This window comes from Callithrix jacchus, chromosome 2 (genome assembly GCF_049354715.1).
Source record: "Callithrix jacchus isolate 240 chromosome 2, calJac240_pri, whole genome shotgun sequence".
Lineage (NCBI taxonomy): Eukaryota > Metazoa > Chordata > Mammalia > Primates > Cebidae > Callithrix > Callithrix jacchus.
Genome location: NC_133503.1, coordinates 147,496,312 through 147,784,669, shown reverse-complemented (window position 1 = coordinate 147,784,669; position 288,358 = coordinate 147,496,312). Strand labels below are relative to the sequence as shown.

Sequence of the window (288,358 nt, the reverse complement as noted above, 5' to 3'; positions counted from 1 at the left end):
CCAAGTCCCTTCAGCCACCCTTATCAGTGGAAGTAGCGTACCCTCTGGTGTTTGAGGAAACTGGCCTTTGTTTGCTTAAAATCATGTGCTAACTTCACTTGAGACAGTTGTCTTTGAAAGGGATCCTCATTCTCTTCAAGACCCACTGCAGACACCCTCAGTTGTCATTAGACCCACAACTGGGGTTAAATCTCAGCATGTACCAGGGGTACATACTCTTTACCTGTAACAATTCTGAAACAAACCATAACCAGTTGCATCTTACTTTTACATATAAGCATAATTTAAATATGTATTTATGCCAATGAACTACACTTGTTATTCAGAGGTCATTCAAATACCCTTCAAAACTGAGAGGCATACATTTGTATTTCATGATTGTATACCTAAATGCACACAGACACCATTTCTCTCTCTGACAAATGAATAGAAATTCAACAGATCTTGGCAGCTTCATCTTTTAGGGGTTGCCATTCCATCCCCTTCCTCAGGTGAGTAATACCTTTTCTGGTCTCTGTAGTGTAGTCAACTCTTGGTTTGTATTCAGAATTAACTAGTTTGTGTATTAACCAGAGGAGAAAAGTTACAACTCAAGGATTAATTCTTTAATGCAGCAATATATGGCAACAAAAATATCTACATTTTAGAAGAGATCAACTGTTTGAAACCACATCCTAACAATGCAGGACCACTCCTCTCCCAGCCAACTGTATACATGCTCATCTGCTTGAAACCTCATGTTTACACCTGCACATGAGAGGAAGAAGTACAAAATCCTACCAGCAATCTTAAGAGTTCTGGTCAATTTTAAACACATCAGTGCACAGTACCTTCCTTCTGACTTTTTGGGGCAGCCAGAAGGTTCTTAACTCAGCCTGTTTCTCAAATTTTATATGATTTTAGTCTAGGATTAGAGAGAAAGAGAGGAGGTATACTTTTCAGAACAAAACTCAAATTTTTCTGCAAAACAAATCCAGGACCTGAAGCTTTTAATTTAGTGCAGGCACATTGAGGGACCAGCTTTGCAGAGCGAGGGGGCATATGAAGAATGGGAAGCAAAAACCACTGAAGGAGCTGACATTAAGAAGGTAGGGAATTTAACTTCAGAGCTGTGTGGCTTGATGGTGATTCACGTGACCTGGGGTGTGAGACACTGAGGAATGACAAGATGGTGATTGCAGCAGTTCAGGGTAGAGGCTGCTAGCAAAACACGAACACACTAGGCCTGCACTTTATCACCTAGACCATCTGCTGGATAGTTTAGAAAGCAGAGGACCATTTGCTAAGTGACAAACTGATGTCACTTTATTCTAATATTCAACAAAAGAAGAACTCCGCCAAGCAGCAGACAGTAACAACAGACGATTTTGCCACTTTTCATTAAGCAATTTGTGTGATGTTTTGAGTCCCTTAAGTATTTTTCTTAGATTATGTTTATACTTTGCTAACATCTGTAGAACAGAAAATGTGTCCCTAAATATCAGATGTCATGTTAAGCAAATTGTCGTTCATTAAATCCATTGTTGATACCGTTTTGCCTGAATTTGCTTTAGCTGCTTCTTGGGCTTCTCCATAACTCCTCCTACCTCTCTTGTTCTTATCCTTTCATGCATATTATCACAAACCCCTGACAACTGATAGACCATGAGTACATCTCATGACAGTGCCTGTAACTTTGACTTCACATTAGAGCTGGGCACCTGGAGCTTCAGACTACTTTTCTGCACAACTCAAAGCAGTAGCCAAGTCCTTAGAAATTCCACAGGACCTGTACAGGTCTGTATTTTCTGTCTTTGAGAAATATATGCTTACTCTGCCATAAATGAAGAATAATGTTTCAGGATAGGATGGTTTTTCCTCAGTATTCTGATTGATATCACTGTTGATCGCACATATTTATACCCTTCACACACACACACACACACACACAGTAATTCCTTATGCAAGATGCTTTGGCCTGACCTTCCTGACCTTCTCTACTTTTGCTATTGTCTTTGTCACTGAGACATCTGCATGTAGCTTATAAAAGCAGATTTACAAGTGATTTGAAGATAAACGGTTATGTTTAAGCAAATGCACACCCTTTGTCTTAAAATTTAGATTTCTTGTTGTCAAGCAAATTGGTACAACTGCTACAGCTTGTCAAGATTTATGCAATTAACAACTTCCTGCAGACGGGTTATTCAGACGTTATGCTGCCTTGAGGCAGACTCCTGTCTGTGTGGACCATTGGACACATGTGCTTTCTTACGGAAAGCTCCATGATGGACCCACCCTGCACCTGCACCACACAGCCCAGCAACATCATGGAGACACCATGGTGAAGACAGCAGAGCTCAGCCTTGGGAAAAGTGCTGCAAACACTAAACTTACTGATTATTGAGAATGGACACCCATAGCCAACTCCCACCAAGCACCCATAGCTTAGGCTGAGAATCCCTGCAAATGCCACCCAGCCCCAAGACACCTTCCTCTGACCCGCTGAGAAAACCACAGCTCTAGGAATACAGAACTTACTGATTTCTGAATGATCAATCAAGTTCCTTGATATCAGGAGCTTTATTGTGTTAACAGTTCCTAGACTTCATTCTAGTGGGTTGGGAAAAGCCTACTTTTTCAAAGATAGTTCTTCTAACTTAACCAACACCTAATAACTTCGTATCTATAGGTCTTCTACAACCTGGCCAGGCCAGAGCCTGGGGTCTGAACAGATCTACAGATAAGTCCCGTGTTCTACTGGCTGCGCACTAGACTGTGAGTTCCTTTGTTCAAGGACTGTGGTTTATTCATCTTTGAATTCAGACACAAATATATTATATGTGTATACTACAAAAATATAGTATATGTCAATGGTATATGGTAGATTCTCAATAAGCATTTGTACAAGTTAAATGTTGATGCTCTCAGCAAGAACTTTATACCTGGGAATTAGAGTTGAACAATTAAGTTAGAAGTGACTTGTAACAATATATGATATCAATTTTAATTCAGCCAATGTTAGTTACGTTCAAATTTGCGTGCTAGAACCTAGGAATACAGTATGATTAAAATTAGCTCTGGTCCCAAACACTATAATTCATTTGAGGAATATGTCATCTTACCAAGTCAAATTCATGGACGTTGTAGTAAGTAGCAAGTATGAGCAACATGTACCACAAGTGTGAGCAACATGAGGTAGGAACACTTAGCTATTGAATAAATGCCATTTGGGTGAGTCAGAGAGTGCTGGTGAAGTGTACTTCATTACAAATATCATTTGCATGAAGATCCTGCAATATCTCACCTAAAATTTCCCAATTCCAAATTTGAAACACTAACAATAACTAATATCCTTTGAGCCCATTCTACAAGCCAGGCATCATGCTAGGCTGCTTTTGGGGCACATGTAACTAACCCCCAGAGAATCCCTATAAGGGAGAGATTATCACCATTTTCATGTTACAGATGGAGAAGGTAGGTAATAGAAGGATTAATGAGTATGCCCAGTTTACATAGCTAGCAAGTGGCTGAGCTGGAATATAAATCTGGGGACCTAACTCCCATATGGATGTGCTCATAGCTACTAAGTGGACCTCCTACACAGCTCTGTAATATTCTTGAACAGCCTGGCTTCATCAGGTTTTTTAGTTCATTTACAAGATTCAGATTGTTGAATGATGAGTTACAGGACTGGTAAAAAGCTGAATTCCAACAATCTCACATATTCAGTGTGTTAGCTTTAGAAGAGGTAGGAATATGGGAAGATAGGATGATGGTAAGTACTATAAAGTGCTTTCAGCTGAAAGCCTGAATAGGCCTCCTCCTCCCTCTGCTTCTGCCTACTTCCAGAGAAACCTTTAGCTTAAGAACTACAGAGATCAGTAAAAAGAGAAAACTTCCAAATTAGCCACAAGTGTGGGTCTGTCTCAGGATCAAGATCTGGTCTGTATTCAGCTGCATACCAGTAAACCTCTAAAGTGGATTTACCTTAACTGTGGTTGTTTGGTACCTCATTTTCTGTGCTCGATACTTATCCGCGAGGAAGAGATCCTCAACAAAACCACTCTTTATTGCACGGGTCAGCAAACTTTCCTATAAAGAACCATACAGTAAATACTCTAGGCATTGTAGTCCATGAGGTCTCTGTCATAACTGCTTACCTCTGCAGCTGTAGAGCAAATGAGTATGAGGGCTGGGTTCCAATAAAACTTCATGTATGAAAACTGCATTTTGAATATCATATAATTTTCAGGTGTCCTGAATTCCTACTCTCTTTTGGATTTTTCTCCAGCCATTCAAAACTGTGAAAGCCACTCTTAGCATGTTGGTCATATCAACCATCCCAAGGTATCAGAATACCAGCAACTTATTTGTGCACATGGGAGCCCCCCACTTTGCAAAGTCTACTCAGCTCTCTCAAAGGCCATATAACCCATCTTGGGGCACAATGTTTGGCACATTGAGCAGGCTGGAGGAGGAGGAATTTACCATCAATCTTCTTTTTGTTCTACAGTGAGCATCTCTTTATAAGAAGGGACATCCTGGACTGAGGTAAGCAGAGTGGAGTTTGTGGTAGGAAGAAATGCTCCCCCCACCAATCACTGTAGTCAGTATCCCTGACAGTATGAATCACAGGGTTGCTTGTCTGTCAGACTAGGTTTCCAGGAATCACAGATTATATTAATGAGTGTCTTTGCAAAAGCTGCCTATACTATTTGCCAAGAAATAATTCTCACCCTGACAATAGTAATTAGCAATAAATGTTCTTTCTCCTTCCTTTTAAAAAATTGGGGTTTGAAACTGCTGTTTTATAGGTTAGTTATCTTTTTCTGAAAACAAAGGTGAATGCAGGTGATATATACATTCATCTCAAGTTTTCTCTTACAGTCTCTGAGAACTCCAGTCTCTGTTTTCAGGTGGTTGTGGAGAAGGGAAAATCTTGTTGTTTCTCTTTCTTAGTAAGAGCCAAAAAGATAAGATTCAAAAGCATTAGAGAGAGGCTATCAACTCTGTTGGTACCTGCCTGCAGGTCCATCCTTACCAACTTAGGGCATGAAAATAGCAGATTTTCAACTGCCAGGACTGACCTCTTTTTGTCTGAGGCTCAGACTGTGTTGGGCCTTGTGAGTTTTGTGCAGAACATATGTCCTTCTCTGGAAGGTTTTCTGGACATTTGGGATTTGTTGGTTCCTCCTTCCCCTCATATGTTGGGATATTGTGAAGTGGACTGAGGAAGCCACTGACTTTGGCTACATTTCACAAGCAACAAGTAGGCTGCTTATAGTGTTAGAGTCTATCTCAGATTGGGTCTCCAGTGAATTACTTGTATTCAAATCCCTGGATGAAGAAGGAAACACAGGGGACCGGGGAAGAGAAGAGGAGACGGAGGATAGCCAATGAAAGGTGCACTATCAATCCAGTTATCATCTGGGCAATGGAAACTTTACCCTGGGTGCCACTGTAGGACATTGGCCTCAGCATTATTCCATCCGAGGAGCAAGGAAGTTGGGGTATTTATACACCAATCCCTGCTAGTCAGTCTGGCCTCAGCATTACCCCATCCGAGGAGTGAGGAAGTTGTGATATTTAAACACCAATCCCTGCTAGTTGATTGAGGCTGCTTCTGGGAGGGCATTGATTCTCTAGCATTTCCAGTCTGCTGCAGTGGTGGACAAAAAGGCTTCAGTGCCAGAGAGCCAGGGTCCTGGGCTACTCAGCATTGCCCAGAGGTCATTAGAGAGACTTTAATGCCAATGTCAAAAAACACGTGCCATCCCCTGTCAACCAGCCTCCTAATATCCCAGTGTCCCAGACACCTTGATAATCTTCTAGCTCAAATGACTGAGAAAAAAATGTGTATCAGTAAAAACTTGCAGCCACTGGTGTGTTTAACCTTGGATGTGTTTGCAAATAACCTGGTACTCTTCTAGTTTTATAATTTTTTAACCCAAAGAGTAGACATACAGCTTTAATTGGCAACAAAAAAGTAACGAACCTCACCTACATTCTCCCCTAGTCAGCTGAAAAGAGAATAACAGATATTAGCTCTTTTTATTGACTTCTGGGATTATTTATGCATGGCATAATTACCATGATGTATGATCCTGAGTCTTTTAAGGGCACCTCTTCTGTAGCCATAATTTCTTTCCTCCTTGTGGCTCGGGTACAGCTAACACAATTAAATGGGCACCGACTGGTGCTCCCTAGGGCGATTTCAATCCCTGCCTGGCTTCATTCCCTGTTGGAGAACTTGTCAAGGCCATTCATATTTGACTTGGAGTCCCTTCATTTACACTTCTTCAGGGGGAAATTGAGTTTCTTCTGGAGCAGGTTTGGTGGTTGTGTAGATAGATATGGGTAAGTCACAAACAACTGCACATTTCTCCCGAACTTTAAAAAAGCCATAGATTTCAAAAGAAAATGTGCTATTTTTTTTTTTTTTTTTGAGACAGAGTCTCACTTTGTCACCCAGGCTGGAGTGCAATGGCATGATCTCAGCTCACTGCAACCTCCGCCTCCCAGGTTCAAGTGATTCTCCTGCCTCAGCCTCCCAAGTAGCTGGGATTACAGGCTTGTACCACCATGCCTAGCTAATTTTTTGTATTTTTAGTAGAGATGGGGTTTCACCATGCTGGCCAGGCTGTTCTCAAACTCCTGACCTCAGGTGAGCTCCCCACCTTGGCCTCCCAAAGTGCTGAGATTACAGGAATCAGCCACTGCACCTGGCTGAAAATGTGTCTTTTAATCACTCTACAGGTAGTTTCCCTTTCAGTAAATAACTGGCATTTAAAAGAAACCATTATTGAACATGCCTTTGGAACCCTTTTGTAATTGTTAACAAGAACTTCTCCTCAGAAAGTAAGTCCCATTGTGAATATTTAAGCAGAAGTAATTTTTAGTCAAAACAGGCAATTATTTTTATCTCCTCTTAAGCTTTGCTCACCAGAAGCAAATTTGACATTATGCCAAAATGCATTGGTAAGCACCATAGACAGTTTCAGGCTTTGAGAACCCTGTCAGAATCTGTTTATGGGAAGGTGGTCCAGAGAGCATCCCAGAGACCATCTGTCAGCACCTGCCAGTGCAGAGAGCAGGCGATGAAGTTCAAAGGATCCCAGCACCCACCTTCACCATAACCAGTTGGCACCAAAGGGAAAACTGTACCCTTCACCATAAACAGTTGGCACCAAAGGGAAAATTGTACCAGAAAAAGGAAAGTACAGGTACTGATGAATAGCTCAAAAAGAAATATATCAAGAAAACTATCAAAGTTTACTGAGAAATATAAACAAAGGCTCAAATATAAAGATAAATACTGCGCATAGTACTTCTAAGTATAAGACTGAACAGAGCAAAAATGTCAATTCTCTCCTCTTTCGTATTTATATTTTTGTAATTTTAATTAAATAGCAATAATGTGATAGTGTTAAGAGGTAAAAAAATAAAAATAGCAATACAATTGATGGCGTAGGGGTTTACAGGAGAGAGGAAATTTGACAAAACTACACCAAAGTTTATTAGAGAAATAGCTGAGAAAATGTGAAAGTGAACTATTCCGCCTCATCCAGTATCAAATCTACTGATGAAGTCACAACAATCAAAACTGTGTGGGGCCAACACAAGATGCAACAGAGAGAGCAGACTTGTATAGACAGCCCTAAAACCGAAGTCAACGTAAGACGAGTTTTCAATGATGGTGTTGTGAGAATTGGCTATTTTTTATTAATTCAAATTCTATCCTCATATCATCCCATACACCAGAATAAATTTCACCTACAAAAACATTAAAAAGAAAATATACATGAGCATTTGACTGATAAATTGCAGACTTACGATGTAAAAAAATAAAACTATAAACAAGCATATTATTTTGATCATAGAGAAATTTAAAAATTTTACAGGTCGAAGTCTCTCCTCATCACCATGCCACTGTACCGAAAGTTTGATTTTTTATTTTAGAATAAGGCATCAAAATCAAGATTGCAGGACTGTTCTGTTAAAACATAAAACCTTCAAGAGTTAAGAGAAGCAGCACCATAAGGGCCTATCAGTAGTTAATGCACCGAAGCGCTTCTAACTCACAAAGAGCAACCTACTGCAAGACCCCTCCAGCACATTTTCTCTGCCATCTAACCTGCACCAGTCCTTCCCCCAACTCCCCCGCTGACTACCTCAAGAGCCAGCAACTAAAGGAGTAACACCTGGTACAAAAGGACCATCTGGACACAGAGCCTCCACCAGCGTCCATTATGATTCATCAGTGCCTGTGCCAAGTCAACTGTTAGACCTTTGAACCATCACCTCTGCTAAGAGGTATGAAAACTGGAGCCATTATCAAGGTTTGGTTGATGTAGTAACTGCCATGTTGGCAAGAAGGGTCCTGAGAGCAAAGGTAAAAAGCAGATACATTTTGATGAGTGCCTGGAGAAAAAGCAGGTCTCAGCCAGAGACTTTTAGAAGTGACAGGGGCATCCAAAAAGCAACCAGGTAGTTCTGGATGTGTAGGAAAGCCTGCAGAAAATGAAACATTTGTAAAAAAAAGAAGGCTAAAAACTCCTGAGGATAGACTCCTCCAATTTCATCATTTTACCAATGGCTAACCAGGTAACTGGGTCAACTTACAGCTTCCCTACTCCGGCATTTCATTCTGGGTCGATTAAAGTTGCAACAAATCTAGAGGCATAGTCTTTTTGGAAAACATGCCTTTGGAAAAAGACAGTGTGGAGCCTGACCTCACCCCAGTTTGTTAGGGGAGGGAAGAGGGCAGGTAGCAGGTACACAGGCACCAGGAATGCTAAATGTATGCCCTGCTTGGCATAGGGCACTCTGCACAGAGAAAACTATCCCACCAAAAGGCCAATATCACTCCCACGGAGAAGCACAGAGAAGGAAGTTTGGTACTGTTTTGCTTTTACACACCTTGATGGCTGAGGTTTGGCATTTCTTTTTTGTTGGGGTAAGGGAGATGCATTTCTTTAATACAAAATAACAGAGTTTGAAAAGTTGGGGTTTTCTAATTAAGTAAAAGCATTTCTTTTTACTTTCTTTGGTGTTGTAAGAAAAAGATTCTAATAATGACATTTTGTGCCAAGAGTCGTTAGACTAAAGTATCTGCCTGAAGCAAAATTTTACAGCCGAGTTAGGAACCTGCAAACAGAACCTTAACTATTGTGATAGGAGCTGACTGTGGTAATAAAAATGAATTTGTTAAATAAAATATGTTTATAATTCACTAGGCTCAGAATCAGGTAAGTGGGAAGAAACCTCCAGTGAGTCGTTATGATTTTGCAAAATAGTCAAAAAAGCAGTTCACTCTGTAGGCAGGTAGAGGAGTGCATGCCCTATTGTCATTATTACAGCGTGTGATTTCATTTATTCATGGGGTGCCAGGGATGCGTGGCCCTTCTGAGTGGCTAAAACACAGTGGACAAAAGCAAGAAAATGAAATGAAATTCTGGTCTTAAAGAGACTGCAATTGAAATGGGTGAACAAGACCAGTTTGGTGGATGACAAGAAACATTGGGAGGACATTAATGCAATGAGATTTTGCATCCTAGCAGAGTTTAGCAGTGAGTTCGAAGGAGGACAGAAAGGGGAGGATATAGATTCATTTGGAATGTGAAAGAAAACAAGCCTGGCCAGGAAGTAAGAATCTCACTGGGGCATTAAGACTCTACTCTCAAACAAAAGAGGGAGAAAAGCTTCATATTGCACGAAGAGCACAGAATTCAAAAGCCCTCTTACTACAGGAAAAAAATATTGGCTAGTGTAGAAGAAAAGCTAGCTTTGGCTTTTCCCGCAGATGGATGGCCCATAGAATCACCATCAATAAGTGAAATGATGATGACATTCAGGGGAAAAGGGGATAGAAAAGAGAATCAAAACTCAGGGAAGTTTGTACTCCAAATAAGCCCAGATATTTCTAGTTTCAGCATGCTTAATATCAAATCAGATATTAAAAAGAAGAGAGAAAGTTATGAACTGATGGTATCCCCCCAAATTAATAATGAAGCATTAACCCCGAGACCTCAGAATGTGACTGTATTCAGAGACAGGGCCTTTAAAGAGGTGACTGAGTTAGAATGAGAAAGTTAGGGTGGGCTCAAATCCAACTACTGGTGTCCTTGTAAGTATAGAAGACTAGGTCATATGAAGAGACCCCAGGAACGGGGAAGACCACATGAGGACAGTGAGAAGGCAGCGTCTCCCAGCCCAGGAGAGAGGCCTTAGGAGAAACCAGCCCTGTGGACACCTTGACCTCAGATTTCTAGCTTTAAGAACTTTGAGAAAATGAATCACTGTTGTTTAGCCCACCCAGTCTGCGGTACTTTGTTAGGGCGGTCCTAGCAAACTAAGAAAGAGAGAAAAAATGTGTAAAAAGAAAGTCCTATTAATAGTAGGGGTAAAAGATGACTGAGAAACAGAGTTCTATGACCTTAGAAACCATTTTACAAGAGGGAAAACTGAAGACCAAATTACTATGCAAAGTCATCATCAGTTGCTGTAACGCCAACATTAGAACTCAGGTCCCCCGACAGTGATCCTGAGCTCTTGTCACTCACCCTCATGGCCTTGGCCTTGTCATGGGCTTGATGGGGCCAGGCCTGATGCTGCCTGTACTCTCTGCCCCCTCCACCCCTTCTTCTGCTATGACCAGGGCAATTTTCTAAAACCCAAATATTATCTTGAAATATTCTTACTCACAGCAGCCCCACTTTGCCCTGAACTTCAAGTTCAAATTCCTCCACAGAAGTTATTATTTTGGGTCCCCAAGCAGGGCAGTGTTGGCTCTTCCATCTAGACCTCTTAATGCCATTCTTGGATCTGGAACACTCCTCACCCTCCCTTACCTTTCAACCCATCACTCTTGAGATTATAAGCTCCTATTTGTTTTTCAGACTTCGCCTCTTCTGTAGAGATCACTCCGTCTATGAGCCCTAACTCTGGATTCACTGCCCTTTTAAAATTCTCCCTGAATTTCCCCCAGGTAGTGCTTATCCCATACTCCAGTTGAGAGTCCAGTAGACAATAGGCTGGACAAGGGCAAACCCAGGCTTGTTTCATGCTTAACAAATGTAAGTTGAGAAAATTATGTGTTATACATGTTTTGGAGAGGTTAGATTTTCCTGCCTCAAGTTTCAGCAGGCTCTTGTTAATCTGGCTAGCCCTTGTATCCTTGTAGATGCTTACTAAATACCATTTGAATGAATGAAAAACAAGTTAATGTAAAATGTCTTGTTGGAGGTAGGGTGTGGGTGGGAGGATACTGCAGCATATTCTAGTTGTCTCACATTTCACCAATAATTTGCTAACCTGACCCATTTTACCCATACTCATCCAAAAAACTGCAAGACCACAGACTACAGGATAATGAGGATCATTGAAGATCATCCAAGACGTGGGCCTGCTGAGAAGAAAACTCCAAGAAAAAGCTGGGAGACAAACTTAGCCTCTGGAAGAGATATTTAAGGACATGTCTAGTCCCTGGCCACGCTAAGCTGTACTGACAACATCCTCTGGAGGCTCAGGGACAGGGAGCAGCAGCAGAGGTGGCCATTCACAAACAGGCTTCAAATCTAGCCAAGCACTGAGGCACAGAGAAGTTAGGTAACTTGCTGAAGTCATGAAGCTAGCAAGGTAAGAGAGTAGGAACCGGGATTTGAACCAGAAAGTATGGCTCCAGGGTCCATGCTACTGTGTGGTACATGGCAGAATGGATTTCCTGAATTATTGCTGCCAGTAAGAAACGGTGGTTGAGGGTCCTAGACCCAGACTTCCTCACTGCAGCTGCTGAGCTCTTGCCTGCCTTCTTGCACACTGGACATTCTGAAAAAGTCCAGCAGGCCCTTTCAGAAGGAAAGATTTTTCTCTTTGCAGGTCTGGATTCCTACCAGTGGAATGTCACCTGTCAGAATAGGCAGGTGGCAAATTTAAGCAATTAGTGAAAATCAGGACTCACAGTCTTGAGAATAATTAATGTTGTCTTCTAATCTCTTTTCTCTGGGGAAACTTTGCATATTGCTTAAAAGAAATGTCATCTACACCTCACTGTTTCCAGAACCTGACTGTGAATAGCAGCACTTTTATTTCAGAGCTCTGCAAAAGCATCATTTAAAGGGTCTTTCCCTCAATTACCAGCCAAGTCCACACATTTCCCAGCAGACATGATACCAGATAGGCCACTGTAAAGGCAGAACAGCCAGGAATGGTCAGATGAGTGCTTTCAAAGTGACAAGAAGCTTCCTGTTCCTATCACCCCATAGTCTCCCCACAGCCAGATGACACAAAAAGAACAATGATGGGGCCCAACCGAAGAATGCAGCACAAATGTCTTGAAGAACTTCATGGAAAGGGCAGCTCATGGCATGCAGAGAAGAGTAGGAAGAATTTCTCAGATGAAGAGGGGCAGAGACTGCAGAAAGAGGAAACAGCAAGAGCAAAGGAAAAGAGATAAATATGCAAAGGATGGACAAGGAAGAGACAATTTGCTGTAGTGTTGGGTATTCCAAGTTAAGAGTGGGAGGAAAAGAACTGCAAAGGTAACCTGTAGCTATTTTTCAGTAACCTTTAGGACTACCCAAAGAAATGGATTCAATTTGGAAGGCAATAGAGAACCAGTGAAAGTTTTAGAGGAGAGACTAGACAGAGTGTTATTATCTCAAAACTAGAAGCATCTTAGAGATAGTCCAACTTCCTCATTTGACTATCAAGGAAACACAGAAGAGAAAGGCCTCAGCCAAGGCACGTCCAGAACTAGAAGCCAGGCCTGTTGATCACAGTCTAGTGTCTCTATACTAACTACCTCCTCTGCCATTCCTTTAATCACATCTGATTGGATGGCACCTAAGTGGTGTCAGCCAGGATGACTTTATATTTGTTGGTTTGTTTTGTTTGTTTTTGAGACGGGGTCTCCTTGTCTCGCCCAGGCTAAAGTGCAGGGACGCAATCTCGGCTCACTACAGCCTTGACATCTCAGGCTCAAGTGATCCTTCCACCTCAGCCTCCCAAGTAGCTGGGACCACAGGCGTGCCACCACGCCGAGTCAATTTTTGTTTTTTGTTTTGAGGTTTTTTTTTTGTTTTTTTTTTTTGTTTTTTGGTAGAGACAGGGTTTATGCTATATTGCCCAGGCTGGTCTCAAACTCTTGAATTCAAGTGATCCCCCCCCACCTCGGCCTCTCAGAGTGCTAGGATTATAGGCGTGAGCCACCCTGCCTGGCCTGTTTTGTTTTGTTTTTATTGTACTTCTGCCTCCATCCATCATTGTACTTTGTGTAAAGGGCTTGTCACATGTTTGGAGGCAGCAAGAAAACTACCATATCTTGAGTGCTTAGCATATCCCAGGCCTTGAGCTAAATGCCTTGCATATATGTTAATCCTCATGGTGTCCCTGTAATGTATTATTATCTACATAATCATTGGTCATATAGTTTGCCAAATATCTCACAGCCAGAAAGATGCGGGGCCAGGATTTCACCCTAGTTCTTCTTTCTCCCCATACCAAGCCCCTTCCATTATGCTAAATGTATGTCCCACCTTGGCATGTGGTAATGCCCAGACTTCCTTGAAAACCCTTGAAATTAAAATCCATAGACATAATTTTATGTTTCCCACAACACCCGTTGTCCCCATCTCTGACCAGAGTGGCTGTGGCAGAGTGGTGATCTGTGGCTCATCCTCCCCTACAGCATCCTGGTGAGCACACCCTGGTCATCTGAGCCTTACTCTGATCCATTCAAGCAGCAAGGCTTTTGCCAGATACCGTTTACCTCCCACACTTCTGGGTATAAAGAGACTTCATCATAGGTGCATTTTAACTTGAGGGAAATCAACTATGCATGCTGGGCCAAACAAAAAATTTAAATGAGAAAGGAAAGGAAGGAGAGACAGAGAGAATGCGATTTCTTTCTACCATTTTACTCACTGGTGGGACTGAGAGGGAAGGTAGAAAATTGCAATCCTTCAGGCAGTTTTGGTCCTGGGGTGCTTTTCATGGTGACAGCATGACACCATAAGGAGTTAAACTGAGCATTTAAAAATATCTTTTTCATACAATATAACCCATCAATTCAAGCCAATTTCAACTAATGCTGAACGGAAGCAAGCAGTGGGCTGTCCCAATGCTGGAAGAAACACAAGCTATGTTTTACATATCTACAACATGGTACCTTCTGAAAAAATCTTCAAGGGTAATTTGTGCTATATGACACTTGTTTTGCATTCTGCCTTTAAACCTAACTTAAGTTCGCTCTGTGTTTAAATGATCATGGAGAACTTCATCCTGCTTCTCTCAACCCTCCATGTAAATTCTCACTTTTTGCTCTCAAAGTCCAAAGCTACAAGGTGTGTATGGTGGTAGGAAGGTGAGGGTTGGTGAAGGGTTGGCCAGGGTTCAGGATATACGGGTGTTTTAATGGAAAGGTGGAAGGAATACCATTCTAGTACCATTCTTCATTTATTCTAAAAGCATTTTTTGAACAATCTATTTAAGAGCCAGATTCTCTGCTAGAAACTAGGTGGAAAGCTATGTGACCTACTGAAAGATTTAGTAAGTTTTATCATAGAAAGAAGCGCAAAGTACTTGTTTCTCTACCTCAAATAATGGGGTGCCACAGGTTATATTAGCATTTTTCTCACAACACTCTTCATCATGCAATTACATTCATTTTAATCTTAAGTACATTAAAACCATTGGACATACTACTGAAAAACATGAACCTTCTTCTGTGGTATTGTAAGTGCCATCTTAAGTAACTGTAGTGTTGAGAGAGCTTTAGAAAAAAGAAAAAACTCTTTCATTCTTCATGTGCTCATTTGTATGAACTGAATGTGTTCGTCCAAAACGCATATGTTCAAGCCCTAACCTCCATGTGATGGTATTTGGAGATTGGGCCATTGGAAGGCAATTAGGTTTAAACAGGGGCATGAGGGTGGGGCTCCCGTGATGAGATTAGTGCCCTTATGAGACGAGGAAGAGACCTAAGTATGCTCATGTTCTCTCTCTGTCTGTCTGTCTCTCTCTCTCTCTCCTTTTCTTGGAAGACACAGTGAGAAGATGGTTGTCTGCAAGCCAGGAAGAGGGTCCTCACCAGGAAATGAATCTGCCAGCACTTTTATCTTCAACTTCCCAGCCTCCAGAACTGTGAGAAATAAATGTCTGTTGCTTAAGCTATCTAGTCTATGGTATTTTGTAATAGCAACCTGAGTTGACTAAGATATCACTAAATTGACAATCTTCCAAAATCTTATGTACTGAGGGTACTGAGGGAGATTGGATCTTAAATTTTTATGCTGGAAGCAGGCATTTGAGGGTTATAAGCAGGATTTGAGGGTGAAATTGAAATTTGTCTTTGGACAAATGATGCTTTGTTTGAAAATAACCAACTGGATGGTCTGTTGGCTAGTCAGTTTCTCTAGAGAAGAGAGGTGAGATGTAGACTCACATTACCAATCTCTCCACTGAAATACTCTTCCTGATATCTAGCTCTGAACTTCTTTCCTGCCCTCTCCAACTTCTCTTATAGGCTGAATGTGAGTAGTCAACTAAGTCATAATGGGTTCTTTTCCACCTTCTCTGAAAGTCCCCCTTGAGTGGGTCATCACCTTACTTTGGAAGGTTGAGATAAATTTTTATGTCATACTTATTACAGTACAGAGAGGCCCCATCACCCAGCTTCCCCAAATAGTAGAATATTACACAACTGTGGCATTATGAACAAAACCAGAAAATTAATACTATCAGTATAACATACTTTACTAGACTACAGATTGGGTTCTTACTCAACTTGCTTTTTCAGCTTAAATATTTGAGGCCAAGATAGTTTGGGTAGGAACCTTCTACCTCACCATGAGCCTGACAGGAGGAAGGAGCCTCCAAGGCCTGGGAAAGTCAGCAGAGACTTGCCACTAAGGCCATGGAGACAGTATGAAGGATCCAGGGACTGAGGATGTACAAAGGATACCATGATCCTGCATAGCAGCAGAGCAGAGAGCACTGCAAAGGTTATGAAACACAGACAACAATCACAATTATGGCCTCTTCCTTCCTCCATAAGGTGCATCTGAATCTGTTTCAGGGACATGAAGAACTTAACAGCTAACCAGAAAATGGGCACATACCTTCCTAGGAGTTCTCTGACAGGCCTTGGGAAAATAAGGAGGTATAACAAAATGAAGCATCTTGTTGAAATCAGAATAAGTAAAATTCTCATACTGCCACTGAGGTCCCCTCATCCTCTCTCTCCCTACTAAAATGTCAGAAATCTGAATTTCAGGATAACACACACCTTCTCCACTTCCTCCTCTTCTACCCATGCATGAAATAAGATAATTTCTCCTCTCTGGGGAAACTGATGAGCCCTAAAAGAAAGATGTATGTTTACTGGCATTTGGTACCTCCAATAAGATGGCTGGGTCTCTTTCCCTATCATCCTGGAGAAGCCATCACTTTCTAAGCCCCATATTCACAACAAAAACTTCTAATCACCTTTTAAGTGCTGTTGTTAAATGCCTATAGATATCCAAGGACCTTCAATATTTAAGCAACACTTCTAACGTGAAAGACAGAACCTAAAGCAACCAGAATAGTCTTGTGACTTTCACAAAAAAGTCAAGGTGGGCAGAAAAGAAAAGCTCACAGAAGCTGCAATCAATATATTTGAGACAATGAAAAGATAACACATTCATGAAATGGGATACTCAAAACGCTGAGAATAAGAAAGAGTTCTTGGGAGTTAAAAATGTTGCAGAAGTAATTAAAAATTTGTAGATGGACAGAAAAACAAAGTTGAGAAAATCTCCAAAAAATAGCACAAAAAAGCAAGATTTGGGAAATAAGTGACAAGACAAGAAAATTAAATCAATTCAAGTCCAGAATTCTCCACATTACTCTCTTGCTGCAATGGCTTCCCATCTTTCTAATGTAAAAGCCAAACTCGTGCACTCACAATGTCACCCATGATCTGGTACCCATTGCTTTCTGTTATCTGGTGACTCTGTCCCCACTCACTTCACTACAGCCTCACTCAAAAGCTCCTGTTAGGTGTGCTCCCACCTCAAGGCACTTGCAACTGATGGTTTCCTCTGGCTGGAATATTCTTCTAATAGCTAGGAAGAAGGAGAAGAGGTTCTTGGGAATGCACAATTCTGCTGCAATTAGACCATTAGGGATGAACATCTCAGGCTGACACCTCAGGGGGAGGACCATAAGCAAAGTCACCGGGGCATAAACTCCAACTCTCAGAGGATGTTGGATGTTTTACCTGGGGATGCAAATGTAAGCTGCAATCAAGAGGATAAAATGAATGACTGAAAGTGAACTTAAACTCCGAGTAAGTGACAAACAGCCTCCCCCTCTCTTATTTTGTCATCTTCTTCTTTAACTTTTCACCTAAAAAAAAAGATATTTGGCATCCTATTTTCCAAGTCAGAAAGCATTGATGGCCTGTCTCTGTCTACCAAAATAATTGTATAAACTTCTCTCTGTCTAGTACTCAATATCCTCATAAAGTATGCTCAATGTCCCTTTCCTGCCTTCTTGCCAACAGCTCTTCTGCCTTACACTTGTCTAGTTACTGCAAAACTCTCCTGGAAAGTTTCTTCCTGGAAATTCCTCCTACCCACATCTACCACAATGCTATATTCATCATCAAGGCTCATCTCAATGCATTAATCCTTCCCTGGTCTCACCATTCAGACATGACTTCTCCTTTCTTTGAATTTCACTTGAATATCTCTTTTGGAAGTCATGTGACTTCACCCTACATTTTAGTTATGCTTGTCATGTCATAGACTTCCCTTTAGACTGTGGGTTATTCGTGAAATGGGGGTGCAGCTTAATCACTTCTACCACTTCAGAATGATACCACACAATGCTCTACCCTGGGTAGGCAATTGAAGATTCCTAGATTGAGGTTCTGTTTGTCTGGGTCATTTGAAAGACAATCTCCAAAAATACTTTTCTTTCTTGACTATTTGGAAGCATTACCCATTCACTGTGAACACAGTATATGTGTCCAATTGTATGCTGGACCAGAAATAGATAGAGCTGAAAGTCAGAATATTTCATTCAGACATCCCAATTCCCATATTCCCCTGAAATACTAAAAGAACAGAATGTCGCTGGACTTTCCCTCATAGCAACCATCAGAATGGACAAATGTACAGCTATCGTCTGTGGATGAACAGCCCTTCCACAGCCTCCACAGTCCTCTGGGCCTGCCTCTGTGACTCATGTCTCCCACTGAGCCCTCCAGGTGTTTGAATTTTGCAAGCCCTGGTCTAAATCACGTTTGGCCTTTGCCATTTCAGAAGAATCTAGCACTCAATGTTGCTCAGAACAAAAATCCTACATGTAAAGTCATTTAAAAAAAAAATGCACTCCTCTGAACACTAACACTGAGAATCCTGAATGATTTCCTGATGTACTTCTTCTTTCTGAAAAGGTGTGTCTCCAAGCACCTTTAGAAATTGTAAATAGGCAGCACACTATGGCAGCATGAAAGTCACTTCAAGGAATATAAAAATAAAACAAAATTGTAACATGAAAATGTCAAACCCTCATTAAAGTACTAGAAATGTCATGTAATAAAGGAGGCTTGGAGATTCACATGGTTAAACTGAGATACTGAGGAAAATTATGCCCAAATTTTTAACACATAATCAGGAGAAAAAACTGAACTGAGAACTGTAAGGAAAATTATTTTGCCATATGTACCCAAAAATGTAGTAAATAAACAACGAGCAGAAATATGTTTTTATTCTTGCATACAACAGCAGGTCCCCAGAGTTTGCTACAATTCAACAGTGTGTATTGTATTGAGAAAAAGAACTCACTTTATTAAGCATCAAGAACAAAACCCTCCACAAATGTCTTCTCCAATAGAAATCACCTTCACTGCTAATTTGGAATTTGGAGCAATAGTCTTTTATTAAACTATTTACAAACAGCATTTTATACGTCAGAATGCATCATCATAAATCAGGCACACACTATTGCATTAGCCTCAAATAGACTCAGTTAGAGAAACTCAATAGAGATTTTAAATGCCCGTCCTTCTAGTTTTACCCATAGTACCTTGCAGTGCAACTTAATTTTGATATTGAGGCTTTCATAAAAGTTCTATCTTTACTAACTCAAATAACACTATTACAAAATTTAAATGAAAAACAAACCATGGCAAGGGGAAAAAATTAATAGGGATAGTCAAGGGACTCCAGATACATCTTCAAGTGAAAATAGAAAATAGATGAAAAGTCAATAAAGAAGTGAGACAGCAAAACAGGTTTCTGAGTTTAAGCAGCATAGCAAGTGAATTTTCACCACCATGGCCTACCAGCTTGAAGAAACAGAACAGAGATTATGAAAGAAACATAAACATGAGGGAGTAGCCGGAAGGCATTCAAAACAAAACAAGCATGTACCACTGAATTTTGCAATTATCTTTGAGTGCCTATTTCTATCCAGGTGGTATGACTTAATGGATAATAGCATAGCCTTTGAAGTGGGGTTTCCCAGTGTCAGAGGGCAAGTTACCCTTTGTCCCTCTATATCCTTATCTCTAAATTGAACATAAAGGACCTACACCACAGAGCTGTTGTGGAGTTAAAGGAGCTAATGCACCCAACACACTTAGGGAGATGTGGTTTCACTATAGTCTTTGGATTGAGCCAGTCACAGAACAAACATTCAACATTGTTGAACAAGGATGTAAAAAGATCTTCCAAAAAAGCAAAAACAAAAACACCAACTAAATGAACCACTTTAGGCCATAAAAATTGACCTAAAACTATTAGATCAGAATAAAACCAGAAACTTCAAAATGTTTTCCAAACCAATACAGCACAATTGTTTCATTAGGATCAGTCCCTGGGAGAGAAATGAGATGGAGAAAGGAGCAAAGTCAAATGATTCATCTGTTATGAATGACAAACTGCTAGTCCCATTTTGGCATCTCCACTTTTCACATTCCCAAGTGTTGCTCCTAGCCTCCACATTCTGGCTTTTCCATTCAGCATTTGCTACAGCCATTCTCACTAGGGCTACTTATTACCTTTTGCTCACCTTGGATTATAATGGCTCATAGGTGACAGCAGAATATCTGTGATCAGAGGAGATGGGACTTGAAGGCCAAAGCAGTTTTCATAAACCACTTACTGAGGATGAAGATGTCAGGCCAGGCTTGTCAAGCAAAGACCAGAAAGTTTCTGATCAGAAGCAAGAGGATCAACCAAATCTAACGCCCACACAGGCAACAAAGATCAGGGACAGCTGAGTCAGATGTCAGACAAACAGAAAAGAACCAGAAGGGAAGCAAAACAGGTGCCAAATATTCCAGGCAATCCCGGCATGATGGTGCATGCCTGTGGTCCTGGCTACTCCGGAGGCTGAGGCAGTAGGATTGCTTGAGACTGGGAGTTCGAGGCCAGCCTGGGAAACATGGTGAAACTTCCATCTTAAAATAATTAATTAATTAAATGGAAGAATCCTTTTTTAAAAAGTTCCAGGCAGTCAGTCAAGAATCAGGATGTGATAGAACGATCCAAGATGGCCGATCGCTAACATCCCAGGATTGCAGCTCTCAGGGAAGGCGCAGAGAACTAGAGGACGCCACACTTTCAGACAAAGTCTGGTCGCTCACGGAGCAGAAGATCCCCCAGTGGTGGAAACACACGAGTAGCCAGCGCGACTCTCGTGGTCGGCGCAGTGGTTCCGCCAGCACCTCGACACGGCAGCTCTCGGCGCAGAGTAAACCGCACCGGTTCCCCTTCTGACCGAGGTTTGGAGGTTCTGACTACGGAAACAAGAAGGAAGCCCGACAGGAGAATCCTGGGCAGAAAAGCACCATCAGTTTTAACGCCGCTGCTCTGGCCCGGGGAACTAACAACCTGGACATCCACTCAAGAGACCTAATCTGAAAGTTGGTAATTTCAAAGAGACAGGAGGATAAATTTACAATGACGGGAAGAAACCAGCGTAAAAAAGCTGAGAATACTCGAAGTCAGAACGCCTCTCCCTCTAAAGATGATCACAGTTCCACATCAACAATGGAACAAGGTTTGATGGAGAACGAGCACCTCCTGATGACAGAATCACTCTTCAAGGAATGGATAATAACAAACTTCGGTAAGTTAAAAGAACATGTTGTAGCCCAACGTAAAGAAACTAGGAACTTTGAAAAAAGGTTTGATGAAATCCTATTGAGAATAGACAACTTAGAGAGGAGTATGAGTGAATTAATGGAAATGAAGAACACAATACAGGAACTCCGAGAAGTTTGCACAGGTTTAAACACTCGAATTGTTCAAGCAGAAGAAGGGATATCAGAGGTCAAAGTCCAACTTAATGAAATAAAACGTGAAGAAAAGATTAGAGAAAAAAGGATAAAAAGGAATGAGCAAAGTCTCCAAGAAATGTGGGACTATGTGAAAAGACCACATTTACGTTTGATAGGTGTACCTGAATGCGACGGAGAGAATGAATCCAAGCTGGAAAATACCCTTCAGGAAAATTTTCCTAAACTAGCAAAGCAGGTCAAAATTCAACCCCAGGTAATACAGAGAACACCACAAAGATATTCCTCAAGAAGAGCAACCCCAAGGCACATAATCGTTAGATTCACCAGGGTTGAAACGAAGGAGAGGATACTAAGGGCAGCCAGAGAGAAAGGTCAGATTACCCACAAAGGCAAGCCTATCAGACTTACAGCAGATCTCTCGGCAGAAACTCTACAGGCCAGAAGAGAGTGGGGGCCAATATTCAACATCCTCAAAGAACAGAACCTTCAGCCCAGAATTTCATATCCAGCCAAACTAAGCTTCACAACTGAAGGAAAAATAAAATCTTTTATGAACAAGCAAGAACTCAGAGATTTTATTACCACCAGGCCTGCTTTACAAGAGCTTCTGAAAGAAGCATTACACACAGAAAGAAACAACCAGTATTAGCTTTTCTAAAAATACACCAAAAAATAAAGAGCACCAACATAAAGAAGAATTTACACCAACAAATGGATAAAACAGCCAGTCAACATCAAATGGCAGTAACCCTAAATTTAAATTGACTGAATTCCCAATCAAAAGACACAGCCAAAACCCAACGGCATGTTACATCCAGACCTGTTTCACATGCAAGGATACACAAAGACTCAAAACAAAGGGATGGAGAAAGATTTACCAACCAAATGGAGAGCAAAAATAAATAAATAAATAAAAAGCAGGAGTTGCAATTCTCGTGTCGGATAAAATAGATTTTAAAGCAACAAAGATATAGTGGTAAAAGGATCAATGCAACAACAAGAGCTAACGATCCTAACACCCAGATAGGAGACTTAGATTCAATGAGACAGAAAATTAATAAGGATATCAAGGACTCGAACTCAGATCCAGAACAAGTAAACTTAATAAATATTTATAGAGCTCTCCACTTCAAATACACAAAATATACGTTCTTGTCAATACCACATCACACCTACCCATTAGTTTAAATGAAACATTGATTGGCCATTATTAATACCCAATTTTTTTCAAAATAAAGCAATATTTCCATTTACTCTCCCTCTTTCTCTTCCTCTTTCTTCCTCTCCTTTACTTATTTTTTTTTTCTTTCCTTCTCTCAAAAAAAAAAAAAAAGAATCAGGATGTTCAGAATAGGGCTGGCACATAGTAGGAGTTCAATAAATAAATGAATTGATTAATGACCATGAATAAATGAATGAGAAAAAGCCTCATGGAAAAGCAAGCAGCAGGATAGATATAATAGTGGAGGGGTATGGTGAGAAGGGAAGACCGGGAGAGCAAAGACTTTTTCCTCTGAGAGCTGCAAGGAGCCTTCTTTGAGACTAGAGAGGGTAATCCAGGGTGGCTAGCTAGAGGAATGCCAGTGTGAGCACAAAGGTACCTTGCTTACTTCAGTTAGGAGTAATGAGCAGTAGAAATGGACTGCAGCTTATGACTTACAACCCCTCTTAAACCAAACAGCTCCTTTCTGGCTCCTTTCCTTCTTCTCTTTTTCAAGTGGCCTTTTGTTCATGGGACTCTACACAGACCTTGGTAACTTCACCTCTGATGTTTCCAACATGGTCTCACAGGAATTGCAAAGCACAGTTTGATATTCTCCAGGGCCAAAATTCTTCTGCAGTTTACCTGATCGCATTCCTGGCCTTGTAAGGGCAAAGGAGGGAGAGAAGGGAAAGGGGAAAAAAGGATAATACTGTATGTTTTTAAATATTTAAGTTAAGCTTTGTTGAAGGAGAAGAAGCAATACCCTGTGTATATAGGAAACATTGCTGTTCCTCCTCATCTAGTCTGTCAGTGTCCCTCACCGGGATTTTTTTTTAGAATAAGGTAGTGGATAGGCAGTGCTCCAAGATCTCCCCTTAGCTCCTTTCTACTCACTTCTCCAGCTGCTGGGAATATTGACTGCTGACAGCTTGTCAGAAACTGCCTTTGCCACAGGGCCATGCTCCCTCCTAGGGAACCACCCACAGCCAATGACTAGATGATGTGAGGATACAAAGGCCCAACCCTCTTGTTTCAATTCAAGACATCTGTGGATGCTGTCCCATCTCCAGCACGCACCAGAGGACTGGCTGAGCCTCAGTGGCAATGGCATTGCAATTGCACTTAAGCTTGTACCTCTACCAATCCTGACTTCCTCAAATCCCTACAGGAAGCGTGCAATTCTCTGCCTCTGAGTCTGTACCCAGGAAAGCCAGTCTAAGACAAAGAACACCCTATTTGGGGACACATGTCACATAAATTACATTCAAGAGGGAAAATATACTGGCCATATATGTTTCTTCCACCAGCCACTGACTGGCTAGAAACGATGTCAAGAGATGGTTAGCCATCTCTTGGAATGCTTCTCAGCAGCAGTCTTACATTTGGCAAAAAAATAGACTCGTTCCTTTCCCCATGGGCAAGAATAGATAACAAAAGAAAATAAGCTATCAAAACAAGGGCAAAGTTGCTACCTAGAAATATTTTATGATTTCCCACATTGCTATGTAATTGGGATGTTCTCTCATTAAATATAGAATAACATATAGTCCCTTATTGAATTCAAACAATTTCAGTAACATTATACCCTCAAAAACTCAGCATAAGTAGTTTATGTAAAGCAGTGGAAAGCGGGGATTTAATGACTATCTTGGGGCTTGGTAAAACTGTGTGGTTATTTGGATGATTGTGTCCAGGAATAATTGTTTCATTCATATTGAATACAAGGAAGTCTTTAGGAATTAAATAATTTATATCGAATTAAGTTAAATAATCTAGCCAACAAACCTAATGAATCATGAACTGCATTCTGATTGGTGGAGAAGAGACATTGGCCCCCAGAGAGTAGCTGCTTTCTCTACATAACCATCCAGGCATACTACAGATAAATATGCAAGTTGGCCAATATAGTTGCAAAAGATGAACAGGGTGTACAGGATGTATACTGAATTCCCTGGAGCCTGAGCTGACCACTGCAGACTTGGTGGTGAATACTAAAAAATTATTATAGAAATAATTTAAAGTTAACCCTCAAATTTATGAAATCAATGCAAGTTATGCTGCTTGAGAAATTAACTGTGCTGTTCATTGTAAGATTACTAATTGCTATTAGGGAAAAAGTGTGCTTTCAAAGAAATGTACGTAACATAGGAATGTTAGATTGGCTTTTGTCAAAATATTGAGCATCTGTTCAAAAAACATAGTCAAGAATAAGAGTAGGGAGCATTCTATGAAATATATATATGTAAAGTCCTTTTATTTGCTGCAGCCATTTTAAATAGGAAACATGGGGTTATTTATCTTCAGGGGATCTTGAAGATCATCTCAAAAAAGCTCAAGAAGGAATAAATAAGATGACCAGATCCTTAACATGTTTTCAATTAAAAACTAAGTGTTTACATGAGCTCTGCATGATGCGTACATGGAGATATGATCATTGTCATTATTTTACAAGTTGAAGTTTGCAAGGTTTGTCCTCCTGAAGCTTTTTATTTCTTCTTGGAGGTTGTTTTTCTCCTAGGAAAATAGAGCCACTGAGTTTGTGGCTGTGTGATCTGGGGATGCTTTCCTTGGCCCAACAACCAAGACCCATAGAGAAGCACTCTCCCTTCTATTTCATTCTATTTTTTTTCTAGAGAGTTGAAATAATGAATAAAACAATCAAGCATAATATTTACTAATCACTGTGTTTACTAAAGGACTATATAACTTGAACAAGGTTTTAAGACATAAAAAGTATTTGGGTCTTTCTATTCTTTATCTAATGGTAGCAATCACTAGATTTTCTAACCCTGATTTTTTTTCTTAAGGGCAAAACATGACTTTCCAAGTTTTTTTAGTATTGAAAAGCTATTACTGAGCATGTCTACAGACTAGACTCTAGGCTTATAGGCTACTTTTTTTTTTCATTTTTAATAGAAGCCTTTACCTGCTTCTCTACCATTTATCCACAGAATGGCTATAATCACACTTCCAAATGTCTGGTCCAAAATCCCAGCTATTTCACTTTTAATGATATCTACATCTGTTTTCAGCACACATTTTTCTAATTGTATAGAGTGGATATATTTATCAGAAGTTGGGTATGACAGATACATTGCCACTGGAGAAAAAATTTGAGGACGTTTCTGAAAACCACACTTAAGATATTAGAAAAGCATTTAAAGTTATTTACTTAGAAACATGTTCTAATAAATGTTAGTAATATTACATACCAAAATACTACACAGCATAGAACCAGGAGCTGTTGTAGTTATCAGTGTCATGTGGGCAAAGAGAAAAAAACTTCATCTGACAGGAATGCAAAGAATAAAAGGAATCCAGTAATAGTTGCTTCAACAGCTCTTTCTCCTGAGCTTTTCATTCACGTATTCTGGCATCTTTCTAGACAGCCTTAGAAGAGACAACTACCTTGCAATCCTAATACTTGAGTAATGTGGCCAAAAAATGATATCTATTTCCAAATGGAACTTCCACCATTCACTAGCAAGGGGACTTTGGGCAAGTCTGAGTGAGTCACTTGCTTCAGGTATCTTCATGAAATTTTCTGCAACCTGACATTGTCTTATTTATTGGTTAATTTGCTTTACTACCTCTCTCTTTTACTAAAATTTGTGTCATTTTTGTTCCCAGCTTTATTCCAAACACCTATAATATGGATAGGAACCAAAATCTTTGTTGGATGAATGTCATTAATAAACCCCCTAGGCCTCAATATCTTCATCTGTAAGAGGGAGAAAAATAATACCAGCTACCTTAGATGGAAGAGGCAAGAATTAAGTGAGATAGCTGTACAGAAAATAGCACAGTGCCTGGTTGACTATTATTTGGCAAAGGCAAAGCATTCTCTTCCCTGGCTTGCTTTCTCCCCGACTGCAGTGCAAGCGAACCCTGGCTATGTTTATAATAGTGATCCTCACCCACACCAGACCCTTCTTATGAAAGATATTTTATATAACATTCCCTGTACTATTCCACCATACCGGTTTACCTTTAGATGGCAAAGAGTCATAAAAATAAGAGCTAAACAAGATGAAAGGAAGGACATCAGAACAAGAAAATAACATCAGAAAAAAATAAGATCCCATGGGAAGACTGCAGCAGGGAACCTTGAAGCAGGGAAAGTTATCACAGCCCCGTGACCAGGACATGAGCTCCTGAGTTTTATTGCTGCATGGAATGTCTACAGCATAACCTGTCATCAAAAACCAGTGTGTACTCACACTCACGAAGTGTTAGATATAAAAGGAAATTTGCAGATCATTTGATTTAACCCCTTTGTTTTATCCATGAAGAAATGGAGCCCCAGTGAAGGTAGATAAGAAGCACAAGTCTTCCAGTTCACCAGAGCTCATCTTAGCAATACAATTAATGATGAATCCACTGAACCAGGGATACTGTATTTTACCTGCACTTAATTATTGAAATGAAATTTTGTGTATTTGTGTTTTTAAGCATTGGTATCTCATTATCTAAAACAATGAAGCACACCAAGCAGAATGGTTCTTGAGAATATTCAAACTGCTAATAAATAAGAGTGTTTCAAGAATGTTAGGTGACTTAGCCATAGAGGGAAATTTCATTAAGCAAAAATCAGAGAGCTTCTACTAAAATAGAACAATCTACCTATTGACCATAGAAGATGTAATGCTCTTTGATGAACAAAAAATACATTTCTTGGGAAAATATTTTCTCCCCCTACATTCCTTCTCCCAGCCTTCCTTTTTGTGCTATAACAGATGTACTTTAATCTTGTAAAAGGATATAAGTGATGAAGTCCTTAACAGCATTATAAAATTACCACATATTTAGTGTTTACCATGTAGCGGGGACCCTGCTAACATGTTCCTTATATATCAGTGCTTCCCTATCCTGTCTGTACACTAGAATCACCAGGGAACTTAGCTTAACAGCAACAAAAAAGCACCCTAATGTGTAGCCAATGGTTGAGAAATGCTGATATACACTATCTCAGAAGAGGTATGCACTATTGTTTTACTCATTTTTTAGATAAGGAAACTGAGATGCAGAGTCTAGCTACCTTACCAAAGGTAACACATTAGATGTCCAAGGAGCAGTCTTAACCCAGAGCAGCTGAGCAGATACCACTATTTGTTTAACAGATACTGCTGTTTGCCATCGTTATGATTAATGAATGAAGCAGAGCCTAGATTGAATAGCCACTTATTAAATTAAGTCTGTTTTTACTATATAAAAATTACTACCCAGCCCCTCCAAAAAAGGTCTTTCAACCTGTGTTTTAAAAACAATTTCCATTTATTCATCTTCCCAATAGCTTCACACAGCATACACACACACACATATAAAATATTAAATGTCTTTTTGCCATTTAATTTTTTTAATTAAAGTAAAAATTACATAACATAAAATTGACCATTTTAAAGTCTACTCAGTGGCTTTTAGTTCATCCATAATGTTGTGTGGCCACTAATTCCAAACGTTTCACCGCTAATTCCAAAACATTTTCATCAACCCAAAAAGAAACCCCAGGTCCATTAGGCCATCACTCTCCATTGTTCCTATTCCCCAAATCCCTGGTAACTAATAAACTTTTTTCTCTATAGGTTTGCCTATTCTGGACATTTCATATGAATGGAATCATATGTGTGTACTTTTACATCTGGCTTCATTCCCTCAGCATAATATCTTCCAGGTTCATCCATGTTAGCATATATCAGTACATCACTGTATAGCTGAAGAGTATTATATACCCAATGAATTAATATGCCACATTTTGTCTATTCATTCATCAGCGGGTGGACATTGGAAGTGTTTTCAATTTTTGGCTGTAATGAATAATGCCAATATGAACACTGGTGTACAAGTTTTTGTTGGAATAAAATTATGTTTTCAACAATAACTTTTCTGGTCCATGCTTTAATTAATACCCATTCCAGCAAGGCCCAGCATTTAGTACAGGACTATTTTATCAAGTCATTGGGTTCTATTTGTAAACAAACCTGTAGCATTCCTAGGTAAACCATAGTCTGTTTTACAAAATAAAATGTTTGAGCCAAAACAGTTTATTTTTAATGATCTCATTTTCATTTAGAGAGAAAGGTTGCATTTAACTTATGACTTTTATTCTTATTCCCTTTCACAACCACCCCTCTACTTCCCTTCAGCTATTGATTCTATGTATCCTTGAGCAGATTACTTCCTTCTCTTTGTTCATTCATTGATGCAACAAATAACCTTTGGCCACGTTTCAAGATTCAAGACCGAGGCTCAATGACGGGCCTATAACCTATACTACACAGACAGACTGTGCCTTTCTAGAAGGTACAATCTAATAGGAGACAGATACTGAACACTTAATTATGCACCTGGTTATCTAGTTATAATTACAATAAGTGTTAGGAAGAAAAATTGAGGGTACTAAGAATGTATATAAGAGATATCAACTCCCTATGCCTCAGTTTCCTCAAATCAGTGTTATAAAGAAACTTATCAAAGATGGCTGAATAGAAACAGCTCTGGAATGCAGTTCCCAGTGAGAACAACATAGAGGGATGAAGATAAAAGAAGAAAAAACCAGCAGCAACCCTTACTGTTCTGTAGCTGCCGCAGGTGATCCCCAGGCAAGCAGGGCCTGGAGTGGACCTCCAGCAGTCCTACAGCAGAGACACCTGACTGTTAGAAAGAAAACTAAAAAACAGAAAGAAATAACTTCAACATCAACAAAAAGGAGGTCCACTCAGAGACCCCATCTGAAAGTCACCAACTACAAAGACCACAGGTAGATGAATCCACAAAGATGGAAAGAAACCAGTACAAAAAGGATGAAAACACCAAATACCAGAATGCCTCTCCTCCTCCAAGGGATCACAACTCCTTACCAGCAAGGGAACAAAGCTGGATGAAGATTGAGTCTGATGAATTGACAGAAACAGGCTTCAGGAGGTGGGTAATAACAAACTGCTCTGACCTAAAAGAACATGTTCTAACCCAATGTAAAGAAACCAAGAACACTGAAAAAAGGTTGGACAAAATGCTAATGAGAATAAACATCTTAGAGAAGAATATAAATGAATTGATGGAGCTGAAAAACACAACAAGAGAACTTCAGGAAGTATCCACAAGTTTCAATAGCTGAATCAATCAGGCAGAAGAAAGGATATCAGAGATTGAAGATCAACTCAATGAAATAAAATGACAAGGCAAGATTTGAGAAAAAAGAGTGAAAAGAAATGAATAAAACCTCCAAGAAATATGTTTGTAAAAAGACCTAATCTACATTTGATAGGTGTACCTGAATGTGACAGAGAGAATGAATCCAAGCTGGAAAACACTCTTCAGAATATTATCCAGGAGAACTTCCCCAACCTAGCAAGGCAGGCAAATATTTAAGTCCAGGAAATACAGAGAACACCACAAAGATATTCCTCAAGAAGAGCAATGCTACGGCACATAATCGTCAGATTCACCAGGGTTGAAATGAAGGGAAAATATGCTAAGGGCAGCCAGAGAGAAAGGTCGGGTTACCCATAAAGGGAAGCCCATCAGACTCACAGAGGATCTCTCAGCAGAAACTCTACAAGCCAGAACAATATTCAACATCCTTAAAGAAAAGAACTTTCAACCTAGAATTTCATATCCAGCCAAACTAAGCTTCATAAGCAAAGGAGAAATAAAATCCTTTATGAACAAGCAATTGCTCAGAGATACCATCCCCACCACACCTGCCTTACAAGAGCTCCTGAAAGAAGCACTAACCATAGGACTAACCAGTACCAGTCACTCCAAAAATGAACAAAATGGTAAAAACCATCGACACAATGAAGAAACTGCATCAACTAACAGGCAGAACAACCAGCTAGCATCAAAATGACAGGATCAAATTCACATATAACACGATTAACCTTAAATGTAAATGGGCTAAATGCCCCAATCAAAGGACAAAGACTGGCAAATTGGATAAAAATTCAAAACCCATTAGTTTGCTGTATTCAGGAAATCCATCTCCTGTGTAAGGATATGAAGAGGCTCAAAATAAAGGGATGGAGGAAGCAAATGGAGAGCAATAAAAAGCAGGAATTGCAAACCTAGTCTCTGATAAAATAGACTTTAAACCAACAAAGTTCAAAAGAGACAAAGAAGGGCATTACACAATGATAAAAGAATCAATGCAACAAGAAGAGCTAACGATCCTAAATATATATGCACCCAATACAAGAGCACCCAGATTCATAAAGCAAGTTCTTAACCACCTACAAAGAGACTTAGACTCCCACACAATAATAGTAGGAGACTTTAACACTCCACTGTCAATATTAGACAGATCAACTACACAGAAAACTAACAAGGATATCCAGGACTTGAGCTCATATCTGGACCAAGCAAACCTAATAGACATCTACGGAACTCTCCACCCCAAATCCACAGAATATACATTCTTCTCAACACCATGTCACACCTACTCTAAAATTGACCACATAATTGGAAGTAATTCACTCCTCAGCAAATGCAAAAGAACAGAAATCCTAACAGTCTCTCAGACCACAGTGCAATCAAATTAGAACTCAAGATTAAGAAACTAACTCAGAACCACACAATTTCATGGAAACTGAACCACTGGCCCTTGAATGTTGACTGGATAAACAATAAAATGAAGGCAGAAATAAAGATGTTCTCTGAAACCAGTGAGAATGAAGACACAAGGTACTAGAATCTCTGGGACACATTTAAAGCAGTATCTAGAGGGAAATTTATAGCAATAAACACCCACATGAGAAGCAAGGAAAGATCTAAAATTTACACCCTATCATCAAAATTGAAAGAGCTAGAGGAGCAAGATAAAAAAAAAACCCTCAAAACCTAGCAAAAGACAAGAAATAACTAAGATCAGAGCAGAACTGAAGGAGATGGAGACACAAAAGAAATCCTTCAAAAATGTCAATAAATCCAGGACCTGGTTTTTTGAAAAGATCAACAAAATAGACCACTAGCCAGATTAATAAAAAAGAAAAGAGAAGAATCAAATAGACGCAATAAAAAACAATAAAGCAGATATCACCACCGATTCTACAGAAATACAAACTATCATCAGAGATGACTACAACCAACTCCATGCATGTAAACCAGTAAACCTGGAAGAAATGGATAAATTCCTGGACACTTGCACCCTCCCAAGCCTAAACCATGAAGAAGTTGAAACCCTGAATAGACCAATAACAAGGGCTGAAGTTGAGACAGCAATTAAGAGCCTACCAATAAAAAAAAAAGCCCAAGTCCAGATGGGTTCACAGCCGAATTCTAACAAACATGCAACAAGGAGCTGCTGCCACTCCTTCTGAAACTATTCCAAACAATCCAAAAAGAGGGAATCCTTCCCTCATCATTTTATGAGACCAGTATCATCCTGGTACCAAAACCCGACAGAAACTCAAAAAAAAAAAGGAAACTTCAGACTGATATCCATGATGAACATAGATGCAAAAATCTTCAATAAAGTACTGGCAAACCGATTACAACAGCACATCAAAAAGCTTATCCATAATGATCAAGTAGGCTTCATCCCAGGGATGCAAGGCTGGTTCAACATACGTTAGTCAATAAACATAACCCACCACATAAACAGAAACAAAGACAAAAACCACATGATTGTCTCAATAGATGCAGAGAAAGCCTTTGACAAAATTCAACAGCCTTTATGCTAAAAACCCTCAATAAACTAGGTATCAGTGGAATGCATCCCAAAATAATAAAAGCTATTTATGACAAACCCACAGCCAATAGCATACTGAATAGGCAAAAACTGGAAGCATTCCCTTTGAAATATGGCACTAGACAAGGATGCCCTCTGTCACCACTCCTATTCAATATAGTATTGGAAGTTTTTGCCAGAGCAATAAGGCAAGAAAAAGAAATAAAGTGTACTCGATTAGGAAAAGAGGAAGTCAAATTGTCTCTGTTTGCAGATGACATGATTGTGTATTTAGAAGACCCCATTGTCTCAGCCCAATATCTCCTTAAACTGACAAGCGACTTCAGCAAAGTCTCAGAATACAAGACCAATGTGCAGAAATCACAAGCATTTCTATACACCAATAACTGACTAAAAGAGAGCCAAATCAAGAGTGAACTACCCTCACAATTGCTACAAATAAAATATCTAGGAATACAACTAACAAAGGATGTAAAGGACCTCTTCAAGGAGAACTACAAACCACTACTTAAGGAAATAGGAGAGGACACAAACAGATGGAAAAACATTTCATGCTCATAGAGGGGAATAATCAATATTGTGAAAATGGCCATACTGCCCAAAGTAATTTATAGATTCAGTGCTATCCCCATCAAGCTACCTATGACCCTCTTCACAGAACTGAAAAAAAACACCTTAAACTTCATATGGAACCAAAAGAGAGCCCGCATAGCCAAGACAATTTTAAGAGAAAAAAAACAAAGCTGGAGGCATCACACTACCAGACTTCAAACTATATTACAAGACTACAGTAATCAAAACAGCATCATATTGGTACCAAAACAGAGATATAGACTAATGGAACAGAACAGAGGCCTCAGAGGCAATGCCACACTTCTACAACCATCTGATCTTTGACAAACCTGACAAAAACAAGCAATGGGGAAAGGATTTTCTGTTTAATAGATGGTGTTGGGATAACTGGCTAGCCATGTGCAGAAAACAGAAACTGGGCCCCTTTCTGATACCTTAACTAAAATTAACTCCAGATGAATCATAGACTTAAACACAAGACCTAACACCTTAAAAACCCCAGAAGAAAACCTAAGCAAAACCATTCAGGACATAGGCATAGGCAAGGACTTCATGACTAAAACACCAAAAGCATTGGCAACAAAAGTCAAAATAGACAAATGGAATCTAATTAAACTCCAGAGCTCTGTACAGCAATAGAAACAATCATTAGAGTGAACTGGCAACCTACAGAATGGGAAACAATTTTTGCAATCTACTCATCTAACAAACGGCTAAAATCCAGAATCTACAAAGAACTAAAACAGATTTACAAGAAAAAAAAACACACAAACCCATTCAAAAGTGGGCAAAGGACATAAACAGACACTTTTCAAAAGAAGACATTTATGAAGCCAACAAACATATGAAAAAATGCTCATCATTACTAGTCATTAGAGAAATGCAAATCAAAACCACATTGAGATACCATCTCACGCCAGTTAAAATGGCAATCATTAAAGAGTCTGGAGACAACAAATGCTGGAGAGGATGTGGAGGAACAGTAACACTCTCACACTGTTGGTGGGAGTGCAAATTAGGTCAACTATTGTGAAGACAGTGTGGCGATTCCTCAAGGACCTAAAAATAGAAATTCCATTTGACCCAGCAATACCATTACTGGTTATATATCCAAAGGATTATAAATCATTCTACTATTAAGACACATGCACACGAATGTTCATTGCAGCACTGCTTACATAGCAAAGACCTGGAACCAACCCAAATGCCCATTGATGATAGACTGAACAAGGAAATTGTGGCACATATACACCATGGAATACTATGCAGTCATAAAAACTATGAGTTCGTGTCCTTTGTAGGGACATGGATGAATCTGGAAACCATCATTCTCAGCAAACTGACACAACAACAGAAAAATCAAACACCATACGTTCTCACTTATAGGCAGGTATTGAACAATAAGAACACATGGACACAGGGAAGGGAGCACTGTACACTGGGGTCTGTTGAGGGGGACTAGGGGAGGGACAGTGGGGGGTAGGGAGGTTTGGGAGGGATAACATGGGGAGAAATGCCAGATATGGGTGATGGGGGAATGGAGGCAGCAAATCACATTGCCATGTATGTACCTATGCAACAATCCTGCATGAGCTGCACATGTACCCCAGAACCTAAAGTGCAATAAAATGTATATAATGTATATAAAAAAGAAATGTCAAATAAAGGAACTTCACAGGCAAACCTGACTGTGGTCATGAAACACTGCTATATGGTGATATTGCTCCCCCAGAATATGTTCAGCAACCCCAAAGCCTGAAAACTCACTGTAAAAATAATGGTTTAGAATCTTAAAAGTAATCCTGGTTTCAAAAATATCTATTAACATTGAGAAAACTTGTATAGCTATGTGTTGTTAGCAGGTCTAATCTTAAGGGCTGCTAAATAAGAATGACATGGCAAAAAAGCCACTTTCAAAGTCGTGATCCATACAGTCAGACAGGTATATGTATATATGTGTAGTGATGGGATTTTTTATCAATAAGCTGATTATGTATAAACTCATTTTGTAGGTCCTATGTCTACACGAAGCAATATAAGCCTCTATACTTGCCGTCTTATTTCCGCACATCCCATAAACTGTCAGTGATTAAACACTTGATGCTGAAGAATATCAAAAGTTTGATCACTTCTTGGTCCATGCCATGTAGCAAACTTAAAAGTTCCCTGCCCACATTCTCCTTATTCTCTTCATGGAAGGTCCTAAGGAAACTTTCCTTCTCTTCAGTCTTGAATAAAAATTGATTAGGTGTTTTTCCCATCTATTACATATGTCCCATGGTCTGTGGCAAGTAGACCCAGTGCTTTCTTAGGTAGGCCCATGCAATTACAATATGCTAGCTAATGTGGTAACTTTTTCCCTAAAGACATCAGGTGAGCGGTATGTGCCCCCTTGCATCTTGGACTTCCCCAGCATCATAGCATGAACATCAGTTTGGAGTCCAGCAGAATCAAGCTTGAATTCCAGCTTCTCCATTCATTAGTTGAGTGTCCTTAGGAAAAGGGGGCTTGTGTAAGCCTCAGACTTACCACCTTAAAAGGGGGTTGTAATTTCCACTTTATTAGGTTATTGGAAAAATTGAGTTATTCATGCTTCATATATATTTGTTATGTACTTTTAAGGTTAAGTTTTTAAGTCTTTGTCAACTAACACTTTTTATGAGTTTGTTCATTTTTAATTATATGGATTTCTGAAGTTGAGAGGAAAGGGGTGTAGTTATGAGTGTGTCTTTTATTGGTCTTTGAAAACATATTTCTCCCTGCTAACCCCACCCAAATCCCCATTTGTAGAACTACTTCTCTGGTACTGTGCAAAATGTTGGTGGGTTGGTAAATGATGATGCTATCCCCCATTCAGAATCTATAGAGGCCAGATCCTGCCAGACAGCCAGAAACTAGGCTGGTTGACTTTCAATATAACCAAGCAGATATTCTACTACATTATTTAATTTCTGAGCATAATGGAAAAGATAGCTGAATATACATATTCCTCGTGGTAACAAAATTCCTGCCTGCTGTAACTAAAATTATAGGCTTCTCCATTTATATGCCAGGAAACAATGTTAAACCTATAATCATCAAAAAAAAAAAAAAAAGGTTTAGGATAGCCTGAAGCTATCTCTGAAACAATCCTTGTGGCAAGAAAGACAGGATGGTCTTTATTGGTTTAGATTAATCAGGGCCCTTTTCTGATGCTAGGGGAGGGGTCCATGTCTCCTAACACAAGAATATTCATCATGGTGAAGGGATAAAATAATTATTGAGGAACTCTCACAGTATCTAACATAGTACACGTTTGCTATCCAACATGCATAAAGACAGCCCTTCTCAAGCAAATACATTCTAAAGTGCTTGTGCCTAGTTGAAATACTGTCACTCCTTGTATAAAGGAAGTCAATCCAAAAATCTAATCCAGCTATTACATTCAGTTCCCATGTCCCACACCTCAGGATGTTGTGCCATCTATTCTGTCAATCCAGATGCACCTTTAATGTGGATTGAAGAAGTTGTCCATCCTGAACACATGCAATATAAAGAGGTAGAGAAGATTAACAGCAATAAAAACACATTTGGGGGTGGGGAGATATTGGAAAGCAATTCAAGTGGCCATTAATTCATAGCACATATCAAATCCTGCTAGGATTCCTTGCTTGGCAGTAAAGTGAGAACCTAATATATGTCTTGTGTATCTGTAATTAATGGAGTTTACAAGGTCACCTAATGTTGACACTCAGATCTGCTAAGACGAGCTCCCTTGATGCTCATCTTTCATAGCCACATCAAAGGGAATACCTATTTTGGAAGTTATACTGTTTTAGCAGCTTATTTCTTATTGGTTACATTTCTGGGGCCCAAGGAAAATGTAAAACTAGTCACTAGCTGTTGTTAGCCAAGTCTGAGATTTCTTTGGCAATATGACTTTCTTAACATTTTAGTAGGCTTCTGTCTCTTTGCTCCCAGTAAATTCCTTGAATCTATATACACAGAGGTCATATTTCAAGTCCGGGAAGCCTGCCTCTTGATAACAACCCTCTAAGTTCTGCCACTTCCCATAAACCAGATTGTAATGGCACCAGCCATTGTGCAGCCATAATGACCATTAAATAATCTAAAAGAATCAGATAATGAAAGTCAGAAGGCCAAGGGCCACACTTGACCATTCTACCTAGGGTCAACTCTGCTCATTGCTTTTGTTTCTTTACATTGGCACACAATTGCCTGGATAAATGGGATGTGAGTAAAATTGGAACCCAGACTAAAGAGAATGGTAGAATAAAAGACTGAGAATATCCCCTTCTATCAGTCGGTTTGTGGGTACATCTTTGTCGTTGCAGTTTATTTTTCAGCCATGTACTTGGGTATTTGGGGGAATGCTTTTCAAAGAAATGTGGTCAAATAAAGCATGTAGAACCAGGCAGCTAATGAAAATGACTACACAGCTGAGTATGCCCACAAATGGATATGGTAGAAATACTCAAGAATTATTCAGTCTTTTAAAAATTTGCTCTTACACAACAACAAAGTAAGTTTTCTATACTTTCAATGTATTCTTCTGGAATCCCTAGAGAAACCTCAGGAAGCCAGGCATGCAAGCTTTTTAAAAGTTATTAATAGCTGGCATATGAGATGGGTAAGCAATGAGTCAGTGATCATTTGAGGGACTGTATATTCTAAATGTTAATACTACTTGGAAAGATTACTTTGTGTAGGTAGTAGAAAAGAGAACAAATCACAGTTTGCCTTTTGGAAACAGGAAGGTAAGAGAAGATATGTCTTGTGTATCTGTAATTAATGAAGTTTACAAATGGCTCAGTTTGCTTCCTACCTGAGTCCAGGGCTTGGGGTGCATAGTGATAAATGGCTGAGTGGACAATTTTAGCCAAAGGTAACTTCAACATGATACAGAGGCCTATTATTGCTTTTTAAAAATCTAAAAAGAATTTAACACGTATCTGGCTTTGAGTATTATTTCTTGGTGGATGGAGGAAGGAGGTCCTGAGCCATGAGCATATCCATTACTTTCTTATTGTGAAAGCTCTAGGCGTCTATTCCCTGGTGATGAAATGCTTCTGCCATGATTAAGGCTGTAGAATTATTAAAACACCCTGAGTCACAAAGATGATTTAGAAATGAGCCTAGGAAGAGTTGTCTAACCAGATGTTTCACAGAGGCAGTGAGATCCAGCCAGGTACACGCTTACCCAGCCTTGACCTCTCTGGAATCAGCATCACTTCCCCATTAAACAAATGCTTTCACTTTCTTATTGATTTGCTTTCCAAAATACTTTCCTTGTATTTTTAACTTAGTTCTCATTTTTCATGAAGCGCATACACATAGAGTTTAAAGACACTTCTACAAGACAATCATTATGATCACTCTTCCAGGATTTTTCACCTTCATTACCAAAGAACATGCTTATATTATACTATTTTTCTTAATTTTTCCATTTTAGACACTATCTGTTCACTTCCCCTGTTTCTCATCACCTCCTTCCTCCTCCCCTCTCACCCACATGCCTTTTTCATGCCTCATCCCTCCCATCAGTGCTACAAAGCTGTACCACAATTTTGGTTAAAACAGTTTTAACATTCACATTATTATAACTATAAAACTTCTGAGCCTTTATTTCTTTATTCTGCATAACTTTCTAGCCTGCAGGAAATTAGTAACTATCTTTGTATGTGTATATGTGTTCCTGCTCAGTTTTTTATGTATTTACCACTAAATCAACCCCAAACTCTCCCCAGGAGTCTAAACCTCTCCCAGAACATTCAAACTCCACAGACAGTCTACTAATTTCTTTTTTTAATTGCATTTTAGGTTTTGGGGTACATGTGAAGAACATGCAAGATAGTTGCATAGGTGCACACATGACAGTGTAATTTGCTGCCTTCCTCCCCTTCACCTATATCTGGCATTTCTCCCCATGCTCTCTCTCCCCAACTCCCCATTCCCCACTGTCCCTACCCTATTCCCCCAAACAGACCACAGTGTGTAGTGCTCTCTTCCCTGTGTCCATGTGTTCTCATTGTTCAACACCCTCCTATAAGTGAGAACATGCGGTATTTCATTTTCTGTTCTTGTGTCAGTTTGCTGAGAATGATGGTCTCCAGGTTCATCCATGTCCCTATAAAGGAACTCATCATTTTTGATGGCTGCATAATATTCCATGGTGTATATGTGCCACATTTTCCCTGTCCAGTCTATCACTGATGGGCATTTGGGTTGGTTCCAGGTCTTTGCTACTGTAAACAGTGCTGCAATGAACATTCGTGTGCATGTGTCCTTATAGTAGAACAATTTCATCTTGGAAAGTTCTCTCCCAGCACCTTCTGACCTGCTGTTACCCTTACTTGCTGTCTTCTTATTCCTGGTGCAGTTTTCCCTGCAATTTCTCTCACAACAATTGTGAAGATTCCCTTTGTCTCTCTTTTATGTTGGTCTTCTGTATCTTGGACCCTATCTCTTCTATCTTAATTTACTTCCTCATTTTAGTGTATGCCTTCTCTGATACCCTCTTAGAAAATTGATGCAAGTGAGGAAAATCAAGCCTTGCACTTGCAGAACTATCTTTATCCTACCTTTACCCTTGATGAATGGTTTGTCTGGATATGTAACTTTCTAACTGGAATTCTTTCCTCTCAGAACTTTAAAGGTATTTCTCCATTTGCTGCTAATTTCCAGTGCGACTATTAAAGACAATTTTAGCTAAAGGTAACTTCGACATGATACAGAGGCCTATTATTGAGAAGTCTGATGCCAATCTAATTCTTAACTTTTTGTAAATAAATTATTTTCCTTTTCTAAAAGCTTTCATCTGCTTTTATCCTCAGTGTTCTAAAATTTTGCAAGAACATGCTTTACTATGGGTCTCGTGTTGGGCACTAAATGTGTTCTTTTGGTCTGGAAAATTATCTCCTTCAATTCTTGGAAATATTCTAAAATAAAAATAATTTCCGTTTATTTTCTTTCTTTCTCTTTTGTTTTTGAGACGGAGTCTCACTCTGTCACCCAGGCTGGAGTGCAGTGGTGCGATCTTAGCTCACTGCAATCTCTGTCTCCTGCGTTCATGTGATTCTTCTGCTGCAGCCTTCTAAGTAGCTGGGACTACAGGCACCCACCACTGCACCCAGCTAACTTTTTGTATTTTAATAGAGATGGGATTTCACCAGTTAGCCAGAACGGTCTCGATCTCCTGATCTCATGATCTACCCACCTTAGCCTTCCAAAGTGCTGGGATTACAGTCATGAGCCACTACACCCGGCCTATTTTACTTCTTTCTTTCTCAAATTCTTGTTATTGGGATCTGAAGATCCTGAAATAATATTCTGATTATCTTATAATTTCTCTTCAATCTTTTTTCTATTTTTGAAAGCTTTCTGGGAGACCTCATTTTATCTGTGACCCTTCTATTGAGTTTTTATTCCTACTGTAATATTTTTTATTTTCAAGAATTCTTTTTTGTTCCTTAATTTTTTATTGTTTATACCATGTTACTCTAGTTTCATAGATACAATATCTTCTTTTAACTTTCTGAAGAGATTAGATATTGTTTCAAGTTTTCAAAACTATGCATGGTCTCTGTGTCCTACAAGTTTCTTTTCTTTAGTAATTTTTGACCTCTGTCATTCACATTACAGACAGTCCCCCTTATGCTCCCTGTGTGTCCTTACATTTATGGGTGGAGCACAAAAGAGCAATTTGAAGGCATAGCTCATGCGGTGGGGACTGTTAGTGGCAGGACTTCTTACATGTAGGCTGTTCTGGCTCTGCCAGGACATTTTTTGGTAAGCCCTCGTGTCAGTCTCTTTTCCGTGGACTGGGTGGATTCCCCAGAGAACAATGTTCCAGCACATAAACTCAGTGTTGCCAGTTTACAATCTCAAGTCTGTATAAAAGTCTGTAGCACAGTGTCAGGCACAAAGCAAACACATAACCAAACACGATAGACCAGTCTTTTCCCTCACTACCCAGCACCATTTTGAGGATGGGACAGTTCCACCAGGTAGAGAGGCAACAACCAGAAACTGGGACTCTTCTAGACACTTGCAGAGTGAGATTTATTCTCTATAGAGCAGGAATGTTGAAGGAATTATTCTCCCCTTTTGAGTTGAATTCTGTAATATGAGAAATAAGGCTTCAAAGGGATTCCAAGTTTTGAGCATATTCTATGCTAGGATAGCATCTTATGTGTTTTTTTTTTTACAAACATGATCCATATCTCATACCATCCCCTCCACATACTATTTTTTAACAACTTGTTCCCCTTTTGGCCTTTACTGTGATGGTCATTTGGTATTTGCCTTCTTCCATCTCTTGAGTTTGGGATTTCCATTTAAAAAACTCGACAGCCTTCTTTGGGGAGAACACCACAAAAATAGTTGTAAGTAGTAAATGACAGGTCCCTCTGACAATGTCTGTCTAATCTAAAGCGTCAATCCATTTAACAGATGCAATCAGCTATTATACATCCAGAAGATTTCAACAATGTCAAGGTTTCTGAGGCTAATCTCACTTTTCAAAGCAAGTGTGAAAGTTGAAGTAAAGGATTATCTGGGGGCTGGGCACGGTGGCTCACGCCTATAATCCCAGCACTTTGTGAGGCCAAGGCAAGTGGATCATGAGGTCAGGAATTCAGTACCAGCCTGGTCAACATGGTAAAACCCTGTCTCTACTAAAAATATAAAAATTAGCCAGGTATGATGGGGCACACCTGTGGCACCAGCTACTTAGGAGGCTGAGGCAAAAGAATCACTTGAACCCGGGAGGCCGAGATCATGCCACTGCACGCCAGCCTGGGCAACAGAGCAAGACTCCATCTCAAAAAAAAAAGATTACCTGGGGAATCTGGGAAGCCCCGTAAAGCCTTATTAATAAACTGGACTGATACTAATTTGAGACAAATGGCCCAACAAAATGAAATTCAACATCAGACTCTATAAACCAAATGGCATCATTATCCTAAATATTCTAATGCTGAGTGAAATCTAAGGATTTCTTAATCAAGAGTACCATTCTTTTTTAAGTGTCCCATTCACCTGTCACTAAGAAGTCAACTCAAGCTTAAAATTATATACCTGGGTACAAAGTTTGTATACACTTAATGGCTGTGCTGAAAAGTTGTAACTATGCTTTTCCACCAGCCTAAAATATCTAGGAGTGACCTTACAACCCCAATTTACTTTGCCTGATATCCCCAGTGTCTCTCTCTCTCTCTGCTAAACCTACTCTGATTTCTCTGTTTGAAGAAGTTCAAATGAAATTGTCCTTCCAACAGTATGTTTCACACAATGTACATTGTCATCCAATAAACATGCATTCAACGAACATTTACTGTGTGCCTCCACAGGCCAAGCAGTATGACAGACATGATAGCGCCAACAGTGAGCAAAAAAGGAAGGACCAAAATTGCTGTCTTTATGAGCCATCAGGTCCAGGGCAAGACAAGCTTTAGTCAAACACTCACAAAACAAAACATATCATTACAAAAACTATGTAAGTGTTCAAGGGTGTATCATAAAGGAACATGACTTAGGTTAGGAGATCATAAAGGCAGAACTGGAGATGTCATCCAAGGAGATATACGTGTTCACTCAGCTAAGGGAAGGGGAGAAAGGGGAGGGGACTGAAGGAAAAACTGGTTCAGAACCAGAGACCAGACTGCTGGCAATTTCAAAGAACCAAAATTAAGAACAATGTAGCTATAACACAGAGTCAGAAAGAAAGCCCTATGGACAGGACTCTAGCAGTGGTCAGGTGGTCACCAAGCAGGACTTTGAACCAAAGTAAGGATTTGGGTCCTCTCCTAAAGGCAACAGGAAATTAATGAAGAGTTTTTGCAGATAGTGGTGCAACATTAAAGCATACATTTTGCAGCAGTTCCTCTGGCTCATTGAGACAAGATTGAAGAGTGAATGCAAAGAGGTTGGTTAGTGAGCTACTGCAGTACTCCAAGGAATAAATGCTAAGTGATGATGGGAGCTGGGGCAGCCCGATGGCAAGGATAGAGCCAATGAAGAAGGCAAAAGCGAGGTGAAATTTACGTTTTTGTGTTGGAGAACCAAATATGTGCCATTCCCATTCCTGAGGTAGGAAACACAAAAAGACAATATGTGCTTTTGGACAGACTGAGTTTGAAGTATCTTTAAGACAGTCATTGGTTTTAATTGTCATTTTGACAGATGAGTCCAGAACTCAGACACATTGGGGACACAGATAGAAATTTGAGAGACATGCCATCATGGGCAAGAAAGAGATTGGTTAATTCAACGTTTCTCCAGGCATACAAAATACCTGCACCAGAATCTCCTGGAACTCTCTGGTTTAAATACAGATTTTGAAGAATATCTCAGAATTACAGAATTGGACTTGGTGGAAGTAGGGCCCAAGAAATCTTAATTTTTTTAACAAGTCCCCCAAAGTGATTTCTCAAATACTCTGTATTCGAGATCCACTGGCCAGGAACAGAAATGGACTCCAAGGACCTCCAACATTTACTGGCTCAGTAAAAGAGGATGCCCCATGAAGAAGTATTCACTGGGTTTTATCCTCTTTACTTATTTTTCTTTTTAAAAGTAAAACATGAGTTTCTCTTTAGAGCTGATTAACTGTCCAGATTAATCTCACAATTCGCAGAAAATTAAAACTCCATCTCCCCAAAGTCCACACAAAAGTCAGCTCTGTCTTGAGTAACTTGTGCTGGTCACCTCAGCTCAGGCTCTTGTTCTTTGTCTCACACATTCCCTCCCCTTCCTCTCCTGGGCACTGACCTTTGGGCTCATCCCTTTTCCTAGAAAGACAGCATTTCCAGTGAGCAAAATGTCACATTACCTTTGCTGAACAGGACATTTCAAATAAAATATTAGCAATAACAATTACCTCTAAGCCACTAATCCCTCTGAAGCTACTTTAAACCACCAAAGGATTTAAGGCAATTCCCTGAAAATATCTCAGGCTTAATAGATTGTGGTGCTGGGCAATGAAATATATTGGCTCACATTGCCTTAACTTGCATTCTGTGGCATTTTTAACTATAAAAGAAAGTCAAGACACAAACTCTTTCAACTATTATTTAATGTAAAAAATATCAGGGCATGGAAATATAAATAATAATAATCATCCCACAGCACACATCACATTGTGGGTAAGGATGTTTCCATGACTGGAGTATCATTGGCAAGAGAAGCCACTAGAAAACAAAATAAGTATTCAGATATTTATTTCCCCAGGCAGGCTGGCAGTTTGCTGTGCCCCACATACACAAGAGAACTCTAAAAGAAAGCTTTCCCTAGCGGTGCTGCAGGGACAGAGATTAGAGTAGGGTATTCTTGCAAATGATATGCTTTCTGGGAAAAAAAAAATGTGGTATGGGAGACACTTCTTATAGAATGACTTTTGTGTATTCATTTTTTTACTCATTTACAAATATGTATTGCATGCCCACTATTACCAGGAACTGCGCTGGGACCTTGGAATTAAAGGGGAAACAAGAAACGGTGCATGGCTTTCAGAAGCCCATGTTCCAGAAGATGAGACAGACAAGTGAACAAAAAATAATGCAACAGGAGAAGGGAGATGAAAAATCTAAGGAGAGGGCATGAGAGCATGGAGGAAGAGTATGGGGAGGTCAGGACAGGCTTCCCAGAGAAAGTGAAATCTAGACCAAGGGTTCTCAATCTCAGCACCATTGGTATTTGGGGAAAGATAATTCTTTGTTGTAGGAGTCTTTAATGTGAGGGGCATTGTAAGACATTTGGCAACATCCTTGGCCTCTACCTACTAGATGCCAGTAGCAACCCCCACCTCCACTCAGTTGTGGCCACCCAGAATGTCTCTGGACACAACCAAATGTCCTCTGTGGGGTGACATTAGCCCCAGTTGAGAAACACTGATCTAGACCAAGACTAAAGAGGAAACTAGAGTTTTCTATGAAAATCAGGTTATGGAGAGGATGATGGTTAGGGAGGCATGTCAAACAGAGACAAGGGCATACACAAAACCCAGAAGCAAAGACAATGTGGTGCTACTATAGAACTGGAAGATGCTCACTAGGGAGGAGCAGCAAAAATGGAGCTGGAAGGGCTGGGGAGCCCTGTCTTGCTATGGAGTTTGACTTTGCCTTGACAACAATGGGCGCCAATGAAGAGTTGCAAATGAAGAGGATTAAGGAGGGTTTGATTAAGGGAGAGGGAGAAGTCAGGCAGGACACCTTAGTTTTTACTTGAGCAATGCCATGGACAAGGGGTTATCTGTTGAGATGATGACTGTAGGAGAAGTAGCAATAGCAAAGGATGGGCAGAGGAGACAAGGTCACGCTCATGACAGGGACTCAGGCCATCAAAGTGGAGATCCCCAGATACACAGTTGTTTGCTTCAGAGCAAAGTACACCCAGAGACACAGCATATTAAAAGCAAATGGGATGGGCACAGTGGCTCACGCATGTGATCCCAACACTTTGGGAGGCCGAGGCAGGCGGACCACTTGAGGTCAGGAGTTTGAGACCAGCCTGCCTAACATGGTGAAACCCTGACACTACTAAAAATACAAAAAAATTAGCCAGGTGTGGTGGCACAAGCCTGTAATCCCAGCTAGTCAGGAGGCTGAGGCAGAAGAATCGCTTGAACCTAGGAGGCAGAGGTTGCAGTGAGCCAAGATCACACCAATGAATGAAACAGCCCAGGGAGGGTGGTTGCGGGTGAGAGAAGAAGAGGGTCAGGACACAACCCTGAGAAGTATCCACATAGGAAGGACACTCAGTCCTCACACACAGCTTCTCGGGCCCAAAGGAGCCTTGGACCAAGCTGGGAAGTTGGTCAATCTTGCCTGTGGCATCTAAAGGCTCCTCTTCCCAACCCACTCCATCCCCATTAACACATTTTGACAGTCTTCCTTCCCCATGCCTAGCACAGTCATACCTACAGCTTTCTGTGCAGGTGAAAGCCCACCCAACAGCCATATTCTAGCCCCTAACAAGTCTATGGTCTCTGTCATTTTGGTATTCAGGAAACCTAAGTAAACAACATAGTAATTAAATGTTAGAAATGGCGATTAGTCCCAGTTCTGACTTTTTGGAGATAAATAAACCAAAGTTGATAAAATGAAGAGATTTGCTGTTGTTTCCCTAGGCTGTTGGGACAAGTGTCCTTGTCTAGACAACATGGCTGCACTTCCACCACACTGTCCAGTGTCCTAGGAAAGGCTCTTTGATCCACTGAGTCAGGCATAAAATAGTGACACGTCTGTGTGCTTAGACTTTCAAAAAAGAGGATACAGGCATTGCAAGTCCACAACCACATCCCCTTACAGAAGTGCTTCTGCAATCTATTGATCATGGCTCACCTAATGTTCATTTTCTTAGCAGCATAACATACAAATTAGTATCTCTTATAACTCATTCTCCAAGGAGAAACTGAACCCAGCGCTTTGTGTTCTCATCACTCACCATGTAGTAAGAGACAGGGTAGTTGGTTTAGCTACATTATGTCCTTATATGACAGATGGCCAGCAGACATCTTCCCTTGTGTAAAAATGTCACTGCAGCTACAGATATAGTTGGTGGCTCAAAATGGAAAGTGATACAGATTAGCTTTAACCTAAGAGGACAGGCTCTCGAGTAAAACACACAGACCCACATTCAAAGAGCAAAGGTCTTCCATCCTCACAAGCAACTGATAAACAACAGGGGGAAAGCCAGAGCTAAAAATCAGTAGTATTTCCAGGTGGCTCATGTTCAATTTATTCTAATTTGTATTTACCCTAAAGAAATGGGCTTGAAAAGGGAAGGGAGTACAACTTTTGTAACTTCATATTTAAAACAGATAGAAGAGACTACAAATGGTTAAAAAGCAATTTCACAATAAACCAAAAGACATTCTCAGTCCCTGAGTGATATTCTAATGTAATTTTAAAATATAATAAAGTCCCAAGAAATTTCCCTTCCCCACCAACATAAAAGTAGATGCACAGTGCTTTCATATAGTAGTGGATATATTTTGAGTGATAATAAGAATGAAGTATCATTTTTATTCTACTGCTGACAATTGAAGAAGTGTGAAAGAAATACTGCCCAGACTGTGGCACTCTCTGGGAAATAACAGGATCTGAATGGAGCAAAAAAGACAGGAGGAATGAGGCAAATAAAATTTGTTTCTACTTTCCTTTTAAAGTACTTGCCTTTTGGTTATTTGCAGTGTTACTTTAAAACAATAATAATTCACATTCTTGCTAATGTAATTAAGCTCACATGCTAAAGACAAGGTTTCCTCACCTTATGCCGATAATTTCTAGAGAAACTCCACCCAGGGGTGACATTTAATGGTTTGGCAGTGTTATTTCACAATTTTCACTCATATTTTATTGCTTCTTAAAATAACTTGACATATAAAAAGAAGTGCTAAATAAACTGCTTCTAAAAAGAGCTTAAAATATGAATAAGATATTATTAAATAAAAAGTAAAAAGCACTAATCCTCCCAGTTTTGAAAGAGACATGAACAGAGACAGAAAAACAAGTAGGATGTCTAAACAAGAAGGAAAATGTTTAATTGTACTAGAAAAGAAAACCTGAAAATGAAGGCAAGAGGCTGGCAATACACTTCATTGTGTGGTGGTAGAATACATTTATTTGGGCATGGTTTAAAGATGATAGTAGTCGCTGCTGATGCAGACTGGGTAACAGGAGCACTCCAGTACACTGCTGGAGAAAGACTTACACACCAAGAGGCAGAGCCAGGTTTCAACCCAGGCAGTCTGACCTAAAAGCCCACACTCACAACTACAGTAGGATGAAAAGGTCTGCAAGACACTTGGGAATTCAGATTAATAGGACTGGGTGAAAGACTAAACGAGGGTGATGAAGAAACGTAGTAATGAAAGAAGAGAGGAGAGACTGCAGTCATTCCCAGATTTGTGATTTAGATCAGGGTGGATGGTGGTGTCATTAGGCAAGCAAGGAAATATAAGTTCTAATTTCCAAAGTATCTTAATAAACACAAATATATATATATATACAAAATATATTTTGAGACGGAGTTTCACTCTTGTTACCCAGGCTGGAGTGCAATGGCGTGATCTCGGCTCACCACAACTCCACCTCCTGGGTTCAGGCAATTCTCCTGCCTCAGCCTCCTGAGTAGCTGGGACAACAGGCACGCACCACCATGCCCAGCTAATTTTTTGTATTTTTAGTAGAGACGGGGTTTCACCATGTTGATCAGGATGGTCTCGATCTCTTGACCTCGTGATCCACCTGCCTCAGCCTCCCAAAGAGCTGTTTTAAAGATAACATTTAAGATGCCAATGACTGACTTACTACTTGAAGTTTGCAACTGTATTGCTTAGTCACTCATGACTATTGACAGTGGTTTTACTTTCTGCAATCTCCAATGTATTTTTGTCATATTTTTGCTCTGTAATGAGTGTTTCCCAAAACCCAGCTACTGAAGAAGTCAGCTTCAGATCACTGCACAGGTGAGGCAGCGCTCCCTCCCTCCTGTGAAGCCAGACTGCCTCCGACATTTCTAGATGACCAATGAAAGTGGATAACAGGAGTCTATACGTGGAAGCAGGCGGGAGCAGTGATGTGGGAATGGAAATAATCTTCTTTGTCCTGCTCCCATCAACTGGAACAAGTGGCTTAACCTTTCTAAACAGGAGTTTTCTCTTCAGTAAAACAGGGATCTTAATCCTTTCCCCACAGGGAGTTGTGAGAGAATAGCACAGTGGAGAACCATTCGGTATGTGCTCTGTTCCGGGGTCAGGGATGACATTTGCCAGAGAAGGTAAGCCAGTGGTTCCCAACCAGTGTGCTGTGTCATGTCGGTAAGGCTTAAATCTTTTCTGGTGCTCTGCCAACTCTTAATCTGGGTATAAAATTGCCTTTTGCTGCAACTCACCATCCGAGCAGACATTCAGACAGTTAACTGCCTGATGCGTCATTTTGCTGAGTGGGTTGTGATGCAAGATGTGGAACTGGGAACAATTTTGCCTCACATTAGACTAGGTATGAGGGAAGGCAAAAAGGCAAATCAGTACCAAAGGGAAGATGACGTCCCGGGAGATGTAAAAGTGTAGCTCTGAGGATGGAGAGATATATAAAATCATCAGGGCACTTCTACTCTAAGAGTGACATTCTGCTCAGGAGAAAACTTTCAAATTAAGGGCACAAAATTTTGGGTTCCAAAGAAAAAAAAAACACCCCACCTCTGTGTGTCTTACAGACTTCAGGAAATGCTGTTATACATTAGTAATTACTGCATTTTAATTATTACCAACTTTTTCAATTTCATTCTGAGTCTTTCATCTCTTCAGTTCGTTGCCCCAGATTCCAATATGTGTAAGTGTGCCTTCAACAAAGAGATGGGGCATCATCATAGGAAGTCCTTGTCCCAGTCACACAGCCCTTACTTAGCAGAAATGCCATTCCAGCTATGTCTGTCTGACTCTTAACCAGAGTTATTGTATTTGTTTGTGTTTTGTTTTTCTCAGCAATCCTACATGTAAAAAGGAATAGACCATTTCTCTTGCTGCACAGTGCCTGGAGTTCAGATCCCCCAGATTCTTGGTACATCTCTTTAGGGGAAAATCCGTTCTTACGGGCTGTACCTTTAGGACCTAGCCATGGTATGGCGGGAAGATGTGGAATCTGAACAAAACACGTGTTCTGCCATTTGCTCAGTTTCTTGCCTTGGGTTCATCTCTTCAGTTCGTTGCCCCAGATTCCAATATGTGCAAGTGTGCCTTCAAAAAAAAGATGGGGCATCATCATAGGAAGTCCTTGTTCCAGTCACACAGCCCTTACTTAGCAGAAATGCCATTCCAGCTATGTCTGTCTGACTACCACATACTATCACATACAAAAAGGCCACATACTACCTTTTTCTGCTTTTCTTTCTCCCAATACACATAAGACTCTGTGTGCATTGTCAACAGATAAATCCTTCCTTGTACCTTCAGAAGGTGTCTCTTCATTCTTTACAATATATTTCATATATTTATATTTTTACTATATTTATTTATAATGTTTAATAGTATATTAAACAGATTTCATTATAACACAGAAGCTCTACCAATCATCAATGGTCCCTTCAGTTATTTGAATGTCATGACCAAATATTAAAGGAATGGATAACAACTGGCTTCTGTGTGGATGACTTGCACAATGATTTTCTTTTACCAGCTCATAAATATGTGTGTGTGTGTGTGTTTAAAAATCCAATACCTCCAAACAGCTTATGAAAAACAGCAGTCCTCTGCCCTACCCCAACTTACTTTCTATTCACTTCCCAGAGGAAAATTTCTTTTTCTCCTTATGCTAGGCACCTCCACATTTCCAAAATATATATTCACCACTTTTATCAAGGCTAGTTATCTTTTCATCTCCTGTTACAGCAGAGGAAGTTTAGCGCGCTCTCTTTCTCAGGTCACCACCTTGCCTCTCTCCCATTTTCCCAAAATAATTATCCACCAATTTAGAATAAATCAAGCATCAGTATTGACAGAATTCAGCCCATGTATATATTATTCACCATAGAGTCAAGTATGCTATGACCGCACTTACTTTCCTGATGATATTTTTGTTTTTCCTGAAAATTCTAATTGCCCTATTTGTTCACCGCACTATCTGGCATCTGCATTCTCATTATGGAACCCTAATCCTGAAGTGCTCCATCCTCCCTGTTCATTTTGAGTTAGTTGCTCTGCAGTCTGGTGCTTTCCAGAATAGAATTTTCCAAGATGATGGAACTTTCTGTATCTGTACTGTCTGGTGTGGTAGCCACTAGCCATGTGTAGCTATTAAGAACTTGAAATGTAGCTACTACAAATAGCCATTATATTTTAATTTTTTTAAACTTGAATTAATTCATTTACAATTGATTTAATTTTTTAAATGGTTGGATTAAAGTATTTCCTCTTGGTATTTGTTTTCTATTTATCCCATTTGTTCTTTGCTTCTCTATTTTTTTCTTTCCTGGCTTCTTTTAGGTGAATTGATTATGTTTCAGCATCCATTACATTTCTTCTACTGACTTCTTTTATAGAGCTTTTTCTAATTTTACTTTTCTAGTGGATGATCCAGAAATTACAATATGTATCTTGAAGTCATCAAAGTCCACCTTCAAACAATATTGTCCTGCTTCATGAACAGTGTAGAACCTCAACAAAAGTATGGCCCCTCACAAAGCATCTTAGTTACTTTTGCTTTAAGTAATCAATAGTCTTTTAAAGCAACTTATAATTTTATGCAAACACACACACACACAAAGTTCTTTTTTTAAAAAAAAGCCTTAATAAATATCCTAAATTATTCCTTTCAATGACCTTCATTCATTCCTAGAGGTTTAGGATTCCATCTCTGAGACCACGATATTTTCACATTCTTGTACGCGTGCAGTGGGGAGAAATGATGAACACATCACTGTGGTATTCCTTGTATGAATTGGGGAAGTGATTGTGAGGACTGACTCTCTATACACTAAGTTGAACCTAGCTCCCTATTTTTGGCCCTATACCTGATGATGTGCTGAAGCCAGCACTTGCTAGCCCATGTGAGCCAATCCATTACATTTCTTCCCAGTCCCTCAGTCAGTGATATCAAGTTGGTAGCTTAAAACAGGACATAGTGGTTGTACTTCCACCATGGAAATCAGCAAATACCATACATCAAGCCTGTCTCCCTCCCCTCCCCTCCTCTCCCACTCCTCTCCTCCCCTCCTCTCTCCTTCCTTTCTTCCTTCCTCTCCCCACCCCTCCCCTCCTTCCTTCCTTCCTTCCTTTCCTCTTCTGAACTGGTTATACAACATTTACCAGTGGCCGGGTGCAATGGCTCACGCCTATAATCCCAGCACACTTTGGGAGGCCAAGGCAGGTGAACCACCTGAGGTCAGAAGTTCAAGACCAGCCTGGCCAACATGGCAAAACCCTGTCTCTACTAAAAATACAAAAATTAGCCAGGTGTGGTGACACATGCCTGTAATCCCAGCTACTCGGGAGGCTGAGGCAAGAGAATCCCTTGAACCTGGGAGGCAAAGATCTTGCCACTGCACTCCAGCCACCTCACACTCCCCTCCCCAGAGTTTCACTGTGCCTAATATGACCATACTGTGAGGAAGGAGAATGGCTATCTCTGCCGTGTGACTCCCTTGTGATCCAAAACATGCTTCAGGCTCTGACGTCCCTTGCCCTACCATATCTGGCCCCCTCCTCTGTGTGCTGGGGACTCATGCCCCCTTTCTCTTTGTCCTGATAGGGCAAAAACCTGATGGGTTTATATTCTTTTTATTGCCTTGAGAGGGGTGAGAGGAATACATGTAGATAATCTATCATCTTTAACCAAATCCTATCTCTGTCTTTTAAAGTGGGCATTTCAAAGAAATCAAGCAACTTTAAGAACCCAAGAAGGCTTGATAATAGAATCATGCCTAACAAAAATTATAATAATCTCCACATTGGTCAAAATTACCTTTTAATCTTATTCTTAACCAAAAAATTGAGAAACATAGCTATTTTTTGTCCCTAATAAGAAAAAAATTGAAGAAAATAACTGGTGTTTCCCTATGGAATGAGCCATTTATTTGTCAATAATTTGATTCAAGGCAACATTTATTGAGTAATGATCATGTGCTATACAATATGCCAGATGCAAGAGGGAAAGGAAGGAACAAGACAAAGACAGACTCCCCAGCCCTCAGAGAACTTACAGTGCTGCAAGGGAGGTAATCAAGTCATCTAAAACATTTAAACACATGTGCACATGCTAGACGAGGAGAAGTACTGCCTATCCTAAGAGCATACAGCAATAAGATGTGATGTCATCTCTAGGTCAAAGAAGACTACTCAAAGAAGATGCTGTTCTACTGAGATACAAGGGATAAGGAACCGGGCATCATTTGTGGCTGCAAACAACAGGCACCACAGTTTGTTTAAACAACGATGTAATTTATTAAAGAATATTAAGTCACCTACACAATATCCAGGAAGGTCAGAGAACCAGGCTGAAGCCTAGAAACCATAAATCATGCCCAAGTTAAACCATCAGACCACTCCAGTAAGGACATTCTGTTGCAGTGGCTGCTGCAGAGCCTGTTCGTCCCAGGCTCTCTGCACAAACACTGAGCAGGGCGGTGGCACTGCTCATGCTAGGCTGTTGCAAATGCTGCTTCTAAAAGATGAATGTCTGTCTGCCCCCCTTGCAAGAATCCTTTTTCCCTTCATGTTATCTTCCAAATTTAAATGGCAGACAAGGTGCTTTTCTTGTCAGATTTGACTTACCATGAGTGTGCCATCGTTTCACTGGAGGCCAAGAAATTGAGTTTGTCCTGCATCTGTTTTGAATTATACAAATCATAAGATGGAAAACTCCAAAACATAGAATGTTGAAAGGTGTGTAGTTTCCCAAAAGCATGAAAAATGTCAATCTCAAAATGCTATAATCCTTGGTTTTGTACACTTCACAGATTTGATTTATGTGTGGCTAGTATATTCATTGTGTCAGTATATTTGAGGTCTTGCATAGAATCACAGATCTTAAAACTGGGATGACCTTCCAGCTGTCTGAGCACCCAACTTCTAGAAGGCAAATTGCTATTTATTCCTATGGCAACAAAGGAGGCAAGTGAATCTGTGGGAGGTCATGTGTCCTGTCTAAGCTCACATGCCAGTAAGTAGCAGAGCCATGTCCAGAACTCATCTCCTGGATATTCCCTCTCTTCTATCTGGTGGTTTGGCACCCTTGGGTGACAGGCAGTGGATATGCATGGGGTTATAAGGACAGCTGGGGCAGGCAAAGTGCAAGACCTGTAGCTTAGACTAGGGTGGTTTCAGTGGAGATGAATCAAGGGGCACAGATGCAAGAGAGATATAGGGGATTAAATTGGCAGGACTTTGCAATGTGACAAGTAATGGACAGGAAAGTGCAAAGGTTGACCCCAGTATTGGGCCAAGTGGGTGGTGATGCCCTTTAATTTGATAGGTAATAGAAGTCTGTAGCAGGAGTGGAGGGTGAGCATAGCAGGTGAGGATGAAGAAAATGATGTGTTCAGTTGAGATATGTCAAATTTGAGGGACCAAAGGTGCAACCACATGAAGATGTGATGGTAAGAGGCTTGGGCTGGTGATACTGGCTTTGGCTTTGTTGACACTTTGAAGGTAACCTTAAAGCGGGAAGTGGATAAAGTCACCCAGGGAGACAGTGTCACTGGAAATGAGAAGAACTAGGACATAACCCCAAGGATTAGCAGAATATAAAGGATTGATGAAGGGAAAAAAATGAACATGAAGGAGACAACGGGGAGTGATCACAGGAGGAGGAAAAGGAATAGAAACCAAAGAGTAGACACATATTAAACCATCAGACCACAGAGCAACAAAGAGCATGGTTACATTCCCTTTTCTTGAGCTTTTTAACAAGTCTTCAGGATGGGATATGATGTGTCTCTTACTGTAAGTGGTTATGGTGTACAGGACTTGATATTCTCATGAGGTTGTGCTTTAGGTCTTTAGAGCTATATTTTTAAACCTAATGTTGACATATGGTTCAATGACCATGTGGTGGTTTGTTTAGCTTGGTTTGGCTTTGCTTTGGGTTTCAGCTTTTATTTTAGCTCAGTTTATCAGTTTTCCCCCCAGAAAGTAAATGTTATCCCCATGGCACAAGTTGGTACTGGCTGTTTCTGATGAATACCAACTAATAGACAAGAAAAATGATACTTAGAGAAAGTATGTGGCCCTGGGGCTCTGTAGGGGCAGAATTAAACTTTGAAAGGGTTTTATACTTTTTGAAAGATTGGAAAGCCCAACGAATCAGCAGAATTGGCTTGATTCCCAGTTTTATCCATGGCTTATGTGAACTCAGAAGAGTTTCTCAACTTTTGTGTACCTCAGTGCCTCACTTTGCAAAATGAAAATAATAGAACCATGTTCTCTTGGTTTAATGAAAGAATGTCCACGAATATGAGCTCCTTATACCCAAATGGAAAAATAGAACAACAAAGTTTTATGATTTCTATCCTTGGAACTGGGGTCTTTATTACAGATCTGTATAAAATACCAAAGTAATAATCCCATGTTATTAGGTTATATGAGCCAAAGACTGGACATTCAGGGTCAGAGTGAGCTATTTCCCATCTGTCAGACACATTAGAAAGTTCAATTAGAGTATTGTCTATTCACTAGAAATATAAGAACTCTGACCTTTTTAAGCAGTTACACATAGAGCACAGAATGTGACACAGCTTATATTTTGGCTGTATAATTACATGAAATTTAACATCTCTCACTGTTTTCATGATTGAAGAGGGTGCTAGCATTTTCCAAGTCATAATTTCAACCTAACACAAACATTAGAGTTGCATGTTTTACTGCACTTTTGGGGACCGTTTCTAGGCTGAGTATTTAGTAAGAAGCATTGGAAAGTGTCTGGTCTTGCAGATCCCAGAGGAGTTTACAGTGTTCTTTCCTGACTTTCTCACCCCAGCACACTATTGCATTTCATATTGATTAATATTAGTAATATCTTATTAATACAATTTTCTTTTACATTATGGCTTTATCCAAAGGGTCATACACACTAGATCAGCAAGTCTCATAACAGCTGGAAGAAAGAGAAACTATATTCTTGATTTATTTGAATAAAGAAAATGAGATGGTGTGAAGACAAGTTCCTGGCATATGTCTTTTGTATATCAATAAACATCATCTTGCTGGTTTCTTTACAAAGGAGAAGGCATTTCGTAGTGAGAAAAGGATGTGGGAATAGGGGTCTAGAGACTTGAGCCCTCACTCTGGCTTGGCCACTGGCTGGCCAAGTTCTTGAGGGTACCAAGCCAGACAGATTCATGTAAGTGCTGTGGACAGACAAAAAAAAGGTGACACCATTTCAAACTCAGACCCCTTAAATTCTTATCCAAAAGGCTGAGCATTAGGTGTGGGAAAAGGAAAAGGAAGAAGAAAAATGCACATACTCTAGTGATCAAATCAAGATTGTACAGGTTCCTGGTTCCACCCTCCTAGAAGGTGGTTTTTTACCCTCTCTGCTTGACCTCACAAATGCCTCTCCAGGTTATGACACCCCACAACTCATCTTCACATTCCATCACGCCCACAAACCATTCAGAGGCCTGGTCAGCCCCTGCACTGCTATAGGGCAGTACAATCTCTCATGGTCTGCAAGGATAGTTAGAAACCACCAAACTAAACTATCTCTATGTGAATCCAGCTCTCACATTCTGCTTGAGTATGTTAAGGAACTCAGGTTGGATAAAAGGAGGACAGGAAATAAATGGAATGTTATCTAGTGGGTAATACATTTCCCCAATCTTTAGTCTGTTTTGGTTGGTGATTGCCTGGAGTCATAACGCCTGGTGAGGAGGGGCAAGAAGTGGGTGATGCCCCTCCTCAAAGCCAAGGGAAGAAGAAAAATCCAAAGAAAATTACTCAGACCATCTGAGAGTCTGGGCTTGACCCCCTCTACATTAGGACTGTTCATCTCTACCTGGAACCTGTGGGGCTGCAGAACACTCAGCTGCTAAAGCAGAAAATGAAAAGGCCGGAGGATAAATGGCAGAACTCCCATGACCACATGGAAAGAATACATGAGTTCCTCCTGCACAGTGTAGACACTGAGGAAGGTGCCTGGACGTGGGCCATTTTATTGGTGTTGTGGCCTGAATGTGTTTTTCCCCAAAATTTCTATGTGGAAACTTAATCCCCAATGCAATGATAGTAAAAGGTGAGCCTTTAGCAAGTGATTAGGTCTTAAGGGCTCTTCTCTCATGAATGGGATTTGTACATGATATGGTTTGAATATTTTTTTCCTCCAAATCTTATGCTGAAATGTAATTCTCAGTGTTGGAGGTAGGGCTGGATCTGAGGTATTTGGGTCATAGGGGCAGATCCTTCATGAATGGCTTAGCACCATCTTCTTGGTGATGAGTGAGTTCACATGAGGTCTGGTTATTTAAAGGTGTGTGGCACCTCCCCTCTCACCCTGCCCCCTACTTTCTCCTGCTCTCCTCATGTGATACACTGGCTCTCCTTTGCCTTTCACCATGATTGTAAGTTTCCTGAGAAGCTGAGAAGCAGATTTTAAGTTTCCTGAGAACCAGAAGCAGATGCTAGTGCCTAGCTTCCTGTACAGCCAGAAGCATCATAAGCCAATTAAATCTCTTTTCTTTATAAATTACACAGCCTCACATACTTCTTTATAGCAATGCAAGAACAGCCTAGAACAGTGCCCTTATAAAAGGGCTTCAGGGAGCTTGTTTGTCCCTTTTTACCCTTCCACAATGTGAGGACACATAGAAGGCATTATCTGTGTAAAATAGACCCTCCCTCACCAGACACCAAATCTTCTGGCACCTTGATCTTGGACTTCTAGCCTCCAGACCTGTGAGAAATAAATTTCTGGTGTTTATAAATTGCCTGGTCTAAGGTATTTTGTTATAGCAGCAGCAATTAACTAAGGCAATTGCTATCCCTCAAAAAGACCCTGTAAGCAGGACACTACAGACTGAGCCACTGTGGTTTCCAATACTGCCATCATTAATTACTCCCAATGGGATCCAAGATGGCTGAATAGATACAACTCCAGCAGACAACACCCAGCGAGAGAGATGGAGAAATCCAGAGATCTCCTAGCTCCAAACGAGGTACCAGGTCCATTTCAATGTGGTCCGGGTCTGACAGTGAGCAAAGCCCACTCAGGGAAGACTGAGGCATGGAAGGGTGCTGCTTCACCTAGAAAGTGCATCTGACCAGCGGGTCAGAGACTCCCCCTCTAGCATTCCCGTCTAGATATAGTACTACCCCTAAAGCCTCAGCAATACACAGAACAGGGGATCTTTGCCAGTCAAGTACTGGGAATTAAAATTACAAGTGCTGGATAATAATCCATGAGGGTGTCCCAGATTGGCACACAGACCTAAACAGACACATAAGCCCAAAAGGTGGCCAGGAGAGCCTGCAGACTGAGCTATTGCCCCCTTCCCCGCCACCAACCAAAGAGAGAGGGAGTTGTAAGCTGGAGCAGTTGGGTAGGCTCTAACCTATGACTAGAGAGAGAGGGAGCTGAAAGGGGGAGGGAGCCAGGCGCTGCTGGTCAGGTCCTACCCTCCCCTACAAACCCTAGAGGGCTGAAGCTCTGACTCTAGTGGGTTGCATAGCCACTGCCACAGTCTGAGCTGAACCCTGAATGATCCGGCCTAGTGGAGGAAGGGCACAACCCACCACTAGAGGAGTGGGACTGGGCTACATGTTGTAACAAAAAACACGGGAAGCCTACGTAGCAACGGGATGGTGTTCTTGACAACCCAGCACTGCCTACAGGTCAGTGGAAGAGGTGGGCCTAATCTCCCAGTATAAACAAAAAAGAAACAGGAAGCTTCCCTAGTTACATGAAGGAGTCCCTAGAAATGCAGTAGCACCTCCACAGGAAGACAAGTGACCTCATCAAGCAGCTCCCTGACAACACAGCCAGGTAAACCCACAAAGATGGGGAAAAAACATCATAAAAAACATGAAACCATCAAACACCAGAGCACCTCTTCTCCTTCAAGGGATCACAATTCCTCAACAACACAGGATCACATCATGACTGAGAAGGAGTGTGACAAATTGACAGAAACAGGCTTCAGAAGGTGGATAATAACAAACTTTTCTGACCTAAAGGAACACGTTCTAATTCAATGCAAAGAAACCAAAAACCTTGAAAAAAAGGTTAGACGAAATGCTAACTAGAATAACCAGCTTAGAGAAGAACATAAACGACTTGATGGAGTTGAAAAACACAGCATGAGAACTACACGAAGCAAACACAAGTTTTAATAGCCAGATCAATCAATCAGAAGAAAAGATATCAGAGACTGAAGATCAACCCAATGAAATAAAAAGAGAAGGCAAGACAACAGAAAAAAGAGTGAAAAGAAATGAACAAAGCCTCCAAGAAATATGGGATTATGTGAAAAGACCTAATGTACACTTGATCAGTGTTGCTCAATATGATGGGGAGAATGAATCCAAGCTGGAAAACAAGCTCCAGGATATTATCCAAGAGAACTTCCTAAGCCTAGAAAGGCAGTCCAAATTTCAGATTCAGGAAATACAGAGAACTCAATCCACAAAGATATTCCTCAAGAAGAGCAACCCCAAGGCACATAATCATCAGATTCACCAGGGTTGAAATGAAGGGAAAAATGCTAAGGGCAGCCAGAGAGAAAGGTCAGATTACCCACAGAGGGAAGCCAGTCAGACTCACAGCAGATCTCTTCGCAGAAACCCTACAAGCCAGAGGAGAGTGGGGGGGCCAATATTGAACATCCTTAAAGAAAAGAACTTTCAATCCAGAATCTCATATCCAGCCAAATTAAGCTTTGTAAGTGAAGAAGAAATAAAATTCTTTATGGACAAGCAATTACTGAGAGATTTTGTCACCACCAGATCTGCCCTACAAGAGCTCCTGAAAGAAACACTAAGCACAGAAAGGAACAAGTATCAGTCACTGCAAAAGCAAACCAGTGGGCAAAGACTAAAAATGCAATGAAGAAAATGAGTCAACTCATGGGAAAGAAAACCAGCCAGTAACAAAATGGCAGGATCAATTTCACACGTAACAATAGTAACATTGAATGTAAATGGCCTAAATGCCCCAATCAAAAGACACAGATTGGCAAACTGGATAAAAAGTCAAAACCCATTAGTGTGCTGTATTCAGGAAACCCACCTCACATACAAAGACACACATAGACTCAAAATAAATGGATGGAAGAAGATTTACAAGGCAAATGGAGAACAAAAAAAAAGCAGGGATTGCAATACTAGTCTCTGATAAAATGGACTTCAAACCAACAAAGATCAAAAGAAACAAAAAAGGACACTACATAATGGTAAAAAGATCAATCCAACAAGAAGAGCTAACTATTCTAAATATATACACCCCCAACACAGGAGCACTCAGATATATAAAGCAAGTTCTTAACAACCTAAAACGAGATTGAGACTCCCACACAATAGTAGTGGGAGACTTCAACAATCCACCGTCAATATTAGACATATTAATGAGACAGAAAATTAACAAGCATATCCAGGACTTGAATGCAGAGCTGGACCAAGCAGATCTAACAGACATATACAGAATGCTCCACCCAAAATCCACAGAACATACACTTTTCTCAGCACCACATTGCACTTACTCTAAAATTCGCCACATCATTAGAAGCAAGTCACTCCTCAGCAAATGCAAAATCATGGAAATCATAACAAACAGTCTATCAGACCACAGCGCAATCAGACTAGAACTCAGAATTAAGAAACTCACTCAAACCTGCACAACCACTTGGAAACTGAACAACTTGCTTCTGAGTGTTGACTGGATAAACAATGGCATGAAGGCAGAAATAAAGATGTTTTTCAAAATCAGTCAGAATGAAGACACAACTTATCAGAATCTCTGGAACACCTTTAAAGCAGTGTCGAGAGGGAAATTTATAGCAATAAATGCCCACATGAGAAACAAGTAAAGATCTAAAATTGACACCCTATCATCAAAATTGAAAGAGTTAGAGGGGGAAGATCAAAAACACTCAAAAGCTAGCAGAAGACAAGAAATAATTAAGATCAGAGCAGAACGGAAGATAGAGACCCAAAAAAACCCTTCAAAAAATCAATAAATCCAGGAACTGGTTTTTTGAAAAGATCAACAAAACAGACAGACTGCTAACCAGATTAATAAAAAAGAAATGTGAGAAGAATCAAATAAATGCAATAAAAAATGATAAGGGGGATATCACCACTGATCCCACAGAAAGGCAAACTACCATCAGAGATTATTACAAGCAGCTCTATGCACATAAACTAGTAAACCAGGAAGAAATTGATAAATTCCTAGACACTTGTACTCTACCAAGACTAAACCAGGAGGAAGTTGAAACTCTGAACAGACCAATAACAAGGGCTGAAGTAGAGGCAGCAATCAATAGCCTACCAACCAAAAACAGTCCAGGTCCAGACAGGTTCACAGCCGAATTCTACCAGATGTACAAGGTTGAGCTGGTTTCATTCCTTCTGAAACTGTATCAAACAATACAAAAGGAGGGAATCCTCCCTAACTCATTTTATGAGACCAACATCATCCTGATACCAAAACCAGGCAGAGACTCAACTAAAAAAGGTAACTTCAAGCCAATATCCATGATGAACATCAACACAAAAATCTTCAATAAAATACTGGCAAACAGATTGCAACAGCACATCAAGAAGCTTATCCATCATGATCAAGTAGGCTTCATCCTGGGGATGCAAGGCTGGTTCAACATATGCAAATTCATAAATGTAATCCATCACATAAACGGAACCAAAGACAAAAACCACATGATTATCTCAATAGATGCAGAGAAGGCCTTCAACAAAATTCAACAGCCCTTCATGCTAAAAACTCTCAACAAACTAGGTATTGACAGAACACCTATATAATGACAGAACATATATAATGACGAAAGCTATATATGAAAAACCTACAGCCAATATCATATTGAACAGGCAAAAGCTGGAAGAATTCCCTTTGAAATCAGGCACTAGAAAAGGATGCCCTCTCTCACCACTCCTATTCAATATAGTATTGGAAGTTCTAGCCAGAGAAATCAGGCAAGACAAAGAAATGAATGATATTCAATTAGGAAAGGAGGAAGTCAAACTGTCTCTATTTGCAGATGCCATGATTGTATATCTAGAAGACACTGTCATCTCAGCCCTAAATCTTCTCAATGGTTTTATGCCATTAAGTTTTTGGTTCACAGCAATAGATAACGGAAACACTCACTATCAAGAGACCGGCAAGTAAGAGGAAGAGAAAAAAATCCAAGTCATATCTCCCCTTCTATGGGACTAGACAAAGGAAAGACCCTGTAGGACATACTGTGTGACTGGTAGTCATGAGAGTGTCAGTTTCCTAAGAGGAACATGTTCTGCTATCAGAACTATAGTAATAGCTTAGCATTATATTAAAATAACAGCATAATGGTAGTGACAACAAACACTTCTAGAGCATTTATTATACACCAGGCACTGTTCTGAATTCTTTACACATATTTTCTCTCTTAATTCACAACCAACCCTATAAGAAGACTCTATTATCATTTCCATTTTACATATTAGAAAGCTGAAGCACAAGGAGATTAAATGATTTTTAATCTTTAGAGGCTAAAAGATACAATCAGTATATGGTAGGATAGACTTCTAGTTCCAAAAACTATACTCAAAACTATAAAATAATGTTGCCTCTCATAAGGACCTAAGTGTTTATTAAACACGACTAATTTCTTTTAATAGCACAGGATAAAATTTTCAAATTTCAATGCAAAATCCAGTTGCACATTAAAAGAAGAAAAACATCATAAACAAATAGTGTTTATTCCAGGCTCAATAATTGAATTATATACATGGTATTCATTTTCTATGGCTGCTGTCACAAAGTACCACAAACATGGTGGCTTAAAACAACACACACTTTTTCTTTTATAGTTTGGGAGGCCTGAAGTCTGGAATAAGTTTCACTGGGCCAAAATCAATGTGTTAGCAGCACTGCACTCCCTTAGGAGGCTCTTGCTTTTTTCAGCCTCTACAAGTGCATTCCTTGGTTCACAGCTCCTTCCTTCATCTTCAAAGCCAGGATGGTAGTATCTTGCCTGAGTGGTCATATTGCCTTCTTCTCCTCTTCCTCCTTCTCTACACTATGGGATGAGCCATTGTGGCATAGTGGCTCCTCTTCCTTCTAATTCCTTCTTCTCCTCCTCCTTCTTCTCCTTACTTTCTTCTTCTTCTTCATCTTTTTCTGCCTCTCTTTCTTAAAGACACTTATAATTACATCTAGGGCCCATCTAGAGCCTGGTAAATTATCCAAGATAATCCACCCATCTTTAGATTCTTAATCACATATGCAAAGTCCCATATGAAGTAACATTCACAGGTTCCATGAATTAAGATGTGGATATCTTTAGAAGACATTATTCAGCTTGCCACAAATATTAACATTATTAATATAATTTGCCATATTAATAAATCAAAGGTGAATAAAATAATTGCTTTATCTGCATAGATGTTGAAAAAAGCATGGAATGAATTTCACATCCATTATTGATTTTTAAGAGTGATTAACACAATGGGTTAGACATATGTTATCCTTATTACTTTTTATCACTGTTAGCCCAAAAGCCAGTGTCATCCTTAAAGGGAAAGTCAAGGACATTTCCACTCTCAAACATCAGGAATAACATGTTTCTCCACCATTATACCTATTACTTAATATTGGTTGGGAGGGACTGGTGAACACAAACAAAAGAAAAGACTTAAATATTAAAAATTGGAAAAGTAGAGGAAAAAGTATCATTATTATAAGTTATGATTTTCCACCAGGAAAACTCAAGAGAAACAACTGGAAAATTATTTGAGAAAATAAAAAATTTTGAGAGGTACAAAAGCAATGTAGAGAAATAAGTAGCCTTTATATGTACAAATAATATCAATTAGAAGAAATAAAGGAAAAAATACCTTATTACAATAGCATGAGAAGAGTATGATCTGTATAAAAACATTTCATGTGCTCCTGAGGGGCCCAAAAGAAAAACTGAAAAATAAAAAGACAAACCATGTTCTTGGAAAGGAAGATTTCACATCATAATGATATCAGATTTCCCCAAGGTATCTGACAAATATAATACAGTCTCTGTAGAATTACTAACAGGGTGGTTTTTGCAAGCTAGACAAGGTGGTGTTAAAGTTCAAATGGAAAAATAAATAAGAATTGTCAAAGACATGTTTTAAATTATTGATTTCATTAAACAGATTATAAAGCTACAATAATAAGAGGACTGATATAGTTTGAATCTGTGTCCCCACCCAAATCTCATGTTGAACTGTAATCCCCAGTGTTGGAGGAAGGCTTTAGCAGGAGGTGACTAGCTCATAGGGGTGGATTTTTCATAGACTGTTTAGCACCAACCCCTTGATGCTATCCTCATGGTAGTGAGTTTGCATGAGACCTTGTTTAAACTTGTGTGGCACTTCCCTTTTTTTTCTTTTTTTTTTTGTTTGAGACGGAGTCTCATTCTGTCACCCAGGCTGAAGTACAGTGGTGCAATCTCGGCTCACTGCAAACTCTGCCTCCCAGGTTCAAGCAATTCTCCTGCCTCAGCCTCCCCAATACCTGGAAATACAGGCACATGCCACCGCACCCAACTAATTCTTGTATTTGCAGTATAGATGGGGTTTCACATGCTGGCTGGGCCGGTCTCAAAGTCCTGATCTCAAGTGATCTGCCTGCCTCAACCTCCCAGTGTGCTGGGATTACAAGCATGAGCCACCACTCCCAGCCATTCTCTTTTGCTCCTGCTCTGGCCACTTGATGTTCCTGCTCTCACTTTGCCTTAAGAATAGAAAGTCCATAAATATGCTTATATGCAAATTTAGGATTTGATAAAGGTGGCATATCAATCCTATGGGGTAAAAGATTGGTTGTTCAATAGACAATATTGGGAAAACTGAGAAGGCATTTGGATAAATAAAATAAAATTGGATATATACCTCACAATTAAAGATAAATTTCAGATCAAATAAATATTTAAATGTTAAAATGAAACTATAAAAATATTATTAGAAAATATAGAACTTTTTTTCATCTCTTAAGGGGCAAGCTTTTATAGGCATAACAAAATCTAGATGCCTAAAAGAAGATTGTTTAATTGAAATACAATTAAAATTTTTTTGCATGATGTAAAACTTGACAACCAAAATAAAGTGTCAAATGACAAATTGGAAAAACTGTTGGTAGGCCACCAGTAATTTTCCTATTATACAAAGAATTCCTGCAAATCAATAGATAGAGTTAACAATGGAGTAGATACATGGGTGAAGGATATGAATAGCCAAGCCATAGAAGAAAAAAAAATGTGATTTTTAAACATATAAAAACATCCTTATAATAAAAAATATAAATTAAAACTACACTGAGATCTTTTTTGTTATTATACTTTAAGTTCGGAGATGCATGTGCAGAATGTGCAGGTTTGTTACATAGGTATACACATGCCATGGTTGTTTACTGTACCCATCAACCTGTCACCTACATTAGGTATTTCTCCTAATACCATCCCTCCCCTAGCCCTCCATCCCCTGGCAGTCCCCAGTGTGTATGTTCCCCTCCCTGTGTCCATGTATTCTCATTTTCAATTCCCATTTATGAGTGAGAACATGCAGTATTTGGTTTTCTGTTCCTGTGTTAGTTTACTGAGAATGATGGTTTCCAGCTTCATCCATGTCCCTGCAAAGGACATTAATTCACCCTTTTATGGCTGCATAGTGTTCCATGTATATATGTGCCACATTTTCTTTATCCAGTCTATCATTGATGGGCATTTGGGTTGGTTCCAAGTCTTTGCTATTCTGAATAATGCTGCAATACACATACATGTGCATGTGTCTTTACAGTAGAATGATTTATAATCCTTTGGGTATATACCCAGTAATGGGATTGCTGGGTCAAATGGTATTTCTGGTTCTAGATCCTTGAGGAATCACCACACTGTCTTCTACAACGGTTGAACTAATTTACACTCCCACCAACACTGTAAAAGCATTCCTTTTTCTCCACATCCTCTCCAGCATCTGTTGTTTTCTGACTTTTTAATAATTGCCATTCTAACTGGCACAAGATGGGTATCTCATTGTGGTTTTGATTTGAATTTCTCTAATGACCAGTGATGATGAGCAATTTTCATATGCTTGTTGGCCACATAAAGGTCTTCTTTTGAGAAGTGTCTGTTCATATCCTTTGCCCACTTTTTGATGGGGTTGTTTGCTTTTTTTCTTGTAAATTTATTTAAGTTCCTTGTAGCTTCTGGATATTAGCCCTTTGTCAGATGGGTAGATTGCAAAAATTTTCTCACATTCTGTAGGTTGTCTGTTTACTCTGATGACAGTTTATTTTGCTATGCAGAAGCTTTTTAGTTTAAGTAGATACCATTTGTCTATTTTGGCCTTTGTTGCCATTGTTTTTGGTATTTTGGTTATGAAATCTTTGCCCATGCCTATGTCCCAAATGGTATTGCCTAGGTTTTCTTCCAGGATTTTTATGGTTTTATGTCTTATTTAAGTCTTTAATCCATCTTGAGTTAATTTTTTATAAGGTGCAAGGAAGGGGTCCAATTTTAGTTTTCTGAATATGGCCCAGTTTTCCCAACACTATTTATTACATAGGGAATCATTTCCCCATTTTTTTTTTTTTTGGTCAGGTTTGTCAAAGATCAGATGGTTGTAGATGTGTGGTATTACTTCTGAGGCCTCTGTTCTGTTCCATTGATCTATATATCTGTTTTGGTGTTACTACCATGCTGTTTTTGTTACTGTAGCCTTGTAGTATTGTTTGAAGTCAGATAGCGTGATGTCTCCAGCTTTGCTCTTTTTGCTTATGATTGTCTCAGCTATACGGGCTCTTTTTGGTTCCATATGAAATTTAAAGTAGGTTTTTCCAATTCTGTGAAGAAAGTCAATGGTAGCTTGATGGGGATAGTATTGAATTTACAAATTACTTTGGGCAGCATGGCCATTTTCACAATATTGATTCTTTCTATTCATGAGTATGGAATGTTTTTCCATTTGTTTGTATCCTCTCTTATGTCCTTGAGCAGTGGTTTGTAGTTCTCCTTGAAAAGGTCCTTCACATCCTTTGTAAGTTGTATTCCTAGGTATTCTATTCTCTTTGGATCAATGATTTGGCTCTCTGTTTGTCTATCATTGGTGTATAGGAATGCTTGTGACATTTGCACATTTTGTATCCTGAGACTTTGCTGAAGTTGCTTATCAGCTTAAGGAGATTTTGGGTTGATACTATGGGGTTTTCTAAATATCCAATTATGTCATCTGCAAACAGAGACAATTTGACTTCCTCTCTTCCTATTAGAATATCCTTTATTTCTTTCTCTTGTCTGATTGCCCTGGACAGAACTTCTAACACTGTGTTGAATAGGAGTGGTGAGAGAGGGCATCCTTGTCCTGTGCCAGTTTTCAAAGAGAATGCTTCCAGTTTTTGCCCATTCAGTATGATATTGGCTATGGGCTTGTCATAAATAGCTCTTATTTTTGAGATTCATTCATCAATACCTGGTTTATTGAGAGTTTTTAGCATGAAGGTTGTTGAATTTTGTCAAAGGTCTTTTCTGCATCTACTGAGAGAATCATAGGGTTTTTGTCATTGGTTCTGTTTATGTGATGGATTATGTTTATTGATTTGCATATGTTGAACCAGACTTGCATCCCAGGGATAAAGCTGACTTGATCATGGTGGATAAGCATTTTGATGTGCTGCTGGATTTAGTTTGCCAGTATTTTCTTGAGGATTTTTGCATTGATGTTCATCAGGGATAATGGTCTGAAATTTTCTTTTTGTTGTGTCTCTGCCAGGTTTTGGTATCAGAATGATGCTGGCCTCATAAAATGAGTTATGAAGGAGTCCCTCTTTTTCTATTGTTGGAATAGTTTTAGAGGGAATGGTAACAGCTCTTCTTTGTACCTCTGGTAGAATTAGGCTATGACTCTGTCTGGTCCTGGGCATTTTTTGGTTAGAAGGCTATTAATTACTGCCTCAACTTCAGAACTTATTATTGGTCTATTCAGGGATTTGACTTCTTCCTGGCTTAGTCTTGGGAGGGTGTATCTGTCCAGAAATTTATTCATTTCTTCTAGATTTTCTAGTCTATTTGCATAGGGGTATTTACAGTATTCTCTGATGGTAGTTTGTATTACTGTGGGATCAGTGTTAATACCCCTTTATCATTTTTATTGTGTTTATTTCATTCTTTTATCTTTTCTTCCTGACTGGTCTGACTAGTAGTCAATTTTGTTAATCTTTTCAAAAAACCAGCTCCTGGATTCATTGATTTTTTTTGAAGGTTTTTTTGTGTCTCTATCTCCTTCAGTTCTGCTCTGATCTTAGTTATTTCTTGTCTTCTGCTATCTTTTGAATTTGTTTGCCCTTGCTTCTCTAGTTCTTTTTTTATGATGTAAGGCTCTCTATTTTAGGTCTTTTCTGCTTTCTCCTGTGTGAATTTAGTGCTATAAATTTCCCTCTAAACATTGCTTTAACTGTGACCACCCAGATATTCTGGTACATTGTGTCATTGTTCTCATTGGTTTCAAAGAACTTATTTATTTTTGCCTTAATTTTTTTATTTACCCAGTAGTCATTCAGTAGCAAGCTGTTCAATTTCCATGTACTTGTGTGGTTTTGAGTGAGTCTCTAAATCCTGAGTTCTAATTCTATTGTACTGTGGTCTGAGAGACTGTTTGTTAGGATTTCCATTCTTTTGCATTTGCTGAGGAGTGTTTTACTTCCAATTATGTGGTCAATTTCAATAAGTGCATTGTGGTGCTCAGAAGAACGTTTATTCTGTGGATTTAGGATGAAGAGTTCTATAGATATCTATTAGGTCCACTTGGTCCAGAGCTGAGTTTAAGTCCTCAATATCCTTGTTAATTTTCTGTCTTGTTGATCTGTCTAATATTGACAGTGGGGTGTTAAAGTCTCCCACTATTATTGTGTGGGAGTCTAAGTCTCTTTGTAGGTCTCTAAGAACTTGCTTTATAAATCTGGGTGCTCCTGTATTAAGTGCATATATATTTAGGATGGTTAGTTCTTCTTGTTGCATTGATCCTTTTACCATTATATAATGCCCTTCTTTGTCAGTTTATTCTATTAGCAACTAGGATTGCAACCCCTTTTTTTTTTTCTTTCCATTTGCTTGGTTAATATTCCTCCATCCCTTTATTTTGAGCCTATGTGTGTCTTTGCACGTGAGAGGGGTCTCTTCAATTCAGCACACCAATGGGTCTTGACTCTATCCAATTTGCCAGTCTGTGTCTTTTAATTGGGGCATTTAGCCTGTTTACATTTAAGGTTAATATTGTTATGTGTTAATTTGATCCTGTCATTATGATGCTAGCTGGTCGTTTTTCTGGTTAGTTGATGCCATTTCTTCATAGTGTTGATGGCAATTTTGCAGTGGCTGGTACTGGTTTTTTCTTTCCATATTTAGTGCTTATTTCAGGAGCTCTTGTAAGGCAGGCCTGGTGGTGACTCTCTCAGCAATTGTTTGTCTGTAAAGGATTTTATTTCTCCTTCACTTATGAAACTTAGTTTGGCTGGATATGAAATTCTGGTTTGAAAATTCTTTTCTTTAAGACTGTTGAATATTGTCTCCCCACTCCCTTCTAGCTTGCAGGGTTTTTAAAGAGAGATCTGCTGTTAGTCTCAAAGGCTTCCCTTTATGGGTAACACAACCTTTCTCTATGGCTATGCTTAACAGTTTTTCCTTCATTTTAACCTTGGTGAATCTGAAGATCATATGTCTTGGGGTTGCTCTTCTGGAGGACTATCTTTGTGGTGTTCTCTGTATCTCCTAAATTTGAATGTTGACCTGTCTTGCTAGGTCAGGGAAGTTCTCCTGGATAATATCCTGAAGAGTGTTTTCCAACTTGGTTCCCTTTCTCTTGTCATTTCCAGGTACGCCAATTAAACGTAGGTTTGGTATTTTTACATAGTCCTGCATTTCTTGAAGGCTTTGTTCATTCTTTTTCCTTCTTTTTTCTCTAAGCCTGTCTTCACACTTTATTTTATTAAGTTGGTCTTCAATCTCTGATATCCTTTCTTCCACTTGATTTATTTGGCTATTGATACTTGTGTATGCTTCACAAAGTTCTTGTGCTGTGTTTTTCAGCTCCATCAGATCATTTATGTTCTTCCCTAAACTGGTTATTCTAGTTAGCAATTCCTCTAACCTTTTTTAAGGTTCTTAGCTTCCTTGCATTGGGTTAGAACACACTCCTTTATCTCAGAGGAGTTTGTTATTACCCACCTTCTGAAGCCTACTTCTGTCAACTCATCAAACTCAGTCTTCATCTAGTTTTGTTCCCTTGCTGTCAAGGAGTTGTGATGCTTTAGAGAAGAAGAGGTGTTCTGGTTTTTTGAATTTTCAGCATTTTTGTGCTGGTTTTTCCTCATCTTTGTGGATTTATCTACCTTTGGTCTTTGATGTTGGTGATCTTCGGATGGTGTTTTTTTATGAACATCCTTTTTGTTGATGTCGATGCTATTCCTTTCTTTTTGTTACTTTTCCTTCTAACAGTCAAGCCCCTCTGCTGCAGGTCTCCTGGAGTTTGCTGGAAGTCCACTCCAGATCCTGTTTGCCTGGGTATCACCAGTGGAGGCTGTAGAATCGCAAAGATTGCTTGCTACCTATTCCTTCCTCTGGAAGTTTCATTCCAGTGGGGAACCTGCAAGATGCCACCTGGAGCTCTCTAGTATAAGGTGCCTGTTGACCCCTACTGGGAGGGTCTCCCAGTCAGGCGGCATGGGAGTCAGGGACCCACCTGAGGAGGCAGTCTGTCCCTTAAAAGAGCTCAAGTGCTGTGCTGGGAGATCCACTGCTCTCCTCAGAGCCAGCAGGCAGGGATGTTTAAGTCTGCTAAAGCTGAGCCCACAGCCACCCCTTTCCCCAGGTGCTCTCAAGATAATTTTTTATTTATTAGTCAGGTAAAGAACAAATTGCTTAATTGTATACAATATTGGTGAGAGTGTGAAAAATAGGGATTGCCATATATTATTGATTGGAGTGTAAATTGGTACAACCTCTACAGAGTGTACATTGGCAGAATATGTCAAAAGAATATATTCACATACCCTTGGTTTAGAATACTACCTCCAATAATTTATTGCATAGATATACAACACATGAAAAATGATGTATATGTGAGAATTCATTGTAGAATTGTTTGTAAAAGCAAAAATATTGGTAATTACCTATCAATAGATAAATCATTAAGTAAAATATGTAATTCCACAAAGATTTATTGCTAAGATATATTATTTTTTAAAAGAAACTTAATGGTGTATATGGAGAGATATTATCTGAATGTTTAAAAGGCATTGTAAAAGTTGTTTTAATATATTTATTTGAATATATTTATTATAGCTCTAGAATGATGCACAAGAAACTGTTAATTTTAGTTGTTTGGGGAGTTATCTCTGGGTGGCTAAGGATAAGAGTGAAAGGAAGAATTTATACCTTTTGAATTTTGAAAGTATTTTATTTTCTAAAGAAGTATGTTTTAGACATTAATTTTTAAAAAGAAAAGTATAGTTAAATGAGATCCTTCACTTCAAATACGGTTTAGAAACTTGTATAAATTAAATTGAATTGGGACTCTTTCTCCTGAATGTTCCAGTTTTCAGTCACGGTTTCATCTTACCAGGTTCTAACTTTGGGCTTGAGAAAGCACACTCTGGTGTTTCATTTTCAACCCTTTCTGACTTTTTTGAATTAGCTCATGGAGCAGATCCTTTGCCACACAGTGGAAGAGATCTCTATGTGGGTTTCTTCCATTTGCCTCCCATCTCTTCTAGTTTCCTTGCTCTTCCTTTCCTTATTGGTATTAAAATCTTTAAGTTTATTAATAGCTCAAATGGTTTTGTCTTAAAATGTTTAACTCCTTCAGCTTCCTTCATAGCCCCCAATGTCTCATATCTGTCTACTCTTGATAATCCTAGAAAAGGGCTTAGGTTGCCTTTGCTCTGTCTACAAGAACTCAAGTTTCCTGCATCTGCCAGAGCAAGAGAAAGACTACAGTGATTAGTAATTTCTCATGTACTAGTGGATTCTCCCATGACAAGTTCCTTCCCATCCCCAACAATAATTGCTTTTAAACTCATTGTGGTCTCCCTTCTTCCTTCCAGAGAAATGCCTTGGGATTATGTCTCTTTTTTCCCAATTCAACTTTTAAAACATAATCAAAGTACAACTAGGTTTTAAGATAGACTAAGATAGTAAAGGTGATTACAGTAGTCCCCCACTTATTGGTGGTTCACGTTCCACAATTTCTGTTATCCTAGGGTCAACAGGAGTGTGAAAATATTAAATTGAAAATTCCAGAAATACACATTTCATAAGTTTTAAACAGCATGCTCTTCAAAGTAGCATAATGAACCTTGTGACATCCTGCTTCATCGTGCCTGGGATGTGAGTCATCCCTTTGTCCATCAGATCCCATTAGTCATCGTCATTGTCTGTTCCTGATACTCAACCATTGACATAGTCATGGTTGATGATACGGGATCACCCAAGATAGGTGATCCTCCTTCTGACATATGGTCAGAAGGTCTGTAGTAGCATAATGCTATGTCACAATGGCTACATCATTCACCTCACTTCATCACACCACATAGGCTTTTTATCATCTCACATTATCACAAGAAGGGAGAGTACAGTATAGTGATACTCTGAGAGATAGAAAGAGAGAGAGACCACATTCACGTAACTTTCATTACAGTATATTGTTACACTTGTTCTATTTTATTATTAGTTGTTGTTAATCTCTTACTATACCTAATTTATAAATTAAGCTTTATGATAGGTATATATTTACAGGAAAAGAATAACATGGTAAATACTGGGTTTGGTACTATCTGAGGTTACAAGCATACAGTGGGGGTCTTGGAACGTAACCCCCTCAGGTAAAGGGGAACTGCTGCACATGTTATTATTTTGAGGGAAAACAGAAAGCTTCTCAATTCTCAAAAGGAACTTTTCTTCACTGTTGTCCTAAATTCTAAAATTCTGCCATTATTCATGCACTCTACCGTGTTAGCACTGCCTTCTCTCTGAAGGCAGTGTACTTTAACAGGAGTTACATACTGGGTTCCCAAATCCATTAGTATGAATGAGTTTATCAATCCTTTTTTTTTCTGGCCCAGTGATCAGAATGGTTTCAAAGTACAGTAACAGACAGTATTTGTTATCTATTAACTGTCTATTGCTGCATAACGAATCACCCCAAATCTTAGCAACCAAAATAGCATATACTTATCTTAGTTTCTGTGGGTTAGGAACTGTGTGTGGCTTAATTCTGCTTCAGGTTTTCTTGTATGCTACAATCAAGGTCTTGGCTAAGATATAGTTATCTCAGGTTCAATTATGGAAGGAGCCACTTCCAAGCTCACATAGTTGTTGACTGGATTCAGTTTCTCACAGGTTATTGGGCTGATGGCCTCAGTTTCTCTCTGGCTGTTGGCCAGAGACCACATTCAGTTCCTCTCTAACATGGAAGCTTGCTTCACTAAATCATGAGATGAAGGCAAGAAAGAGGTTCTGCCTCTGTGGAAGTCACCATTTTTACAACTTAATCATGAAAGTAACATCCATCACCTTTGCAGTATGTCATTGGTTAAAATCTAATCACTCAGTGGGAAAGGATTACACAAAACATAAGTATCAGGAGGTGGGAGTCATTGGCCACCATCTTGGAAGTTGGCCTACCATACAAATTTGATGTACTCAGTACTCACCTACTCATGATGAGACACTAGTGGTACAGAGATCCCAGATGTGAGCAATTCTCAATCACCTGTGAGGAAACCTATTTTAGAGAAACTCCATAGGCCTCCCATTATTCAATACAATTTCAACTCTTCCCTCATGGAAGAGCCTTACCCCTCATTGACTAACAGACAATAAGGTGGGGAAGTCTTTGCTTTCTTTCCTTCCATTACCTCTGTCCTATCTCTGGTAAAAGGTGCTAATAAGCAGAAAAATCCCTCTAAAATTAATATGTCAAGGAAAGTAGATAATAGGGGCTGAATAATCTATTGCCTTGATCATCAACCCTTAAATAATCTACATTGACTGCAATACATATTATCTCTTCAAAGAAATGACTGAGAGACAACCAGACCATCTCAACCCTGCCAAAAGAAACAATATTGTGAGAAAGAAAATACATAAATTAAAAAATTGCAATTTTCATCATCACCAAGTCCTTTATCACATACATTCCTAGCTACTAGTGGCATAGACCATTAAATTTAGAAAGTCAAAATTAAAACTTCTCATCAATCTTCATTCTAGCCAAAAATAATACATTGTAATTCAGGACTTCCTCTAAGTTTTTATCATTCAAGGTAACATACCCAACAGAAAAATAAGTTTTTGATGTTGTTTCTGGCTCTTTATAATTTTAATCAAAAGTTTTCTTTAGATAACAAAAGCCATGTCTCAGATGAGAGCAGAAAAAATTTAAAATGTATCATATTTATACTTCAACCCACATAATTTTTAAACTTTTCTGTGTGAATGGTATAATCTTCTAAAGTCTTAATTTTTCTCTACATATGTTATAACAAGACTAGAATTAGGGTGTTAGTTAATCCTTCTCCCCTAAAAGTCACAAAGTGTTCCCTTACTCTCTCTTGTTGGAGGCATACAATATTATCTTTACTTTTCAGATGAGGAGAAAACTAGCCAGTTAAGTGCCTGGAGCAGAGCCATACAATGAGTGAGGGAGAGAGAAAGCAGGAATTCCAACTGAGTTCAGAACCCAAGGCATGGGCAGAGATAGGCTGGCTGGCTAACCCAGACAGCACAGATAAAAACTCAGTAAAGCCAGTGTTCATTCTGGATAGCAAAAGTTGTGTCTTGGGGAAATAATTGGACCTCCACAATTTCTGCTTCTCCTCTTTGTGGCTACTGATCATTTCTCCTTCATTCTAATCATTGAATAACTTACAATGAGCTCAAATATTTTAACACCAGGTCATCTTTCCACATCCATTACCCCCACATTAGCTCCCTGACAGTGAAATTGTGGCTCTACATTGTCATCCAATAGATGTTTTTGTCCCACAGTCTGATCCAGTCTGATACAGTCTGAAGATGTATTGTTATTCTAAAAACATTACATAATCCCATTCCAAATTCTATTGAAATTTGACCCCCAGTTCCCCAAGCCAAACCACACAAAAAGATTATTGAAAAACAGTAGCTGTTATTGCCTCCATGTTCAGGAGAAAGAGGGGAACAGCCTGTTTTAAAACATCAAACCTGGGCACTGCATAGGGTGTGATGGTGTGATCTCATCTAAATAGCTCTCAATTTAACATGTGACAAGATGAAAATTCAGGAGATTCTTTTCATTTCCCAAAGATACACTTATTCTTTTGGGACACATTCATGGTTTGCTTTTCCATAATCATTTCTGACATATTACTTATCAGACTTCAAGTTCCCTCAAAGAAGGGAATTAAATAGTCAGTCTCTATTAGAAATGCTATGAATGACCAAACAATTTTAAGAGGCTTTCTCTAGATATCACAAAAAATACATGCTATAGAATCATTGTTTCACAGGTTAGAAAATTACAAACTTAATTATTAACATAACTGCATAATAAGACTATGATTAGAAACCAATTATTATCTGTATAAAACAAAAGTTGTGCCATTCTTTGCACATAGACAGCATTTTTTACTAATAGGAAAAGACCATTTCTATTCACTTTCACAGAAAGGTGCACACACACAGACCCAAACACTCACAAATCTCAAGTGGATTGAACAAAAACTCCTTATACAAACTCTTCAACACACTTTTGCAAAGACATCTCTGAATTGAAACTATGGTTTTATATGGCTACCACCTAGTGGCCCAGAAATAAGGCATCAACCAAAAGAGCTATACTAAGAAACAGAGAACAAGTTGTACAATCTAGTGGTACTAAAATATCGAGAATACACCATTCACAGTATTATCAAATCTGTCTTCACCTGAATATCTCTTCCCTGCACTAATATTTTCCCTATTCCAGGAGAAAACAGAGAAAAACTGTAGTCTTATCCCTAAGCAGTTCGTTTTATAAAACGGGGCTCCTCCCCCATTATGTGAAGACAATCTGTGGCAAAGCTGATTGTAGCCCAGCCCTCCTAATGTTTTCATGAACATTTGTGGAATCTCGATTAGGATGGAAACTTTGTCCAGTGTTACCTTCTCAATGAGACCAACTTCACAACACTTATTTTAAAAATCCAACACTCCCCAATACATCTAATCCCCTATATTTTGCTGTTCTTTCTCTTGCTTTCCATAGCACTTATCTTCTTTCAAGCTGGATAATTAACTCATTTATTTGATTTATTATTTACTGTTTGTCTCTCCCACTAGAATCCAAGACCTACAAGAGAAGGGATCTTAGTTTGCTTTATCCACACATATATCCTGAGTGTCTAGAACAGTATCTGGAAATATAGGCCCCTAATAAATGCTTGGTGACAGAATGAATGAAAGATGATTTGCAAATGACTTACATTTAGCAGTTCTTATCTTCTAGCTTCTGGTTTGAAACCAAGCACCATGGTCCGGGGCAAAGAAAAGATATAACACTGCTACCACTCTAACTTGCTGCTTGCACCTCTTGAAATAAAATTGTAAACTCTTTGATGCATAAAAATCACTCAACCTACAGGAAAATGGAAGGTACATAGAAAAAGTAAGGAAGGAAGTAGCCAGGCAGAGAGAGAGGAGTCAAATCTAGCTCCCCTACTCCTTATTCCTGCCAGGGGTGAGCTGTCTGTACTTATTACTTGGTTGTTTTCCCTTAAGATCAAGAATGTCCCCTTTTGAGAAGCCTGTTAGTAGAAACAATCAGAATTCTAAAAAATAATCTTTTTAAAAATAATAAAACCAAAGAAAAAGTGATAGTGGAGCTTAAAGGCAGGTAGACATTTTTCTCCAATATTTTTCTGTAAATGTTGAGAAGAATAAGTAAGAAATAGTAAAATAAATATGAAAGTAAATAAGGCAACATTCTCTTATAAGTGTAATAATGTGAGGTAGATCTGAATAGGCATTTATTATTCCCCAATTTGTGTATTATTTATAGGGTTTTAGAAACATGATCAGGCCAGGTGCAGTGGCTCACACCTGTAATCCCAACAATTTGTGAGGCAAAGGGAGGAGGATCACTTGAGCCCAGGAGTTCCAGACCAGCCAGGGCAACATGGCAAGACCCCGTGTTTACAGAAAATACAAAAATTATCCGGGCACAGTGGCACATGCCTGTAGCCTAGCTACTCAGGAGGCTGAAGTAGGAGGATCGCTTGACCCCAAGGAGGTCAGTGATGCAGTAAGCCATGATCATGCCACTGCACTCCAGCCTGGTGACAGAGTGAGACCCTGTTTCAAAGAATAATAATAGAAATTACAACATGATTATGTGTTTTTTTCTTCATGCTATTAAAATAACAAATGCCTCAAATAATATCAAATACAAACTACCCCTTCCTTGCCATGTCCAGTACACTGCCAACCACAAGCAAGCACTTAAAGTTTGTAGCAGCAATTACTATGAATAAATTATTAAAGAATAAAAAAACTGTCAGAGAACATAAAAAAGGAGAATGTTAAATAAAGGCACTGAGATTCAATTGGGAAATGCAAAGGAGAACAAGAAGAAGGGGAAGAAGTAAAGTAAATTGTGAAATAAGATGCAAAAGATTATCCAGCGGTTCTTGTTCAAATAGTTGGGAAGACTAAACCCTTCTAACATCACTCTCTATGTGGAGATAATCCTTGAAAGGATGATAAGTGAGCAAGAAAAATGGGGTGAGCCTAGAAAATTCTTTCAAAGCTCAAAAGCCAAATTTTATGGAAGAAAAATCATTTGATGTAGACGGTCTGGGACTTTTTATTAAATGCTGGCAAGAGCTGTTGCCCTGACAGCTAACAACACTCAGTCAATGATTTATTCAAAGAGCTGGTGCAGCAGAGAAGCCAGCAACATGGACTCCAGGCTGCACAGCACCGACTCTCAGTCCACACTGAAGGACTACCTCCAGCGCTTAACATCATCATTTATCATTTCCTCCTCGCTGAGCTGCCTCCTTGGCTGTAGGGCTAGCAGTGGCTAAGATTAGTTAGCTATCCTGCTTTTGAAAATCTGTAGTTCAAGGTAAAAAGCCACGTGCTTGACAACTACCTGTGCACAAAGGTGCTCATCTAAAATGACACAGGCTTTCCAGCCACCAAACAGCCTTCTGCAGGGAATGCAGGGATCATCTCTGTCCTGTGACACAGAAGGTTACCTGCTAAATCACTGTGCAATGATCAATTCTCAGTTGTTCCCTAATCTTCCTGAACTTGGCCCTGACCTTTTATCTTGTCCAGTCATTTTTAAAGGGCTGTTAGAAAATGGGCAGAAAATTGGGGGGTCGTACCTCTAGACCTCAGATGAGCCAATCTTTATTTACTCCAAGCACTACTGGTCCTATGGTTATTTCTTTTCCTTTGTTTAAAAAAAGAAAAGTGTAATATCACTGAAAAACCCAATCATTTATTTTTCTTCTAACTCAGAAATGCATCTTGTGTGTGAATAAATCTGAGCTCTGATCTGACCTTTATCTTTACAATATAACACGAGTACAATAATAATTTATAGGCCTCAGTCCTAAGTGTGACATTTCAATGAGCTAGGTAAATATCATTACCTTCTGAAGCCAGCAGCCACAAGGATGCAGACCAAGAGGTAGCTGGGTGAGTACATTTTCCAGAAGAGGATCATGAATTTGATGGTAGGTACAGTCCTGAAATTAGCAAAGGTTTCACTATCAGAGTTGTGTTGCTTAGCAATTGACAACAGGGTAAAAACAAAACCCAAGTTGGGGGTGCAGAAGGTCTTCATTTAGTTAAAGGAACAAGAAAATTTCTAGTCCTAGCTAAGTCAGGTTGATTAACTACTGAACAGCCCAAATGCATGAATAATTACCCAGGCTTTTCTGCCCTTCTCTATGCTTATATAGAAGGTCAAGGAAGCCAGACTTGTTATAAATGGAGCCGAATCCCCCAGGGATTTGGGGGTTAGAAAAGGGAGAAATTGGGCAAGCAGGGACAAGGAAATGGATTGATGGTTCTGCTTCTCTTCAAAGTCCAACAAACACGTAAATCACGGAACACATTTGGCATCCAATGTCACTCTGCTCTGGGAAGGGAAAGGTATACACAGCCATGAGTAAAATTCTTTGTTGCCAAGACAGCCAAATGTTCTTTTTTCCTATCTTCCCAAATTCCCATCATTACTTGGGTCTAATTATTTTAGACAATGTATTGTGCAGAGATTTCACGGATTGCCTGAACAGATAGGTTACTTGTGGTCTTTTTGACCTTCTCTGAAAAGCAAAGCTTCTAGACTTAGAAGAAATCTCTTATTTGTACTTGCAAGAGGTTTCTTACCTGCCACAAAAAAAGAAAAAGAAAAAAAACTTTTAAGAGCACCCCCTTGGCATAGCTAGCACTCTTCAGGTTCTTTTTTATGCAGAAGAAAGTGTGGAAACCTTTCGGCTAGCTGAAAATACTGAACAGCTACATATATTTTTTTCTTCCTATGTTTGCCTATTTTCATTGGATCACAAGAGCCACAGCTACACACCCACGCTCCCCACTTCTTGTCAGTTTATTCTGGTCACAGCATAGAATGACATTTTCCATGTACCTCATCACAATAAAAAATAGAAAGCAAATTCACAAAATAATCCAAAATAATCAAAACTCTATTTTAAAAAGGATACAAAAAAACAATGATAGGTTCTGACAGAATTTCACTCTTTATTAAGGAAATTGCTCTCCCAGGGACTAAACTATCTATATATTGTAGAAAAACACCCTGAGTTCAGAGGTTTTCTCTTCTAGACAACCTCTGCCCCCAACTACAATTTCAAACATTACGCCTTGGTAAGTTTCAGCGATATCTCCTTTGTACTGGACGAAAAAGTTTGTGTTTTTTTGTGAAATACATTCATACACTTGTCTTGCCCATAACCCATAGATTAAATACACACACATATCACTTGCTGAGAGTTCCAGCTGTTTAGATTTTCACCCAAACATGTGAATAAAAACCGCAGGCAAAACAAGTACTGTCTCTCATACCTTTTAGGGATTAACAAATAGCCCTTACCCTGCTGATGCCCGTTCTTAATTGGACTATGCTGTGAGGAGCAATTAAGCCTAAATGGCCACTTGCTGAGAGCTGGTGAAAGAAATGCTGCAGCTTGAGGCATTTGCATTCTCCAAATAGAGCACATATGCTTTGCTTTGGTGCCCATAAAGAAAGGAGATTTATTTATTTTTCTAGTGCTTTTAAAAGTAAAAGGGGCCATTGTTTCATGCACAAGGTGGAAATTATTCAAGGAAATTTTTTAGACATATATAATTTTTGCAACTTTTGTGCAAATCAGAGAAGGAGAGATGAAAGCTTTGTTCCTCTGTAAAACAGGGCAGCAACTGTGCAAGAAAGGCTTCTTCCCTCCCTCCAGTCCACTGTGTGTCTCCATCGTGTGTGCAAAAGACAGATCAGTACCAGCAAAATGAAGCAGAAAATGAGACAAATCCCTGGACACCAACAGACCGCCACCTGAATAGTATGTAACTGGGGAAGAGAAGTTCTATTAAAAAAAAATTCAGAGGCATTATCTTTTGTTATGTGTTTTCACTCTTAAAAATGAAGTAGAACAAAAATAAATAGATTAAAATAGGACTGACCTGCCCCTTTTGGCACAGAAAGGTAATTGCTAGCACTCCCCAAGACATTCTTCAACCACGCAAAGACGTGTATTTTTGGCCTCGGTTACTGATATTTGTATTGTTTCTATTATCATATGGACAAGGGGACAGAAGAGATATGTTTGAGTTTTCTCCTGAGCTGCATAAAGAACCATTGCAAAGATTTCATTGTTGACTGGGCACAGTGGCTCACACCTGTAGTCCCAACACTTTGGGAGACTGAGATGGGCAGATCACTTGAGGTCAGGAGTTCAAGATCAGCCTGGCCAACATAGTGAAGCCCCATCTCTGCTAAGAATACAAAAATTAGCCAGGTGTGGTGGCAGGTTCCTGTAATCCCAGCCACTAGGGACACTGATGCAGGAGAATCTCTAGAACCCAAGAGGCAGAGGTTGCAGTGAGCCAAGATTGTGCCACTGCACTCCAGCCTGGGGGACAGAGAGTGAGACAAAATATTTCATTGTTGCTGTTGCGTTTCATGTAGAAAAGAAGAGCAGATCATTGTTTTTGTAAATGTTATATTCATCATTATTTAAAAAAAAAACTTTAAGTGAACAAGGGGAAAAACAAAGAAGAAAATAAAAAATATTCTAAATTCTACTACCCAAAATGATTCATCATTTGTCCTTCTGTGACCACTGTTAGATATGTACATCTCTGTATGTACATATATAAATAGAAGAAACAGGGATATTTCTTCAAAACCAGGATCATTGTATAAAAGCTACATATTTTTTAAGTGTTCAGTTTTACTTTACTTCATTTTAACACAAAGCCCGGTAATCATTCAACAGGTTAGTCTTGCCAACTGCACAGATAAAGCCAATTAACTGAGATAGTGGTAGTGCAGTAGAGAAAGAGTTTGATAATCACAGGGCAAGCCAACTGTAAAGACAGGAGTTATTACTCAAATCAGCTCTCTGCAAAGACTCAGAGGCTAGAGTTTCTTAAGGACAGTTTGGTGGGCAGGGACTCAGGAGTGGGGAATGTTGATTGCTTTGGCTGTGGTGAAATCATAGGGGGTTGAAGCTGTCTTCTTGTGCTGAGTCAGTTCCTGAGTGAGAGTCACAATAGCAGATCAGCCAGTTTCTTGGTATGGGTTACCAGTCCAAGTGGCACCAGCTGGTCCAACAAAATGTAGGGTCTGTAAAATACCTCAAACACCAATGTCAGGTTTTACAATAGTGATGTTATCTATAGGAGCAATTGGAGAGGTTATAAATTTTGTGACCTCTAGCTACATGACTCCTGAACCATAATTCTAACCTTGTGATTAATTTGTTAGTTTTACAAAGGCAGTTTTTGTCCCTGAGCAAGGAGGGGGTTAGTTTCAGGAAGTGGTTGTTTTCATCTTTGTTTTAAAGTTTAAACTATAAAATAAATTCTTCCTATAGTTAGCTTGGCCTACAGCCAGATGAATAAGGGCAGCTTGGAGGTAAGAAGCAAGACGGAATGAGTTAGGTTAGATTTCTCTCATTTTTATAATTTTTGCAAAGGTGGTTTCAACCCTATAATACTGATACATTGCTGAACCTCAGAATAATTTTTCTCCCCAGCAAATCATTTTAAAAGGAACATCATTTATTTACCATTTTCAAGTAATTCAGCAAGTAATTGCCTTTATTAAAAGGCAATGAGTTCACCTTTCTTCTCCGAACACATGCATAGCAATGACAAATGAAAATTTTTTTAACTTTTATTTTAGGTTCAGGGGTTCATGTGCAGGTTTGTTATACAGGTAAAGTTACACTTTGCAGAGGTTTGGTATACAGAATACTTCATCATCCAGATAATAGGCTTAGTATCCAATACATAGTTTTTCAATTCTCACTCTTCTACCACCCTCCACTCTCAAGTAGGCCCAGTATCTGTTGTTTCCTTCTTTGTTTCTACACGTACTCAATGATCAGCTCCCACTTTTAAGTGAAAACATGCAGTATATGCTTTTCTGTTTCTGCATTGGTTTGCTTAGGATAATGGCCTCCACCTTCATCCATGTTCATGCAAAAAACATCATCTCATTCTTTTTCATGACTGTGTAGTATTCCACGGTGTATATCTACCACATTTTCTTTATCCAGTCTACTATTATTTGGCATCTAAGTTGATTTTATGTCTTTGCTATTGTTAATAGTGCCACAATGAACATACATGTTCATGCATCTTTATGTTACAATGACTTATATTCCTTTGGGTACATACCCAATAGTGGGATTACAGAGTAGAATGGCAATTTTGTTTCAAGTTCTTTCAGAAATCACAAAACTGCTTTCCAGAATAGCTGAACTCATTTTTATTTCCACTAGCAGTGTGTGTTATATTTTCTCCACAACCTTGCCAGCATCTATTATTTTTTGACCTTCTAATAATTGTCATTCTTACTAGTGTGAAATGGTGTCTAATTGTGGTTTTGATTTCCATTGCTATAAAAATTAGTAATATTGAGCACGTTGTTCATATGGGTGTTGGCTATAGTTCTTATGAAACATGTCTGTTCATGCCGTTTGCCAACTTTTTGGTGGGTTTTTTTTCTTATAAATTTGTTTATGTTTCTTATCAATTGTGGATATCAGACCTTTGTTGGATACACAGTTTGCAAATATATTCTCTCATTCTGTATCCTGACTGTTCACTCTATTGATAGTTTCTTTTGCTGTGCAGAAGCTCCACAGTTTAATTAGATTCCATTTGTCAATTTTTGGTTTTGTTGCAATTGCTTTTGGGCCTTTGTCATGAAATCTTTGTGTGGTCCTATGTCCAGAATGGTATTGCTAAGGTTATCTTACAGGTTTTTTTTTTTTGTCATTTTGGTTTTACATTTAAGTCTTTAATCCATCTTGAGTTGATTTTTTTATATCATGTAAGGAAGGGGTCCAATTTCAATCCTCTGCATATGGCTAAGCAGTTATCCCGGCACCAATTATTGAATAGGGAGTCCTTTCCCCATTGCTTGTTTTTGTTCACTTTGTTGAACATCAGATTGTTGTAGGTGTGTGACATTATTTCTGGGCTCTCTGTTCTGTTCCATTGGTCTATGTGTCTGTTTTTGTACAAGTACTGTGCTGTTCTGATTATTGTAACCTTGGAGTATAGTTTGAATGGGTAATGTAATGCCTCCAGCTTCGTTCTTTTTGCTTAGGATTGCCTTGACTGTTCAGTCTCCTTTTGGTTTCATATAAATTTTAAAATACATTTTTCAAGTTCTGTGAAGAATCTCAGTGGTAGTTTAATTAGAATAGCATTAAATGTATAAATTGTTTTGGGAAGTATGGCCATTTTAACAGTACTGACCCTTACTATTCATGAGCATGGACTGTTTTTCATTTGTTTGTGTCATCTCTGATTTCTTTGAGCAGTGTTTTGTGCTTCTTGTAGAAATTTGTCACCTCCCTATTTAGTTGTATTCCCAGGAATTTTAGTCTATCTGCGGCAATTGCGAATGGAACTGCATTCTCGATCTTGCTCTCAGCTTGGATGCTGTTGGTGTATAAGAATGCTACTCATGATTGAACATGGATTTTGTATCCTGAAACTTTGCTGAAGTTGCTTATTAGATAAAGGAGCTTTTAGGCAGAGACTATGGAGTTTTCTAGGTATAGAATTACATCATCTGCAAGCAGGGATAATTTGACTTCCTCTCTTCCCATTTGGATGCCCTCTATTTCTTTCTCTTGCCTGATGCTCTGGCAAGGACTTCCAGTACTATGTTGAATAGGAGTGGTGAGAGAGGGCATCTTATCTTGTTCCAGCTTTCGGGGAATGCTTTTAGCTTTTCTCCATTCAGTATGATGTTGGCTGTGGGTTTGTCATAGATTCTTATTATTTTGAAGTATGTTTCTTCAATGCCTAGTTTGTTAAGGGTTTTTAACATGAAGGGATGTTAAATGTTATCAAAAGACTTTTCTACATCTACTAAAACAGTCATGTGGTTTTTGTTTTCAGTTCTGTTTATGTGATGAATCATATTTACTAATTGGTACAATTTGAACCAACCTCATATTCTAGAAATAAAACCTACTCAATCATGGTAGATTAGCTTTTTGATGTGCTACTAGATTCAATTTGCTAGTATTTTCTTGAGGATGTTTGCATTGATGTTCATCAAGGGTACCAGCCTGAAGTTTTCCTTTTTTTGTTTCATCTCTGCCAGGTTTTGGTATCAGGGTGATGTTGGCCTTATAGAATGTGTCATAAAGGGATCCCTCTCCTCAATTTTTTAAAATAGTTTCAATAGGAATGGTACCAGCTCTTCTTTACACATCTGGTAGAATTCAGCTGTGACTCCATCTGGTCCCAGACTCCTTTTGGTTGGCATGCTTTTTATTACTGATTCAATTTTGAAACCCGTTTTTGGTCTGTTAATGCATTCCAAAATTTCTTCCCAGTTCAGTCTTCAGAGGTTGTATGTGTCTAGAGATTCATCCATTTCTTCTAGGTTTTGTAGCTTGTGTGCTTAGAGGTGTTCAGAATAGTCTCTGAGGTGTTTTATATTTCTATGGGGTGAGTGGTCATTTTTGATTGTGTTCATGTGAAAATTCTCTTTTTTCTTTATTAGATTTACAATGTATTTAGCTTATTAATTTTTTCAAAAAACAGCTCCTGGATTTGTTGTTGATTTTTTTATGGTTTTTGGAGCTCAATTTCCTTCATTTCAGCTTTGATTTTGGTTATTTCTTGTCTTCTACTACCTTCAGAGTTGGATCGCTATTGGTTTTCCAGTTCCTCTGGTTGTGATGTTAGTTTGCTAATTTGAAAGATTTTTAACTTTTTGGTGTGTGTGTTTAGTGCTATAAGCTTCCCTCTTAACACTGCCTTAGTTGTGTCTCAGAGATGCTGGTATGTTGTATCTCTGTTCTCACTAATTTTAAAAAATTTCTTGAATTTTCTATGAATTTCATTATTTACCTAAAAGTTACTCAGAAGCAGGTTGTTTAATTTCCAGGTAATTATATGGTTTTCAGCAATTTTCTTAGTATTCATTTCTATTTTTCTTGTGCTGTAGTACAAGAGCATGGTTGGTATTATTTTGTTTTTTTGAATTTGCTGAATATTGTTTTAGGTTCAATTGTGTGGTCAGTTATAGAATATATGCCATGTGCAAATAAGAAGAATATATATTCTTTTTTATTATTATTATTTTTTTTTTTTTGAGACTGAGTTTCGCTCTTGTTACCCAGGCTGAAGTGCAATGGCGCGATCTCGGCTTACCGCAACCTCCGCCTCCTGGGTTCAGGCAATTCTCCCACCTCAACCTCCTGAGTTGCTAGGATTACAGGCACATGCCACCATGCCCAGCTAATTTTTTGTATTTTTAGTAGAGACGGGGTTTCACCATGTTGACCAGGACGGTCTCGATCTCTTGACCTCGTGATCCACCCGCCTCGGCCTCCCAAAGTGCTGGGATTACAGGCTTGAGCCACTGTGCCCGGCCTAGAATATACATTCTGAATGGAGTGCAGTGGCTCACACCTGTAATCCCAGGCACTTTGAGAGGCTGAGGCAGGCAGATCACTTAAGGTAGGGAGTTCAAAACCAGCCTGGTCAATATGGCAAAACCCTGTCTCTACTAAAAATACAAGAATTAGCTGGGTGTGATGACACACGCCTGTAATGCCCGGTACTTGGGTGGCTGAAGCATGAGAATCACTTGAACCTGGGAGGTAGAGGTTGCAGTGACCAAGATCATGCCACTGCACCCCAGCCTGGGTGACAGAGTGAGACTCTGTCAAAAAAAAAAAAGAGCAGTGTATATTCTATAGTTCTGGGTTGGAGTGCTCTGCAGATGTCTATTAGGTCTATTTGGTCAAATGTCAAGTTCAGGTTCTGAACATCTTTGTTCATTTTCTGCCTCATTGGTCTGTCTAATACCGTCAGTGGGATGTTGAAGTTTCCCACTATTATTGTGTGGTTATCTGTCTCTTTGTAGGTCTCTAAAGAATTTGCATTATGACCCCATCTCTACTAAAAATATATTTTAAAAAAATTAGCTGGGCATGGTGGCGTGTGCCTGTAATCCCAGCTACTCGGGAGGCTGAGGCAGGAGAATTGCCTGAACCCAGGAGGCGGAAGTTGCGGTGAGCCGAGGTCGCGCCCTTGCACTCCAGCCTGGGTAACAAGAGCAAAACTCCGTCTCAAAAAAAAAAAAGAATTTGCATTATGGGTGTGTATATATATTTACGATAGTTAAGTCTTCTTGTTGAATCAAGCGCTTTACCATTATGTTATGCCCTTCATTGTCTTTTTTAATCTTTGTTGGTTTAAAGCTTGTTTTGTCTTAAATTAGAATACCACTCCGATTTTATTTGTTTTCCACTTGCTTAGTAGATTTTTCTCCATTTCTTTATTTTGAACGTATAATGTCATTGCATGTGAGATGGGTCTTTTGAAGACAGCATACCATTGGGTCTTTCTTCTCTCTCCAACTTGTTGCTATGTGCCTTTTAATTGGGGCATTTCTCCACTTATATTCAAAGTTAGTATTGATATTGTGCAAATTATTCCCTGTCATCCTGCTGTTAGCTGGTTATTATGCAGACTTGGTTAGCTGGTTGTTTTATAACATCACTGATTAGTACTGAAGTGTGTTGCTGTAGTAGCTACTAATGGTCTTTCCTTTCCATGTTTAGCACTCCCTTCAAGACTTCTTGTAAGGCAGGTCTGCTGATAACAAAATCCCTTAGCATTTACTTGTCTGAAAAGGATCTTATTTCTCCTTTGCTTATGACAGTTAATTTGGCTGGATATGAAATTGTTGATTAGAAATTATTTTCCTTACAAATGCTGAATGTAGTCCTTCAATCTCTTCTGGCTTGTAGTGTTTCGGCTGTGAGCCTGATGCAGTTCCCTTTGTAGGTGACCTGCCCTTCTCTCTAGTTGCCTGTAACACTTTTTCTTTCATTTTGACCTTGTAGAATCTCATGACTATGTGTATTGGGGATGGTCATCTTGCATGGTGTCTCATAGAGGTTCTCTATATTTCCTGAATTTGAATGTTAGCTTCTCTGGCAAAGGCTGAGAAATTTTCATGGACAGTATCCTCAAATATGTTTTCTAAGGTTCATGCTTTCTTTCAGGGATGCCAATGAGTCATAGATTTGATCTCTTTTCATAACCCCATATTTCTCTGTTTTGTTCATTCTTCTTTGTTGTTTTCTCTTTATTTCTGTCTGACTGAATTATTTCAGACAGCTGGTCTTTATGCTTTCAGATTCTTTCCTCAGTTCTGTTGATCCTGCTGTTAATACTTACAATTGTAGTCTGAAATTCTTGAAGTGAGTTTTAAGGCTCTATCAGCTCAGTTTGGTTCTTTCCTAAAATAGCCATTTCCTCTTTCATCTACTATATCATTTTATTGTGTTCCTAAGAATCCTTGGATTGGATTTCAACTTTCTCCTAAATGTTGATGATCTTCTTTCCTATTAATATTGTGAATTCTATTTATGTCCTTTTTGCCATTTCAGCCCAGTTAACAGCTATTGCTTAGGAACTAGTGTGGTCATTTGGAGGTAGGAAGAGAACTTTTGGAGTTGTCAGAGTTCTGGTGCTGATTCTTTCTCATCTGTGTGGACTGATATTCCTTCAGTCATTGAAGTTGCTATTCTTTAGATTCTTTTTTAATCTTTTATCTTCTTCAGTGTCTTTGGGGGCTTGATTGTGATATAAGGTGGCTTCTGTCCACTGCTTTATTTCTGGTAGGTTTTTTGGAGGGTGAAGGCTCAGCTCAGCACTCCTGAGCTGCATGTTCTAACTCTCAAGGGCTGGTTTCAGGCCCTGGCTTTGTACTCTGTCTCCTTGAGGTTCGGAGCCTGCTGCACTGGAGGGCTGAAGTGTTCCTGAACCACTGGCTACAACACCCTAAAGGATAGTACCAGCCAAAGTGTTTCATTGGACAGTAGCAGTGGGATCCATGCTCATTTGTTCATGCCAGCAGCAGCAACAGCACAGTGATGTACAGGCTTGTCAGCTGACTCAGGGCACTGGGGCGGCCCCGGGCTGGCAACTTCCATGCATATGTTCACTCCAGTGGTGGGAGAACAAGGCAGGGAATGGGCCTACTGGTGTCCCTGCACATATTTATACCAGTGGCAGTGGAGGGGACTGTGGGGCCACTGGTGCCCATGTGTGTGTTTACACTGGCAGTGAGGGCACAGCAGTAGAGCAACTAGTCAGGGGAGGTGGGTATACTCACACTGGCAGTAATGGCATGATAAAATGCACCTTCACCCATGCACCAGTGAGGAGGAAGCAAGAGGTCCACCTGTGCATGGGCACACTGGCAAAGCAATGGGATATGGCCATAGGCAATGAGTGCCAGCAAATTGGCACAAGGGAGGCTGCAGTGAGGGGCAAGTATGGGTGGGCTGTGTCAGTGGGGGCCACACTGCTGGAACTCTCTGATGGTCAGGCATTGTCTGCCAGTGCAGGACTTATGCGGGGTCCCTGGGAGGCACCCCAGTTGGGTATCTGAGACTGCACTGCAAGCAGTCAAAGCCAAACTGGGGCCGCAGGAGAGGCCAGCAGACAGAAGAGCACTCAAGTCAGACTGGTCCCTTCTCATAGGTAAGATCAACCTGCTCTGTTCAAGTTTGACAGTTCCCCTAAGACTAGAGTCTTCTAAGGGAGCAAGGTGAGCCCTGGGGGATGGGCATCACTGGCCAGGCACCTCTGCAGACACTCTTACACCAAACCTTCTGGGTTCCACACAGGATGGAGTCCTGCCCCTATTACCTCTCTAAGCAGCTCTCTGCCAGCTCAAGGTTCCATAGGGGTTATGGGATTTCTTGCTGCCAGAATTTCAGAGGTACATGGTGAGAGTAGGCTGCTCCATGCCTACTCAACTCACCCCTTCTCCAGAAGTTGTTGGGGAATGAGTCCTGGTGTGCAACAGCCCCATGCAGGGTTCCCACCTTCCCCTTCTTCAGCCCGGCATCTGTGTCTTTCCTTTGTCCTCTATCAATGCCTTCCTTCTGAGATCTGCTCAGAGTGTCCTAGTCTTCCCAGTGTCCCAGTCCCTCAGTAGCAGATGTTCCTCCTAGCTATATCTATTCAGTTATCTTGCCTTAACAGATCCACACTTATTTTAATATTTAAGTCTTGCCTATTTATTGTGCGAGGGGCTTTCCTGTGCACTCTAGGCAGTGGGAGGAAAACCTTTCCCCTACCTACTTAGGTTCAACTATTCAGGAGTCTGTGAATTCAGTAACAATAGATAGACTCACAAGAGAAAACCAGGTTTTTTAAATATATGCACCCAGGAGCACTCAATAACAGTAATTCACTGCATAGCCAGAAGTAAAAGCTTATATACCAACTTAACAAAAAGGGAGAGAAGCTTCCACAGGGAAGTATGAAAGCTTCTATTGGGCTTTAAAATTTTTTTTAATTTTTAATTCTTATGGGTATATAGTATGTGTACATATTTCTGGGTTACATATGATATTTTGATACAGGCAGACAATACATAATAATCACCGTTGAGGTAAACGGGGTATCCATCACCTCAAGCATTTATCATTTCTTTGTGTTACAAACATTCCAATTACCTTTTTAGTATTTTAAAATGTACAATAAGTTGACTGTAGTCACCCTATTGTGGTATCACATACTAGATCTTATTCATTCTATCTAACTGCATTTTATACCCGTTAATCACCTCTGCTCCCCACTACCTTTATCAGCCTCTGGTAGCCATCTTTCTACTCTCTATCTCCATGAGTTAAATTGTTTAAATTTTACATCTCACAAATGAATGAGAACAAGCAAAGTTTGTCTTTCTATGTCTGGCTTATTTCACTTAACATTATTTCACTTAACAGTTCCATCCATGTTGTTGCAAATAACAGGATCTCATTCCTTTGTATGGCTGAATAGTACCGCATTGCATACTACACATTTTCTTTATCCATTCATCTGTTGATGGACACTTAGGTTGCTTCCAAATCTTAGCTATGTAAACAGTGTGGCAATAAACATGGGAGTGCAGATATCTCTTCAATATACTGATTTCCATTCCTTTGGATAAATACCCAGGAGTGGAGTTGCTGGATCATATGGCCGTTCTATCTTTAGTTTCTTAAGGAACTTCCATACTGTTCTCCATAGCTGTACTAATTTACATTACCACCAACAGTGAACGAGGGTTCCCTTTTCTCCACATCCTTGCCAGCATTTGTTATTGCCTATCTTTTGTGGGGAGAAAAAGCCATTTTTAGTGGAGTAAGGTGATATCTCATTGTCGTTTTGATTTGCATTTCTCTGAGGATCACTGATGTTGCATAATTTTTATATGCCTGTTTGCCATTTGTTTTTCTTCTTCTGAGAAGTGTCTATTCAGATCTTTTGCAAATTTGTTAATAGAGTTATTAGATTTTTTCATACTGAGTCGTTTGAGCTCCTCATATATTCTGGTTATTAATTCTTTGTCAGATGGATAGTTTGCAAATATTTTTTCCTATTATATGGTTGTCAGTTCACTTTGTTGATTGTTCCCTTTACTGTGCAGAAGCCTTTAAAATTTATGTAATCCTATGTGTCCATTTTTGCTTTGGTTGCCTGTGCTTTTAGGGCATTATTCAAGAAATCTTTGCCCAAACCAATGTGCTTGAGAGTTTCCCCAATGTTTTCTTTAAGTTGTTTAATAGTTTTCAAGTCTTAGATTTAGGTATTTAATCCATTTTTATTTGATATTGTATATGATGAGAGACAGGGCTGTATAATTTCATTCTTCTGCATATGGATATCCAGTTTCAGCACCACTTATTTAAGAGACGGATCTTTTTTCAACATATGTTCTTGTCGCCTTTGTCGAAAATGAGTTCACTGTAGATGTGTGGATTTATTTCTGGGTTCTCTATTCTGCTCTATTGGCTTATGTATCTGTTTTTATGCCTGTACCATGCTGTTTTGGCTATTATAGCTCTATAGTACAATTGGAAGTCAGATAATGTGATTCCTCAAGCATTATGCTTTTAGCTCAGGATAGTTTTTACTACTCTGGGTCTTTTGTGGTTTCATGTAAATTTTAGGATTTTTTTTTTTCTATTTCTGTGAAGAATGTCATTTGTCATTGTTATTTTAATAGGGATTGCCTTAAATCTGTAGATTGCTTTGAGTAGTATGGACATTTTAATAATATTGATTCTTCCCATCCACGACATAGAATATCATTGCATTTTTTATGTCCTCTTCAATTTCTTTCATCAATATTTTCACTGTAGAGATCTTTCACTTCTTTGGTTAAGTTTATTCCTAGTTATCAGACTTTATTTGTAGCTACTGTAAATGGGATTAGTTTCTTAATTTTTTTCTAGATTGTTCACTGTTGGCATACAGAAATGCTGCTGCTTTTTGAATATTGATTTTGCATCCTGCAACTTTACTGAATTTATTTAGCAGTTCTAATAGTTTTTTCATGGAGTCTTTAGACTTTTCCTGGTATAATATCATATCAACTGCAAACAGGAATAATTTGACTTCTTCCTTTCCAATTCAGATGCCCTTTATTTCTTTTACTTGTCTGATTGCTCTAGCTGGGATTTACAGTACTATGTAAAAATAACAGTAGTGACAGTAAGTATCCTTGTTGTATTCCAGATCTTAGAGGAAAGACTTTCAGTTTTTCCCCATTCCGTATGATACTAGCTGGGGGTCTGTTGTATACGGCTGTTCTTGTGTTAAGGTATGTTCCTTCTATATCCAGCTTTTTAGTGTTTTCGTCATGAAGGGATGTTGAATTTTACCAAATGCTTTTTCAGCATCAATTGAAATGATCACATCATTTTTGTCTTTATTCTATTGATATGTTGTATCATATTGATGGATTTGCATATATTGAACCATCCTTGCATCTCTTGGATAAATCCCACTTAGTCATGATGAATGATCTTTTTAATGTGTTGTCAGATTCAGTTTGCTAGTATTTTGTTGAGGATGTTTACATTGATATTCATTAGGAAAATTGGTCTGTAGCTTTTTTTAAATGTTTCTTTGTCTGGTTTTGGTATCAAAGTAGTATGGGCCTCATAGAATGAATTTGAAAGTGTTCCCTCCACCTCTATTTTTTGGAATAATTTGAGTAGAATTAGTATTAGTTCTTCTTTAAATGTTTGGCAAAATTCAGCAGTGATGCCATTAGGCCACAGGCTTTACTTTGCTGGGAGACTTTTATTACAGCTTTTATATGTATTCAGATATTGGTCCATTCAGATATTGAATTTCTTCATGGTTCAATCTTGGTAGGTTGTATGTTTCCAGAAATTTATTCATTTCTTCAAGGTATTTCAATTTATTTGCATACAGTTGCTCATAGTAGTTTCTAATGGTCCTTTGAATTTCTGTGGTATCAGTTGTAATGTCTCCTTTTTCATCTCTGATTTTATCTGTCTTCTTTCTTTCTTTTTTCTTTCTCTTTTTTTTTTTGTGTGTGTGTTAGTCTGGTGGCTAAAGGTTGTCAATTTTATCTTTCCAAATAACCAAGTATTTGTTTCATTGATCTTTTGTACTATTTTTTGTTTCAACTTTATTTACTTTTGCTCTGATCTTTATTATTTCTTTTCTTCTGCTGATTTCAGGTTTGTTCTGCTCTTGCTTTCCTAATTCTTTAAGATGCATCATTGGGCTGTTTATTTGAAATATTTTTTTTAGCAGCAAGGAGGCTTATTTTTTTTCTTGTAGGGGCTTGCTGCCACAAACTTTTCTCTTAGTATTAATTTTGCTGTGCCTCATAGGTTTTGGTATATTGTATTTTGGGTTTCATTTTTTTTGAAAGGTTTTAAATTTTCTTCTTAATTTCTTCATTGACCCACTGTACATTCAGGAGCATATTGTTTAATTTCCATGTGTTTGTACAGTTTCCAAAATTCCTCTTAAGATTAATTTCTAGTTTTATTCCATTGTAGTCATGGAAGATACTTAATATAATTCCAATTCTTTTGAATTTTTTAAAACTCGTTTTGTGGCCTAACATAAGCTGTCTCCTTGAGAGTAATCCATGTATTGAGAAGCATGTACATTCTGTAGCTGTTGGATAAAATGTTCTGTAAATATCTATTAGGTCCATTTGGTCTATCGTGCAGATAAAGTTCAATGTTCCTCTGTTGATTTTCTGTCTGGATGATCTGTCCATTGCTGAAAGTGGGATGTGGAAGTCTCTAGCTATTATTGTATTGAAGTCTATCTCTTTCTTTAGCTCTAATAATATATCTTGTATACTTGGGTGCTCCACTGTTAGGTGCATATATGTTTACAATTGTTATATCCTCTTGCTGAATTGACACTCTTATAATTATATAGTGACCTTCTTTGTCTCTTTTTATACTTTTTGTCTTAAAATCTATTTTGTTTGATAGAAGTATAGCTACTCCTGCTTTTTTCTGTTTCCATTTGCAAGAAGTATCTTTTTCTTTTAATCCATGTGTGTATTTATAGGAGAACTATGTTTCTTGTAGATGAAAGATCAGTTGGTCTTATTTTTTAACCCTTCCAGGCACTCTGTCTTTTGATTGGGGAGTTTGGTCTATTTATATTCAATGTCATTGTTTATAAGTAAGGACTTACCGCTGCCATTTTGTTATTTATTTTCTAATTGTTTTTTGGTATTTTCCTTTCTTCTTTCCTTTCTGTCTTCCTTTTATGTCAAGGTGGTTTTCTCCAATGGTATGTTTTAATTTCTAATTTTTAATTTTTAGTTTTAAATCTGTTGTAGGTTTTTAGATTTGAGGCCACTGGGAGGTTTGCAAATAACATTTTATAATGCATTATTTTAAACTCTGCTGGGCTTTCTGATTCTAATCACAGCTGAATTTTCACTTTCAGTGCTAAGGATAAGTTCTCTCATAAACAGGCACCTTTCTCAGAGAGGGGTCAATGGCACTTATATTTTCAGGATTCTCTGCTTCTGTTTACATTTAGGGAATGTTTCTGTAGCTGCTGAATGTTCAGATGTGTTCATGTAACATAATTTTCATGCCACTTTGGTGGGGCTGTTAATCCCTTTATAGGATTTTTAGCTGCATCTCTGGCTTCTACCCACTAGACACTAGTAGAAACACCCTCTTCCCTCAATATAACAACCAAAATGTCTCCAGGCAAGGTCAAACGTTCCCTGGGAAAGGTGGAGCAAAACTGTCTCTGGTTAAGAACCACTACTCTGAGGTTTAAAAAAGTAGAATTAAGGAGAAAATACACTGATAGATTGAAATCACAATCCTCAAGCATACAATTTAATTCTGAACAATTATCTCTTGACTTCATGCAATGAAAAAAACTGATATTTTTAATCCCTTCCACATTTCTTAACTCCAACTCCCAACACTGGTTACTTGTTATTTTTCTATTTTCAATATTTTAAACACTTACATTTTATTCTGTAACTCTAATTCCAACAATTAGTAACCTACTAAAACAAATTCAGGTTCACCCCATGTATTAGAATGCTCTTGCATTGCTGTAAAGAAATACCTGAAACGGGAAATTTTATTTTTTTAAAAGAGGTTTCATTGGCTTTTTGTTCTGCCAGCTATACAGGAAGCATAGCAACATCGGCTTCTGGGGAAGCCTCAGGAAGCTTCCAACTGTGGCAGAAGGCAAAGGGGGAGCAGTGACATCCCATGATGAAAGCAGCACAAGAGAGCAAAGGGGGAGGTGCTACACATTTTTAAATGTCCAGATCTCATGAGAACTCACTCAGTATCCCAAGGACAGTACTGTGAGGGATGATGCTAAGCCATTCATGAGAAATCCACCCCCATGATCCAATCACTTCCCACTAGTCTCCATCATCAACATTAGGGATGACATTTCAATATGAGATTTAAGTGGGGTCACAGATCCAAACTATATCACTCCATATCCTTCACCATGACTTCTCTAATTATTCCTGTGTTCATGAAGCCCATGTTCAATGGGATGTCTCCTGCTATCTCAGAGTTAGTTAAGCCTCCAAATTATAAAACAATATGAAATACTCCCACATTCTAAAGAGAATTACTGTACCAAGGAACCCAGATAGTCCCTCTAGCACTGACAAGAAACATGGCAAATCCAGCCCTGCCCCAATCTCTTGCACCAGCCTGCATATTCCAAAGACAAAGAACTCAAGGAAGAGTGTGGGATCAGCTAGAGGGATTGTATTGTGCTCTTTCTCCTTAGCAGTCATCCCCAGACACACACATACACAGGAAGCCAAAGAAGGGGATGATGCAAGAATCACAGGTAGATATTTGTGATGCCTGAAAAAAATCTGAGACAAGCCTCTCATTTCCTTCTGAACCTCTACTTCTACTACACACTTGCTGATCTCCTGCTCTGGGTCTAACTGAGGTTGAGAAAAAGCAATCTGGAAAGAGAAAGCAAGGCAGAGAGCTCAGATGGTGCTGGAGCAACCTGTACTCCAGAGATTTAAGTAGCAAGATTCATGAGTTTTCTAGGAGTCAGCCTATGAAACATGGCAGTTAGTTTGTGCCATCTCAGTAGTACCCTGTCTAAGGGGACAGCCTGCCAGGCAAAAGGATTCCAGAAGCAAGAGGCTGTGGAGTAGGACCACAGGTAGTAGCTGATCTGGAAGCAGAAAAGATCTTGCCAGAGCATAATTTGTCTGGTCAGGAGGAGGTCCTTTAGGGACCTCACACATGCACCTCTGCAGAATGCCAGCATGAGGACCTTGGTCACACAGAGTGAATCAAAGGAAAGAGCAACCTAAAAAACATCCAAAGCCACTGCCTAAGTGAGATGTTCACCCCATTTCATCCATCTTTCCTTCTCACCACAACACACTAGAGTAGAAAGAGACTCAGAAAGATTAAAAAAAAAAAAAAAAAAAAAAGGTACAAGGGAAGGAGAGGAAAGAAGGAAAAAGAACCTTTGCCGTGAGTGCCCAACCTTTGTGTAGAAGGAAAGAAAATCAGAGTTAAATTGAATATATGAGATTGAGGAAGCTCCACTGGCTTTTGGTTACTTGAAGTGATTGGAAAAGTGGTAGGATCAAGCAAAGATATTTTTAAAAGAACAAGAAGAAGTATTTGACGGGGACAGCTGAAGACAGCGTTGAAGAATGTGAAGAATGATTTTGTCCTTGGATATTTCAAGCTTAAACTAGTCAATAATCTGGTTATATTTATTTTGAATATTCTCTTGATCCACTGGATTTCTTTTTCCAAGGACTTCTATGTTCTCTATTGCCTGAGTACTTGCATTACTGATATTATCTGTTGCCTTCAGATTCGAACTTGCATGGTTAATAAATTAGTTAGTAACACGTTGTCTTCTTCAGAACATTGTTAGCATTCCTTCACCATCTTTTGGCATTGAACATTGCTATGAAGAAGTCTGAAGCCAGCCAGACTTTCCCCTTGTTTGTCGTATAATTTATTTTCTTCATGCCCATATAAATCTTCATCTTGTATTCAGGAACTCTTCAGGATATGACTTGGTGTTCATCGTGTTCTATCGATATTTACTGGCTCATGCTGTTACCCTTTGTTGTGCTGATTCAAGTTTTTATGTAAGAAACTGTTGTCTTTTATATTATTAAAATCATTTCTGTTCCATCTGTTTCATTCTCTTTCTCAGAAATGTCTGTTTGTTCATATTGGATCTCGTTTGCTTTTCTTCCATATCCAGTACTTTGTCTATAATCTTTTTTATGTCTTTGGTTTTTTTTCCATTTCTTTTTGGGAGATGTTGTCAAACCAGCTGCTATATACATAACTGTGTTATCAGTCACATTTATTCTTTCTATATTGTTTTTCCTTCTATTTGTCTTAGTTCATTGCCTATTTTATTCTCTTGCCTTTTCATTTTTCTCTGAATCTTTCCATTTCTTCTTTGAAATATTTTTCTCTGGCTATAATTTTTGTTATGGGCAATTTCTTTGGGACTATAGAAAACCTTATCTGTACCTTTTCTTTAGTTCCATAGGCAATTACTCTTGTGGCATGCTTTACAACCAGCCTTTTAAAATTTGTTTCTCTCCTTCCCATTCCACTCTCTTTCTTCTTCTCCTTGGTATAATTATAATTATCATAACAATGATTATTATTATTTGGCAGAGTCTCTCCATAGGGCTCCACTCTTTGAATGGCTTGCTGGTTCGTGATTTTGCTGAAGAAAGTGTGGTGTGGGTCACATGCTAAATCTTCCTATCTTGTGCCTTGGGCACTGCTCCCCTAAGCTTTACATCCACAGTAGCTTCTATTGGACATTACTCTCTTTTCTTCACCTCTGAGATTTTCCCTCAACCTGGAGTTTAGAGCATCCATTGAAGCTTTTTAAAGAGGAAAAATACTGACAACTATATCTGGAAGTGAGTGACCTAAGACGCAAGGTACAGAATGTAGGAGAGAAATGAAGGCAGGAAAAATAACTACTTAAGTGACTATGAGTTTTGGGTTGCCATCTCCATCCCTAACAGACCTCAGCAACACATAAAACTGCATTCTCATGCGAAGTTTTAGCCTTTTTTAGGAATAAAAAGGAGTGAAATGAAAACATTACACTGAGGAATTTGTATGTATAGACATTTCTCTCTGCCCACAGTACAGCTCAGTCACTGCATCAGAGACTGGAGAAGTAGAAGCAGTATGCCTGTAGCAGGCTTAGAAGAAAATCAACCAAACTAGGCCCCTCTGCAGATGACATCAGAGGCAACTGTCGCTTAATATTCACTAACACAGTTCAAAGCATTCCCCAGATCTCCCTCTCCACTGTGTACCTCTCTGACTTTTCCTCAACTTGTAAGAAACTGAATGGGTGAAATTTTTCTGCGCCAGTTTATACTTCCTAGAAGTACACTTAGAAAGGTTGGGGTCAGGCAGAGGAGGGAGGATTACATGCCATGCTTCTCACAGTCAGTTTTCTGTTTCATCAATAGGTTGACGTCAGGGGGATGGAGGGACATTATAACTTCCTCACTGGAAATGAAACATTTCACTTATTGAATAGCATTTCTTATCCAACATTCAATAATTTCTACAATGATAAGATGATGCAAATCATCATGTCCAATAATTCAGTTTACCAGTAAACCAAGAAACGGTAAGAACCCGGACCAACTAGGATCCCTAGGCTCATGTTCTACTACACCAGATGCTGCTCCTTGCCTACAGAAAAATGTGAATAGATGAAAGAACAAGGTACTATCCTTATTAAAAGATAGGAAAAACACATTAGCAGAGTTTTTAAGGAAAGCAAAGCTTATGGCTACTGCAACTTGCTTCAATCAGATATTTTTCAGAGTAGAACTTGCAGAGTGACTGTGAGCTTCTCATGCAGAGGTGTGGGCAGCACGGTTCACCTCAGCTGCTTTAAGCTGGGCTGGGCTCACCTCAAATGTTACTCCTAGGAATATTCTCAGATGCACCAAGCTGTGATTAATTCTCTGTCCCTGATACCAAGTAGCCTGTTGTTTACACCTATACAGCAACCTATGTCAGTGCTTGCCTGAGTACTATATATGCATCTAGCGACAGAATTATGTTAATCATTGAAAAGCAAGAGTCAGACTAGCTCCCCAATGGCTATTTAACGTATCATGTAATGCACACTAGTGAAGGGCTAGACTGTGTTCCATTTCTAAGATTTTGACCCTTTCTTTGCCATGGACACATTTGGCAATCTGAAGAAGCTTTGAACCCCTTCTCATAATAATGTGTTGAAATCAATAAAATAAAAGCACAGGACAACAAAGTAAACCAATTTTTAAAAATACGGTTATCAAAATATTTGTTGTTTTTGATATAGTAATAGATATGTTTTCTTTAGCAACATGTTAAAAATGTTTACATATTAACATTTTACATAAATATAGCAACAAGTTTAATAACATAATTTCTGTGTAGCATGGAATGTAAATAATTTTTCAGGATTTTTGCAACAACAATGATGTATATGAAAAGAATCGATTTCTATTAGTGACAAAATTATAGGTACTGCTAATACTACTGTGATTTCTTTTTGTTTTGCTTATGTTTATAATGGAAAGATCTGATAAATTTTGGTTAGAGACTAGTAAATACAGACATGTCATTTTTTTTCCCTCCAAGTTCATTGACACATCTCCCCGAATTCTGTCTATGAAACTTGGGTTAAGACCCTGGATGTGCTACAAAACCACCAGTTCCAATTCGGGATGCCAGGAATGTATCTTCCTGCTGAAACACCAAGCTGCTGGAGGTGTCCCCAGCAGCTGGGCAGAAGTTTCTCATTGTAGGAAGAAGCAGGGAAAGCTTGGTTGGGCTTCCACAAGGCTGGAGTTTGAAGTAAGAACAAGGTTTCTAGGTAAAAGCTAGAAATAGTCGAGTGCAAAAGGAAAAAATGAACTGGAAGAGAAAGAACCTAGGCTGGCAGAAAAGTCTGGTGATAGTGATGGTAAAGGGATTTTTCCTTTTGCTCCCACTTCTTCCTCCTTTTTTCCTTTTGATCCCTCTGTTTCTCCTTGCAGTAGTAAGAATGGGAGTAGGGCAAAAGATTCTTACAGAGGTTTCCCTCTTGCAGCTCTGAAAAAGTATAGAGTAGTAAATCCTTCTCTTGGAATAATTCAAAAGAAGTGACATAAAGCATAGACAATGATTTGGTCAGAGTTGTGTATCACAGTTGTATTTAAAGTTATGAAACATTTTTATATAATTAAAACATAATCAATAAGTAAATGACAATGAATTGAGGTAACACACAACACAATAAAGATCAGATTGTCAAATAAGACTCACACACAGAAGATATCTTAGTATCAAGCTTTACTAATAATTTCAAGGATGCATACAATAAAGAGACATAGGCTACAGCAGGGAGAGGTCTAGAACCCCTGGTGGCACTCCCTGGGTCTCTTCTTTCTGCATCTGAGGTACTCTGGCCCAAGACAATTGATGAGGCCTCTAAGAATGGCATCAGTCACCTTACCCAGAAGGGGCTGCTTAGTTCAGGAAACATCTGAAACATCTCTAGTTTATATTCAGATATTTACATAATTTACATGACATTTTCCAGAGACCCATGTCCCATAAATGTACAGATTCTAGGCTTGTTTGCCTAAGAAATCCTATATACTAAAGTACATTCTGCTAAAAGCATTCCATGGATAAGGACTTTCCTGCTAGCAAAAAAGATGTAGTTGCTCAGGAGGTCTGTCATTAGTGTCTTTACAAGGTTAGACTGGTTTACTTGCCATCTTTCTTACCTTGAAACACATTGCCACCCCAGCAAAGGGAGCAAATGGATCACAGACCTGCTGCTTCCAAAGTATATAATATGATATCTGGGTACTTTAGAGAGGTATAGAAGTTTATATTGACATAGGATAATACTCTTGAAATAGTAATCAATGACAAGGGCATAATAAGCTCTAGCATTTGCATTAACTTGACTATGTAGAAATATAGAAAAACTGAAAGATTATATGCTAGAAAAACTGTAATGATTATTTCTGGTTCTAGAGATTGCGGAAGGTTATTTTGTTTTTAATATATTCTGCAAGAGCTATGTGTTACTTTCACTGACTTTGATTGTTTGTTTGTTTGTTTGTTTGTTGGAATTAAAGCCTACAGGAGAATCTATGTAGTATGCTGGACAGAAAACTCAAATCAGTTTGAAAGCAAACTGATTTGAGTTCAAACTCCGGCTTAGCTGCTCACTGCTATGAGATCTTGGGAAAATTAGCCTGTTTCCTCAGCTGTAAAGTGGGAAACATAAGACTCACCTGTCAGGGTTGTTGTGCATCCCAAGTAGATGCATCAATCACAGATGTTATGCACCTCCACGGATACCCTCTGCCTGATAGCCTCCCAAGCCATACTGCTTCACTGGAGACCCAACAGTTACCTGCCCTTGGAAAGCCTCCCCTGGGCTACAGCTGCACAACTGGGCCAAGCAGTCACAAGCCAGTAATTGCTCAACTGTCCTGCCATTTTCAGATTTAAATGAAACACACCACTACAGTGCCGGGAATCTCACGTTCCAGCAGCTGCAGAAGTGCAAGAGAATTAACCCTCAGTCAGACAAACTTTGACCCGTTTGTCTGACTGAGACAAAAAAGAAGTTAGGAAGGATACAGGAATGTCCTGACCTTCCATGCTCTAATCAACTACTCTGAGGCATGAGTCTATCGACTCTTTCTGGAAAAGCCCACACAATCTTGTAACACCCCTGTGGTGTGGCCTGCCGCAGTTCTGCATGGCGATTACAAGGCACTAGTCAGTGCAGAGCTCTGTACTGCTTCTCATCTTCTCTCCCTCACTTTGTTTTTTTATTTTGTTTTTATTTTTGGTGCTTTGGGTTTATACTTTTCAAATAAATCATCAGGGCTTTATTTCTTACCTCAGGTTCTGCTTAGCTTTCTGGGAAACCTGATTTAAGACAGAATATAATTTATATAAAGTACTCAGCATATAAGTGCTCAGAATAGTAAACGTATGTATGAACATAGGAGATAATACATGAGATATTTCTGTTATATTTTTGGGGAAGCTTTATAAATGCCTCTGTACAGTAAGATTTAAACAAAGTAACTCCTATTTTTCATTAACACATTTTAAAATGTTACTATAGCTTTATTTGGAATGTATATTATAAATGACATTTTTATTATTATTATTATTTTACTTATGTAAATTTTCTCTAACATTTTCACATGTGCTAATGAAGAGTGGGAATTAGAATGGAAGTGGACGAACGCATTCATGGGTTATGGACTAAAGCTTGCGTGTGGTCCAGGAAGGACCACAAGTCCTAAGGCATTCATGAGAACTGTCATGGAGTGGATGTGTAGCACGCTGACACACAACACACAGGAAGGCGGGAAAAGCAGGGCAGCAAGGGCAGGCTGGGAAAGGCAGCCTAGGGTCCAAGGAAATGGACCCGGATCTATGCCTGGTGCTCTGAAAACATCTGTGGAGGCTGGTAAAGGGAGCAGAATCTACTCCTCTCCCTTAGGACATCAAAACGCCGGCCAAGTAGAATGGGATTCCAGTCTCAGTTTATATAGTACAGTGAAGATAGGAGAACTGAGATAGCAAACCACTCTTTAGCAGGAAGCTACCATTCTTTAGCTCAAGGTGCTCTGCAATGTCCCTCCAGCCACCAGCTAGCATGTCTCAAGCAGCACATCTAACCACAAAGCTCAGTAGTCTGAAGATAATATGATACATTCCCTATTTGTCTGGATTAACTTGGAGTAGGACTTGGTTTATAGACAGAAGGTATATAATGATTCAAGTAAGACATCTCGGAGTCACAGAGGGCAATAAACAGACTCATGTCAGGAGCCAGCATACCTGGTGAAGGGGAAGAGGAAGTCCAGAGGCCTCAGTATGTCCATGATCAACTTACCTAGGAAGCCTATATCCCTGGGGTCATGCATAAGACAGAGTAAGCTTAAGTATGGACCCTGAGCTGAGCCTCCAAGGGCATTGGGTCCTAACACTTGCTAGTACCAACTTTCCGCAGGGACATGTCAAACCCAAATCTTACTGAATTCTTGTCCAAAATAAATCTCTTAGGAACCTGTGGCTTAGAATCCTATTTTTTTAAACAAATCATCTGTGGATTCTTCATTTTTTTCACACAGAAGCAGTATATTACAGAACAATACTTCAGCCTCTCTCCCACTTCCAACAAATACTTCAAAACTCAGTATCATTTGCATCTTTTCACATCAGGATATCATCCATCTCATGACTTAACATGATGAGATGATGCTGGAGGACATTATTATTTCATGTTTCTATTCTGAGAAAGATGTCTCTCTTCAACTTAACTACTAGCTGACAAAAATAATGTTGAACATCTGCAAGAGATAAAACAACTTGAATCCAATTTCCTTTCACATAGATTAAGAGCCTCATTCTCCTGTCACTTATGTAGCATATAACTCAATTTTTTGCAATATTTAAATGAGAGGCTAGTTTTTCAGGTCTGTCATGTAGATGACATGAATTTTTTATTTTGTCCCTTCCACTGATATAGTAGATATATGAGACCCTGTCAGAATGTGGCAGCTCAGAAAAGAAAAGGGGAGTCACACTTTAGAAGAAAGACTAATAAAAGGGATAAGCTGTAAGAAAATCTCCTCTTTTAAGAATACAAATAAGTAAATCACATCAAGGAGATAAGCCCTGTTGGGAAATGGGACTTTCAAATAGAACTTAAGTCACCCTCATGGATCAAGGAGTTAATGATTTATAATTTGTATGTAATTCAACAGTCATGATACTGAAACACAGATGTAATAATTAGAACTTTTTTTTAAGTGGTTTTATTGGTTCAAGTAACTGAAAAGTACAAGGGTCATCCTGGCCTTAGGGAATGGCTGATCAAGGGCTCATTCAAAGCTACCAAGATCTAGTTATTTATCTTTTGGCTCCATTTTCTTTGTGTTGGTTTCATTCTCAGACAGGTTTTCTCAAATGGGAAAGGGTTGGCTACTACAGCTCCAGGCTCACATAACAAGTAAGGGGAGTCAACTTGTTGGGGCATTTTCTGGGTCAGGTTAGGAAAACATTAAACATTTTAGGTGCTTAATGAAGAGGGAATTTAATTCTGGAAGTTGGGTATATAGGTGATAGAGAATCAAAAAGGAAGGAATTGAGAAATTAGATATAGTGATAGGAAGCCACTATGAAGATGGAAAGACAAAGGAAGAAGGTGCTATGATTGGAACCCAGAAGAATCTAGAACCATGACAAGTCTGTCACACAAAGCTAATCATAAAGGGGAAGTAGCCACTCATAGAGACACTGCTGCAGGCAGAAGAGAAAGGGGAAACTACCAGTCTCTTCTGACTGCCTCCCATTGGTTGAGCCTAGCTGGAAACCAGCTGGCAAGGCAGCCTGGAATATGTGCTTGCCTATAACAGAGCGAGCAATAGATCTGAGAGCAAGAAGGCAAGTAACCAACACAAGATTTAAATATAAATGATTATATTTCTCTGTCATAATTACCTTCAACCATAATCTGTTGAATTTACCTTCCCTGATAAACAAAGGATTCCTTAACAAGGTCTTGGGCAGATTCCCTCAACTTACTGATAAGTTTCAGCTATTAAACCTCTGTCCAGTGCATGGGCAGCATGAATTAGCACACTACTGGGGCTGAGGTACTCTTCGCCAGTTGTGAGCCACTGAGAACATGGGGAATTTAGGCAGGAGAGATCCCAATTCTTGCTGGATATACCACTGGATCTGAAGGGAACTTCAGTCCTGTGTGCAACCAGGGATAGGGGAGAACTGTCCACCTGAGAGGTTGGTGCAAGTCACATGCTGGGACAGTGGGGAACTGAAGATCTCTGAAAACCTGGACCCAGGAGAGGGGTAGCTCTTGCCTAAGTACCCCTGGGGCCACAGCAGGGGAACTTTTGATATGTATATGGTGAAAGTAATAATTATCAACTGGTGGAAATGAGTGTGGGTTGGCAGCACAGGGGTTAGGAGATGACACATGTAATCTGTCATACACCAGGGACTGAGCAAATGAACATACTGAGGATAATGAGAGATAGGATTCTCGCTGTCTTCAAATATGGAACTCGAGAAAGCCAGAACAAACCATGTGATGAGGGATTGAAATTGGAAGTAGCTATATAGAGAAATCGAAAACTATAGAAATAACCACAGGTGTGTGTGAGAGAGAGAGAGAGAGAGTGTGTGTGTGTGTGTGTGTGTGTGTGTATGTGTGTGTACATACATGCATTTATTGCTAGCTTTCTGTCTATTGAGAAGACCTAGAAGCAACACTCCGTAACAATGAATGCAACTGGCTCCCTGGTCTTGGTTTTTAAATACTATTTTCCGTTAAAAGGAACCAGGGGTCTTGGAAAAAATGGCGGATTCCAGGACTGGGACAAGGAAAGTAAATGGTAAGCCTCTAATACTTTGTGCCACAATATAAGGAAGTTTTCAAAGAATGATAGGGACATGTTAAAATGATATAGTAATCAAACTGAAGGTGCTCCCACTTGCCAAATCTGTAACAAATTGGGCATTAAAATAAATAATGATAGAATTGGACTATACCATATTGAATAAAATGAGAATCTATGGATCCATATGAATATAAATACATATATATAATATAGCATATATAGCAATATATACAAAATATACACAATATATACAAAATATACAGCAATATATACAAAAAATACATATCTAGCAAATGGGGTAAAGAAAAAAGTCTGCCTTTTAGTAGACTGTCAACTAGTAAATGTAGAAGAAATGATGGAATTAGAAAATTGTTATTTGGTAACTAGTATAATAATAATGGGTTTAGGCAAAATTCGTCAATGAATGCTTAAAGAAGTGAGTGAAAATTTGATGAGGAACAGGATATTTACTTATTCTCAGAGCACCCCACTTGTTAATTTTACAACAGAAAGATCTAGCAGATCGTATCTTTAACCAAGTGAAAAAAAGTTAACATCACCAGCAATAGAACAAATCATCATGATGTGTATCCTGTCACTTCTGCGGTATTTCTGGAAAAAATTCATTATGCTAATCTAATCCTGAGGAAACATCAGACAAACCCAAATTTAGGGACATTCTACAAAGTAACGGGCTTGGATAATTCAAAAATATCAAGGCCTTGAAGGGCAAGGGAAGACTGAAGAACTGTCTCAAGTTGAAATAAATGAAAAGAAATGATGACTAGATGCAACACAAGATTCTAGTTTGGATTCTCAACCTGTAAAGAACATTGCTGTAAAAATGGGTGGAATTTTAATGGGATCTCTGAATTATATGTTGGTAGAAAGTGTTGATCTCCTGATTTTGTTGGGTGCGCTGTGGCTTCATCAGAGGATGTCTTTCGTTTAATAAATACACACTGAAGTGTTTAGGGGTAATGTATCGTTTGTCTGCTATCCAATCTCAAGTGGTTAAGGGGGAAAAAAAGTAAGTCCATGTGTACATGTGTGTAAAGAAAGAAAGAAAATGAATGATAAGACAAATGTGTAGAATGTTAACAACTGGGGAATCTGGATGAAAGATACACAGAAGTTCTCTATACCACTTTTGCAAGCATTCATCCTTCTCTATGTTATACTTATTAAAGGATTCTACAGTAAAATTGCCAGACTTCCAATCCTGGCATTACAGATATTCTGTTGTTATATCCATAGCTTACTCTTTCCCCAGGTGCCCACATGTCATCAAGGGACTGAGCTTCAGTGACTTCATGTGGCAGCCTCACTGGTATGCAGGATCAGGCCCCTGCTTTGTGGGACCTAAATCTTACACAGTTTGGGGGATACCTTAAGAAAAAGAATACAAAATTTCTAATTCGAAATTAGCTATGAAAGTGAACATTGCTGGGTATGGTGGCTCACGCCTGTAATCCCAGCACTTAGGGAAGCCGAGGCGGGCAGATCATGAGGTCAGGAGTTTGAGACCAGCCTGACCAACATGGTAAAACCCTGTGTCTACTAAAAAGAAATACAAAATTAGCCGGGCATGGTGGTGCATGCCTGTCTCAGCTACTTGGGAGGCTGAGGCCAGAGAATCGTTTGAACCTGGGAGGTGGAGGTTGCGATGAGCCAAAATCACTCCATTGCACTCCAGCCTGGGCAACAAGAGAGGGACTCCATCTCAAAAAAAAAAAAGTGAATATTTGTTTAGACAGGATTCAAACAACTGAAGGGCACTGAAACTCAAACTGCATGTGCAGCACAATAAATCTGCTTCTGCTGAAATGCTGAGATGGTCCTCCACGGTCTTAGGAGCTTGGGAAGAAGCATGGGCTAAGCAAATGTGACTAGCTCTACACTGGGCCTTTAAATAGAAATGCTATTTCCCTACTGCTTGGACCTTTCTCTCCAAGAGAGTAAAAACTACTGAGGTGGGTTTGGGCCTGGGGATGAAAACACCAAGAAGACTACTCAGCCTAACTCTAGTGTTCCAAGTCACAAAAGCCTACCTCCACCCTTAGCAAATAGACTAGAAAAAGTACAGTCTTACTACAGGCTGAATAGAAATAAAATGCAATGAGAAGCAAGTAAAAGGCTACCATATGATCCAGTCTGGCTCTCCAGGGGACCATATCAGTTTTTGGTTGAACACCTTATGGTAATAAAGATCATGCATTGGCCTGGTCTTTTTGTCTATGTCTTTGAAAGTGCATGGGGTAGGGGTGGGGGCCAAGGGGAAGTTGTCTGTTGCAGGACAAACTCTCCATCTCTTTCCATTAGCCACATGGCATCTCATAAATATCTATTTATTATACTAGCCTGTGTGCCAAGGCTGAGAAAATGGCTGTCAATACCCCTTCCTCTCCAACCCTCCCTCTTATATGGCAGCAACAAACCAACAGAGGTCTTCATTCTTTCTAAGAGGGTATGTTGTTTGTACTTAGCTGGGCATGAAGGAAATAAACAGAACCGAAAAACAGAGAAAATATAATTCGATAGTCAGCCTGGAAATACTGCTCCCTCCGCTAGGCATTTCACCAAGATGAAACCTGCTTCTCTTTTATAACACAACCCATCAAAGAACTGAGACAGCTCATAATATTATCCATCATGATATGGTAGTGTCCTTGGATGCTACAAAGGAACACGTGTGGGTAGATTGCCAATTTGTTATTTTTAGTTCTTGAAAAATTTGACTATGGGGGGAAATTTGAAGAAAATCATCCAGTCCCCAGCCTGTAAATACAGCACTTAAAGCACATCTATCAGTAAGAACTGCCAATTACAGCCGCAGGCATTTGCAGGTGACCAAGGGATATTTCCCAGCCTTCTCTCATCCATTCTCTCACATGCGCTTGTAGAAGAGCTTTTTATAGGAGTGTGGAGCCTGGCTGTGAGGAACACACTTTCTACCTCAAACCTCTGCATTTGTTCCCCTCTGGTGAAAGCATTCATCTCCCTGGTTTTCACATGGCTGGCTCCTTCTCATGCTACAGAACTCACCTGAGGTTGCGCCCCCATGGAAGAGTCTTTCCTAGCACCATATGGGAAGTTGTGCCCATCCCCAGCAATCACCCTGTCACCTCACCCTGTGGTCCAGCTCTGTAACTTACCACCATGCATGGCAGTTTACCGTGTGTTGTGTTTACTTGTCCCATTCATTACCGTATTTCACCCCAGCACAGGGCCAGGCACATAGTGCATACTTGATACATTGTTAATTCAACAGCCATAAAAAAAAGAGAAAAACAGAGATTCCCCTAGATGGGTGGATGAAGAGTCAGGTACGTCATTTCTTTCAATAAGTGTTTTTCATAAAACATGCCAAACTGTTGGAAACCTCTAAAGGGACTTATGATTAGAGAATGAAGTTAAAAATAATTCTCAAAATGAGAGAGCACAGTTCCATCTTACTCATTCTCTCTCAGATTTGTTCAACTAATGTGAAATCTCCATGCACATGCAAAGAGTTGAGAGAGGATCAAAAACACTTTGCTCTGCTGCCTGATAAAGAGGCTCAATCAATTGTCAATAAGAACTCATTATAGACAATCTGTGATGGAAAAGTTGAAAAGAACCCATAATATAGAACTTCTGCCCAACTGCAGGTGCTCAAATCAACACCTGCTATGTAGTCAACATGTTGCTTAACACTCCAATCCTAACTCAGTTTTAATTCTGATAACCATAATGAGTGATTGAAGCAAAGTCTCAATCAATTAAGGTTTATTAAGCTAGCTTTAGGCCAAGTCCAGGAAAGACACCAGCCACAGACATATCTGTGACTTTTTCTGAAGAGGTTTTCAGGAGGGTTAGTATTTATACATTTTCTTAAAGCAGGGAAGATATGTAGGAAGAGGGATAGGTAGCCAGTAAGGCAAATGGTTACTTTCATGTGAGACTTCAGTTAGTGCCCAGTAAATCCAGAATTTACATAAAATAAGATGAATGTTTGGAGACAAAAAGGGAGTAAAAGAAGAATCAATTATGCCAACATTTCTGGGTAGGTGAAGGAATGACTGATCTCATCTTGTCTTTGTTCTGCACCTAGGGAGATAAGCTTGTAATGGATATTATCAGTGTGGAGACAAATGGACTTTAGTTTTAGGAGCTAGACTTAGATTTAGACCTAAAGTTACAATTGGCCTGTCCTTGTTTAAGCGGGGGGCGGCGGGGGAGGGGGAGGCCAACAACAAATTTACTTATGAATGATCTGCAGGGGCAGTCCTTTGTAGATGCCTGAGGCCTTTTACTTTTCTGTGGGGGTCTGGTTCACGAATAATGCTAGTAATAGCTATTCATTTGGAAAAGGATATTGTGCATCTCAGCCTCCAGGTTCAACCTCCCTTTTGCATAAAGACTTTAGGGGTCCTGGGATTTTTTTTTTCTTAGCCTTTACAATTGCATTCTAGATTTTGCACATGGATTGTTAGAACTGACACATATAATCCTGACACTAGAGTCTAAAGTGATAGAAAGAGAATTCTGGGACTAGAGGTTACAGTATACAATAGAATGGTCCTTTATTTTAAAAGTATCCACTCAGCTCTGGAAGACTTGAGCAAGGAGTTATGAGACAGGTTACTTCAGGTTCTGGACACACTAACCTAGATGGAAATGGGCTACCCCAAGCAGTGGTCACTCCAGGTGGGTCTTAGTGGGAAGATAGCTGACCTGAGGTTACAGCAGAGGGAGAGGGCTCCTTCAGGACAAGAGGCCTCTAAACTCAGATTAGGACTTCCCAAGCCAGGGTAAGGCAATTAAAAATCCAGATCCAAAAATTCCTAACCAACAGGAGTGCAGGAGGACAAAGCACTACATGAAGATCCAACCTCTCCATGATCTCTGTTTAAGGACCTGTGTCCTCTTGCCTCCCCTCCTGAAACCTCATTTTGTATGTTACGTGGGTTCACAATACTCAGACAAGCTTTTGGATAAGTACTTGTTTTGGAGGCTTCACGACCCTAATTTTTGTTTGTTTTATTCAGTACACATAAACTTTTAGCCAAAGGCCTAGAAACCATTGTTGCTTTAGAACTGTTGACCAAAAAAAAAAATCAAACTCTGTAAAATATTTTAAAAGGTTTATTCCGAGCCAATATAACCATGGCCCAGGGAACAGTTTATGGAGACCCTGAGAAAGTGTCCCTGAAATAGTTGGGCTACATTTTGATTTTATACATTTTAAAAAGAGTGAAGTTACATGCAAAGATATAAACCAATAAGTGTAAGGAATACATTGCTTTGACCCAGGAAGGCAGGACATCTCAAAGTGTACGCTTATAAGTCATAGGTGGATTGAAAGATTTTCTGATTGGCAGCTGGTTGAGAGAGTTAAGCTTTGTCCAAAGACTTGAAGTCAATAGAAAAAAATAATGCTTGCGTTAAGGTGTGTTATGGAAGCCAAGGTTCTTATTATGTAGATGAAGCCTCCAGGTAGTATCCCTCAGACAGAACAAATGGTAAATGTTTCTTTCTGACCTTAAAAGGTGTCAGACTCTTAGTTCATCTCTCTTAGATCCACAGAGGGCCTGGCTGTATCAATGGGAATTCTCTACAGATATAAATTTCCCCCATAAAAGACAACTGTGGGGTCATTTTAGACTATGTCAAAGAAATACATTTGGGTGTAAAATATTTTGATTTCCTTCATGGTCTGCTCTCTGTCACATGATGCTATACCAGAGTCATGTTGGAATTTTGTATCTTATTGCCACAACGTTTGTTTTGTCAGTCTTAAGATCTCTATTTTAATGTTAATGTTGGTCAGTTGTGCCTAAACTCAAAAAGGGAGGGGGTATAAAGAGGGGTGTCTGACCTCGCTTCCTGTCATGGTGGATGATTCCGTTTTTCTGGTTTCTCTTGGGTCTCCTTGGCCCAGAGTATAACCAGGTGTCCCAGGTTCTTGGCCTCCCCTGCCCCAAGAATGGAGGAAGAGGCTGTGGAGGTGCGGTAGGCTTACCATTCATATAAATATTATGAACCCAAAGAGTTTTGCAGAGAGAGATTTATTAGGCAGAGAGAGAGAGAGAGAGAGAGAGAGAGAGAGAGAGATACAGAAGTAGAGAGAGCTCCCATGCTGTTGTGGGAGGGGATCCCAGAGAGGGAAATCCGCACAAGAAAGGTGCAGTGGAGTTTTAACTTTGAAGTTATTCCCACCTGATGCATGTTCTCATCTAGTGAGAGAAGTTTTTAAACTTCCTTTGGAGTGATTAATCTTTGACTCCGATATTGGATTGGCTGCTTGGCCCACAATAGAGCCCCTCCTTCCAGGGGTTTTGGCGGGCTTTCTGAACAAAGGAAGCTCGCCTGGAATTTTACCTAGCCCGCACACGGGAAAGTTAGACAAAGAACTCTAGGTTCCCAGATGGGGACGTGGATGGAGGCATGGCATTGGGAAGTTCTTGCCTTTGAAACCACGCCCCCTGTGGACCCAGGAGAGAAGTTAACATAGTCCTTCAGTGCCCCCTCTGAACAGTAAAGTCCAACTGCTGTTGGGACACGGGTGTGGATTGCTCTTTAGCTACTTTCTGCTGAACTGGGACATAGAAGGGGCCCTGCAGTTGAGGTTTCCTCCAGACGGGAGTCTTCCAGGGGTGCAGGTTGATCCAGACTTACACGATAGAACTCATGAGTCAAGGACATCCAGGATTCCATTTGCAGGATCATTTGTGGCCTTATGGCTTTAATTCTAGAGGAAACAAACTTGACAACAAGGTTAAAGATGAGAGGCCCGAAGGCCATCAATAATAGAATGGTTATAAACAGGCCTAGAAGAGGGTAGAGCCAGGACAGCCAGTTGTTAAACGAGTCCCATGATTCTGTTTCTTAAAGGTCTTTGCCCTGTGTTTGATTTGGTCCCTGAGTTTTTTAACTTTGTTTAAGACAACAGTCAATTGGTTTATAAAGTAGCAGCATTCTTTCCCTAGAAAGAGACAGGTTCCTTTTTTTCTCTGCTGTTACCAGATTTAGGGCCTCTCTACTTTGAAGAGCTATGGCAGCTAAAGAGTTAAGCTCTTTTTGCAGAGTGAGCTGCCTTTGCAGAGAGAATTAGCAACCTTTTCTGTGCTATTATTTAACTCTTGAGCTAGCTGATAGTAACTGAGTAGAGGGAGTAACTTTTTAATGCCAGTGCCAAGTCTTCGTATTTTCTGGCCACCCCCCCGCCAACAACTATGAAAGGGATAATTGGGGTTCGAGAGTCTGGTTGCAGAGAGCAAAGTTAAGAATGATAGTTCTGTTAATGCCAGGATGTAAATTAGACTTATGAGTAGTTAATTTCCTGGGGATCTTGTCGGAAGAGCAAATGTAGATCCTCTAACAGCTTGCAGGTGTGCGAAGGGTTGTCTTCTGGAACTTTAGGCTGTGGAGTGCAGGGCCTATGACTTTCTTCAGGAGGTGTCCAAGACTTCAGCCAAGTGTGATGAATCCACAAGTCAATTCCCACCACCTTAACTGCCGTTGGGGTTCACAGAATAACCAAAAATGGTTCTTTCCAAGATGGGCCTAGAGAGGGAGAGTCTGAGGGGAGAGACTTAACAAGCACTAGGTCTCCAGGGCAGAACAACTGTTTCCCCTTTTCCCTGGGGTGTCCTTCAGGTAAGGTCCTAAGAACCTGTTGGTATTTAGCCAAGGAGGTTATATCTTTTATTAGATCTGCTGTTTCCTTGTCTAATACAAGATTACTTGTAAGAAAGGGCCATCCATAAAGCATCTCATAGGGGCTGAGTCCTATTTTCTGAGGAAAGTTTTGAGCCCTTAAGAGTGCTATTGGTAATAGGGAAGGCAGGCCACAGGAGTTGGGTTTCCTGTTCCAGTTTCTTTAGGTGTCTTTTAAGAATTTCCTTCCTCTTTTTCACTTTCCCTGAGGACTGAGGCCTCCAAGCACAGTGGGGATGACACTGTATTCCTAACACCCTGGAAATTCCTTGGGTCACTGCAGCTTTGAAGGCAGGGCCATTATTGTTTGAAGACAGTGAGGGAGTCCAAATCTAGGGATTATTTCATTAATCAGGACTTTTATTGCCTCTTGGGATTTTTCTGCTTGGCAGGTAAAAGCCTTAACCCAGTTTGTGTAGGTATCTACACATACTCACAGACACTGATATCCTGAGACTTAGGCATATGGGTGAAGCCCATTTGCCAGTCCTCACCTGGGTAATGACCATCTCACTCTTCCCCAGGAGGAGCTTTGCGATGTGCCAAAGGATTATTCTTCTGGCATACTTCACATCCTTTGACTATTTGTTGAACAGTCTTGAAGAGACCCTTTTCTGTAAATATAGATTTGGCCATCTGATGTGTATTCTCTACACCCACATGGAAGGTTTGATGTCAGGTTTTAAGTACTTTCCACTGGCTGGCAGCAGGTAGGGCACTTTTCCTTCCTCTGTACCTAGCCATCCTGAAGGAAGATTACGTCCCTGGGAGATTGCCCACTCTACCTCTTCTGATGAGTACTGAGATCTAGTTCCCTGAAGAGGATTTTCCCATATTCAAGATCCTGCTATAAATTCTTGTCTAGCTGCCCTTTTTGCCTCTAGGTCAGCTCCACAATTGCCCTCTGCTTCCTTCTTATCTCCTCTCTACTGACCTCGGCAGTGTAAGACTGCTACCTCTTTGGGTTTTTGGACAGCTTGTAGTAAGTCTAAAATTTCCTTATGATATTTAATAGGAGTTCCTGCCGAGGTTAGGAACTCTTTCCTTCCATATGGCGGCATGGGCATGCAGAACCAGATAAGCATATTTGGAATTTGTATATATGTTTATTCTCTGTTTCCTAATTTTAGAGCTTGAGTGAGGGCTACTAGCTCTGACAGCTGGGCATTAGTTTCAGGAGGAAAAGAATTACTTTTAAGCACTGTTTGATCACTGACTACTGCATATCCTGCCTTTCGAACTCCATTCTCCATAAATGAACTTCCGTCAGTGTATAGGTTAAGGTCAGGATTGGCTAGAGGAGTTTCTGCAAGATCCTCTCGAGCCACATAGTTCTGGGCTGTACCCTGCTGACAGTCATGTTCTTTGTCTTTCTGTTTCTCAGGAAGAGAAGTAGCTGGATTGAGGGCTGCACATGTGCGCAGCTGAAGTACAGGGCCTTCGAGCATTAAGGCCTGCTATTTGAGTAAGCGGTTGTCAGACAGCTGTAAGTCTCCTTTAGAGGGCAGAATTCCAGCTACATCATGTGAAGTCCATAGAGTTTGATCTTTCCCTTGACCTATTTTAACAGCTTCTGAGACCAGTATAGCCACTGCGGCTATGACCCCCAAACAATGTGGCCAGGCTTTTGCTACTGCATCATTTTCCTTACTTAGGTATGCCACCAGCTGTGGTGTGCCCCCCCCCAAGTCTGGGTGAGAACCGCCAGTGCCACTCCTAACTTTTCCATAACATATAGGGAGAAGTCACTCCCTGAAGGAAGGCTTAGAGCTGGAGCCTGCAGTAGTACCTGCTTTAGGGTCTGAAAGGCCGCCTCAGCTATAAGGTCCCATTGCATTAGATGGGTGTTAGCTTTTTGGGTTTCCTTAATCAGAGTGTATAGGGGTTTTGCTATTTTACCACATCTGGGAATTCACAATTGGCAGAAACCAATTATTTTTAAGAATCCCCACAACTGTTTTAAGGTCTTTGGATGGGGGAAGGCCAATATGGGTTGGAGACATTTTTTATCAAGGGCCCAAGTGCCCTTAGACAAGCCCTAGGTATTTTACGTGTGGCCTACAAAGTTGGGCTTTGGGTTTGGAAACTTTATATCCACAGGTGGCAAGAAAGTTTAGGAAGTCCTGAGTAGCCTGCTGACATTGGGTTTCTGAGTTTGCAGTTAAAAGTAAGTTACCCATATATTAAAGAACCCGGGCACCTGGATGTGAAAAATTACTAAAGTCCTGAGCTAGAGCCTGGCTAAACAGGTGAGGGCTATTTTGAAAGCCCTGGGGTAACAATGTCCAGGTGAGCTCAGAATTCTGGTCTAAAGGGTTTCTGAAGGCAAACAGAAATTGGGAATCAGGATTAATAGAACACAGAAAAAAAGGTCCAGGATGGTAAACCATTGTGCCTCTCCTGGTATTTGAGAGAACAAGGTGTACAGCTTGGGGACAGCTGGGTATAAAGGGATCACAGCTTCATTGTTAAGCCTGAGATCTTGCACCTGCCTCCATTGTTCATTAGGTTTCTGTACTCCTAAAATTGAAGTAATACAAGGCTGTTACGGGACTTCACTAGACCCTGAGCTTTTAAGTTCTTTACAATATCCTTTAGCCCCTTTTTGGCTTCTGGTCTTAGGGCATACTGTCCTTGGTAAGGAAAAGAGGTGGGATCCTTTAACCTTGTTTGAATTGGGCATGCATTCTTTGCTCATCCAAATTGTCCATCCATTGCCCAAATCTCTGGATTAATCCCTTCTTGAAATAATGGGCATCAGAGAAGGATTTCCTCCCTGATGATGTTCATATAGATAATGGCTCCTGCTCTGGCTAACAGGTCCCGCCCTAGTAAGGGAGTGGGACTTTCTGGCATGATGAAGAAGGTATGGGAGAAGAGCATATCTCCCCAGTTACAGCTTAGGGGCTGGGAGAACTATCAGGAGACTGCTTGTCCTAGGACTCCCCAGACAGTTACAGACTTGGAGAACAACTGTCCAGGACAGGAAGTTAAAATTGAGAAGGCCGCGTCAGTGTCCAGGAAGAGATTAACCTGGCCCTCCATGGCTAGCTTTACCCGGGGCTCGGTGAGGGTGATGGCTTGTGCTGGTGCTTGCCCCAGGCACCCTCAGTCCTGCTGTTGGGTCATTTGGTTAGCCACCTTAGGACCTGGGAACCTTTGTCCCCTGGGACAGTGTGCCTTCCAGTGATCCCCTTGGCACAGTGGGCAAGAATGAGGTGGTGGTCCATTTCTCTGGGGACAATTTCTTATAAAATGCCCTGTTAGACTGCAGTGGTAGCAAACTCTGCCAGACTGGCAGCTAACCCAAGCCTTTTTTTTTCCTCTGAGCCCCTGGGGTCTGCTTGCCTGAAGGCCATGCCTAGAGCTGTGGTTTATTTCTGGTGTCTCCTGTTCCTCCTGGTCTTTATTATAGAATATCGAGGTTGCTAGATTTAGTAATGATTTTAGGTTCTGTTCTGGCCCCAGGGCCAGCTTTTAGTGCTTTCTCCTAATGTCTGCCACTGACTGTGTAATAAATTTGTCTTTTAATATTAACTGACCCTCAATGGAGGCTGGTTACTGGGGAGTATACTTTCTTAAGGCCTCCTGTAACTGCTTAGGGAAGGCTGGTGGGTTTTTTTTCCTTTCCCTGAGTTATGGTAGATAACATTGCATAGTTCATGGGCTTCTTCCTAGTTCGCCTTAATCCCTCAAATATGCAGGTTAATAAGTACCTACGACTCCAGTCCCCCTGTTCTGGGTCAGGATCCCAGTGAGGGTCCATGCTAGTGACTGCTTGTCTACCTGTAGGAAATCTATCCTTCTCCTCTTACCTTATTTGGTCACATACTTGGCTAAGGTACCAGGTGTCCCCAAACTATTGAACCGCTGCTAAAGCAGCCTCTCTCTCATTGCTGGTTAGGGTTTGACTAAGCAATAACATGATATCTTTACAATTTAATTCAAAGCACTGACCCAGGCCCTACAGAACAAGTACCCAGGTACTTGTCTAGGTCATCTGAAAATTTTCCTAAGTCTGCCTTGATTTGTTTTAAGTCAGAAAGTGAAAAGGGAGTATGCACCTTAGTTGGGCCAAATTCTCCTCCTACTGCTTGTAGGGGGCAGAGTTGGGGCACCCCAGTAGCTTGAGGTGCCTGGGTTGCTTTGGCCTTCCCTGATTCCTCTTGGATAGCAGGAGCTGAGGAGACCTGGTTAGCTTCAGTGGAGGGAAGAGCTACTGGGAGTCCTAAATGTGGGGGTAGTGGTCCTGAGGAGGGCCCAGTAGGGTATGGTGTGCAGGCATTACATAGCTGAGGATTATTCCTTAGAGAGAAGAAAACTTGCACATAGGGGACCTCAAACCATTTACCTTCACTTATACAGAACAGGTCTAATTGTACAATGGTGTTGTAATGTATACTTCCCTTAGGAGGCCAGGTTTCTAAACTCAGCAGAGGGTATTGCAGCCACGCTGTTTCGCAGAGAAAAATAAGCTGTTTCTTCTTTAAAGGTTATGTGTTAAATTGGTCACAGTTGTCCAGGATACATTTTAAAGGAGATTTTGCCTTGGGAAGAGTAGCACCCATCTGAAATAGAACACAGGAGTGCCTGCATCCCTGGTTATTCCTTGCAAACGTTAGGCCTGGGTCATCCCCCAGTTATAGCACTTTGTGATTTCCTTGGCCCAAGATGGGTGATTATCTTCTGGGCCCCCCCCCCTGCACTGCTTTTAATCATGCTTATCAGCGTGATGGGCACACGCTCACTGTCTACATGCCCCTATTGACTACCATAAGGACATGGGGACTGCTAGGATTAGTGGTTCTTACCAGCATGTCCCTGAACTAGACCAGTGAGGCTTGGGTGATGGGTACCAGTATTCCTGAGCAAGAGTTCAATTAACATAAGCCTGATAATAAAACTGCCCTAGGAGGATGAACTTCTGAGGAGGGACCTCTAAGCACAACAATCCTAAAGAAGGCTGGATGGCCAAATGGCTGAGGCCGAAACAGTGCCCTTAGGACCCAGGCCTCCTCCCCTACCCCACTCACCATTGTAGAATGGAGAGCCCTTAGGGTTGTGGGGCCTGTAGTTAACTATTTGAGCCCTGGACCAGGTCTGACTATGGTATTCTAGGTGGAGAAGTTCCGCCGTATAGAGAGCCAATCCTAGGCAAGACAAATGTACGTTATTAGATTCTGGCACCATTCAATTGGATTAGGAAATTTGCATATGACAAAAATACAATGTTCTATAGCCCCTTAGTACCCACCGATAAGACTCTAACTCCGTTAGGACTTAACCTAGCACTGCAGACTAAGAGAACTGGCTTTGTGCATTTATACTGCAGGAGGATCTATAGACATAAGCTTGAGGGCACCTCAGGCATGAGTTCCTGGGCTATCACTGCTGGCCCAGGGCCGGGGCCACCAAAGCTGCACCCCGCCCACCCCCCACCCCCCGCCATGGTGCCGCTGTCCACCATGGCCAAGTGCGTGTGTCAGGCCCCTCCCTGTGGCTTCCTTCCTGCAGGCCATTCCCTACAGGCCCCTCCCTGCAGGCCAGCTCAGGTTAACCTGCCTGCTCCACTCCTTGCAGGAGTGGCAGCAGTGCTGGTACCTTTTAAATTCTGGCAGCCACGCTATTTAAAAGTGGGCCTCACAGCATGCACAGCACCCTGCTCTGTGGGCTCAGTTCATGGCCAGAACTGTGCAGCCGGCGAGCGAGCAAGCCCAGCATTCTTGGATTAGTGGGCTGGCTAGGGGGAGTGTGCTCCTGCTCCGCTCCACTCAAGCAGTGGGGAATGCTGTGACATGAGGAGTCCCTGAGCCTGGCCTGGCCTGGCCTGGCCTGGCCATGCCCCCGCTCCCTCATCTGCACCCTCCCACACCATAGGCAACTGGCCCAAAGAAACAAAGTACAGCCAGAAAAGGAAGCTGCTTTGGAAAATGCCGGGAGCTGTGCCTTTAAAATTTGGCAGGCCAGTGCTATTTAGAGGCTGGGCAGAGTCTTATCGTTGACCATGCCTGCCCCGCTCAGCCATGGCCACACACGGCTGGTGCACGCAGACCCAGCCAGCTGTAGCTGTGTGCAGGCCCAGTGCAGGCCCACCCACCCACTTTCTGCAGATGGCATCTGCCCTGTCCCACCTCTGGGACTGCGAGTGGTCCCATGCAAGCACGGCGGACCCCCCCACCCGGTGCTCTCCCCACAGCAGATTCATGAGAAGTGAATAGGACAGACTCTAGTAAGTCAAAGGGGTCCAAGGCACTCACCACTCTGAAGTAACAGTCTCTCACGACGTTCTTCCTGGCTAGCTCACCACAGACGTAACTGGGTGTCCCAGGTTCTTGGCCTCCCCTGCCCCAGGAATGGGGGAAGAGGCCTTGGAGGTGCAGTGGGCTTACCATTCATATAAATATTATGGACCCAAAGACTTTTGCAGAGAGCGATTTATTAGGCAGAGAGAGAGAGAGAGAGAGAGAAGTAGAGAGAGCTCCCATGCTGTTGCGGGAGAAGATCCCAGAGAAGGAAATCCATGCAGGTAAGGTGCAGTGGAGTTTTAACTTTGAAGTTATTCCCACCCCATTCATGTTTTCATCCAACGTTAGGAGTTCTTTCAAACTTCCTTTGGAGTGATTAATCTTTGACTCCAATATTGGATTGGCCGCTTGGCCCGCAATACAGTCCCTCCTTCCAGGGCTTTTGGTGAGCTTTCTGAACAAAGGAAGCTCACCTGAAATTTTATCTAGCCTGTGCATGAGAAAGCTAGACAAAGAATTCTAGGTTCCCTGATGGGGAGGTGGATGAAGGCATGGCGCTAGGAAGTTCTTGCCTTTGCTACCACACCCCTTGTGGACCCAGGAAAAGCAGTTAACATAGTCTCTCAATTTCAAAATGTATCAAAGTAATATATTTGGGTGTAAAATATTTTGATTTCCTTCATGGTCTGCTCTCTGTGATATGATGCTATAACAGAATCATGTTGGAATTTTATATCTTATTGCCACAAAGTCTGTTTTGTCAGTCTTAAGATCTCTATTTTAACATTAATGTTGGTCAGTTGTGCCTAAACTCAAAAAGGGAGGGGATATAAGGAGGGATGTCTGACCTCCCTTCCTGTCATGGTGGACGATTAAGTTTTTCTGGTTTCTCTTGGGTTTCCTTGGCCCAGAGGACTGACTGACTGGTTCAGTCAGTTGCTGAGGGAGGGGAAGGCAGAGCTTAGGATTTTATTTTTGGTTTACAGAGCCTAGAGCTAGATGGGATAACCTGTCATTAAAACTCTACTACATCTATCTCCAGATACATTATCCTGATCCCAAAGATGGGATGTGACACTGAAAACTATCAATGCAGAAAGCAGTATACTATTTGTGTGTGTGTGTGTGTGTGTGTGCATGTGCGCGTGTGTGTATAGAAGAAGGCAGCACAATAATGGTAACAATCAATGAGATCCATTTTAAAAGGCACAGCCACAGTCTCAGGTGAGGTTTATTAAGATGCAAATTACTCTCTACAGGGGGTGGAGTGCTAGGAGCTGTAGCTGAAACCAAATTCTTACAATCTCATTACACCTTTTCTCCTTACTGCCTTGGTTGCAAGACCTCTAGCTAAACACACTGGGGCATCTGTTATTACCCTATGGAAAGTTAGAATGCTGTGGGAACCTAGAGTGTGCTTGAGAAGGTCATACTTTTTAAAAGCTGCTGCTGCTGCCAATGTCTAAAACCTTACCCTATGAAAGCCAGGTTTATACATAACATTATTCAGAAGAGTCCTTTAGCAAGAGAGCAATTGACTCCATTTTGTAAAGTGTGTTGCTAGAATTTTCCATATCAATAAAGTTCCTAGTAGAAATCTCTGTCTTGGAACTCAAGACCTACCGCCAATAAGAAAGCGTACAACTATGAAGTGTTCAGGAAAATACTAGATTTTAATCAAATTTAATCAATAAAATAAATAAATTAAATACTATTAATTGATTAATAATAGGTAATTTCCATTTTAGATTTAAATTTGATCAATAATAGGTATTTCATCAATAATGGGGCAAAAGTTTGTGGCCTAAATAAACTTTGTATACTAATTATTTGCACAGCTTAAGTTCACTGGTGAATTAGCAACTGTCCATTTACTCCATCTTATGAATAATTGGGCTCAAATAAGATCTAGAAGCTTAATGAAAACACCATTGCAAAATTATAACTAGGACAGTGAAAGAGATCTGACCTAACCAAGTCCATCTTGCTTCTAACCTCCAAGCTGTCCTCGTTCTTTCCTGGGTATAGGGCCGAACTAACTTTGGGAGGAACTTAGTTTATAGTTTAGCTTTGAAACAAATAGATAGCAACCCTTTCCCAAAACATACCCCCTTCCTGCCTGGGGACTAGACTACCTTTGCTGAATTGACAAATTAGCTACAAGATTAGATGTTATGGTTTAGGAGTCATACGGCTGGAAGCTACAAGATTCTGACCCTCCCCAAATTGCTCCTGGGGATAACATCACTATTGCTATTGCAAAACCTAAGATCAGTGTTTGAGATATTTTCAGACCCTGCACTCCATTAATCAGCTGGCACCACCCGGATCAATAAACTGGCTCATTTGCTCTTGTGGCCCTCAACCAGGAACTGACTCAGCCCAAGAGGACAGCTTCAACTCCTTGATTTCATCTCCAACCTGACCAATCAGAACTCCTGATTCACTGCCACCTCCCCCCGCCCCACCCCACCACCAAATTATCCTTAAAAACTCCAATCTCCAAATTCTTGGGAAGCCCAATTTGAATGACAGAACTCTGGTCTCCTGCACAGCTGGCTCTGCGTGAATTACTCTCTCTCTCTTGAAATTCCCTTGTCTCTGTCTAGGCAGCAGGCACTGTGAACCCACTGGACAGTTACATTGATGTCTAAGTTAAATGTGAGGAAAGTTAAAACAATTATCGTATAAATATTACATATAAATTTATTTTCCCTTTCTACTTCTTTCCCTTTATTACTTCAAATAAATATTTTTGGTGGTGAATACTTTTGTAATTTAGCCTTTTGTTACAAAATATTCAGATGAGTTCATGACTGGATTTGAGGAATAATTAACATTCCCCAGAGATGATTCAAAGGACTTTGTGGCACCCCTTCTGAAAGATAAAATGGGAACATCTTTATTAATGGAAGAATTTTTGCATCTTATTAGGAAAAAGCATAGAGTTATTATTGTTGCTCTACAGGAAGTCAAATATGTATAGAAGAGTATATATGGATGCTGAGCAGCTAAAGGAATAGCTGTGACAAAAACTCAGCTATTATGTTATTGCATATACTACATATTAGTATTGTTATTGTTGCCACTACTGTTATTGTCATTACTATTATTATTATTTAAGCTTCACATCCGCATTTCTATACTGAGGTGGAGACTGCAAGCTATATTTCTCTGTCAGAGCTCCACGTTTGAGCCTGCCAATAGCATGTACTATTGTTACAGTACCAATGTTACAGTAGGTGTCTAGCCAGGCATGAGCAGGGCAGGAGAGGGCTCCCCCAACCCCCACCAGGAATGTCAAGTGACCATCCCGTGATGGTCAGGCGGTTTTTATACTATTTCCCAACACCAAGGAAAAGTAGTCTCCCAACATAGAAAAAAACTGAAATTGGTGATTGGCAGCTTCTTGTTAAGATATCAGGAATTGAGCAAGTGGGCTCAAGCATACACACCAAGAGGCAGAATGGCAGAGTTTAACTGGTACATCACCTTCTAGGTACATTCAGCTGGTAAGAAAAGAATGCCTCAAGTAAGCATCCATACAACTCCAGTAAACACACCATGCATGCTCCCCTCCCAGGTGCTAGCAGGCCACTGCACATGCAGATAGCCAGCCCTATGGGAGGAAGCAGGGCAGAAGGGATGCAAGACCCCACAAATATGCCAACATACAAAGCCCCAAGTCAAAAATCAAACAGTGCACTTGATCTCTCAAGTTGCCCACTTGGCACTCTTCCAAGTATACTTTATTTCCTTTAGTTCCTGCTCTAAAGCTTTTTAATCAACTTTCGTTCCTGCTCTAAAACTTTTCTTCAACTTTCCTTCTGCCTTATGCCCCTTGGTCAAATTCTTTCTTCTGAGGCAAGAACTGAGGTTGCTGCAAACCCGTATGGATTTGCCATCAGTAACATACTTTGATGCCACGTTGCTCAGATATTTCCCCTAAGCCCTAACATACTTTAGTGCCACATGACTCAGATATGTTCCGCTGCTAACATTAGGGAGGAATCAGAAGGCAGGAGGACAGAGAAGGGACTTGCCCATCCCTGCTTGCCCACTGGCTGTTCCTGTATGCATTGCTCTATCTGTCACCCTGTCTGCCCCAGACCACTGCTGTCCCAGGCAGCAGAAGTTAGTTCCAGATGCAGTTGTTTCCATTTTTTGCTTCTTCTTATACTTCCAGAACCAGCCTCATCGCACCCCACTCAGTGGTGCCAGCAGCAACAGGGCAGAGCCACCGCTTCAGAGATCTGAATCCCAGCTACCTACTGCCCCCTTCTCTGAGCCCCTGAGATGTAGACAGCTGCCAGACAGCTTCACATCTGAGGCCCTGAACTAAAGCAGCAGCCCCTCCTCAGAGGTGATGTCCCAACTCTGCAGGATCTCCCCTCAAAGTTCTAGGTTCTGATACAAACATCTCCCTTCTTACAGTCAATATCTGAATACATCAGTGTCCTCTTTCATGTTTTTTCAATACTGTAATACCTGTTAACCACTTTCTTATACTACATTTTCTTCACTAAAACAGCAAATGTGTTTTCCATCTTTTTGACTGACCCTTGAATGTAATAGGTGTCTTCTGGGGGGGAACAAAGATGAGGAGGCCATAAAGGTTGCTTGTGATCAAATAACTTTAGGAAGCACTGAGTTAAGCAAAATTTACAAAGGTTTCTCTGCAACAAGTCTCACCAGGGCCTGTACATATGCTACTGAGCATTGTAAATCTCCAATAAGGAACATTTCTCAAACTTAATTAAACAAGGAATCCATTTAGTGTGAAATATGTTATGAGATTAATATTTTACAGCAGAAGTCAGAAATGCTGGACTCAAGTAATAGGTCCTCGAACTTCCAGAAAAACTTCCCTATTATCACTAGAAAAACATACGATAGCTTACATTAGCCTATAAAATAGAAGGTACTTCATTTAAAACACAAGAAACCTGGTGGACCCACTATGATACATTCATTCCAAGCTAGGTCCCTACAGACATAGCAAAGTGGAGAATAGAGGCAATTCTTTTAAAAAGAAAATGCCAACATTTTAGTGAATATTCCAGATAGAACTAAAAAATTGATCATAAAGTATAGTGCTACATTCTGATAATAGTTTCAGCTTAAGGATTAATCTTTAATTCTCTTTATATTAGTTTATTATTGCTACCTTCTTATGAGAATTCTATCCAGTACTCTGATCAAGCTAGCCATAGCATTAATCCTCCAATCTCCTATCATTGTGAGTTCCACAAGCTCAGAAAATGCCATTCTCCTTTTTATAAGTCAAACATACAAAGGTTTATGTGCTCAACATCAAAACAACTTGAGACACAAAAGACCATTATGCAAGAGCCCTTTGTTGCCAGGTCCAGAGCCAAAATTAAGTAGGAAGTACAAGAAATAGTTCAGTGAATGTGGACATTGGGAAGGGGATTACTCATTGTCCTCTGTCATACCTGCATTCTTATCATAACTCCCTCCTTCTTCCACATTCATTCAAGGTGTTGGGGCGGGGCTCAGAAACCAGTACCCCCAAAATTTGGCACTTTAACATGCTAAACTAAAGAAGAAACCTCAAGGTCTCTCTGATCTTCTCTCAGTTCCTGGATCTCAATCCTGTCTCTCCCAAAGCCCAGAATGAAGTTATTCTCTGAAGTTTCCTTATCTGCCTAAAGTCCAGATCAGCCAAAGAAGAAAATAATCACCTCTGGTCCTTTCCCTGAGAGTTCATTGATCGAATTTGTGTTGCAGAAAAAAGACTAAAGTCTGTCAACACACCTGGACAGATTTTTATCACAAACCATTGTCTGCTCTGCAGGCCCAAGACACTTTGTCCGAGGCCACTGTATGTTCTTCAAGCCCCCTGAATTCTCCTAAAGATCATTTACCATCTCCTTAAAATCATTCACACTTCCCTGTTTCCCTTTCCAGAAGAAGAGTATAAAACCATCTGTACCCTCATCGCATGGTGAAGTAATCACTCTGATATTCCCCTCATGCATGTTGACAAATATGTATAACTTTTCTCCTTTTAATCTGCCTTTTCTTTCAGAGGACAAAGGGGAAGTTTTCCCTTGGCCCTTACAGGGCCTATTTTACACACCCAACTCAGGTGGCACTTGCACTGTGAAATCCTCTCCAACTGCTCTGATCCATTAAGTTCTTCCTTTTCTGAACTCTGGTGGTGTTTATTGTTTGCACCCCTGATTTGGGTATGTTATAAATGCCTTGACATTGTTGTTTACTTATAGATATAAGTGCCGTGTCTCCACGTTAACATGGACATTTTGATAGTAGAGACCATGGTATGTGTCTACAGCAACCACATCATCTGAGCAACATCTGAAAAGATATTTGTTTCTAGCTTTCAAATTTATCCATATGAAAAATAATACACACTTAATGCACTTAATATACACATTCACAGAGAAGGAAGGAATTAACCTGGAATCCAGATTCCCAGGTCCTCAGTGGGTCATGAAGTTTATATGAACACTTGTTTTAGAAGAATTTCATGTCTTATTTGTAATACATGCTGAAGAGATGGAAGTTGATGATAATGATTGTTATAGAATTGAAATATTTGGGATTCCCTGTGGATCACAAATGGAACCAGATAAAGATGTGCTCATTAGAACAGTATTTATTAAGTTCCCAGCACAGAAAATATCAACAGAATTGTGACGCAGAAAGAGCACTGATTGGGAATCCGAACTTGATTCTTTCAAACCTCCACATATTCATTGTACTTGACTCTCCTCAGCATCAATTTCCCTGTTTATAAAAGAAAGATAATAATGACTTCAAACAGTTACTGTGGTGATCACAGAAAATAAAGTGTTGGTTCATTACACATTTGGCATACAGTAGGAGCTTAGTAACTGGTAGTAGTAGTTGTTGCTAATATTTGTAGAGAAAGCCTGCACCCAGGTGAAAGAGTTGACAATCACCTATCCAAAGTGAAGTTATTCATCTGCCCATTCCAGTGTTTAAATACCAAACCAGAATTCATTCCCATGGGTTTAAGGATTAGTCCCTATTAAAATTAAAATATCTACAACATGTTAATCTATCAGTGTTTACTGCTTGGTAGGAATTTGTCACCCCAAGAGCTAACCTTGATTCACTTTTTTTTTTTTTGAGATGGAGTCTTGCTTTGCTGCCCCAGCTGGAGTGCAGTGGCACCCTCTTGGTTCACTGCAGCCTCCCCCTCCTAGGTTCAAAAGATTCTCCTGCTTCAACCTCCCAAGTAGCTAGGATTACAGGCATCCACCATCATGCCCAGCTAATTATTGTATTTTTAGTAGAGACAGGGTTTCACCATGTTGGCCAGGCTGGTCTCATATGCCTGACCTCAGGTGACCAAACCACCTCAGGCTCCCAAAGTGCTGGGATTACAGGAGTAAACCACCACACCTAGCCCTTGATTCGCTCTTGTAGCAATCAGGTACTAAGGCGTTACTATGTCCCAGATGCTCTGCAGGACAAGATAGAGATGAATAAAATGCTCATGAGCCTTTCCCTTGGTTGGTGGAAGTCTCACTGTGTACTTGCTTGAGAGAAAGTAGAGAAAACGGAGGGGAATGAAAGGCCCAGCAAGGCAACTAACTTCTGAAAGGAGGGGCTGAAGGATTCTAGCAATAACCCTGTCTTATCTACCATGTGGCCTAGAAACTGCCCTAGCTGACTTAGGAGGTGAGAAAACAATGTATGGAAAAGATTTAGATGAACTATAAGGTATTTTAAAGCACACTAATGTCTGGCTTTATTATCCAGAATCGTGGATGGTTTTGAATTCCTCAACAAGCTATGTAGCCTCTGCCTGCAGCACATGGAGCAGCGCAGCCAGGAGGAACATGGGGTAGAGACATTCTGGCTTCCCAAAGTCTCCTGGCTGTACAGGCACATCAGAAATCTGGGGTATCCCCTCCTCCATATGGTGATATTTTCTTCTGAACAACAAAAAAAAATGGCTTGCTGCATGAGTTAATTTTTTACAATAAAAGGCAAATAGACATATTTTTAAAATGAACTGCTTTAGAGATGACTCTAAATGATGCTAATCATTTGCATGCAAACAATAATTAGATAATTGAGCAAGCTGGGATGGACCTGTATTTGGCCCCACTTTACCATCCATTTGTTTTGCATTTCTGTATACTTGAAAAACTACACAAGTAGATATCTTTAAAACAGTCTATAATTCAAATTTTCTCTAGTGCACATTGACTTTAATCCTCAATTCATCCAAATTAGTAAGGCTTAAGAGTAGTTTCTCAAAGCCTTTGAGATCTGACTTCAGTCTATCCACATCATTTTCTCCTGAATTATCCGTATTCATCCCCAAGTCCACCGTGTAACTATAGTCCTCTTCCCCGCCCCCACTTCACTTAGGCTGCATTTACATACTAAGAAATTTGGATCAATGATGACTTCCATATATACATTCCTTGGAAAGCTATACCGTCATCCTCGTCGAACTGAGGTCCAGCACACTGCTCCAAAAAAAAAAAAAAAGAAATTTGGTACAACTGCTCCTACCCAAAGCCATTTCCTCCTTTTACCCAGAAGCTAATCAAGTTACGGCCTCAAATTAGAGTTAATCGCCTGACATATTTTATAATTTATGGGAGTGTTACATCTGATGTGAAGTAATCAAGTTTTATGATCTATGACTGCATTTGTGGTTTATTGACTCAGAGTTTGGGTATTTCGCTTCTAAAAATGGATTTAATATGGCCAGATTAGTTGGCCCTTTCTGCGAAGGCCATCCTGAGTCACTCCCCAATAGTCACAGAGTTCCTCCTAATCCCCTAAATATCCCCTCAATATTAAGGCTGATCCGGAGCTGCATGTGTGCCTCATCAGGATAATAACAGCAACAATTCCTTGTATTTGTATAATGCTTAATATTTTTCAAAGCACTGTTGTTAAATGTCATCCCCTCCCAAACCGGGTTCGGTGATAGGAAACTGAGAAGAATCTCATTTTCCTCATTAAAATAAAGTAAAAAATGTTAATATCAGAGGAAATGGAGCTGCCAGTCCCTCGGTTCCACATTCATTAGCAGAAGCCGGCTAAAAGTTGCTGAGCTTCCCATTGCGCTGAGCAGTCGTGGATGGTCACATCAGTCTTCTCGCCTCTCCTCGGCTGCTCCAGAGAGTCCCACTGCTCTTCTCTTTAGCTCTCGCTCACCGATGCAGGGGTCATCTGTCTGGGGCAGGTGATGAGAAGCATCATGCCAGCTGCCTCTCCTCAAGCAGCCCCTGCCAGCTGTGATCAGTGTTACCAGGCAAAGCCCTCTCAACTGCCCTGTGAATCTGAAATCCTCCTTCGGGTTTTTCCTGCACTCCGAGCAATCAGTCCCGAGACGTTAGGCCCTCGAAGTTGGCATAGACACAGCCATGATTTTTCACCTGCTAAGTGGCTCTGGGACTTTTTCCAGTCCTTAAGATCTAACAAACCGCACTCTCTGCAATCACAGCTTTGCTGAAGTCCCACCACCAGCAAAAGAAGTCAGAACAGGCTCTCCTGGCAGGAGCAGAGCCCACTGGGCTGCTGGGAAGCATGGCAGAAAGAGCAGGAAGCAGGGCAGCTCCTGAAAGGCTGGAGCAGGATTCTACTGGCATTCACCTTTGTTCTATTCTAGACATTACACCTTTTGTGTGACCGTGGCCCAGCTCCAGAGACTTAAAGTGGAGTACACATCTATGTGTTTTTGTGTTTTCTACCTTACCATTCCTAATCTAAGTTTCTTTAAGCTGTGACACAGCTTTAAAAATCTAAGCACTGTTTCAAGACAGTGCTACTCTGTGAGATGCCTTTACCGAAGAGCTTTAACCTTATATGCCTTGCTGTCTTCCCTCTACAGCACCATTGGTGCACCTAAAATGTACCCAGGTGCCTTAACAATAGCATGAGCAATTGCCTGCTCATCAGATTTCTGGCAGGACATGTGGTAATTATTAGCGTCAACAGCAAAAGCCTTCTAGCTGTCTGCCTTTCAGGTATATGGTGGGGCATACTTAACTGTTTTCTCTGATTTGGGGCATAGCATGGACCTACTTGGTTCAATAAAGAGAGAGCAGAAGTGATGTGTGTCACTTCCAAGGGAAAGTCTCACAGCCAGACAAGGCTTTATCAGCCTGAGTGACTATGAAGAGCAGAGCCCCTGCCCACTGACAATGGACACATCCCATGAGTAGGAAAGACACATATATTGTGTTATGCTATTAAGAGCTTTGAGCTGTTAGTTATTGCCACATAAACTGACCTAACCTGACTACTACCTGGGTGGAGGAGGGACCAACAGGATCTGAAAACCAGCACCCATCAACTCAGGCAGATGGTTCAGCATTGCAGGAATTTGCCTGACCTCCATTGAAGAGCGGGTGCAAACCAGCTCAGCAGCCCTAATCTGACCAGACGAAGCAGCGGACAGTCACTGCTACCGCTATTGCCACACGTCGAAATAATATGCAAAATGTGTGGCTTGCTGTCAAGATAATTCCACTTCCTGAAAGTCTCTCATTTTGGAGCGGGCATACATTACACATTTGCTTCACTATATTTTTCAGAAACAAAGGAAGAGAAAAAAGGATCCTGCCAAACAGCATTTATATTTAGCATGCACCATATGCACATGTGCGTTACAGAGTACAAAGACATGTGGCAGTCCCGCCAGATTGAAGTCAGCAGGATAGAGAGCAGGAGATATAATATACAAGTGCGAGACTCTCAGTAGTATAAATGGAGGCATTTCTGAGAACAAAATGGCTCTTTGTGTCTTGACTTCACAAGATTCTTCAGTAGCCACTTCAGAATATTCTAGGGGAGCATAATCTTTAGATGCAAGGCCATGAGTGAAAGGAGGGCTCGGTGGGCAAAAGGTCTTTGAAGTGGAGTGCAGTTACTTAGGGCCTCTGCAGGTTTTGCTAATCCACTTTACTAAGTCCTCCACTACGGAGAACCATTTTGAATAGGAGGTTTTCTCCTCAGAGTCTCAAAGAAAGAGAAAATATTTTGAGAGAAAGATGGTGTCTACCAGCATCAAAGTCATGCTTAGAACAACTGAGCACTTTGTGATTATGAAGGGAGCATGAGAATGAAGTGCTCAGGCCCTGAAGGGAGAAACTGATCAGGACACTGTAAACAAGGTAGGAAAAGCAAACATGTGAATACACAGCTGTGCGTGGGAGGGTGTTATCACCATCCCATCAGCTCTAAACCAGGGGTGAGAGAGAAGGAAAGGCTACTGCCCACTCCTGGGTTCCACAAGGAAGGGTTTTCCCTGAACATGTGCCTGGCTGTTCATGGCCCTTTACTCACACCCCTAGTGAGTTGGGGTGATTTATCAGGTTGATGTATTTAGAACAAAAACTGGCAAGCTTAGCTCAGCAACTCCATTTCTCCTCCTGGCCTGCCCCAGCCCAGCAGTATGGTGGCTGGCTGTGTAAGTCTACCTATCAGTCTTGTCTCATACCCATAAAGCCACATCCTACCATCTGATAGAGGTAGTATTTTGGTTCCAGATCTGTCTCTCCTATTCCTCAAATGATTGTTATTCCTCTTCTATTTTCTTCTTCAAATTACTCAAAATCATTGGTGGGTAACAGGAGAAACTAAGTGGATTTTTCCACCACTACCAACACATACACCCAGTTGGAGTAACCAAGGTGGATTATTTCTTTCCAGGGCCTACACCTTCTAATGCTGCATGTTTTGTGGTCAGAACTCAGTTAATCAAAGGTTACATCTTAGTGAAAACATGGCATGTTCTTGTTACAATCTGAATGTTTGTGTTCCCCTACCTAAAATGTATTGTTGAAATCTTAAGCCCCAAGGTCATGTCTTGGAGAAGTGATTAGGTCATGAGGGCAGAGCTGTCACAAGTAGAATTAACGTCCTCATGAAAGAGACTGAAGGGAGCTTATTTCCTCCTTCTACCATGTGAGAACACAGCAAGAAGGCGCCATCTAGCAGAAAGTGAGCCTGCACCAGACACTCAATCTGCTGGTACCTTGATATTGGACTTCCTCTAGAACTATAAGAAACAAATTACCCATTCTATGGGGTTTTGCTTTAGCAGCCTGAACAAGTTAAGACAGTTCTAAAGCAAAATTATCTACTCTCAGCTTTGGGGCATTTTTTAAGTTTTAAATATAAGCGTTATACCCATTTACATTTGATCTATAGGGTCTCTAATGAGCCTCTACCGAAAAAAAAGACTCCACCCCAGACCACCATCACAGATCAGACTTACAGATAGACATGTGTGGGTTGATCCAATGCAGATCAGGTAAAAAGAACTTCCTGAGAGAATACACCATGATGGAAGAAGAGAAGTCAGAGCCAGCAATTGATCCTGATTGCAGATGGTGAGTGCTGTTCTTCCAAAAAGTGCATGGCTGATATAGGAACACCTCTAGAAATAGCCTGTCTGGACGCTTAGATTCATATTGGAAGAAAGGGGCTACATGTGTAACTTTAAAGAATATATTAATTTCTGTAGTTTGGGAAGGATGAGCTTAAGAAACCTTGATGTGAGACTTCTACAGCTGAGCATAGCACATAGAAAGCATTTTTCTTCTCAATTTGCAAATACAATAAGAATTTCCAGCCTTGATGCATTGTAAGTATGATCCACTTTCATAGACATGAGCTTTCCAGTTCACTTGATATCTAGATAGCAGACTGGCACCATCCAAAGTGATGGGGCAGAGGTGTATTTAGCCCAGAGAAGCACTCTGTGGAAGAGTGACTACCGAAGTTATGAAGTTGCAGCCCACCTAGACTGCATCATGCAACATCCAGAGCTCATATGTGGAGATAGGAAAGCCTCCCTGGGGAGTCGCAGGAGAACCTGGGAGGACAGCACTTCCTGTACCAGTGCCTGTATTCCTTGGAACCAGCCCAGTGGCACAACCTTAGCCTTCTGGAAAGTAACAGTTTATAGGAAATTCATTGATATCTATTTAGATCCAGTTTAATGATTCCTTCAATACTGATATTTTTCTCCTTTATACGTTTTATTCTGTCTTTGCTAAGAGTGGCCCACCTGTGCCACTACCCATGTTTGACTCATTTGGTTTATAAAGCAGAAACCAGAACCACAAAGAGTCACCCCTGCCCCTCCCACAGCACTCTTTCCCCCACCTCCTCCATGCATCTCTCAATCTCGGAGGTGAAGCAGTGTCTACTCAAAAGATAAAATATTTCAGGTCACACATTCATTCTCATTCATACCTTTATAGAGGACTGCCCTAAGAGAAAATAGAGTAAGCTCTTGCCCACATTATGAAAATTTAGAGATCCCAGTAAAAGCACCACTCACGATGCTTTCTTTTCCTTTACAACTGCCTAAAATTCTACAGCAAAAGATTCATTCATTTGACCTTAAGCTTGATCCCGTCGTAGAATGCAAACAAGAGAATACGTGTGGCAGAGACAACTGGTAGCCTACCCAATATCCATTCTTTCCTTCCTTCACAGAACAAACTCCCAATTTTATTCTGGATGGCAATGTGCCCACATAAAAAAACTAGGAAGCCAGCCTCCTTTACAGCTGTGGATGTCACATGACACAGTCCTGAAACCATGTAGCAAGAGTTCTTAAGAAGGGCTTCTAGAAAAACTCTTTAGGATGGGTTGACCAAGCTGACCTCCTCCCTTTCCAACCTTCCTGCTTTCTCATGCATGTAATATAGATATAATGGTAGGAGCAGGAATAGACATTTTATGACCACAAGGGAAAGGTTAAGGTAATCAGAGACCTTTAGCCACTGTACCACAGCCATCAGCTATTGCTTCCCAAACTTCTCATTACATGAGAAAAATAAACCCTTAAAAACTGTGAAGTCCCCTTAGTTATGTCTCTTTTATTAGTAGTAACTGAATGCAGTTTATGGGATGCATACATAAAGCATTACCAGGAGCAAGTATCATCCTTAAATGAGTAAATTTATCAAATCTTTTCCTTTAAGAAGAAAATATCCAAAGTAAAGGTTGGAAAGAGAAAGGAACTAGGCAGTAAATGCAATGGGTAAACTGTATCCCCTTCACATCCTTGGTAAATACTCAAATTAAGGCAGAATATTATTAGAATAAGAAAGGCAAGATAAACATAAAATTGCAGAACATGAATACGTCCTTAAGGAAGCAAAAAATAGCCATGCAAATATACATTAAGGATAGGCCAGGCGCAGTGGCTCACACCTGTAATCCCAGCACCTTGGGAGACCAAGGTGGGTGGATCACCTGAAGTCAGGAGTTCGAGACCAGCTTGGCCAAAATGGCAAAACCACATTTCTATTAAAAATACAAAAATTATCCAGGTGTGGTGGCACTCACCTGTAATCCCAGCTACTGAGGAGGCTGAGGCAGGAGGTGGAGGTTGTGGTGAGCCCAGATCGTGCCACTGCATTCCAACTTGAGTGACAGAATGAGACTCTGTGTAAAAAAAAAAAAAAAAAAAACAAAATTAAGAGAAATTAAGAGAAGAGTAAGCCTGCTAAGTAAAATGACATTCATTCCTCCAGCCCATCTAGAATGCTTCTGTCAACGCTTTTTCAAAAAGACAGGAAAGCATTTTCAATCTCCAAGGAATCTTCATTAGTCAATAATAGAACCTTTCTATACCCTTTTAAAACCTTTCATCTGTGTATTTTTTAATTGGCTGTCCTTATTGTCAAATTATTCAAAACAGAGAGCTTTATTTGGCAATTTGACCAGAATCCTCAAACTCTTGGTGATTTCTTGTGTCATTTGACCTGAAGTTACATGGCCACTGAATAGCATCATCATAACCCTCTTAAAAGCACATTTTTGGCTGGCTGTGGTGGCTCACACCTGTAATCCCAACACTTTGGGAGACCAAGAAAGGAGGTTCCCTTGAGCCCAGGAGTTTGAAACCAGCTTGGGCAACATAGCAAGATCCTATCTCTACAAATAATAATAATAATAATAATAAATTAGCCCAGGGCGGTGGCAAATGCCTTTAGTCCCAGCTACTCGGGAGGCTGAGGCAGGAAGATTGCTTAAGCCCAGGAATTTGAGGTTACAGTGAGCTATAATTGTAGATGGTGCATTTCAGCTCTGGTGCCAGAGTGAAACCCATGCAAGGTCATTTCCTCTGATCAATCTATGCCTTACACTTTTTTAAAATGCTGATTCTGAGTTAGGTTCCAGCTATTAGACATATAGTAAAATAACCATTAGGCACAAATCAACCCAGATACATATTCCCACCGTTCTGGCACTGAAAGCCAAAAATAACACTGAAGTAAAATTTATACTTTGTAGCTGAAAAGCAAGTCTATTCTTGAGAGGAATATTTGGTTAAGAGAATATGGTTAACACTCCAATAAAGATCATGGGTTAGATCTATGGATTATCCATTTAATGAATTTTAAAAAATCTTCAATTCAATTCAAAATTCTTCAGTTAGCATATATACACATTTTTGTTGAGTTATTCCTATGTGTGAAATTTCTGAGCTATCAGATATGCATACGTTCAATGTTAGATACCCACAAGAGGTTTCCAAGTATTTATACCCGTTTACATTCCCACAGCAGTGTATAACATTTTTAGTTGTTCTATAGCCTCATCGATAATTGGGATGGTCACTGATTTTTTTGTTTGCTTGTTTTGCTTCATTTTAGTACTTCTGGCATGTTGTGGTCTCATAGTTTCAACTTGTGATTATGTTACACTTTTTTTAGTGTGTAATGATGTAAAACACCTCTTTCATATGCTCATTCAGCATTAAGGTATCTCCTTTAAGAAGTGCCTGTTCAGGTCTTTTTCCATTTTCCTATTAGATCATTTATCTTTTCCTCTTTTATGTTAGGAGTTCTTTTTATATTCTAGAAATGAGTCCTTTGTAGTATACATGTATTGCACTTATCTTCTATTCTGTGGCTTGCATTTTTGTGTCCTTAGTGATGCCTTTTGATGAACCAAACTCCTTGATTTTAGTGAAGAGCAATTTGTCGAATTTTTTCTTTCATGGTTACTGCATTTTGTACTAAGAAATCTTTGCCTACCCACTAAGACCATGAAGATTTTCTCCTATGTTTTCTTTTAAAAGCTTACTTTTTGGTTTTCACTTTCAAATCTAGGATCAACCTGGAATTACTTTTTGTGTATTGTGTTCAGTAGGGGGTCAATTTTTTTTTTCCTGTACAAACATCTAATTTTCTCAACATCCTTTATTACAAAGACATCCTTTTCTCCCACTGAATTGCAGTGGCACCTTTGTCCTAATCAAGTGACTATAGGTGTAGGTCTTTTCTGCACTCTATATCCTCTTCTTTTGGTCTATTTGTCCATTCTTGTGTCATACCACACTGTCTTCATTACTGTCATCTATAAACATGCCTTGAAATCTGGTAGTATATATCCTTCAACTTTGTTCTTTGTTAAGTTCTTTGTTCTTTGTTAAGTCTTTGCTATTCTTGACTCTGAGTTTCCTATAAAATTCAAAATCAGTTTTTCAAGTTCCTCAAACCAAACCTTCTGGAATTTTGATAGGGATTGTACTGGATCTATAAATTAATATAGTAAAAACTGACATGTTAACAATATTGAATTGTCAAACCTAGTGTAACCATAGCCACAAACATAGTATAACTCTGAATTTATTTAGGCTCATTTATCTCAGTATATTTTGTAGTTTTTCATACCAGTCTAATATATATTTTATTTGACTAATTTCTAATTATTTGATATATTTATTTTATTATAAATTAAATAATTCTTAATTAAAATAGTTAATTATTTGTTGTCAGCATGAATACAACGGACCTCTATATATTGACATTAGTAAATTTACTTATTAATTGCCATAGTTTATCTGTACTCTTTTATTTCCTATACAAATTGTGTGGTCTATAAATAACAACAATTTCATTATTTCCTCTCTCATCCTTATACATTCTACATCTTCTTTTAGGCATTTGTATTGACTAGACTCTCTAGTGAAATGTTGAAAAGAAGTGATGATATTATACATCATTATCTCTTTCCAAATCTCAGAGGAAAAGCTTTCAATATTTCACCATTAAATATTATGTTTACTGAAGATTCTTTGTAGATACCTTATTATCAGATTAATTATATAGTTGTACAACAACACAGTCACAGAAGTGTTTAGCACATCGGTATTCATTAGAACTAAAAACTAGAAGCAAACTGAGGATTCATCAACAGTAGAATGGGTAGATAAATGTGATACATCCATATGCTAGAAAACTTACTATACAGCAATATAAAAGTATGCTGTACCCAATGACATGGTGATTCTTACAGATATAATGCTCAGTGAAAGGATGTGTGTACCTGCTTCATGTAAATCAGTGTCCTTCTGAACCAGGGCACAGCTGTCCTGGGGTTCCCATAGTTCTTAGATCCCTTTGCCTTCTTATTCCCTTTCCCTGTGTATTATTCTTTCTTGGTTTACTCCCCTCTCTTAGTGGCCTACTTTCCTCAATAGTTTTCTTAGAAAATATGTGTAAATTACATTTTATGAGATCTTACATATATGAAATGTATTTATTCTATATTTTTATGTGATTGGTAGTTGGGCTGGATATAGAATTCTAGATTGGAAATTATTTTGAAGGCATTATCCCAGCGGGGTTGTTACTGAAACATCAGAAGAAATTCTGATTCCTGATATTTCGTACATGACTGTTTCTTTTCCTCCTCTCCAGAGATATTTAAGATTCTCTCCTTATCCTCAGTGTACTGAATTTCCCAGTCATATGCCCCTCACAATCTGAAAGAGCCTACCTAGCACAGCCTACAATAGGCAACATAGAGCAAATAGCTTAAATTAGGATTTCAGCTCAGATTTTTGCCACCCTCTACAGATATTAAGAATACTGATTTCTGATTTTTACTGCATTTTTACTAGTCTTGTTTCTTTTGATCATTTCCTGGTTGAAGTAGCTTCTAAGTCCCCTTTCCTTCTTCACAAATCATTGAATTGCAAGGAAAGCAAAACTTGGCAATTACTTTTCATGCCCTGCTTTTTATTCTCACAATATGTTTCTGTCCAAGTAGTTGTTCCATTTTCTTCCTTTTATCTTGTTTTTTAAGGGAATCTGGGGACAAGATGTTACATTAGTTAGGATTCAGTTGCAAGAGGTAGAAATCCAGCTTGAACAACAACAACAAAAACAGAGAGGTTGCCAGGAGGATATATAATCAAGCCATAGGAAACACAGATTCTGCTTTTTAGAAATAACTAGACTGGGGGCTGAACATCATCTAAAGTCTCCACCTCCTGTCTCTGATTTTCTCTGGTATCTTTATTCTTTTCTCTTGAAGTTTTATCTATATAAAAAAAATGTGGTCACTAATAACTCCAGAGTTCTACAACTAATGACTCTGACCAGCAAAGCACAACTTAGGTTCCCATTTTTACATCAGTCAACTATAGACAAGGAATTGGGGGTCACAGCACTATAATGCTAGATAGTAGACTGTGTAGATAGTAGGGGAGGAGGACAACTCCCAAATTACAGGTGTTGGTGCTCGGCAGACAATCCCATAGCTGTTTCTTATAATAAACCTTATTTTCAAGATGTAGGATATAGATGTTAAGATGACGCTTAGTGAATAAATATCACTCTTCTCTGAGATACTGTGGCCAAATCCTTCATGTGCCTAAATGAAATGTTGTCATCCAGATCCTACTGCACACAATCCATAGAGAATAGACACCCCGGGGAAGGAACTAGGTTAAATCACTAATACCTGTTTTCCAAATTAATATTGAAAACTCAGTAAATATTATACTTGTGATACTAAGTACCCTACTTAGTAAAGACTAGATACAAACATAGAAATTTACCTTAATGGACTTGATTAGTAACTAACCAATACCCAAATCAGCAGATAATTTCCAAACTTCTGTTTCACTGGCTGTGCAGAGTTAACTCAAAAGGCCTGAATAGAAAAGAATGTCTATTCTGTAGTGGACACTGAGCTCCCTGAATATGTTATAATTTCATGCAGGACAAAGGAGACCTTCAAAAACTTTAATTCCAACATGAATAAAAACAGAAGGAATACGATTTTGTGCCACACTTCTTTTACTCATTGTAATTGGAATGCTGGGTTCTTAGGTCTTTCTGAATTCTTTCCGGCTTCTCTTAGCATTTCACTCACCTTTTGCTTTGTTCTTAATTCTTCTTTTAGCTATTACTTTCTCTTTTTTACTGCTAGCTCTCTTCAACTTTTTGTTGAAATGGTTATCTAAGAGAAAAACAGAATTTCTTCTAAAGAAAGCAAAACTCCAACTTGCAGTTGTGAAAAGGATTTTACACTATTTTTGTATAATTACTTTCGTTTTCTGTAGTGGAGCAGCTGAGAAAAATTGCTCTAATTGTGTAATTTTCTGCAACTACTCTGGGACAAAAATCTTGGTAATTGGATTTTTTTTAACTAACAAGTTGTCACAATTGGATAGTTCTTAAACTATTTGTGCTTATGCTTCAGAAATTTTCAGTGGATGTACAGTATATTTTAAATGTTTTGCATCAGCTCATGGTCTCAAATTTGATTTATTTTAACTTCGAATTTTAAAATAGATTGACAACTCTGATTATACATTGTCTTCACTAAACGGACCTTTGCTAAGTTTCCTAGCGTGTTCCTCCCCACCCCACACTCTCCTGTTGCCATGGGAGCCGAAATCCTGGCATGTGTAGCTCCAGCTCCCAAGTGGCTCTGCTTCCCAGAGTGCTTTGCTGTTACTATGGAAATGACTGCCCATTAATCTTGCTGTCCTTTTACTACCAAAGCACCTTTAAGTGTCTCAAGCAATCAAGTGATGTTACCTACGGCAGGGAAAGGAAGGAAAAGACTGCTTCCCATTCTACAACTGCAGCACTGATTTTAATCAAGATTTAATCAAGGAGCAGAAGGAACCAAAGCTACTCTAACAACTCTTCTTAAAATGTACAGAGCAGGATCCTTCTTGATACATAGACAGGTGCCCTTGTTTATTCCCTTGTTTGACCTCTGAGAAAACATACTGTGTATTTTCAAAGCTACATTTGTGTTTCATAGATATTGCAAAACAGCACAACAAAATCAGGACAAGTGACCACGTTTTTACTGATTAAAACAATGTAATGCTTACTACTGATTCTCTGAAGAATGTGTTTTTAGGAATAGTCATGAAAACTCCTCCCAAAAAATTGGCCTGCTGACTTGAATGAAACCTTATTGTACTATGGAACCTGAGGGGCAGTAAACATGAGTCAAGAGAAAATTAGTTAATGAGTTAAAGATACTTTCATAAACTTTGCATTTTTCTTCAGTTACAGGTTAGGCTGTAAACAAATTAATCTAGGCCCGCCCACCCTGAATCTGAGAGTATCACTGTGGAAAGATTAGACTGGTTCTGAAAAACAACATGTGCCCAGTAGCTGATTTCGGAAAATAGGAACAAGCAGAGTCTCACTCTGTCACGCCAGCCTGGGTGACAGAGTGAGACTCTGCTTCAAAATAAAATAAAGTAAAAAGAGCCACAGAAGACGAGCAGTCATGACTTTGCACAATCTAAACAAGGTTGCCTATTGCTTTGGCCCTCTGCCCAGCTGGAAGGAAGAAAGGGAGGGAACGAGGGAGAAAGGAAGAAAGGAGAAAGGGAGGAAGGGAGGAGAGAAGGAGAGAGGGAAACAAGGAAGGAAGGAAGGAGCGAGGAAGAGAAGGAAGGAGGGAGGGAGAGAAGAGATAGAGGCAGGAAGGGAGGGAAGGAAGGAAGGGAGGAAGAGGGGAGGGAGGGAAGAGGGAGGGAAGAAAGGAGTGGGGGGAGGTGGGAGTGGTGAGGGAGGGAATTTTCGGAGATTTGTTCAAATGCCTGGTAAGAAAGAATCTATGTCCATAAGCTCGCGACTTACATAAAGGTTAGGAAAGTCTTCCCAGAACTACAGATCACGGAGATAGATTAAAATGAGAGGAAAAAGTCAGATTGGTAGGATTTTCTTAAAACTGTCAGAAAAATGTAAAGTGAAAGCTTCTAGCATTTGAACACCATACTGTCATCAATCAGCATCCTGACTAGTTAAGCCTGAGGTGCTCTGTCATCCCCTCAATGGTATGTTTCCACCCCGTTTCAGATTAGTTTCCTAGGATTGCAGTAACAAAGTACCACAAACAGGGTGACTTACAACAACAGAAGTCTATTGGCTCATAATTCTGGAAGTTAAAAGTATGAAATCCAGATATGCACATGGCTGTGCTGCCTCTGAAACCTGTAGGAAAGAATTCTTCCTTGCTCCTTTAGGTGATGGTATTTGCCAGCAGCCATTGGCATTGCTTAGCTTGGAGACATATCACTCCAATCTCTGCCTCCATCATCACATGGCTGACTTCTCTTGTGTTTCTACACATCTTCTTCCTTCTGTGTAATCCTGTGTCCGAATTTCCCTCTACCAATATGGACACCAGTCACATGGGATTAAAAACCCACCTTATTCAACATGATCTTAGCTTCACTAACATCTGCAACAACCCTATTATTTGGAAATTCAGTTTGTTGGGGAACAAGTTAATAGAGTCACATTTATTAAAGTTTAATTTAGTCTCACACCCAGGAGGCTACCTATGAGATGAAGATGATAACGGTGATGATGATGATAGGGATGGTGAGGATGGTGATGATCATGGCAGCTAACCCTTACTGAGTGCTGATTATGAGGTAGTCTAAATTTTTTACATGTATTAATTCATTTATTCCTTATGACCACCCACGAGAAGGGTTCCTATTATTGTCCCCATTTTACAGATGAGAAAAGTGAGGCACAGAGAGGTTAAATCATTGGTATGAAGCAGCTCAGCCAGCAGAAATTCCACTACAGCAACTCTGTAAGTATAGCCTCCTGCTCTGAAGACCTCAATATGATCACACTGTGATATGGTTTGACTTTGTGTCCTCATCCAATTCTCACCTTGGATTTTAATAATCCCCACTTGTCAAGGGAGGGACCAGGTGGAGATAACTGAATCATGGGGGCAGTTTCGCCCATGCTGTTCTTGTGATGGAGAGAGTTCTCAGGAGATCTGATGGTTTTATAAGGGGCTTCCCACTTTGCTTGGCAGTCATTTTCTCTCCTGCTGTCCTGTGAAGAGGTGGCTTCCACCGTGATTGCAAGTGTCCTGGGACCTCCCCAGCCATGCAGAAACTCTTTTCTTTATCAGTGTCCCAGTCTTAGGTATTTCTTCATAGCAGCATGAAAATGGACAAATATACACTGAAACCTAGAGCTTCCTGACTTAGAGAACAATTTTCACCCACACAACCCCCTAAAAATGAATGCAGGAAGAAACTACCTAGGTGGTCTTTTATATCTTTACATCAGCCCCATTTCCCTTCCCATATGAAAATTAATATGTACACACCTGCCTACCTGTGAGGCAATACACCAGGCATCTTGACTTACACAGGTTGAACCTCAAATGCTATCTCAGTATTTATTATTTTTATGCCTGTAGAATGGATCCACCTCATAGTAAGTTTTTGGGTGTTTTTAGATATGGGAGTGTGAATTCCTTCCCCAAAAAGAAAAAAAAATTCTAAGTTAGTAACCTAGTAACAATACATTAGAAGTATGTATTGTAGATTATTACTTATCTAGATCTTGAAGATACAGAGTGATTTATAGCAATTAAGATAGCAAGAGAGACAGATATCATTTTCTTGAGATTTCTTGGCTGAATTAGAGGAGCATCCTGATGTGACTTGTTTGTCTGTCCATGTATTTAATTAGTTCCAACAGACAACACAACAAATCCTTTATTGTGTACTTATCAGATCTTCAATGTCCTGGGATGACTTTATGTAAAAACAGCCATCTTCAAAAATACAAAATTACATAAATTCACTTGTCTGAGCCTGAATGTTAGGAACAGAAACCCATGTGTAATGTAAATGTTTTTCCATAAAATGTAAAAGTTTAACACATCATGTCCATTCAATCATAATTAAACATCAAATAAGTTGATCAATTATGCAGAAAGCCACCAAATAACAATATCCAGAAAGATCAGACAAGAAGGAATATCAAACATAAGGCCCAACCCCCTTTTCCTCTTTTACCTTCAAACTTGCTCTTTTAGGAAAAAGAGGCTGATTGACTAGTAGTTATCTCAACCTTAACTTCACCCACTTTTGGTAGCAATAAATAAGCATCCACACCTGCTCATTCTCTCTCTCTCTCTCTCTCTCTCTCTCACACACACACACACACACACACACACACACACACACAATCTCTAACCAAACACACCTGCCCCTGTACAAATACCCTACTGTAGACTCATGCATGTAGAGGAGTCTATTTTCAGGTAACAACAAAAAGAAATGGTGCTCCTGAACTTAACGTGGAAATAATGTCCATGATTGCAATTCCAGATAATCTTAGAAAGCTAGAAAACTGGAAATCGAAAATAATTCATCAGTTTCTCAGACCAGGACTGAATAAATCTCTATAAATATAAGTAATGTTTAGTCTCATCTTCAAGGTTTTGATGCCTGAATTTCCTTTTTATCTACAACATGATAGTCAATTCAGTTAAGACTATCCTTTTTTTAATTTTTATTTTTTGAGACAGGTTCTCACTATGTCACCCAAGCTGGAGTGCAGTGGCACAACCTCAGCTCACTACAGTCTCAACCTCCCAGGCTCAAGTGATTCTCCCACCAGCCTCCCAAGTAACTGGGACTACAAGGCGTGCACCACCACACCCAGTTAAATCTCCACCCTTCTTAATGAGGAAAACTACCATACAGCATTTCTGAGTTGGAAGCCCCTTATAGATCCCTCCTTGTCCTTTCCCTTCTGCCTTTACCTCTCACCACTCAGCCTGCAAATAATAAAGTTTCTCGATTATTTCAAATTTCTAACTGACCTCAAGTAGCCCAACCCTAATCTCACTTTACTCATCTCCTATTGGAAGATACTCATTCCTTATATTAAATACACAATCTCTCAAAAAGCAAATTATAAAGATATCATGTTTAAAAGTGATGGCAGAATCAGAATCAAGAACCTTAATGGAAGGGTAAAATATGATAGAAAGTCATTAAATTATAGGGAAAACCTATAATTTTTCATTTTTTTCATCTAAAGCAGGATTTCTCAAATAATACTCTATAGTATTCTAAATAATGCTAATATATATCAGAATTTCAACTCTTAGGGATAGAAAACCCCACTGCAGTGGCTTAAATAAGAAATTTATTGTCTCAATATTTTTTAAAATGTACTTTATTTTTCATTTTTTTAGAGACAAGGTCTCACTTTGTCACCCAGGCTGGAGTGCAGTGGTGTGAGTATAGCTCACTTTAGCCTTGGACTCAAGTCATCTTCCCATCTTGGCCTCCCAAGGCACTGGGGTTACAGATGCACGTCATCACACCCGGCTATTCCCTCAATGAACAAGAAGCCTTGGGGCAGTCAACCCAGGCAAGGCAAGACTTGTACAGGGGTGCAATGCTGCATCCATGACCCTGATTCCACCTAACATTCTGCTCCAACCTTCTTGTAGCAGACGACGTCAGTGTCCCAGATCTGTAATTTCACAGTTGTAGTGGACAGTTTCATGTGAGCTCCTGGCAGAATCTTGTTTCAAAAGTAAGCCATATGGCTTTTTACTTTCTGCCTCGGGCTTTTCTTCAGCCCTGAGAGGAACTTCTTAGTCTTCATGCAGGCACTTGTGCACCAAGGTAAAGCCCCCAGGAGAAACTAACAATCTGAGAGATAGGAGCAAGTGGCCTAGCAATTCTGTGTGTTTCTTGGGGGTCCTGGTAGAACCTAATCCCATTAGTTACAGCATTGACCTCAATAAATGCACCCTGATATTGGCTGTTCCTTCTTTTCTGCCTCACTCTATTTGCTCACATTTGCTTCTGGGATTACCTCTCAAATAAATTACCTGAACTTGAAGTTCTTTTCTCGGCTCTATTTCTGAGGGAACAGGAAATAAATTGCTACTGAAAGTGGACCCAGAGAGCAGACTTTGAGGATTGGAATTCTTGAACTGTATCATTCACAGGTGTATAGCCACAGGACCCAATGCTGGTGGTAAGTGGGGTAGAAATAAGCTGTAGCAGAGTGTACCATCCCAATTATGAAGAGTCTCACCTGTTGTGTGTTGGGATAAAGACCAGGTGGAAGGGAAAGCATTTGGTGATGCAGAAGCCCTACATTTGAATGGTGTGGGGCACTGGTAATAACAAGGATTGTGGAGTCAGTTGGGTTTTGTTACCTGCCTTGGAAGCCTTAAAAAAGGATGACAGACTTGAGATGCCAATTACTAACTTAGGGCTTGCTGAGAAAGCCAGAGGCCTTCATGGCAGCACTTCAAGGGTTAATCTGCTGCAACGGGAGGGCTCACTAAGCTAAAATCAGGTTCAGGTTTTAATCGTATGAGTTCAGCATTGACAGGTCTCCATGCTAATGTCAGGGACCTGAGAGAGAAGTGGGAACTTGAGACCCTGGATGGGGACACTGGAGAACCTGAAAAACACAGGCCCCTCCCCACCAGATTCCCCTGAAGCCAAACGTCTCTGCCCCTTGCTAGAGGAAAGCAGTTGCACCTTGCCTGGAAAGTATGCAAAGCCTCATGTGGGATGAATGCTTTGCAAAACTGTTTGTCCTTCAGATGAGCCCCTGCCTCCCCTCACTGCTTCTGGACCAATAACTGGTCACACAGCCCGAGCAGAGAAATACAGTCTCAGCTGTATTTCTGAATTGCAAGACTACCTGAAGCCAGGGGAACATGTGTGAGAAGAGAACTTAAGATTGTTGGGGAGGGGCAGGAAAGAGAAAGAGAGGGCTCTGAATATAAAACTGGAAGGAGAGACGGAGAGAGGTAGGAGCTTTCTTACTATGCTTGACTTTTTTTTTTTGGAGGTGGGAGCGATGCATTTTTTTTTTTAAATAGTCTGGCTCTATCACCCAGGTTGGAGTGCTGTGGTGTGATCTCAGCTCACTGCAGCTTCAACCTCCCTGGGCTACTGCCATCCTCCCACTTCAGCCTCCTAAGTAGCTGGGATTACAGGCATGCACCACCATCCCCAGCTAATTTCTAGATTTTTGTAGAAGTGGGGTTTCGCCATGTTGCCCAGTGGTCTCCAACTTCTGAGCTCAAGCTATCCACCCACCTCAGCCTCCCAAAGTGCTGGGATTACAGGTGAGAGACACCATACCCAGCCATGCCTCTGACCTTAATATACCTCTGAGTTGACTCCTTAAAGCTTAGAGATGATATGGTCTGTAAGTAAACTGAAATGCCAAAACTGCCTTTCAGGGTATTGCGGAAAGCATTAGTTCTGTCCGTCTAAAGAACTCTAATACAGGTTTTGGTACCAGGATTGGTTCTAGAAGAAGAGAATATTAAGGATAGAGCTCTTTCATTGGGTTTTGGAGTTTCTGGAGTTGACTTCTTAATGTAATTAGACCCAAAAATGCTAAGTACTCTACTTCTAATAGTTGGCATAAACTGTTTAGAAAGTTATGCAAAATAAATGCGTTCAACGTTCCTGATTTACCACTTCTGAAAGACAAGGAGTTTAGTGACCCTATACATAATACCTTTGAAAAACCAAGGAACATAATGAATACCTTTGGTGAAAAACCAAGGAACATAATGAAGGTGGTTGGTTGCTCCTAAGTTCAGTAAACAAAGTAACAAAAGAAAATGATAAACTCAGGGACTGTGTCTCCTGGCTTCAGAAGCAGATACTGAGCCTCAAATTTATTAAGATTGCCGAGTGAGAGTCTTATCTCCCATAGAGAAAAAGCTCAAATTGTGGAAAAACAGACACAAGCTCTTATGTGAGTGGCTGACCTGCAATGAAAGATGCATGCACAGCCTCACCAGGTGTCTACTGTTAAGGGCGTTGATTAGAAAAGAATGGGACCCTGCAACTGGAATGAGGACATGTGGGAGGACCCTGATGAAGCTGGGGACACTGAGTATGTCAACTCCGATAAACCTTTTTTTGCCAGAAGGGACAGCTTCCCCATCCCCAGTAGTGGCAATATCCTCTCCCCAACCCATGCTGCCATCAGCTTTTCCGATTTTGAGGAGATAAACCCTGTGCTGTCTGAGGCAACAGTGATGGCCTCCCCTGAGGTAATTTCCAGAAAAAATAATGTTGATTCTCCTCAGGAGCCACTGCCAACACTCCGTTTGCTTCTAGACCTATAACTAGACTAAAGTCCCAGTGGGCCCCTACAAGTGAGGCAGAGAGTGTGACCCATGAGGAGATGTGCTACACTCAAAAAGAACTCTTTGAGTTCTCTAATTTATATAAACAGTAATCTGGAGAACATGCATGGGAATGGATATTAAGGGCATGGGATAATGGTAGAAGGACTATAGAGATGGATCAGGATGAATTTGTTGATTTAGGTCCACTAAGCAGGGACTCTGCTTTTAATGTTGCAGCTCAAGGAGTTAAAAAGATTCCAATAGTTTATTTACTTGGTTAGCTGAAATATGGATTAAAAGATGGCCCACTGTGAGCTGGAAATGCCTGATCTTCCTTGATTTAATGTAGAGGAAGGTATTCAAAAGCTCAGGGAAACTGGGATAGTGGAGTGGATTAATCACTCTAGATCTACTCATCCCAGCTTGGGCGGGGGGTGGTTATAAAAGATATACCCTTGACCATTGTCTTGTGAAACAGATTTGTGAGGGCAACACCTGCATCTTTGAAGAGCCCTATACTTGCTATTCTCTGTATGTCAGATCTAACAGTGGAAACCACAGTCACTCAAGTACAAAACTTAAATACAATGGGAATAATTGTATTTAGAGGTGGCAGGGGCCAAGCGGCAGCACTCAACAGTCAAAGGCAAGGTGGGCATAGCTACTGTAATGGACAGCAGAGACAAAGCAGCAATCAGAATAGTCTGACTCATGTAGATCAGTAGCAATAGCTAATTAATCACAGTATTCCTTGAAGTGAAATTGATAGGAAGCCTACTGCATTCCTATGTAATATATACAAGCACAAAATGTATAGGTCAGATGGACAAAAGACTAATTTGAATTATAGAACAAGAGAATCATGGCCCCTCAATCAATTTCCAGACTTGAGCCAGTTTACAGACCCAGAACCCCTTGAATAAAGGGGAGGCAGGTCCCCTTAAGGAAGGACCCCACCACATTACTGACAATTTATGCAGTGAATCTCCCATCTTTCCCTCAGAAGACCTCTGCCCTTTTATCAGGGTAACTGTGCATTGGAGAAAGAGAAATGATCAGACATTTCAGGGACTACTGGACACTGGCTCTCAGCTGATGTTAATTCCAGAAGACCCAAAACATCATTAAAGTAGGGCTTATGGAGGTCAGGTAATTGATGGAGTTTTAGCTCAGGTCTGTCTTACAAGTGAGTCCAGTGGGTTCCTGGTCTCTTCCTGTGGTCATTTCCCCAGTACCAGAACACATAATTGACATAGACATACTTAGCAGCTGCCAGAACCCCCACACTAACTCCCTGACTAGGTAAGATGAGGGGTACTATGGCGGAAAAGGTCAAATGAAAACCATTAAGGCTGCCTCTACCTAGAAAAATAGCAAATCAAAAACAATATTGCATCCCTGGCGGGATTGCAGAGATTAGTGCCATCATCAAGGGCTTAAAAGATGCAGGGGTGGTGATTCCCACCACATCCCCATTCAACTCTCCAATTTGGCCTGTGCAGAAGACAAATCAATATTGGAGAATGACAGTGGATAATCAAGCTTAACCAAGTGGTGACTCCAATTGCAGCTGCTGTACCAGATGTGGTTTCGTTGCTTGAGCAAATTAACACATCTCCTGGTATCTGGTATGCAGTCATTGACTTAGCAAATGCCTTTTTCTCCATTCCTATCCATAAGACCCACTAGAAGCAATTTGCCTTCAGCTGGCAAGGCCAGCAATACACCTTTATCGTCCTACCTCAGAGGTATACCAACTCTCCAGCTTTGTGTCAGGATCTTATTCAGAGAGACTTTGGTCACTTTTTGCTTCTGCAAAATATCACACTGATCTATTACCTTGATATTATGCTGATTGGATAGAGTGAGCAAGAAGTAGCAAACACACTGTACTTATTGGTAACACATTTGAGTTCCAGAGGATGGGAAATAAATCTGACTAAAATTCAGGGACTTTCTACCTCAGTAAAATTTCTAGGGGTCCAGTGGTGTGGCGCCTTTCAAGATATTCCTTCTAAGGTGAAGGATATGTTGCTGTATTTTCCCCCTCCTACAACCAAGAAAGAGGCACAATGCCTAGTGGACCTATTTGGATTTTGGAGGGAACATTTCTCATTTGGGAGTGTTACTCTGGCTCATTTATTGACTGACTGGAAAGGCTACCAGTTTTGAGTGGGGTCCAGAACATGAGAAAGCTCTGCAACAGGTCCATGCTGCGGTCCCAGCTATTCTGTCACTTGGGCCTTATGACCCAATGGTGCTTGAGGCGGCAGTGGCAGGTAGGGATGCTATTTTGAGCCTTTCACAGGCCCCCATAGGTAGATCACAGAAGAGCCCTCTAGGATTTTGGAGCAAGGCCTTGCCATCTTCTGCAGATAACTACTCTCCTTTTGAGAGACAGCTCTTGGCCTGTTAGTGGGCTTTGGTGAAAACTGAACCTTTAGCTATGGGGTAATTAAGTCACCATGCATTCTGAACTGCCTATCATGAAGTGGGTGCTTTCTAATCCATCCAGTCATATAGTGGGTCATGCACAGCAGCATTCCATCATGATATGGAAGTGGTATACATATGTGATCGGGCTCGAGCAGATCCTGAAGGCACATGTAAGTTACATGAGGAAGTGGCTCAAATGCCCATGGTCTCAACTCCTGCCACCCTGCCTTCTCTTCCCCAGCTTGCACCAATGGTCTCAAGGGGAGTTCCCTATAATCAGCTGACAGAGGAAGAGAAGACTAGGGCCTGGTTCTGCTTCACAGGTGATTCTGCATGATATGCGAGCACCACCTAAAAGTGGACAGCTGCAGCACTACAGTCCCTTTCTAGGACATCCCTAAAGGTATATCTTCCCAGTGGGCACAGTCTACCTAGCTGTGCACTTTGCATGGAAGGAGAAATGGCCAGAGGTGTGATTATAAACTGATTCATGGGCTGTAGCTAATGGTTTGGCTGGGTGATCAGGGTCTTGGAAGAAGTATGATTGGAAAATTGGTGACAAAGAAATTTGGAGAAGACGTATGTAGATGGTCTTCTCTGAGTGATCAAAAGCTGAAGATATTTATATCCCATGTGAGTGCTGACCAATGGGTGACCTCAGCAGAGGAGAATTTTAATAATCAAGTGGATAGGATGAGCCGTTCTGTGGGCAACACTCAGCCTCTTTCTGCAGCTACTCCTGTCGTAGCCCAATGGGCCCATGAACAAAGTGGCTATGGAGGCAGGGATGGAGGTTACGCATGGGCTCAGCAACATGGACTTCCACTCACCAAGGCTGATGTGGCTATGGTCACTACTGAGTGCCCAATTTGCCAGCAACAGAGACCAACACTGAGCCCTCAATACGGCACCATTCCTTGGAGTGATCAGCTACTTGGTGGCAGGTTAATTATACTGGACCTGTTTCATCATGGAAAGGGCAAAGGTTTGTTTTCACTGGAATAGACACTTACTCAGGACGTGGGTTTGCCTATTCAGCAAGCAATGCTTCTGCCAAAACTACCATCGGTGGACTCACAGAATGCCTTATCCACCATCATGGTATTCCACACAGCATTGCTTCTGACCAAGGCACTCACTTTATGGCTAAAGAAGTTTGGCAGTGGGCTCAAGCTCATGGAATTCATTGGTGTTACCATGTTCCTCATCATCCTAAAACAGCTGGATTGATAGAACAGTGGAATGGCCTTTTGAAGTCACAACTACAATGCCAAGTAAGTGACAATACTTTGCAAGGCTGGACTAAAGTTCTCCAGAAGGCCATGTATGCTCTGAATCAGCATCCAATATATGGTACTGTTTCTCCCATAGCCAGGATTCATGGGTCCAGAAACCAAGGGGTAGAAATGGAAGGGTTACCACCCACCATCACCCCTAGTGACCCACTAGCAAAATTCTTGCTTTCTGTTCCTGAAACATTGCATTCTGCTAGCCTAGAGGTTTTAGTTCCAGACAAAGGAACACTGCCACCAGGAGACACGATTCCATTAAACTACAATAGCTCAATCCAGGCAGGACTACAAATGGTCCAGACCCCTCAGGAATGAAGGTTTGGGTCACTCCACCAGGAGAAAAACCACAACCTACTGAGGTTCCGGCTGAAGGCAAAAGGAACATAGAATTGGCAGTAGAAGGTAGTTGTCAATACCAGCTATGACCACGTGACCAGCTACAGAAACAAGGACTATAAATGTCATGATTATTTCCTCCTCCTTTTGTTAAAAACATGTTTGTGCATGTATACCCTTGCTCTAAGAAAATACCTTCATTTCATTTCCTTTTATCATGTGACACAAATTTATTGACTTCATATCAGCATTTAAGTATTATTTACTTTACATAATAGTATTTGGGTTGGGGATTGGTGTGTTTCTGGTTGTATGAAGAATAGTTGTATCATGTTAGGCATAATTAAGACCTTATTATTTTCTTTATTTGATGATTATGATCTCAGGAGATGTGTATAGGTTCAAGTTGACAAGGGGTGGACTTGTGATGATTAATACTGTCAACTTTATTGGATTGAAGGATGCAAAATATTGATCCTGGGTGTGTCTGTGAGGGTGTTGCCAAAGGAGTTTAATATTTGAGTCAGTGGGCTGGGAAGGGCAGACCTACCCTTAATCCAGTGAGCACCATCTAATCAGCGGCCTGCGAATATAAAGGAAGCAGAAAAACTTGAAGAGGCGAGACTAGTCTACCCTCCCAGCCTACATCTTTCCCCCGTGCTAGATGCTTCCTGCCCTCAAACATCAGAATCCAAGTTCTTCAGTTTTGAGACTCAGACTGGCTCTCCTTGCTCCTCAAGCTTGCAACCTATTATGGGACCTTGTGATCGTCTAAGTTAATACTTAATAAACTCATATACATATATATGAGTTTATATATATATGTATGTGTGTATGTATATATATGTATGTATGTATGTACATATATATGTACATATGTATGTATATGTGTGTAGATATATATACACACATATATACACACATACACACACACACACATACACACATACATATACATATATATTAGAGAACCCTGACTAATACAGTGGCATACCTAAACATTTCACTTTGAGGAATGATGAATAAAGCACTGATAAATATAGAGTCTGAGCTGGCACTGACACCAGGGAACATTAATGACATGTGGACCCTCAGAGGTCAGGTGGTAAATGGAATCCTAACCTAAGTGAATTTTACACTGTGTCCCATGAGTCCAAAGACCCAGCCCATGGCTCTTCCACAGATCCTGAGTGCATAATTAGTGTAGATATATTATCAGCTGCAGAACCTATATTGGCTTCATGACTTGTGGAATAAGAGTAATTATGGCAGGAAAGGCCAGAAGGAAGCCCCTGAAATTGCCCTCCAAATGAAAATAGTAAATTAGAAGAAATCCACACCTTAGGGTGAGTTCCAGAAGTTAGTGCCACTATCAATGTCTTAAGACATTCCACTCTTGAAGGAGCAGAGATTTGCTCTTAGCGGAAATAAAACCTACTCTATATTTGCCTTTGCTGACCACTATCAAGGGCTTTTAGAATTCCTCATTTACCTCCACACCTTTGCCTTTGATGAAAGGATACATTTTCCAGCAAAGAATGTGTGTCAGTGGGAAGGGTAAGATCCATGTGTCCTACTGTAAACCACTTCACCTAGAAGCAGCAGATCTGATAGCATGTTGGAACAGCCTATTAAAAGATTCACATAAGATGTCAGTCCAGAGACAAAACCCTCTAGGTTGGGGAGCTCCCTCGGATGCACTGAACCAACCACTGATACATGGTGCTGCATCCAGCATCGCTAAAATACCTAGGGTGATGGTTAATACTGAGTGTCAACTTGACTGAATTGAAGGATGAAAAGTATCATTCCTGGGTGTGTCTGAGAGGGCTGCCAAAGATTAACATTTGAGTAGGTGGACTGGGAGAGGCAGACCTACCTTCAATCTGGGTGGGTACCATCTAATCAGCTGCTAGCATGACTAGAATAAAAGCAAGCAGAGGAACGTGGAAGGACTATACTGGCTAAGGCTCCTAGCCTCCCTCTTTATCCCATGCTGGATGTTTCCTACCCTTGAACCTCAGACACCAAGTTTTTCAGCTTTTGGACTCTCAGACTTACACCAGTTGTTTTCCAGGGACTCTCGAGCCTTCACCATAGACTGAAGGCTGCATTGTCAACTTCCTTACTTTTGAGACTTTGGGACTCAGACAGGCTTCCTTGCTCCTCAACTTGCAGATGTCCTATTGTGGGACTTTACCTTGTGATCATGTGAGTCAATGCTCCTTAATAAACTCATATATATATATATTTATAAAATATATACAAAGGAGAGTTTATTAATATCTCCTATTAGTTCTGTCCCTCTAGAGAAACCTGCCTAATTGACATGGGCTCCGGAATGAAGAGATGGAAGTAAAACTGGCTCTTCTCACCATTGCTTCCAGTAATTCACTTAATATTTGTGCTTCCCAGTCCTACAACTTCGTTTCTGCTGGACTACAGGTCCTGGTTGCCAGTGGGGTTACCCTCCCACTGGGGAACATGATAAGGATTCCAGTGAACCTAAAGCCACAACTACCACAGAATCACTTTGGGCTCTTCATGCATGAGGACCACAGTCAAAGGAAGGACTCATCATGTTAGTAGGGTAAATCTTTCTTAATCATCAGCAGAACTAGGGTTGCTGCTCCCTAATAGGGGCAGGGAGCAGCGTGCCTGGAACTCAGAAAATTTACTGAGGTATCTCTTGGTGTTCCCATTCCTAATGATAATGGCGAACTGGAAATTGCAGCAATCATGGCCTCACAAGGGCGTGGTAAGCAGGGAGTGAGATCTGCAGGGATAAGTGTCTTGATTACTGCATCACACAAGCAATCTAAGCAGCAAAAGTGATGGCCAAGGGTAGGGGATAATCTAAAATGGATGGAGGAGCAAGATGGTAGACATTAATTACAGCCTAAGGACCAGCTTGCAGCTGTAAGTGCCGTGGCTTGTTTGGCTAATTTTCTGATAGTGTTTTAATGAGATTGAGGCCAGCCATGATTTTGAATACTTGGTGGTAGAATTAATGGGCTTAAAGTAGGGCTCAAGCAGATGTGAAAGGGGAAGACAACAGTCAGGATGTCTGGAAATTTCTTTTAAGTAGTGCCTTGAAGAACTGGTGATCCACAGAATGTACATTGGGAAATGCTATTTTTTTTTTAATTTTTTATTGGATTTTAGGTTTTGGGGTACATGAGCAGAGCATGTAAGACAGTTGCGTAGGAACACACATGGCAGTGTGCTTTTCTTTCCTTCTCCCCTTCACCCACATTTGGCATCTTTCCCCAGGCTATCCCTCCCTACCTCCCCCTCCCACTGGCCCTCCCCTTTTCCCCCCAATAGACCCCAGTGTTTAGTACTCCCCTTTCTGTGTCCATGTGTTCTCATTTTTCATCACCCACCTATGAGTGAGAATATGCGGTGTTTCATTTTCTGTTCTTGTGTCAGTTTGCTGAGGATGACGTTCTCCAGATTCATCCATGTCCCCACAAACGACACAAACTCATCATTTCTGATTGCTGCATAATATTCCATGGTGTATATGTGCCACATTTTTCCAATCCAGTCTATCATCAATGGGCATTTTGGTTGATTCCAGGTCTTTGCTATTGTAAACAGTGCTGCAATGAACATTCGTGTACATGTGTCCTTATAGTAGAACGATTTATAGTCTTTTGGATATATACCCAGTAATGGGATTGCTGGGTCAAATGGAATTTCTATTTCTAAGGCCTTGAGGAATCGCCACACTGTCTTCCACAATGGTTGAACTAATTTACACTCCCACCAACAGTGTAAAAGTGTTCCTTTTTCTCCACATCCACTCCAGCATCTGTTGTGTCCAGATTTTTTAATGATCGCCATTCTAACTGGCGTGAGATGGTATCTCAATGTGGTTTTGATTTGCATCTCTCTGATGACCAGTGACGATGAGCATTTTTTCATATGATTGTTGGCCTCATATATGTCTTCTTTCGTAAAGTGTCTGTTCATATCCTTTGCCCAGTTTTGAATGGGCTTGTTTGTTTTTTTCCTGTAAATCCGTTTGAGTTCTTTGTAAATTCTGGATATCAGCCCTTTGTCAGATGGGTAAACTGCAAAAATTTTTTCCCATTCTGTTGGTTGCCGATCCACTCTAGTGACTGTTTCTTTTGCCGTGCAGAAGCTGTGGAGTTTCATTAGGTCCCATTTGTCTATTTTGGCTTTTGTTGCCAATGCTTTTGGTGTTTTGTTCATGAAGTCCTTGCCTACTCCTATGTCCTGGATAGTTTTGCCTAGATTTCCTTCTAGGGTTTTTATGGTGCCAGGTCTTATGTTTAAGTCTTTAATCCATCTGGAGTTAATTTTAGTGTAAGGTGTCAGGAAGGGGTCCAGTTTCTGCTTTCTGCACATGGCTAGCCAGTTTTCCCAACACCATTTGTTGAACAGGGAATCCTTTCCCCCTTGCTTGTTTTTGTCAGGTTTATCAAAGATTGTATAGTTGTAGATATGTTGTGTTGCCTCCGGTGCCTCTGTTTTGTTCCATTGGTCTATATCTCTGTTTTGGTACCAGTACCATGCTGTTTTGATTACTGTAGCCTTGTAGTATAGTTTGAAATCCGGTAGTGTGATGCCCCCCACTGTGTTCTTTTTGCTTAGAATTGACTTGGCTATGCGGGCTCTCTTTTGGTTCCATATGAAGTTCATGGTGGTTTTTTCCAGTTCTGTGAAGAAAGTCGATGGTAGCTTGATGGGGATAGCGTTGATTCTGTAAATTACTTTGGGCAGTATAGCCATTTTCATGATATTAATTCTTCCTAACCATGAACATGGAATGTTTCTCCATCTGTTTGTGTCCTCTCTGATTTTGTTGAGCAGTGGTTTGTAGTTCTCCTTGAAGAGGTCCCTTACGTTCCTTGTGAGTTGTATTCCAAGGTATTTTATTCTTTTTGTAGCAATTGTGAATGGCAGTTCGTTCTTGATTTGGCTCTCTTTAAGTCTGTTATTGGTGTAGACGAATGCTTGTGATTTTTGCACATTGATTTTATATCCTGAGACTTTGCTGAAGTTGCTTATCAGTTTCAGGAGTTTTTGGGCTGAGGTGATGGGGTCTTCTAGGTATACTATCATGTCGTCTGCAAATAGAGACAATTTGGCTTCCACCTTTCCTACTTGAATACCCTTTATTTCTTTTTCTTGCCTGATTGCTCTGGCTAGAACTTCCAGAACTATATTGAATAGGAGTGGTGAAAGAGGGCATCCTTGTCTAGTGCCAGATTTCAAAGGGAATGCTTCCAGTTTTTGCCCATTCAGTATGATATTGGCTGTTGGTTTGTCATAAATAGCTTTTAGTACTTTGAGATACGTTCCATTGATACCGAGTTTATTGAGGGTTTTTAGCATAAAGGGCTGTTGAATTTTGTCAAATGCCTTCTCTGCGTCAATTGAGATAATCATGTGGTTTTTGTTTTTGGTTCTGTTTATGTGGTGAATTACGTTTATAGACTTGCGTATGTTGAACCAGCCTTGCATCCCCGGGATGAATCCTACTTGATCATGGTGAATAAGTTTTTTGATTTGCTGTTGCATTCGGCTTGCCAATATTTTATTGAAGATTTTTGCATCTATGTTCATCATGGATATTGGCCTGAAGTTTTCTTTTCTCGTTGGGTCTCTGCCGGGTTTTGGTATCAGAATGATGTTGGTCTCGTAAAATGATTTGGGAAGGATTCCCTCTTTTTGGATTGTTTGAAATAGTTTTAGAAGGAATGGTACCAGCTCCTCTTTCTGTGTCTGGTAGAATTCAGCTGTGAACCCGTCTGGACCTGGGCTTTTTTTGTGTGGTAGGCTCTTAATTGCTGCCTCGACTTCTGACCTTGTTATTGGTCTATTCATAGTTTCAGCTTCCTCCTGGTTTAGGCTTGGGAGGACACAGGAGTCCAGGAATTTATCCATTTCTTCCAGGTTTACTAGTTTATGTGCATAGAGTTGTTTGTAATATTCTCTGATGATGGTTTGAATTTCTGTGGAATCTGTGGTGATTTCCCCTTTATCATTTTTTATTGCATCTATTTGGTTGTTCTCTCTTTTATTTTTAATCAATCTGATTAGTGGTCTGTCTATTTTGTTGATCTTTTCAAAAAACCAGCTCTTGGATTTATTGATTTTTTGAAGGGTTTTTCGTATCTCAATCTCCTTCAGTTCAGCTCTGATCTTAGTAATTTCTTGTCTTCTGCTGGGTTTTGAGTTTTTTTGATCTTGCTCCTCTAGCTCTTTCAATTTTGACGATAGGGTGTCAATTTTGGATCTCTCCATTCTCCTCATATGGGCACTTATTGCTATATACTTTCCTCTAGAGACTGCTTTAAATGTGTCCCAGAGGTTCTGGCATGTTGTGTCTTCGTTCTCATTGGTTTCGAAGAACTTCTTTATTTCTGACTTCATTTCATTGTTTACCCAGTCAACATTCAAGAGCCAGTTGTTCAGTTTCCATGAAGCTGTACGGTTCTGGGTTGGTTTCTGTATTCTGAGTTCTAACTTGATTGCACTATGGTCTGAGAGACTGTTTGTTATGATTTCAGTTGTTTTGCATTTGTTGAGCAGTGCTTTACTTCCAATTATGTGGTCAATTTTTGAGTAGGTGTGATGTGGTGCTGAGAAGAATGTATATTCTGTGGATTTGGGGTGGAGAGTTCTGTAAATGTCTATCAGGTTTGCTTGCTCCAGGTCTGAGTTCAAGCCCTGGATATCCTTGTTGATTTTCTGTCTGGTTGATCTGTCTAATATTCACAGTGGAGTGTTAAAGTCTCCCACTATTATTGTGTGGGAGTCTAAGTCTCTTTGTAAGTCATTAAGAACTTGCCTTATGTATCTGGGTGCTCCTGCATTGGGTCCATATATGTTTAGGATCGTTAGCTCTTCTTGTTGTATTGATCTTTTACCAGTATGTAATGGCCTTCTTTGTCTCTTTTGATCTTTGTTGCTTTAAAGTCTATTTTATCAGAGATGAGAATTGCAACTCCTGCTTTTTTTTGCTCTCCATTTTCTTGGTAAATCTTCCTCCATCCCTTTATTTTGAGCCTTTGTGTATCCTTGCATGTGAGATGGGTTTCCTGGATACAGCACACTGATGGGTTTTGGATTTTTATCCAATTTGCCAGTCTGTGTCTTTTGATTGGTGCATTTAGTCCATTTACATTTAGGGTTAATATTGTTATGTGTGAATTTGATACTGCCATTTTGATGCTAGCTGGCTGTTTTGCCTGTTAGTTGTTGTAGATTCTTCATTATGTTGAAGCTCTTTAGCATTCAGTGTGATTTTGGAATGGCTGGTACTGAATGATCCTTTCTATGTGTAGTGCCTCTTTTAGGAGCTCTTGTAAAGCAGGCCTGGTGGTGACAAAATCTCTGAGTACTTGCTTGTTCGCAAAGGATTTTATTCTTCCTTCACTTCTGAAGCTCAGTTTGGCTGGATATGAAATTCTGGGTTGAAAGTTCTTTTCTTTAAGAATGTTGAATATTGGCCCCCACTCTCTTCTGGCTTGTAGTGTTTCTGCCGAGAGATCTGCTGTGAGTCTGATGGGCTTCCCTTTGTGGGTGACCTGACCTTTCTCTCTGGCTGCCCTTAGTATTCTCTCCTTTATTTCAACCCTGTTGAATCTGACGATTATGTGCCTTGGGGTTGCTCTTCTTGCGGAATATCTTTGTGGTGTTCTCTGTATTTCCTGCGATTGAGTGTTGGCTTGTCTTGCTAGGTGGGGGAAATTTTCCTGGATGATGTCCTGAAGAGTATTTTCCAGCTGGGATTCATTCTCTTCGTCCCCTTCTGGTACACCTATCAAACGTAGGTTAGGTCTTTTCACATAGTCCCACATTTCTTGGAGACTCTGTTCATTCCTTTTTGCGCTTTTTTCTCTGATCTTGGTTTCTCGTTTTATTTCATTGAGTTGGTCTTCGACTTCAGATATTCTTTCTTCTGCTTGGTCAATTCGGCTATTGAAACTTGTGCATGCTTCGCGAAGTTCTCGTATTGTGTTTTTCAGCTCCTTTAATTCATTCATATTCCTCTCTGAGTTATCCATTCTTGTTATCATTTCCTCATATCTTTTTTTAAGTTCCTTAGTTTCTTTGCATTGATTTAATACATGTTCTTTTAGGTCACAAAAGTGTCTCATTATCCACCTTCTGAAGTCTAATTCCATCATTTCGTCACAGTCATTCTCCATCCAGCTTTGTTCCCTTGCTGGTGAGGAGTTTTGGTCCTTTCTAGGAGGCGAGGTGTTCTGGTTTCGGGTGTTTTCCTCCTTTTTTCGCTGGTTTCTTCCCATCTCTGTGGGTTTATCCACTTGTCGTCTACGTAGTTGCTGACTTTTCGATTGGGTCTCTGAGTGGACACCCAGATTGTTGATGATGAAGTATTTCTGTTACTTGGTTTTCCTTCTACCAGCCTAGCCCCTTCGCTGTACGACTGCTGAGGTCCACTCCAGGCCCTGCTTGTCTGGGGTGCACCTCTAGCAGCTGTGGCACAGTGGGGGATGCTACCCATTTCTTTTTTTGCTATCTTTGTCCCAGGATGATGCCTGCCAAATGTCAGTCTTTTGGATATAGAGGGGTCAGGGAGTTGCTTGAGGAGACAGTCTGTACTTTTTGGAGCTCAGTTGCTGAGCTGTGAGCTCTGTTGTTCATTCAGGGCTGTTAGGCTGCTATGTTTGATTCTGCTGCAACAGAGCTCATTAAAAAAAAAACCTTTTTTTCTCAAATGCTCTGTGTTGGGGGGTTCGGGCTTTATTTTTCGATGTCCGATGAGGTGTCCTGCCCAGCTAGAAGGCAGACTAACTAGCCACTGTTTGGCTGCCGAGTCTCCGCCCTGCTGTTGTGTGATTCGCCCTGTTCCTGCAGGCTCTGCTGTGGTCTCCACCATGCCCTGCGGCGGAGTCTCTTCGCTGTAGCATGTTGCCTCAGCAACGGCAGGCTGCGTCAGCAGTGGGCGTGTATCTCAGTTGGGGCGGGTTGCCTTGGTAGTTGTGGACGCCCCTCCCCCACAGTGCGTCTCGGCCCGTCTGCTCGGGATAGTTTGAAATCGTGGTTTTGTTCATCCCACCGGGTATCCCAAACGATCTGTCCCTGCAATCCCTGGGCTGGCCTACTGTCCAAGTCTCGTTCAGTCTCAAGTCCAGCCCTCTCAAGTCTCAGGTTGCCGGTTCAACAGGGCACCCAGACAAGCGCGCCCTGTGGGGATTGCTGCGTAGGGCCGGCCGCCGCCGCCCCGGCTGCTGGCTTCACCAGGCAGACCTACTGCCTGGCGTCCCGTGTCTTTTTTATACTTGGGAGTTTCCCCGTTCTGTGGGCAACAAAGATCAGTCTGGAAATGCAACTCCGACTCACCGTTTGCGGATTCAACGAGAGCTCCAATCCTGGGTTGTTCTCACAGCGCCATCTTGAGTCCTCCCCCGGGAAATGCTATTTTTTACTGGAATTTTTTATTTTATGAAATTAAAATATATATATCTTTAATGATCCAACTATCTATAGGCAGACGCTTTTATATTTATTGTCAGAATTTTCAAAAATTGAAGAAAAAGGAGAGAGCAAAGAGAAAAATTTTGAAAATAGCAAAAATTCGCTGCCAAAATTATTGTCCCACTGTGAGCACTCAGTAAACTTGAATAACTGCATCAGTATATCTAGAAGCCACATTGCTGGGGAAATATTTGTGTCCACATTTTGAAAACAAACTCTCTTTGGACTAGTAGAAAATTATCATTTAGAACCTAGTGTTTTCGTAGAAAATATTTAGTCATTACAGGAATTACTACTCCACAGTGGTGGGACCACTTAGCTGAAAAGCTACCTTTCTCCAGTGAGTTCTAACAGTTGAAGAGATCACCATGACTAAAGGGATTGCAAGGATGTCTGTCTTTCACCTAAGACGTCTACATCTCAGAATCATTTAGCTTTGGCATGTAATCACAAGCTTGCTTGATAAAAGTAGATTGAAAAAACATATTCGTTTGTTAAAGTACAGAGCCAAAGACTTCTAAGAAGGGAGGGAAATAAAAAGTACAGTGCAGTCCCTCTTTCTCTCTCAACTTTAAAAAACTCCATAGCAACAATATATGTATGACTGACACTAGTCTTCATATTTCTCTGACTCGGAGCTTAGTGGTTTTAGTAATTGTGAGTTGCTCTCAGAACATTACTTCTTCATTTGGCTTTTCTGGCATCAAACTGCATGACATGTATCCATAAATATATTAATCTCTCTGTGTCATTTTTCAGTTTTGCCTTCTTCCTAGATATTAACTCCCTAATTTTTTCCCATTCCTTGCTCATAATAAATTCCAGAGCAGTGCAATATATTACATCTTTCACACAACTTAGAATTCACCATTTCACATATGTCATTTGAAGATAACCAGGATCTTTCACCACCAAATGACTAAACGGTGTATCTTGAAACAAGTAAATGATAGATTCCTTCTCAAGATGCAAAGAGAAAAGTGTTGAAAACACAACATTTAAACAGTGCCTGAAAAGTAACAGTAATTAAATGTCCACGTACAGATAATAGTTGGCTCATCCCACCTAATTTGCTCTGAAGTCAGCAGTACTCTTAAAACTACTGTTTTGCTGGTCCATTACTTGGTCCAGTTTCATTTTACCAGCCAATAGTAATAATGATGATGATGATAGCAGCTAGAGTTTATCGCGTATTTACCATGTGTCAGGCCTGGAACCAAGTACTTTACACATCTATCTGCTATCAGCCACTTCTCTCCATCCCTACACCTCAGTCCAAGCCACTGCTGTCTATAGCTCGTACCACTGGAGTAACTTCCTGCTGTTTGTTGGTTGGTTGGTTGGTTGGTTTTTGTGGGTTTTGTTGACATAGGTCTGACGCCATTGCCCAGGCTGAACTGCAGTGGTTCAATCACAGCTTACTGCAGCCTTGACCTCCCCAGGCTCAGGTAATCCTCCCACCTTAGCTGAGATTATAGGTACAAGCCAACACACCCGGCTAATTTTTGTATTGTTTTTAGAAATGGGGTCTCACCATGTTGCCCAGGCTGATCTCAAACTCCTGGGCTCAAGCAATCCACCCACCTCAGCCTTCCAAAGTGCTGGGATTACAGGCATGAGCCACTTCACACCTGGCCCTCATTCTTCACTCTTTACAATTCATGTCCACCAAACAGCTGCAATGATCTTTCATAAAGTATTTTAGAGCACATCCCTCTCCTGCTTAAAATGCTTTTAAAGGCCTCTCACTATACTTAAAACCCATTCCAAACCTATTTACAAAGACTTTCAAAGCCATACCTGCCCACCCGCACTGGCATTTCTCAGACACATGAAATTCATCCCCACCCCAGCTGTAGCACGAACTACCTCCTCTGCCCTGATCTTCAAATCCAAAATATTACCACAAAGAGGCACTCCATGATGACCAAATCTAACCTAGTCCCCAGCCACTTTCTATGGCATCATTTCTATTTGAATGCTCTATGTACCACTCATCAGCATCTGATACTGTATTCTATTTTTCTATTTGCTCATTGTATGACTCCTTCCCCTGGAATATTCGTTCTGTGAGAATAGAGACCCATCTGTCCTATTCACCCCTAGACCAGTACCTAGTGTATAACAGGCCTTCCATAAATACGTGCTGAGTGAATAAATGAATGTGTGAACAACATTCTAAGCTAAGAACATTATACCAAGAGATGAGGAACATTATATTTAGATGCAAAGAAAACAAGCCTTAGAAAGGCTAAGGCAAGCTTCTATGTGTAAAAGCAGGATTTTACATTCTACTTTTGGGTAGGCAAATTGATAGTAGGGCATAGGTGGGGCAGGACAGGTAAGCAAGCCATAGATCTTTATTGTAAATGGAGAAAAATTTGACCTATACCCTCTAGAGTCCTCTCTGGCAAAGACAACATCATCAGGCACAGGAGTGGCACTGATGCCTAAAGGGAAAGGAAATGTCCCCATGGTGGGGCATCCTCAGTGCTTTTTACCTGGTGACAGTGTCAAAAGGGTCTCTCATTCTAAGAAAGGCTGACTCATATTGAGGAAGGCTCTGGAGCAATGATCCTTATTCCCTGAGGAATCATAGATAACCTTGAGAATCTGAGTAAAATTAAGCACTCTTTCTTCAGGGGAGTGGGAAAAAAGACATTTTTTATTATTATTATTATTTTGAGACGGCGTCTTACTCTGTCACCCAAGCTGGAGTGCAATGGCGTGATGCAACCTCTGCCTCCTGGGTTCAAGTGATTCTCCTGCCTCAGCCTCCGAAGCAGCTGGAAATACAGATGCGTGCCACCATTCTCGGATAATTTTTTTTTTTTTTTGTATTTTTAAAAGAGATGGAGTTTCACTGTTTAGCCAGGATGGTCTCGATTTCCTGACCTCGTGATCTGCCCAACTCGGCCTCGCAAAGTGCTGAGCTTATAGGCATGAGCCACCACACCCAGCCAAAAAGACATTTTACATACAGTTTCAGAAGATCTCAAATCCAAAATGTAGTTCTGACACAGAAAGTTTTCTTCTGTTTCTCTACAATGTTAGAAGGTGATTTTTAGCTCGCTCTTCCAGGCAGAACAAGCAGATGCCCCCTGCTCCCTGAATGGGATTGAGCAATGATAATATCCTGAAGGCTGAGCTTGGCCTAACCTTAAAGATAAGGAAGCCAGTTCTTTATGTCTCCTAACTTGGGCTCAGGTTTAAAGGATCATACAGGTCCTAAGTGATGAATTCTTCATTCTTTCATTCAACAAATATTTGTGAGCATCTACCATGTGATGGGCGCTGTACTGGGTTCAGAGGCTATGAGAGCACAAGGTGTGGGGCTTGCTTTCAAGGAACTCACATACCCATAGGGAAGGCAGATACACAAACAAGCAGTTTCACTCTAGAGCACCATGGAATTACCTGCTACTCTCATTGCAGGAGCCAGTAAGTGAGTGGCATTTAATCAGCAGTAGAGTAAGAGAAATCAAAATCATTAGCCTTTGTCTGACCAAAGAGTTTCTAGGTAAGGTCTATAAAACACATTTTCAAATATCTTTTTAGGTTTTGTTATATGACATGCCTGACTTAGTCTGATTATACAGACCATCTGGAACCTGCACTGCCATTGGACTCAAAGGCCGACTTCTGAAGAAGTGGGAATCAGGCTTGATGAAACTGCCCGGAACATTTTGATCTTATCTATTTTTGAGCTGCAGAAGTTACATTTTACTAAAAACTGAGAGGCACCTGGGACTTTGGGAGAGGAGAATCTTTTTTTAGCTAAGAGCACTCTTATTCCAATGTTTATGGTATATAAATGCATAAAGAGCTTATACTGTTCAGCCACATTCCTATTGTTTAGCCTCCATAAACTAGGAAAGGGTAGCACGAACTAAAGAATAAAATGTTGTGAAGATACCTAGGAGAGGCTCCTAAACCAAGGTTTGAGGAACCAGAGAAACCCACTTGAAGGATAAACAAGAGTCAGTCAGATATTTTTAGCAGAAAGTGGTAGTAATACAGGTTGTATCCAGGCAGAGAAGAGCTTGTACAAAGGCACAGAGTCAAGAAAATATTCCAGATTCTACAGTCCACCTCTGCATTGGTGCCATAGTCTTTCATCTGGGCAATAACATTGCTTCTAAATTTCCAAATAGCTCATCTAGTACCCAGTAGATACATCTTCTGTTTCACCTTCATCTGCAACATAAACAAATGCTATAAAATCTCATTAGAGTATAACCTCAAATTGTCTTCTTAAGACTAAAGTTGAGAAATAAAATTTTCTCATGCTAAAAGATTTTTTAAAACACTCTGAGGAAGGCTGAGCTCCCTGGGTTGTCTAATAGGTTATGGATTCAGGGTGCTTATGTTCACGTACTTAATGCTTACTCATTAAGTGCTTAGCACCATTCTTCCCTTGACATCAGCCCAACCACTATTTTAAACACTGTTCTGGTAGAGTTTGTAGCAAATTCAAATTGCTGTACTTTCCAGCCAGTTCTAGCTCTTAAGTAATAGCAATAGCTTCCAATAGCAAGCTGTGAGGAAGCCACTTCACTACTTCTCTGCCTCTAACAGTAGTTGCTATGATTGTCTAAGCACATTTCTTATGCCAGAAATTACATTACATACTTACCTCATTTAATCCTTACAGTAAATCTGTGCTATGGGAATCATTTTGCCTGTGGTGCAGATGAGGAAACTGAAGCTCAAAGATATCAAGTAACTTACTCAAGGTCACACAGCTGGACAGAGGCAGAATCTGACACCTGTTCTCTTAATTACTGTTCCGTGAGGCATCTAGTAATGTGTTCTGGTGACATGTTTACATTGACTCTCACGGATCACCAAAAGAAAAAACTTTCTGAACATTATGACTAAGAGTTCCTTTACTGGAATAACTTAAATACAAAAAGATATCTCACTCATATACACATTTTGAAAAGTCAAACTCAGAAGCTGCATAGAATGGTGTTTACCTGAACCCGGGGTTTGGTGGGGGGATGAGTTGTGAGATGTTAGTAAAAAGACACAAAATTTCAACTAGACAAGAAAAAATTCAATATAGTTATTAATAATACACTGCATAGTTGAAAATCACTGAGAGTAGATATTAAGTGTTCTTATCACAAAAAATAACAATTAGCTCAATTTAGGCATTCTATAATGTGCATATTCTTCAAACCATCATGCTATATACCATAAATTTATATAATTTTATTTGTCCATTTAAAAAATAAGAAATTTTAAAATATATAGAGAGAAATAGAAAGCATTTTGAAGGCAAAAAGAACACTGCAACTTTAAAATTAAATTGTGGGACTAGATTACAGTGCTCCTTGTCATTGATTATAGATTTCAATAAGTCCATGGATGAAAATAACTCTTATTCTTTTTAGAAATTAAGACCATGTAGCAAACAAAGGCTCATTCATTAAAACTGCTGGCATCCAGGTTCAAAAGAGAAACTTATGCTTTTGTAACTTAGGAACAGACAATACAGAAGAAGCGCTGGTCTTCCACTCCTCTGGATGAACCTTCTTTTCCTCCCTAATTTCCCCACATCTGCACTATCCCCTGTCCACTTTCCATTCTTCTGGTCCTCAGCAACTTTTATGCTATCTGGGGGCCTTTGGCTGAGGTGCTTTGTCATCTCGTTCACTGTTTGCCTTCCAGATCCCTTCCACTCTAGAGGACCCACCTTGAAAGTTACCACTCCAGTCAAATGCTCCTTAGGGCTTCAACTCATGATGATTGTTCCCTCTTCTGACTTCCTAAAATACTAATTATTTGTGACAGTGGTTTAGATCTTACTGTATTGTGTGTAAGTCATGTCTCATCTTCTGTGGCACTGTAAGGGCCTTGAAGGCAGAATCCAGGTACTTACTCCTTTGCATCCACAGCTCTGTTAACACAGGACTGGTCACATAATTTCTCAATAAGTACTCCTTGCTTTAAATTGAATATTTGCCTTGACAGCTTCCTTGGATCATAATAAGCTCTTTAAGGCCAGGAATGGGTCTCCTTTATGTTTACTAATTCGTTACACTGGATAGATTCAGTGGGTGTCCAGCAAAAATTAACTCTCAAGTTTACAGTGGGGGGTTCAACCTAGCTTCCTTTTTTTTTTTTTTTTTTACAGAGTCGTGCTCTATTGCCAGGCTGGAGTGCAGTGGTGTGATCTTGGCTCACTGCAACCTTCACCTCCGAGTTCAAGTGATTCGCCTGCCTGAAACTCCAGAGTAGCTGGGACTACATGTGTGCACCCCCAAACCCAGCTAATTTTTCTATTTTCAGTAGAGCTGGGAGTGGGGGTGGGTTCACCATGTTGACCAGAATGGTCTGGATCTCTTGATCTCGTGATCCGCTAGCCTTGGCCTCCCAGAGTGCTGGCATTACAGGCATGAGCCACCATGCCCAGCCTCAACCTAGCTTCTTTGTTTTTTATAAAATAGGCTTTTTTAAAATTTATTTATTTATTTATTTTAATTGCACTTTAGGTTCTGGGGTACATGTGGAGAACATGCAGAATTATTGCATAGGTACCTACATGACAATGTGATTTGCTGCCTCCAACCCCCTGTCACCTATATCTGGCATTTATCCCCATGTTATCCCTCCCCAACCTCCCTACCTCCCACTGTCCCTCCCCTATTCCCCCCACAACAGATCCCAGTGTGTGATGCTCCCCTCCCTGTGTCCATGTGGTCTCATTGTTCAACACCTGACTATGAATGAGAACATGAGGTGTTTTATTTTCTGTTATTTTGTCAGTTTGCTGAGAATGATGGTTTCCAGATTCATCCATGTCCCTACAAAGGACATGAACTCATTTTTTATGGCTGCATAGTATTCCATGGTATATATGTGCTACATTTTCCTCGTCCAGTCTATCATCCATGGGCATTTGGGTTGGTTCCAGGTCTTTGCTATTGTAAACAGTGCTGCAATGAACATACATGTGCATGTGTCTTTATAATAAAATGATTTATAATCTTTGCATATATACCCAGTAATGGGATTGCTGGGCCAAATGGGATTTCTATTTCTAGATCCTTGAGGAATCACCACAGTGTCTTCCACAGTGGTTGAACTAATTTACACTCCTACCAACGGTAAAAAAGTGTTCCTATTTCTCCACATCCTCTCCAGCATCTGTTGTCTCCAAATGTTTTGATGATCACCATACTAACTGGTGTGAGATGGTATCTCAATGTGGTTTTGATTTGCATTTCTCTAATGACCAGTGATGATGAGCATTTTTTCATATGTTTGTTGGCCTCATAAATATCTTTTTTAAAAAGTGTCTGTTCATATCCTTCGCCCACCTTTGTTTGTTCATTCTTGTAAATCTGCTTTAGTTCTTTGTAGATTCTGGATATAAGTCCTTTGTTAGATGGGTACATTGAAAATATTTTTTCCCATTCTGTTGGTTGCCAGTTCACTCTAATGATTGCTTCTTTTGCTGTACAAAAGCTCTGGAGTTTAATTAGATCCCATTTGTCTACTTTGGTTTTGTTGCCAGTGCTTTCGGTGTTTTAGTCACATATGTAGTCCTTGCCTATAACTTTGTCCTGAATGGTTTTTCCTAGGTTTTCTACTGGGGTTTTTATGGGGTTGGGTCTTATATTTAAGTCTTTAATCCATCTGGAGTTAATTTTAGTGTAAGGTGTCAGGAAGGGGTCCAGATTCTGCTTTCTGCACATGGCTAGCCAGTTTTCCCAACACCATTTATTAAACAGGGAATCCTTTCCCCATTGCTTGTTTTTGTCCTCTTTGCCAAAGATCAGATGGTTGTAGAGGTGTGGCATTGCCTCTAAGGCCTCTGTTCTGTTCCATTGGTCTATATCTCTGTTTTGGTACCAGTACCATGCTGTTTTGATTACTATAGCATTGTAGTATAGTTTGAAGTCAGGTAGCTTGATGCCTCCAGCTTTGTTCTTTTTGCTTAGAATTGTCTTTGCTATGTAGGCTCTCTTTTGGTTCCATATGAAGTTTAAGGTGGTTTTTTTCCAGTTCTGTGAAGAGGGTCATTGGTAGCTTGATGGGGATAGCATTGGATCTATAAATTACTTTGGGCAGTATGGCCATTTTCACAATATTGATTCTTCTAACCATGAGCATGGAATGTTTCTCCAACTGTTTGTGTGCTCTCTTATTTCCTTGAGCAGTGGTTTGTGGTTCTCCTTGAAAAGGTCCTTTACATTCTTTGTTAGTTGTATTCCTAGGTATTTTATTCTCTTTGTAGCAATTGTGAATGGCAGTTCATTCTTGATTTAGCTCTAAGCCTGTTATTGGTATATAGGAATACTTGTAATTTCTGCACATTGATTTTGTATCCTGAGACTTTGCTGAAGTTGCTTATCAGTTTCAGGAGATTTGGGGCTGAGATGATGGGGTCTTCTAAATATACAATCATGTCGTATTCAAATAGGGACAATTTGACTTCCTCTTTTCCTAACTGAATACCCTTTCTTTCTTTTTCTTGCCTGATTGCTCTGGCTAGAACTTCCAACACTATTTTGAATACAAGTGGTGAGAGAGGGCATCTTTGTCTAGTGCCAGATTTCAAAGTGAATGCTTCCAATTTTTTGCCCATTCAGTATGATATTGGCTGTAGGTTTGTTGTAAATAGCTTTTATTATTTTGAGATACGTCCCATCGATACCTAGTTTACTGAGAGTTTTTAGCATTAAGGGCTGTTGAATATTGTCAAAGGCCTTCTCTGCATCTGTTGAGATGATCATGTGGTTTTTGTCTTTGGTTCTGTTTTTGTGGTGGATTACATTTATAGACTTGCATATGTTGAACCAGCCTTGCATCCCCAGGAAGAAGCCCACTTGATCATGATGGATAAGCTTTTCGATGTGCTGTTGCAATTAGTTTGCCAGTATTTTATTGAAGATTTTTGCATCTATGTTCATCACAGATATTGGCCTGAAGTTTTCTTTTTTGTTGAGTCTCTGCTGGGTTTTGGTATCAGGATGATGTTGGTCTCATAAAATGATTTGGAAAGCATACCCTCTATTTGGGTTGTTTGGAATAGTTTCAGAAGGAGTGGTACTAGCTCCTCTTTGTATGTCTAGTAGAATTTGGCTGTGAACCCATCTGGACCTGGGCTTTTTTTGATTGGTAGGCTATTAATTTCTGCCTCAACTTCAGCCCTTGTTATTGGTCTATTCAGAGTTTCAACTTCTTCTTGGTTTAGGCTTGGGAGGGTGCAAGTGTCCAGGAATTTATCCATTTCTTCCAGGTTTACTGGTTTATGTGCATAGAGTTGTTTGTAGTAACCTCTGATGGTAGTTTGTATTTCTGTGGAATCAGTGATGATATCCCCTTTATTGTTTTTTTATGGCATCTATTTCATTCTTCTCTCTTTTCTTTTTTATTAATCTGGCTAGCAGTCTGTGTATTTTATTGATATTTTCAAAAAACCAGCTCCTGGATGTGTTGATTTTTTTGAAGGGTTTTTTTGTGTCTCTAATCCACAGAAAAATGTATATTCTGTGGCTATGGGGTGGAGAGTTTTGTAGATGTCTATTAGGTTTGCTTGGTCGAGATCTGAGTTCAAGTCTTGGATATCCTTGTTAATTTTCTGTCTCATTGATCTGTCTAATACTGACAGTGGAGTGTTAAAGTTTCCCACTATTATTGTGTGGGAGTCTAAGTGTCATTGTTAGTCATTAAGAACTTGCTTTATGTATCTGGGTGCTCCTGTATTGGGTGCATGTATATTTAAGATCATTAGCTCTTCTTGTTGCATTGATACTTTTACCATTATGTAATGCCCTTCTTTGTCTCTTTTGACCTCTGTTGGTTTGAAGTCTATTTTATCAGAGACTAGGATTGCAACTCCTGCTTTTTTTTTTTTTTTTTTTTGCTCTCCATTTGCTTGATAAATCTTCCTCCATCCCTTCATTTTGATCCTATGTGTATCCTTGCACATGAGATGGGTTACCTGAATACAGCACACCAATGGGTTTTGACCTTTTGCCCAATTTGCCAGTCTGTGTCTTTTGATTGGGGCATTTAGCCCATTTATATTTAAGATTAGTATTGTTATGTATGAATTTGATCCTGCCATTTTGATGCAAGCTGGTTGTTTTGCCCATTAGTTGACAAAGTTTCTTCATTGTGTCATTGCTCTTTACCATTTGGTACATTTTTGGAGTGGCTGGTACTAGTTGTTCCTTTCTATGTTTAGTGCTTCTTTCAGGAGCTCTTGTAAGGCAGGCCTGGTGGTGACAAAATCTCTGAGCAATTGCTTGTTTGTAAAAGATTTTATTTCTCCTTCACTTATGAAGCTTAGTTTGGCTGGATATGAAATTCTAGGTTGAAGGTTGTTTTCTTTAAGGATGTTGAATATTGGCCCCCATTCTCTTCTGGCTTGTAGGCTTTCTGCTGAGAGATCTGCTGTGAGTCTGATGGGCTCCCCTTTGTGGGTAACCCAACCTTTCTCTCTGGCTGCCCTTAGCATTTTTTCTTTCATTTCAACCCTGGTGAATCTGAGGATTATGTTCCTTGGGGTTGCTCTTCTTGAGGAATATCTTTATGGTGTTCTCTGTGTTTCCTGGACTTGAATATTGGCCTGTCTTGCTAGGTTGGGGAAGTTCTCTTGGATAGTATCCTGAAGAGTGTTTTCCAGGTTGGATTCATTCTCTCCGTCACACTCGGGTATAACTATCAAATGTAGATTAAGTCTTTTCACATAATCCCATATTTCTTGGAGGTTTTGTTCATTTCTTTTTACTCTTATTTTTTAATCTTGCCTTCTCATTTCATTTCATTGAGTTGATCTTAAATCTCTGATATCCTTTCTTCTGCATGGTCAATTCGGCTATTGAAACTTGTGTATGCTTCGTGAAGTTCTCGGGTTGTTTTTTTCTGCTCTATTAAGTCATTTATATTCTTCTCTAAGCTGTTTATTCTCGTTAGCATTTTGTCAAACCTTTGGTCAAGGTTCTTCGTTTCCTTGCATTGGGTTAGAACATGTTCTTTTAGCTCACAGAAGTTTGTTATTACCCACCTTCTGAAGCCAGTTTCTGTCAATTCATCAGACTCATTCTCCATCCAGCTTTGTTCCCTTGCTAGTGAGAAGTTGTGATACCTTGGAGGAGGAAAGGTCTGATTTTTGGTGTTTTTCATCCTTTTTGCACTGGTTTCTTCCCATCTTTGTGGATTAATCTACCTGTCATCTTTGTAGCTGGCGACTTTCAGATGGGGTCTCTGAGTGGACATCCTTTTTGTTGATGATGAAGTTATTTCTTTATGTTTCTTAGTTTTCCTTCTAACAGTCAGGCCCCTCTGCTGTAGGACTTCTGGAGGTCCACTCCATACCCTGCTTGCCTGGTGATCACCTGCAGTGGCTGCAGGACAATAAGGGTTGCTGCCAGTTTCTTCTATTATCTTCATCCCAGAAGGATACCTGCCAGATGTCAGCCTGAGCTCTCCTTTATGAGGTATCTCTTTGGATATACAGAGTTCAGGGAGCTGCTTGAGGAGACAGTCTGACCCTTATAGTAGCCCAAGTGCTGAGCTGTGAGCTCTGTTATTTTGTTCAGAGCTGCTGGGCAGGTACGTTTAAGTCTGCTGCAGCGGAACTCATAACCACCTTTTTTCCCAGGTGCTCTGTCCTCAGAAGGTGGGGCTTTATTTATAAGTTCCTGACATGCTGTTGCCTTTTTTTAGAGATGCCCTGCCCACCTAGGAGGTAGCCTAGTCACGTTCTGTCAGCAGAGGCATTGCTGAGCTGCCATGGGCTCTGTGTGAACTTCCTTGTGGTTTTGTTTATAGAGGTAGAGTTAGAACTGCCTCAATAATGGCAGTCTGCCTCAGTAATGGCAGACTACCTCTGTAATGGTGGACTGTTTCTGTAATGGCACACTGCCTCAATAATGTTGGACTGCCTCAGTAGTGGTGGACTGCCTCGGTAATGGTGGATGCCCATCCCCCTACAGAGCTGGACTGTCCTGGGTCCAGCTGTACTTGCTGTGAAACTCTCAATCCAGAGTGTTTCAGATTGCTGGTCTTTGTGGGGGTGGGACCCACTGAGCCAGATCACCTGGTTCCCTGTCACAGCACGCTTTTTTTCAGCTGAATGGGCGGCTCTGTCTCCCAGGTGTTCCAGGCACCAGTTGAAACAGCCACCCAGATTTGTGTGAGTTTTTTTTATGAGTTTTTGTGTGGAGACACTGCACCAGCTGAAACAGCCCTGCTGGAAACTCGGCAGTTTTCAGCCTGGGAATCTTCTGGTCTGTGGGCAGTAATAACTCATTTGGAAATGCGATGATCACTCACCCTGTGTGTTGTTCTTGCTGGGAACTGGACTCCAGAGCTGTTCCTATTTGGCCACCTTGGACCCACACCCCTCAAGCTAGCTTCTTAACATAAGAATTTATATTTTATATTCAAATTAATTCCTTTTTATTAAAATAACAAAAATGATAATTTGTGTATACCGCAAAATGAATGGAAGAAATTACACCAAAATATGAATAATCATTCTCTCTGGTGGCAGAATTGTAGGTAATTTGTTTACTTTTTTGTTTGTTTTTCTATGTTTTTATAAAGCTATACTTCAAATTTTTCTACAATAACTAGGCACTACTTATAATCAGAGTCAATTACATTAAAATATTTAAAAACCTAAGTCAACTAAAACGATTTCAAAAACTTAAAAAGATTCCATTGCCCTCCAGATGTCATTGCCTTTTGTCTGGGGAAGTTCAACTTCACAGGGCTCTTCATTCAATTCAACTACTAAGGATACACAACAATTTTCTCTTGAGTACTTTACACATCCCTTTATTGTCCTTTCTCCTTGGTGACTAGTGCCCAGCACCTCTTGAATTCCTTCAAATTTTACTGTGCTAGAAAAAGGAAAGTCAACTGAATCAAATGTGTCACTTTCAAATTGGACAATTTTGCAAATAGATTACCGATGCAGGGCTGAATATATCAAACATATCGAATGACACTTTTGTCCAAGGCAACGGGCTTTCCAAGTTGATGAATGCAGCAACTAAAGTTGACACTAAAATGAGTTGGATAATTTTAAAAGCAAAACAAAGATTAAAATAAGAGATGTGGGTGTCCACAAAATATCAAGAATGAATAAGTTTCCAGTGTTTGTTATTGTCAGGGTAAGCTTGCTGTCGTTGTTATTGTTGTGGTTACTGTTTATAATTAACAATGATGAATAACATTATTTAACTTTTCTTGCAAAGTGCTTTTCTATCTCTTTTGGTAAGTGTAATTTCTATTACCAGAAGAGAAAAGTCAGGGCTAATGTATGTCACCACAGGCTGTGAAGTACTCTTGGGACATTCATTATAATTGTAACTTAAATGTCCCACTTCATCAACTAAGTTGCAAAATAAGGTCATATTTCTTTTCATATCCTAACCATAGCACCTTTAGGCTCCCAAATCCCCACAAGGAAAGGAAGTCAAAACTTTCTGTAGGTTTTCTCCAACCCAACTAGTTTCTGGGACTCTGGTCCAGTCTACTACATGTTCTGCAAATCAATCCTGGTACTTATGTGGCCCTTTTACCTACTCTGGCTTCCTAATCCTGGCATTCCAGACATCCATGCCTTGTGGTCTCCTCTTGGAACTTACTCCTGAGGGCTGCTTACTCTGTGTAGATTTGATCCAAGCATGGACTCTGATTGCTCCCCGATTTTTGTAAAAGCATAGTTAAGATAAGTAAGTGGTGTTGGCCAAAAGTGAAAGTTTGCCATTTAGAGAACTCAGTGCTAAAAATAAGTCACTCTTTCTCTGCTGTTGGCTCCTTAGTGTTCACAAACCCTAGAGCCAACTTTAGAGTCCCTACCTCGCTCTCAAATAACTCCATATAACAACATGATCAATTCATCTTGTACTTTTCTTTCCACTACCATTGATCAGACTCACTAGGCCACTTTATCCCATAGTAATTATATCCTAAATCCTCTGGTCCAGATAGTGAAAATGGCAGTTTCGTTCTCCAAATTCAAAACTCACCTTTTTCCCCAAGGATGACTGAGAGCAGAAACAGCCAGGACCTTCAAAGGAATCATTCACATCACTCACAGGTTGAAATTCACCTTCGATGGCATAAACAGGGCTATTACAATACAAACAGTGCATTTCCCAAAGTCTAAGTTGTTCATTCTTAATTAACTCTTATGGCAGACAAAATGCTATAATCGATAGTCCCCAAGTTCCGTTTCCTATTCCTAGGCAGGCAAGAAGATAGTATTTCCCAGACTCCCTTGCAGTCAGGTCAGCGCTATTTGTTCAGTCTATTCAATGGCTTAAAAGTGTGGTCTTGTGCTCACTTTGGCAGCACATATACTAAAATTGGAATGATACAGAGAAGATTAGCATGGCCCTTGCACAAGGATGACATGCAAATTCATGAAGCATTCCATATTTTTCAGTCACTTTTCAAAAGAAGATATATATGAGGCCAAGAAACATACGAAAAAATTGTGATGAACTTAAAAAAACAAACAAACAAACAAAAAAAAACCACTGTCTTCAGTCCTCTTCCTTCCCCTACTTCTGTTGTTTTAAACCCAAAGTTCTTTATCTCTTCCAGTAATCTCTTCTAGAGCTGTGGTGACAGCTCTCCACCTTAACCCCGTATCCTTCTCCAAAACATCCATATAATAAATTTCCCTTGGCCTCATGGGAGGAGTCAGACACAGACCTCAAAGCCTGGGATTCAGAGAAGGTTCAGGATCCACTTCTCACCTGTAGTTCCCCTGCCTTGTCCTTATCGTCTCAGGATAACTGAGTCTCCCCATCTCCCACCTCTCACCACACCGGCACACCTCGTCTTTCTCATTACACAGTAACTATATTTAAGTATGTTTTTGAATTACACTTGTTTTGAAATGTTACTTTGTTTTCTTTCTCTTTTCTAAGTACTATATAAAGTAGGATCACAGAAAGTAAAATGTAGTTACCTTTGAAGTTTACTTTGTGATATTTTATTCCTTAATTAATCATTATTCCTTTTTAATTTTGACATTAAAGATAGAAATTACCTATGTTTAACAGTAAGGAATTGACTAGGAAATTTTTAGAAAAGCACAAAAGTAGAACAAAACACTAAGAAACCACACATTTTTTTCATAACCTCATGGTCAGAGAGGGTGTATTTTAGGCCAGAGTTCAGGACAAGCTTAAGGCTCATTGTTTCTACTTCCTTAGTTGTCCATGCTGCATTTCTGTGGCCCACTTCTGATTTTGGTGACAGCTGTGGTGGTCAGTCTCCACTATGATGATCAGTCTCCACTGTGATGGTCAGTTCCCACTGTGGTGGTCAGTCTCCACTATGATGATCAGTCTCCACTGTGATGGTCAGTTCCCACTGTGGTAGTCAGTCTCCACTATGATGATCAGTCCCCACTGTGGTAGTCAGTCTCCACTATGATGATCAGTCTCCACTGTGCTGGTCAGTTCCCACTATGATGTTCAGTCCCACTGTGATGGTCAGTCCCCACTGTGGTAGTCAGTCTCCACTATGATGATCAGTCCCCACTCTGGTGGTCAGTCTCCACTATGATGATCAGTCTCCACTGTGCTGGTCAGTTCCCACTATGATGGTCAGTCCCACTGTGGTGGTCAGTTCCCACTATGATGGTCAGTCCCCACTGTGGTGGTCAGTCCCCATTGTGGTGGTTAGTTCCCATTGTGATGGTCAGTCTCCACTGTGGTGATCAGTTTCCACTGTGGTGGTCAGTCTCTACTATGATGATCAGTCTCCACTGTGGTGGCAGTCCCACTGTGGTGGTTAGTCCCACTGTGGTTGTCAGTTCCCACTATGATGGCCAGTCCCCACTGTGGTGGTCAGTTCCCACTATGATCATCAGCCTCCACTGTGGTGGTCAGTCCCCACTGTGGTAATCAGTCTCCACTATGATGGCCAGTCCCCACTATGGTGGTCAGTTCCCACTATGATCATCAGCCTCCACTGTGGTGGTCAGTCCCCACTGTGGTAGTCTCCACTGTGATGGTCAGTCTCCACTATGGTGGTCAGTTCCCACTATGATGTTCAGTCCCACTGTGGTAGTCAGTCCCCACTGTGGTAGTCAGTTTCCACTATGATGATCAGTCTCGACTGTGGTGGTCAGTTCCTACTATGATGGTCAGTCCCACTGTGGTGGTCAGTTCCCACTGTGGTAGTCAGTCTCCACTATGATGATCAGTTTCCACTGTGATGGTCAGTCTCCACTGTGGTGTCAGTCCCCACTGTGGTGGACAATTGCTGCTATGATGGTTAGTTCTCACTGCAGTGGGAAGTCCCTGCTGTGGTGGATGGTTTTCACCATGGTGAATAGTTTCTGCCAGAGACCAGACTCACCTCACCCTGGTGGCATCCCACCTCAGCACACCATGTGTGTGCCTTTCGTCTTTCTGGTTTATGGCTTTCTGCAATGCCTTGGGAACCATTCAGTCTCACAACCCTTGTGAGCCTTGGGTGAATATCTCTAGAGACAACCTATAATCTGTAAGAGACAGAAGCTGGTGGATACATTCCTCAGCCACCCATCCTGCAAGTGGACATTTCCAGAAGGCATATGCTGGAAATCTCGGTAACATATACTTACATTAGCTTTTATCCTTCCCTCTATCACTCCTCCTACTCCTTTGCTGCTGTTTCTGACAACTATACCTTCACTCAAGTCCTTCACTACAGTTCTGTTTTTCCAGGGAACCCAAATTAACACAGTTGTTTTTAAGAATTAAGGCCACTAAGAGGTGAAGTGGTGATTTTAGGAAGTATAATCCACAGGATGTAGTGAGTGCTTTGCTTGGAAGGGGGAAGGTGTGGGAAAGAAAGAACCAAATGTAGTGCCCAATCATCAATATCAATTATCATCCTACAGTATAGGCAGTTCCTAATCGCTCAGCTATTCTGCACTCCTCATGTGTAAAGGCTGACCAGCCCTGGACAGGTTGCTAAAGAACGTAAGACCGTTTCCCTTCTAGGCACTGCTAGAGGTCTCGGTACCCTCCATCCTCCCCTTCCCAATTGCCATTGAGAAATTCAAGGACCATCTTAAAAGTTCTATATCCAGCTCTTAACTTGGTTCCTGGGAAGTTCTGGGGATACCAAGGGAAGAGAGAAGGGAAAGGCAAAAGACTGGGGCAGGGTAGAAAGGAAAGCAAGAGGGAGAAAGAGAAAGAAAAGGGAAAAAAGTGGAGAGGATTAGGATGGAAGGGAAAAGGGGAATAAGGGTCTATGAGAACTTTTGTGCCCCTCAGCACGTCAGATCCTGTCATCCACTGTGCCTTTCTGACCAGCCTCCTCTCCCCTGAAAATGCACGTTTCAAAGATTTTTCCTACCAGTGAAGACAGGGGAATGTCAAGGATAAATAGGCTCCCTCCTGTGTTGGTTCAACTTTTCATGTTCATTTACATAGTAGGGTCAAAAACAAAGTCAATGCCTGTATGATTTGACAAACTAGAACCTACACTGACCTTATGTTGGAGGCAAGGGGAGATTTGAAGTAATAAACAATATAATCAGAATTGGTACCATTGGGTGGGAAAGAAAAAGCCATTTAGAGATAAGTCTAGTGACCCATGAAAACATCAAATGTTCCTTAGCACAGTAATGCCAGGGGTTATGGTTTTGAAATGGAAAAGGTCAAAGTCATGCCAACAAGAAAAATATGATTTCTTCATATGAGATTAAACTATATGGACATCAAAAATATCAATGCTAGGCTTGGCAAGTTGAGCTGGATTCTTAGGAAAACTAGTAAGGAAGCTTTTGCTCATGAGAAAGCTAAACGGGAACTGGGGTACCCTCAATGCAGAGGACAGGAACCAACACCCCAACCCTCAGCAGTTAATGAACAAATGAAGAAGAGATTCCATTTCCAGCCAACCAAAGCCTGAAGGCTCTCAATTGTGCCAGACACAAAGGTGACCGAAGGGATAGACCTGAAAGCTCTTCTGCTGTGTGGGGTGGAATAAAAATGCCGAGCTGGGGTAGGGGGCACTGGCCTTGGGAATTCCAAAGAGAAAGCTCTATGGAAAGAAAGAATGACTTAGGGGAGAGAAACAGCATCCAGAGGCCATCTATGGGCCCTTCCATGGCATGGTACAAAAGAGGGATTAAGTTACCACCTCTCTTCCTCCCACGGTTGTGCTGGGCTTTGGAGATCTGCACTGCTCTTCAAGAAAGGGCCATTCTGTATCTCTACCACAGCTTGAATTGTGTTGGTCTGGAAAGTCCTGGCAGAGGCTCTGGTGGAGGCAGGGCTGGAGGGCATCAGCCCCTCTTGTGCATTCCTAGGCCAGATCTCCTGTTCACAGCAGCAGTGGCAGGTCCTCCACTAGCCATTCTAGAGCCTTGGTACAAACTAAAAATAGCACCTTGCTTTTTATGTACAGCTGAGCCAACAAAAACAAGTGTCTTATTGGGTAAATAAGGTACCCTTCTTCTACTGGCACACAGCTTGGGGAGCACATTATGGGTTACATGTCAGCTTTTACTCACTCCCTTTGTCCAGGGCCTTCATGCAAAGCACAGACAGCACAGCATGGGGTCCCTGAGCAATGGAGGGATCCAGGTTGCCACAGCATCCCCATCCTGCACTCAAGCACGAGGGGAGAGAACAAGGGAGCCTGCAGAAGCAGGGAAGAACCAGCCCCCATCACATTGCTCAGGGCCCTGACTGATGTTCTGGATTGTACTCAAAGGGTGAAAGTGAGACTCACCTGCCTTTCAGAAAAACAGGCACAAGTACCAGGCACACCATTGGAGAATTAAGTGTGTGTGGGAGAAGACAGAATGAAGAGTGGACCAGAGGAGAAAGGAGAACATGTGGAGGAAGTGAGCTCATGAGGGAGGATTGGAGCAGGGAGCACAGAAGCCTGTGGAAAGGAGTCCCCTGTGGAGACCAAGGGGCACATCAGGGTTCACCTTCTCCTCCTCACTCTGCTCTGCTGTGCCATTCCCAGAACCTGCTCTCATCTCTGCTGTGCCCTTCCCAAAAAAAACCTGCTCTCAGCACAGGGGTGAGGGGAAACAAGGGAGGGGCCCAGGCTACTGCAGAAAAGCAAATAAGATCTCAAGTGGTGAATAAAGACAAAAATGATAATGTTTAAGTAAGAAAATCTATATTTTTTCATTTTTAAAGAAATCCCAAGAGGTGGGAGCAGAAAAAGAAAGAGCTTCCCGGAGCCCGCAAGCCAGCTGAGACACAGAGCAGTAAGAATGGCCCAGAGCCGGGGTCTGCAGGTCCCCGTCACACTTTCCTCCCTCTACTGTAGACATGTTGGGCTTAGGTGGACTTTTAGGAATCAGCCTGGGAACAACCGCCATTCTATTAAAATAAGAAAAAAATCACTAACCTAAAAGTTGTTTCCTACTGTAGTTATAAAAGCTTAGAGGATTGAGCTGAATGTACACACAGCCTGTGGCATTACCTGGGAAGTTTTAAAAATCAATTTCATGAATACTCATCGACTTGTCATTTTTCTCTCCTCCATAAAAGTAAAAACAAGCCAAAATAAAAAGGGCAGTAACTTGAACTAGTCGAGTTTCATGTAAGGATGAGTCTCCTCTACATATGCAAATTTTAAGAATGCTGATAAATTAGAAAATGACTATTCAGGTTCTTTTTTTTTTGCTTTTCAAGGAGAAAATGGGATCCTTTAACATGAACCGAAACATAGCTAAAATATATTTACAAAACTTAATATTTATAAATTTTTCAGGAATGTACTTTCTGAACAAGGTACAAAAGCCAAATGTTCCTGGGTGTAGCTCACCTGCAGAAACATTGATCACTTCCCAAGATAGCACAGAGGGAAGATCGCCGATGACGTCTGTGTTTAGATGACAAAGAACTTGCACTTGACTTTTTTTCTTTTTTGAAAAGTCTGGACCAAAATGTGGAAGAGCTCCACGTGTGAGTCTGGATTACCTAACGATGAGCATTCCTCATAGTGTTTATCTGACAATTTGTACTGCACTTGTATATAACAGAATCTGTGCAAGGTGACAGAGATTACAAAATGAGTAAGACCTACCCTCAAGAAACTACCATCTAATCAAGGAGTCAGTCCTTTAAAAATAATAATAATTATAGAACCTCTCAGTAAGATCATTTCTAAAGTCACAAAGTAGACCAGTACACTTTGAGTTGTGGTGTTTTGGGCTACAAACAGAAAACCTGCCTTAAATGATAAAAAATTTATTATGTTATCTAAAAGAAGTCCAGAGATAGGCTAGATGAGGTAGTTTATGCCTGTAATCCAGTCGTTTGGTGAGGTCGAAGCAAGAGGATGGCTTGATGCCAGGAATTTTGAGACCAAGCAGAGCAACATAGTGAGACCCCATCTCTATGAGAAATTTAAAAATTAGCTGAGTGTACACCTGTAGTCCTGGCTACTCAAGAGGCTGAGGTGAGAGGATTGCTTGAGTCCAGGAGTTGGAGGCTGCAGTGAGCTATGATCACATCTGCAGTCCAGCCTGGGCAATAGAGCAAGACCCTATCTCTAAAAAAAAATAGAAAGAAGCAGCAGCCCAGAGGTAGAAAGATTTTTCAGGTAGGCTAATTCAGTGACTCAACAACACATCAAAAATCTAGACTATTTCTATTTTTCCACTAGACCATTGTCAGCATGTTGAATATTATCTTCATAGTTGACTCTAATTGTCACAAGATTGCTGTCGCAGCTCCGGGTATCACAGCCTCATGCAGCGGCAGAGAAAGAACAGTTTCTCGTACCATGCCTTTCTTTTAACAAGAGAGAAAAACTCTCCCAGAGTCCCCCAGCAAACTTCCCCTCAAGGTTCATTGGCCAGATTTGTATCTCAAGCCTATGCCTAAGTGAATTACTTGGAGGAGAAATTTTGATTACCTGATAAACTTAAACCAATGATGAATCATCACCTCTTGGAACTAAGATGGAATCATTCCCAGGGCACAAGGCTACAGATTTTATCAGAAAGGAAGTAGAAAAGAAAAAGGAGGAGGAGGAGCAAGAAGCAGAAATTAGAATGGCTTTTGGGAAGACACTCAACAAGGTATAATACCACAAGTGGCCTAGAGGGCAGAGTAATCATTTCTCCCTAGGGGCATCAGAAAAAGCTTTCCAGAAAAATGAAAATGAACACTATAGGATGACTAAGTATCAGTGACATACACAGACACAACGCTGTGCCTCCACATGAAAAAATCAGTCCAACTAAATCCAGACCCTCTTTTTCTTCATGGCTCAGTGAAGAACTATATCTATGTCTCTTACCTCACAGAGGCAGCTGGGGCTGTCCATCCCTTCTAGGCTGATTCATCATTGACTGAGGTACCTACACACCTACTGGGGTTCTCAGAAATGGCTTCACCTCAAATTCTTCTACAGAGAGTGGTGTTAAATTGTTTGCTTTTTAACACAGAGGTATTAATAATGACCTATAAGGGGTTTTTTTAACCTTATACAAATTCAATACCCTAATTGTTTAAAAATGGAAATCGAGAGAAATAAAAAGACCAAAAAACGCACAATGATATCAGAGTGAACATTTGGTAATGCTGTCTTTGACCCTTCTTTAGAAAAATGTGAGCTCCTAGGAGGGCAAAATAACCCAGGGCTCCCTGAGCCTAGTGAGTGCTGAGGAAGAGCCGATCAGAAAAAAAATAATAAAATCCACACAAAGTCCTCATGCTGCTCCAGTTGAATAGAAAATGGTACAGAGATGAGAACAGAGAAAGCACATGGCAAAGCCTAGTAACCTACAGCCCCGCAAAACAGAAAATGCAGAGACTCACCACAGGCCAACTCCATACAGCCACTCTGGATGCCATTTTGCTAATTGTGTTTGCTATGACACCAAGCACCGTTTAGCTGGGTTCCCAGAGTGTCTCCATAATGCAATCACTTGCCAGGAGCAAGAGTGATTTTTATTTGATATCCATACAAAGCAGAAGCAAATGAATTACCATAATGAGAAGCAACATAATGATGTGGAGACTGTACAAACTGCCATTGTGTTTAATAACAACAAAGCCTTCCCTTTTGAATTAGATTTGCAGGAAGATTCTTACTGAAGCATCACTGTACTGAAACCAAGTTGTTTGGAAAACACGCAGACAGACACACACACACACACACACACACACACACACACCCCCCAAAGCATTTCAGTCCTGTGATTACTGGAAAGGTCGTTAGGAGAATTTTTGTTCTTCAGTTTTTATTCTCAGTCAAATCAACTTAGTTGTAGCACTACCCAGCTGCAATTTGTGAAGTAAATGGCAAAGCTAAATGTGCCGAAACCCAACATGTTCCCTGAGCAACAAAGGGATTGAAGGCAAATGTTACAGTGTTATTGACAACACTAGTAATGCTTGTATAAGCATCTGCTTCATAAAGGGAGAAAAACCTACATTATAAACAAAAGGAGTTTCCAAATGAGCCCTGCCTCCTCAAATTCTGGTTTGGATTTGAATTTTCACTTGGATTAGAACAAATTTCCTCTTTTTACCTTTTCCCTCCAAAATAAAAAAATTATCTGATTTACACTCTAGAAACTTCCCCATAACCAACTCCTCCATGTTTTTTTTTCTCTCTCTTAAATGATTTCCTACATTTTCTGGTATTTACACTTTGTCCACCATTTGATTTTCAACAATAGATGAAGATACCACTGAATAAACATGCCATTAATTTAAACCTGTTTCCATGATTATCAGGAGCCACTTGTCCTCTTCTCAGACTGAGTGTTCAGTGTCTCATCCCCACCCAGTCCCACCCTAGTCCTTTCCATGCCAGCACTTATATCTATTCACAATAAAACATCCTGGTTTCACAGATGCACAAACCCAGAGCCAAACTATAGCCTGCATTAGATTGAACTACACTTGGGAAAAATCTTGAAGTAGAAAATCAATGGAACTAGGGGCCTTGGGCCTTGGGTCCAGCCCACCATTGTATGTGATGGTAGCATGTAAATTTCTGTGCATGTCTTAGTTTTCCCAGCTGTAAAATAGGCATAATATCTGCCCCATCCATGGAGGTATCTTGAGAATTACATCATAGGGGTATCTCAAGAATCAAATCACATTCAAGTGTTTTGTCAACTGTTATTACTATGTTCATGAGAGAAAAAAAAATCTTTTAGTAAACCCGAAGTACATCCAGAGAATCATATAATTTATAACAGTCTATATTTTGGTTTTTGTCATTTTATCATCCAACAAATATTCATTAAGTTCCTGTTTGATCCAAGGATATAAGCCTCAGTTGTATGGAAATATATATATCATGATGTCTAAAGGAGGCTGCAAACAAAGTGAGAGAGAAGGAACAACCATAGAAAAAGACAGCTAGAAACAGAGTCCATACATAAATAACAACTGGGAGGCAGAGTAACACAGTGTTTTAAAGCACAGGCTTTAATATTTTACTTTCTGGAGCTAAATCCTAGTTCTGTCACGCTAGGATGACATGAATAACAATGTGAACACAAGCAAGTTACTTCACCTGTCTATGCCTCAGTTCCCTCATCTGTAAAATGGGGATAATAACAGTATTTATCTAATAAGCTTGTTGTGGGAGTAAATGTGTTAATTTACTTGTTCTGTCATTCTTAGAACAAACAATGCCTGGCACATACATAGGACATACTTAATGTTAGCTGAAAATAAAGAAGACCTCTTGAGGTACAATAATTGAGAGGGAAAGGGAGCACTAAAGATGAATGGTCAAGAGTGGCTCAGGATTCCTGATCTAGGATTTCAAGGTTTGAAAGAAGGGAACTGTAACCAGATTCTCTAGATGGGGTAGGAAGTTGTCTCTGTGTACCTTTTTATGGCCAAAAGCTGGAGTAGGTAAGGTGGCCATATTTCAAAGCTGCCTGCAGATTTTCTGTTTCTCTAGAGACTGAGGTTAGACTTTACCTTTGAAAGCATATTGCCCTTTTTGGAGCGAAAAAAAAAACTTGAGCTTTTTGGTCCTACAAAGATGTCTAAATATATTATTACCAGAATTATGAAGTTCTTGACAATTAGCAGCTAAGGTGCTTTGCACAGTAATGCTGAGATCACTCAGTCAGGTTTGCATGAAATGCACAGGACTTTACCTATAGACACCTAGAGAGGAAGGGAGAGAGAAAGGGAGGCAGGGACAGAGTGAGAAACTTCCGTAGTTAAAAAATATGGGCACTGGTGCCCCAGGAGGGGCTAGGAACTGAGATTCTGCTCTTCTCTCCGCAGCTTCCAGTCCCCATGCCTTAAACAATATGAGCATCTCGGTGGCCACTGGAATTCTGAAGTGAAAATAAACCTTAGACCCAGGATAGCTACTCCATCTGATGTTGTGCTAAGGAAATGGGAATCTATTCCAGACTTGAAGGGTCAGCAGGTTTGGGTAGGCTTGCTGAGAAAGCTACAGCCATCTGCAATGCAGCTCTTCTCCAAGTGGTTTCCAAGGTTAATTTAATGCACAGATTTTTGCCTTACACTTAGAACCTAATCCCAAGGAAAGATCTGGCTCCACTGTATAAAAGACAGTTTTTATTGTGGATATAATTTGTCCCAGCATATTACATGTATGGAGGGAGAGGGGCCAGGGAGACCAGGCATGAGAGTAATAGAAGAAGCTTGCCTTGACCACATCTTTTGGGAGATTGTCGGCTGTTGCCTGAACTCCAGATAGGGAAGAGATGCTAAACTTCTGTCTTCAGGAGAGGAGGTATCAGGCCCCTGCAAAAAGGCTGCAGTCTAGGAGCCAAAGAGAAAGACTGAATCAGGATCCTCGAGCAGACCTTGGCCTCTGGGCTCCAGAAAGATTCATATCTAGTATCCAAAGTTAAGAGGGAAGAGGAGGTCTGTATTTTGATCTCTTCTGAGATACTTTACTTTTCAGTGGAGTATTTGTTTTTAATCAGGAAATACGTTCTAGACTATATTTTGGGCCAAGTGGTAAAGGGGATGAGGAGGGGGATAGGGCAGTCACCTGGAAAAACCAAGGTCAAGAATATGAGAGTATCCATGAGGAACAGAATAGCTGGCTGGGTCTGGATCCAGTTCTGTAACCCTTGGTTAGGGAGCTTTCATTAAAAATACTGTACTTGGGTCATACCTGTCCTTTGCAAACACATGTTAAATAGAAGTCAGTATACATTATCCCTGAAAATAGCAATGAGGATACCCCTCCCAGGGAAGGCAGGACTGGGCCCTGAGAAAGGCTGTTCCCAGGGTTTTCTCTTAGCCCCCATCCTCCCACTCTCCTGGGCAATCTCATCCTCTAATAGCTTCCAGTCCCATCAACACGATGGTGACTCAACTCTCCAGCTTTGAACCTCTCTCCAGAGCTCCATTGCTCTTTCAGCCTCTTGACTTGGAAGTTCCATAAATACTGCAGTACTCCTATTGATTATGCTGCCTAAATTACTTTCACACCCACTCCACTTCTTTCCACCCCCACTGCCGTCTGCTGGCCGGGTCACCATTTCTCTCTGCAAGATTACCAACTCCAAATTTGCTCTTTTCCAAATCATCTTCCAAACAATCTAGAGGGATTATTCTCAAAGTAGAAAGTGCCTCAGGTCACTGTCCCCTTCAGTACTGTCCCATTTCCTAGAGGGTGAAGTCCAAATGCCTCAAAAGGACTATGTGAACCTCTGTGACCTGATCCCTGCATACACCTCCACTCTAAGGCTTTGCCATCCCCTTTCTCCTGCTCCCTACAATCCCTCTCCACCACACAGACACACATACACACATTGCACTCCAATCAAACTGAACTCATCTTGGTTCCTCAGAGTTCATGTTCTCTCTCTCTCCAGCTTTTTACATATCCTGTTTCTTCTTCCTGGAAGATCCTAGGCAAGGCGCCTCTTCATCTGGCTAAGTCTCCTCCTCAAGCCTCAGATGCCAGCTAAAACATCACTTCCTCCAGGAAGTCTTCCAGCACCACCCAGAGCCAGAGCCTGCCTTGTCACTGAGCAGCACACCTATACACCCCCTCCCTGCACTGACCACTCATTTTTGTAATGACATTTGATTCTTAGGAAGGAAGAACCAGTGACAGACACTAAACAACAGACAGGACTTGATGACGAATGAGATGACCGTGGAAAGAATTGTGGAACCTTCCCATTTCCTTTTTTGTTTCCTCTTCCATCCCCCACACTATTTCAGGGAAATCTGTCATTATTGCCTAACTCAGATTTCATGTCAACCAGAAGATAAGAGCTACTTTATAAACACTGTTCCTATTGTGCCAGGCGATTGGCAAGAAGTTACAAAGAATGCAGCTTCTACTTGGTTTTTATTGCAGAACAGCACATTCCTGGAGACCATGTCATAAAGTGGATCATTGAAAAGCAAATTACATTTTCCCATAGGAACAATGTTATAATTAGAGGTTGTATTCCTGACAAAGGACTTGGCTTCAAGTAAATAGTAGACATGAACAAAAATATTTCACAAAAGCAAAGATTCAGTAACTATAAATCCTCATAATTGTTTAAAATAATAAAATTTTCTCTAAGTATTATAAACCAGGCAGGATTAGAGGGGCACGCATTGATTATTGAGGGACTCCAATGTACCATAAAGTGCACATTAAAATATAACTATTGTGTCATAAATTAGAACCTGGAACTAACTTTAATATAGACATTACACACTTAATTAACAATGGGAAGGCAGTGCAGTACCATAGTTAAAATGCAGCCTTGGGTACCAGGAAATCAGAACTGCAGGTCTGCCTTCTAGACTTGTGAGCTCTGTGAGGGCAGAGGCTACACTTGCTCAGGGTGCCTGCACAGAGCATGGCTCAAAATAGTTTTTACAATGAACAGCCCAGCTTTGTGTTGCCACTTTGGGCAAATAAATCACTTTCTCTTGGTCTATGTCTCTTTTTTGGTAAAACAAAGAAGCTGAACCGTGAAGTCTCTGAGGTTCCTTCCAATTCCAAAATCCTAAGACTGCCATTTTGCTGTCTTGGAATTCAGAAGTTTCTGGATGTGTTTAACTGTCACTTTGGGGAAACTCAATGAATAAAGCCTCCAGTATTCACACCCTTGTGCAGTCCCCACATACATTCTGGGCTTTCCCATGTGAATGTCTTTGGCTAATGGGTCTTTAGCAAGCAAGATAAAGTAGAAGCTTAATAAGTACTTGCACACTAGGGTTTGTGCCTGTGGAGCACTCCCTGCCCCACATGCCATTTTTCAAGAAGACTAAGCCTCATGGGAAGGCCAAAGGGAGGAGAACTAAGGCATTCTGGTGGACAGTTTCAGCTGAGCTCCCAGCCTACTGCCAGCACCAGCTGAGAGTCATATGAGTAAGGATTTTAGACATTGTAAACCAGGTGAGCCTTCCGATGACAGCATTCCCAGCTGACACCATGTGGAGCAGAAGAACCTCCCAACTGAGCCTAGTCAGCCAATAGACAATGAAAGTTAATAAAATAACTGTTTAAAAGCACTATATTTGGGGTGGTTCATTGTGCAGCAATAACTAACTGAAACACTTAAATGACTTAAATGGTTTTAGACTTTTGCAAAAAAAATGAACTTTCAGGAATATTGAAAAATTTCTCTATGTGAATTTTTCTATACTGAGAAACATTTAAAATATTCAAATTATCTTTAAATAGATTCAAAATACTGCAGTAGTGTTCAATAAATATTTGTAGTAGATAAAGATGTTTCCTCTTCCTGAAAAATATTTTTCCTCTTTACTTTCTCTTCAGAAAGTAGAGTTGTTCAAATGCACAATCAAATAAGTCACAAGAAAATATGTGCTATTCAGTCATTCTACTTGACACTTTGTTGACAGCTCTCAGAACATTCTCTCACTACTGATAATCCACAAAAGCAATTCTCAAGCAAAGTAAAGACTTGAAAATAAGAGTATAACAGAGTATTTGGTAAGGCAGAACTTTGCTTTTTCTTGATAAAGAAATTGTTGACATTCAGAGCTAAGGAGAAGTAGACAAATGTATATGATACTTGGGCTTTCTTAAAGAAAGGGGAGGTCTCTTGGTACTTTGGGGCTACTAAAACAAAACACCAAAGCCTGGGTGGCTTATAAACAATAGAAATTTATTTATCATAGTTATAGAGGCTGGGAAGTCCAAGATCAAGCCACGAGCAGATTTGGTATCTGTTGACAGCCTATTTCTCACTTGGTGTAAGGGGCAAGGCAGCATTCTGGGGCCTCTTTTATAAGAGCACTAATCCTATCCATGAGTGTTTTACCCTCATGACCTCATCATCTCCCAAAAGGCCTGACCTCCTAAGATCTTCACTTTGTAGGTTAAAATGTCAACATATTAATGTTAGCAGGACACATAAGCATCCAGACCTTAGCAGGATGAGCTCCCCAACCTGTCTCTAGGAGATTCAAAGTTATTAAAACCTTTCAGGATGTACCTGATCAAGAATCAGTAGCAAAGACAATGAGACCACTCAACTAAAAGCAACATGGGAATAGAAAGGGACTGAGTCAGGGGCCATCCCCTCTATGAAGTCAGGCGGTCAACAGAAGAGTGGTTCTGGACCACTATATTGTGCTCTGAGAAAGCGACTATGTGGGTAAATTTTTTTTTTCCAATCTGTGAAGTTGAACTGCCTGCTCAAATTTGACATGAAATTCACCTGACCAGTCATGGATAAGAAGTAGAGAATGATCTTTCCTCAGACCTTGAAGAACTAACCTGGGAGAGAAACTACACTTGAGCTCCAGGCATCAGCCACTTTCCTTAGACACTGCCACACTGAGATCTCAGGAATGATGAGTCAAGGGGTCCCTTGACTACTCTGGTTCTCTATGTCTGCATTTTTATGACGCATTAACCCAAGCAGAAGCAAATTGCCAGTGGCCGTTATAAACACACTCTCGCCCCTAGGGGCACATCTGAGCTCTAGTTACAGCAGCGAACATCCAGCCTCTAAAACAGATTTACAAGAAAAAAACAAACAAGCCCATTCAAAAGTGGGTGAAGGATATGAACAGACACTTTACAAAAGAAGACATACATGAGGCCAACAAACATATGAAAAAATGCTCATCACCACTGGTCATTAGAGAAATGCAAATCAAAACTGCATTGAGATACCATCTCAAGCCAGTTAGAATGGCAATCATTAAAAAATCTGGAGACAACAGATGCTGGAGAGGATGTGGAGAAATAGGAACACTTTTACACTGTTGGTGGGAGTGTAGATTAGTTCAACCATTGTGGAAGTCAGTGTGGTGATTCCTCAAGGACCTAGAAATAGAAATTCCATTTGACCCAGCAATCCCATTACTGGGTATATATCCAAAGGACTATAAATCGTTCTACTATAAGGACACATGCACACGAATGTTCATTGCCACACAGTTTACAATAGCAAAGACCTGGAACCAACCCAAATGCCCATCAACGATAGACTGGAGAGGGAAAATGTGGCACATATATACCATGGAATATTATGCAGCCATCAAAAACAATGAGTTCTTGTCCTTTGTAGGGACATGGATGAACCTGGAAACCATCATTCTCAGCAAACTGACACAAGAACAGAAAATCAAACACCACATGTTCTCACTCATAGGCAGGTGTTGAACAATGAGAACACATGGACACAGGGAGGGGAGCACTACACACTGGGGTCTGTTGGGGGGAAATAGGGGAGCGAAGGGTGGGGAGTTGGGGAGAAAAAAATGAGTTATACATTCATAAAAAAAAAAAAAAGGCCGGGCGCAGTGGCTCACACCTGTAATCGCAGCACTTTGGGAAGCCGAGGCAGGTGGATCACAAGGTCGAGAGATCGAGACCATCCTGACCAGCATGGTGAAACCCCATTTCCACTAAAAATACAAAAAAATTAGCTGGGCCTCATGGCGCATGCCTGTAGTCCCAGCTACTAGGGAGGTTGAGGCAGGAGAATTGCTTGAACCCTGGAGGCGGAGGTTGCAGTGAGCCGAGGTCGCGACACTGCACTCCAGCCTGGCGCCTGGTGACAGAGTAAGACTCTGTCTCAAAAAAAAAAAAAGAAAAGAAAATCAAGGCTCCTAAAGATTGTCATAGAAGGGTAGAGCCAGGGAAGTGGGACGTTCTGATGGATAAGGCAGCTTAAGACATTTAACAGGAATCCTAAAAACAGATGTGGTTTTATTGCATATCAAGCTGATAAAGCAGATTGTGTACATTTGGGGCACTACAAAACATCTCTCAGAATATCTAAGATGGGCATAAGACATAGTTGATATTTGGTGAATGTTCCTATATAACAGGCACTGTTTTAGGTTTTTACATATATTATTCATTTAATTCTCACATATAATTATGAGATATGGATTTTACAGAAAGAAAGCTGAGGCACAAACAAAAAGTAACATAACTTTCTTCAGTTACCAATTACTAAGCAGTGAAGCCAGAATTCAGACCCAACCATGCCCTAAAATACTAATCCATATTTCCTCTCTCTTGACATCCCAAAGGTTGCTGCTTTTCCCCATTGAATTTGAGAGCAGAGGTCCCCGACCTTTTTGGCCAGGGACCTGTTTTGTGGAAGACAACTTTTCCACAGATGGGGGACAAGAAGATGGTTTAGGGATGAAACTGCTCCACCTCACATCATCAGGCATTCAACTCATAAGAAGCACGCAACCTAGATCCCTCACATGCTCAGTTCACAATAGGGTTCAGGCTTCCATGAGAATTAGAAACTCTGCTCATCTGGCAGGAGGCGGAGCTCAGGCCATAATGCTCACTCCCCTACCGCTCACCTCCTGCTCTGTGGCCCAGTTCCTAACAGGTCAGGGACTGGCACCGGAGGTTGGGGACCCCTGTTTTAGAGGGCATATCGCTAAGGAAGCCTTCAATGGACAAGAAGGTGAGGGAGACCCGTCTATAGCTAATGGTCTTTTAACAACTATCTCAGGGATCTTCTTTCTCTATATCTTCTATTATAATTTAATTACTCTACTAAATAATCTTACCAAGTGAGGATAAAGCACCAAACCAAGCCAAGGACCATTAACCTCAACACCCTCATTCACAATATCACATGGGAGATGAAATCAATACTTTTGGTGTGTGGTCCTGCTGTGTAGACAGAACTCAGAACTCCAGCTCTCCAGTTTCTCCTGGCCTGATTCATTTTGCCTCGCTCTCTGAAATGTAGCTCCCAACATGCTCTGGGCCCCGCATGTATAGTGTTATTATCAATTAGTGGCAGTATTTGCTATTGATATAGCACTTCATATCTGTAAGTCCTGTCCTTTGGGTCTTTGTGCATGGCTGGTCTTTACAGCCACAGATATGTTTGCACTGACATCACCTTCCCAGGATTATTCCTATGGGTTAAATGATTTGCTTATGGCAATTGCAGAGGAACGTGTTACAGAATACAAGATGAGCAATAAAGAGGAAAGAGAGGAAGGGGACAGCCTTGCCATTTAGGGTCCCGTGAAAAGCTCAGAGAGCCAAGCAACTTGATTTTACTTGCCTCTATTTACAATCATAAAAGTATTATTATTAATGATGCTGTTTTACATTTTATAGCTCCTTTTCAGCTTGAGCGATCCCAAAGGGTTTTGCAAACTACATGTGCGTGGTTTCACTGTCTTCCTGAGACCATTGCTCTCTCTCCCCTCTCAAGAAGCCTCTTACTAACAACAGCAGAAGCAGTGATGGTAGCAATAATCAACAGAAAAAAGGTAAAATGTAGGCATTATAATTTCACCCTACTCTCTTCAGTGTTAGAAAGGAGCTAATCTTTGCCCTAGGATCCATTCTATTTTCTAGGCAGAAAAAGGGTGTCGTTGGCTCAGCATCCATTGGTGAAGGCTGAGTTCCTGCCTATTTGCACCACTGGGGACAATTAGAGCAAAATGAAACTGCAAACATCAATAGGGAAAAGGCTGAAAAGAATTCCAGTTAGAAATCTTAAGATTTGCTCCTGTTTGTTAGAGTGAAATATAGATTTTAATGCCCTAAAGACACTAAAACCATAATGCCAACTCTAAGAATGTGAAACACAACAGAAACACAGGGTAAGGTCTAAAGTATGAAATTCGGAGGAGATGAAGAGAAGGTTGAAATAGAAAAACACGGACGTGTGTGCTGTGGAAGCAGAAAAGTCTCAAGGCTAATAGCCACATTAACAACACTGAGCGAGCATCAAATTCCAAAGCCCCCAAGCCCCAAGCTCCAAGCCCCAGAAGCCCAAGCACCGCGCTGAGAGCATGGGGTCTTTGGGGCCTGCTTTCCATTTGTTATTAAGTCTGGCTCTCTCTGTGGAGCCAGAATCCATTTCTTGAGAATCATGATCATCTGCTTGAATTAGAAGGAGATTTTTACTTACCTGGAAATTCTAAAGACTGTATTTGGTACCACTGCTAGTTGCCAGAGAAGTTCAAGAAATATGGGTTTCTTTATTCTTTTCTCCACTCACCTCAAAAATAAATAAATAAATAAATAGTTTAGATTCCACACAGTAGTAATGTACTTTATTCTTAATTCTTTCAATTATTTAACAAATATTTTTATTCCACTTACCACATGCCAGACACTGTTCTAAGTGTTTAACAATATCACTCATTTAATTGTCGTAACAACCCAGAGAGATCGGTACTACTCTTTTACAGATGAAGTCACTGAGGCACAGAGAAGTTAAGTAATTTGCCTAAGTTCACACAGCTCATGAATGCTGAAGCCAAGATTCAAATTCAGGAAATCTGACTTGCGTCCATATTTTTACCACTTTGCAATGCTGCCCTTCTTATATATGGTATATGATGTTTGCAAATTATGAGAGGCAGTTTTTAGTAAAATACTGAGAAAATATTACTAAAGCAAAAGGCATTGAGATTCTACAATTTAAGTAAATGGATGTGTCTACATATATTTTTATATATTGCTTCCATCAAAATCTTGTATCAGAAAGCATTACCTTTTTAACCTTAAATTCTAAGATTTTTTTCCTCCTAGAGGAAGGAGTCACGCATTCATAAGCAGTGCTTCGTTTTTGTCTTCACAGACACTTTCTGGCTTCAAAGTATTGGAAATCTCAGAGAAAAGAAGAGTTTGGTCTACACAGGAGGGTCATGAGAACTTGGATTCAAATCCTGGCTTTGCCACTTCTTTGTATGGCTTTGAGCAACATTCTTAATTTTTTATGCCTCAGTTTCCTGGTCTGTAAAATGGGTGTGATAATGGCACCTACCTCATAGGTTGTTGTGAGAATTAATTTAGATAATATGCAAAATACTTAAAGAGCCTGGCATAGAACAAGTATTCTGTAAAACCAACCACTGCATTGGGAAATGTGGCAGTATAATATAATGAGAAGTAAATAGAAGACCTAAAACTCATAGAGCCAGTCTCTCCTTTCTCTTAGTCCTCTGGGAGAACCTGCATGTGGCACCTACAGCTATAAGGGTAGCACCAGACCCCATTCAGCTTTGAGATATTACCTGAAGTTTCATTTCTGAAATCCTCACCCCCGGCCCCAGAGGCCCAAGCTCAGCCAAGCCCAACCCCTGCACTCCTCCCTGCGCATTGTACAGACTCAGCACAGGGTCACACTCACAGTAGGCCACCAGAGGCTGATCTGTTGCTTAGGCTGCTAGGCTGGCAACTGTAAGGGGCTGTTGGCTTGGTCTGGAAAAGTGGGAGGGAATGGAATATGGGCAGGAATTAGTCAGTGGGACCCAGGTATCTGGGAGGAGTTGCACTAGTCCTGCCCAGAGACTGCACTGGTGGTGTGTCTGCACCTGTGGTGTGTCTGCCCCTCTGGGGAGCCGGCAACAGACCTAGCTTGACTCTAAGGCCCTGAGGATTGCTGTTTCTACTTTTGGTCGCCTGCTTATCATTTCCTTTTGTTTTTTAATTACATAGATAATGTATTCTTGTTGAAGAAATAGATGCAGTAATATAGTGAAAATAATGCCGTAATACAGTGAAAGCAAGCCCTTCCTTACCCCTCTCCTTTATCACACTTTCCAAAAAAACCCATTTAGCAAAATTGCAGACTTCCTTATTATTTCAGGCTTTTGTATACCTTTACTTACACATGCATGCGTGTGCGCGCACACACACACACACACACGCACACAATGTCCACTTCTTACACAAAAAGGTAAAGGGAAGGATCCTATGGTTTTACAGATTTTTGCCCCTTGTTTTTTGTTGTTGTTGTTTGTTTAACTTAATACCTACCACAGAAGCCTTTCCAAGACAGAATACATACCTCATTTTTACAAACTGGATATTCCTCCACTGCACTGAATTCCAAATTTTACTTAACCATTGCCCTCATAATAGTCATTCTGGTTTTTGTCGTTATTGCCATAGTTTGGTTTTGTATTATCCATCACACTCAATTCTCCTGTAAAAATCCTCAGATACATGTACAAGTATTTCTATAAGAATCATTCCTAGAAATACAATTGCCAGGTCATATATGTATGTACTTTGTAAAAATATTTTCATAGCTGCTCCAAATTGAGAAGAACAATTTCCTAAATAAAATGTAAACTCTTGTTAGGATTGCTGTCAACATGAAAAAGGTGACTGACAAAAGTTTTACATTTCAAAGCCAGAACATTGATGAAAATCTCTTTGTTTTAAAGAATGATGGTTGTCTTATTTTAAATAAAGTTATTTTTAAATTCATAAGGCATATACTATTAAGATATACCATGAGGCAAGCCACATTTTGTAAATGAAAGCTTAGAAGATCAGTCAAAGAAAGACATAGGAACCAGTTCCAAAGTCTGTTGCTCAGTATTGGTGTCTGTTCAAACGTTACTATTGTTAGCCTCATATTTCTCTGCAGTGGTTTTCAGTTACTCTAAAAGGCTGGTTAAGCACCCAACCGATTTGAATCGGATTTTCTGAGACTGTGGCTTCGGCAACTGAGTTTTAGAATGTTTCCAGGTGATTCCGAAGTCCAATGATGTTGAGAACAAAAGCTACAGAGCTTGCTAATTTTATAATTTCTGAAATTTTAGCAAAAAGAGTAATGCAGCCATTGAGTGGCATTGCAATAATAAATGAACACCTACAAAGAAGTTATAAGTGTAGAATTTTCTGAATCTAAATTGATTAAATTCACAAAAAGAAATGCAACTTTTAATATTTTTTACTTTGTTGAATTAATCATCATCTGAAACAATTGTTCATGACTAGGAGTATTTGAAACAGGGAGATGTATGGCTCTAGAGAAACTACATAATAGAATAAGTTGGAATATGAAAGAAATTATAGAAGGACAACAGATGGAACCAGGCAGGGTTAATACATATAGTGTAAGCAAAGTAGAAGTTTTTGAAGCCCAAAGTCACAGAAAACGTCTTTAGAAAGCCAGAGCTTTCCTAGCTTCAGTTTTTAGGAATACATCAGCACTGCCCAATAAAAGGCAGATAACAAGCCTCAGTAAATTATTGTTATTATTATGGTGATAGTGAAACCACATCATAAGTGATGAAAAAATAATAAGAGAAGAGATTATCAGCACAGGAGGAGGTCAGGTCAGCAGCCAGCACCAGTTCATGTCAAAGCCAGCCACAATTCATAAAGTCATAAAAGGTAATTGTGGAATAGGGACTTGGGAAAGACAATTACAGAATTAAAACCCAGGCCCTCTCCTGCATAGGGTATGGATGGATGAGGTGTCCTTTATCTTTTTCTGCCACTAGAATCTTTATGTCAAATGAAAAGTCAGCTACTTTACACCCACAAAGACTTCATGTCAATGTTTGCAGTATAATTATTTTTGTAACAGTTAATGAACACTCAATATTTCAAGTCAGTTTGACGATAGCCTGCCACTGTCTCTCACAATACCTAGGTGATTCAATGTTTAGCACTCTGTTTTCTGATTTTCTTATAATACTATGTCCCACACTTCCACCCCTTTTGTTAAGACTAGGGTATGGGTATGATGCTTAGAAAACTCATTCCATTAAAAATCCAAAGACAGAGTCAATCACATTAAAAGAGTGAAACAGCACTTGGAATCCTAAAACTAGAAAATAACATTCAAGACAAGAAAGTAGATGATAACCCCCTGGGTTTCAGAATCCTTGCTGCTACATCAGGTCTAGATCCCAGTGCTTACAAGAAGGGACAATGAGGAGCTTATCAAAGCCATTCAATTGAATTTGAAGAATTAGCCCATAACCTGACAAAGGAGTCTGTGTGATAGTAAATAAAATAACATAAAATAGTAACATCCGGCAGGGCACGATGTCTCACGCCTGTAATCCTGGCACTTTGGGAGGCCAAGGTGGGCAGATATTTTGAGGCGAGGAGTTCAAGACCAGCCTAGCCACAGGGCAAAGCCCTGTCTCTACTTAAAAAAAAAATACAAAAATTAACCAGGTGTGGTGATGTGCACCTGTAGTCTCAGCTCCTTAAGAGGCTGAGGCAGGAGAATCGCTTGAACCCAGGAGTCCCAGGTTGCAGTGAGCCGAGATCACACCACTGTACTCTAGCCTAGGTGACAGAGCAAGACTCTGCCTCAAAAAAAACAGTAACATTCAACATCCAGCTATGACTTTCCAAGACTACCAAGACAGTGGTAGAAGCCCCTGACTAGGAGATAGAACACTCCTGCTTAAATTTCCTTCAAGCACATGTGTTGTGTATTAGCCTTGACATCAGAGCATCAACATAGTTATTTCAATGGTGAAATCATACTTATTGGTCTCCCTGGGGTGTTGTTAAAATCTCATGGCCTTTTCTACCCATTGCAAAACAAAATTCAGATTCACTATTTTTTAATAAATATATATTAAATCACTGCTATCATCTCAGAAGCAAAATAAGAATAGGGCAAGAATGTGATAATGCTGCCACAAAAAGGCTGGGGATTCCTGAATTAGGAACAGTAAGTTCGTATTTCAGAGAGCACAAAGGTTAGACTTCAATGGAGAAAACTGCCTGGAAGGATGCCTGCAGAAAGAAATGCACAGAGAGTAAAGCCTTTGGGGAAAGAAACAAGGTGACTTGCAGGAGGAAGAAAAGTAACATGGAAGAAGCAGAGAGCTTTAAAGGTAAATACAAAGGTGATTATGACGCATAAAAGCAGGCAGGAGCCCACAGCACACATGTAGTAAAAATCTGTTAGAACATTTACTAAGAAAACAGAGAAAAGAAAACAAGGCAGGGAAATACCACATGGCATACATGCTAGACAATTTAGCTATGCTATTTTAGTCCTGATTTTTCATTGTTAATTCAAGACACTTCAGCTTCATCATTGTGAGACCTAAAGAGAAATTTAACTGACATTTGGATAAAAAATGTTAACAAACATGCACACAGAGATGGTTTCTGTCCCCTTGCCAGCGCTCCATACTGGCTTCAGCCATGGGGCCACTATGCCTCTACAGGTGTTTGCAAAGAGTTGCTGGACTACTGCCCCATGAAGACAATGGGTTTTGATTAGTTGTTTTCAGTTGTTTGTTTCTGTATTTTTGGCTAGCATAAGGCTGATTTGTATATTTACCAACATTAAGATCTGGATTGAATTTCCCATCTCTATCTTCAGTCTTTCAGCATCTCAATATGCCCACGTGTGCTGGCTACCTTTCAGGTGAGAGTCTTTCTGGTAAGTACAGACCTTTCTGACTTTCAAGCCAGATTCTTGTTCAAATTTTTGCAGGCTGAAAATGGTTATCGACTATGAGTTAGGGGGAAGAATGGGAAGAAGACAGGCTGCTCAAGATTCGCATTTTGCCCATCTCCCTTTAGTGTCAAATACCATACATTTACAGACATCTTCTGTCTGTCTGGATGAGGAAAAGAGCAGCTAAATATTACCAAACTGGATCGATTAAGAGTAGCACAGAAGTAAACTGCCTGGCATATGAGAACAGCTGGGCCGAACATAACTCATTTCCTCTCTCACCTTGTGCTGGTTGCCCTTCCGGGGTCCTTGTATTTCAGGAATGGTGAGGCCCCAAATGTTGATCCCTGCTTGGTTGCTAGCACAGCCAGCCAGTTTTTAATGGAGAAAGACACAAAAAGGACTCACAACCATTTCAGCCCTTTCCTCAAAGTGAACATCCTTTTTTTTCCTTCCTTCTGCATTATCGTGCCATGGTACTTTAAACTTCTCCCATCATTAAGCCTTCTGAGTGAAATATTGAACTGATTAATGTGGCATTTTCCACTAAACTGTTTCAGGAAATGTTGCACCTTACCGGTGGGATGCTTTTGAATAATGTAATCTCCTTAGTATAATTAAAACTAAGTTCTGAAGTTACTACCTTTTCTCCCTGGAGGCACTCATCAAAATGTCAAGTGTTCCTTCTAGTAGAATTGCAATCCCATAGTACAAACAAATATATTACCCACTGCTCCTCACTAGAAAGGGGCCCTTGCAGGATTTTTTTGTCACTTCATTTAGAACCTGTGCAAGCAGCATAAGAAATATGATCACCAAAAGCCATTGGACCCTTGTACGCTGAGCAGTGTTCTATGTCAGCTGCCTGGTTTGCATTTTCTAATACTTCTTTTGAATACTTGTCTTCAACAGATGAACTTTTTGTTGTCGTGTTGTTATTTATGCATAAAAAACAGCGTGGATCTAAAAGTCATTTGTTCTCCTAGAGCTTTCTATTTAGTTTAAAGGGAAAAAAATCAGGAATGCAACGCCCTCTTCTGGCTGAGAAGCATTTAGATAACTATGCAGACCTGAGCGGCGTTTTGACCTGGTTTTTGAAGACTGCTTGGTATAGAGTGAGTGATAAACAAATAATCAGCATTATTCTCCCTAGCGACAGGGCACGGTCTGGCCTCAGAGGGCTGGTCCCAAGTGCCTAGCTTTTAGGAGCTCTGGAGGAGTTAGGTGAGTGGACCATTCCCCAGGTTAGCAGAAAGGTGACAAGAAATCATATCAAGAGTCCCATCCCTCTCTGGAACATTCAATCCAAGACAAGGGTAAGTTCATTCTAAAGGCTTAGGAGATTTGTTTTTGTGTAGATGTCAGAGAGAGCCTATATTCATTGCTAATTACTGGCTGTCTCTAGAAAAATCAGAAAGGGTATCAAAGGTCTCCAAATGGAAGCCCACTATTTTTTTATGAATGTAACCACCTAATATTTTACCTTCCAGAGATCATATTAGAGTCTACCCTCGAACCTACATCTGCCTTTGAGGAGCCCTACCCCAAATAAGGTGGCCCTGCCAATCTCCATCTGGGAAGGAGATGTGAGGAATTGACAAAGGAAAGCGCAGGCATTTGGAGACAGAAGGAGCCCAGCAGGACTTTGAAAGAAAAATATTCAGTGCTGGAACGTGCTTCTTATCAAATAATGTTTTCACTCTCTAGAAAACATGCTTCTTTCCAGTCTGAAGGCCAGGCTGGCTGCCACTTCTCTCTGCCTGCCAACTAGTCATTAGCAAACAATAAGCAACCCAGCGACTACAAAAGAAAAAGGAAATAGGCACGCAGCAGCACAAGGTAATGACCGCTGAGTGTCTGGAGGATAAAGTATCCAACTATCAGGCTGGAGGCTGCCCTCTTTATGGGGAGCTTCAGGATGAGGGAGAAAGGGAGGGTGGGAACAACTGAGGAATACAGTCACTGGCCACACAGCTGACTAGGGAGGAGCCTCGAGATGGGTACACTTGGGAGGCTCAGGACACATTCACCCAGGGATGTGTGCAGCTGAGGGCGTGCATAGCTGTGGCGATGGCTGGCACAGGATATTTCCTCTATCTAGCCCACAGTGGGAATGCTTGGAGTGACTAATTCAAGAAAGTCATTTCCAGAACACCCAAGTTGAAGCTGTTTGAGTGACAAGTATCAGAAACTCTCTTTAACCTAACTTGAGAAAAAACAGGAATGGAAGGGCAGGAATTACACAGGGGCTGGGCTGCTTGTGTATCTGGAGTCAGAACTGAAAAGCAGTTAAGAAACCAGCCCTTGCTGCCTGTCTCACTCCCGCCCTCCAGTGCCGCATGGTGTCTTAACTCTCTCCTTGCAGTGTTCCACTTTTGTGTCCTCACTCTAGCATCTGCTTAATGTTTACACAGTCAAACATGGTGTCCGCAGCCCCAGAGTTTAATTGTCCTCAGTTCAAATATGCCATAAAACTGAATAAACTATTCATTCCAATTCAAAATTTCCAAAATAAACCATTTGCTCCACACTATCTAGGCTCCTCTGTTTTCTCAACAACCATGTGATATGGTTTGGCTGTGTCCCCACCTGAATCTCATTTTGAATTGTAACTACTATAATTTTCACATGTCATGGGAGGGACCAGGTGGGAGGTAATTGAATCATGGGGCTGGGTCTTTCCCTTGCTGTTCTCATGAAAGTCAATGTATCTCATAAGCTCCGAGGGGTTTATAAAGGGGAGTTCCTCTGCACACCCTTTCTTGCCTGCTGCCATGTAAGACATGACTTTGCTCCTCCTTGCCTTCCACCATTATTGTGAGGCCTCCTCATGTGGAACTGTGAGTAAATTAAACCTTTTTCCTTTATAAATTACCCAGTCTCTGGTATGTCTTTATCAGTGGTGTGAGAACAGACTCATATGCCATGATAAGGTAAATTCATGTGTTATGGCATGGCTATGGGGATTCATCCCTATGCATGGGGAGACAGTTCTGAGAGAAGGGGTTATGGACTGGGAAAAAGGCCCAATAGTAAACACACTCACATTGACTCTCAACGATCTTGAAGCACAGCTGAAATGGTTTGATGAAATAGCAAAATAAGGAGAAATTTTTTGGAAAAACTTATTAGAACATTTTCTGTTTATGAAGACTTTCAAAGATGGGGGGGAGAGAAAATGGTACCAAATCATATTCTATATATAGTGGAAAAGATAACTAATTTGGAAGCTAGAAGATGTGACGACTGCTCCTGGTTCCACCAAATTGGCTATGTGCAAGTTATATAACCTCTTGTCATCATTTTCCCATTTACAAATAAGAAATAACAGTTGTTGCCCTGTGTCTGTCACAGGGCTATATAAGAGGGGATGTACTGTACTGTAGTACCTACAGAGGCATGGGGAATAAGCAGAGTTTCGGTGTTTCATGACTAATAATTGCAGGTCACATAGAGATTCAGGGTTATGTTACTCCTGGATACAAGAAAGAAAAACAATGGAATTGTACCAATCACCATCAGCCTTACCCCCAGGACTCTGGAGGAATTCAGCTGTAAATTCTTAGCTAAAATCTGCTAGAGCTGGAACACTTGCTGAGGAAGCACTTACAATTAATAATAAAAATGATGCAGAGAATAATCTCAGTGGGCGAAATAAGGAAGCACCCACTATTGCCCACTGAGGCAGAAACGTGGCAGACAGGACTGGCTTGTTGGGCATGACCCTTTGTTCAGCAGAGTGATTCCGTGGGGTTTAAGTGATGCTTTACTAAATTAAGTCAAGGCTGACTATGCCCCACCACCCACCAATGGATGTGGAGGGGTAGGGTGGCCTCTGCCCAGCCCCTGGGAATTCAGGTGACCTGCTGGCTTGGTGTCCCCTTCCTCCCTCAACCTTCCTCATGTATCCCTTCTTGAAGTTGCACACTCAAAGAAGATGACCTTCCCAGCAAAAAGATCGTTCTTCTGGCAAGCATGTCTTCCCAAGTTTGTTGTGAAGATCTAATAAGGTAATGGATATAAAAATGCTTTAGAAACTGAATGAACTGTATAAATATAAGTTATTATAATTATTATGATTAACAATGTCATAAAAGGAAGCCATTAAATCAGTCACACAAATTGGCACATGTACTCAGCACCTATAAGTAATCAAGCAGGGAGCCTAAAAGCAATTTGATAATCTTCTCCTTTTAAGTTCCTTTTCATTAAGCTTTTGCGGGTTTGTGCATCTATAAAATCAGAAGATATATTTGGCTCCAGGCTACCGCTTTCTCAGCTTAATGAAGGAATGTCTTCCTTGATTATTTCTTATCCCAAATCCTTGAAAGGGAAAACATATGTCCATCTCTGGGACACACACCATGCTATCTACCCACTGTTCCAGAGAAATGTCAAATCAGAACCGGCTTCTGGTTTCTTCTTTGAGATTCCTTGCAGCCATGATGGGGAATGGAATCATTGAGGAGGTGAGAGAAATAGAAAGAGAGACATAAAGATAAGGACAGAGAGAGATATAGAAAGAGACAGGAGCTGCTCAGTTTTCAATGGGCCATCTTAGCTACTCAACAGAGTAAATAAAGGAACAACAGTCACGCCTGCAGCTGAGTATGAATAGGGACGCTGAAGTACAATTATATTTAAAAATAAATAGATAAGCAGCACCTAAGAATCACTTTTAGGTAGCAGTACAACCTGAGGTTCTAGGTCAAAGTTAGCCATCTTTTTATAGCAAACAGACTGAAATTCTAATTGGAGGACTGCTGTACAGGACATGGAGGCTCTTCCAATCAATTCCCTTGGGGTAAAGGTTGCAATTGGAGGAGTCTGCTGTAATTAATGTAGTAAAGTAGATCCTTTAACAACCCACAAAATTTATCTTTCATGAAATAAAAGATGATGAAAATGAATAAGGAAAGCATAATTTGTTACTGCATATACAGGGGATATAAAGACTAGAAAAATAAAAAGTAATCTGCACTCTGAGAAGAGATAATGTTTGAAGTTGCTAAGTGTAATTTGCAAGATCAAAGCTCAAGCAATTGTTTCCCTTCGATTTCTTGCTTATAATTAGGCAATGCTTATCGATAGAGTTTTGTGTTTATCAGCAATTCCTAAAGTTACGGCCTTCCATTCAAGATCACTAGATTCATAGTCATGGGCATTTTAGACCTTACATCCAAAAAATATAACTCAAGATATACAGGGCTGACAAGTAAGGAGAAAAACAATCTGATAGAATTTGCTTTGAAAAATAAAAACTCCTGTAACTTACTATACTTTTAAATTAGGTTTTAAATATTAAGATCACTACTCTTTTTCTTATTTTCCTTATGGCATCTAAAAATAAAACTCTTAGCTCTCTTTCAAAGGAGTAGTGGGAAAATCATCGTGCTTGGAGTGAGAAGATCTGAGTTTAAGTTCTAGCTGTATCTAATTGTGGATGACTTTGGAAAGTTACATAATGCTTAAAAGTATATGAAATGTGAGTGATGGTACATCCCATACTTAATACTTCAAGGAGGGAATGTATAGAATAGATAAAATTATGTATTTTAAAGAGTATAAATTATGCAAAGTCCTACACAGGTACTAAGCCAATTTTAAAGATTACAGAATCACAATTGGAAGGAAGCTTAATATTATCCCGTCCTAAAGTTTTTAAACCTTTTTAAGATGAAGATCTTGTCTTAGTTCAGCTGCTACAACAAAGTGCCATAGATGGGGTGGCTTATAAACAACAGAAATTTAATTCTCACAGTTCTGGAGCCTGGAAGTCTGAGACTAAGGTGTCAGCATGCTTGGATTCTGGTGAGGCCCCCTGTACAATTTGCAAACTGCTGTCTTCTCATTGTATCTTTAAGTAGCAGAAAGAGAGTGAGAGTGCTCCTGGGAGTTCCTTTTATAGGGCACTAATCCTATTCATGATGATACCATCCTCATGACCTATATACCTCCCAGAGCCCTACTCTAAATATCATCACATGGGGGGATTAGGATTTCAACATAAAATTTTGGGAGGGACACAAACATTTCATCCATAATAAACCTTTTCTCCAAATAAAACCATATATAACAAATTAAAGCCAGAGCTATTCTGTTAAATCAAGGAAGGAGGAAGTACTACACCCCAGTTCAATTTATAACACAATGGGCCACATCACTCAGCCCCACCTCCACCACTGGGAGAGGAGAAGATGTAGCCTTAAGTATTACTCAGTGCAAAATTTAAAACTCACTGATCTATTACAACTGCCTTAAATTACAGTTGAGGAAACTGAGGTCAGAGTGGTTACAATCACTTCTATGAAATAAGTTAATACAATGAGCTTATACATGATTCGTATATAGGGGAACTATGTCAGTAAAATATACAAGTCATATTAGTTTATACATGGTTTTACTTGGACAAGGAAAGCCAGAATATCAGGAGAAAATAAAAGAAAAAGACCTCAGCTCAGCTGCTGTACAGGCAGAAGCCCTGCTAGCTGTTAAAAATGCATACATGAAAATAAGTACCTGCATGATTATCAGATTGTGGCAGGATGCGCTTCCTCCTATGCCCACCTTAATAGCAGCCCCACCAGCTCAGAGCTCCACCTCCATCTGTATCATCTCAGTGCCCCCAGTCAGCATTTCCACTCTATTGTTTCTGTGCTTTATAAAATATTCCCTAAGCCCAGCACCATGGCTCAGGCCTACAACCCCAGCACTGTGGCAGGCTGAGGCAGGCAGATCACTTGGGCCCGGGATTTCAAGACCAGGCTGGGCAACATGGCAAAACCCTGTCTCCACTAAAAATACAAAAATTTGCTGGGTGTATTGGCGCAGGCCTGTAGTCAGCAGGCTACTGGGGAGGCTGAGATGAGAGGATCCTTTGAGCCCAGGATGCAGAGGTTGCAGTGAACTGAGACAGCACCACTGCACTCCAGCCTGGATGACAGAGTGAGACCCTGTCTCCAAAAAGGTAATAAATAAAATAAAATATCCCCCACTGCAAGCTCTAAACATGCTGAATTCCTGAGTTTTGCCAAGAATCTTCAAAGGTACTATATTAGTCAGCACAGGCCACCATAACAAAATACCACAGGCTGGGGGCTTCAACAATTGAAATTAATTTTCTCACAGTTCTGGCAGCTGGAAGTGCAAGATCAAGGTGCCAGTAGGTTTGTGGTTTGATGAGGCCTCTCCTCCTGACTTGCAGATGGGCCCCTTCTCTCTGTGTCCTCACATGACTTTTTCTCTGTGCCAACCTCTTGAGTGTTCCTCTTTTTTATAAGAACACAAGTCATATTATATCAAGACCTAAGTCCCCACCCTTATGACCTTATTTAAGTTTAATTACTTCTTTAAATGCCCTATCTCCAGATACAGCCACATTAAGGGTTAGGACTTTAACATATGATCGGGGGCAGGAGGGACAATTCATTCCATAACATTATCAGTTATATTTTTGTCAGTGTTCTTGTTAGTGTTGCATAGGTTTTAAGTGGTCTATCATTTTCCCTTAGGGTTGCAAAGATTTTTTTAAATGCCCAAATGTTATTAAATATATGGGGAAATGGTCACTTTTTCTTACACTTCTGGTGATAGAATAAACCAAAATTGGCACAACCCTTATAAATGTAAACTTAATAATACATCTCAAAGGCCTTAAAATTTGCATATCCCTTAACTCAAACATCTCATTTATCCCTAAGAAACACCAAACTGTAATTTCCAGAATATTTGCCATAACGTCAAAATTTGGAAAAATTGGAAGTACTCACCAGGAATGGTGACTCACATCTGTAATTCCAACATTTTGGGTGGCCAAGGCAGATCTCTTGAGCCCAGGAGTTCAAGACCAGCCTGAGCAACATAGTCTCTACAAAAAATACAAAATTTAGCCAGGCATGGTGGCACACACCTGTAGTCCCAGCTACTCAGGGAGGCTGGGGTGGGAGGATCCTTTGAGTCAGAGGTCAAGACTGCAGTGAGCTGTGATCGCTGCCACTGAACTCCAGCCTGAGTGACAGAGCAAAACCCTGTCTCAAAAATAAATGAATAATAAATCATTTTAAAATTCAAAGTACTCTAGTGCTCAATTCGGCAACACATATAATAAAAAATTCGAAGTACTCTAAATGGTTAATGATGGGGGACTGGTACATCACATGATAAGATTCTATAAAGATATTAATGTAGAATGCAGAACATAGAAACATGTTTAATATAGTAAGTGAATAAAAATTATGTAAAAGATAACCCATATGACCTTGTTTTCACTAAAATATTAAAAGTTATAAATAGAAGAAACATTTTTTAAAATTACCTCTAGGTGGGAAGATAAATGCTGCTATTTATTTTCTTTTTCTGTTTACTTTTATTTTTCACAATCAACAAGCATCAAATTTGTAAAAAGTGTGTGTGTGTGCATGTGTGTATGTGTGTGCATGTGCGTGTGTGTACGTTTAAACCACAGGAATCTAAGCTGTAAGGGGAATGGAAATCAGAACCCTAATCTAAAGTGATCAGATGCATTCATCATCCATTTCTTCGAATCCTCCGCATTATGTGAATTCCCTGAAGAATCTTTTCCTTCTTTCAGATGAGAAAGCAACAAAGAGATTGCTACAACAATAAAAATCTGTTTCTAGACAAAGAGTCTTTTGTAAACAGCCAATCCACTCTGCCTTCCCTGCCTCTCCACCCCTCCCCACCAAAAATAAAGGAAAAAAAGAACCGACAATACAGCTTAACAGTAACACTTGCCTAACAATATTTTCAATGTTTTCCACAAATTCACAAGCTTGGGAGACTGAGGAACATCCCTAGGACTGTTCTGAATGGTGATTTTAAAAATCAGCATTGTTCTTGTCAAGTAAAGATACCCTTACCTTGGGAGACTCGAAAAGTTCCTTCAGAGTAGTTCAGGTCTCTGAGGCAAATATGTATCTAGGCACTGTGGTGGAGAGTATTTGCCAGTGAGAATAGCAATGCCCAGGTACACACGCAGTATGTGTTTTGCTGCAAATGTTTTCCCAGTAAACAATAATGGAGCCATCAAAAGAAAGGAATGCTAATCTTAAATCAATTAAATTCAAACAAAAATGCTTCCTTTGGGTATAGTTGCCTTTTGGTAAGCACACTAATTTTGGAGACTTGCATTATTTACTCACAAACTGTTTTTGAAGTTATCTGTGGCATTGAGAGGTTGAAGTCAGTTGGTCCCTTCTATAGCTCCTTCCCAGGCCATGAATTACTGAGGGCAAAATTCAACGGGGTCATGATTGTTCATCATTTTCTCTAGTTGATACACATGTATACTCATTTACTGTTGTATAATAAAGCATTCTTACATAATTTTCATTGACATAAAAGGGGATACCCAGGAAACCAGGAACAGGTGGTTCTGTGGGTCCCCCTTCCAGTTCACATTAGGACCACTAAACAAAAGGAAATGTATCAAGATCAACTGCTGGCCAAGCTATGGGGCTGGACAGGAGAATGGACTCTGGACTCGGAGTGCTATCCAAAAGGAGGGATATTCAGCCTGACTTCATCAAAGATGTGACTCTGACCCTGAGCGGCCTCAGTCCCTAGAGCCACATGGGAAGAGAGGGATAGCAGAGCCTGAGTCCCTGGCAACCCAGCACAGTCAAAAGGAGGATCTCTAACCTGCAGAGGAGGGAAGTGTTGGATTACTTCCAAGAAAAGAAAAATCTCCCACAGATGACAGCTATAACGTGGCACCTTAAACAAACAGATTCCAGTGGTACATGGATCCCTGCAAACAGCTGCTCGTCTGTCAATGCTTGAGTCACTTAACATCCAGTATCTTTGCTTTAGATTTGCTGTCATTGTTTTTGTTGTTGACTGGGGTGAGTTACTGGACTGAAAGCAATTTGGATATTGTCTCCCTCCATGGGGTTCTGCAGCCAAAAGAGATTAATGAAAAGCAGGAGTTTGGAGCAAGTGATTCCAACATAGCCTTTCTTGGAGCAATACAAATGACAAGGCTGTTACTTGGGGAAACAACAGGCCACTAAAGTGATTTCACTGTCTCTGATGGGGAAAGGCAGGCATAAACATTAAGCACAGTTCATGACATTGGGGAATGACTGATGATAGCATGTTACAGAGTCTTGTTTCCTCATAAGGATTTCTCAATATTTGTAGAAGCTGTGTTTTCATACATTTAGGAGGCATCAAAGCAACTTAGCAGTAGTCCTTGACATTGATAGAGTATTTTAAACCTTACCAAACATTTCAACACAATTATCACAAGTGTGCCTCAAATTTACACACTAGATAGGAGGGGCAAGTACTTCTATTTTACTAATGATAATAAGACGTATAGAAAAGTAAAGGGCTTGCCCCAGTGTACCCAGCCAGGAATGTTACTTCCAATACACACCATGCCCACTCATAGAGTGAAAGGCAGGATAAATGTCCATTTATTTATTTTTAACTGACTATTTAATGACCACATGTTACACCTTAGTTTCCTTTTCTTTACAATGGCATTATTGATAATAATGCAACAATTTCTTATTTAAAAGTAGGGGTTGCATGACTGAAATCTGGCAACATTATATAAAGCCTATCAGAATAAATTAGAAACTGTAGGTATTGCTTTAGTCTGTTTTGTAAAGATTCACATGAATGCAACAAGAACAGCAATCACCAACTGAAAATTGACCCCCCCAACACACACATACACACAGTCAGTTTTCAGCCACAGTCTTAATTTAAAGAGCTCCAACTTTGTTTTAAGGGAAGAGAAATCTCATCTCAATCTTGGATTTATCTTTGTAAATATTTTTGTAAAACTTGGTAAAAATTATTTCCAAATAATAATAATAACTTGCATTTGTGGATTGCACTAGCAATAATCATGTGCTTTTATTTTTTTAAGCTTTTATTTCAGGTTCAGGGTTAAATGTGCAGGTTTGTTATACAGGCAAACTCAAATCATTGGGGTTTATTGTACAGATAATTTTATTACCCAAGTACTAAGCCCAGTACCCAATAGTTACTTCTTCTGATCCTCGCCTTCTTCCCACTCTCCAACCTCAGGTAGGTCTCAGTATCTGTCGTTCCCCACTTTGTGTCCATGTGTTCTCATCATTTAGCTCCCACTTATAAGTGAGAACATGAAATATTTTTTTTATTCCTGCATTAATTTGCTAAGGATAATGGCCTCCAGCTCCATCCATGTTCCTGCAAAGAACATGATCTCATTTTTTATGACAGCATAGTATTCCATGGTGTATATGTACACATTGTATTGGTCTGTTTCCACACTGCTGATAAAGACATACCCAGACTGGGAATTTTACAAAAGAAAGAGGTTAATTGAACTCACAGTTCCATATACTTGGGGAGGTCTCACAATCATGGTGGAACGCAAGGAGGAGCAAGTCACATCTTATGTGGATGGCAGCAAACAGAGAGGGTGTGCAGGGAAACTCCCCTTATAATACTGTCAGATCTCATGAGACTTATTCACTATCATCAGACCAGCATGGGAAAGACCTGCTCCCATAATTCAATCATCTCCCACTGGGTACCTCCCACAACATGTGGGAATTACGGGAGCTACAAGATGATATTTGGATGGAGATATAGAGCCAAACCATATCATATATTATCTCTATTCAGTCTAACACTGATGGGCATTTAGGTTGATTCCATGTCTTGGCTACTGTGAATAGTGCTGCAATGAACATGCACGTGCATGTGTCTTTATGACAGAACAGTTTATATTCTTTTGGGTATATATCCAGTAATGGAATTGCTGGATTGAATGTTTTTAGTTCTTTGAGGAATTGCCACACTGCTTTCCACAATGGCTGAACTAATTTACACTCCCACCAACAGTGTATAAGCATTCCTTTTTCTCTGCAATCCCACCAGCATTTCTTACTTTTTGACTTTTTATTAATAGCCATTCTGACTGGTGTGAGATGGTATCTCATTGTGGTTTTGATTTGCATTTCTCTATTGATCAGTGATAATGAGCTTTTTATCACATGCTTCTTGGACACATATATGTCTTCTTTTGAAAAGTGCCTGTTCATGTCTTTTGCCCATTTTTTAATGGGGTTGTTTGGTTTTTTTCTCGTAAATTTGTTTTTATGTACATGATTATAGATAGGTAAAGATGAACATTCTTACTACCTCCCACTAGAGCCCTATTAGAAAAGTCAGCATACTAAGGCTAAGGGAGAAAAGTATGGCACTTGGAACACACATTTTACTTGGAGTTGGCAAACCTGGGTGGGCAACTAGCAGGCCCACCGCTTGCTGGTGTAAAGGTCTTGGAGCAAATTTCTGATTCTCTTAGAGCCTACAAGGAAAAATTAGTGAACTTACCAATGGGGCCAGTTGTGTACCTGCTGTCTCTCAGCCCTGCATCCACGCTTATCTATTCTGCTGCTGTATGGGTCTGGAGCTGGAAACCTACAACGCTTATTTCCCAGGCTCCCTGGACTCTGAGTTTCTATCAGTCTGCAATATCAGAGGGAGGGAGCAGAAGAGAAGATTTTCTTCTTTCTTTCCCTGGCTGCAGGTCTGGAGGTGGCTGCCTCACTTCTGTGATTCTGACTCCTTCTGTGGGCTTCTCTCCATGGGTCCAGCCCAGCAGCGAGTGATGCTCCTGGATTCTAGCAACTTAACTTCCTCCCTTCTCTTCCCCATCTGTGGAAGTGAGATTGATTCCTGAAGTAACTAATTTCCTGGGTATGACCTCTTCTTTTTAATTGCTCTCCTGGTACCTAATCCTTTCATTTGCTGTTATAGCCCATCCAAAACATGTGTAACCAATTTCTTGCATTAAACTTCTACAGTATGAAATATCTAGAGTCAGCTCAGCTTTTTGAAATGCACCCTGATGAATACACAGAAGAACCTAACACAAGAACTGCCATGGAGTTAGTGTGTAAACATCAAAACAATTCCAAATAAAAAGTCTTGCCAGTGTTGTATTGAGAACCAAAAGTATAATTCACTCTCTCATTGCCCTACCATTAGAGCTTTGTGATAGGTGTGATCACTGTGTGAGAATTGTGGTCAATCACAAAATGCTTCCAAATATCAAGAAGTGTAAGATTTTTTTAATGTTGCATGTACCAATTTAATGTAATTTCCAAAACAAGGATGATAAAAATACTGACCTACCTCATAGAGCTGGTTGGAACAACTAATTAACTCTCATAAAAACACTTCAACCACCTAAAGTACCTCATAAAAGTTTATTATGAGTAGTAATGCTAATAGTTAAACATATAATGATGGGTATCAAATGGGCATGCTCCACAAGCTGATGGTGTTTTAAATTCTCTTTACAATCTCACAGTTGTTTAGCAGTTCATATGTTGAAAGCTCTTCACAGCTGTAAATTAGTTAATCCCCATGACACTCAGTCCTGTGAGATAGGTCAGTATTATTTTCTATTTCTATGGCAACAAATTCTATGTAAATGCCTAATGATAAAAGGTGGAGATGAGAAACAGGAAAGGTCAAGTGACTTGTTCAAGGCCACACATCAAGTAGGTGGCAGGGTCGACTTTAAAATGCAGAAGTGCTGACCTCAAAGGGCACTCAAGTTCACCTGGTCAACACAGAGAAGATCGTTGACATTCATTTGCTTAGAAAATCAGTCAAACAGAAAATATTAATATAGTCTTCATCCGGGAACAAAACATGAACAATTATAATTTGCAAGCATATAGTTAAGTTCATTGGTGAGAGGCAGTAGTAGGCTGGGTAGCATGAATTCTGAAGACATACTTCACATTTATATCCCAGCCAGCCTCTGACACATACTTGCTGTGCAATCTTAGGCAAGTTCCTTCACTTCTCTGAACCTGTTTCAGATCCTAATAGTAGTAAAATGAAGCTAATAACAGGGAAGATTTAACATAAAGCACTTAAAGATGGGCCACATAGATAATAAGCATTCAATAAATGTTGGCTGTTATTAGATAGGTAGATCATATTACAGAAGAAATATTCATAGCTTTCCAACAATGTATCAAGTACAGAGATGCTTAAGACACAATCCTTGTCCTCAAAGAGCTTTCAGTACAATAGAGTTGTGAAATGTGTAACTTGCCACACCATATAAGGGGGATGAGTGACATGGGAATGTAAATATTAAAACAAGGCCACAAGTTTCCAAGGCAGATCGTGTGACTCCTCAATTCTCTGATAGGGTGAATTTAGTCTGCTCCTGCCTTCACCTGTCCCTAGGTTTCTGTTTCCATTTAATTATTTTATTTACAATTTTGTAAAGAGAAAGAATACAATAGTCACTAAAAGATTCCACCTGCTAGAGAGTATCATGGGTGCTCAGAGGAAAGCAGTCATTGCTGGATGAAGTGTTTAGGCAACAGATTATGCTTGAATTTCATCTTAAAAGATAAGAAGTTTGATTTTAAAACCCCAAGACAGCTGTGAGAAGGTGAGTGTAGGGAGTGGATGGGTGGACAAAAATGATGAGATACCAAAGCTTGAGGAAGGAAGAATGGAATGATGTTTATTGAATGCCTGCTATGATCCAGCAACATGTTAGCCCCTTAAATTACCTAACAAAGGTCACATAACTGGTAAGTGGCTGATATGGTTTAGCTGTGTCCCCACCCAAATCTCATCTTGAATTGTAGCTCCCACAATTCCCACATGTTGTGGGAGGGAACTGGTGGGAGGTAATTGAATCATGGGGACAGGTCTTTACCATGTTATTCTCATGATAGTGAATGAGCCTCACAAGATCTGATGGTTTTATAAAGGGGAGTTTACCCCACACAAGTCCTCTTGTCTGCTGCCATGTGAGACATGCCTTTCACTTTCTACCATGATTGGGAGGCCTCCTTAGCCACATGGAACTGTGAGTCTATTAAACCTTTTACTTTTGTAAATTGCCCAGGCATGGATATGTCTTTATCAGCAACATGAAAACAGACTAATATTATCAGCAACATGAAAACAGACTAATACAGTAAATTGGTACCAGCAGAGTGGGGCACTGCTGAAAAGATATCCAAAAATGTGGAAGCAACTTTGGAACTGAGTAATAGTCAGAGGTTGGAACAATTTGGAGGGATCAGAAGGAGACAGGAAAATGTGGGAAAGTTTGGAATTCCCTAGAGACTGTTGAATGGCTCTGGCCAAAATGCTCATAATGATATAAACAATGAAATCCAGGCTGTGATGGTCTCAGATGGAGATGAGAAATTTGTTGGGAACTGGAGCAAAGGTGACTCTCCTTATGTTTTAGCAAAGAGATTGGCGGCATTTTGCCCCTGCCCTAGAGATTTGTGGAACTTTGAATTTGAGAGAGATGATTTAGTGTATCTGGTGGAAGAAATTTCTAAGCAGCAAAGCATTCAAGAGGTGACTTGGGTGCTGTTAAAGGCATTCCATTTTAAAAGATAAACAGGATTAAAGTTCAGAAAATTTGAAGCCAGACAATGCTATAGAAAAGAAAATCCCATTTTCTGAGGAGAAATTCAAGCCAGCTGCAGAAATCTGCATAAGTAACATGGAGCCAAGTGTTAATCACCAAGACAATGGGGAAAATGTCTCCAGGGCATGTCAAAAACCTTGTGCCAGTCCCTGCCATCACAGGCCCGGAAGCCTAGAAGGAAAAAATAGTTTCATGGGCTAGGTCCAGGGTCCCCCTGTTGTGTGCAGCCTAGGGACTTGGTGCCCTGCATTCTACCCACTCTTGCCATGGCTAAAGGGGCCAAGGTACAGCTCAGGTCATTGCTTTAGAGAATGGAAGCCCCAAGCCTTGGCATCTTCCACCTGGTGTTGAGCCTGTGGGTGCATAGAAGTCAAGAATTGATGTTTGGAAACCACTGCCTAGGTTTCAGAGGATGTGTGGATATACCTGGATACCCAAGCAGAAGTTTGCTGTAGGGGCAGCATGCTCATGGAGAACCTCTGCGAGGGCAGTGCAGAAGGGAACCCCCACACAGAATCCCTACTAGGGCACCACCTAGTGGAGCTGTGAGAAGAGGGCCACCATCCTCCAGATCCCAGAATGGTAGATCCACCTGCAGTTTGAACCATACACCTGGAAAAGCTGCAGACACTCAACGCCAGCCTGTGAAAGAAGCCAGGAGGGAAGCTATACCCTGAAAAGCCACAGGGGTTATCAGGAGCTGCCCAAGACCATGAGAATCCACCTCTTGCATCTGCGTGACCTGAATGTGAGACTTGGAGTCAAAGGAGATCATTTTGGAGCTTTAAGATTTGACCGACAAACTGGATTTTGAACTTAAATGGGGTCTTTAGTCCCTTTGTTTTGGCCAGTTTCTTCTATTTGGAATGGGTGTATTTATCCAATGCCTGTATCCTCATTTTATCTAGGAAATAACTAACTTGCCTTTGATTTTACTGGCTCATAGGTGGAAGGGACTTGCCTTGTCTCAGAAGAGTCTTTGGACTGTGGACTTTTGAGTTAATGCTGAAATCAGTTAAGAGTTTGGGGGACTGTTAGGAAGGCATGATTGGTTTCTAAATGTGAGGACATGAGATGTGGGAAGGGCCAGGGGTGGAATTACATGGTTTGGCTGTGTCCCCACCCAAATCTCATCTTGAATTGTAGCTCCTACAATTTCCACGTATTGTGGGAGGGAACCAGTGGGAGGCAATTGAATCATGGAGGCGGGTCTTTCCCATGCTATTCTCATGATAGTGACTAAGTCTCACAAAATCTGATGGTTTTATAAAGATCTGATGGTATTTTCTCCACACAAGTTCTCTTCTCTTGTCTGCTGCCATGTGAGATGTGACATTCACCTTCTGCCATGATTGTGAGGCTTCCCCAGTCACATGGAACTGTGAGTCCATTAAACAAACCTCTTTCTTTTGTAAATTGCCTAGTCTCAGGATGTCTTTATCAACAACATGAAAACAGACTAATCCAGTGGCTCAGCTGGGACTCAAATCCATTCACCTATTCGAACTTTCAGGACACAGAAAAAAACACTGACAACTTTTTAAGAGGGGAGAAAGTGGCATGAAGTGGAATTTTTGCAAGATTACTATGGGCATAGTATTTAGACAGGATTGAATAAACAGTCTGGGGAAAAGCAGATAAGGGAGTTTACAGTATATAAGAAGAGATGAAAGCTGGAATAAAATCATGATATAAGGCTGGAAGGGAAAGAATGGATAGGGGAGCTGCTCAGTGATTCTCAGCTCTAGCTGTATTATAGAATCACCTGGAGATATTTTAAAAACTACTAATGCTTAAGTTCATTGACTATAATATACATCAGAGGTGGAAGATAAACTTAACTTAAAAAAAAAACTAGATAGAGAAAGTCAAATAAAATCCAGGGACTAACAACATTGTTTTAAGTCTCACTCTGTTGCTCAGGCTGGAGTGCAGTGGCACAATCATAGCTCACTATGGCCTTGATCTTCTGGGCTCAGGTGATCTTCTCACCTCAGCCAATGCCAAGTCTGGCAAACTTTTTATTTTTTGTAAAGATGGGGTCTTACTATGTTACCTAGACTGGTCTCAAAGCCCTTGGGATCAAGTGGTCCCACCTTGGCAACCCAAAGTGCACTGATTACAGGTGTGAGCCACTGTGCCCAACCCATTCTATTTTTATATTTATGAATTTGACTACTTTAGATACCTCATATAAGTGGAATCACACAGTATTTGTCTATTTATAACTGGTTTATTTCACTTCACATAATGTCCTTAAAGTTCATCATGTTGTAGCTTTTTTTAAGGCTGCAGAGAATTCCATTGTGTATATATATATATATTTTTTTATTTTGTTTATTGATTCAGGCATTGATGGATATTTGGGTTGTTTCCACCTCTTGGCTATTTTTTAAAGTGCTTCTGGTTGGAGAGATCCAAGATGGCCAATCGCTAATGTCCCGGGATTGCAGCTCTCAGGGAAGGCGCGGAGAACTAGAGGACGCCACACTTTCAGACAAATTCTGGTCGCTCACGGAGCAGGAGATCCCCCAGTGGAGGAAACACATGGGTGGCCAGCGCGACCCTCGTGACCGGTGCAGCGGTTCCGCCGGCACCACGGCGCAGCAGCTCTAGGAGCAAAGTAAACAGGTTCGGAGGACTGGCCCGGGTCCCCAGCACGACGCCAGAGCCCGGCGCAGCCGCTGTGACGGCACCTCGGTGCGAGAGCGCTCGGCACAGAGTAAACAAGACCGGTTTCCCTTCTGACTGAGGTTTGGAGCCCCGGGAAGGCAGAGTCGCCTACTACGGACACAAGAAGGAAGCCAGACAGGAGAATCCTGGGCAGAAAAGCACCATCAGTTTTAACGCTGCTGCTCTGGCCCTGGGAACTAACAACCTGGACGCCCACTCAAGAGACCTAATCTGAAAGTTGGTAATTTCAAAGAGACAGGAGGATAAATTTACAATGACAGGAAGAAACCAGCGTAAAAAAGCTGAGAATACTCAAAATCAGAACGCCTCTCCCTCTAAAGATGATCACAGTTCCACATCAACAATGGAACAAGGCTTGATGGAGAACGAGCGCATCCCAATGACAGAATCACTCTTCAAGGAATGGATAATAAGAAACTTCGGTGAGTTAAAAGAACATGTTGTAGCCCAACGTAAAGAAACTAGGAACTTTGAAAAAAGGTTTGATGAAATCCTATTGAGAATAGACAACTTAGAGAGGAGTATGAGTGAATTAATGGAACTGAAGAATACAATACAGGAACTCTGAGAAGTTTGCACAGGTTTAAACACTCGAATTGTTCAAGCAGAAGAAGGGATATCAGAGGTCAAAGTCCAACTTAATGAAATAAAACGTGAAGAAAAGATTAGAGTAAAAAGGATAAAAAGGAATGAGCAAAGTCTCCAAGAAATGTGGGACTATGTGAAAAGACCAAATTTACATTTGATAGGTGTACCTGAATGCGACGGAGAGAATGAATCCAAGCTGGAAAATACCCTTCAGGATATTATTCAGGAAAATTTTCCTAAACTAGCAAAGCAGGTCAAAATTCAACCCCAGGAAATACAGAGAACACCACAAAGATATTCCTCAAGAAGAGCAACCCCAAGGCACATAATCGTTAGATTCACCAGGGTTGAAATGAAGGAGAAAATACTAAGGGCAGCCAGAGAGAAAGGTCATGTTACCCACAAAGGCAAGCTTATCAGACTTACAGCAGATCTCTCAGCAGAAACTCTACAAGCCAGAAGAGAGTGGGGGCCAATATTCAACATTCTCAAAGAACAGAACCTTCAGCCCAGAATTTCATATCCAGCCAAACTAAGCTTCACAACTGAAGGAAAAATAAAATCTTTTATGAACAAGCAAGAACTCAGAGATTTTATTACCACAAGAGCTTCCGAAAGAAGCATTACACACAGAAAGAAACAACCAGTATTAGCCTTTCTAAAAATACACCAAAAAGTAAAGAGCACCAACATAAAGAAGAATTTACACCAACGAATGGATAAAACAGCCAGTCAACATCAAATGGCAGTAACCCTAAATTTAAATTGACTAAATCCCCCAATCAAAAGACACAGCCAAAACCCAATGGCATGTTACATCCAGACCTGTTTCACATGCAAGGATACACAAAGACTCAAAACAAAGGGATGGAGAAAGATTTACCAACCAAATGGAGAGCAAAAATAAATAATAAATAAATAAAAAGCAGGAGTTGCAATTCTTGTATCGGAGAAAATAGATTTTAAAGCAACAAAGATATAGTGGTAAAAGGATCAATGCAACAACAAGAGCTAACGATCCTAACACCCAGATAGGAGACTTAGATTCAATGAGACAGAAAGTTAGTAAGGATATCAAGGACTCGAACTCAGATCCGGAACAAGTAAACTTAATAAATATTCATAGAGCTCTCCACTTCAAATACACAAAATATACATTCTTGTCAATACCACATCACACCTACCCATAAGTTTAAATGAAACATTGATTGGCCATTATTAATACTCAATTTTTTTCAAAATAAAGCAATATTTCCATTTACTCTCCCTCTTTCTCTTCCTCTTTCTTCCTCTCCTTTACTTATTTATTTTTTTTTCTTTCCTTCTCTCAAAAAAAAAGAAATCAACTTGTAAACCTCTAGATCCAGGTCGGCAATGTCTCTCTCATTGCTTGATTTCCTTCCTTCCCTTCCCTCTCTCCCTCCCTCCCTCCCCGCTTCCTCCCTTCCTCCCTTCCTTCCTTCATCCCTTCCTTCCTCCCTACCATCCTTCTTCCCTCCCTTCCTGCCCTCCTCCCCCCAACCAAAAAAAAAAAGAAATAAAGTGCTTCTATGAACATGAATGTACAAATATGTGGTTAAGAAGCTGCTTTCAATCCTTTTGGGTATATACCCAGAATTGGGATTGCTAGTAGTTCTATTTTCAGTTTTTTGAGGAACCACCATACTGTTTTCCACAGCAGTTGCATCATTTTACAATCCAATCAACAATGTATAAGGGTTGCAACTTCTCCATAGTCTCACCAACACTTGTTATTTTTTGCTCTTTTTTAAACTTCTCCATATTCTCACCAACTGAGAATATGCAACTTCTCCATATTCTCACCAACACTTGTTATTTTTTGCTCTTAGTCATTCTAATGAGTGTGACTAAGGACATTTTTTAAAGATCTAAGTACAAAGATAATCTCTAAAACAAAAATATAAATCATCCTGAATACTAAAGTAATTTAAAAATCTGAAATGAATGAAAACAAATAGTGTATGGAAACACAGCTAAGGTAACACAACAAACATAATAATAATGTCACAGGATCTTTAGGGTATCACTTTGCCAGCCAGAAACCTCTGTGGCTGATGGTGCCTCTACCTGGGCTTTGCTTGTGCCCACTGCACTCATTCTGCCCACTCAACCTGGCAGTCTGTGCTTGGCTCTCACTACCAACCCAGATCCCACACCTGCCAAGGGGGAGCCAGGTGAGAAGCAGCAAGGGGTGTGGGAGCAAGTGAGCAGGCATGCGGTCTGGCCACTGTGCACAGCCAGGCACCCTGGGTGCTGTGACAGGGTGGACAGCCTCAGGCACCATTATAGGTGCCGGTTTCGTGCAAGGCTGCAGCTGGACCAGATGTATCACACATGGTTTCTGCTGCAGGCACCCACATCTGGACGAGGGGAACTCAGTCACACCTGGAAGCCTGGAGATGCCAGAAACCACAGAGCCCCAAAGAGGGTGTCATAGCTCTGGCTCAGGGACATCCTAGGTCTGGGCTTCCTGAAGGGTCACAGCTCTTCTCTCCTTGTTATCCACAACATGGTAAGCAGGGGGGCATGTTTCAGCCCTGTTTGTGTTACAGCTCTGTAAGTCCTGCCATTCATCAGGTCACAAGTTCTTGTCCCACATCCATGAAGAATGAGGTACACAGGCAATTAGATGGGTAAGCAAGACAGAGAGACACTTCATTGAGTGACAGAACAGCTCTCAGGAGACCCAAAGAGGGTAGCTCCTTTCCACAGGCAGGTCATCCTGATGAGTGTCCAGCTCTCAGCAGAAAGTAGACCCACAGTGGGCAGCTCCTTTCAACAGGCAGGTCATCCAGAAGAGTTGAGGAGACCAGAAGTGGATAGCTACTTCCTACAGCTGGCAGTCCAATGTCTATGTGAGTCTGGCTGAATCTGGGGTTTTTATGGGCTCAAAAGGGAGAAAGTATATACTTATTGGTCCATTAGCGGCACGGGTGGGCCCAGAAAAAGCACCATAAGTTCTCATTCCAGACACAGATTTCACCAGGAACTGGCAGCCTGGCCCCCAGGCTTCAGGCCAGCCCTGGCTTGAAGGTAGGATTTCACCAGGGACCTACCTCTTTCCACCCAGGAATCTGTCTGCCCCTACCATCAACATGCCATCCATAGCACCAAGGCTGTTTGTGCCAAGGGGTGCCCACAGGCCCTCACTGAGCTGCCCTCAGTCCACACAACCCCACGCTTTTTGGTGCCCAAAGTCTGGACGGGGCCAAAGCAGTGGGGGTTGGATTGTGTGTCAGTGCTGCCTGAGCATGTGCACACCTGGCCGGATTGCAACAGCACCCAGGCTCGGTTACAATTTTGCTCCAAAATTAGAGCAAGCACTGGGAAAGGGGAGAGGCCAGGGAGCAGGAGCAGACACTTCTGAGCCTACAGGGATGGGGGGATTCCCAGACCCCCAAAAGCACAGGGATGCCTGAGTCCAGAGCCACAGCTAAGCAGCTGCAACTGTGCCTAGATCACAGGGTTCCCACCCTGCCAACTTGGTAGGGCGTGGGGATCCCATCTGTTCCTGGCCCTGGCCCCCTCTGGCTCCACAGAACACACAGTCCTGGCCATGCCTCCCCTGCTGCAGCTGGCATCTTTGCAGCAGCTGCTCCAAATGATCCACCACTGCCATCAATAATAACATAAAATAATGTGGCAGAGTTAAAACTGACACATCAGCTTTGTCAATAAATATGTATAAACTTAACTCACTTGCTAAAAGATTTTCTGTTTGGCTCACAAACAAGACTCAACTACATGCTTTATACCAGGAACACAATTAATACAAAGTAATTTAGAAAGACTAAAAGTAAAGGAATAGGCAAAGATTTTTCCAGGCAAATAGAAGCAATAAAAAAGCATGGATTGCAATCCTAATACCATCCCATATATCTCTGGTGGCAAAGCAAACTGTATTGTATCCATGTTAAATTCCTGATTTTTGCCATGGTATCATAGTTATGAAAGATGATGTTCTTATTCTTAGGAAGTACGTACTGAAGAATATTTAGGAGTAATAGATTCTCAAGGGGTTTCAAAAAAAATAGAGCATAATTGCAAATGATACAGTAAATGGTGCAGAAAGCAAACTATTGGGGGATCAAGGGTCTATGTGAGTTATTCATACCTTTCTTGCAACTTTTCAGTAAGTTTGATTTTTTAAAAAAACAAAAAGTTTTTAAAAATAATAATGCCCAGATCTAACTTCCCAGAAATTCTAATTCTCTTAGCTTCAAAATGGAGCCAAGGTCCATGGTATTTTTAAAGCTCTACAGGTGATTGTAATATGCATCAGGTTGAGAGTCACTGGACTAATCAGTCCATGAGACTTAGTTACTGATTGAATGTGTGTGGCACAAAAAGGAAGAAACCAAGGAAGACTGTGGAAAGCTAGAAAATGGCCCCCAAAGATATCCAGGTCCTTCTCCCTGAAGCCTGTGAATGTTATCCCATGGCAAAAGGGACTTCACAGCTATGATAGTTAAGGATCTTGCAATGGGGAAATTATCCCAGATTATCCAGGTCAGGTAGTGTCCTTATAAAAGGAAGGCAGAGGGAGATTCTGACCACAGACAAGGAAGTAAGAGATGTGACAATGGAGGCAAGAAGTCGGAATGACGCAACCATGAGCCAAAGAATATCAGCACCTGCCAGAAACTGGAAGAAGGCAGACACAGATTCTCTCCTGGAGGCTTTAGAAGAAACTATCCCTTGACTTTACACCTTAATTATAGCTCTGTAAGACTCGTTTCTGACTTTTGGCCTCTAGAGCAGAGACTAAATTTATGTTGTTGAAAGTCACTAAGTGTACAGTAATGTGTTGCAGCAGCAATGGAAAACTAATACAGACTTAAATGTTTTAGAGGTAAAGAAGGAAAAGTGGGGTTCAAAAATACAGAGAGGTGTCACTTTTCTTATTCAAGAGGGAAAGTTTGTTTTATTCATTTTCCAAACCCCGGAAAAGAACAGGAAAATGGGCAATTGTCTTAGTCACTTAGGGATGCTCCAACAAAGTACCGTAGACCAAGTGACTTACAAACAACAGAAATTTATTTGTCACAGTTCTGGAGGCTGGAAGTCTGAGATCAGAGTGCCATCATGATTGGGTTCTGATACAGGCCTCTTCTGAATTGCAGATGACCTATTTCTCTTCATATCTTTACATGGCAGGAAGAGAAGAAAGCTCTCTGAAGTCTCTTGTGAGAGCACCAATCGCATAGATGAGGCCTTCACCCTCATGACCTATGTCCCTCCCAAAGGCTTCAGTTTCTAGTACTATCACTTTGAGGGTTAGGATTTCAACATATGAAATTTGGTGGGAGACACATTCAGTCTATTGCATTGGCAGATGAGAGATTTCAACAAATTTCTGGAATTTATAAAGTATGGGATCCTGCTGATAGATGAAAGAGAAACATGAAACCAACAACCTAAAACATGTGATTGAGGGGATTGCAGAGAAGGTGGAATCTGATCTGCACAAGTAGCCTCTGTAGGGCTCCAAGCTCAGAGCAGGCATGTAAGACAGAGGGGAATGTTGAAAGTCAGGCTATCAGAAAGCTTCTTAGAATGTCTGTACACAAAACAGTTGTATTCAGGAGTGCCATCTCCCTTCCCTTTCCCCTCTTGCTACAGGCAGCCCAGTTTTTATCCCCAACAAAAATCCAGCAAGGCTCCTACTAAAGGAAATTAAACACACTATCGACTGGAAGAAGCAATGGCTCTGTGTTGGATGTTTTGCTCAAAAGTGTCTCTCTCATTCTGACCTGAGGAGGGGCTCCCAGCCTGTTCATTCCAGAGCCAAGACTGACAGTGATGTATCCTAAGCATGGTCATCAGGAATAAGACTTTTATCCATAGGGCGGAGGAAATCCATATTAGCTACTTAATCTTTTACTTCTAAACATAAATGAGCAATATGAGTTCATTAAAACCAAGGGAGAAATGGCAACAGAAACAACAATCAAAAGATGTTTGAGAAATTTGTGGTTCAGTGTAAAGCATTCTATGACTTTAGGTAATTGTTGCAAAGTAAGGGAAGAGAAACCTTTTGACCTTGAAGCTATTATAATTCTATCTTGAATAGCCCAGAGGACATTTCACTAGGCTATTACAGAAGAAATTACAACCCTAACATACAACTTGGCTTTGCAGTGAACAATATTCGCACAGGTATGATAATGTAAATGCTGATTTTGGTTTTCAACCTATAGCAAAACTCATGAGAGTTAATTATGGTTTCAGGACAAATGTAAATGCTAACCATCTGGACAATGTAAAAGTTAGACAAGGCTGAGATGAGAATTAGAGTTTGCAGGGGAGGAGTGGGATAGAGTACGCAGTAAAGAGGATAAAATCAGAAATATAAATATGGTGCCTAACATCACAATGTCATCTAATAAAATCACCCAAAAATAACAACGTAAAGGTCAAATAATGCAAAGGTGGAAAGGTGGGGTATAATTTAAAAGAGTTAGGTCCTCATCTTTCATGACCCAGAGTCAACATATATTGTCAACATTTTTTTTAAGTCAAGAAATGGAATTCAGGCCCGGCGCGATGGCTCAGGCCTGTAATCCCAGCACTTTAGGAGGCCAAGGCAGGTGGGTAGATCACCTGAGGTCAGGAGTTTAAGACCAGCCTGGCCAACATGGTGAAACCCCATTTCTACTAAAAATGCAAAAATTAGCCAGACACGGTGGTGCACACCTGTAATTCCCGCTACTCAGGAGGCTGAGGCAAGAGAATCACTTGAACCTGGGAGGCAAAGTTGCAGTGAACCAAGATAGCGCCACTGCACTCTAGCCTGGGCAATGGAGCAAGACTCCATCCTCAAAAAAAAGAAAGAAAGAAAGAAAGAAATGGAAGTCATTAATTAGAATTTTGGACGTAATCATTAGAAGATTTGAGTGTAAAAGAGGTTGCTTCTGGAGAATGGGATTGCAATGGAGAAGGAAGGATTGAAAGATTGTTTCTTTTCATTATAAATTCTTCTTTTCTCTGTGATTTTCTTTTTTACCAAATGCACATATTTCTCTAATAAACGTAACTTTTAAAAATGATAAAGTATGGCCGGGCGCGGTGGCTCACTCCTGTAATCCCAGCACTTTGGGAGGCCGAGGCGGGTGAATCACGTGGTCAAGAGATCGAGACCATCCTGGTCAGCATGGTGAAACCCCGTCTCTACTAAAAATACAAAAAATTGGCTGGGCATGGTGGCATGTGCCTGTAATCCTAGCTACTCAGAAGGCTGAGGCAGAAGAATTGCCTGAACCCAGGAGGTGGAGGTTGCAGTGAGCGGAGATCGCGCCGTTGTACTCCAGCTTGGGTAACAAGAGCGAAACTCCGTCTCGGGGAAAAAAAAAATTATAAAGTACTAGGCACATAGTAGATCTTTGAATATTGGCAGTCTAGAGTTATATTCCAAATGATTCTGTATCTTATGTAACTTTGGGATCATTATTGAATGACTGATCATAGTAATAGACTATTATATGTGTAGACTCTGTAGTTAATCACTGTATGCTTTGTTAATAAAGAAGGTATAGGAAAGAAAGAGGAGGTGGAAGGGGAAAAAAATAACAGAAGAGTCAAGATAGAAAGGTGTTGAGAGAATCAAGTTGCTGAGGTCAGATTTAGGGTGGAGCTGGTGAATCATCTAGGTGAAGATCCCAACAGGTGGTAGAGATTTGGAGAGCAGTCAAAGCCCAAAGATAATGGTTTGGGGCCTCATTCATATAGACAGGAAATGCTTAAAGTGATGGCAGCCACACGCTCTGCTCTGGTCCCCTTTGACTCTTTCCCTGAAGAGGCTTCCTCCCGTTGCTCTGTAGCCCTGCCCTCCTTCCATGTCCACACACACAAACACCAACTGTCTCTACACGCGCTACCAATGTGCAAGGCCTCCCCAAGTCCCACCTCTTGGAGCATTTTTAGCAGTCCCAGTCCTTACCCATCTCCCCTTTTCTGTACTTTATGGGGCTCAACATTTCCACACTTGACTTCAGTTGATACCATATTCTTTACCAGATGTCTGAGGGTCCCCTAGCACCTTCTCCCCAACTAGATCATGAACGTTTTTTAAAGGAAGATGCTCTGACATCTGTCTTTCATCTCTCCTAGAGAACCGAGCATGGTGTTGGACTCCAAATAAGCAATTACACACTTCCAGTTGTAGCACAAAGTAAGGCATGAAGTTCTCATTTTAGCTGAAACAAGCTCTTCCCTACCTTGGAGCAAACTGTGACGTGAAGAACCTAGCACACTTCATTTGTCTGATGTATAACGCAGTAGTGACTGATGGGACTCCACATAAAGCCAGTCACCCTTTATTCTCGGAGGCAGGCAGTACAGAGTGATGAGGGTTGGAGGTCTGAGGGAGAACAGGTGAAGTGTCCTGGCAGCCTCTTGTTCCAGCAGATACTATGCCTCCTGAAGAGCAGATGCATCCAGATGGCAGGTGCAAGTTCACAGGTCAGAGGCAGGCCATCTACACAATATAGCCTCTGTCACTAAAAGAATAGGGCTCCTGTGGGAAGCACACATCCAGGACTTGACTGAACATTCCCTAGGGAGGTGAGGACAGTTTGCCATTGCCCACTGTTCATGCTTCCACCATTCCTCCCCCATACTCTCTAGACAGATGCTGCTGCCTGAAATATGAGTTCTTCCAATTATTTTAGCTTCTATGCCAAGGTCACTTTCTATTACTCATTTTAGCAGACTTCTTTCAAGCTTAGGTCAAGATCTCTGCTCTCAAAGGAAGCATGTCAACATTGCTTCCCCTTGTTACTCCTCACATCGTGGCAACCACTCACAACATGCATTTATCTGAAAAGCCCAGGCAACCAACATGCTCAGACAAGCTGAACAGAATACTCTACTGTGTTCAGGAGAATGGAGTTTTTGGCATGCCCTGTGGCCCTGAAAATAACAATGGTCCTGCTATGAAGATATATTTGCCTTGAAAGCTTTGTCCCCACAAGTGTACAGAAATACAGATTTGTACACACTCCTGACTTAACTGCCTTTTCTCCCTTGTTCATGAAAGAATTCTCAAAGGACAGGACACTCCTGGTGCGCCGAGTGAGAATAAATCTATCACTCACTCTTCCCCTGACTTCTTTCAATTTGACGGTGAAGTCTGAATCAAAGAGAACACTTCCATGGCAATAAGAAAAAAACAAGAGTCAAGCAGCAGTGAATGATTAAATCACATGTTTCAACCATTCCTTCTTTTCCACAACACTTTTCCCTAGAGCACCCTTATAATTGTGCTGCAGCACCATTTATTATTTACAATTGCCTTATTTTCTTCTGAGGTCAGGCTTTGTTTAAAAGTCCATTCAAGGCTGGTTGTACTGTAAGTAAGGGTCAGTTGAAACTTCCATGTAATCCACTATGTGTCAAATGTCATTATGTTAAAAGCCCCCAAGCCAACACATCAGAAAATATATTCACCTAAATTCAAAGAAGCTGCAATATCTCTTAATAGAACTTTAATATCCACAAAGACACGTCAAAGAGAAAGAAGAAAGTCCCACAGTTTACTCTGCTGTCTGGTGTATGTGACACTTGTCTCTGGCACAAGAATATTTATGTATACTTTGTGGGAGTCTTGCTAATTGTAATTATGATTGCTTACTACAGTTTCCAAGGTAACAGTTGTCACTGCAATGCTTCACTGCCAACTCAATTTCCATTCTCCTGCTGATATAACAAATATTATGTGACATTTTAACTGAAAATATCTGTAGATGGGCGTCTGAGTGTGGTGTGTTTCTTTAAAAGGGAAGGAAAACAATTATTAGCTTTTCATTATTCATCGCAGTGGCATGTTTGATCAGTAATTACTTCAATTTTATATTTAGAAAGGAACGGACCAGGGTCCCATGAGGTCTTGGAGGTTCTGGGTTCCTATCCTGCCTGTTCCAGTGGCTGCCTGGTGACCTGAGATCTGGAGCCAGGAGCTTGACCAAAAACTGAGGCTCAGCAAAGAAGCCCCTCAGGAATGTTCCTGCCCTGCCCCCTTCCTTTCCCAGGGTGCACTTCTCCCATATAAGACATGGGGTCTGAAGGAAGAAAATGAAGCAGGTGCTCTCCACTGTGACTGTCTTCTTTACCCCCAACTCCCACAAAGTGCAGAGTCATCCAGATAGCAGATCAGAAGTGCTTCATGAGCAGGAGGTGTTCCTGCAGGTTGTTCTGGTAATTACCAGATGAAGGAGCTTTTTCTCAGACCCACAGAGCCACCTCCAGTCAGAGACCCTGCAGGGATCTCACTTCTGGCCACTCTGAGATCACGTCCCACCATGGCAGGATTTGTACATCTGGTATAGGTAATACATACACATACTATACCTTCATTTAGTATGAATGTCCACACAATGCCAAGAGCTCAGATCACCTTTGGTAGGGCAAGACACTGGAGCCACAGCTCCCAGACGGCCTTTTCCAGTTTCTAGTTTCTCCATAGGAATTTCTCAACCCTGCATCCTTACAGGCTGAATTCCTCACCTGGAATTCAATACCACCTGGCCTTGACCTGGCTTCCAGATGCTACTAGTGGAACTTATCTATGTAGGATGCAGAGCAGCTGCCCACCTCTGGCAGTTGTGTGCGTTCTGATTCCTGGCCCCTACCCCCAGAACTCTCATGGTCACCTGCCCATCTTAAACTGTGCCTTCCAATTCCTCAAAGACCTAGAACCAGAAATGCCATTTGACCCAGCAATCCCATTACTGGGTATATGCCCAAAGGAATATAAACCTATTATAAAGATACATGCAAACGTATGTTCATAACAGCACTATTCACAATAACAAATACATGAAATCAACCCAAATACCCATCAATGATAAACTAGATAAAGAAGATATGGTATATATGTACCATGGACTACTAGGACATCATAAAAAGGAATGAGATCATGTCTTTTATGTCCATCACCATGCCCAGCTAATTTTTGTATTTTTAGTAGAGACAGGATTGCACCATGTTAGCCAGGCTGGTCTCAAACTCCTGACCTCAAGTGATCCACCCACCTTGGCCTCCCAAAGTGCTAGGATTACAGGCATGAGCCACCACACCCTGTTAGGAGTATTTATAGTACAGCTACAGAGATGCCTTATGAAACTCAAAGGCAGAAGAGCAGATGGGGAGCCACAGGACACTCTGCCATGTCATGCCTCTGCCTCCCTATGCAAATCTACCTGAATCTTAGCCCAGGCAACAATGAGGTGCAAGATATAAACCCCACATCTCTGATACTTTTATATTTCAGGACATGACATGCAGAGACTGGCTAACTCTCTCCAGGTTTCCCTCCAATTCCCAGCAGAGATAATTTTCTCCACCCCTGTTCCAATCAATAAACCAACAAGCAAGCAAAAAGTATAGCTGCCAAGAGCCTGTGGTAGACAGACTCTAAGATGGCTCCTGCCTCCCAGCTTTCACACCCTTTTGTGACACCCCCACCATGAATGTGGGCTGGACTTACTGACTCCCTTATAATTAATAAAATAGAAGTGATAAGACAGTACTTCTAAGATTAGATTATTAAAAGTCTGTGGCTTTCCTCTGAGCCACATGCACTCTTGAATCACTTGCTCTGGGGGCACCTTATCATGACATAGCCCTATGCAAAGGCCCATGTGACAAGGGATAAAGCTACCAACAACCATGTGAGCAAGCTTGGCAGTGGATTTCCACTCCACCTCAACCCAGTTGAACCTTTAGATGAGACCACAGCCCCAGCCAAAAACTTGACTGCAACTTCATGAGAGTCTCTGAGCCAGAGACAACTAGCTAAGCCATGCCTAGATCCTGACTCAAAAACTTAGATAATAAATGTTTGTTATTTTAAAATTTAAAGTAATTTTGTTATGCAAACTAGTTTTCCCCAAAGGTGAGTTATTAGTGAGCTGGGTGGACACTCTAAAGTATGTCTACTAAAAGTCTGTGACACATCTTCAAATATCTCTACCCCAAATCACTAAAAAAAGTTTTATACTTTAAAAGCAAATTCCCTGGCCATATAGAAAGCTTAGCTGTCCAGAATAAAGAATTCCTTAAAGTTCTACACAACCACAGTCTTACCATATAAATTCTGAAATGCACATAGGCACATTACACTTGTCATTTGGCAGCTTCTTCCTGGGCGAATTATCCAGGACACTAACGTTTCCTCCTTTACTTTACTGCTACTTTCCTTTTCTCTCTTTCGACATTCATTATCATTCCACTCAGACTGCTAGCAAAGGAGGATGCTGTGATACACAAACAGGTTCAGTTTGCTGCATAGCAAAAGCTCCAACTGAAGGCTTCATAGGGTTGCAAGTGGAAATAATTGCCCAAAAGATTTTTAGTGTTATATGTTGGTTTTGTTCTCCAAAATGTATTACATTTGCAATTATTGTGGGTAATTAGAAATTCTATATTCAGGTTTTTAATTCCAACACTGGCCAAACCTGGAGCTTAAAGCTTTAGTGAGCACTTTGTATTTGCAAGACACATTGGAGATGTAACTATGAAGATATACAGTCCTTGCCCTCAGAAAACAAGACAACCTGTGGAAGGAAAAGATTTAAATACATAAAACAAATTAAGAACAGTAAACATATAGTACAAATCAAAGTGTAATTGATGTTCAGAGAAGTAAGAAGTCTACATGGAACTAGAGTAATCAGAGGAGGATTTAGGAGGTGGTAATATCTGAGTTGAGTATGGAGGACAGGGAGAATTGAGAAAGAACATAAAGGCCAGGTGCAGTCACTCATGCCTGTAATCTCAGCACTTTAGCAGGCCAAGGTGGGCAGATCACCTGAGGTAGAGAGTTTTTAGACCAATCTGATCAACATGGAGAAACCCTGTCTCTACTAAAAATACAAAAATTGGCCGGGTGTGGTGGCGCATGCCTGTAATCCCAGCTACTCAGGAGGCTGAGGCAGGAGAATCACTTGAGCCCCAGAGGCAGAGGTTAGGGTGAACCAAGATCATGTCATTGCATTCCAGCCTGGGCAACAAGAGCAAGAACCCATCTCAAAAAAAAAAAAAAAAAAAAAGAAAGAAAAAGAAAATTAAAAAATAGAGTACTACATACTGGATAAAGGACACAGAGAAAGAAAACATTTCTCAAATCTCACTACTTGAATGAATCTATTATTTTAAGCCTAAATAGTGTCCAATATAAAAAGAATGTAATTGTGTGCTGTAGCCATGATCCTTTAGGCCTGTGGTTAGTTAAAGGGACAGACATGAACAACACAGGAAAAGAGGAATGGATGTCTCCTTTTTGGCTCCAAAACTGGCAATCCAAGCAAGTATTATCTAGGAGGAAGAAAAAACTTTTGCCTACTGACATGACACTTTCCCAATTTCAACCTCCACCCACCTGTCAACACCCAGTAGTATTACCAGAAGGAGTCTGTCATTACTCTCTTCCCCCCACACTTTGCACCCATCTGGCTTCTGGTCTCCTATCTGCTTGCAGTATCTTGGGATTCTTGCAACACTCTTGCCAGGAGCATTAACAGGGCCCTCATCAAGGGTGCATTAGAACACTAGGGTGCATTAGAACACTATGCAATGATTCCTGGTGGAAGAAATTTGAAGGGGCTAAAATCCAGCCGAGCCCCTGGGAGGAACAACAATAAAAAATAGGTGTATATTATAATTCATCTGCCAAGAGAAGTCATTTATTTTGCAGTTTGCATAAAAGCACCTATATACCAGCAGTAGCGTTTAGCACTGCCAGATCTAAGCTCTGCTAGACATTTTTAGGCCAGTGCTTTCCACTGGGTCCTCCCCTCTTGTCCACCATCAATTGATATGACAAATAATTGAATAACAGGGATCCTATATACCAACTAGATTTTCCCTAAGACAATGAGGGAGTGCAAGTTATTTTCAGGCTGCTCTGCTTACTATATAAGGAAATGCGAGATGTCAGAAGACTGCAATAGGAGGCTGAAAAAGCTTTGTTTCAAGACCCTAAGCCCAGAATGGCATCCTCAATTCTGACTGATACCATCAACAAGGAGTACTTACTATACCAGTTGAATCAAATCACTTGGTCTATGAACTAAGGTTTAGTTATCCTTGGGTGTAAGTGCTCCATTCAAGCTCCCCAGGTACAGGCTGATCTCACACAAAGCTCTCTCATTATAACTCATTGACTAAGACCTAGTCAGCCACAGAAGAAAAATGTCTAAAAGATTTTAAGAAGGATTATTTCAAAGTTTGTAAAGGGAGAAATCATTTACTATCTCAATGGGCTTCAATAGTCGGGTCTTTTTGAAATCAACTCTAACATCATGCTGATGATAAATCTTTTTTTCAAAAAATGCCTTTTCGGCACAAACTGAGCGACCACTTCATGAACAATTGGGCACCCAAATAATTGGAAATATTTCAGAAAAGCAAATGAAGCAAAAGAGATCATGGAAAGCAGGAAATATATGGATGCAATTTTGAGCCTAAATGAACATGCAGTGCCATATACAAAATAATCAGTGAGATGTGAAAACTGATGTGGATCCCTTTGATTTGAATCAACAGGGTGTGAAGGACTGTTATTATTAAAGAAAAACCTTGGTGCCAGCTCGCCCTTGTCCAGATCCAGAAATCCACAGTCCTAGCTCTCGAGGTGCCAAAGCCCAGGGCTAAGCTATGTCCCATCAGAAGGCTTGAAAGCAGTTTTCGGGCCAGCACCTTTTGGCTGACTAATGTTCAACAGCCTTTCTCTTGTCATTCTTCTGAAAAATGTTCCTCCCTATTAGCAATGTTAAAGTCCTTTGCAATATAGGACATCTGATTTCAAGAAGAGAGGTGGCCTGTATTTTCAGACTAAGTCCAGTGAAACTGAAACATTGTTGTATGGAATACAGCCATTCTTTCCAGAAAACTACCCAAAGGCAAGAAAGAACAGTGTTCTTCCTATCCCAAAGAAAGACCCAAAAGCCATCTTTCTAGAGCTGCAAGGGGCCCTAAAGATCTTCTCCAGTGCTTTCCAAACTTTGTTCAGCCAAGTCCCAAAGTACTGAGAGAGTATTAAGCACTGCAAGATCTAAGCTTTGCTAGACATTTTTAGGCCAATGCTTTTTCCACTGGGTTCTCCCCTCTTGTCCACCATCAATTGATCTGACAAATAATTGGATAACAGGGATCCTATATACCAACTAGGATATAGGGTGTTGGTATATAGGATCCCTGTTATCCAATTATTTGTCAATGAAGAAAAGGGTGGCTTCATAGAGAGACGATGGAAAGCATTTTTAAACAAACAATTACTTGAGGCTTTCTTCAAGGACACCTTAAAATTAACAGAAGAAAATTTGACAAAACTCTACAGTGTGGCAGGATTATATCTTGGAATCTTAATCTATGTGTAGGTTCTGTATTCCTTCTTCTTTCTTGACAAGGCCACTCCTCTTCTCTCTTCTAGCAAAACTGGTGTTAGCCTGAGAACGGGACTTTTAAAAGCCTAAGCACAAACCTTTACCATGTAAAGACTGAATGGAATAAGGGGATGGGTGGAAGGAAGAGTAGTGTGCAGTGGATAAATTTAAGTTGAAGAAGGAGGAGCCACATGCAGTGGCTCACACCTGTGACCCCAGCTCTTTGGGAGGCTGAGGCAAGTAGATCAGTTGAGCCAAAGATTTTGAGACCAGCCTGGGCAACATGGCAAAATCCCATCTCTCCTAAAAACAAAATTAGCTGGGCATGTTGGCACATGCTTGTAGCTACACAGGAGGCTGAGGTGGGAGGATCACCTAAGCCCAGGAGGTCAAAGCTTCAGTGAGCTGTGATCATGCCACTGCACTCCAGCCTGGGAGTCAAGAGTGAGACCCTGCCTCAAAACCTCAAAAAAAAAAAAAAAATGAAGAAGGAGGAGGAGGAGGAAGAGGAGGAAGGGAAGGACTCCCAGAAGTCCTCAAAGTGGAAAAGAGAAAAAGGACTTTCTGTCTAAAGATTAGAGAGAGGCGTGGAGGGATCTCAAGGCAAGCTGCTCCAGTAATTGAAGACCATCATCTTCCAGAATTGAAGGAGGAGGGGTTGGACATCAAGCCTTTCACCAAGTCTCAACCACAAAGGTATGACTGAAAACGAGAAGAGAAAACTTGCCCCTGACCAAGATGCAACAGACTTGAACAGAAGCATTTGAGAAGTTTCCTCTGAGCCAACATAGAGGTGGACATGTTGCCCTTCTTCCAGCTAAGCCCACCTAGAAGAATGCATTGGTGATCCCTGTGCTGCACTAAAGAAATGGCAGAATGAGCCTGAGGTAAAAACACACATTTAGATAACTGACTGAGGAATTAACCCAATTTTTTTTTACCTTACAGTTCAAAGAACACAAGCAGATGAAGAAATTTTCTCTGTAATTGCTATTTATTTCCTATATTTATAATGAAATCCCATGCTGATTTTTAACATGCTTAATGATATTCACATCCTCTCTGATGAATAAACTTCCAATGAAATGAGATATGTTTCTTAACAGAACCTGCAATTGACTGAACAGCAATGCATGGGCACGTGAGATTAGCAGCAAATCTGTGACAAACAATACTGTGGGAGCAATAAAATGCATCAAAGCCATTGCACAATCTGACTAGACCAGTAGACTTTGTATTCACCAAGAATGCCTTGATCCAAAGCACCTGGCTCTTGATCTTCTTGCTATGTGCAATGAGCAGATAAAAATAGGGCAGATACTTTCAGCCAACCAATATCCCACGAGTGATTTGACCAGCGATCACTGAGAAGACATTAATTATTGCTATTTCACCAAGAATTGCATGAAAATGCCCTGAACCTCCTCTTGGGCAGCATTGATGTAGCTCATACAACTGCAAAGTCTGCAGATATACATACATATATATCTCCAGATATTAATGAGTTTGAGTTCTTGAAATATTAAGAGAAATTGCTTAGACACCAAAACTGATGTGCTGTGCTAGGTTCCTACCACCCACCTCGATCCTCCACAGTTGAGAGACCCATTGTGAAAGACTCACTCATTAGCTGAGAGTTAGGTAGAAATCATTTTTACTTTTCTCCACAGTTTAAAATTTAAAATTTTTATGTTAAAACAGATTTATTGTAAAATTTTTAATTTACATGAATTTCTGACATAAAAATATAAGAAATGTTCCAATTTTATTTGGGGATGAGGTTGGAATATGACTGTATACTTCCAGAGATATCAATTCAATGTCCACACAATTAGGGGCACTTAACAGGGAAGACTGAGAAGTGCTTCCTTTTCCTAAGTGAAATAACTCAGCAACAGAAAAACAAATACCACATGTTCTCACAAGCAGGAAGTAACAATGGGTACATGTGGACATAAAGATAGAAATAGTAGACATTGGGGACTCCAAAAGCGGGGAGGGTAAGAGGGAAGATGAGGGTTGAAAAATTACCTATTTGGCACAATGTTCACTATTTGGGTTACCAGTTCACTAGAATCCCAGTCCTCACCATTACACAATATGTCCTGTAACAAACCTGCATATATACCCCTGAATCTAAGATTAAAAAAAAAAAAAAAAAGCACTAGCCTGGAGTCCATATATGGAGAAGCCTAGTAGGTATAAAACACTCAGTTTTCATAACTGTTCATGCCAGGAAAGGCAAGACAAACAATTAGAAGCCCTTGTAATAGACACAGTTACCGAAGTGTCATCACACAGCGTTATAAAAAAGACAATAATGTGAACAACACACATGCCCACACAATAGATCTCAGCTTCCTTCAAACAACAAATGGACCCTGTTAGGAAAAAAAAAAAGTAGTCTGGATTTTATGGTATCTAAACCTGCTAAAAACAAAATATTCATTAGTCAAGATAGTTTTTTTTTTGAGATAGAGTCTCACTCTATTACCCAGGCTGGACTGCAATTGTGTAATCTCAGCTCACTGCAACCTCCACCTCCCAGGTTCAAACGATTCTCCTGCCTCAGCCTCCTGAGAAGCTGGGATTACAGGTGTGCACCACCCTGCCCAGCTAATTTTTGTACTTTAGTAGAGATGGGATTTCACCATGTTGGCCAGGCTGGTCTCGAACTACTGATCTCGTGATCCTCCCACCTTGGCCTCCCAAAGTGCTGGGATTACAGGCATGAGCCACCATGCCTGGCCAAGAGAATATTTTAACTGAACATGGTTTGTTTTGGTTTGGTTTTGAGACAAGTTCTCAGACTGTCACCCAGACTGAAGTGCAGTGGTCCAATCTCAGCTCACCACAACCTCCACCTCCTGGGTTCAAATGATTCTCCTGCCTCAGCTTCCAGAGTAGCTTGGATTACAGGCACGTATCACTACCACCCAGCTAATTTTTGTATTTTTAGGAAAGACAAGGTTTCACCATGTTGGCCAGGCTGGTCTTTAACTCCTAAGCTCAAATGATCCATCCGCCTCGGCCTCCCAAAATGATGGGATTACAGGCATGAGCCACAGCACCTAGACAACTGAACTGTCTTAGAAAATGGCAATATTAGCCTCCTCTCTAGATCCTTAATCACTTAATCATCATACTTTCCTTACTTGTGTTATTTCTCTTGATGTGGTATCTTTTCCTGGCTGAAACACCATGAAAAGATCATCCAATCCTTAGTTCAGCCAGCCCTAGCCTCGCCTTCTCCCTCCAGCTTCAGAATGAGTTCTGCAATCTTATCCTTTCATACACCACCCTCACCTACCCTTTTATAACTGGTATCTATCTCACTACATCAGTTATGCATGTTATAATCAACCTAATATCTCAGTGGAAATTTTTTAAATAATGCAGAGAAAATTATTTTGAAATGAAATGAAAACTTTAGTAATTTGATTTGCAGGAAATGAAGAACAAAGTGTCACAACCTGAGTGCTTTTAAATAAGTCATAATTAATTAGGCGTGCATCTATGTTTGGATGCTCAATTTATGACTAATTATGCAGAAAATGTAATTGCATGCTGAAGTATTCAGTCGTGCCTTCTCTCACTCTTATTTGCACCAGCCAGGGGTTGTGGTTTCTTGTTGTTGTTGTTAATGGTATGTGTCACTTATTGAAATTGTTGAAATGCTGTCAAGACACAAATAATCACGTGATCGCTCCTATAATGCAGTTGTTTCTGTTGAGAAAACTGCAGAAAGATCTAAAATTGTCTCCTAACTTATTCTTCAAAAAAATGTATGTAGTTCTCTATTCTTTTGTCCTCTACTGAAATACACTTGCTAAGAAATCACATTAGGCATATTCTGCCAGGTTCGTTTCTCCTATGGATTTGCAATATAGACTTTTTATTTTCTTGGAAGAGTCATAAAGCTCAAAGGAATCATGAATGACCGTCACATTTATGTCATCCTAGACAGGCTTCTTTTTAATGATACTAAAGGGAATATGTAACCTTTTCTCCATCTTAAGATGCCTAATAAAGCCACTATCAAGGAAGCAAAGGAAATAAAACCAAATTTAAAACTTCCTCTGAATGAGTCATGGGAATAATAGCATTTGTGAATATTTTCTCATTGAAGGGGAAAAAGAGAGAGAGAGCGCGCGCATGGAGGCAAAAAACTGGAAAAGCCCTTATAATACTTAACAACATAACAACTACTCTATTGAGTGTTCTGGAAACTCCTACGGAAGGTTCACTACATACAGTTGCCTTTTTCTCTCTCTGTATAAGCCAAATAAATGTCAGGCCCTCTGTGGCCCGGTCTCAAAGAGGTATCACCTAAAAGAGACACTGCCCCGCCACCGAAAGTAAAAGCCATTTCAGCCTCTGCATACCTTTGAAGAGCCGGTGGCCAGTATTAGCAGAGCTGACCTATCCACAGCTCTCACCTTCCAGGCTCAGGAAAGCCTATGCCTCCCAGGCCCCCACCATGAGGCCAGATGCAGGCAATGGGCTGCAAACAAAAGTCTCTTCCTGGCAGAAGCTTGGAGGAATGGTTGTGAGGTCTCCATGCCCTATTCTCCCCTGCCATTCTTATGACAGTAGAGTCATGAGATCAAAGCAGCTGGGGCCACCAAGTCACTGCATGGAGGTCACCTGCACTGGAGAGTAACTCTAGACTCTGAGCAAGAAATGAAATTTTGTTGTTCTAAGTCTCAGAGATTTAGGAATAGTTTGCTACTTGAAAGCGGCAGAACCTACCCTATCTTGACATACAAGCATTAGAGGAAATGCAACTCTTACTCTCTGCCGCACTTCGAGAACCCTCTGTTTGCTCCTCTCTAAATTTTCTCCCAGCCTACCTGCTTCAAAGCCTCTCCCTCTTTGAGCCTTCCTACCGAGCCCAGCAGTCAGGACTCTGGACCATTTTCCCCCCTTGCCTCCCTGCTCTCTAATCCAGTCTCCTGATTCTGCATCACAAAAGCCCAAAAGCTGGGATGACAAAAGTCAAACTGTTTAGTGGACTAAGGATAAGAATAAACTGAGCTTTCAAGGGGGACAAAAGTCTCTTTGGGATAGGCAAAGTGGGTGAAAGAAATGAAAACACTCACTGGGTGCGGTAGCTCACGCCTATAATCCCAGCACTTTGGGAGGCTGAGGCGGGTGGATCACGAGGTCAAGAGATCGAGACCATCCTGGTCAACATGGTGAAACCCCGTCTCTCCTAAAAATACAAAAATTAGCTTGGCATGGTGGTGCGTGCCTGTAGTCCCAGCTACTCGGGAGGCTGAGGCAGGAGAATTGCTTGAACCTAGGAGGCAGAGGTTGCGGTGAGCCGAGATCGCATCATTGCACTCCAGCCTGGGTAACAAGAGCGAAACTCTGTCTCAAAAAAAAAAAAAAAAAAAGAAAAAAGAAAACACTCACTTGCTGAAAAATGCTGTCCCCAACATATTTGGTTTTGGTCCAAAAACAAGTGTGGTAGAATTCATGCTTTAGTGACTTATTCTTCCCTGCCTGGCCCATTGTAGTTACTAATACATCTTTTACTTTTGAACATCAGTGCTATTATTCTTTCACCTCCATTTGCCAGCACCATCAGAGGCACTCGCCATAGCCATCATCTATCCATGTGCATCAGCCTCTAGAGTTGCATAATGTACACCTGCATCCTATGGGCACCACCCTCCATGGCACTCGTAACATGGTATCAAAAGAGTCAGAAAAGCATAACTCACATAATAGCAATTAGCATAAAGGAGTATGCAAACTTTTAAGTAAGACTTTTATTCAATTGCTCAACAATGCTATTAATAAAATCCACAAATATTAACACCAAATGTTACAAGTATTGTATTAGTAGATGGGGTGGTGATGAGAGGATTTAAGACATGGTCTTGAACCTCAAAAAGATTGTCTCTACAAAGAGAGACAGGATGCATTCATAAAAAGACAGGTATCAGCAAAGGATAACATTGAACACAGGCAAAATAAATGGAATTTATAACATATTATGGTTAAGGTGAACTGAAGCGATCAAGGAAAACATTAGAAGAGGTGGGTATTGAACTAAACCAAATCAGATGTAGCCAAATCAGAAAAAAAGGGAAATGAGAAGCCTGTCTTTACATGTCAGGAAGGAGCTGTGGTGTGTGCTGACAGGACTGAAAAAGAAGACTATTTGTCATTGTGTGGAACCAAACTATTTCCAAGGCCACTCAAAACAAACTGAAAGGGATGTTACTCTCATATTTCACAGGAATGTTTGATATTCACAGTCTCACACCTCAGAAAGAGCACTTCTTCATCTCCCTAATCAAAATCATCTAATCAACACTCATCTAAGTGAGGGTGTAAACAGTGCATTATGCAGATATGGTCCCTACCCTCCAGGGGATTACAATCTAAATCATCAAACCTGGCTCCAACAAGCATATAGACATAATTAACATAGCTAAGGATGAAGAATGCATTTTCTACAAGCCTCACTGCCATCAGACAGAACAATTTGTAGTCATCACTGATCTGAGCTGAATTCAAATTAGTGACCCAAAAGCTCCACTGTCTGGGTGTTATTTTCAATCTCCTTAGCTATCCAATCTCCAGAAGTTTCATTTTTCATTCTTACTGTGTAGTCATCATCAACTACCAAAGGGAAAGACTGCAATCCAGACACACTAAAAATAGCATTCTTGCCTTCTGAAAGCCAGGCTCAGATTTATGACAGTTTTAAAATTTGGTTCTTCATCTTAAAAGTTCAACATTCTTCAAGAACTGTACGAAGTAATACCTACCTGGTCTTTAGAGCATGAAACACCATAACTTGATGCAGTGGGAGATCAGACCTTTATGTAATCCATTTATGTTAGGGAGAGATAGCATTTTCTTTGCGTTGACAGGTTGACATGCCTTCCTGTGTTTCCCACTTAATCAGCAGAATCATTAAGCACTGAGGGTGTTGATGGTCTCAACAAAAAACATCTATTTCTGTAAAACCTATCACTATAAATAATTTAGCAAACATACCCCCCCAAAAAAAAACACCACAAAAAGAAGAATTTTTTTTTTGTACTTAAATCATAGTGCTCTTAAGTTGAGCCAAAGAGAGTCCAGGTTTAAAATGAGGGCAGGATGATGTCTGACAATAAATCATAAAGCTGAAATGAAAAGCAGGTTACAGAAAAGTATAATTCAATTTCTGCTTGTGCATGTGTGTGTGTGTGTGTGTGTGTGTGTGTGTGTTTACATGGATACTTCCATTAAAAAGCTCTGGGAGAATTCTATCAATATAAACCGTTAACATTACTAATCAGAGAGATGACTTGTGGTAGGGGGAACTTTCATTTCTCTGTATTTTTGCAATAATCTTATCTTATGAGAAAAAGGTATTTCCATTTAGGAAATAAATACATACATCTAGACTATACATAGATACATAAATTTATACCATGCAAATCAAGCTGAATTTTACATCTCCTTCTGACTAGCAGGATATCGTGATTTGGCTGTCAGGAATGGACTGGCATTAGCCTGGGAATCTATGCTGAGAACCTAATCTCATTCAGGAAAGTAGAAGCAATCAACTAAGACTGGGGCTATAAGAAAACTAATCTGGTTATAGGGTGTATCTCCAGAAGGGTGACCAGCAGTCCACATTACAATGATAAGGGAGAACCAATACCCACAGACCACCCCTGGACAAAAAGCTGATCTCAGGGCAGGTCTCTGATGTCAACAGAGTATTGGAGTAAAAACCAAGAACCAGAGCAGAATCTTAGCCAGTCATAGGGTCGGGAGGTGCAGGGAGAAGCAAAGAGGCTGCAGTTAGGTGGGATGACTTACTCCAAGGCCCACCGGGTCATTCCAGATTCTGTTCTGTTAATAGTGAGAAAATGGGTGCCTTCTTTAGCCCCCAGCATGGCTCTTATTGGTTCAGGGGCTGGGCTATAGGCTAAAAGTTTTTAGTATCTAAATTAGGGCACCACTAATTTAGACCAGGCACAATCAATACCAGCAGTTCAGATAATGTTTCTCACAAAAGTAAGATAATGTTTCCTCTAATTCTTACCAGTTAAAATATAGATAAGTCTAGTCCCAAAAGTAGGTTTTCTGAAAACTTACATAGTAACTGATTACCAAAGCCAGGATTGCCTGTTCAGTAGCTGTGAGCCTTTGAGGTCCTGAGTTAATGTAAAAGAAGATGAAGAGAAGTCTGTTTTACTAAATCTTAGAAGATTTTATTGATACCCTAATGTTCATCTGTAAATCAAAGCAAGTGGCATGTGGCCTTTCCAATCAGCTTCACCAAAAACATTCAGAATAAAGACTCTATATGAAAGAGAAAAACTGGCCAGGTACAGGGGCTTACACCTGGAATTCCAGCACCTTGGGAGGCCAAGGCAGGAGGATTGCTTGAGACCAGGAGTTTGAGACCATCCTAGGCAACATGGCAAGACTCCATCTCTAAATAATAATAATAACACAAAAATTAGCCAGGCATGATGATGCATGCCTGTGATCCCAGCTACTCAGGAAGCTAAGGCAGGAGGATGGATCACTTGAGTCCAGAAGCTTGAGCCTGGTGAGCTGTGTTCACGACACTGCACTCCAGCCTGGGTGGCAAAGCTAGACTCTGTCTCAAAAAAATAAAAAATAAAAAAACAAAAAAAATAAAGAACAGGAAAGAAAAAAGAAAGAGAAAAACACTCGTCTAGTGGCTGTGATCTTTCCCTTTCACTTGCTCATGTTTGCCCACGATGTCCAGCTCCTTCCTACCTTTCCCCTAAAAACATTCAGTGTCTTAAGACATTAAGCATTTTAAGTCTCTTATCCTTTCCAGAATGAAGAGATCAAAGAGATTTGCTAAAGGGTACAAAATTACAGCCAGATTTGAGGAATAAGTTCTAGTATTCTACAGCACTGTAGGATGTAGAGTTAACAGAAATATAGAGATTCAATAGCTAGAAAGAAGATATTGAATGTTCCCATCACAAAGAAATAATAAAAATTTGCAGTGATATATATGCTAATTATCCTAATCTGTTCACTATACATGGTATGTGTCAAAGCAACACTGTTTACCACATGAATATGTGAAGATTCATTCAGGGAGCCTGTATGAAACTGTATTTCCTGGGTAGGGAAATGCTGGATGCTGCAGGAATAGCCCCAGCAGTGCTGAAGGGTCACTCATTTTGGGGGCTCCTCTCCAGGGCCTTGCTGCTAAAGACAGGAGTTCAAAATAGCCCCAATTCCAGTGAAAAGTATTATCAACACAGCCTTGTTTCATTTAAAAGTTCTTAATTTCAAAATATTACATTTGTTTCAGTGATGCCCTGATTTTGAAAATAGGTATTTCAAGCAGCGATGCTGAAAATAGAAAAATGGGGCCAGGTGTAGTGGCTCATGCCTGTAATCCCAGCAGGATTTGGGAGGCTGAGGTGGGTGAATCACTTGAGGTCAGGAGTTCGAGACCTGACTGGCCAACATGGTGAAACCCTGTCTCCACTAAAAATATAAAAATTAGCCAGGTATGGTGGTGGGTGCCTGTAATCCCAGCTACTCAGGAGGCTAAGGCAGGAGAATTGCTTGAATCCGGGAGGCGGAGTTTGCAGTGGGCCAAGATCACCCCATTGCACTCCAGCCTGGGTGATAGAGTAAGACCCTGTCTCAAAAAAAAAAAAGAAGAAAATAGAAAAATGGCATTTCTCTCTCTCCCAATTCACAGGGGGATAAAAGTCATAAGTGAATGGACCGAATGTTCCCAGTTTTAATTTTTTTTTCCTTCTCAATGTTTCTCAGATTTTTGGTACCTGTTGTCAGTGAAGGCTAGACCCATGGCAGACTCTTCCACAGGAGTTGGAGTCACAGAGAAGACATGGTCCCTGTCAGAAATGTCAATCCGTCCAGGGTGGAGAGGGAGTGGGTGAGAGGGGGGATTGTATATGAGGGCCACGGGAGGACTAGAGGTCCAGGGAGAGGGAGGAGAAATACCCTGCCTTCTCCCTCCCACTCTGCCTGCCATCTCCTGCCTTAGCCTCCCACTGGCTGAACTCAACAGCCTGCAGGGATCCACCTCCTGAGCACAGAGCAGGGAGGAGCAATAAATAGATCTAAAAGCAGAGAGATCAAGGACCACAAGTATAGCATGTGATTTAGGGAAAATTCACAGACTAAGTATGATATGTTGAAAACATTACTATTTCTGGATAGTTTCCACTCTCCCATAACATCCAGGTATTTCTGTGCCTGGAGAAATCTGAGCATGACTGCTGGGTTTCTTAGCAGCCCAAGGCAAAGAATGATGTATCACAGTGGTTTCAAACTGTGTCCCATAGACCCAGAGCTTTCATGGAGCTCTCCCTGGTGTCTGCTCTGCAGGTGGAGTGGACTGGGTACAGAAACAAATAGACACAGATATTGCATAATTGGCACCTCCATCTCTACTTCCATCTCTACTTCAGCCAGAGTGGTGTTGCTTTTTACCTTCTTTACATCACTGGATCTATGTCAGATTTTGCTTGAACAAAGAGCTTCCAGTATAAACAAGTGGCATAACTTTCACTGGCACATCAAGTTGCTATTAAGAATTGTCTCGATGATTGCAGTTAACTTTTGTCTATATTTTCTTATGATGTTGAGTTACTCTACCACATTTATAGACTACAAGTAAATACATCCCACACCAGCATAGAGTGCACATATGTAGCTATGTTTGGGATTTCAAATACTTTTTTCCAAAATAATATCAAGGTAGTTACAACCTCAGACCAGCCTACACAACCCCACTTAAATGTAATGTACTTGAAATAAGATTCTATGCTAACAATAACTAAATTAGAAACAAGGGGCCACTTATAAGAAAATTTCAACAGAAAAATGTATTCCAGGTTCCCATCTGAAATGCAGGAAACACATGTTATCTCCTTACAGTAAGATCTTCTTCACACCCTAACTATATACCAGGGAAGTAAAGAGAGTGTCTTTGCCAGATATGAGCTACTGCTGGTGGTCACTGTAGAAAAATGAGGTTAACATTTTCCAGTCTCTGTGGAGGAGCAAGGCTGGGCCCAATGAAGATAAATGAGGGAAGGTTGAAAAACAGTTTTCTTTTTCTTTTTTGAGACAGAGTCTTACTCTGTTGCCCAGGCTGGAGGGCAGGGGTGCAGTCACTGCTCATTGTAGCCTTGATCTCCCTGGGCTCGGATGATCCTCCGACCTCAGCCTTCTGAGTAGCTGGGACCACAGGCACATTCTACCATGCCTGGCTAATTTTTATTTTTTATTTTTAGTTTTTTGTTAGAAATGGGATTTTGCTATGTTGCTCAGGCTGGTCTTGAACTCCTGGGCTCAAGTAATTTGCCCACCTCAGCCTCCCAAAGTACTGAGATTACAGTCATGAGCCACTGTACCTGGCCCTTGATGGGTTTTTATTTGGAATTTTTTAGGGGGTTTTGCCTTTTTGGATTTCTTTCCAGCTTTATTGAAGTATGTTGACAAATAAAAAATTGTATATGTTTAAGATGTACAATGTAGGGTTTTAACATAGAGATAGCTGTATACTTATGTAATGATTTCTACAATTAAGCTATCTATCATTTGACAGTTAACAATTTATGTGTGTGTGGTAAGAACACTTAAGATCTACTCTCTTAGCAAATATCAAGTATATAACAGATTAACTATAGTTAACATGCTGTACATGAGATCTCTAGAAATTATTCATCTTATACTTGAAATTTTTCACCCTTTGACCAACATCTCACTGTTTCCTCCACCATTCTGATAACCCCTGGCAATCACCATTCTGCTTTCTGTTACTCTAAGTTTAACTTTTTTAGATTCCACATATAAGTCATATTATGCAATATCTGTGTCTATTTGTTTCTGACTTATTTCACTTAGCATGATGTCTTTCAAGTTCATCCACATTAACCCAAAGGGCAGTATTTTCTTTTTTTTTTTTAAGCTGAATAATATGCCACTCTTAGCAGAGAGTAGACAGAAAGAGATCATAATTTCTTTATCCATGCATCCTTCAATGGACACTGATATGCTTTGGCTCAGTGTCACCACCCAAATACCATGGTGAGTTATAATCCCCACATGTTGGAGGAGAAGCCTGGTGGGAGGTGATTGGATCATGGGGGTGGATTTCCCCCTTGCTGTATTCACGACTGTGAGTAAGTTCTCATGAGATCTGATAGTTTAAAAGTGTGTGGCTCTTCTCCATTCTCTCACTCCTTCTCTCTTGCTCTGCCATAATAAGAAGTTCTTGCTTCCCCTTTGCCTTCCACTATGATTGTAAGTTTCCTGAGGCCTCCCAGTTATGCTTCCTATTAAGACTGTGGAACTATGAGTCAATTAAAACTATTTTCTTCATCAATTACCCAGTCTCAGCTAGTTCTTCATAGCAGTGTGAAATGGACTAATACAGGCACTTATGTTATTTCCATATCTTGGGTACTATAATAATGCTGCAATAAATGTGGAAGGGCAGGTATCTCTTCAAGATACTAATTTCATTTCCTTTGAATATATACCCAGAAGTGGGATTGCTGGATATATGGTAATTCTGCTTTTAATTTTTTGAAGAACCTCTATACTGTTTTCCATAATTGTTGTACCAACTTACATTCCTACCAACAGTGTGCAAAGGTTCCCTTTTCCCCACATCTTCACCAACACTTGTTATCTCTTGGCCTTTTGATAATAGCTAACCTAACAGGTGTAAGGTGATATTTTATTGTGGTTTGAATTTGCATTTTCCTGATGTCGAACACCTTTCCATGTAACTGTTGGTCATTTGTATGTCTTCTTTCAAAAAAATGTATATTGAAGTTTTTGACTATTTCCTAGTTGGGTTGGTGGTTTTTTGCTCTTGAGTTGTATGGTTTCCTGGTATTTTAGATACTATCCTTTCTCAAAAATATGATGTGATGATTAATTCTAGTTGCCAACTTGACTAAATTAAATGATACCTAGATTGCTAATAAAGCATTATTTCTGTGTGTGTCTGTGAGGGTGATTCCAGAAGAGATTGACAGATGATTCAGTGGACTGAGTGTGTAAGATCCACCCTCAGTGTAGACAGACACCACCCAATTATCTGGAGACCTGGATACAACAAAAAAACAGAGGAAAGGTTAATTTTCCCTCTCTCTCCTGGAGCTAAGACACCCACCTTCTCCTGTCCTTGGACATCAGAACTCTAGGTTCTTCAGCCTTTGAACTTCACTACTTGCACAAGTGGTCCCCCACTCAGGCCTTCAGACTTAATCTGAGAGTTATACCATCAGCTTCTATGGCTCTGAGCCCTTCAGACTGGGACTGAGTCAAACAACCAGCCTGCCTGGTTTCCCAACTTGCAGACAGCTTATCATGAAACTTAGCCTCCATAACCACAGGAGCCAATTCCTCTAATAATTCCCCTCTCCTATATCTATATCTATATATACCTATCTCTCTCTCTCTCTCTATAACCACTAGGATATATATATATATAATATAGGATATATATAATATCCTAGTGGTTCTGCCCCTCCAGAGAACCCTGATTAATATATATAGTTTGCAAATATTTTTCCCATTCCATAGGTTGCTTTTTATTTCTTTTTTTTTTTTTTTTGGCTGTACAGATGCTTTTTAGTTTTATGTGGTCCCACTTTTTAATTTTGCTTTCATTGCATGTGTTTTGGTGTCTTATACAAAAAAAAAAAAATCATTGCCAAAACCAAGATCTAGGAGCCTTGTTCCATATATTTTCTTCTATAATCTTTATGGTTTCAGGTCTTATATTTAAGTATTCAATCTATTTTGAGTTGATTTTTGTGTATGGTATAAGATAAGTGTCCAATTTCATTGTTTTGCATGTGGATATCCAGTTTTCCCAAAACCGTTTACAATATAGTTTGGATATGTGTCTCCTCTAAATCTCATGTTGAAATGTAATCTCCAATGTTTGAGGTAAGACCTTGTGGGAGGTGATTAGATCATGGGGAGTGAATCCTTCATGAATGGCTTGGGTCATCCCTTTGGTGATAAGTGATCTCTCACTCTAAGTTCACATGAGATACGGTCATTCAAAAGTATGTGGCACCTCCCCCACCCATTCTCTCTCTCTCGCACCTGCTTTTGCCATGTGATGTGCTTGTTCCCCCTTGGCCTTCTGCCCTGATTGTAAGCTTCCTGAGGCCTCCCCAGAAGCAGACGCCAGCACTATGCTTTCTGTACAGCCTGTAGAACTGTGAACCAATTAAACCTCTTTTATTATAAATTCCCCAGTCTCAGGTATTTCTTTATAGAAAGAATGGCCTAACACAGAAAATAGGTACCAGATTCCTAAAAATGTGAAAGCAACTTTGTAACTGGGTAACAGAGGTTGGAAGAGTTTGGAGGGCTCAGAAGAAGACAGGAAGATAAGAGAAGTTTTGCACCTTCTTAGAGACCAGTTAAATGGTTGTAGCCAAAATGCTGCTAGTGATATAGACAGTGAAGTCTGATAAAGTCTCAGACAGAAATGAGGAACTTATAGGGAACTGAAGCAAAGATCACTTCTGTTATTCCTTAGCAGAAAACTTGACTGTCATTGTGTTTATGACCTAGGGATCTGTGAAAGTTTGAACTAAAAAGTGGTAATTTAGGGTATCTGATGGAAGAAATTTATAAATGGCAAAGCTTCAAGATGTGGCCTGGATTCTTCTAACAATCTCTGCTAAGATGCAGGAGCAAAGAAATGACTGAAAGTTGGAATTTATATTTAAAAGAGAAGCAGAGGGTAAAAGTTTGCAAAGTCTGCAGCTTGGCCACATGGCAGAGAAAGAAAAAGGTTTTTGGGGATAGGAATTCAAGCAGGCTGTGGAGCAACCACTTGCTAGAGATATTTGCATAACTAAAAAGGGACCAAGTGCTTATAGTTAAGGCAATGGAGAAAAGACCTCAAAGACATTTCAGAGTCATTTGTGGCAGTCCCTTCCATCACAGGCCCAGAGGCCTAGAGGGAAATAATGGTTTCATGGGTCGGTCCCAGGGCCCAACTACCCTGCATAGCCTTAGGACATTATTCCCTGAATCCAACCTTTTCCAGCTCTATCTGTGTCTAAAAGGAGCCCAGGTACATCTCAGGCTGTTCCTTCAGAGAATGCAAGTCATAAGCCTTGGTGGCTTCCATGTATAGGTAAGCCTGTAGGAACACAGAGCACAAGAGTGAATAATTCTTGTCAGCCTCCTCCTAGTTTCAGAGGCTGTATGAGAAAACATGGGTGTCCAGGCAGAAGCCTGCTACAGGGACAGAGCCTCCAAAGAGAACCTCAACTAGGGCAGTGCAGAAGGAAAATGTGGGGTTGGAACCCCCACACAAGAGTCCTCATTGGGGCACTACCTAGTGGAACTATGAAAAGGGAGCTACCATCCTCTAGACTCCAGAATGGTAGAGAAACAGGAAGCTTTCACCCTGTGCCTGGAAAAGCCACCAGTACTCAGCAGCCTGTAGGAGCAGACATGGAGGCTGAACCCTGCAAAGCCACAGAGGTAGAGCTGCCCAAGACCTCTGAGCAGCTCACTGGTGTGAGCCCATTCCTCACACCAGTGTGCCCTGGATGCACACCATGGAGTCAGAGGAGACAGTTTTGAAGCTTTAAGTGTGGGAATCGCCCCTGCGAGAGGCTAACAATGTGGCCTCTGCCATTAGGTGAGCTTGATTTCTTACACACTCTCCCTGGCTAGAGGCTGTCAAGCTATGGGAAAGAAGGAATTGCGAGGAGAGTGACTAAGCAGGACACTATTCCCAGCCTTCTTGGTCGATGAGATAATGGCTGGGTGAACACCGAAGTATTTTAACTGGATATTGTGTCCCCCTTTCTGGTTCCTGATTTAAGCCTGTCTTATGACTATGTCTACCAGGCACTGTTTCAGCCTGGTGACCTCTCCTGCGGTCCTTGTCTTTTGCAGATGCATGATTTACTGCTGAACTTGTGACTTCTAGAAAATTGAAGATTGTTACCCGAGTTACTGGTTGTTCTGACAATATTGATAATCAGCATCACCTATTTCCCCCTTGATCTTTTAAATCAGTATCTGTTCCTTTTATTAGTTCCCCAGAATTGTTTTCTGTTTCTGTTATTTGAGAAAAGCTTTGATCTGATGTAAATAACATTAAGTAGAAAAGTACATAATGGAATCTACTGCACCAATAAAATTGCTGTTTGGGCACTGCCTAATCAGTCCTCCAGAGCCAGCTCTCTGTCTCCTTTTTTCTGTGCACGCTCTCTTCCAGGTTTGGGACCCTCTCGCTGGACAAGACTCTCAGGCTTGTGCTCAGTTTCCAACAGCTGGCGCCCAACATGGGGCCTGGACACGAGGGACAATCGTGATGCCTACAAACTATAGAGGTGAAGCTGCAGTGTAAGTAAGTGAATAACCTTTTCTTTTCATCTGGAGTAAAACATGGGGAAAATGGAATCTAAAGAGCATAATTTGTTTGTACAGTTTTTGCAATCTCTGATTAAGTCACATGGTCATGAGATTAAACTTAAAACTGTAGGAATTTGTGCAGATAGTGCGCGAGCTTTGTCCATGGGTTCCACAGGGTGGATTCTTGGATGAAGCCACTTGGAAGGTTATAGTTGAAAAAATTGATCAGTTTTCTACCCACAACATGTCGCTACCTCAAACTGATATTTTGCTTTCCATTTGGTCTAAGTTGCATGATCGCGTTTGTCCTATTCACATTTCTCCCTCAGCCCCACCTTATACCCCTGCAGCCGCTTCTGTCTCTCCTCCTCCACTTTCTCCTGATCCTCTCGATTTGGTGGAACGCGGCTCTCATCACTCTCATGTTGAGCCTCCGCCTCTTCCCATCCTGCACAATGGACTCCTGCTCCTTCCACCCATCCCTCTTCACCTGATTTAATTCACCAATTTCAAGATTTACTTTCGCTTTGCTCCCGCACTCTCTCTCAACAGCACCAGTGTTATCCTATCACCCAGCAGTCGCGACCCCTTGGACCACCTGTTCCAGTTCATGTGCAATCCACTACCCTCTCACCTATCTCACCACTGTCTCATGCCCTTATGTCCCTTTGCAGGGGACTTATGGGCCCTGAAGCTTCTCTTACACACTCCATTATTGAGATTGTGGGCAATGATGGCAATGCACTCAGAAATTATGAACCCCTCCCTCCTAAGACTTTAAGGGACTTGAAGGATGCTGTTTCTCAATATGGCCCAACTGCTCCCTACACTTTAATGATCTTGGATAACATTTGCATTATAGCCCTCCCTCCGGGTGATTGGGGTTGTCTTGCTATAGTTTGTCTTTCTGGTGGTGATTTTTTGCTGTGGAAAGCTTATTATGAGAATACAGTTTTTGATCAATCAATTCAAAACCGCCACTGCAGTCCCCAGTGACTCTAGACATGCTTTTGGGGAGAGGAGCACATTTGAAATTACCTGACCAGCTAAACTACCCTAATGAGGCTTATATGCAGATTACCTCCTTGGCAATGCATGCCTGGAGACAACTGCCTTCATCCAGTGTTAGAACGGAGGAGCTTACTAAAATTCGTCAGGGACCTGACGAGCCTTTTCAGGAGTTTGTCTTGTGCCTCCTCCAGGCTGTTACACACCAGGTTGGCAATGATGAGGCTAGCTCCCTTTTGGTAAAGCAATTGGCTTTTGAAAATGCTAATACGGCATGCCAGGCAGCCATGAGGCCCTTTAAACGTAAAGCACCTTAACTGATTATATTCGCCTCTGCACTAATATTGGATCGGCTTATCAACAAGGTCTTGCTCTAGCAGCTGCCCAGGCTGGTGTGACTGTTGCAGCTTTTCTGAAACAGAGCCCTACTCAGCCTAGACCACCTCTTAAATGCTTTCATTGTGGCGGTCTGGGGCATGTGGCTAGACAGTGCCAAGTTTCTTCTATCCCGCAGTCTCAGTTGCTGGCTTTGCCAGCGCCTCCTGACCCGGCGTCTGCTTCACCCATTGCTGCCCAACCCCAGGTTCACCAACCAGGCCAATGCCCTCGTTGTCACCGTGGTATCCATTGGGCCAATGAGTGCCACTCTAAGCATAATGCCCAGGGCAATCCTCTTCCCCCGAGGTCAGGAAACTCCCAGAGGGGGCGGTCCCGGCCCCCTCAAAACATCAGGACACCCTTTGTGCAGGTCCCTGCCCTGATGTTGAATGCAAATCCATTTCTAAACTCTTCAGAACAACACCAACAGGCACCAGATTTGACCTCTATCCCACTTCCCGACAGGTACTGACACCTGACATGGGACCCCAAACTATTCCTATGGGTGTTTTTGGCCCCCTTCCCTCAGGATATATCAGTCTTATTTTAGGTCATAGTAGCTGTTCCTTAAGAGGTTTACATGTTCTTCCTGGAGTTGTTGGTGCTAATTACTCGGAAGAAATTAAGGTATTTGCCTGGTCACCCACAGGTGTTTTCACACTGAGTCCTGAATTGTCCTTTGCTCAACTGCTTCTCATTCCTGTTGATACCTCAGCTGACTCTCAATTGTCGACTAAAGTTATGGGTAGCCAAGGTTCTGAGCCTTCCTCTTCTTATGCTTACTGGGTTCAAGCTACTTCATCTACCAGACCTGAACTTAAAATTAATGGCAAAACATTTAAAGGCCTCCTGGACACGGGGGCCAATGTGTCTGTAATTTCTAATAAATATTGGCCTTCTCAATGGCTTACAACTACTGCCATGACTTCTCTACAAGGTATAGGTATGACTAACAATCCTATGCAATCTGCAAGTTTATTAACATGGACTGATGATGAGGGTCACTCGGGCTCCTTTCACCCCTATGTAATTCCTGGTATCCCACTCAATCTTTGGGGCCGCGATGTTTTAGAAGCCATGGGGGCTCGACTGGTGACTAATCCCATTGCTCTCGACGTTATGACTAAACAGGGCTACTTGCCTGGCAAGGACTTGGGAAAAACTTTGCAGGGAGATCCTGAGCCTCTTGCCCTTCACCAGAAAACTGACCATTCTGGCTTAGGATATTTTTCCAAGGTGTCACCGTGATTCCCGATTCCCATGCTGATAAAATTACTTGGTTATCAGATACACTGATATGGGTAGAGCAGTGGCCCCTTTCTGCTGAAAAAATTACAGCGGCTCGAGAGTTGGTTCAGAAACAACTCTCTGCAGGTCACATGAGGCCTACTAATGTCATCAAAAAGCACTCCGGCAAATGGGTCCCTTGCAACCGGGTCTGCCTTCCCCTGTTGTTGTGCCTCAGACTTGGAAACTGTTGGTGATTGATCTGAAAGATTGTTTCTTTTCCATTCATTTGCATCCCTCAGATTGTCATCGTTTTGCCTTTAGCGTACCATCCACTAATTTCGATCAACCATATGAGCGGTATGAGTGGATCGTGTTGCCTCAAGGTATGGCTAATAGCTCCACCTTGTGTCAAACTTTTGTATCGAAAGCCATCCAGCCTGTTTGCCAACAATTCCCTGACATTCAACTGTTGCATTATATGGATGACCTTCTCTTAGCTGCCTCAACTGAGACCCTTCTTTATCAAGCCTTTGAATGTTTGCAAACCTGTTTGACAAAAAATAACCTTGTTATCGCACCAGATAAGGTTCAGACTGCCACTCCCTACCATTACTTGGGAAGGCTTATTGAATCTAACCAAGTTTCCTTTAAGACCCCTATTCTCTCCACAGCAAATTTAACTATATTGCATGACTTTCAGAAATTTTTTAGGAGATATTAACTGGATTCGCCTGAGTTTGAAACTTACCACAGGACATCGTACAGGCATTCCTTTTAATCCTCAAGGCCAAGGCATCATCGAAAGAAGCCATGCTGTTTTGAAAAATTTATTACATAAATTAAAATATGGTCCGATTTCTGACTTATTACATAAAACCCCTCACGCTTGGCTTAAACATGCTGTTTATGTTCTTAATTTCTTAACTTTAGATGCTGATGGACTCTCCACAGTGGATCGTCATTGGCACCCTAATAATGTGTCTCATCCCCAGGTCTTGTGGAAAGATGTTATTACTAACCAGTGGCATGGTCCAGACCCAGTCCTTATATGGGGACGAGGACATGTTTGTGTTTTTCCCAGGTCTTCTCCTTCTCTAATTTGAGTTCCTGAATGCCTGGTCAAGCATGAATTCCCCACCAGGCAGTGCAAAGGCCCTGATACCCCGTCTTTGCTGTCTCTGGCTGACGCCACCTCTGCCTCGCCGCCGCCACCAGACTCGTCAAGCAGCTCAGTCAGCGAACTTCCAGACTCCAAATGGGGCAGCCCCCTGCCGACATGGGCCCAGATGCACCATCTGACTGCTGAAGCATCTGCCCTAGTCGCATCTTCCAGACAATCCCATTCTCCTACTGTTATGTTTATTGCTATAATGGCTATATTGTCTTGTCATTTGGCACAGGCCTTCCCTCTCCCTGATTCTCATGTTATGTGGGCTTATGTTCCCAACCCTCCTTTTCTTCGACCTGTTACCTGGAATGATCCCGCCTTCCCTGTCTACATTAATGATTCTTCTATTCTTGGCTTCCCCGCTTCTTCTCATATCACTCCTCAAGTCGCCACCTATACTTACTCTGCCCAAGCTGTTGCCCCTCCCATGTGCTTCTACGCCTCCAAAATCTGGGATCGTGATTTCTCTGCCAATGTCTATTCCCCTCCTTCTATTCCTCTCTCTTTTTCCAGTTCTTATTGCTTTGATCTTGGAATCCGCTGACTTCATACCTTTTCTGGCCCCTCTGACCTCTTCCCAGGTGAGACCGTTTATTCTCGTGACTTTATACTCAACTATGTGGGAATTAGAGAAACTTACAACTTTTCCTCCACTCAGCAGTTTCCCCTCATTGAGCGCCAGCGTTTCTGACCTTCTAATTCCACTCTGGACCTCTCTCCACATTGGCAATTTTGTTTTCCCGCTCAAAACAAGCTATTAATTATACTCTCCCCTCTGGTTTTTTCTTGTATGACTGGTCTGTTCCTCATCTTCATGGCATTGCCTTAGCTCTTTATGAAACACCAGGTGGTTGGGGCACTCCCATTTACACTACCTTCTCCGGCAAAGCCTACACTTCTCTCTGGAAGTTGTTTATATCCTTATTTCCTACTTTCTTTCACACCGGTTCCTGTAGTCTCTGTTATCCTGCTAGGCATACTATTTATACTCAATCCTGCATTGCTTCTCCTTATGCTATTATCGCTGGTAATGTTTCCATCACCCGAACTTCTGGCTCATATTCCATTTATTGTGAAAATTGTGTTCTTACCAATTGCATTGATCCTTCCTTTTTTACTGTTCACACCCTTCTTCTTGTGCACCAGCCCCCCTACGTTATGTTACCCATTAACGTTTCTGGACCCTGGTATGATGAAAGAGCGCTTCTTATTTTTCAACAAGTTCGTGATCTTATGATCTGCCCTAAACGTTTCCTTGGTATTCTCATTGCTAACATTATTGCTGTTGTTTCAGTTGTAGCTACTGCTGCTATGGCAGCTGTTAGCCTTGCTCACAGTGTTCAAACTGTTACTTATGTTAATCATCTTGCAAAGAATATTTCTGTTACGATGGGAACTCAAATGGATATTGATAAGAAAATTGATGAGAAACTTAATGCTTTGGAACAAACTGTTACTATTCTTGGTGATAAACTTTATAATATTCAAAACCGCCTGGCCCTTCGTTGCCATGATGGTTATAAATATATTTGTGTTACTAATGCTCCTTATAATGACACTAAATGGCAGTGGCCTCTCGTTAAGGCCCATTTACAAGGAATTTGGACTCATGACAATTTATCCCTAGATGTTTTCAAGCTTCAGCAGGAAATTCATGCCATTGATTTTTCTTGTCAGGAACTGCCTGAGGATGACACAATCGCCTGTGATATTGTTGACACTTTGTCTTCCTGGCTCACCAGCTTTCACCTTCCCTCCTTTTTGTCCATGATTGCTGTTGGTGCTTGTGTCCTTTTTCTCATCCTTCTCTTACCATTCCTCTTTTGCCTTGTGTTCTCCACCCTCCAGCATTTTCAGCTCAAGTTATTTAAGCTTCATTTAAAAACAAATAAAGAGGGAATTGTGGGAATCGCCCCTGCGGAAGGCTAACAACGTGGCTTCCGCCATTAGGTGAGCTTGATTCCTTACACACTCTCCCTGGCTGGAGGCTGTCAAGCTATGGGAAAGAAGGAATTGAGAGGAGAGTGACTAAGCAGGACACTATTCCCAGCCTTCTTGGTCGATGAGATAATGGCTGGGTGAACGCCGAAGTGGTTTAACTGGGTATTGTGTCCCCCTTTCTGGCTCCTGACCTAAGCCTGTCTTATGACTTTGTCTACCAGGCATTGTTTCATCCTGGTAACCTCCCCTGCAGTCCTTGTCTTTTGCAGATGCATGATTTACTGCTGAGCTTGTGACTTCTAGAAAATTGAAGATTGTTAACCGAGTTACTGGTTGTTCTGACAATATTGATAATCAGCATCACCTATTTCCCCCTTGATCTTTTAAATCAGTATCTGCTCCTTTTACTAGTTCCCCAGAATTGTTTTCTGTTTCTTTTGTTATTTGAGAAAAGGTTTGATCTGACGTAAATAACATTAAGTAGAAAAGTATATAATGGAACCTACTGCACCAATAAAATTGCTGTTTGGGCACTGCCTAATCAGTCCTCCAGACCCTGCTCTCTGTCTCCTTTTTCCACGCACGCTCTCTTCCAGGTTTGGGACCCTCTCGCTGGACGAGACTCCCAGCCTCACGTTCAGTTTCCAATATTTAAGGACTGTCCAATTTTTCTTTTTGAAATGTAAATATTTACCCAAGCCTATTACCCGCCCCCCCTTCCCATTGAATCCTGGAAGTAACTTTGTTTGCTTTTACAGGCTTATAGGTGAAAAAAACTCATTTCCAGATGAGACTTGGGACTTTGGTCTTTAAAATTCTGAGTGATGCTAAAACAAGTTGAGACTTTGGGGGTCTATTGAGAAGAAATAATTGTATTTTTAAATGTGAGGAGAACATGAGATTTGAGGGACCAAGGTCAGAATGATATCGTTTGCATATGTGTCCCCTTTAAACCTCATGTTGAAATATAACCCTCAGTGTTGGAGGTGGGCCCTGGTGGAAGGTGATTGGATTATGGGGTTGGTGGATCCCTCATAAATGGCTTGGGCCATCCCCTTGATAATAAGTGAGTTCTTGGTCTGAGTTCATAGAGATCTGAACATTTAAAACTGTGTGGCACCTCCCGCCCACTCACTCTCTCTCTCTTGCTCCTGCTTTTGCCATGTAATATGCCTGTTCTCCCTTTGCTTTCCACCATGATTGTAAGCTTTCTGAGGGTGCTCCAGCAGAGGCTGGCACTATGCTTCCTGTATAGTCTGCAGAACTGTGAGCCAATTAAACCTCTTTTCTTATAAAATGCCCCATATGAGGTATTTCTTTATAGCAATACAAGAATAGCCTAATATACATTTATCAATAATTCATGTATTCATTCATAAAAAGATTATCCTTTCCCATTGTGGATTCTTGGCACCCTTGTCAAAGATTGAGCATATATGCATGTGTTTACCTTCTTTTAGTTTAACCCATGATGGAGTTAACTCCTTTTCTTTTTTTCTATCAGCTCCAGAAAAGGGCCTACCCACTTCTCCTTCATTACCCTATATTTGTTCCTGACCATAACTTCTCTCTTTTCTAGCTTTCTGGAAAAGAGAGTCTACTTTCATAATTTACCCCTTTCAATGCTTTCTGAGGGTTCTGACTACTATAATATTAGTTGGCTAGGGCTGCCATAACAAAATGCCACAGATGGATGAGTTAAACAATAGACATGGAGGCTCCAGTGAGCAGTGAGTTAAACAATAGACATGGAGTCTGGAAGCCCAAGATTAAGGTGTCTGCAGCTTTGGTTTCCTCTGAGGCCTCTCTTCCGGGCTGGCAGATGGCCAGCTTCTTGTGGCTTCTTCATATGGTCTTTCTTCTGTGCATGCACAGCCCTGGTGGCTCTCATGCATCCAAATGTTCTCTTCCTATAAGGATCTCAGTCAGATTGGCCAGGACCCAACCTGGAAGCCTCATTTTAACTTAAGCTCCTCTTGAATAGCCCTATCCCCCAAAACAGTCACATCATGAGGTACTGGGGATGAGGGCTTTAACACAGAAATGTGGTGAGGGACACAATTCAGCCCATAACAGACAGTAATGAGAAGGAAGTGGGCAGCATGTTTATGCCCTTGCACACTGTACTAGGCCACAAAGTCCTTTTGGATGATTAATAAACACACAGTCACACACGCAAACTTGGCATTTGTCACTTAAAATCCATTTGCCCTTTACTTGTTTCCTAGTTCTCTGAACTCAGAGATTCTGGGAAAATGTCTTAGAGGGAGAGAATGAGAGAGACAGAGAGAGAGAGAGGGAGAGAGAGATAGAGTGCGAGAGAGCAGAGTGTTGTGAACTGAACGCGAGCCCAGGAATCTCGTCCAGCGAAAGGGTCCCAAACCTGGAAGAGAGCGCGTGCCGGAAAAAAAGGAGATAGAAAAGGCGAGGTCTGGAGGGCTACATGAGCTATGCTCATGCAGTAATTTTATTTCTGCAATGTGTTTCATTATATACTTTTCTGAAGTTAAAGTTGTTTACACCAGATTAACGTACTTAAGTTGCAGTAAGCAAGTTACGCCCAGTAAGTAAATTAAGCTCAGTAAGTAGGCTACGCCCAGTAAGTAGGTTACGCCCAATAGGTCAAGGTAAGTAAATTACAGTCACACCCTGTAAGCTAATGTAAGTAAGTTACAGTTACGCCCTGTAAGTTACGGTAAGTAAGTAACACAGGTCCAAAATGAACACAATCAAGCAATAAACCGTAAGAAGCCGAAAGTAGACACAATGCCTCCCAAGTCCTCATATCCATAAAGTAATGTCTATTAATTATTTAGAATAACATAGTCCCTCTCTCAGTTCTTGCTTTCCCTCAGCTTGACTCCCCCAACCAGGGATCTGTGTCCGGGCTCAGGCTCACCGTATGGCAAGGCCCATTTCCCAGGGGCCTCACGCGGGAGCGATCCCCACAGATCCCTCAGCAGAGATACAGTAGTGTCTGTCCCCTTCTGTACTTTGACCAAAACTTTAATCTTAACTCCTTCTCTTCCAACTTCTCTTGAGCTGCCACCTGTATTTCACTGATAGTAGCTAAACTCCGGTACCTCATAAGGCCAGAAAAATCTATAGAAAGCTGATTTCTCGCACTTCTCCTTGCTTGTTTGTGACTCAAGGAGCAATCATATCACAGTCTTGGACTGACTGACGAAGAAATGGTGTCAGGTCATTCTGAATGACAACCTTTCAATTCTGAAGAAACTGATCCAACTAACTAGGTTCAGATGGTAATTCAGGGGGGCACTTTTGATTTCCCCTTCCGGGCCTCACTCTAGACCAAGTCACATGCCAAAGCCCAAACTTTCAATAACTGTGCAGTAGAGCCAAGAAGCACCTGGAACTTGGTGACAACCTCTGAGTCTGCGTAGCCAACAGTGACCCGAATGTTACCCTTGAAAACAGAATGTTAGAATGAGGCTTTCCTTGCCTCTGTGTCTACTAAAGCGCCAGTATGACAGCTATCAGTCAGAAATCAAATGTGGTCAAGTTCCTTCACCCCCAAATGCAGGATGGAGGACCTCATTAGATGTCCAACAGTTAATTTTGTGTTAGTTTGGGTAGGCTACAGTACCCAGATATTTGGTTAGACAGTACTCTAAATGTTTCTGTGAAATAATTTTTTCACTGTTTTGTTTTTTTTTGGAGGCAGAGTCTTACTTGCCATACAGGCTGGAGTGCAGCAGCACAATTACTGCTCACTGGAGCCTTGACTTCCTAGGCTCAAGTGATCCTCCCACCTCAGCCCCCGCAGAGTAGCTGGGACTACAGGCATGTGCCACCACACCCAGCTAATTTTTGTATTTTTTATAGAGATGGTATCTCACTATGTTGCTCAGGGTGGTCTTGAACTCCTGGGCTCAAATGAACCTCCCATCTCAGCCACCCAAAGTGCTAGAATTATAGGCATGTATCACCATGCCCAGCTGAGATTGACATTTAAATCAGTAGACTTTGAGGAAAGCAGATTGCCCTTGTGAACCCCAAAGATATGAAACAGTTCTCAGTCAATTTAGGAAGTTTATTTTGCCAAAGTTAAGGACATGTATCTGTGACACAGCCTCAGGAAGTCCTGGGGACTGTGACCAAGGTGGTCGGGCCCAGTTTGGTTTTATACATTTTAGGGAGAAATGAGACATCAATCAACTTGTGTAAAATGCACACTGGTTCTGTCCTAAAAGGCAGGAGAAACTGAAGCACAAACAGGACTTCCAGGTCATGGGTAGCTAAGAGACAAACAGTTGCATTCTTTTGAGTTTATCATTAGCCTTAACTCAGATATGCATTTATCTCAGTGAGCAGAGGGATGACTTTGAGTTCTGTCTGTCCTTTGTCCACAAGGAAATTCCTTGTGAGGAAGGTATGTATTTTTTTATCTTAGCTTCTTTTTTTGCAATTGAATGGAAGGCAGGTTTCACTTAAGCACTTCACAGCTTGGTTTTCCCTCTGGCTTAGTGATTTTGGGATCCCAAGATTTATTTTCCTTTCACATCTTTAACAATGTGGGTTGGCCTCATCGAATCAGTTGAAGGCTTTAATTAAACAAATAAATAATAAAAAAGACTGACTTCCCCTGAGCAAGAAGGAATGCTGCCAGAAGACCACCTTTGGACTTGAACTGCAACTTTTCCATCAGCCTCTAACCTACTATCCTATCCCTAACCCTCTCTCTTTCTGTGTGTGTGTGTGTGTGTGTACATGTGTGTGTATGTGTGTGTGTGTGTTCTGTTTCTCTGGAAAACCCTGACTAATACAACAGTCATCAATGAAATCACAGATACAGAGGGGAATAAGAGAGTTTCACAAAAAGATTTATTTGAGGCCAGGTGCAGTGGCTTACACCTATAATCCCAGCATCTTGGGAAGCCAAGGCAGGCAGATAACTTGAGGTCAGGAGTTCAAGAACAGCCTGGCCAACATGGTGAAACCCCCATCTCTACTAAAAATACAAAAATTAGCTAGGTGTGGTGGTACACACCTGTAGTCCCAGCTACTCTGGGAGGCTGAGACAGGAGAATCACTTGAACCTGAGAGGCAGAGGTTGCAGTGAGCCGAGATTGCGCCACTGTACTCCAGCCTAGGCAACAGAGTGAGAATGCCTTCAAAAAAAAAAAAAAAGATTTCTTTGAAGAAAGAAGTTAACTGGTTATGAGTCCAAGCTCCCCCTTTAGGGGAGGGATGAGAAGTATTACCCTGCTTTCAGGCAAAGTGAGAAAGATATCAAGGGAAGCTCTCAGAGGCTCTGAAATGTGTTCTCTGATTTGGCCTGGTGTCTAACTTTGTACAGCTACAGTGGACTATAGACTTGTTTCTTGTCCAAGAGAGCCACCTGGAGGGGTGAACAGACTTGGGAAAAGGCTGGAGACTAAGCACCTCATGTCCAGCCCAAAGGAAAGGGTCACTAGAAATAATTTGAAAGAAAAATACTTCTTCCTAGGTAAAGAGAACTGGAGGAGAGAGACACCCAGTAGCACACCTCTAAGAAACCTATAAAGGAGAAAAAACAATCATCAGTGATTATCAGTCCTACATGGGCATGCCAACTTCATATACCCAGTGAGCCCAGAGCCAAGAGCCACCCAGTCAAGTAAGAACTTTGCTATGCCCGAGTCTTCCCTCCTTTCCTGGGCTTCCATTGCCTGGAGTACAAAGTGGGGACCAGGGAGTAGGTAGAGAGCTGAACAACCACACTCCTTTCCCACCAAAGACTTCTAGGAAGAAACAGGCTTATCTGGGGAAAAAAAAAAGTGGGGAGGAAAAAGCATCAGGCAGGTTTTGAGTTTTGATAACACTAATCTGGACATTCCCACTGTAAAGTAAATCTCTAGTTATGACTTAAAGAAGCTTCAAGATTATCAATTACTTAAGAGTAAATAGACTGGGTGCAATGCCTCATGCCTGTAATCCTAACACTTTGAGAGGCCAAGGTGGGAGGATCACCTGAGGTCAGGAGTTTGAGACTAGCCTGCCAATGTGGTGAAATCCCATCTCTACTAAAAATACAAAAACTAGTTGGGTGTGGTGGTGGGTGCCTTTAATCCCAGCTACTCAGGAGGCTGACGCAGGAGAATTGCTCACACCCAGGAGGCGGAGGTTGCAGTGAGCTGAGACCACGCCATTGCACTCCAGCCTGGATGACAAGAGCAAAACTCCATCTCAAAAAAAAAGAAAAGAGGCCAGGTACAGTGGCTCACGCCTGTAATCCTAGCACTTTGGGAGGCTGAGGTGGGTGGATCACCTGAGGTCAGGAGTTCAAGACCAGCCTGGCCATCATGGTAAAACCCCATCTTTAAAAAAAAGAAAAAAGAAAAAGAGTAAATAGAAAAATCATGGGTTGAGTAACTTCAACCAAGATTAGGAAGGATAATTCCCACTGAACAAAGTTTAAAGAAGCAGTAGGAGGGAAAAAAATAAGTTGTGTTATGATCACAATCACACATCATGCTTGTGCAGCATGCCAGCTACATTTGCTTGGCCCAGCTGGTATAACTCTTGCAACAACCATCCTTAGATCTCATCCTGTTTGAATGACAAGTGATTGAGATGATTACTTTTGCTTTTGGAAAAATCCCCAAAGAGGAAAATGCCACCCATGTGTTTTGGAGAGAAGAAACTTGGGTCAGATACTAACAGCAGGACCTGGTCCATTAGCAGAGGTAGGAACACCTAGGACTCACAGCTTTTTATACCTCCTTTCATGCTTTGCTAACTTAAACCATCACAGTGTCACATTAACGTCATAAATGATACATAACTTTTTATGTGGCACCATCCAGTTCTAAAAGGACACCAGATTTCTGTTATCCTTATCCTCAGTATTTCATTACAGACACTGTTGAGAACCAATGAGGTTAAGAACTTCCAAAGAAGAGACAGAGGTTGAAGACAGCATGGAGAAGATTGAACCTATCCCAGCAACAATGCATTAGGGAGGGGAAAAGGAAGAAGTGAGAGAAATCTCAAAAAAAGGTGATGGCAGAGCAAAGCAATCCCCTGGCCACCTGTCCCTTAGCTTCAGGCAGCTGCTGGTGAGGGACAACCCCTGGGTACAGGAGGGACCTATGTAGGCTGTACAAGTCAAGGCTGCTTGTAGCCTGTAGCGTCTACCATGCTTAACTTTGATTACGTGTACTCAAGATAGAGTAAAACAGCAATGCCCTGCAACCTAAATAATTCTACTGAAACTGACAGAAAGAAAAGCATCATTACACTAGCAAAAAGACAAATTTTTTACATAGCCAAGTTATTATAGCACATTCTGATCAGGACAGCTTTAAATCTATATGTGTACATTTCTTGTTGAATGTTATTTAATAAGGCCTAAAGTGAAATTGAAAGCAAAAGACAGTGAGTTTGTTGAAGTATTTATCTTATGTTCCTGACTGAAGAGAGAAATTTAGTAGTTGTTTCTCAGGTAAATAAACTTTGCTGTCTGGCTTAGTTTTTTATGTATTTAATTTGTCTTTAAACCTAAATTCCAAAACTGCTTTAAAATATGGGCTTTATTAGAGATGTGAAAACTGAGAATGCAGTCATATTTTCTCCTTAATAAGTCATTGTGCAACACCAAGTGGGGAATGGAGACAGGATACTGAGATATCCAAATTGGGAAGATACAAAGCCAAGATACTAGGTCTTTTCATGACCCTGCACATAATTGAGGTTCTACAAAGAAAAACTTGATTCCCTTATACTCAAAATCCTTTGGTTTTAGAGTAGAATAGTGTAATATTTTACTTTTTTTAAATGGTCATCTTTTTATAAGGATTTTTCAAAGGTTTTTTTTTGTTTTCTTGCTCACTGGTTATTGTTTTCTGGAGGCAGGGGGTTGTTTTTAAATCTCACTTCAAGAGATGTCCTTGGATGGGGTTGGTAAATGAATGCTGCACAAACCGACTTTTAAGAAGTGTTTGAGGAAGCTATGGTCAATTCTTCAGGATGACTCAAATTCCAGGAAATCAGGCTAAATCACCACCAGCATCACTTACTACAGACTATTTATTAAGAGGAACACGAATTAATAACCTAGGTAAGCAAAGAGCCACACAACACAATGCAGAATGGAGAAAAACCACAGGAGTGATGCAGAATGCTTGAGATCAGAGGCATCTCTGAAGTTTGACTTAACAAAAGACCAAATTTCAAAGTTAAGTCTGATTTTTATCTTTAAGTGCCATTGGTGTAATTCTCTGAATGTAATTTTCCTCATCAGTAAAATATTGAAAATTTGACTAACTACTTAAGATTAAATGAGAGAGGGATGTGCCTAGCACATAGTAGATGCTCTACAAATGCTGGTCTCCTTCACATTGCATGGGACCACATGCTGGAACACATGGTTGGCTCCTCATACTAAACAAAGAGGAACTGGCTAGGTCACGTTAGCGTCACTCAGCCTAGAGCTCACACTGCAGCCACACATCCCTCTTCTGGAGTGTAGCAGCAGCTAGCTGCACCTCCTGGTTGAAACCTGCTGACTGCTGAGTGTCCGCAACTACAATGGAGAAAAGACGATAGAGACCACACCTCCCAAAAAACACCTTTTTCCAGGTGAGTCTGTGTTTCCATGGATTCCACAAGGACAGTTTACAGATAGGGATATCCAAATGGGTAATAAGTATGAGACAAAAATGTAAAACTTCACTATTTAAAAATGCAAATTAAAGGAAGACGTTTCTCTTTGTTTTTCAAAGAAGCAATGACTTCAAAACTATCAAGTGCTAGCAGAGATGAGGTAGAACACTCACTGTCATAGATTACTTGGGGGAATAGGGTGAAGCAAATATAATTATTTGTCTGGGTTTTTAGAGAAGCAGATGCTAAGAATGGATTACACTTACACAAGAATTTTATCAGAGGAAATGCTCATGTGAGAGAAAATGGAGAGGGAGCCAAGGAAGGCTCAGAGAACCATCAGACCACAATGTGGTCTGACTTCAATGGAAGAAAGGATGGTTGAATGGAAGCATCTTCAATTGCTGGGAGCCTCAGGAAGGCTCACCAGGGCAATGGGGAAGCCTTCCAGCCAATGGCAGCCACCAGCAGAGTCCCAGGAGCAGGCCTGTTTTAGTATCCCTTCCATGCTAGCGCACTAGCAGGGAGCAGCCAGGGGGAAGAGTAGCCTTCAAGAGACCCTTAGTCAATTACACTCTTGTGTTTGTTGGACTTCGAGGCTCATTCCCATGGCTACCACAGTGACTTCTTGGAAAACAAATTTGGCAATGTATATCAAAAGGTTTAATAATAATTTTATTTTTTTTAATCTAGTAAGTCTACTTCTCTAAATCTATCCTAAGAAAATACCCTAAAATGGGAAAAATAACTTGAGTTATAAAGCCATTCATTAATAGCAAAAAGTCAGAAGCTAAGCATCACTTCCAGTTAATCATGGCAGTTTCTACTTCATCCATTTCACTTGTTTATTTCAACTGCCCACCCCTATAGGCCTTCAAGTTTGTGAGTTCCAGGATGGTGATAAGGGTGATATATGTGTAGTTTTTAAAACCACTAGTTAGCAGACTTTAGTCCTGCTGACTTTCTTCATGACTCCAGGACTCAAAGGAATATTCTATGTCTCAATCCAAGAAGTAGTTCCCAAAACTGTGCACACAACTAAAAATTCACCAAATGTGCATTTAGTATTAAAGTAGTTCATGCACTTTATTAGATGAGTTTTAACCTCAAAAAAGAAGGAAAAGAAAAAAATCAAAGGACACGGCTGCTTAAATTCTCCTCTTTCATGGCATAACTCTCTCAAATGCAAACACAAATACCTGTTCATCTAACATACAGCTTAACCAGGTTGCAGAGACAAACCAACCCAGGGGACAAGAGGTCTGCTCCTAGCTGCACCACCACCCACCTCCCTTTGTCCTTGTCCTCCCGCTCATCGTGATTATTTTCTTCTTTCAACTTTATCCTCCAAGGCTTCCACTACCTTAGTCCTGTCATTGCCACTGGTGCTGTTCACAGTCACAGTCCACAGTACTGTGTTCACCACTTGTTCAGGGGGCCTATGAGTATCTTACTGTCCTCTGCTTTCTTCATCAATTTTAAAAAAACTTTTTCTTCAAATCCAGAAAGTACTTGGGTAGCATCAATGAATTTTTTTCTACAATAAATATAAGCATATTATAACTAAATCTTACTTACTGTTTAAATTAAAGCTGCAATCTGTCACTTGCTTGATGCATAACATCTGCCCCTCAGAGATGTCAAAATCAATTTGAATCCAAATGAAAACAAAATTTCACTCAACCATGGTATATGTATTCTGTGGCCCCATCAGGACACAATGCATTTCTGGATTCAGATATTCAGCATTGTAACTTAGAAACCAATTATGACTTTAAATAACGAATTCATTAATCTGGAGCTACATTAATTGGAGACTGTGGTGGCAGGTTGCTAACCCTATTCTTTTTTTTTTTGAGACAGAGTCTTGCCCTGTTGTCCAGGCTGGAGTGCAATGGTGCCATCTCGGCTCACTGCAACCTCCACCTTCTGGGTTCAAGCAATTTTCCTACCTCAGCCTCCCGAGTAGCTGGGATTACAGATTACAGGCATGCACCACCACGCCTAGCTAATTTTGTACTTTTAGTAGAGACAGGGTTTCTCCATGTTGGTCAGGCTGGTCTCAAACACCTGACCTCAGGTGATCCACCCACCTCAGCCTTCCAAAGTGATGGGATTGCAGGCGTGAGCCACCGCACCCAGCCAACCCTATTCTTATACTATGCATTCAATCATATACATTAAGCAAATATATATTGTTGGTAAATACTGTGAGTTCCTACTCAATATCCATTCTTCCCTTCTTTCATACTAGCAGAACCTTTATTTTATTCTGAGTGGGAACATGCCTTGGCTCAAACAATAAATCAATATTGTTACACATATTCGTGACCATCTTGTTCCACTTTGCTAGATACTTAAATATCCCAATCTCCATTTGCAGCTAAAAATGGCCAAGGACCCAGTTATGACCAAAAAGATGTAAGAGGAAGTTTACTTGGGAACTTCTAAGAAGGCTTTAGTTCCCTAATAAAAAGGACAGATACAGCTAGCACCATCCTTCCTCTTTCTTCCTTAATGCAGATGTAATGTGTGAAGCTGCAGCAGCAATCTCGAGATAATGAAGCAACAAGCAGGAGGATGAAAGGCCATCACTCTGAAGATGGCAGAGGGGAAGGTAAGATCAGTTTCTGAGCTCAGAAGCACAGGATTAAATTAGTAACTCTCAGGAGTGTGTAAGGCCTGGCAGTGTTCTGTAGGCAGCAAAACAGAGAACTGATAAAAAAATGAATATAGGAATCCCCAAGCATTTTGAGACCCTAATGAGGCCAATACTTATTTAGGGCAAAACCATGCTCTCATACAAATATTAGCAGTATAAGCTGTCATAATTTTTTGTAGAGAAATTTAGCATTATCTATCAGCATTCTAAAAGCACAGATCCTCTTTGTTTGTTTTGAGACAGAGTCTCATTCTGTTGCCCAGGCTGCCTCCAATTCCTGGACTCAAGTGATCTTCTCATCTCAGCTTCCCAAGTGGCTGGGACTACAGGCATATGCAACCACACTCAGCTAATATTCATATTTTTTGTAGAGACAAGGTCCTGCTATGGTACCCAGGCTGGTCTCAAACTCCTGAGTTCAAACAATCCACCTGCCTCAGCCTCCCAAAGTACTGGGATTATAGTATAAAGCACAGATCCTTTAAACTAGCAAACCCATTACTGGGAAATTATCCTGCAGAAAAACGCAGGTACAAAAAGATACAAGCAGAGGTTACTTATTGCAGCATTGTTTAAAGTAGTGAAAAATTAGAAGCAATCTAAATATTAAGTTAGAAAAATAAAGTACATACAAGGAAATACTATGCAGCTGTTCAAGAAAGAATAATATACTATGTATGTAATGACATGGAAAGATGTCCAGAGATACTCTTAGAGGGAAAAAAAGAACATTTTTTTTTTAACTTTAAAATGCTGGCTGGGTGTGGTGACCTATGCCTGTAATCTCAGCACTTTGGGAGGCCAAGATGGTCAGATCATTTGAGGTCTGGAGTTTGAGACCAGCCTGACCAACATGGTGAAATCCCATCTCTACTAACACTACAAAAATATTAGCCAGGCATGGTGGCGGGCGTCTGTAGTCCCAGCTACTCAGGAGGCTGAGGCAGGAGAATCGCTTGAACCCGGGAGGCAGAGGTTGCAGTGAGCCAAGATTGCACTACTGCACTCCAGCCTGGGCAACAGAGCAAGATTGTTTCAAAAAAATTAAATGCTACACATGGTTGTTAGTATATATATTCACAGAAAAATCTGAAAGAGAGAAGCCAGACAGACGAAATGGACACAGGATGTTTTCTAACCTGCCTTTTCTAATAACTGTTATTGATGTGACAATATTAACTGAAAGCAGACAATAGGAATAACTCAAGGCTGAGGTTCATCACTGGTGACCAAGAGATATAAAACTGCAGATTTAAAGTAGCTCCAAAACAACCAAGCTTCCAAAGTTTTGGTAGGGGAAGCAAGTGAATGCCAAAGGATTATAAGAGGGAGGAAAGACACGAGTCATGACTTAAAATCATTATAAAGATAAAGAAAACGTTCAGAAAATATAATCTAATTTATGGCTCCTGCACCCACTGCTGCTGCCTCTGGAAACTTCATTCGCTGAGGCCAGTGCCAGCTCCCCCAGTGGGTTCCGGTGGCCTCTGCTTCTTTGCATCTCTAGCTTCCAGTGCCAAGGCTGGTGCAGATGCATTGGGTTGGGGGAATCCTGCAGCCAGAGAAGACAAGGAATTTGTATTGGAAGAGAAGAAAGGAAGTTCTGAGCCTGATTCCCTGGAAGTGGAACAGATGTGAACAATGAAAAAGTCTGAAGAGGGAACACACCTGTGGCTGGCGGGGCAAAGTTACAATGTCAAAGTCCTCCCTCAGATGTGCACCATAGCCTGTTTTTAACAGGAGGCTAGTTCCCCATTTACCCCACCAGAGTTCATTCTATTTCTATCAGCTTTTCTACCTGAGTTTCTCCTTTGTGGCAAAACCATGTTATTGAAATTTTTCCTCTGACCTCTGCCCCCAAACAACACAGCTTCATTTGAAGGTTTCTAAGAGACATTTGCTAAAGATTTCAGAGAATAGCAAGATAACAAATGCTACTGATCTGTTGTTTGTCAGTAGAAGGAGCCTTCCCCACCTTTATGGTAATGTTGTTGCTCATATTAACACATCTCTCTTTTTTTTCCGGGTTTGTCTTAGCAGTGTGAAAACAGAACACATCTCTTTTAAACCTGGATGAACTCAGCTGCCAAAAGCCAACTTATCCATCTTTTTATTGCCGGTCCAGTTTCTAACTTCCCCTTCAAGCCATCTTTCCTCTAGCCTTGGCCCTTCTAGCTTGAGTTATAACATTAACACTAATGTTAATGTTAAGTATATAATGCTTATACACAGACTCATTAAGTTTCACAGCAAGCTTCAGACCTGTCCCTCCCATCTCACTGTCTTCTTAATTCAGAGTCATTTCTTAACAAACCATACTGAAAGTAAGAAAAGTAAAGTGGGTCACCAATGTGAATGTAGAGGTTTTAGAGAATAGAAGCAAGGGGCTGGATACAAAAGTGATTCTGGAAGTCAACTGACAGCAGTAATGAGCTTAAGGTCAACGAGATGTTGTTAAGAAATTGCCATGAAGAGACACTTGTCTTAATGTGGAAGAGAAATAATGCCTCCTCCATCACTGGGGGAGGAAAGGAAATTACCTCAAATGATATGGTTTTGAGGATGTGGTATCAAAAAGTAAAAACAAAGTATAACTATCAAAGTTTTTAGTTTCAATACACATTAATCAACTCGAGTAATTTGCATAGAAAAGGAATGTATTAAAAGATAATTGGTAATTCACATAATCTCCCACAAAGTTGGAAAATCTGACGTGAAGCCACACTTCCAGAAATAATGCTCTCAATCTCAATGCACACAACTGGTCCTGGGAAGACCCCAGTGCCCCAGTGCCACATGTCTTACTCACTGCCAACACCAAACACACCAGACACCACTGCTGCACCATCCTGGACGCCATCAGGACTAATCTCCAAGGACAGCACCAGCCCCTCAACCCACTGCTGCAGCCTCTGGAAACTGCACTTGCTGCTGCCAGCTCTAGCTCCACCTAATGGGTTCCTTGTGGTTCTCCTTCCGTGCAGCTCTAACTTCTGATGCCAACTCTGGTGCAGATGCATCTGGCTGGGGGAACCTGAAACATGGGCCCGTACCCTAGATAAAGGGAGGCTGGGAAGATACCATCCAGCCTTTTTAACTTCTACAGTAGACAGTGGGCCAAATGTAAAAACACATCATCCACACCAGAAGGCAAAAGAGTGTGTGGAATAGCTGAAAATATCAAAGTTGGTTTACATTGGCGGTAAAGTCCCACACATTTGAGTGAAAGGAACCGGTAAAGTCAGATCCTGAGTCCTAGGATAGGTGAGGAGTTGAGCTGAATGTGGAGAGAGAAAGATAAGAAGGGAAGAATTTTTTCTAACCTTTATTTAAAAACCTTTTTCTGATTAAAGCAAATAAATGTTCATTATTAATAAAAGTGCTGGCCGGGCATGGTGGCTCAAGCCTGTAATCCCAGCACTTTGGGAAGCCGAGGTGGGTGGATCACGAGGTCAAGAGATCGAGACCATCATGGTCAACATGGTGAAACCCGTCTCAACTAAACATTCAAAAAATTAGCTGGGCATGGTGGCACGTGCCTGTAATCCCAGCTACCCCAGAGGCTGAGGCAGGAGAATTGCCTGAACCCAGGAGGCGGAGGTTGCGGTGAGCCGAGACCGCGCCATTGCACTCCAGCCTGGGTAACAAGAGCGAAACTCCGTGTCAAAAAAATAAATAAAAAATAAAATAAAATAAAATAAAAGTGCTAAAAAGTTGAAAAAAGCAAATGAAAGTAATCCATAATCTGCCAATCTCATCTTACTGCTGTTACCATTTTAACTGTTTTCTACATCTTTTTCTGTGAATATATAGATCATAATCTACAAAATATTTCCTCGTACTCTTTCACAATTTATTATATTTTTATGACTACTTAAAATTCCATTATCTGGATGCACTATCGTTTTTGTCACATCACATATTTTTTCCTTAGTTTTCTAGAAGTGAAATAAGTTGGTAAAAAGGAGTATAAATATTAACACATATTGTCTCCTTGCTGTAAAAATATTGTGCATTTCTCATGATATATTTTTGAATATTTCATTTCTCTAAAATTTCACTAATACTATGTATAATCATTTTTAACTCTTCATAGATAAAAAATTATCCCATTTTTATTTTGCATTTATTTGATCATAAGTCAGGTTTTATGACTTTTACCATATACATATATAAATTGTTATGTCTTTTCCTCTTTCTCCTTTTGAAAATACATTTCTGGCCAAGTGCAGTGGCTCATATTTATAATCCTAGTACTTTGGGAGGCCAAGGCAAGAAGATCACTTGAGAGGTGGTGAGACCCCCCTCTCTACAAATAAAAAAATTACCCAGGCACAGCCATGTGCACCTGTAGTTCAAGCTACATGGGAGGCTGAAACAGGAGCATGTCTTCAGCCCAAGAGTTCAAGGCTGCAGTGAGCTATGACAGCACCACAGCACTCCAGCCTGGGTGACAGAGCAAGACTGTTTCTAAACAGAAAAAAGAGAGAATACATTTCTTTTCTATTGATTTATAAGATTCCTTGGTATAATAAGAATTTAAATCCTTTGTCAAGTAGGTTTAAAATACTTTCTTAAGTTTTCATTTATCCTGCAAGTTTTTTTTCTCACATACAGAAGTTTAAGATGTTTATGTAATCAAATATTTTTCTTTTTTCTTTTTCTTTTTTTTTTTTTTTTTTGAGATGGAGTTTCGCTCTTGTTATCCAGGCTGGAGTGCAATGGCGCGATCTCGGCTCACCTCAACCTCCGCCTCCTGGGTTCAGGCAATACTCCTGCCTCAGCCTCCTGAGTAGCTGGGATTACAGGCACGTGCCACCATGCCCAGCTAATTTTTTGTATCTTTAGTAGAGACGGGGTTTCACCATGTTGACCAGGATGGTCTCGAGCTCTTGACCTCGTGATCCACCCATCTCGGCCTCCCAAAGTGCTGGGATTACAGGCTTGAGCCACCACGCCCGGCCAATCAAATATTTTTCTTTACATTGTCTACCTTTAGATTTGTGCATTATCTTTTGCAGTCTAACATTTAAAACATATATAAACACATATATATATGTATATACATATATATACATATATATATGGGTTTAAATCACAGGGAAAAAGAAAACACTGTCCCTCAATGTGCACATTTTACATTTTTCAGGAAATGGCCCATTCTTCCAGTTGTTCAGGGAAAATACCCTAGAGTTGAAACTGATGTGTTTCTTTCACCACACACCTCCAGCCTTCAGATCTGCCTTTAAGACATATATGCAGAATTTGACCAGTTCCCCACCCAGGCACTACCACCCAGGTCCTAAGCTCACTTATTTCTCACTGCAGTTTTCTTTGTTTTTTTTATTGCATTTTAGGTTTTGGGGTACATGTGCAGAACATGCAAGATAGTTGCATAGGTACACACATGGCAGTGCTGCCTTCCTCCCCTTCACCCATATTTGGCATTTCTCCCCAGGCTATCCCTCCCCAGCTCACCGCCCCCCGCTGTCCCTCCCCTATTCCCCCCAATAGACCACAGTGTTTAGTACTCCCTTCCCTGTGTCCATGTGTTCTCATTTTTCATCACCCACCTATGAGTGAGAATATGCAGTATTTCTTTTTCTGTTCTTGTGTCAGTTTGCTGAGAATGATGTTCTCCAGATTCATCCATGTCCCTATAAATGACACAAACTCATCATTTTTGATTGCTGCATAATATTCCATGGTGTATATGTGCCACATTTTCCCAATCCAGTCTATCATCAATGGGCATTTGGGTTGGTTCCAGGTCTTTGCTATTGTAAACAGTGCTGCAATGAACATTTGTGTGCCTGTGTCCTTATAGTAGAATGATTTATAGTCCTTTGGATATACACCCAGTAATGGGATTGCTGGGTCAAATGGAATTTCTATTTCTAAGGCCTTGAGGAATCGCCACACTGTCTTCCACAATGGTTGAACTAATTTACACTCCCACCAACAGTGTAAAAGTGTTCCTACTTCTCCACATCCTCTCCAGCATCTGTTGTCTCCAGATTTTTTAATGATCGCCATTCTAACTGGCGTGAGATGGTATCTCAATGTGGTTTTGATTTGCATCTCTCTAATGACCAGTGATGATGAGCATTTTTTCATATGATTGTTGGCCTCTTGTATGTCTTTTGTAAAGTGTCTGTTCATATCCTTTGCCCAGTTTTGAATGGGCTTGTTTGTTTTTTTCCTGCAAATCTGTTTGAGTTTTTGTAAATTCTGGATATCAGCCCTTTGTCAGATGGGTAAACTGCAAAAATTTTTTCCCATTCTGTTGGTTGCCGATTCACTCTAGTGACTGTTTCTTTTGCCATGCAGAAGCTGTGGAGTTTGATTAGGTCCCATTTGTCTATTTCGGCTTTTGTTGCCAATGCTTTTGGTGTTTTGGTCATGAAGTCCTTGCCTACTCCTATGTCCTGAATGGTTTTGCCTAAATTTTCTTCTAGGGTTTTTATGGTGCCAGGTCTTATGTTTAAGTCTTTAATCCATCTAAAGTTAATTTTAGTGTAAGGTGTCAGGAAAGGGTCCAGTTTCTGCTTTCTGCACATGGCTAGCCAGTTTTCCCAACACCATTTATTAAACAGGGAAACCTTTCCCCATTGCTTGTTTTTGTCAGGTTTATCAAAGATTGTATGGTTGTAGATATGTTGTGCTGTCTCCAATGCCTCTGTTTTGTTCCATTGGTCTATATCTCTGTTTTGGTACCAGTACCATGCTGTTTTGATTACTGTAGCCTGTAGTATAGTTTGAAATCCGGTAGTGTGATGCCCCCCGCTGTGTTCTTTTTGCTTAGAATTGACTTGGCTATGCGGGCTCTCTTTTGGTTCCATATGAAGTTCATGGTGGTTTTTTCCAGTTCTGTGAAGAAAGTCAATGGTAGCTTGATGGGGATATCACTGATTCTGTAAATTACTTTGGGCAGTATAGCCATTTTCACAATATTAATTCTTCCTAACCATGAACATGGAATGTTTCTCCGTCTGTTTCTGTCCTCTCTTATTTCGTTGAGCAGTGGTTTGTAGTTTTCCTTGAAGAGATCCCTTACGTTTTTTGTGAGTTGTATTCCTAGGTATTTTATTCTTTCTGTAGCAATTGTGAATGGCAGTTTGTTCTTGATTTGGCTCTCTTTAAGTCTGTTATTGGTGTGTAGGAATGCTTGTGATTTCTGCACATTGATTTTATATCCTGAGACTTTGCTGAAGTTGCTTATCAGTTTCAGGAGTTTTTGGGCTGAGGTGATGATGTTTTCTAGGTATACTATCATGTCATCTGCAAATAGAGACAATTTGGCTTCCACCTTTCCTATTTAAATACACTTTATTTCTTTTTCTTGCCTGATTGCTCTGGCTAGAACTTCCAGTACTATATTGAATAGGAGTGCTGAAAGAGGGCATCCTTGTCTAGTGCCGGATTTCAAAGGGAATGCTTCAGCTTCTGCCCATTCAGTATGATATTGACTGTTGGTTTGTCATAAATAGCTTTTATTACTTTGAGATACGTTCCATCGATACCGAGTTTATTGAGGGTTTTTAGCATAAAGGGCTGTTGAATTTTGTCAAATGCCTTCTCTGCATCAATTGAGATAATCATGTGGTTTTTGTTTTTGGTTCTGTTTATGTGGTGAATTACGTTGATAGACTTGCGTATGTTGAACCAGGCTTGCATCCCTGGGATGAATCCTACTTGATCATGATGAATAAGTTTTTTGATTTGCTGTTGCAATCGGCTTGCCAGTATTTTATGGAAGATTTTTGCATCTATGTTCATCATGGATATTGGCCTGAAGTTTTCTTTTCTTCTTGGGTCTCTGCCGGGTTTTTGTAACAGGATAATGTTGGTCTCATAAAATGATTTAGGAAGGATTCCCTCATTTTGGATTATTTCGAATAGTTTCAGAAGGAATGGTACAGCTCCTCTTTGTGTGTCTGGTAGAATTCGGCTGTGAACCCATCTGGACCTGGGCTTTTTTTGTGTGGTAGGCTCTTAATTGCTGCCTCGACTTCAGACCTTGTTATTGGTCTATTCATAGTTTCGGCTTCCTCCTGGTTTAGGCTTGGGAGGACACAGGTGTCCAGGAATTTATCCATTTCTTCCAGGTTTACTAGTTTATGTGCATAGAGTTGTTTGTAATATTCTCTGATGATGGTTGGAATTTCTGTGGAATCTGTGGTGATTTCCCCTTTATCGTTTTTTATTGCATCTATTTGGTTGTTCTCTCTTTTCTTTTTTATCAGTCTGGCTGGTGGTTTGTCTATTTTGTTGATCTTTTCAAAAAACCAACTCTTGGATTTACTGATTTTTTGAAGGGTTTTTCATGTCTCTATCTCCTTCAGTTCTGCTCTGATCTTAGTTATTTCTTTTCTTCTGCTAGGTTTTGAGGTTTTTTTGATCTTGCTCCTCTAGCTCTTTCAATTTTGATGATGAGGTGTCAATTTTGGATCTCTCCACTCTTCTCATATGGGCACTTATTGCTATATAATTTCCTCTAGAGACTGCTTTAAATGTGTCTCCGAGATTCTGGCATGTTGTGTCTTCATTCTCGTTGGTTTCGAAGAACTTCTTTATTTCTGCCTTCATTTCATTGTTTATCCAGCCAACATTCAAGAGCCAGTTGTTCAGTTTCCACGAAAATGTGCTGTTCTGGGTTGGTTTCTGAATTCTGAGTTCTAACTTGATTGCACTATGGTCTGAGAGACTGTTTGTTATGATTTCAGTTGTTTTGCATTTGCTGAGGAGTGCTTTACTTCCATTTATGTGGTCAATTTTAGAGTAGGTGTGATGTGGTGCTGAGAAGAATGTATATTCTGTGGTTTTGGGGTGGAGAGTTCTGTAAATGTCTATCAGGTTTGCTTGCTCCAGGTCTGAGTTCAAGCCCTGGATATCCTTGTTGATTTTCTGTCTGGTTGATCTGTCTAATATTGACAGTGGAGTGTTAAAGTCTCCCACTATTATTGTGTGGGAGTCTAAGTCTCTTTGTAAGTCATTAAGAACTTGCCTTATATATCTGGGTGCTCCTGTATTGGGTCCCTATATATTTAGGATCGTTAGCTATTCTTGTTGTATCAATCCTTTTACTATTATGTAATGACCTTCCTTGTCTCTTTTGATCTTTGTTGCTTTAAAGTTTATTTTATCAGAGATGAGAATTGCAACTCCTGCTTTTATTTTGCTCTCCATTTGCTTGGCAAATCTTCCTCTATCCCTTTATTTTGAGCCTTTGTGTATCCTTGCATGTAAGATAGGTTTCCTGGATACAGCACACTGATGGGTTTGGTTTTTTGTTCAATTTGCCAGTCTGTGTCTTTTGATTGGTGCATTTAGCCCATTTACATTTAGGGTTAATATTGTTATGTGTGAATTTGATACTGCCATTTTGATGCTAGCTGGCTGTTTTGCCCATTAGTTAATGTAGATTCTTCATTTTGTTGATGCCCTTTAGCATTTAGCGTGTTTTTGGAATGGCTGGTACTGGTTGTTCCTTTCTATGTGTAGTGCCTCTTTCAGGAGCTCTTATAAAGCAGGCCTGGTGGTGACAAAATCTCTGAGTACTTGCTTGTTCGCAAAGGATTTTATTTCTCCTTCACTTATGAAGCTCAGTTTGGCTGGATATGAAATTCTGGGTTGAAAGTTATTTTCTTTAAGGATGTTGAATATTGGCCCCCACTCTCTTCTGGCTTGTAGAGTTTCTGCCAAGGGATCTGCTGTGAGTCTGATGGGCTTCCGTTGTGGGTGACCCGACCTTTCTCTCTGGCTGCCCTTAGTATTTTCTCCTTCATTTCAACCCTGGTGAATCTGATGATTATGTGCCTTGGGGTTGCTCTTCTTGTGGAATATCTTTGTGGTGTTCTCTGTATTTCCTGGATTTGAGTGTTGGCCTGCCTTGCTAGGTTGGGGAAATTTTCCTGGATAATATCCTGAAGAGTATTTTTCCAGCTTGGATTCGTTCTCTTTGTCACATTCTGGTACACCTATCAAACATAGGTTAGGTCTTTTCACATAGTCCCACATTTCTTGGAGACTTTGTTCATTCCTTTTTGCATTTTTTTCTCTAATCTTGGTTTCTCGTTTTATTTCATTGAGTTGATCTTCGACTTCTGATATTCTTTCTTCTGCTTGGCCAATTCAGCTGTTGAAACTTGTGCATGCTTCGTGAAGTTCTCATGTTGTGTTTTTCAGCTCCTTCAATTCATTCATATTCCTCTCTAAGTTAACCATTCTTATCATTTCCTCGAATCTTTTTTCAAGTCTTTTTTCAAGGTTCTTAGTTTCTTTGCATTGATTTAGAGCATGTTCTTTTAGCTCACAGAAGTTTCTCATTACCCACCTTCTGAAGTCTAATTCCATCATTTCGTCACAGTCATTCTCCGTCCAGCTTTGTTCCCTTGCTAGTGAGGAGTTTTGATCCTTTGTAGGAGGTGAGGTGTTCTGGTTTCGGGTGTTTTCCTCCTTTTTGCGCTGGTTTTTTCCCATCTTTGTGGATTTATCCACCTGTTGTCTGAGTAGTTGCTGACTTTTCAATTGGGTCTCTGAGTGGACGCCCAGATTGTTGATGATGAAGTATTTCTGTTACTTGGTTTTCCTTCTACCCACCTAGCCCCTCCGCTGTATGACTGCTGAGGTCCTCTCCAGGCCCTGCTTGTCTGGGGTACACCTGTAGCAGCTGCGGAACAGTGAGGGTGCTACCAGTTTCTTTTTCTGCTATCTTTGTCCCAGAATGATGCCCGCCAAATGTCAGTCTGATCAGTCCTTTCTGAGGTGACTCTTTGGATATACAGGGGTCAGGGAGCTGCTTAATGAGACGGTCTGTACTTTATAGGAGCTCAACTGCTGAGCTGTGAGCTCCGTTGTTCATTCAGGGCTGTTAGGCTGCTACGTTTAATTCTGCTGCAGCAGAATTCATAAAACCCCTTTTTTTCCTCAGATGCTCTATCTCGGGGAGTTAGGACTTTCTTTATGAGTGTCCGTTGCCCTGTCATGCCCAGCTAGGAGGCAGTCTAGTCACTATTTGCCTGCTGAGGCTCTGCCCTGCTGGCGTGGTGTCCACCTTCTTGCTGCGGGCTCTGCCCTGCTGCCGCTTTCTCCACCCTGCTGCCACGGGCTCTGCCCTGTGGCGGAGTCTCTCTGTTATGGTGGTTTGCCTCAGCAATGTCAGGCTGCATCAGCAATGGGAGTGTACCTCAGTAGGGGCAGATTGCCTCGGTAATGGTGGACGCCACTCCCCCAACCAGCTGCACCATCCTGGGTTTAGCTGTGCCCGCCATGAAACTCTCCACCTGGAGCATTTTGAATTGCCATTTTGTTTGTCCCTGTTGGGGTGAAACCCACCCAGCCTGCTCACCTGGCTCCCTGCCTCAGAGCGCATTTTTTTTTTTTTATCTTGAACAGTTGTCTCTCTCCCAGGTGTTTCAGTCACCTGCTGTTAGGGCACCGGGATCTGTGTGATTTCCCATGCAGCGACCCACTGCGCTGGCTCAAATGCCGCTTCGCAGGAATCTCCTGGTCTGCCTCACTGTCCAAGTCCCGTTTAATCAGATGGATATGCTAATCGGCCCTCCCAAATCTCAGATTGCCGGTTTAACAGGGCACCCGGACCAGTGCGTTTTGTGCGGAGTGTTGCGGAGTGCTGCTGCACTGAGGCACCAGCCAAAGCGGCCGCATCAGCCAAAACAGCTGCACTGGTGTCCTGTGTCTCTCCTACACCTGGGAATTTCCCCGTTCTGTGGGCAATAAAGATCCATCTGGAAATGCGGCTTTGACTCACCCTCTGCACGTTCACTGAGAGCTGCAATCCTGAGTTGTTCTTATGGCTCCATCTTGAATCCTCTTCCCCCTCACTGCAGTTTTCTAATTTATCTCCCTGTGGGGAGATAAATTTGATCCTTTTAAAATAAAAATTAAATCACCCTATTCTTCTGCTCAAACCCTCAAACACATTCCTACCTTGGGATCTTTCATAACGTGTCCCTGCCCCAAATATCCAAACTCCTTATTCCCTCACTCCATTCAGGATCTATGCTCAAACACCTTTCCTCAGAGGCCTTCCCTGAGTACCCTATTTCAAATAGTACCTCACTGTCTCTGCCATCACTCTGCCCTTACTCCCTGCTTTGCATTTCACCATAGCATTCATTATCATCAGAGCCATGCACTTGTCATGTGTTTGTCTATCTGTCCCTTCTGTTTTTCCTAGAATGGAAGCTCTTCAAGGACAGAGGATGCATCCTCAGGACCTAGCACGGGCCTTGGCACTTAGCAGATACTCAGTAAATATTTGGAATAAATGAAAGTAAATATTTGTCGTAATTTGAGTTACTTACAGCAGACCCCAAGGCAAGGGTAAGTGTGTAAATGATTTACCATGGAACTGGGAAGGGAGTGAGGAAGCCGTGAAGGCCCGGCCACAGCCCAATCTCATGTGGAGCTGCAGCCTGCAACCCAGAGGCAAGGGAGCCAAGCATTATATCTGCTCACTAGTCAGTCATCAGCCACCTGGAAGGTGTAAACTCTCAGCTCACCTCTCAGCTCCAATAGCTCAAGAGAAAGTCTCTAAAGAAGGAAACAAATACCAGCCAGTAGCAGCAAAACTATGACAGCTGTTGAAAGGGATTCAAAGTGTCCACTACAATACTGAATGAAGGTGTGAATGTGTGCATGAGTGAATGAAGAAGGAAGATGTCTAAGTATTTGTAAGTTCAATAGTGGAGATGGTTGGACTAATGAAAGGTGGGTTGAGAAGCATGAATTTGATCGCAAGTGCCAGTCTGTACTTTCCTGATCAGTGGGACCACACTGGGTTAAGCTTCCCTCTGCATCTTTGCTTCAACACAAGATTGGACTAACACTAGGCCACTGGATATTTGTGCTGACGACACATACAATGGGACAACTAGCAGAGCATGCTAGTTGAGAAGGCCCTGCTTAGCTTCTCAGCCACATACATTATCAATTAAAGATCCATTTGGATCTGTGGATTTCAACTAAAAGGAAAAGTTAGCTGAATGGAGCGGAGCTAACTATAATCTTTTCCTCAAATTCTGCCTTGCCCCTTAAGAAATATCAGAATACTGGGGAACAAACAAATGTAATTTGTGAAACATCCCCCAAAAAGTTAGCTAGGCACACTACCTTATGATCAATAAGGTTCTCCTTTAGAATTTTAATTATTCTTGAAATGACCAGACCCTAGAGACTCTGATTCAAAAACTGTTGTGTAAGTCCTGAGTGTATGTCTGAAATAACCGATCCTAGAGATTCTGATTCAAAAATGTGTCACTGTAAAAGCTGCCCAGGCTCTTCTGGGTACAGAGCCAGGGTTAAGAAGTTGGGCTAAGTCTTTAAATCACTCCTACCAGGAGCATATTATTTCAGTAAGACCCTCTGAATCTCTCAACCTTCCCATAAGCAAAGATACTGAAGGAAGGTAAGAATTTCCTCCTCAATTTTTAATTATGAAAAAAAAAGTGTTTGTGACAGGATCTCACTCTGTCACCCAGGCTGGAGTGCAGTGGTGTGATCATAGCTCACTGCAGCCTTGATCTCCTGGGCTCAAACAATCCTCCTGCCTCAGCCTCCTGAGAAGCTGGGACTACAAGCAAACACCATCACACTCAGCTAATTTTGCATGTGTGCATGGCAGAGGAGAGATGAGGTGTCACTATGTTGCTCACACTGGTCTCAAACTCCCGGCCTCTAGTGGTCCTCCTGTCTTGGTCTCCCAAAGTGCTGGGATTATAGGCATGAGCCACCACATCTGGCTATGAAAATTTTTATTTATACAAAAAAGTTAAAAGAATGGGTACTATAAACACACATATCCCTTCCACTAGATTCTGTAATATTTTGTGTGTCACTATATTTACCTTATTCATACACATACATATACATGTTCATGCATGCATGCATATGGACAATTCAAAATGTGCACATATATATCACTGAGCCATTTAAAATAAGTTGCAGACAGCATGATCCTTTGCTGCTGAATATTTTCAGTGAGGATTCTGAAAACTAGAACTTTCTCCTTGATAACCACAATATCAGCATCATAGTATAACTGCCTGAGTTCAATCAGGAGGCAGAACCACAGTTATTTGAAAAAGGAAGTTCAAAATAATTATTAGGCTAGGCATGGTGGCTCACATGTATAATCCCAGAATTTTGGGAGGCCAAGGCAGGAGAATTACTTGAGCCCAGGAGTTTGAGACTAGCCTAGGTAACACTGTGAGACCCCATCTCCACAAATTTTTTTTTTCATTAGCTGGGTATAGTGACACATGCCTGTAGTCCCAGCTATTTGGGAGTAGGGACAGGAAGATTGCTTGAGTCTGGGAGGTTGAGGTTGCAATAAGCCATGATCACCCACTGCACTCTCCAGCCTGGGCTGAAGAGCCTGCCTCAAAAACAAACAAAAGAATTATTAAGGGGCCAGGCATGATGGCTTAAGGTTTTAATCCCAGCACTTTGGGAGGTTGAGGCAGGAGGATCTCGAGGCTGAAGTGAGCTATAATCACACCACTGTCCTCCAGCCTTCAGGCAAACAGAGTGATACCTTGTCATTTTAAAATGTATATATTAAGATCTAATTGAAAAGTAAGTATAAAAATGTCAAGAGAACTCTACTGAATCCACTAGAACTGAGTGAGAGTACCCAGGGAAGGACCAGCTTGGAAGAGGAATGCAAACATGCCTGGATTCAGACCTCATTGGAGAAGGCATGGTTGCAGCCAATGGATGGTGGAGAAGTCTGCTGGCTTTCCCAGATCAGATCTAGTTCACAGTCACCAGGAAAGCAGAAAATAACCCATCTCTGCCAACCACACACAGACAGACACAGACACACACACACACACACACACACACACACACACCCCAAGCCAAGCAAAGTCAGAATGTCTCCACAGGCACAAGGCTGAAGCACACATTGTTGGGAATCACATCAACAGCTTCACCTGGTTTGGACTGAGGCTTCAGGGTCAGGATCTGGCATGCTGCTGTGGCAGTGTACCACCAGATGTTCCCAGACACACATGTACCACTGACCAATTGGACAGCTGGAGCTAAACGTGCAAGAGACAGCACTCCCAAACCAGGAAACAAAGCCCCTTCCTCCCACAGTATCCCTCCTGTGCCCACTACTGACAAAGTTATCATCGTGCTAACAAAAAAGAAATACTTAAGAGTCCAGTCCATTTTTGTAGAGCAGTACTGAAGTGTGAATTGGAGCTGAGCCAATTGATAGTTGGCACATAGACACATAATAAAATTCATAACTATTTCCTGACAATGGTTATTCTCAGTCCAGATTTATATTTCTCCAATTGCGCCAAACACATCTTGTATAGTTTTGTGGGGTTTGTTAACCAAGAGCAAATCAAGTCCTTTTCATTTCATTCGATTTAGAGCAGTCCCTCCCAATGTTTCTATTTTACTGACATTGATCTTCAGAAGAAATTAAGTCAGTTGATTGACTGATTGAGTCTTACTCTAGATTTGTCTGATTGGTTGTTCCTGGTGTTGTTTAATTTTCTGTCTCCTGAATTTCTGTAAACTGGAAGTTAAATCACAGGTTTGACTACAATCAGGTGAAATGTATTTAAGAAGAATACCTCATGAGTGACACTGTGCACCTTACATTATATCACATCAGGGACATAGAAAGTGTTGATTTCCCATTATTAAGGCAAGGAACTTGATCTCTTGGTAAAGTAGTGATGGTTAGATACCTCCACTGTAATAGCATGGTCTTTCTTTTGCAAGTAGCAAGCAATCTGTGGGGTGTTACTTTGATGCTCTGAGAATACACTGTTCCCCAACCACCTTTCTGTTAATGGTTTTAGCATCTACAACCATCTGATCTTTGACAAACCTGACAAAAACAAGCAACGGGGAAAGGACTCCATGTTTAACAAATGGTGTTGGGAAAACTGGCTAGCAATGTGCAGAAAGCAGAAACTGGACCCCTTTCTGTCACCACACACTAAAATTAACTCCAGATAGGTTAAAGATTTTAACATAAAACCTAACACCATAAAAACGCTAGAAGAAAATGTAGGCAAAACCATTCAGGACATAGGCATAGGCAAGGGCTTCATTAAAACACCAAAAGCAATGGCAACAAACGCCAAGATAGACAAATGGGATCTAATTAAAAATCAGATCTTCTGTACAGCAAAAGAAACCATCATTAGAGCGAACCAGCAACCAACACAATGGGAAAAATTTTTTGCAATCTACCCATCTGACAAAGGGCTAATATCCAGAATCTACAAAGAACTAAAACAGATATACAAGAAAAAAACAAACAACCCCATTCAAAAGTGAGGGAAGGATATGAACAGACACTTTTCAAAAGAAGACATATATGAGGCCAACAAACAAATGAAAAAATGCCCATCATCATTGGTCATTAGAGAAATGCAAATCAAAACCACACTGAGATACCATCTCACCCCAGTTAGAATGGTGATCATCAAAAAATCTGGAGACAACAGATGCTGGAGAGGATATGGAGAAATAGGAACACTCCTACACAGTTCGTGGGAGTGTAAATTAGTTCAACCATTGTGAAAGACAGTGTGGCAATTTCTTAACGATCTAGAAATAGAAATTCCAATTGACCCAGCAATCCCATTACTGGGTATATACCCAAAGAACTATAAATTGTTCTGCTATAAAGACACATGCACACATATGTTATTGCAGCTCTGTGTACAATAGCAAAGACCTGGAACCAACATAAATGCCCATCAATGATAGACTGGACAAAGAAAATGTGGTACATATACACCATGAAATACTATGCAGCCATAAAAAATGATGAGTTTGTGTCCTTTGTAGGGACTTGGATGAATCTGGAAGCCATCATTCTCAGCAAACTGACACAAGAACAGAAAACGAAACACTGCATGTTCTCACTTATAGGTGGGTATTGAACAATGAGAACACGTGGACTCAGGGAGAGGAGCATCACACTTTCAGGGCAGTTGGAGGGGGTAGGGGAGGGACAGCAGGGGGTGGGGAGGGTGGGTAGGATGAGGATGGATAACATGGAGAGAAATGCTGGATATAGTGTACATCTAAAGTAAAATAAAATTTTTTAAAAAGAGTGCAAAATGGATATTTTTAACTCAATCTTTTCTTCTCTATTTTTTAGCTGGCGTTCTTCTGTAAAAAGGAGCTTTCCCTCATCAACTGTAAGTAAACTATACTTTTTCCCAAAAAAGAGAAGAAAAATGCATTATTAGCTATTTTCAGAATAAAGAAAAGAAAGTTTTGATTGGAGAGGAAGGGAAACCATCTTGTTGCAAGAGCTTAGGAGTGGTAGGCATGTCCCAGGATGACAGGAGAGCCCGGGTTTTTATAAGACCCATGAGAGAGGGATGCTGGAGATTGGAGGGGAACTGGGATAAGCCAACTGTTTTGTAGTCATCTGCCAAGGGCTTGGAGTAGAAACCCCGGCCCCGTTCACCATTCAGTTATCTTTCCAGTCACCTTTGGCATGTAGGCTGCAGAATGTTGATGCTGATTTCAGATAAGTGACCATGTTTCATTTACAACCAATACAGAATTACTGAGTGGCTATAGGACAAAGAGGCTACATGGACTGTAGTGTGAAAGTGCTCAGAAAATGTAGCGTGGTAAACAAAAATGAGTCGTTGTATGTTTTTGCTCTTACAAATAGTTATTTTCTCAGTAGTTTAATAATGTAATTTAAAAAAGTTTTTGAATCACCATCTCATTTAAAATTTGAGACCCTTGGCCAAGCACGGTGGCTCACACCTATAATCCCTTTGGGAGGCTGAGACAGGCAGATCACCTGATGTCAGGTGTTTGAGACCAGCCTGGCCGACATGGTGAAACCCCGTCTCTACCAGAAATACAAAAATTAGCCAGCATGGTGACACACGCCTGTACTCACAGCTACTTGGGAGGCTGAGGAGGAAGAATTGCCTAAAGCCGGGAGGTGGATGTTGTGGTGAACTGAGATGATGCCACTGCACTCCAGCCTGGGCAACAGAGCAAGACTCCAACTCAAATAAAATAAAATGTAAGACCCTCAGTTAAAAATCCAAGAATCTGAATCTAATTTTATGTTCCTTACACATTTGCTCAAAGCTGTGATGTCTTCTACATGATTATCCTATGTAAATTTATATCTCAAGAGCTTCACAAAATACATTATCTAACAGGAAAGCAACATAATGCCATGTAAAAGAGTATCGGGCTAAGATTTATAACCTGGATTCTGGCACTAACCAGCAGTAGATCCATGGACAAGTTACTTACCCTCACCAAGATTCAGCTTCTTCATCCCTGGGGTTGTAGAAAGTAAGCATGAGGGCCAGGCGTGGTGGCTCATGCCTGTAATCCCAATGCTTTGGGAGGCTGATCACGATCAGAAGTTTGAGACCAGCCTGGCCAATATGGTGAAACTCTGTCTCTACTAAAAATATAGAAATTAGCTGGGTATGGTGGTGCACGCCTATAGTCCCAGCTACTGGGGAGGCTGTGGCAGAAGAATATTTTTCACAGGACATATTGTAGCATGTGACAGGATTTCCTCACTTTTTAAGGCTGATTAATATTTCATTGTACTTGTATACCAAGAGGCAGAGGTTGTAGTGAGCTGAGATTGCACTACTGGACTTCAGCCTAGGCAACAGAGTAAGACTCTGTCTCAGAAAATAAAACCAAAAAAAAAAAAAAGCAAGCAAGCATGAGTTTTAAGAGCAGAAAAATATAGGTCCGCAGCCATAGGTTTCCTCATTCTTGATATGCGACCTTAGCAAATAAACTAAAATTCTGAGAGGTTCAATTTACTTCTTTTTTTTAAGAGATACAAACTATTTTTTTTAAATACCTTCATTACAAGTCTGGGGAAGCTCATTTTCCCACCCAAAGAGTTAACCACTATAACCAGTGATGCAAGTCTGTTTATTTAAAGAGAATGTTTTAAAACAGTAAAAGATTATATCCACAAGCATTTTCCAACTTCAAAGGAGTAATGCAATCTTCAGGCAGCCAGAGAACCAGGTTAGTAAAGTTGCCTCACCCTGCAAAATGTACAGCTTAATTTCTACACATAAGAGGGAAGGATAAAGTTTATGTAGAACAGAGGGAAAAACTATTCTCAAATGACATGCCTGGATGAATCCCCACATGTTCCAAAGGAGAAGATGTTGAGTTTTTCTTTCTCATTGGCCTTTTGGATGCTTCCCCAGTGTATTATTGTGATGCTCTTTCACGTTTTTCACAAAGGTGAATGAATGAAAACTTTCTTTGAATATAGCATAAAATTAGGATGTGACCTCTGGTAGCTAAACTCACTGGTTCATATGTGATTGAACTTTCAATGAGAATACCCTATGGACATTCATATTTCTTGATGCCACAAGAAGAGAGAGGATAAAGGAGCTCAAAGAAATCTAGCAGCGCTCTGGTTACAGGACAGCAGTTCCCAGATGTTGTTCATAAGGCTCAGGCTGCAGATAATTCACAGAAGGCATTTGTCTAATTCTGACATGAAGATGGTATTCAGAAGAGGCAACAGACACATCGACAAAACTGCAAATCCACAAAAAGGTCAGAGGAGCCTTCCTAACACACCAGAGACCATTCATTGCTTCAGATGAAGGGAAAATATTTATTGCATTAGTGATTTATTGTTGTGTGATCAATTATACCAAAACTTAGTGGCTTAAAACAACAACAAATGTTTCTTTTTACTCAGTTTCTGTTAGTCAGCTTAGTAGTGTGGTTTCTGGCCCAGGGTTTCTCATGAGGTTGTAGTCAAGATATCATCCAGGGCTACAGCCACCTGAAGGCTTGACTGGGGCTGGATCCACTTCTCCCCCACCCCCCAAAAAAAGCCAGAAGAGAATAAGACAGAAGCAGCAATGTCTTTTATGATCCAGTCTTGGAAGTCATACTTTGTCATTTCTGCCACAGTACTCATTAAAAGCAAATTATTAAGTCCAACCTACCTTTAAAAGGAGATGAACTGGCTCTACCTTTTAAAGCAAGGAGTATCAATTTGGAGACATCTATTTAAATTGTGGCATAAAAACACTTAACATAAAATTCACCACCTGACCCATTTGTAAGTGTACAGTTCAGTTATGCTAAGCATATTTACAATGCTGTACAACAGATCTCCAGAACAGTTTCATCCTGCAAAACTGAAATTCTATACCCATTTTACAAGTCCTCATTTCCTCCTCCATCCAGTCCCCAGTAACCATCATTCTACTTTCTGTTTCTGTGAATTTGCCTTCTTTACATGCCTCATGGAAGTGGAATCATGTAGTGTTTGTCTTTTTGTGACTGGCGTATTTCACTTAGCAAAATGTTCTACAGGACATATTGTAGCATGGAACAGGATTTTCTTCCTTTTTAAGGATGATTAATATTCCATTGTACTTGTATACCACATTTTGTTTATTCATTCATCTTTCGATGGACATTTGGGTTGCTTCCACCTCTTGGCTACTGTGCATAGTGCTACTATGAACATGGGTGTATAAATATCTCCTCAATATACTGCTTTTGATTCTTTCATGGATATATACCCATTAGTGGGATTGCTGGATCACACAGTAGTTCTATTTTTAATTTTTTGAGCAACCACCCTGTTGTCCTAGTGGCTATACCATTTTACATTCTCACCAACAGTACACAAAGATTCCAATTTCTCTACATCCTTGCCACTATTTGTTATTTTCTGGTTTTTTTCATAGTAGCCACTAAATTGTTTTCAGGTGATATCCCACAGTGGTTTTGATTTGCATTTATCTAATAATTAGAGATATTTAGCATCTTTTCATATGCCCATTGGCCATCAGTACATCATCTTTGGGAAAATGTCTATTCAAGTCCTTTGACTATTTTTAAATCAGGTTATTTGTTTATTTGTGTTAAACCATGGAGACATATTTTCAAACCACAACACCTATCTTGCAGATTGTGGTGAGAACTAAAAGGTTTATGTATCCAGATCATATTACCTGTCACATAGTAGGTACTCAAAAAATATTACTTGTCTTCTTAGGGTTGTTATGTTAAATAATGTTATGTTAATAACATATGTAAAACTGCTTTTTAAATTACAAAGTGTTATGCAAATGTGAGTTAATACTACAAATCTGTATGTAAAGTATTTTAATATTTTTCTCAGGTTCTCCACACTTAAATATATAAATCTTTCCATCTCTAGACTTTATTCTGTTTTTTAGCTGTAATCCCTTTTTTCCATTTTACTTCAAGTTTTATCAGAAAAAATAGCAGCCAAAATAGAACAAGTAAAGACAGAGAAATAATAACTAATTTCACTAAAGCAAAGTCAAAGTAAGATCTATTTAAAAATAAAATGTGAAGAAAAGCTGCAATGGATTACAGTATTGAAAAATCCTAAGAGAACCACAACTGCCGTTCCTTTAGAGAATGTGAGTGATGTTGAAAGATTAATAACGTTTGGATAACATTAATTACAGTGATGTTATAAACTCTGGTATTCCAGTTGCCATAACAACCTGCTATATGTTGGTTTTCTAATGACATTTTGAACAAGTGCTAAGGCGAACTGCATCACTTCAGAACTCTGATTGCTGTCACTCAGTGCTTTTTAAATTGAATTGTTTTGTTCTTAAAGAGTCAGAATATGTCACTGTCTTCAAAAATATTCTCAAAATTATGGGGAGGAAATGATACACATTCCTATACAATTATAGACCACTCAAGAAATAGAAATGCATTTTGTTTTTAATACAAAATTAACAGGGTTTTTTTCATAGGGAATAGAAAAAAAAACAGAAAGGAGAAAGATTATGCTTCATGCTTCTCAGAAGACTTTGTTCCCTTGCAGAATTACTTGACAATAAAATTCTTTCTGGAAAAACTCACTTTTCTTGGTTATAATTCTCTTGTCTTTATTCTCTCCTTTCTTTTCACCTTCCTATTTCTTTCTGCCAGTGAGCTCTTTTAGAAGCCACGATTCTGGTCAAGGTAGATGTAACACTTTGGAGTTAGTGAGATGAAGTCATTCCTCCATACAGCTTTCTGCTTTCTGATCTCTCTTCCCTCTGCTGACCAACCCACTGGTCAATGGATATAATAAAAGAAAGACTAATTCCCACTGGCTTCTATTATATCAGATTTTAATATTCCCAAGAGAATATGTTAAATATATACTGTGCCACTGATCAGAAGCAAAGCATGATTGTAACAGATATGCTTCTAAGTATTTGCTCAGCCCACAGCCTACTGTGCTCCTCTGCACAAGGGGCATCCCACCCACCTGTCCACAAACATGAATCATTTGATTAAACTGAAGGTGAGCACCAGAGCCACCTCATCCATATGCTTGAGTTGGACAATCACATTCTCTCTCTCTTTTTCTCCTCTTTTCTCTCTTTCCTCTACCTGTCTACAAATTGAGCTAAGGTGAATGCTGACCATTTGTAATGGTGTTTAAAGCAGAACAGTGGTGTTCTGTGCCAGCACTCTGTGCTACAGGACTCTGAAAGGAGAGTGTGCCCACCGCCTTCCCACCTACCCCTCCTCCCTACCCCCACCACAGTTCCAGCAGCATCTCAGTCTAGACAGTACATCTCAGGCAGTGAGGGTGGCATCGTTCCATGTAAAGCATATTCTATGCTCTGTAAACCCTAATCAAGATGCAATGCCATCTTCAGTAGCCCTAGGTCTGCCCCTTGTCCAGGTGTGCCATCAGCACCCTTTCAACACTCTCTCCCTTCCCCTTTTCTCTATTCTTAAAACTCCCTCTACCCCACCCAGATATCCAAGGGCTTTGATCCCACCCTCCCAAAGCTCCCACTGTAACCAGCTCCTCAGAGCCCTCTCAAGGAAGAGCAAAGTGAGCTAAATCAACCCACCCGGGGCTTCTGTTGACCTAGAACCAATGCAAGATGAAGGCCATGCCTTAGAAAGCAGCTGTCAGGGAAAGATATGACTTATACATGACATCAGCTGAAATTCACAAAAGTCACTGCATTTAACTCATTGCAAGTTAATGAGTTAACCAACCATCATGTAACTAAGGTGACGCAGCCATGCTAACCCTTTCCCTCCCAGTCCTCTCCAGATGATCTTCTCCACTTGATTTTACCGGGATATACATGAACAAGCTAGAGAAGTAGGCTGTAACTGTTATCTTCTCTTCCCCACTGCTGAAGTTACTCTCTACCCTTCTCATTCTACTGTCTTGTTGAGGACCCTGAACTGTATGAGTTTCATCAATGGACTCTCTTGCCCTTTGACCTCCAATTAGGTTTTGCCAATTAGAGATCCTCAACAGGAGATAAGAGGGACGGAGAAGGAAAGGAGGCTGGGGTGTGTATGCCTCTGGCTCCATCCCTGAAGTACTGTTTTGCAGTCATCTCTGTGTGATCCTCCCCACCCAGGTTCCAGTAACTGATCCCTCCTCATATCTGTTCTGGTGAGGAGCCATAACTGAACCCAGTGGTGCTACACTGTCC

At 40.7% G+C, this 288,358-nt stretch overlaps 1 long non-coding RNA gene, 1 other non-coding gene and 1 pseudogene across 2 annotated transcripts; 2 read left to right on the top strand and 1 right to left on the bottom strand.

Annotated features, from left to right (window-relative positions):
- Positions 1-125,596: 125,596 nt before the first annotated feature.
- Positions 125,597-276,725, bottom strand: LOC144581453 (uncharacterized). Its single transcript, XR_013532298.1, has 4 exons — positions 276,628-276,725; positions 192,049-192,138; positions 133,294-133,392; positions 125,597-125,718 (listed from the first exon to the last, which is right to left on the bottom strand). It is a non-coding gene; the product is annotated as an uncharacterized LOC144581453 (long non-coding RNA).
- On the top strand, positions 127,364-127,433 carry LOC118151927 (small nucleolar RNA SNORD116; annotated as a pseudogene).
- LOC118151779 (U6 spliceosomal RNA) lies at positions 174,038-174,144 on the top strand. Its single transcript, XR_004740189.1, has one exon. It is a non-coding gene; the product is annotated as a U6 spliceosomal RNA (small nuclear RNA).
- Positions 276,726-288,358: the final 11,633 nt, after the last annotated feature.